This window comes from Podarcis raffonei, chromosome 4, assembly GCF_027172205.1.
Source record: "Podarcis raffonei isolate rPodRaf1 chromosome 4, rPodRaf1.pri, whole genome shotgun sequence".
NCBI lineage: Eukaryota > Metazoa > Chordata > Lepidosauria > Squamata > Lacertidae > Podarcis > Podarcis raffonei.
The window spans coordinates 21199622-21465100 of record NC_070605.1 but is presented as its reverse complement, the minus strand read 5'-3'; the positions used below and the strand labels follow the sequence as shown (position 1 = coordinate 21465100).

At 42.5% G+C, this 265479-nt stretch overlaps 8 protein-coding genes, 1 long non-coding RNA gene and 1 pseudogene across 23 annotated transcripts; 6 read left to right on the top strand and 4 right to left on the bottom strand.

The window, feature by feature from the left end:
- Window positions 1-1456: 1456 nt before the first annotated feature.
- On the top strand, window positions 1457-8465 carry LOC128412593 (collagenase 3-like). The gene is made up of 6 exons (XM_053385708.1): window positions 1457-1600; window positions 3242-3462; window positions 3800-3945; window positions 5987-6112; window positions 6785-6946; window positions 7928-8465. Exons 1-6 carry the CDS (start codon window positions 1493-1495, stop codon window positions 7939-7941), a joined length of 777 nt encoding a protein of 258 aa, XP_053241683.1. The 5' UTR covers window positions 1457-1492; the 3' UTR covers window positions 7942-8465.
- Window positions 8466-16100: 7635 nt separating this feature from the next.
- LOC128412586 (collagenase 3-like) lies at window positions 16101-25542 on the top strand. The gene is made up of 6 exons (XM_053385699.1): window positions 16101-16265; window positions 17605-17825; window positions 17913-18058; window positions 21738-21863; window positions 22982-23143; window positions 24878-25542. Exons 1-6 carry the CDS (start codon window positions 16161-16163, stop codon window positions 24889-24891), a joined length of 774 nt encoding a protein of 257 aa, XP_053241674.1. The 5' UTR covers window positions 16101-16160; the 3' UTR covers window positions 24892-25542.
- Window positions 25543-36704: 11162 nt separating this feature from the next.
- Window positions 36705-62990, top strand: TMEM123 (transmembrane protein 123). Its single transcript, XM_053385697.1, has 5 exons — window positions 36705-37096; window positions 49662-49718; window positions 55890-56099; window positions 57210-57363; window positions 61874-62990. The coding sequence occupies exons 1-5, from the start codon at window positions 36742-36744 to the stop codon at window positions 61896-61898; spliced, it is 801 nt and encodes a 266-aa protein (XP_053241672.1). The 5' UTR covers window positions 36705-36741; the 3' UTR covers window positions 61899-62990.
- Window positions 62991-63339: 349 nt separating this feature from the next.
- On the top strand, window positions 63340-63405 carry LOC128413262 (uncharacterized; annotated as a pseudogene).
- Window positions 63406-72736: 9331 nt separating this feature from the next.
- On the bottom strand, window positions 72737-85951 carry BIRC2 (baculoviral IAP repeat containing 2). Of its 4 annotated transcripts, none has more exons than XM_053385694.1 (9): window positions 85753-85951; window positions 79976-80931; window positions 79752-79851; window positions 79072-79150; window positions 78155-78200; window positions 76558-76800; window positions 74636-74887; window positions 74371-74412; window positions 72737-73539 (listed from the first exon to the last, which is right to left on the bottom strand). In XM_053385694.1, exons 2-9 carry the CDS (start codon window positions 80832-80834, stop codon window positions 73346-73348), a joined length of 1815 nt encoding a protein of 604 aa, XP_053241669.1. In that variant the 5' UTR covers window positions 80835-80931; window positions 85753-85951; the 3' UTR covers window positions 72737-73345. The 4 variants fall into 4 exon arrangements, with proteins under 4 accessions (XP_053241669.1, XP_053241670.1, XP_053241671.1 ...); XM_053385695.1 differs by having other exon boundaries at window positions 79976-80874; XM_053385696.1 differs by lacking the exon at window positions 85753-85951 and having other exon boundaries at window positions 76558-76611; window positions 79976-81391.
- A 119-nt stretch (window positions 85952-86070) lies between these two features.
- LOC128412584 (uncharacterized) lies at window positions 86071-91399 on the top strand. Of its 2 annotated transcripts, none has more exons than XR_008330111.1 (2): window positions 86071-86226; window positions 88193-91399. It is a non-coding gene; the product is annotated as an uncharacterized LOC128412584 (long non-coding RNA). The 2 variants fall into 2 exon arrangements; XR_008330112.1 differs by lacking the exon at window positions 86071-86226 and adding an exon at window positions 86646-86698.
- Window positions 91400-109618: 18219 nt separating this feature from the next.
- Window positions 109619-188818, bottom strand: YAP1 (Yes1 associated transcriptional regulator). 9 transcript variants are annotated; one of them, XM_053385682.1, is made up of 9 exons: window positions 188027-188818; window positions 180743-180987; window positions 150163-150278; window positions 145673-145786; window positions 131949-132142; window positions 129696-129743; window positions 117540-117670; window positions 114119-114231; window positions 109619-113163 (listed from the first exon to the last, which is right to left on the bottom strand). In XM_053385682.1, the coding sequence occupies exons 1-9, from the start codon at window positions 188354-188356 to the stop codon at window positions 112925-112927; spliced, it is 1530 nt and encodes a 509-aa protein (XP_053241657.1). In that variant the 5' UTR covers window positions 188357-188818; the 3' UTR covers window positions 109619-112924. The 9 variants fall into 9 exon arrangements, with proteins under 9 accessions (XP_053241657.1, XP_053241658.1, XP_053241659.1 ...); XM_053385683.1 differs by having other exon boundaries at window positions 131961-132142; window positions 188027-188816; XM_053385684.1 differs by lacking the exon at window positions 129696-129743 and having other exon boundaries at window positions 117540-117703.
- A 3986-nt stretch (window positions 188819-192804) lies between these two features.
- On the bottom strand, window positions 192805-205957 carry CFAP300 (cilia and flagella associated protein 300). Its single transcript, XM_053385692.1, has 7 exons — window positions 205805-205957; window positions 205345-205426; window positions 204164-204236; window positions 202332-202498; window positions 199580-199752; window positions 198725-198791; window positions 192805-192980 (listed from the first exon to the last, which is right to left on the bottom strand). The coding sequence occupies exons 1-7, from the start codon at window positions 205915-205917 to the stop codon at window positions 192849-192851; spliced, it is 807 nt and encodes a 268-aa protein (XP_053241667.1). The 5' UTR covers window positions 205918-205957; the 3' UTR covers window positions 192805-192848.
- Window positions 205958-216290: 10333 nt separating this feature from the next.
- Window positions 216291-239028, bottom strand: CEP126 (centrosomal protein 126). Of its 3 annotated transcripts, XM_053385675.1 has the most exons (12): window positions 238530-239027; window positions 237785-237904; window positions 234568-234716; window positions 231694-231784; window positions 230890-231082; window positions 226383-228390; window positions 223962-224123; window positions 222216-222340; window positions 221581-221668; window positions 220392-220601; window positions 218982-219046; window positions 216291-216788 (listed from the first exon to the last, which is right to left on the bottom strand). In XM_053385675.1, exons 1-12 carry the CDS (start codon window positions 238751-238753, stop codon window positions 216693-216695), a joined length of 3531 nt encoding a protein of 1176 aa, XP_053241650.1. In that variant the 5' UTR covers window positions 238754-239027; the 3' UTR covers window positions 216291-216692. The 3 variants fall into 3 exon arrangements, with proteins under 3 accessions (XP_053241650.1, XP_053241651.1, XP_053241652.1); XM_053385676.1 differs by lacking the exon at window positions 220392-220601 and having other exon boundaries at window positions 238530-239028; XM_053385677.1 differs by lacking the exons at window positions 234568-234716; window positions 237785-237904; window positions 238530-239027 and having other exon boundaries at window positions 230890-231080; window positions 231694-231779.
- A 1190-nt stretch (window positions 239029-240218) lies between these two features.
- ANGPTL5 (angiopoietin like 5) lies at window positions 240219-255769 on the top strand. Its single transcript, XM_053385681.1, has 8 exons — window positions 240219-241607; window positions 243837-243984; window positions 245703-245806; window positions 246565-246658; window positions 247423-247523; window positions 252268-252388; window positions 253671-253856; window positions 255431-255769. Exons 1-8 carry the CDS (start codon window positions 241509-241511, stop codon window positions 255739-255741), a joined length of 1164 nt encoding a protein of 387 aa, XP_053241656.1. The 5' UTR covers window positions 240219-241508; the 3' UTR covers window positions 255742-255769.
- The last annotated feature ends 9710 nt before the right edge of the window (window positions 255770-265479 follow it).

The following is a 265479-nucleotide window of genomic DNA, read 5'->3' as shown; positions in this document are numbered from 1 at the left end:
AGCCCAGCTCAGTGTCCTATTCTCAGAGTGCCTGTAGGAAGTCCACAAGCAGGTTCTGGTGCATTTCCATCCACATGCTCTGGTGGGTATCTTATTCAAACGCAAGGGAAATATTACCAAAGATCTCCCACCCACCCATTAGCTCCTATTGCTTGCATGGGCAAACTACTACCAGCATGACACTCTGTTTGATGGATTTGCACTGGCTGCCAATATGCCACCAGGCTAAGTTCAAGGTGTTGGCAACAGATAAGGCCCTATACAGCTCAGGATCAGGTTATTTGAGAGACTGCCTTACCCCCTACATACCCAGTAGGTCACTGCAGTCTGAAAGGGAGTTTCTTTTGCAAGTTCCAAAGATTTCAGAAGCCTGCTCTGCAATAACTCAGAGCACGGATTTTAGTGCGGTTGCCCCTGTTCTGTAGAATATCAAGAGATGATAGCAGACCTTCCAAGTGTCCCTGTTTTCCAGGGACAGCCCCAGATTTACAGAAGCCATTTCGGTTTCTCATTTGATCCCGGAATGTCCTGCTTTTCCCTATTTTCATCGGAGAAATATTGAAGGGTATGGAGTTATCTGACCCCCAAGCCAAGGAGATAAGTAACTATACAACCTCTAGAAGACATCTGAAGGCAGCCCTGTATAGGGAAGTTCTCTTAAATGTTTTATGTTCTATTGTGTTTTTATATATGTTGAAAGCCTCCCAGAGTCGCTGGGGCAGCTCAGCAAGATGGGTGCCGTATAAATAGTAAAATAATTATTATTATTATTATTATTATTATTATTATTATTATTATTATTGAATAAGACATCCCTATTTTCATTGCAGAAATGTTGGAGGGTATGTGGCAGGTGCCCACAATCTGCACTTTCCAGAACCAAGTGAAGACATTTTTCCCCGATGGACTTTCTCAGTTGGCTATATGGCTCTTTGCCACAATTGTTTGTTTTGTTTGGTTCTAGTTTTTTAAAATATATTTCTGATTATATTTGTGTTTTCAGCTGTTATTTTGCTGTTTTTATAGAACATTATTTTGAGATGGTTGTATAATGATGATGATGATGATGATGGAAGGAGGAGGAGGAGGAGAAGAAGGAGGAGGAGAAGAAACAACCTCAGCTGACCATCTCTCTAGCAAAGGAATTGTCTGCAGATGGGTTTGGGGAAGTCTCCTTGTTACTCTGAGGTTTCAGCTGACAACGCAATAAAGAGGAATAAGGTAGGTTGCTTCCTATGTAAGACTGACACTCGAGGAGCGGTGGGGGTTTTTCCTTTAGAGAGTTACCACTTCATGTTTCCCCCTCCCCCCCAAAAAAATAAAAGTATGACATAAACTCACAAAGCCACAGACAATGTGACAACATGGCATGAGTCAGTGGGGGCTACCACCAGATGTGCAATGTCTCTATATAAAGGTTCCATGTGCTGTTGGCAGACATCACAGGCTGAAGATCTTCTCCTCTGATACAGGTCCTTCAATAAGATCCACAATGAACGGTGCCCTGATCTGCATGGCACTTTTTCTGCCTTACAGCTTGGCTGTCCCAATAGCTCACGACCCTGAAGCACAGAGCGTTGAGGATATGAAGTTTGTAGAGGTATGTGACGTCAAAGCTTTTATCGGCAGTAAATAACAGCTGTCCTGCCACTATATTGTAGGGAAGGCTTTATTTTTAATCATGTATTATGTTGCTGTGAAGGATGGATGTAAATGTTTGTGGGCAGCACGTGACCTGTTGCTTCTAGGTGTACACCATCTCTTCCAACATAAAGCTGCAGCTCTCTGCTCCTTTGGGAGGAAGGGTGGGATGTAAATTCAATAAATAAATGTATAGTGGTCTTTGTCACATGATCTCCCATCCAGGCACTGACCAAGGCCAGACCCACCTAATTACTGCAAGGCAGCAACAGCAGCTGCCTTCAATCCACAGTCCTAGTCTGAAATTGAGATTTGCAATGGAATTGGTTGCACCCACAAACTTTAATTGAAAAGGATGTGGTGGTCTAATTTGTCCAAACTACAGCCAACCTAGATATGACTGCGGCAGCCATGCATCTACATATGTGTGTTTATAGTGGGGGTCTGATCCTGCCATGATCATTGTCATTACATTATTCGAACAAATAGGCCATTTTTGCAGAGTTTGGACCAAAGTGGCAGGGGCAACAGAGCACGGAGGAGTTAAGCAGGGGAAGAAAGTTCAGCTCCTCTCACTGATAAGTCCCTTTTCATGTTGAAATGGGACTCCTCTCTCCACCACACCCACCCCCCACCCCCCGGGTTATATGCAAATGAGACAAACACATTAATCAAACATGGTGATCACAACTGGATTGCTGCAATGCTCTTAAAGGGGATCCAGAAGCTGCAGCTGGTGAATAATGCTGCAGCCTGGTTGCTGTACAGTATCCCAAAGTGGAGCCATGTAACACCCAGCAGTGGCTGCTGCCCATTGGGGCTGGTAAGGCACAAGACCAACAGTGGGGGGAGCCAGAGCCAATGGCAGGCAGAGCAGCCCCACAGCTGGTTGTAAATAAGGAGGCAGAAGATTGACCAAGGGCAGCCTGGGGATTGGTGGGGCAGCTCTCCATTTGCCTTAATGGGACAGCATCCTTCTGATAATACCAGTTGACTTTATGCTACTGGACCTGATCTGAGGGTGTTACTCTGGTCTACAAAACCCCTGAATGTCATGGACCCAAATATTTGGTGGAGCCCCTTATCTCCTTGAATGCTTAGGCTTAAGATCAGTGGCGAAGGGCATTCTGGTGGTACCAGTGATGGGCACTGCCTGTTACAAGATGATGCGAGGCTGTCCCAATGGTGGAATGCCATCCAATTGGAAGTACCATTGGTCCCCCTTAGTATCATATTTCCATCACCGTTCGAAAGGCACAGAGTTTATTGAGATGATTGGTGGAGGCCACAACACAATGTGCTTTATAAAATTGCACCGTATTTATGTTCTTATTGTAGGCAGGATTTTATGTGTTGGTGTGCATATCATCCTGGGTTAGAGGACCTTCCAGAGAGGGTGCGAAGGGAGGGAGATTGCCAAAAGAAATCACTTCCCACACCGTTCTGCCGATGAAAACCTTTCATTTTCCTGGAGGAAAGGAAACAACTCAAATGTCTGGCCCAGGTGCCTCCACCACACCATCAGTAAAATGTCATTTGCAAGGTGCAATAAATGCATGATGAAGGGCTCTTAATTTGGCTTTCTTGCTTCGTGGTACAGGCTTATCTCGATAAGTACTTCCCATCATCATCATCACATCTTAAAAGTGGCGGTCAAAGCATAGAGGAGAAGCTCAGACAAATGCAGAGTTTCTTTCATTTGACTGTCACTGGGAAAATGAACCAAGAAACGATGGCAACAATGGAGCAACCTCGGTGTGGAGTCTCAGATATCTCAGAAAAATCTGCAGTAAGATGGGGAAAGACATTGCTGACGTACAGGTTAGCCCCGCTAAAGTCTCCTCTCTCTTTCTCTCCCTTTGAAATATCATGTTAAGTTGTGGGTGAACATATCAGATGACACAGCGATTCTTCAAACAGCTCTTGTTTATTCACAGGCCGGGACAGAACTGAACTGAAGGGTTCAGTCAGCTTGCTTATATAGAGCTCCAGTACAACGTTACTGTAACAACTTTCTAAAACTATCCAATCACTGAATGTCACTTTCGATCCCTTATTTGCATAACCCTGCTGGCCCAGGGTGAGAACTTCAGTACATAACATATCAGAAGTGACATTTCCTGGATACTAATATTTTGGTTTTCCCTGTTGCTCACAGGATTAATAACTACACCCCAGATATGCCGAAGTCTAAGGTGGAAGAGGCAATAGCAAAGGCATTCAAGGTGTGGAGCGACGTGACCCCATTGCAGTTCAGGAGAACTTCCAGACCTGCTGATATTGAAATCTGGTTTGCGACTGGTGGTAAGGAATGTTTATATTTATGAAATACCCAAATAAAACATGAACATTATTTTTTTTAACACATAGAGTGAGTGGGGCCTTTTCTGGAGCATTACTTGGGAACAGTCATCAGAAAATTGTCTCTGAGTTAACCATGGGGGGGGGGAGATGCTTTCACTGATCCAATTCTAAGTAGCCTTCTTTGTCCATAAACAGGGGCAAATATGTTTTGCAATGGTGCTCCCTGCCTCTACTAGGGCTAATACTTTAAAAATGCTTGCTGCACCATTCAAACCTGAGCTGATTGTTTCAACCTGAGGAATAGTCAAGCCGGCCCTATCCTTAACATTAGTGCTGTCCAGAACCTGTCAGTCCTTATGAAAAAAATTAAGCCCTAACTAGCTCAGTTAGGAGGGATGCGGGTGGCGCTGTGGTCTAAACCACTGAGCTTACCGGGCTTGCCGATCAGAAGGTTGTTGGTTCGAGTCTCCGTGACGGGGTGAGCTCCCATTGCTCGGTTCCTGCTCCTGCCAACCTAGCAGTTTGAAAGTATGTCCAAGTGCAAGTAGATAAATAGGTACCCCTCTGGCGGGAAGGTAAACAGCGTTTCCGTGCGCTGCTCTGGTTTGCCAGAAGCGGCTTAGTCATGCTGGCCACATGACCCGGAAGCTGTACGCCAGCTCCGTCGGCCAATAAAGTGAGATGAGAGCTGCAACCCCAGACTCGCCCACAACTGGACTTAATGGTCAGGGGTCCCTTTAGCTCAGTTAGAGACAGTATAAAAAGGTAAAGGTACCCCTGCCCGTACGGGCCAGTCTTGCCAGACTCTAGGGTTGTGCGCTCATCTCACTCTAGAGGCCGGGAGCCAGCGCTGTCCGCAGACACTTCCGGGTCACGTGGCCAGCGTGACAAGCTGCATCTGGCGAGCCAGCGCAGCACACGGAACGCCATTTACCTTCCCGCAAGAGTGGTACCTATTTATCTACTTGCACTTTGACGTGCTTTCAAACTGCTAGGTGGGCAGGAGCAGGGACCGAGCAACGGGAGCTCACTCCGTCGCGGGGATTCGAACCACTGACCTTCTGATCGGGAAGCCCTAGGCTCTGTGATTTAACCACAGCGCCACCCGCATCCCAACAGAGACAGTATAGTTCTGTTTAAAAAGGAAGTGGGTCGGTGAGGAGCAAAATATATATATCCCAAAACCGCCACCCCAAAAAGCAACTACCACCACCTAGACCTGTGACCGTCCCAATGTTGTGGGACTCCAACACCCATCAGTCCCGTCCAGCAGCAGCATCAGTGATCAGGGATGGCAGCAATTGCTTTCCTATGACATCTGGAGGACACATTGACTTCTCCCCAGTCTAGTCCTATCACTCCGTTTACTCAGGCATTCCTAATTCTTTGGAAACATGAGTTGTGGAAGCACAACGAACAGTGCATTCATCCGAAGGTTTAATCGCTGCCGCCACTGCTGCCACTGATATGGAGCGTCTGCAGACAGCCTTTTTCATGTGCGCTCATGGTGATATGTGCTCATGATGCTATTGGTGTGGTCACACCTGAGTCTGCTTTCAAGACTGTTTGTACCTGAAAAAGTTTTGGGTTACTCGTGCCGCTTTCTTTCCTGCCATGGCATACTCCATAACTTCCTTTTCATACTACAAATGTTTGGTTCTGCTTTTGTTGTGCTAGAGCCCCTCTGGACAACCATAATGTGCTATGGCAGCATCTCAGGTCCTCCTAGTGGTGCAGCAATAAAACTGCTAGCATATTTGCAAAGCTAAGCAGGGTCCAGTATAGATTCAACTAATAAAGCTGAATGAATCCACCACAGATGCCTTGTTATTGAGACAAGAACTTGCTGCAGAATATACCTACAATGAAATACCAATCAGGAGGGGAACCATATGGTGTCCATACATGGCCATTTGGAGAGCCAAATAGCCGCAGGGTGATTGGGGCTACACGAGCAGGCGGAAAATGTCAGTGTATTGTGACTGCTAACCTAACTGCAAGTTTTGCGCTGACAGTAGCTGTTACTTCCTTTCAAATGCAGCCCATGGCGATGGTTCTCCTTTTGATGGAAGAGGAGGGACGTTGGCTCATGCCTATTTTCCTGGACGAGGCATAGGGGGAGATGCTCATTTTGATGACAGCGAGCGCTTTTCGGAATTCAACAGAGGTAAGCAATTTCCTGCTGAGCGTTTCTGTTGGTTGGTTAGTTTCATTTCTGTTCCGCCTTTCCCAACCCCCAGTGTAACAAGGCAGCTTGAAAGCACAAGCAACAATCAAATCGTTATAAAATAGACCTTACAGAGATAAATGCACAGCAATGACAAAATATTAGGCAAATCAACAAAAGTCAGTTGAGAAAAGCGGTAACCTGAAAATGCCTGCTGGAATAATACCCCTTTCACTGCTTGTCCAAAAGTGAGCAGTGATGGGGTCAGGCACGCCCCTCTAGGGAGGTTGTTCCAAGTTCTAGGTGCCCCTAGGGATGATTCAGACAATTTTTATTTCTGAATTCTGATATGAGGATCAGAACCAACAACTCAATCCTAGTCATAGCTACCCCAGAAGTAAGTTCCATTGAATTGAATGGGGCTCCCTCCTGGTTGGCCACCGTGAGAACAGGATACTTGACTAAATGAGCTTTTGAGTTGATCTAGCAGGCTATTGTTATGTCCCTATGACAGTTTTCTATGTGCAGTATTTTCACTTTTCAACATGTGCCATGGGGAATGTGTCTGTGGGCTGGAGGTGGACACATGCCACCATATATCCCCTTGGAATACGTACTTGACACTCACCTTACTCCCTTCCCTGTTTTTTTTCTTCTTCTTCTATCTTTTAGAAATCAACCTATTCCTTGTTGCTGCACACGAATTTGGCCATTCCTTGGGACTGAGCCATTCGAATGTCCGTGGTTCTTTGATGTTCCCTTCCTATTCCTTTGTGAACCCAAATAACTTCAACCTCCCAAACAACGACAGGCAAAGGATTCAGAGATTATACGGTAAGTTCCTGTGAATAATCTTGTTTCCCACAATTAATTCCATATTAATCGGACTCCCCTCCCAACCCTATAACCTCAAGCTAATTTCAGTGGCTTCCGCGAAGCAAAGGAGATCTATGCAAAGCTGTAAGAATATGTAGGAAAACGGATCTTCTTTTTGGTCCACGGAAATTGACCATCATCTAACTTTCCATTGTTGCATATAGTGCCCACCATGCAATAATGTATTGGCTGGGGAGCATCACTGGCTAGCACATTATCATTGGAAGAGGCACTAATCCCACTTGCTCATGTTGGGCCACTTAGTCTCCACCCCCATCATTCAACCCAGACGCTGAGGTCCTCCTCCGAGGGCCTTCTGGCAGTTCCCTCCAAGGGCCTTCTGGCAGTTCCCTCCCTGTGAGAAGTGAGGTTACAGGGAACCAGGCAGAGGGCCTTCTCGGTAGTGGCGCCTGCCTTGTGGAACGCCCTCCCACCAAATGTCAAAGAAATAAACAACTATCTGACTTTTAGAAAGCATCTGAAGGCAGCCCTGTTTCGGGAAGTTTTTAACGTTTGAGGTTTTATTGTGTTTTTAATATTCTGTTGGGAGCCACCCAGAATATTAATAAAATTAATTAATTAATTAATTAATAATGGAAATAGTAGTAGTAGTAGTAGTAGTAGTATACTTACTGGTACCACACACCACAAAACTGAATACAGGGTAAAAGGGAAATTTTTCATACTGCGTACAGAAGTCTTATGGCTGTGTCCACAAGACTTAAAACCAAACATAAAATATAGTAAGTCTGCAATCCTATACATCTATACAGCCCCATTGGTATGAATGAGAAATAAGGGTGGAAACCTATATTTCCTTACTGAGCAAATTTTGTCTGAAGATACTTGTGTAGATATTGGTAGTATTTCCTTGGATATTTTAACTTAATTGCATAATTTATTTATTGTCTCTTAAATATCCTTATTTTTCTTCCTCAGGACTGCCAAAGTGAAACCCTCAAAGCATCACGGATAAAATTCATCTTGTATCTTTAAACATCTTTGGCAACCCTAACAAGAAGTAGCACCAGGGCCAACTTAGAGACATTTATGTTTACGATATATTCACATATAGGGGAATTTCTTCACTCTAGTCTCTATTCCCCTTTTCCAAGGCTTCCCTTTACAAGGGAGAAAAAGTCCTAAAATCTGCAATACTTAATTAGGTGATGAAGCTTTGAACTTTTATTTTCTGCCTGGTTATTTATCTATGTATTCGCTTGCAAAGGAAGACTCCGGGTTATGGTCTGGTTGCTTGTCCTGATATCATTGTGTTACCTTTTGCAAAGAAAACATTGTGCTGTGTGTCTCAGGCCTGATCAACTTTGACACACAAAGAAAGGCTGTTTTTTTAAAGTTCTCTGTTCAGTTCCACCCACAAACTGGGTTGTAACGGACGAACCAATTATGTGTTTCAACACCATGAACTATTTCCACCTTGTTTAGTTCACATTTGTTTTAGGGCAGGAAAGCCCTTTTTAATAATAAAGCAAAATATCTTAAATTTGTGCTATTTATTTACATAACATTTTTTGCGGAAATTTCTACCTCACTATTCAAGCAAGTTTGTGGCACAGCTTACAAACCAGAACTAAAGCAGAGGGCCAGAGTTCCTTCTGGAGAACCTTCCAAGGGCCACATTCCAGTGGTGGGCAGGGCCAGAGCTAACAGTGGGCGGAGCAATGAATGTAGTCTTTATTGGGCTAGTTTCATCACACTTTATCCTCCATAAGCAAGAGGCATTATCAGAGTTTAAGGACATATTCCAGTTATGTAAAACCATTTGACCCAATGAGGAGCAAAGACTGGAGAGAGTTTCACAGGCCAGACAGAGAGGCCTGGAGACCCACATTCTGCCCTCTGGCCAGTGGTTGCCCAGCCACTGTGAAATCCCTTTACCCATAATAACTTCCAACACCTTCAAAGATGGAGGGACTCAAAGAAGGAGCTCTGCTGAAAACCTTAGTGTTTTTAGCTGCCTGTCAGGGGACAGAAGGAATGGTGAAGACAGCCTCTCCATCCTGACCTTCCAGGGAGGAGGAAGTGGAAGACTGTACAGTGGTTTAAGGGAGGTTGCAGCTCAGAGACAGCTGAGGGGGAAAGTTGGGAAATCATGGAAGATCCAGAGCAACACCTGACTGACACGTTGTCATTAGAAGGCATTCTAGACCCTCCATCTCCCAGAACCCGGCGAGCCTTAAAAGTAGGAGAGCAAAGAGCTCAAAGACAGAGGGCACTTAGTGGCACCCGTAGAGGAGATGATGATGATGACGAATGAGGAAGTGGGAGAGATGGGGGATGGAGATTCACTCAGGACAACACCATTATCCAAGAGGCTGGGTTCTATAGCCTCTCTCTGTAAAGATTGAAATGAAAAAAGGACTGTAAAAAACTTTTCCTTGTCTTTATACAGTGGACGCTCGGGTTGCGAACGTGATCCATGTGGGATGCACGTTTGCAACCCACAGCATTCACAACCCGCATCTGCGTGTCTGCACATGCGCAGGTTGCAATTTGGCCTTCTGCGCATGCGCAAAACGTGATTTAGCACTTCTGCTAAATTATAAGTTATAAGAGTTAATGTGGTTCCTGCTGCTTTTTGGGGGGGGGGGAAACCCCTCAGGTGCAATGAAATTAATGAGCTGTTACTGCATTCTGATCATAAAGTCACCCAGGGAATATTTCTATCCATGCAAGAAAATTGCAATATACCTACACCTCTATTTCACCTGTTTACTACTTTTGAAAGACAGATTATACAATGACTACAAATACTTCCAGCCTCAAAGGCAACATGCCGCTGCTGGGATTGACGAATAGGGACAGTGCTTGTTGCACATGGGTACTGCTTGTGAACTTTCCATTAGATTAGGGCATCTAGTTGGCCAATGGACTAAATGGCCAGAACCTTTGGCCTGAGCCAGCAGAGATCTTCCTGTGTTCTTATATAGCCGCCTGCCGTAACGTTGTGCAATGTCCAGAGAGAAGGGGTCATCTGAGAGTCATCCAAGACCAAGAACAAACATCTTCTTTCCTTCAGGCAAGGCACCACAACTTCCTGGATAAACCTCAAAGCCTTATGTTTGCTTGCAGGCAGAACAATGGGCAGCCACCAAGATCTGGTGTGAAGCATTTAGCACGAAATAAGAGTGCAGATCATTTTCATCTGAGATCAAGGAAATGTGCTAATGCCTAATAGTTAATGCAAGAGCAAATATGGTGGATACAGACTGTGCTGGTTATAAACAGGAAGGGCAAGGCAGGAAACATTATTATTATTATTTCTGATTCATCAGTATTTACACAGGGCATTCCACTAGGGGCTAGGCCTCAGAGTCCAGGGCAGTATAGCCTAGAGCCTCCCCCAAAATCATAGAATTCTAGAGTTAGAAGGGACCACGAGGGTCATCTAGTCCAACCCCCTGCAATCCTGGAGTCTTTTTGCCCAATGTGGGTATTGACCCTTGAGATTAAGAGTCTCATGCTCTGCCGACTGAGCTATCCCGAATGACCATCCAGAGGGGGTCAAATGATGGGGGAAGCAGCAAAGAGGTCAGAAATCATCACCAGAGTCAGCCTGGGCATGCCAGCACCCAGATACGCCAACGCTGGTTGCCGCAACATCCTTCTTTTAAAAACAAATGTTATGTTCAGGTGGCAGCCAGCTAGGTGTGTTCATAGTTGCAGGTGCTCACTTTATTATCTTCACTTAGATAATATAAAATCATTTTCTACCAGAGGGTGGTGCTTTATCTCAAATCAATGTGGGCAACAGAAGCACAATCAATTTTCGGGTCAAGATGGTGCCGTGATTTAAGCTACAGTGGTTCATGGTTGGAGATGGGGCAGAAGAAGAGGCGGTGGTGTTCTCCTGATAGGTAGCAGTGAGGAAAGGCCTGTTTTGGTGGCACCAGTCCAGAATTCTCCCAACCTTGCTGCCTTGCCTCATCTGTGTCCTGGCAAGCACATTGTGACCAGGAGGATGTCACTGGCCCAGAAGAAGAAGAAGAAGAAGAAGAAGAAGAAGAAGAAGAAGAAGAAGGAGGAGGAGGAGGAGGAGGAGGAGGAGGAGGAGGAGGAGGAGGAGGAGGAGAAGGAGAAGAAGAAGAAGAAGAAGAAGAAGAAGAAGAAGAAGAAGAAGAAGAAGAATTAATTTATTTATAACCCACCTATCTGGCTGGGTTTCCCCAGCCAATCTGGGAGGGTCCCAACAGAAAATTAAAAATATGATAAAACATCAGACATTAAAAGCTTCCCTAAACAGGACTGCCTTCAGATGTCTTCTAAAAGTCAGGTAGTTCTTTATTTCCTTGACATCTGATGGGAGGGCGTTCCACAGTGGTGGGTGCCACTATCGAGAAGGCCCTCTGCCTGGTTCCCTGTAACTTCACTTCTCACAGTGAGGGAACTGCCAGAAGGCCCTCGGCACTGGACCTCAGCTGAACAATGGAGGTGGAGACGTTCCTTCAGGTATTCTGGGCCGAGGTCATTTAGGTCTTTAAAGGTCAGCACCAACACTTGGAATTGTGCTCGGAAACGTGCTGGGAGCCAATGTAGGTCTTTCAGGCCCTACCTCTCCTCACAAATCACACCACTAATAAAATGCACATGGTCCTCTAAGATCATTGTCAAGGATCTAACTGGACCACTGCATGAAAAAAGAACATTAGGAGAGTCTGCTGGATCAATCTGCCTTCCTGCAGTTTCCAGTAACTGGTACAGTGGTATCTCGGGTTACATACGCTTCAGGTTACAGACTCCGCTAACCCAGAAATAGTGCTCCAGGTTAAGAACTTTGCTTCAGGATGAGAACAGAAATCATGTTCTGGCGGCGTGGCAGCAGCAGGAGGCCCATTAGCTAAAGTGGTGCTTCAGGTTAAGAACAGTTTCAGGTTAAGAACGGACCTATGGAACGAATTAAGTACTTAACCCAAAGTACCACTGTATTCAGAAGCATTGCTGTCTCTGACCATGGAGGCAAAACATAGCCATTATGTCTAGTAGCCATCAATAGCCCTATCCTCCAAGAATTTGTCTAATCAACTTTTAAAGCCATCCAAGTTGGTGACCATCACTGCCTCCTGGGGAAGCGAGTTCTATAATTTAACAATGCTCTGCATGGAGGAATACTTTTTTCAATCTGTCCTGAGTCTTCCAACAATCAGCTTAGTTTGATGTCCACGAGGTCTAGTGTTATGAGAGAGTGAGAAAACATTTCTCTACCCACTTTCTCCAAGACATGCATGGTTTTATAAACTTCTGTCATGTCACCTTCTCTAAATCTTTTCCATCTCTACAATATCCTTTCCGAGGTGAGGCAACCAGAACTGTTTCTGGTAACATTTGTTCTGTGAGGTGAGAGGGTGCTAGCCATCTTAAAGAGAGGTTTTTCAGCATGCTCACCAAAATGCTGTTCCCCAGGCCTAAACACAGAGGTAACTGACGCGGTGCCCTTCAGAATTTGTTAGACTACGACACCTCATGCTTTCTTAGCTAATTTTAGTAGTCATCTTGTTCTCTCATGCTCCTCCTAATATTTGAAATGCCTTTTAGTTTCCCACTGTGCTGGTTCTCTCTCTCTCTCTCTCTCTCTCTCTCTCTCTCTCTCTCTCTGTGTGTGTGTGTGTGTGTGTATGTGAGTGAGCTATTTTAGGGTTGCCAAACATCCGGAATTTCCCAGACACAGCCAGGATTCAGCCATTGGAAACAACATCTGGGGAAAATCCAGACGTATGGCAACCCATGTCAGAAGTGTAGATTTTGGCAAATTTCATTTTAAGAAAAGCGCAAAAACTTCTTCCTTTTGAGATTTCTTCCCAAAAAAGCTCAACAACTTGTGTCTGGATCTTCACTTTTTGAAATATGGCAACCCTAGCTATTTCCTGGTGCATTCTTAGTAGGCTTATTGTTCTTTTTGTAGCATTTTAATGCTGTACTAGTGCCTCTAGGCCATTTAGAAAAAGGCACAATATAAATGAATGAAGGAAGGAAGGAATATTCACTCCATATATAACTCAGCTGTTTACCTGTGATCACTTGTTATTTCCCAGAGTGAACTGCATACTTCTACAACCACCCTAAGATGAAAACCTACACATTCCTGCCTACTCTCATTCCTACACAGAAGCGTTCTTTGTAAATCAGACTTGTCGTTTCCAAAGTGATCATAAGCACATCACATCACTGCTTAGATTGAAATGCCAGAATAATTAGTCATTGTGGTATTTTTAAACAAATTAATTAAAAAATCAATTTCTTCGCATTGTTGAAAGGTATTCCACAGCATACAAATCAATGGATGAAACAATGCAACTGTTAATAATTTAAAGTTTAAGCATGAACATTTAACTTTCCCAAAACAAATAAAGCTGAAGGGCACATTGTTGTTCTTTTTGAAGTAACTTAATCCCCAGCACTTCCTTGTGAGGAAAGGATTTTCCAAATCTCATTCAGATGGTAGGTAATTAAAACAGTCTGGTTCCCACAAGATGGTTCAGAGATTGTTTAGACACCAGATACAGACACTCACCATTTGGCTTTATCTAAATTATGAGCTTACCTTGAGTCAGAATGCCACCAAAGCTGACCAAAAAAACCCCTGAAATGTCTAATCTCTATCACTTGCCTTCAACTCTTTAAGGCCTGTAGTCTACCATTGAAACTAGGGAAACTGCAACATTGGAACAACTTATAGTGGGGTCCATGGCCCCAGAAAATTCAAAATGCTTAAGAGCCCTTGAAATCAAGGGGATAAGTTAAGTCACTGCTAAATTAAGCCTCCTTATGCTCTCCATAATTCTCTTTCTTTCCCTTTTAAAAAAAATAAAAATGGCGGCTGTGGCATTGGTGCTTTCCGCCATTCACAACCACCAGCTGAAGGTCAATCGTCTACATGGAAAATATTAGGAAATCAGTAGCATCTGTGTTTAATTTCCAGAAAGACAAATGATGAAGATAGAGACAAACCATTGACCCCTCTAATGTATAATTAAGAACATAAGAAGAGCTTTTCTGTTCCAGAGGTATCGTAAGAATTACTGGAAGGCACATAGACACCTGCAGATCCCTGTCCTAAGGCATCAACTTGGTCTTTGAAGAAATCATGATGCTAGATCAATCTTTGATCTGATCTAGTAGGGATCTTCCGAGGCTCTTGTGTGCTTTAAGTCCACTGCTTTTAGGTCCCTCTCAAAGAATATTTAAAGGGGGTCTTGTGGAAAAGAAGATGAGCATGTCCCAAATATGACAGCAGCAGCAATAGTAGTAAGAAGAAGCTGTAGCCATTTTCACGGTGAGTGTGTCCCAGATACAAAGGCAGCAATAAGAATACAAGCATCCAATTTAATTGTGAGCACTGCATGGAAAGTGCAATGGATAGTGGAACAACTCATCTGGAAAACTAATAGAAATTGTTTGGCCAAAAAAAGAAGAAGAAGAAGAAGAAGAAGAAGAAGAAGAAGAAGAAGAAGAAGAAGAAGAGTTTGGATTTGATATCCCGCCTTTCACTCCCCTTCAGGAGTCTCAAAGCGGCTAACATTCTCCTTTCCCTTCCTCCCCCACAACAAACACTCTGTGAGGTGAGTGAGGCTGAGAGACTTCAGAGAAGTGTGACTAGCCCAAGGTCACCGAGCAGCTGCATGTGGAGGAGCGGAGATGCGAACCCGGTTCCCCAGATTACGAGACTACCGCTCTTAACCACTACACCACACTGGCTCTCAAAAAAGGAAGTAGCACAATTCAAGGGACACCCCTCTCCTTGGCACTAAAGCTGACATATACAGTAAGGCTACCAGTGGTTGCTAGCTATGAGGGCTCCACTGTCGGAGGCAATGGGCCTCTGAAAACCACAGGAGGAGGGAGTACAGTGGTACCTCAGGTTACAGATGCTTCAGGTTACAGACTCCCCTAATCCAGAAATAGTACCTCAGGTTAAGAACTTTGCTTCAGGATGAGAACAGAAATTGTGTGGTGGCAGTAGGAGGTCCCATTAGCTGAAGTGGTACCTCAGGTTAAGAACAGTTTCAGGTTAAGAACGGACCCCCAGAATGAATTAAGTTCTTAACCCGAGGTACCACTGTATACCTGAAAGAGCATCTTCACCCCCATCGCTTTGCCTGGACACTGAGATCCCGCGCCGAGGGCTTTCTGGCAGTTCCCTCACTGCGAGAAGTGAGGTTACAGGGAACCAGGCAGAGGGCCTTCTCAGTAGTGGTGCCTGCCCTGTGGAACGCCCTCCCACCAGATGTCAACGAAATAAACAACTACCTGACTTTTAGAAGACATCTGAAGGCAGCCCTGTTTAGAAAAGTTTTTAATGTTTTAATGTTTGATCGTAATGTTTTATTGTGTTTTTAATATTCTGTTGGCCCAGAGTGACTGGGGAAACCCAGCCAGATGGGCTGGGTATAATTAATTAATTAATTAATTAATTAATTAGTGCAATTGAGCTCATGTCCTTCTTGTGAACATCCCACAGGCATCTAGCTGGCCACTGTGAGAACAGAATACTGGACAAGATGGGCCTTTGGCCTGTTCTTGTGCTCTGGGAGGAAGCTTGTTACAACAACCATTTCAGCCAGCCCCTTCTAGATTTCCAGCGTTTCGACTGACAGCGGATCCTCAGACGGAACCCCTTCGACAGAAACCTTTCCGAAAGTGCAGAATTCTAACCACACAGCCTAAGCTGTGGACGAGTCACCTGCTTTTCAGTGCGCCACCTGGAAAGCTAGACAACGCAGAAGACAATGTCGCAATGCGTCTCAGCGGCAAACAAAGAAGATTGGGCAAGCCAAAGAGGGTGGGGTCGTACAGTAGATGCTTTGGGTGGATTTAGAAGGGCCAACTTCCCTATGTCCTGTGGTTTTAGAGAGTGAAAGGAAAGATGGGATGGGGACAAAGCGAAATGACATCAGTGGAAATGTCAACAAGGAGGAGGAGGGGAGGAAAGACATGCCTTTAATGTTTCCTCGTAATCATTTTGGAGTTGTGACATTTGACCATCCAGAGCCATTCACACACAAAAAGCAGGCGAGTGCCATAAAGTGAGTCACCTGGATTTTTACAACATGCCACACTGGTCAGGCATATATAAGCTTGCCCATTTGGGCTCCAAGATGCGATACACCAAAGGCTTTCTCCTTTTGGTGCAGGCAACCTTTCAGCAACCTCCACTATGAGGCATGTGGTGCTCCTGTGGGCTGTGATGCTGCTGCCTTGCATCTCCACCTTTCCAGTTCAGAATCCGGCATTGAAAATCAAGGATCTGAAATTCATTGAGGTATGTAGCCATCACAGCGTTAACAGATAATGCCATAGAACTATAGAGCAAGGGAACTGCTGCTGTTATGTGGTGTAGGGAGATGGGCAAATCTGTCAATTTAGGTTTCTCATTTTTCCAGTCTTAAATCTAGTTCTCCACATTTCCACATAAGTTTGCAAATTTTCAAGTCTTCACGGAGATTCATCAGCATGTTATTGCTGATTTCTCCTAATGTATACATTAAAAATAATAATACAGTGGTACCTAGGGTTACATACGCTTCAGGTTACATACGCTTCAGGTTACAGACTCCGCTAACCCAGAAATAGTGCTTCAGGTTAAGAACTTTGCTTCAGGATGAGAACAGAAATCGTGCTCCGGCGGCACGGCAGCAGCAGGAGGCCCCATTAGCTAACGTGATGCTTCAAGTTAAGAACAGTTTCAGGTTAAGAACGGACCTTCGAAACGAATTAAGTACTTAACCCGAGGTACCACTGTAATAGTATTGCATACTAGACATGAATTTGTAAAGATTTTTTTCCTAATATAATGTCTTTTTGCATAGTCTTTTTATTAATATATTCATTTTTGTATTTGACTGAAGCATTGCATTGCAAAATTCAGAGAATAGCAAATTGTATCTTCTCTCTCTCTCTCTCTCTCTCTCCCGTCATCTAATCTATCACATTTATATCCCACCTTTTTCTCCAAAGAGCTCAAAGTGGCATACATTGTTCTCCCCCTCCTCATTTACCCCCCACAACAACCCTGTGAGGCAGGTGAGGCTGAGAGGCAGCGACTAGCCAAGGTCACCCAGTTATCTACATGGCCGAGGGGGAGATTTGAACCCTAGCCTCCCATGTCTTAGTCCACCCTTTCTAACCACTATACTACACTGGCTCTCATAGCTGGGTTTTGGGTTGCATATTGTTTGGGAAACTGTGAATTAGGTAGATTCGCCTTTAAGTGCAAAGTGAATTGAATTTCCCTTCCATCCCTAATTTTGAGGAATGTTTTCATTACTGGACTTCTTTCTATGACTTCTGTACACAGAATGCAACAAATGGTTTCTCTCTGTTCTGTGCTTTTTTTGAAAATCACTGCAGGTGCTGTATTCTTTTTTTAAGCAATAGATGGAGGAGGGTGATTGGAATGTAGATTAGACTTAAAAATAAATGCCAGCGAGAGAACTGGCATGTTCAGAGGATAAACAATGAGCAAGCAAGGAGCCAGAATGGGAAGAAGTTGAGAGAATGCTGTTTGCCGGCTTACCATAGGCATCTAGCTGGCCACTGTGAGACCAGGCTCTTCACATGTTCTTAAAGATCCAAACTAAATGGTCCCTTTTTTATTCCAGGCTTACCTGAACAGGTTTTTCCCAGCTGTGAAAAAAGTATTGAAGCATACCCTGGAAGAACAAATCAGACAAATGCAGGAATTCTTTCACTTGAAGGTAACAGGAAAGATCGACACAGAGACTGTGCAGGTAATGGATCAGCCCAGATGTGGCGTGCCAGATGTCTTGGAGTATCGTACTTTCGGAACTGACAGATGGAATAAAAACTTACTGACTTACAGGTTAGCTGAGCTTCACCTTTCTGAAAAATGCAAAAAATAAATAAATTGGCTAAGTACTAATATCGTATTTTCCTCCACTGCTCAAAGGATTAATAACTACACCCCCGATATGACTCGAAGCAAGGTAGACGCGGCCATAGCAAAGGCATTTAAGGTGTGGAGCGATGTGACCCCCCTGCAGTTCAGGAAAACAACAGGACCTGCTGATATTGAGATTTCTTTTGCATATAATGGTAAGGCTGCCTTGGCTGATGTGTTTTGTTCATGTCTATGTCTCATACCTCTTCAGAGAACCTGATATTTATTTATTTATACAGGAGGAAATGCAATTAAAAAAATATCCCCAACCGTTAAAAACTTGCTCAAGCCTTTGAAACTGTGTGTGTGTGTGTGTGTGTGTATTGGGGAAATATCTGAAATTTGGTATGAAGGACCTTCAGAGGAAGGTGTTTCGTAGCTACGTAGCCGCGTTCAGCTTTGCCTTTATATATGTTCACACTATTTAGCTTTCATTTAATTTCATGTCACTTTTAGTTCATATAACACCTTTCTGCATTACTATACACAAGGCACTAGATTCAGGTAGGTAGCCGTGTTGGTCTGACACAGTCAAAATATATTTTAGAAATTCAAAAAATTGTGCAGTGGCATCTTAGAGACCAACTAAGTTTGTTCTTGGTATAAGCTTTCGTGTGTATGCACACTTCTTCAGTGTATGGCACTGTGTATAGCACTGCCAAGAAGCCTCTGCAGATTGCAGTGACCATGGTGGATAGGAGGCAATGCCTTGTTTATGCAGTGTTCACCTTTTAAAGCCTTTTATGAGACAAAGAATCATGCCCTAAAGGAGCATGGAGTCAGTCTCCAAACAATCTCCAAGGACAGCCCCATCCTGGGATCGTTGCAGGAATCTGTCCTCAATATGGTTGAGGCCACTCCCCCATGATGCAATCCTACAGCGCTGGGGCAGGGGTGCATGAACGAAGAAGAGCCACATGGGCAGGGTCAATTGTATAGCCATTCACACCTGTTTGATGCCCTATAGCTACACTACCAGTGCCGGATTTACATATAAGCTAAACAAGCTATAGCTTAGGGCCCCATTCTCTTGGGGGCCCCCAAAAAAATTAAAGGGGAAAAACTGGATGTACATTTCCAAAATACAGTGGTACCTCTGGTTGCAGATGGGATCCATTCCGGAGGTCCGGTCAGATCCCGAGGTTTCTGCAACCTGAGGACCACTTCTGCGCATGCACAGTAGGGCAGTTCATTAAAAACTTTGGGGGGGGGAATGCCTGCTCCAAAGGTCTTTTCTTACTACAATAGGGATTGTATAGCTATATCTGAAATTTCATGCATACCTTGACCCTGCTCCACTGAATTGAAATTTCAGCCTTCCCGACATAGGAAAACGGCCAAGTAAACAGCTATTTTCATGGAGCAGGGTCAAGATATTAACCGATATGCATGAAATTTCTGATATAGCTATATAATTCCTAGATAAGACCTTTGGAGCAGGCATTTTCCAAAAAAAAGTTTTTTATGAACCGCCCTAATGTGCAGACTGCTTCTGCACAAGCGGTAAAATACTTCCAGGTTTGCCGCACGCGCATCCTGAAGTTTATATAACCAGAGGGTTACTTAAATGGAGGTTTGACTGTATAAGATAAAAAACAAATAAAATAAAACCTACATACAGCAACAGTGTTTTGTGTTGTGTAGGCTCCTGTGATGTACATACTTTGTTATGTGCAAATGGCTTTAGATACCTATTAGGTCCATACATTACCATATAGCATACATTCAACACAAAAAACAGTGACGATTTGCTGTTGACAAAATATAAGCTGGACTTATAAAGGGCCCCATTACCTTCAGCAGCTTAGGGCCTCATCAAACCTAAATCCGGCCCTGTACACTACCATTCACCGGTGCTACCTAACTAGCAGATCCTGGGGCACTCCAAAGCTTGTTGCATCTAAACTCCACCCGTGACAACTGCCCCCAAACGCTGGACCTGCCAGCCACAATTCTTCTCTGTACTGAGTTGCACCAGACTCATTCATACCAATTTCCCGACTGCAGGATGAGGTCGTATGTTACCACCTGCTGACATTCACAGTGGAAGTAGCCATGTGATTCTTTCTCCCCACATTTCTCCTCTGTCAACACTACTGGAGTGACATAGGACAAGGGCATGGGGAAGTGGCTGCCGTGATGTTGATACAGCATGACTAAGCTTTCTAAATTATCTGAGCGTGTCAACAAGCTTGTGGATAAGGATGATCCAGTAGACACCGTGTACTTGGACTTTCGAAAAGCTTTTGCTGAAACCTCCGACAAGCATAGCAGTCATGGAATAAAAGGGCACATCCTCTTCTAAATCAGTAATTGGTGCAGGGGCAGGAAGTAGAGGCTAAGACTAAATGGACAGTGGTTGGATGTATAAAAAAAATGGATCCCAGGATCTGGACAGGACAGGTGTTTTTGAACTTGTTCATAAATGACTTGGAGGTAGGGTTAAGCTATAAGGCAGCCAGGGTTACTGATGTATCCAAATTATACAGGGTGATATTAAGAACAAAAATGGAGTACAAAGAACTGCAGGGTTATGGCAGGTGGCCATTTTGGAAAACGGCTTCTATAGATTTATGCCAATCTTCACATGATGTCTACCCTTCCCTTCCCCCCATTATATATGATCCAAGTTTAAATTGCCATCAGTAACAACTTTTCTATGGAAATCTATTAGAAAGGCAAGTCTATAGTAGGAGCTAGCTGATTTTACCCATGCTTAGTTGCTTAATGGGCATGATAAACTGTGACTATATGGACTATTGTTCCATTTCATTTTTTAAAAAAATAATAATCCTGTAAATTCCAACTGGACGAGCTGTGCTTTTAACATCTATAACTCCACAAGCAAATAAGCCACACACAGCAATTCCAAAAACCAAAAGACTTTTTTGAGATTGGGTGTAATAAGTCTAAGTTGTTGCTGCTGCTGCTGCTGCTGCTGTTGCTGTTGTTCTTTTTACTGTTTCTTAACTGCCGTTTAATGTAATGGCTCTGAGCAGCATACCTAAGCATTATTAAAATACAGTATAAATAATAATAATAAAACAATTACATTATAAAACTCATCATGGCAGGGCAACTGAACACAAATAGTCATCAAACCTTTATTGCATTAGCATACAGCCATAGCAAGATAAGACAAAAAAGCAAGAGAGAAATAACCTGATAAAACAGAATTCAAACGATATTACGGGCATTGTAACATTTAAATTACCCTAAAACAATAATATAAAAATTTAGTTGCCAGCACCGGGAATCTAAAATGCAGATGTATATAAAACATATAATGGCCCCAAAATAGGCTTGGCACATTTGGTTAAAAAGGTAATACAAAGAATTAAAACAGGTCCAGGTCTGGGACCCACTACCCAGTCAGTGTAGCCCTAAGTTTCAAAGCCTGCACTATAAAGATTGCCACCCCACGTGAAATTTGGGGATTTGCGTCCACAAGAAGGAATTTCAAACAGTCTTCCTTAGATGTGATGGTGGGCGGGATCAAGAGGAGGAGGTTAGTTCTTATTAGCTCATAAATAGGGCAGTAGAAAAAGAAGTGTATGAAGTCCTCTACTTCATTCATTGTGCATGGACAAAGACGCTGAGTAATGGGGGTCTTAAAGTAAATCCCCTGCGAACACAAATAGTGCAGACAGATCTTGAAGTTACAACAAACTCGGAAGTTGCCATAGTTGAATGAGTCTGAGCTAAGGAATAAGGCTGAGAATTCAGAGCCAGGAAGAGTTTGTTGGGGGAGGCTGTCCTTGCAACCTGTGTACTTCAAGACTAATGGATGAGACTGAACTGCTGGTAATACATCGTTTTCCCTTTCCAACTCAGAGCATGGTGACAACATCCCTTTCGATGGGAGGAGCGGAGTTCTGGCTCATGCTTTTGCCCCTGGGCCAGGCCTTGGTGGAGATGCCCACTTCGATGAGGCCGAACGCTGGTCAGAAACCAACAGAGGTAAATATATATATATATATTCAAAATGTGTGAGCCGGGTCCCGTTGGGGCATCAATGTGTTGTGCGCAAATACGACCCCTCAAAAACAACAACTCTGCAAAGTTTTATATACAATTCATGCATGGAATTCGCTGTCACGCGCAGGTAACAGCACCTATACGTAAATGGGCCCTTAACCATTAGGTCCAGTCATGACCGAGTCTGGGGTTGCAGCATTCATCTCGCTTTATTGGCAGAGAGAGCCAATGTGGCCAGCACCACTAAGCCGCTTCTGGCGAACCAGAGCAGCGCACAGAAACGCCGTTTACCTTCCTGCCGGAGCGATACCTATTTATCTACTTGCACTTTGACGTGCTTTTGAACTGCTAGGTTGGCAGGAGCAGGGACCGAGCAACGGGAGCTCACCCCTTTGCGGGGATTTGAACCGCCGACCTTCTGATCAGCAAGTCCTAGGCTCTGTGGTTTAACCCATAGCGCCACCCGCATCCCTAGAACAGCACCTATTATAGACAGCTAAAGGAGAACTGGGCAAATTCATGGAGGATCAGTCTATCAATGGCTTCTAGACATGATTCAGAAATCACTGGATAGCAGTTGGCAGGGAGCAACAGGAAAAGGGGGTTTTATTGATTACACTCCCTATCTGTATGCTTTCCAGAAGCACTTGCTAGCAACTGTAGGGAGCAGGATGAGCCCAGGGGTCATCTAGTCCCACCCCCGCAATGCAGGAATCACATCTAAAAAAATCCCTGACAGCAACTTTGACACATGTGGGTCTCCTTCAGTTGCGCTATGCTTATAAAATGCTCTGTGGAATGTCACCAGCTCCCTACATGCCATACATTTAAAGCACATCCCTTCCCCATCCCCCAAAAGTCCTGAGAATTGCAGTAGGTTCAGAGTGCTGGGAATTGTAGCTCTGTGAAGGGTAAACTACAGCTTCCAAGATTCTTTTGGGGCAGGCTGCTTTAAATGTATGGTGTGTACACAGCCTTAGTCCAGGGGAATACTGCCTCTCCCAGCATAAGATGCCCAAGGCAGTTGCCTCACTTTGACTAATGATAGGACCGGCCCTGCTAATACGCACTGCTCATCTGAGTTGTTTTCTGTGTTTTAGAAGTCAACCTGTTCCTTGTGGCTGCACATGAATTTGGCCATTCTTTGGGGCTGGCTCATTCAAATGTCCGTGGCGCTTTGATGTATCCTACCTATTCCTATGTGAACCCAATTAACTTCCGTCTCTCAGATGACGACAGGGACGGAATCCAGAGTTTATACGGTAAATTCACTGTCTAAAGTTCCTTCCCTATGTTAAATTAGTTATAACGAAGTCTGCAATTAGTGTGGTTTCATAGAGAAATTGAAGCCTGATATATATAGATATATAGATGAATATATGAATTAATTATGTGACATTTAAAAAATGCAACTATTGATGAGCACAGGAACTGCTCAAGAAATGGAAGGATCAGACAGGAAGAAGTCAAAGCTCAATATGAGCAAAGGTATATGTGATGAAGAAATTTTATTTGGTTGTTATAAAGGAAAAAATAAAGAAATTAATAAATATTATATTAAAAAAGAAAGAAATGGAAGGATCACAAACACACGTGTTGAATGTATGCTAAAAGCAGCTATTTCAGGAACAGGCTTTGCTTAGGAAGTTCATGACTTGTTCTTACTCACTCTAGCAGTAAAATGAATTAACAACCTGAGACAAAAAATAACCAATCTCCCCAAGTTCAGAAATACTCAAACGAAATCTACGTTTCGTGAAATGATACCTGGAGGGCTCAAAAATCCATTTATAGCCAGTTTTTCCAGCTGAACACACTAGTGATTAGGCTTGCATTTTATTTCATTCAAAGTGGGTCTGTGCAGCAATCGGGGGTGCTACCAAAATGATAAAGGAACAATAACATCGACATAACAATCAATATCCATCCAAATTGCACATGTGAACAGCAGCACAGGAACCCTTCCTGCAAATTTCAAATTACATAAAACGCATAGCAGTTCATTTGACTAATGGCTTGGTGGAACAAAAACCTTCCAGGAGAAATGGACTTGGAACCTAGTAAAGAAGACCAAACACTGGTCAGTAACGGATTGTATGGTGGGGCAGCTGTGCTCGCCTGACCTCCCGACGGGTTAGTCACTGCTGCTTACCAGGAAGGAGGGAGCTGGGCAAGGCGGTGGGCAGGTCAGCGCAGCACAAACACACCAGCAATGCTCTTGCACTGCACCAAACTTTCTGCAACCTTCCCCTCTCCTTCCCAAAAAGCCGCAGCAACTCAGCTGTTGGGAGGTCAGGTCAGTGACACCACCCCAACATGCTGTCCACTGTGTTTATATTGCCCATTCCCAGTTAGCAATCTTACAGGACTAACTGAAATTTCCAGACCGCTTTTAAAGGCAGCCTGCACCCTATACAGGCTCCTTGGAGGAGAAGGGCAGGATATAAATTCTATTGTTATATTGATTGATTGATTGATTGATTGATTGATTGTCCAAAGTTGCTCTAAGAACGTCCTTCTGCAAGAGGGCTAGGATTGGGGGAGAGATGCTCTCACTAAAGAATTAAGGGTCTGCAATCTTATACCCACTCAGTTGAGAGCAAGCCCCACTGAACTCAATGAGACTTCCTTTTCAGTAGACACATACTGAATAAGATTATATCAACCATCCTACATCTGATATTATCTATATTCTTTATTGAAAAATAAAAAAGTACAAAATTGCAAGTGCACAGCGTAAGATAAGACACAGAAAAGAAGAAACAAGAAATAGTACCCATGTAGAAAAAATAACAGGGGGGGAAAGATATTGTGTATTTTTATGAATACCTTATTAGGTAAAAGTCTGGTTAACTACAATAACAATTTCCTCCCTTTTCTGTAATGTACACAATGTATGCCTTTGAGAGTATCTTGTCCATTGTGATCTATATGGATTTTTAAAAATACCTCTTTCTAAATTTCTATTTAATTTTGTTTATATTGCTTCCACACAGGTAAAAGAAAATGAATCCCCTCACAACATGTTCCAGAAGAAACAAAATGTCCATATTTTGCCCTTACATTTCTTTTTTTAAATTGTTATTTTAATGAAGCAAAACTGCAAAATGGGGAAGTGTGAAATCTTTTTTAAAAATCACTTAAGCTTTGTAAGTTAAGTATGTATATTACTTAAAGCAGACAGAATATATATGCAAATTTGCAGACCTTTTTCTACCCTGATTTGAAGGATAAGTTCTAAGGGAATTGGTTCCTGTTTCTGATTACCCTAAAAGGCCAATGACTTCTGCTAGACTTAATCCAACCGATTATATCTAACTAAATTGTACTCAGAGTAGACTCGTTGAAATGAACGTGCCTAAGTTACTCACGCCCGACAATTTCAGTAGGTCTGTGTTGAGTAGACAACTGGAGACAACTTAATATTTACAGTGTCTTGTGATTCTGGCATCGACATCCTTGCTCTTTTAATAAAATTAAGGAAATTGGTGGAAATGATGCAAATGTGAATGTTATATTATCCTTTCAACAAATTTAATCTCTAGTAACTCTAAAAAGAGAATGCACAAGGGAAATTTTGCTGTTATGCTTCAAAGGAGTGGCTAAGGAACGGTCGGTTAATGTATTGCTCTTTTGGGATCGGAAAAAAAAGCTTCAAATAAAGCAGTTTAATTTATAAAAAAATGTCTGTAAGCATTTTTAAGGGTTAGTTTGTTATCTGGCACAGGAGCTGGATGTTTGGGGAACAGGAAACTGCCTTATACTGTGTTAGACCATTAGTCTACCTAGGTCAGTATTGTCTACACTGAATGCCAGCAGCTCTCCAGGATTTCAGCCCTACCCAGAAATGCTAGGAATTGAACCGGAGATCTTCTGCATGCAAAACAGGTGCTCTGCCACTGAACTACAGCCCTTCCTTCATACATAGGTAAAGGGACCCCTGACCATTAGGTCCAGTCGTGGCCGACTCTGGGGTTGCGGCGCTCATCTCGCTTTATTGGCCGAGGGAGCCAGCGTACAGCTTCCGGGTCATGTGGCCAGCAGGACTAAGCCGCTTCTGGTGAACCAGAGCAGCCCACGGAAATGCCGTTAACCTTCCCGCCGGAGTAGTACCTATTTATCTACTTGTACTGGCGTGCTTTCGAACTGTTAGGTTGGCAGGAGCAGGGACCGAGCAATGGGATCCCCCCGTTGCGGGGATTCGAACCGCCAACCTTCTGATCGGCAAGTCCTAGGCTCTGTGGTTTAACCCACAGTGCCACCCGTGTCCCTTTCCTTCATACATACACACAGTCCAAACTAGGACTTGCCTACTGCCAGGAGCGAGCCAGCAACAAATCACACTGAGTAAGTGAAGTTAACTCTTTATTAGAAGACACAAAGTCAGCTCAGGAGCGCCAGGCCTAATGAGCACAGCAACTCTTCTCGGTAGGTCTTGCTGCATAAGGCTGTTGTGGAGACTGAAGGTCCCCGACTTCCCACAGCTAAGTGCCCTCCTCTCCTGGATCCCTCCCATGCAATCTGAGACTATGCCAATGCACCTGTCTTTGGTCCTCCCACTTCATGCCTCTCCTGGCCCTGTGAGACTGGGGGAAGAGGAGCTTGTCGCAGCAGGAGGGGAAGGCTCCCTGGCTTCTTCACCAGCCTGACTCATCTCTGCCTCGTGGTCTCCCTCCTCACCTGCTTCCACTTCAGACTCCCCTTGCTCACTAAACTGTGTTACCTCTTCAGCTTCTGACACCTCCTCCTCCTCCCAGCCTGCTCCCTCTAATCACTCACAGTTGTCCCACCACCAATCCCAGGCTCTGAGCCTTCTTCCCTGAGGGATCCTTTGCATACAGCTGGTCCCTGCAGCAGAAGGTATTAGAATGCTGAACAAAACGGAGGAGGAGGCATTTGGATTTGATATCCCGCTTTATCACTACCCTAAGGAGTCTCAAAGAGGCTAACATTCTCCTTTCCCTTCCTCCCCCACAACAAACACTCTGTGAGGTGAGTGAGGCTGAGAGACTTCAGAGAAGTGTGACTGGCCCAAGGTCACCCAGCAGCTGCATGTGGAGGAGCGGAGACGCGAACCCGGTTCACCAGATTACGAGTCTACCGCTCTTAACCACTACACCACACTGGCTCTCAATGAGTGCATTCAATTCTGTAATAAACTATAGTTCCCAAGATTTTTCTGGGTAAGTCATGACTTTGGGAGTTTGTTTTGTTTTTATGATACAATGCATATATATACATATAGTGTGCATGTATTGCTATATATATATACTTGCAGACCTTCAGATGACAAGCAACTAACAGGTCTGAATAACAACAGCAGCAGCATCAACAGAAAATGCCCAGCAAATTTCCCCATTGTTCCCACATCCTGCCTCGTACATCCCCAGCTTCCACTACAAATGTCTCAGTCATCTGGAAGGACTGGTGTGATGCCTTCCAGTACTGACAAACAGAAAATACCAGGAAATTAGTAGATCCACATAGAGCTTTAGGATTTAAGCATTTGGCAACAGGTCCTCCCTCTATTTGTCAAGCTGCTGCACTGTACTGCTTTGTGCAGGATGGGAAACTGTTACATAAGGCGTACTATCTTATAGGACAATGCATGTCTGTGCATCGTGGGATTTCACAGGCCAGTACTGTGATGCAATGGAGGAGTTCAGATAACCGCAGGCTAGATGGCCCTGCTTCTCTTTATGTCTGCTTTCTGTCTTACCGGGAACCAGAAACAATACAATTCTAGGTAGCAGCCACGCTTTATGTTTTCAAAAATGGAAACCAGCCATTAGGGATGAGTGAATCTGTCCATTTCAGTTTCCTTCAGTTTCTCATTTTTCAACTCAGTTCTGCTATATTTCAACATCAGTTTGTGATTTATTTTCATTAATATATGTACTTTTATGCTTTACTTTGGTATATACATTTTATGCACACCTTACTTGGCTGAATTGCAAAACCTGGAGAAGTGCAAATTTCAGAGGCGTGAATTTCCCATCAGCTGTGTTTCGATTCACGTATTATTTCAGAAGGTATGAATTAGATAGAGCTTCCTTTAAATGAGAACTAGATCAATGACCCTCGGACTCCCTTCCAGCTCTATAATTCTATGAAATGTTTCCCACATCCCTATCATTATTCTTCCACCGCAGAATCCCAGATGCAACCTGCCACCTGCATTGTCTCCCAGTACATTTCCGGGCAAAATTCAAAGTGTTGGTGCTGACCTTTAATGCCCTAAATGGCCTGGGCCCAGTATACCTGAAGGAGTGTCTCCACCCCCATCATTCTGCCTGGACACTGAGGTCCAGCTCCGAGGGCCTTCTGGCAGTTCCCTCATTGCGAGAAGCCAAGTTACAGGGAACCAGGCAGAGGGCCTTCTCGGTAGTGGCGCCCGCCCTGTGGAACGCCCTCCCATCAGATGTCAAGGAAATAAACAACTACCTGACATTTAGAAGACATCTGAAGGCAGCCCTGTTTAGGGAAGTTTTTAATGTTTGATGTTTTATCATATTTTTAATATTCTGTTGGAACCCGCCCAGAGTGACTGGGGAAACACAGCCAGATGGGAGGGGTATAAATATATTTATATTATTATTATTATTATTATTATTATTATTATTATTATTGGTCTGAGTATGAGTTTGTAATTTTCATCTTCAGACTGAGTCTAAACGCAAATCTCACGCCTTCAAAATCCAGCCTTATTTATTTTTACCCCTGTCCTCCTCCCTCCCCCTAAACTCTTCCTTCCTGAAACACCTTGCCTGATGAAGCATTCTGGAGGACTCGAAAGCTTGCATGCTCAAGAAAGGTACTGCTCACTTTGTAAAGATTTGTATAATGGCATTATATTCTCAGTTTTACTTTCAAGTCCTTTCCTAATGATCCTAAGCATGGAATTTGCATTTTTCATTGCTGCCGCACACTCAGTCAACATCTTCATTGAGCTATCTACTATAACCCCCAGCTCCACTTCTTTTACCTGCCTGAGAACTGTAGTTTATTAGGGTGTTGAGAGTTGTTAGGAGACCTCGTTCCCTCAGGGAACTACAATTCCCATACAGGTTTAACAATCAATTGCTTTTCCCAGGGAACTCTGGGAAACTGTAGCTCTCCGAGCCTCAGCGCCTAGGGCTTGCCGATCGAAAGGTCGGCGGTTCGAATCCCTGCAGCGGGGTGCGCTCCCATTGTTCGGTCCCAGCGCCTGCCAACCTAGCAGTTCGAAAGCACTCCCGGGTGCAAGTAGATAAATAGGGACCGCTTACTAGTGGGAAGGTAAACGGCGTTTCCGTGTGCGGCTCTGGCTCGCCAGAGCAGCGATGTCACGCTGGCCACGTGACCCGGAAGGGTCTGCGAACAGCGCTGGCCCCCGGCCTCTTGAGTGAGATGGGCGCACAACCCTAGAGTCTGTCAAGACTGGCCCGTACAGGCAGGGGTACCTTTACCTTTACCTTAACAATTCTCAGCACCCTTAACAAACCGCAGTTCCCAGGATACTTTGGGGAAAGTGATATGATACTGCTTTAAGTGTACAGTGCGGATGGAGCCTTAAATAGTTGTCCAGAACTGCAAGCCATAGGGGAAAAACTGCCCTCCTGGATATAGAAAAACAGCAATCTACTATGTTTTGCCTAGATAGAGATTTCTTGGTCTCAGTCTGCCATCTGATGGACAACGCAGTCCTTGTCTCATAAGCATTTTACCTAGATTCTCAAGCTTTTGTTTTCTTCAATGACAGCTTGAAAATTGCGAACCACGTATTAGGCCTTTTTGGTTCTACAAACCAAAGTGCATAATTCATATTTTAATTGCTGACATCTTCCATTTTTAATGTAATGAATCTCCCTGCTTTGGGTGAGCAAAGTTCTGCAAAATTTGTTGTCTGAATCAATCAACCAAATGCAGATATACTCAGCTGCTCCACAACCTTTCTATGGACCACCTAAGTGGGCTTTTTCTCACTAAATACACCAGTGGTCCACATCCGTTAAGAATTTCTGAGAGACACCACACATAACTACTTTAAGGACCCCCTTTTCTCCCAGAACATTATCCCTCATTTCTTGTATTAAGACCACTATGTTCATAAATAGTATGTGTTGTCTGTTAAACCTTGACTATTGGATTCAGCCTTCACACAGATGATGATAACAAAACTGACTCATTTTCAAGGTTATATACAGCTCTGTGGTCTTGTTCTAAAACACAGCCCTGAAGCAGGGACCTTCTAGTTCAAAGAACAAACAAACAAAGAAGAATCTGGGAATCAGCTGAACTTAGGGGTTGGGAAGAAATTTAATTCACTTTGCATTTAAAGGTAAACTTATTTAATTTACACTTTCCAAAACTATATTCTTGTTGTATGTTCCCCCGCCCCCACTAATATATGCATTTATATGCACACTTTTCTCCAGTATATCATATTTGTACACATTACATGGAGGGAGAATTGCACTGGAAAAAATGTCTGTCTGTTCCACAAGAACCAAGTGGGATGGAACGTTATGCTTGGAATCTATTCCTAGAATGAAAAAGGATAAAAACACTATTGCACTAGGTGGCAGCAAAGCTGATGTTTACATCAAATCCGATTACTTACATGACTAAAACATTTCGTTTACCCGAAGACCATTTCATACAAATCAGCAGAATTCATGGGCAAAGGTTCTCCCCGAATGAACAAGTTCAGAATTCGGGTTGGGGGTTCTCTGCTTTGAATTGTGTTGTTGTATATCTTCTTACTGCTTTGTTCTCATTGGTACTTAAAACATCCTGGGATAAATACTATGAAGGAAGCTATATAAATGCCACAGATAAGTAAATCAAGGCACATTCCCCTCGCACCACTGCCTCAGGGGGAAAAAACCTGAGAAAACTATCTGTGCAAAGATGTACCAAGTATACTTGGTGTACCAAGATGAAATTAGGCTTGTCACTTCACACACACACAGCACTTAAAGAACAGGAAATACAGAATACATACAACAAAAGCAAAGAGGACATCTAGACATTCAGTCCCTGAGCCCCTCCAGAGGCGATAGCTGTAAAATGGGTGTGTGTGGTTAAAAAATGAAAAGCAAGACTTCTGTTGCAGGTGGTAGTGGTCTGCTTGAGTTTATTAATCACATGTTACATTCAGCCTCTGCCTGAGGTGGGGAGGGGGGCACAGTGACAGGGCCAACAACAACAACAACTTTGTGATGAGTCCCCTCCACCTTTTTTTCCAGGAGAAAAAAGCATTGTGAGAATCATTGTATTTTCTCAGGTCTTTCAGTCTTTAAAAAATGCTGTATTATTATTATTATTATTATTATTGAATCACCTTCTGAACCACTATCTCAAGGTGATTTGCATGAGATAATTAAAAACAGCTAAAACAGCAAACCCATATAAAACAAGACTAATAACCTAATATATGGACCCTTCTTGTAAAGACCTAGTTTCCAGGGGGGAAAGCCTGTCAGAACAAAACTATCTTCAATTGTTTCCAGAAAGTGATGCCTGTTGCATCTTGACAGGTATTCCAGAGATCAGGGACAGCCACATGAAAAGCCCTGCTCCAAGTTACTGTGGAGAGGACCCCCTGAAGATCTTTGGAACTTACAGGAAAAACTGTAGCTTGCAGCAATCTACTGGGTGTAGGAGACAAAACAGTCTCTCAAGTAATAATAATAATAATAATAAATTTTATTTATATCCCGCCCTCCCCAGCCGAAGCCGGGCTCAGGGCGGCTAACAACAATCAAATAATCAAACAATCAAATAAACCAACATTCTAAAAATATTTCATTATAAAAATTAATTAAAATCAAGTTAATGGCAACCATTAAACAAAGCTCTGTGCAGGTTGCCAGAGGAGGGAGTCAGGCTGCGCCCTGACCAAAGGCCTGGTGGAACAACTCTGTCTTGCAGGCCCTGCGGAAAGATGTCAAGTCCCGCAGGGCCCTAGTCTCTTCTGACAGAGCGTTCCACCAGATTGGAGCCGCAGCCGAGAAGGCCCTGGCTCTAGTTGAGGCCAGCCTAACCTCTCTGAGGCCTGGGACCTTCAGGATGTTTTTATTTGCAGACCGTAGGTTTCTTTGTGGGGCATACCAGGAGAGGCGGTCCCGTAGGTACGAGGGTCCTAGGCCGTATAGGGCTTTAAAGGTTAAAACCAGCACCTTAAACCTGATCCTGTACTCCACCGGGAGCCAGTGCAGCTGATATAGCACCGGATGAATGTGGTCTCGCAGCGAAGACCCCATAAGGAGTCTCGCCGCGGCATTCTGCACCCGCTGGAGTTTCTGGGTCAGTCTCAAGGGCAGCCCCACGTAGAGCGAGTTACAATAATCCAGTCTGGAGGTGACCGTCGCATGGATCACAGTGGCTAGGTCAGGGCGAGAGAGATAACCTGGTCCTTAGCTCTATAGGGCTATACATACACCTTGGGCTTGGCCCAGGAACAGGTTGGCAGCCAGGGCAAACCCCACAGGGTGTTACGTTCTGAAAGTACTTCCCCCTCCCCACAAGCAAGCTAGCAGCCACATTCTGCACCAACCCTCTGCCCTTGCTGGTTTTACTTCGCTTTTGCGGCTGTGTTTATAGTTCTAGATTTTTAATGTTCTGTTTGCAACCTTTTATGGTTCTGCAATTGACTGTAAACCACCCGGCGAACTTTTTGTCCTTGGGCAGTGCACAAATATTGTCAGTAAATCAATAGCTGCTCAGCCCCGCTCCCTCCCTTCAGAGGACCTGCTGCCTGCCAACTCCCAGAAAAAGCAAGACTGCTTCCATCAAGGGCTGCGTGAGGCCCAGCTGCTCAGCTCCAAGATTTTGGCAGGGGCAGGGATGAAACTTAGCAAAGCAGATGCTCAGCACACAAAAAGGTCCTGGTTCAGTACCTAGTGATTCCAGGTAATGGCAGAAGAGACCCATGCTGGAAACAGTGGAGAGCAGGCGCCGGTCAGGGTTAAAAATAGTAAGCTATATAGACCAACGGTCTGGCTCAGTCTAAGGCAGCTTCCTACATTCCTATAGGATGCTGTGGCATGAGAACTTGAAGTATCTTGGCTCTCTATTCACACCACACAATGCAATTTCTGTCCATTTTAGATTGTGCATGCGATTTTCAAGACTCTTTGCAAACTGCTTTGGCAGCCCCTTGGGCTCCTATGTTGGGCTCTAAATGCTCCTATGTTGAACTCCTTGCCCCAAAGTTTTAAGTATCATCCCCTCTATTTGTGTCTTGCTGGCATTTGGAGACATTTCAACTCTTGTTGCTGAACTTTTTTATAAAAAAATTATTAACGTATAAAACACATACATATACATATACATTTACACAATACACGTACACAACACACTACCTTATCTTCATAACATAAAACATATCTACATTACTCTATATAATACCTACCTATACTATACATAAAGAAGGCTGATCGCTGAAGAATTGATGCTTTTGAATTCTGGTGCTGGAGGAGACTCTTGAGAGTCCCATGGACTGCAAGAAGATCAAACCTATCCATTCTGAAGGAAATCAGCCCTGAGTGCTCACTGGAAGGACAGATCCTGAAGTTGAGGCTCCAATACTTTGGCTACCTCATGAGGAGAGAAGACTCCCTGGAAAAGACCCTGATGTTGGGAAAGATGGAGGGCACAAGGAGAAGGGGATGACAGAGGACAAGATGGTTGGACAGTGTTCTCGAAGCTACCAGCATGAGTTTGACCAAACTGCGGGAGGCAGTGGAAGACAGAAGTGCCTGGCGTGCTCTGGTCCATGGGGTCACAAATAGTCAGACATGACTAAACGACTAAACAACAACAACATACTATACATATCAAGATACTTACACACTTACCCCACACAGACACAGGAAAATATCTGTCGTTGCTGAACTTCATGAACTGATTAGTAATAGTACTACTCTATTCTGCCTTGGTAAGACCACACCTGGAATACGGTGTCTCCAGTTCTGGGTGCCACAATTTAAGAAGGATCTTGACAAACTGGAATGTGTGCAGAGGAGGAAAAAAGCAAGATATACATTTTTGTAACACAGAAATCAATAAGGGAGAAGAAACGCCATGGTGCATCTGCAGCAGCAAAACAGGGCGCCTTCATCTGCCCCAGATGCAATAAAATATGGCTCTCCCGTATCGGTCTCTACAGCCACAGCAGGCGCTGTAACTCTCCAATGGTTTCACTTCACCCCAAAGGAGCACTCCTCCACTGTCTCCTGAGACAGACAAATGCCAATGAATGCAAGTACATGTGGGTATTAGGCTACTCTGGGCAAGTGTGGCTGAGGCCAGGACCTACTGAGCCCTCAACTTACTTCTAGGGTGGTCCCCCTGGCCTTTACATGCAGAGGGCAGAGCTCTATTGAAAGAAATGTCTGAGGTCAACAACACCTCAGAGCACAATCATGGGAGGGGTTTTCCCTGCTCTCTCCACCGCTGCTTTTGGAAGCCTTGCGACTTGCTGCAGGAGAGGGACTGGGAGCAACATCATGAGTGGGGTGTTTCCAGGGTTCGAAATTAGCAGGGCGCCAGATGCATTTTGCGCCTCGAGATTCTCCATTTGCAAGCACCTCAAAAAGCCTGGCGCCATTTTTTGCGCCTGGCTGACACTCAAGGATTACTGAAACGTATGTGCTTTGAAGCCTCAGGGTATAAGCTAAGGATAGGCAATATGTTAAAGAGTTTAATAATAGAGTGCTTTGAAAACTCAAGTATGTTACCAATATTTTTACTGCAAACACCAAATTAAACATGTATCAACAATTTCTGCTAAAAGTGTGATATTAACAATGTTTCACTTTTGTGAATTGCGTATTAATTCATGCTCATCAAAATAATAAATGAAAATTGTGGCCCACCACCCCACCCCAGTGGCAACTAGACATTATATTTTGGCACCCATAACCCAGGTCCCAGAAGCCATTTGGCTCCTAGCTTTCTATCCCAGTTTCTAACACTGGCTGTTTCTCTGACCAAGGTGAAACCGTCCAGCCGTTTTGCTGTTACCAGGAGGTGCAATGTTGTGAGTGTAATCTTGCTGTATTTATAGTACCGAAATGTTTTCTTGCATGTTGCTATTTTCACTATCATGTTCCTGTTTTATTATGTTATTACGAAACTCCTCTTGCAACCGTTGGTTTTGAGGCGTATTCCTTTTTTTTCTTTGCTGTAAACTGCTTAGAGCATGTTCCTTTTTGTGGACAGGTGACATGCAAATACTATAAATAATAAATTATTATTATTATTACTATAATCATGATGTTGATTATGTCAGCCCTCTCATTTCATGGGCCTTCAGTAGATGCGATGGTACCCACTGCTAGGCCTGGCCAAAGGTGTATTGCAATAGCACTACCACCAAACAGATACAGGGGTCAAAAAAAATAAGAACAATAAATGAGTCCCCAAACCCTTGTTTGGGTTAAACGTGGTCCCAGTGTCTGAAAAGTACAACGACTACAGGTCTATTTCAAGTAGTCCATGTCCAGTTTAAAGATTCTATTTTCAAGAAACTGTAGAGAGGCCATCTTTGTTGCAAGTCCATGCAATGTCTTTTGTTTTGTAGCTGTGTGATTTGTGCTCATCTTGTATTGCGATGGCCATTGGCTATCAAAAATAAAATTGATTGATTGATTGACAGATATAAGACCTGCTCCCTGCCTTGCTAGCCTGTTTCCACCAGGCCTGGGAGGGCCCTGACTGACTCCAGCTACAAAAATGATGCAAAAGCCAGCGGTCATCCTTGTTGTGAGGCCTGCAGGACCTGCTACAGAGGATGCTTGGGGTGGGAGGGATGTTGTTTAAGGGTTTAAAGTTGGGGGTCAAGATTTAATTTCCAAGGAGCTTACTTTCTGCTGCTCTTGGTATTAAATTTTTGCAAAAAATAATAATTGTGCCAGACTTCTTTTTACGTTGGGCCTGTTTCATTTTATTGTATACTTCTTGATACGCTTTTCTCTATTACTTAGGACCACTTGTTATATTTCTGTAATGATGAGAAAAGGTGAGTTAGCAGCTTACACAGTGGACGCTCAGGTAGCGAACGTGATCCATGCAGGATGCACGTTCGCAACCCGCAGCGGCGCGTCTGCACACACGCAGGTTGCAATTCGGCGCTTCTGCGCAAAGCGCGATTTAGCGCTTCTGTGCATGCGCAACCGCCGAAACCTGGAAGTAACCTGTTCCGGTACTTCTGGGTTTTGGTGGTCCGTAACCTGAAAAAACACAACCTGAAGCGGCTGTAACCCGAGGTATGGCTATACAATGGCATGGAGAAAGTGGAAAGAGAGTGGCTGGGGAAAACCAGCCAGATGGGCAGGGTATAAATAATACATTTATTATTATTATTATTATTGTTATTATTATTATTCTCCCTCCCTCTTAACGCTAGAACTCATGGGCAGGCAACAAAGTCGAATGATGGAAGATTTAGGACACCCAGCCATTATTTTATTATTATTCCACCTTCACCACCAGTCACAGGGATTCATAGTTTTCCTCCCACACTTTTGACCCTGTTGCTCTTCATCAACAATAGCCGCTGTTTCTTAATGCACAACTTTGCAACCACCGCCTCCTTCCTTCCTTCGCTCAGCCAGCAGAGCGCGAGAATCTTCGCAGAACTGCAGAGTTGGAAGGGACCCCAAGGGTCATCCAGCCCAACCCGCTGCGACGCTGGAAACTCAGCTAAAGCATCCGTGGCAGATGGCCACCCAACCTCTGCTTTAAAAACCTCCAAGTAAGGAGAGTCCACAACCTCCCGAGGGTTGCGCGTTCGATCCCCACGTCGGACGAAAGATGCCTGCATCGCGGGGTGAGGGGGGCTGGACTAGATGACCCTCGAGGACCCGCCCAAATGCTACGATTCCCTCCCGCTTGCTCGCGCTCGGCGCTGCAAGTGGCCAGGCTCTCCCTTTCCAGGCGGGGCGCGCCGGAGACAAAAGGCCAATGGCGCGCCACTCCGGGCTCCCCGCCCAGGCCCGCATCCGCCGCCCAGCCTCCTCCTAGCCCGTCACGTGGGAAGAGAGCCCCGCGGCTCCTCGCAGCAACAGGGGCAGGAGCAGAGCCGCGTGGGGTCGGAGAGCAGCGCCTGCGATCGCCTCCTGTTCGTCGACCTTGTGCTCCTCGCTCTCCCTTCCCTCTCCACGAGGCCGCCATGAAGAAGCTGCTGGTGGCCGCGCTGCTGCTCGTCTGCTTTGCCGCCCTGTCGGGTAAGTCGCCTTTTTTCTTCTTCTGCGAGGGCGGGGAAGACCCCCAGCTGCGAGCGAGAGAAAAAGGGAAAGTTGCCTTCGCTCCTCTCCACGGATCAGGTCCCCTCGCGCGCGCGCCCTCCCACGCCCTCTGCTTTTCGGAAAGGGATACGTCCGAAGGAGGTTTGCTCATTTCCCTCTCTGTTGCAAGCGGGAACTTGCACGGATTTTTGTAATGTTTCCCCCCCTCTCCCGCCGCAGAGGCGGCTCAGCTCAAGAAGTGGGGTCGCCAGTTTTGAAAAGCCCACGCTTTCTTAACCGTGAAAGTTATTTGGAGACCTCGGGGTATCTCTCGTGTGTGTGTGTGTTGTGCGCGCCGTCGAGGTTGCACATCCGACCGCAGAAAAGGAAGTGCACGTGGTTTGTTTTAATTTTTGCAGGGAGAAGGTCCCCGGTTCAGTTCAAGCGCAGTTCCAAACCAAATCTTTTTCTTTTAAAAAGAAAAAAAAAGCGGAGGGAATAGCAGGTCTGGTTGTTGTTGTTTAGTCGTTTAGTCGTGTCCGACTTTTCGTGACCCCATGGACCAGAGCACGCCAGGCACCCCTGTCTTCCACAGCCTCCTGCAGTTTGGTCAAACTCATGCCAGTAGCTTCAAGAACACTATCCAACCATCTCATCCTCTGTCGTCCCCTTCTCCTTGTGCCCTCCATCTTTCCCAACATCAGGGTCTTTTCCAGGGAGTCTTCTCTTCTCATGAGGTGGGTGGCCAAAGTATTGGAGCCTCAGCTTCAGGATCTGTCCTTCCAGTGAGCACTCAGGGCTGATTTCCTTCAGAATGGATAGGTTTGATCTTCTTGCAGTCCATGGGACTCTCAAGAGTCTCCTCCAGCACCATAATTCAAAAGCATCAATTCTTTGGCGATCAGCCTTCTTGATGGTCCAGCTCTCACTTCCATACATCACTACTGGGGAAACCATAGCTTTTACTATACGGACCTTTGTCGGCAAGGTGATGTCTCTGCTTTTTAAGATGCTGTCTAGGTTGGTCCCCAAATCCCTGCCTGTCATAATAGACAGTGCCAGAACAGATGGAGCAATGGGTCTTAGATGCTGTTTCATGTTTTCAGAGCAGATAGGACTGGGACGCCTTTCTTCCATCCCGTTCCTACATCCTTTATTGCACGGCAAAGGGACCTTCGAGTGAACGCAGCCAGAAATTGACCTACCACCATGCAAGCAGTTTGCTTCTTGTTGGAAAATAGGTTTAGGGAGGATTGAGGTCACTGAGGTTTGTATCCATCTGTGTGGCTTTATTTTTGAATTATGGTGCTGGAGAAGACTCTTGAGAGTCCCATGGACTGCAAGAAGATCAAACGCATCCATTCTTAATGAAATCAGCCCTGAGTGCTCACTGGAAGGACAGATCGTGAAGCTGAGGCTCCAGTACTTTGGCCACCTCATGAGAAGAGAAGACTCCCTGGAGAAGACACTGATGCTGGGAAAGATGGAGGGCACAAGGAGAAGGGGGCGACAGAGGATGAGATGGTTGGATAGTGTTTTCGAGGTTACCAGCATGAGTTTGACCAAACTGCGGGAGGTAGTGGAGGACAGGGGTGCCTGGCGTTCTCTGGTCCATGGGGTCACGAAGAGTCGGACACGACTGAACGACTAAACAACAACAACAACAACGTGTGGCTTTATTGGAGTTCCGTGAGTAACAAACAGCGTGGTCTTGTTGCTACCAAAAGAAAGAGGGTCGTTTCATTTCTAGCCCTTGGGAGGCTCTTGGGGGATGAAGTGTAAACTGCAAGCACTTCGGGATCTGTGCGAAATCATAGCAAAGGCCAAGCATGTAAACAAAAGACTGACATGCTGAGGCAAAACATTGGCTTGGAAGTAAACCCTTCCAAGTAAGGCTGCAGATCTTAAGACATGTTTGCTAAGATAAGAATCTCACCAATCAAAACTCTGTTCTCTCATTTATTTGCCAACAAAGGGCAAGTGTTGCTTTCTAGAGCAGCTTTTGCCCACCTGTGCCCTCCAGATGTTTTTAACTACAACTTCCATCAGGCTCCTCCAGCACAGCCTGGCTGATGAGAGCTGTGATTGAAAACATCTGGACTGAAGGGCACCAGGTTGCCGAAGTCTGGAATAGCTTGACCTACTAAATCTTAATGACAGGGTCTACTTTTAGGGGCAATAATTAGTATTAGCATTACAGTGGTACCTTGGGTTACATATGCTTCAGGTTACAGACTCTGCTAACCCAGGAATATTACCTCGGGTTAAGAACTTTGCTTCAGGATGAGAACAGAAATCGCAGTGGCGCGGCAGCAGCAGGAGGCCCCATTAGCTAAAGTGGTGCTTCAGGTTAAGAACAGTTTCAGGTTAAGAATGGACCTCCGGAACAAATTATGTAACCAGAGGTACCACTGTATTTATGTAGGAAGCTCCACTCTTGTTTTCAGTCAACCATGGCTTCCTGCTTCATCCATGATTAACACCAGCCATGATTAGTTTAAACCAGGCATAGGCAAACTCGGCCCTCCAGATGTTTTGGGACTGCAACTCCCATCATCCCTGACCACTGGTCCTGTTAGCTAGGGATGGTGGGAGTTGTAGTCCCAAAACATCTGGAGGGCCAAGTTTGCCTATGCCTGGTTTAAAGAATCCAGCTTCATAAGCTATGATTTAAAATGGTCTTGTTTTGAAACCGACTGCTGTTAATTGTTAAACCAACTGACTTCCTTTAACCAGCTGGCTTCCTTTAACGAGCCATAGGTATTGTTAACCATGGTTCCTGGTTTGGGCAAAACCAAAAGTTACTTTTTCAAAGTCCTTCTCCCAGATGCAGAAGAGGATGGAGGGGGGTACCAAATCTTGGTTTTGCTGCAGGTCATGCATGTTGCAGTGTACCATGGTTTAAATTTAGCATGACATGAGAACACAGTTCTGTGTTGCACTCTCACTTGCGTTGGAGGAAGAAGGCAACGGTCCACTGCCTTCGTGTCTTTAGGGGAACTTGGAGGAACCGCAGTTGGTGCTCAGCACCTCGGTCAGTGACCCCACACAGTCAGGGAGCATGTCCTCCACCCCTGTAAAACCTGTCAGACTGATGGTGCCAACAAGTCTGAGTATCCACAAGGACATTGGGTCATTTGGTCACCAGATTAGTGCCTGGAGGGTAGAAGGGCCCCTGAGAATATAGAAGTGTGTTGATGTATAAAAAACCGTTTAAAGACTGCTCCTCATATATCTGGCCCGTATGCAACAAAATTACAAGAGAGATTGTTGGCATCCATCTGTCTCGAGAGAGAGTGGAGTCCGCCTCCGGGGGTGAAATTAAACGGCTGCATTAGCAGCACTGAAGGGACCTCTCTGGGGCACAAGCCTGGGCAATGCGCATGGAGTTTCTGAGCTGCCCAGATGGCAAGTCCCCTCTCTTGGCCTCACTGATGTGGTCCAAAGGAAAGCAGAGCAATACGTTCAGTACCAGCTTGGCTGGAGTAGTTGCCGGAAGGAGGCGTACAAGGCATCCTCCAACCATCTTAGGGACTCTACTCCATATTTGCATAGGGTTTACTCCTTGGCCTTTTCTTCTCCTGGATGAGCCCCATCTGCCCCTCACTTCCCTCCCTCTACAGCAAGTGCATAGACCACCTTCTTGGGGCCACTATTGGTCTTGTCAGCTCAATTCACCAGAGCCTGTCTTTGCATGCAGGGGAAGTCCCTCACCAAGGGTTTGAGTCCACTCGGCTACCCCTCACCTCGTTTAGCTAGCCAGTCAAAGCCGTTCCCGGGGTGTGGCCTCCGTTGCACGCTGACAGCTTCTGTGAGCCACAGGTGAGAGCTGAGTGCAGGGTAGGGGACCAAGGCTGGGCAAGCTACCCCAGAAGGAGCATGACATGCCCCCTACCACAGGTACAGTGGTACCTTGGGTTACATACGCTTCAGGTTACAGACTCCGCTAACCTAGAAATAGTACCTCGGGTTAAGAATCATAGAATCATAGAAGTGTAGAGTTGGAAGGGACCACAAGGGCCATCTAGCCCAACTCCCTGCAATGCAGGAATCTTTTACCCAACGTGGGGCTCGAACTCACAAGCCTGAGACCAACAGTCTAATGCTCTACCAACTGAGCTATCTCTCAGGGTGAAGAACTTTGCTTCAGGATGAGAACAGAAATTGTGTGGCGGCAGCGGGAGGCCCCATTAGCTAAAGTGGTGCTTCAGGTTAAGAACAGTTTCAGGTTAAGAACGGACCTCCGGAACGAGTTAAGTACGTAATCAGAGGTACCACTGTACTCCTCCTCTCCAAAAACCCTTCAAAAGAGACACAATTAAAGCATTAAAAGCAATGCAGGATATGCATAAAAATGGCTGGCTCCTCTTGAAAGTTTAAGCCGCTGAATTGGCCTGTTGACATAAAAAAAAAAGTCTTGAAGAGATGCCTGAAAATCAAAAGGTAGGGGTGCCTGACAGGTGTGTGCTGCAAAGGTGTTCCACAGCATGGAACCAGTGGCGCTAAACGCTCAACTTCTGGTTGAAGCCAAATGGGTTTCTGAAACACTGGGGGCAACTAACATAGTTCCTCTGGATGATTTCAGTGATCCTGCTGCTATATAAGACTTGGATGAATGAGCCCCACACAGATAGAGCTGATGGAACAGCTGGCCTGACCTTGGAAAAGACCTAGGAAGAAAACATTGGCTAAGAAGATAGTTCAAGATTACATTATCTCTTTCTGGGTTGTAAATCAGTCTTCCTTGACCCTTGAGAAGCCTGAAGGGAACTGTGCTAAATTTAATGTGCTGTGAAATATCTAGCAGCTGAGGGACGTAGCACAGTTGCTCTGAAATAGATGTAGCATCTCAGGCAGCTTTTGAAATTTGCCAGGCGCATTTTGCATATTGGCCATTTGCAACCAAGTGAAGATAGCTGAGTGTCAGGATAGTGCCTGGCGTCTCTACCATCTGGAGGTACGTGCCTCCTTGAATCTGGAGTAGCAACACATCCTGTAGAATTCTAACAGTGATAGTTTATCTGCACAATCGGAATTAATTACAGGAACCAAAAAGTCCTATTGAAAAATACAACTTCCAAGCTGTCTGGCCCCAAAATGGCAACTAGGCATTCTGTTTTGGCGACAGCAACCCTGGTTGAAGGAGCCATTTGGTTCCTAGTTTTTATATCTGAGTTTCTAACACTGACTCAGGATTCATTTGTGAAAGGGGGGCGGGGACTTGCTAGTAATAAACATAACTTGCCTTCCTGTATCTGAAAAGAATTTATGACCCTTTGAGCTCATCTCAAGGCCCAGACTGAAGTGGGCTGTAAACGGCCATTGCAAGCCTAGGTGATGTCTAGTGGAACTCATCTCACTGGGGACAATGTGGCCTGTTGTATCTTCTCCACCCCCCAAAATTAGCAGATAATAATGTGAGCCTTATATGCAGGCAAGTGCAGAACATCGTGACACAAGGTAAACGAGGTGAAGTAGACAGAACGAAAAGGATGTGCATCAGCCATTTTATGTGGTTGCATTTCCTGTAACATCTACCAGAAAAGTCAAGTAGCTTCGAAAAGGTTTGGGGATTTGCAGGTTTCGTTTGGAAACCCGGTTGACAAGAGGTAAACAGACAATTTAAACACAGCTTGCAAGTTTTTGCTAGAACTTTTAAAAACCACAACGATAAATCCAATGTTATGCTTGGCTCCTGATATACTTCCCTCTGTCTTTCTACTCCTTTTCCACCCTCCCCGTGTATTTTAGTTTACTGTTCCAACAATCTTGCTCAAGCTTGTGTGCCAGAGAGCAGCATCTGTATAGGAACCAACAGATCCATCGGTGTGGCTATTCTTACATATTGTGAAACAGTGTCATCCATGGACCAGTGCTGGTCCGGAATGTCTTCACTACAGGTTGGGTGGGATGCTTCAAGGACCAAATTTGGTACTGGTTCCTGGCCCATTGGGTGGGGGAAAATCCCACTCACATCAGATAGCTTGAGAAGCACTGATAAAAATCATACTTTCACCACTTCATTGAACTGCAGAAACATTGTTAGTAGGGCTGAGCCAAAGGGGGATATCTCGTGATTTTTTTCGTCAGTGTAAGAAAGGCATCCCTTTGGGTAACTCCCCGAATTGCTGCAAAGGAAAACGGAAAAGTTTGCCTCTTTAGGAAGCACGGCTCTCACTCTGCATAGGTATCCTTTACTGGTAGGGGAGAATAATGATCCCTGATTGAGTAGGATCTCTCATGCAGCCAGTGCCGGAAGTATTAATAGTGCTCTGAACTGGTCTTTGTCTGTGCTCAGAAACAACAGCAGTTAGCCAAATTGAATTGGGTAGCATTGTGAGGTGGTCTTGCTCACCACATAGGCATAGAAAGCGTTAGAATAGCAGTAGGGGAAACAATTGCAGCAAACAGCCTTAGGAGGAAATGGAAGATTTACACTGCAGATTATTTTGGAAAACATGGTTCATTGCATTTTTAAACCCCTCTTAAAACCAGTTTTCCAAAAACACTACGGTGGAAACTTGGTTTTTGAATGTAATCTGTTCCGGAAGACCGTTCGACCTGCGAAACGTTCGAAAACCGAGGAGCAATGGGCGGTCGGCAAACTATTGAGAGAAAAAAGAAAAATTTGCAGTGGAAGCCGTTTGACTTCCAGGGCGCATTCGAAAACAGAAGCAATTACTTCCGGGTTTTCGGCAGTTGGCTCCCGAAACGTTCGGCTTCTGAGATGCTTAAAAACTGAGGTTCCACTGTATTTTGAAATTAAGCTTTGCCCCCTCTTTGCTTTAAATCAGGCATAGGCAAACTCAGCCCTCCAGATATTTTGGGACTACAACTCCCATCATCCCTAGCTAACAGTACCAGTGGTCAGGGATGATGGGAATTGTAGTCCCAAAACATCTGGAGGGCCGAGTTTGCCTATGCCTGCTTTAAACCTTGCAGCTTCTCCCAATGTGATTTTGCAGCGATAGGGTGAGTGGCACCTGCTTAACTTGTCTCTGGGCCACCCTACAGTCATTTCACAGGTGTCCCAGGTACCTAGGTAAAGTTTTCTTTAAGAGAAAAAAAATGCACATTATACCTTAGAAGGAGGGCTAAAAGCCAGGAGAGCAATTTTAATTTTGGAGATTCCTGAGTGGGGGGGAGCAAGGGGGAAAGTGATGGGGTGGGGGAGAGATTTTCTGCATGCCATGAGTATTACCAAAAATGCCTAGAGAATCTTAGAAGTATTTGAAAGGGGTGGGTTAGATATGGAGCATAACAGCCTGCAATTTCCCTGTGCCCTGCGGCATACGTTGGACCCTTGATCCCTCGCCACATCTCCAAAACATAGACACAAACATCATGAGGGCAAGACAGGCACCTTATTCTGTGGGTATGGAAACAAGACGGTGCCCCAGATTCCTAGTGTCAACAGACATTTCAGAACTTAAAAAGGAGGGCAGGCTTTTTGTACCTTTAACAGGTGGAGAAAAGCAACAGGTGTAGTTTCTGTGCTTGGGAAAGTACCAGTTGAATGAATCATCAGAATAATTAACGACACTGAACCTCTTCTCGAGAAAGCCAGCATTCCTAATTTCTATTTACTTTTTTTATTTTGTGTTGTCATAAACATACAAATAGATACTAATATGCATGCACTTATAAAATTCACATATAGTATGAAACTGGTCACAGTTCTAACTGTTTCATTTAAGAATTGGTATAAATAAACACATCACTATAAGCAAATCACTTTTATAACTTAGGCTGCAACCCTTTATCATAGGGGTCAGCAAACCTTTTCAGCAGGGGGCTGGTCCACTGTCCCTCAGACCTTGTGGGGGGGCGGACTATATTTTGAAGGGGGAAAATGAACGAATTCTTATGCCCCACTAATAACCCAGAAATGCATTTTAAATAAAAGGACACATTCTACTCATGTAAAAACACATTGATTCCCAGACCGTCCACAGGCCGGATTGTGAAGGCAGTTGGGCCAGATCTGGCCCCCAGGATTTAATTTGCCTACCCATGCTGTATAATTTATAGTATCATCCCATTCTCATATATATGATGGCAACGATCTGTCTCAGGAGACAATGGAGGAGTGTGCCTTTGGGGGTAAAGTCAAACTATTGGAGAGTTTAGTGCCTGCTGTGGCTATGGAAGAACTTCCTGACAGTAAGAGCTGTTTGACAGTGGAATTTGCTGCCAAGGAGTGTGGTGGAGTCTCCTTCTTTGGAGGTCTTTAAGCAGAGGCTTGACAACCATATGTCAGGAGTGCTCTGATGGTGTTTCCTGCTTGGCAGGGGGTTGGACTCGATGGCCCTTGTGATCTCTTCCAACTCTATGATTCTATGTGGAGATCAATGCAGGAGAGACATGTTTTGTTACAGCCGGGGAAGATGAAGGTGTCCAGTTGTGCTGCTGCAGATGCACCATGGTGTTTCTTCTCTCTGCATTCTTCCCAGAGGTCATTCATCCTCTGGTCACTGCTATACACACAAAACTTGACTATGTGTCTCCTAGCACTGTAGTTTTCTGCAAGGGGTTGTCACATGGCAGAGTTGATGTTGCCAGCCTTCGTGTCATGTTTGCAGACACCTTTGCAACACACGGTTGGTTTGGCAATGGTGCTGGTGCCTGAAGCCAGCTCCCCATAGTGCACATGTGTGTGTGTGTGTGTGTGTGTGTGTGTGTGTGTGTGTGTACACACACACACACACACACACACACATACACACACACGTCGGAAGCATAGATTTTGGCAAAATTCCTTAAAAATAGCTCAATACCCTTTGTGTGCAGATTTTCACTTTTTGAAATATGGGGACTCTAACATATACACATCTACTATAATAATAATAATAATAATAATAATAATAATAATAATAATAATAATTATTATTATTATTATTATTATTATTATTATTATTATTATTTATTTATACCCCGCCCATCTGGCTGAGTTTCCCCAGCCACTCTGGGCGGCTTCCAATCAAGTGTTAAAAACAGTACAGCATTAAATATTAAAAACTTCCCTGAACAGGGCTGCCTTCAGATGTCTTTTAAAGATAGGATAGCTGCTTATTTCCTTCACATCTGAAGGGAGGGTGTTCCACAAGGTGGGTGCCACTACTGAGAAGGCCCTCTGTCTGGTTCCCTGTAACCTCACTTCTCGCAATGAGGGAACCGCCAGAAGGCCCTCAGCACTGGATCTCAGTGTCCGGGCTGAACGATGCAGGTGGAGACGCTCCTTCAGGTATACAGGACCGAGACATGATGACATGTCTCATTTTTTAAAATCTTGGCAGTGAGAAGGCTTCATATACCTTACAAAAGGTGAGCAGGTTTTCTCATTTCGCTCTTTTCTCAGACTTACCCCCCCTCCCCAAACCCTCATTTCTTTATTTTTACCAACTTCTTTGGGGAAAACAGCATGTTCCCCTCTCCTGGCATAGGGAAGAGGGATGCTGTTACTTTCCCAGTGTCCCAGCCAGCATAGGAATCTGTGTTTAGCAGAGTGCCGGTTCCTAACTGCAGTATTTTGCCCTCTTTCCTTATGCATGCTCTGTATGTAGCCTTTATCTAATCTGCATCTCTTCCTTTTTCCGCTCAGTCGTTTATTGAGGGCAGGGCATGACAATCCACTTACCGCACACCTAGCGTGGGTTGCAGAAGCTCTTAGCAAGCAGTCCAGGAGAACAGACTGCCTACGTTCAGATCTGCATGCTGCTGTGTTTATCCCAAAGCTGATCTCTGGAGGTTGCCCAGGCACCCCTTCCTTGCCCTCTGTTCCTAAAAGCGTTGGGAGAGAGATACTGGGGGTGAAATGTCTATGTGCTGTGCCCTTCCCCTCGTGTTCCTGGCTTTAGGGAGGATATTGTGGTTTGTTCAGCCAATGTTTCCAGTGGCAACCAAACAGGGAAACGGTGGTTTAAGTTGGGGAACAGGTAGACCTCCTGCAGAGGTGGCTGGAGTCCTATGAGCACCAGCCAGCACAGCCAGTAGTCAAGGAAGATGGGAGTTGTAGTCCAAAACAACATCTGGAGGGGCACAGGTTCCCCATCTCCAACAAGGGTAAGAAATCTAAATCTGATCTGTTTCCTGATTCGGATGTCACTGACAACAGTTCAGCAAACCACAATATCTTCTCAAAGGAAAGTGTGGGGCCCGTGGTTAATGGGGAGAAAGCACGAAGACGCAAGGCTTTTTCCGATAAAGGATGATAAATGATGTGATGTCTGAACTGGGCCACACTCAACGTAGCCCCAGATAGATCCCACCGGGGTCAATGGGATCTTAAGTGTGTGTAAGATTGCATTGCTCTGGTGAAAGGCCCATCAAACAGGATAGTCATCAAGCATACATTTCCAAAGAAACTCCTCTACATGGGCAAGACAGATCCCATCACACGATAACTTAACTGTCACAAGACATTCCATATCATAGAATAGAATCATAGAATCATAGAGTTGGAAGAGACCACAAGGGCCATCGAGTCCAACCCCCTGCCAAGCAGGAAACACCATCAGAGCACTCCTGACATATGGTTGTCAAGCCTCTGCTTAAAGACCTCCAAAGAAGGAGACTCCACCACACTCCTTGGCAGCAAATTCCACTGTCGAACAGCTCTTACTGTCAGGAAGTTCTTCCTAATGTTTAGGTGGAATCTTCTTTCTTGTAGTTTGGATCCATTGCTCCGTGTCCGCTTCTCTGGAGCAGCAGAAAACAACCTTTCTCCCTCCTCTATGTGACATCCTTTTATATATTTGAACATGGCTATCATATCACCCCTTAACCTCCTCCAGGCTAAACATGCCCAGCTCCCTTAGCCGTTCCTCATAAGGCATCATTTCCAGGCCTTTGACCATTTTGGTTGCCCTCCTCTGGACACGTTCCAGTTTGTCAGTGTCCTTCTTGAACTGTGGTGCCCAGAACTGGACACAGTACTCCAGGTGAGGTCTGACCAGAGCAGAATACAGTGGCACTATTACTTCCCTTGATCTAGATGCTATACTCCTATTGATGCAGCCCAGAATTGCATTGGCTTTTTTAGCTGCCGCGTCACACTGTTGGCTCATGTCAAGTTTGTGGTCAACCAAGACTCCTAGATCCTTTTCACATGTACTGCTCTCAAGCCAGGTGTCACCCATCTTGTATTTGTGCCTCTCATTTTTTTGCCCAAGTGCAATACTTTACATTTCTCCCTGTTAAAATTCATCTTGTTTGTTTTGGCCCAGTTCTCTAATCTGTCAAGGTTGTTTTGAAGTGTGATCCTGTCCTCTGGGGTGTTAGCCACCCCTCCCAGTTTGGTGTCATCTGCAAATTTGATCAGGATGCCCTTGAGTCCATCATCCAAGTCGTTGATAAAGATGTTGAATAAGACCAGGCCCAAGACAGAACCCTGTGGCACCCCACTAGTCACTCTTCTCAAGTGGACATTCTGCTTCAGTGTATGTACAAAATCTCAGAGCGTTAAGACCTAGGCTGGAGGCGTAAAGATGTTTTTTCGGACCAGTTCGGTTCATAGTGTTAACGTTGCCAAATCCAAGCTCCTGGAAATTGTCGTGAATATCCCAAGCTTTATGAGCCTTTCACCATAGTACTTGTAGTTGCAAGATTCTTGTGTTTAGCATGGGGTTGAGCAAGATCAGGGCCAAGGATGTGGATACAGCTGGCAACCTAGATCTGATGATGATGATAATAAAATTTTATTACTTATACCCCCCCCCCAATCTGGCCGGACTTCCCCAGCTACTCTGGGCGGCTCCTGTTGGCATTCCATTCCCCCGTTGTGCAGACGTGTGGGATTGTTTTAATTACATGTCTGTGTTTTACAATCCAGCACTGATTGTCGGAGTCTTGTGAACGGAAGTTCCGTTCTGTATTGCTTTTGTTTCCTTCTTCCCTCCAAGAGCAAGGAAAGGAGCCATGTTTTCCTTTGTCCTGATTTGTATATGTAAATAAACTAGCTTAGTGCTCACACCTCAGGCCTGGCTTCTGCTGATGTTGTTTCTCTGCTAACGTGTGCTCATTGTCTCTGGATATGAGTCACAGAATCTCATCGGGGAAGAAGAATGATGGATTTCAGGAGCGGCACGCAGACCAGTGAGACCGGCTGGCCCTTACCCAACAGCTCCCAACAAAATATCAAAAACACGATAAAACATCAACCATTAAGAACTTCCCTAAACAGGGCTGCCTTCAGATGCCTTCTAAAAGTCAGATAGTTGTTTATTTCCTTGACATCTGATGGGAGGGCTGGCACCACTACTGAGAAGGCCCTCTGCGTGGTTCCCTGTAACTTGGCCTCTCGCATTGAGGGAACCGCCAGAAGGCCCTCGGAGCTGGACCTCAGTGTCCGGGCAGAACAATGGGGGTGGAGACACTCCTTCAGGTATACTGGGCTTTAAATTTAGGGCTTTAAACGTCAGCACCAACACTTTGAATCCTAGCTTCCCCCACCTCTGGCAGGCAACTTTGATAGGTGGATGGGTTCTGCCCACCTCTCAGACATGGGGCATTGAAGGGTAAAATAATGCAAATGTATTTATCACTATGTTATGTGTGTTTCTTTCAGTGACTGCTGCAGGACCGAACGTGACCTCCGCAGCTCCCCATTCAAGTTCAATAACAAGTAGGTCTCTACTTAATCTTTTTTTCCCCCTTCTGCTTTACTAAGATGAAAGCACTTGCATATGTGGCCCCCAAATCCAAGGCAAATGATTTGCTTATCCAAACGGCTTGTGGCGGGGGGGTTGGCTCTCTGTTCTGAGAAATTGCATAACTGGCATTGGGAAAGAAGGATTGTGTTGAAGATGTCAAGGACATCCTTGTTGGAGTTGCTGCTCAGGAATGACTGATATACTTTTAACACATTGGGCAGGTCAGATTTATTATTATTATTATTTGGCTGAGAGTCTTAAGGTTGCAATTCCAATAAAGCACCCTTGCAAGCAATTCCATTTAGGGGGCAACCCTATGGCAAGAGCCTTGGGATGCAGATATCTGGCTCACAGGGCTACAATTTCCAGAGTTTCCTCTGAGATTGATCATTAAACCACTCTGGGAATCGCAGCTCGGGGGTCTCTTAACAACTCTCAGCGCCCCTCACAAACTACATCGCCCAGAATCCTTTGGAGGAAGCCATGATGGTTTAAAGTGCATGCCTGAAATAATGGTGTGTTGTTATATTCTGGAGTGACATCCGCAGTTGTATTTTAAGCTGTATTTATTTATTTATCCTATCCTATCCTGCCTTCTAAAGAAGCCCAAGGCAGCAAACCAAAAGCATAATAAAATAATGCAATTAGAAATATAAACATTAAGAACATTGAAAACAATCTAATTATATGCATTCCTGGATCTAAAGCCCAAATACATACAAGTTAAGAGTAACTGAGTTCCCTATGTGCCCAGCACCCAATGAAATCCACACATGGCACTCCCAACGACCTTATTGTTATTCAGAAGAACTTTTTAAAAGTTATTTTCTTTCTCACCCCACCCCATGAATCACAGAGTTAGAAGTGACTATGAGGATCATCTAGTCCAACCCCTTGTCATGCAGGAAAATTTCTCCCAGTGGGGGACTCAAATCCATGACCCTGATCTAAAGTCGTAGGCTTGATTGGTTGGTTCGTTTTTAATTATTCTGCTGACTTTTGAGAAACGTTTATTTTGGCGTTGTTGGTTCCAAACATCTAGCTCCAGTTTCTGTGTTTGGACCTAGAACAAAGGTACTGGGGGCCAAAAAAACAAAAAGGCGGGAGGGGACCCCCCCAACTTAAAACACCAACCCAGCTTTTGAATGTTTCATCATAGATTAATTACCTGCTTTGGAGAAAGCACAGCTGGGCATGTTGCCATGTGCGAGTTAAGGCAAGATGTGGCGCAAGTCATCGTTCCTAAGCCTTTCACTGGCAAAAAGCAAAAGTTGCCTTTTATTTGTGAAACACTTTCTTTTCTATATTCTATTATTTGTCCTCCCTCCTTTTTGAACGCTCTGGTGCTACTTTTGTCTTCGGTGTTGTTGCTTAAGTCCGGTTTGGATTAATTTTGCTGCTCTTGTAAACCTTGATATTTTTTTTTACGTGATTGAGGTTCAAGCGTTGTATTTGCAAAACGAGCTTGGCAATTGAAAAGTATTGAGTTTAATTTTACCCACAGCCCCATTCCTCAAGGCGGTGTGTGTGTGCGCGCACACACTAAATGTTGATATTTTTATCTCAGAACTTTGCACATGTTCCAAGAGGGAACCAAGAGGCAGCCTTAACCTGTGAAGGAACCTCTGTGCAACTGGGGATGCTTGACTCTGCAAATTCCCAAATTGTACAAACAGAGCCTACACACAAGCACTCTGTACATGCTCAGGCTCTTTTACGAGTTGCACTGAATGTGTCACGAGGGCTGAATGGATAACTTCACCAGATTCAAGGCAGATAGAAGCCTTCCCATCATGGAGCTGGGTGTTCAGGTCTCCGGATGGAGGGTTGGGTTCAAACTGCATTTCTGGCACATCTGTTTTGGAGACCCAGTGTGGTGTAGTGGTTCAGATGTCAGACTCGGACCTGGGAGACCCGGGTTCAAATCCCCATTCAGCCATGAAGTTCATTGGACGACTTTTGGCCAGTCAGTGTCTCTCAGCCTAACTGCCCTCACAGGGTTGTTTGGGGAGTTAACTGATCAAGGGGGAGAGCAATGTAAACCACCTTTGTGCTCTTTGGAGAAAAGCTGGGATATAAATAAAAGAAATAAAAGTAGTGAGGGAGGGGCAGAAATTGTGGTTCCACTTCCTTCCCTATGCACAAAAACAAACATTCCCTGTGATAGGCTCATCGATGCTCTCCACCTATCTGTGAAATGTTCTCACACCTATTTGAGGAGCTTCAAGCATCTACATTGACCTGTTGTATTGACCAAGCAGTGTGACTCGTTGCGGGAATAATAATAATAATAATAATAATAATAATAATAATAATAATTTATTATTTATACCCCGCCCATCTGGCTGGGCTTCCCCAGCCACTCTGGGCGGCTTCCAAAAAAATTATAAACACTGTAATTCATCAAACATTAAAAGCTTCCCTAAACAGGGCGGCCTTCAGATGTCTTCTAAAAGTCTGGTAGTTGTTGTTCTCTTTGACATCTGGTGGGAGGGCGTTCCACAGGGTTGGTGCCACTACCGAGAAGGCCCTCTGCCTGGTTCCCTGTAACTTGGCTTCTCGCAGTGAGGGAACCGCCAGAAGGCCCTCGGTGCTGGACCTCAGTGTCCGGGTAGAACGATGGGGGTGGAGACACTCCTTCAGATATACTGGACCGAGGCCGTTTAGGGCTTTAAAGGTCAGCACCAACACTTTGAATTGTGCTCAGAAACGTACTCACGAGCATTGAAAGTGCTGTGTGAAATAAAGCACGTATTGAACCCCCCACCCCCACCCCCCAAAAAAGAGAGCACATTTTGATGTTTAGTGAAGGCCATTCTTTTTCTGGAGGGTTTTGCTTTCCATGTCTGCCCCATGTATCTGATGTGTTCCTATATATCACGCATGCTTCGCAAAGGAACGCCGCTTTCTAATTGCTGCAAGGTGAGTACATCAGTGAAAGAGCCCGATGGCTAGCAAGCTTTAATTAACACTGTCTTTTGCATTTGGGGGCGTGTCATTAAGCGAACTCTTGTACAACGCGAGAGATGGATGGGATGAGACTTGTTTGAGGATGTGTGCAGTTTCACTTGAGAAACCTCAGCTTGCAGGGTGCTGAAGTACTTCCTTTTTAAAGGTTTGCTGCAAAATATGTCAGAGCAGTTTCTGCAACAGGCCTGTTAGCTTCTCGTTTGAAAACAGGCCTTTCCCCCTCACTAAAACGGGTTACAGACACTTCAGGTTACAGACGCTTCAGGTTACAGACTCCGCTAACCCAGAAATAGTAACTCAGGTTAAGAACTTTGCTTCAGGATGAGAAGAGAAATTGTGCGGCGGCGAGAGGCCCCATTAGCTAAAGTAGTGCTTCAGGTTAAGAACAGTTTCAGGTTAAGAATGGACCTCCAGAACAAATTAAGTTCTTAACCAGAGGTACCACTGTACTGAACTCTGGTCGGCTTGGCATGCGATAATTTGTTCAGGCTTGCGTTGTTAGGCACCAAAGAAAGTCCCTTGTGTTGCAAAACAGAACACTCTGAACAACAACCAGCAACACGTCGGTGAATAAGATACTGACAATATTTTAATAGCACTATACTGTTTCAAAATTCACAAACAGAAGACATATAATATGTGCATGGAGTCACAAACTAACAAGAATCAAATAAATGTTCCATGAACAGGAATGGTAGGAGGGGTAAGTCACTGTCAAAGATCACTGAAATGGAGGCAGAATGCCTTTCCACAGTCAGTATCCTACAAATGTGAGATGATGGGTGCTCCAAACGTCGCAATAGGATGCTCCGAGCACAGCAGCAGACAGTACAGTTCTTCCAGGATAATGAACTGTTTCAGTGATAAATCTTCATCACCTAGCAATAATATGAAATGCAAACCTTTGCATTTCATAATATGAAATGAAAACCAGTGAAAGAAATGTCAGGCCGTTGTGTTAACCAATAATAAATACATACCAAATAAATTGTCCCCAAAGGTACATTAAATGGCCATGGATCAGCTATCACTAAAAAGTGTAGTAAGCTGATGCTGTTGGCAAAACCCGAGTGGCATTAAAATGGCTCTCAACAGGTGCGGTGAATCACATAGAATTACAGGAAATTTAAAGGTACATTATCTGAAATATAGCAAAGAACATACAAACGGAAGCCATCTTGACAGAAAACTTAACCAAAACAATTAAAATCTAATTCAGTATTTGTGGTGTTAGGCATCAGGGGTCATGAGCCCTGAACAAACCCGGTGGTCACACGCCAGGGGGGCAACAAATGTTTTGTTTTTCATTTGTACAATAGGCTAGTCCTAACGGTCAGATAGAGTCTTGAGTTCCATGTCTGAGGTTCCCCACCTCTGATGTAAATAATAGAAAAAAATTAAGAAATTTGAGGGTCGGCAAAAGATACTTGGAAGTTCCTGAGAATCCACTGAATTTTCCTCAGTAGCCTCCCAAAATGTGGATAATTACCAGGAATCAATCAACATTCACCAAGGCTCTGCTTTTTAGTGTAACAGGCAGCGCATACCTTTGTTCAAGCTGCTGTGCTATTTTCTACCTGCTATTCAAAACACATCACTAAGGAATGCATACTTGATGTGAATTTGATTCCCTGCTCTTGGAGCGTTGATGCAATCCATCTTCTTCCCGTTGATGAAAATCCAGCTGCAGCGGAAAGGGATGGGGGAGGTGTTTGTGGGTCTCCTTCCCAAAGGCTCAGCTTGGCTCCCCAAGGTTAAAACAAGGGAACGGAATGCCGTTTCACAAGTTCTGGTTGACATCTGATGCTTTATCTTCATTAAGTCCTTGCTAAGTGGTAATCAACAGTTTGATATGCAAAATGCCGTGGGGGGGTGAGATTGGGGAAGGTCAAAATGTGGAGTGCAGTCTCTAAATACACAACATTATTATGCTGGATCAGTCTATTAGATCCCATCAGCTCCAGCCAGGACAGTTGTTCTGTATTCAAATGGTGTGCGTGCATCGCGTCATGTGACCAGTTATGCAGCTCCGCTCCCCCCAATATTTCATTCAAGTTGTCCCCCCTGTAGGGCAGTAGGCAAATTGAAAAAATAATAATAAATTCCTGCAGAATTAAAAAAAATGAATTATTGCTTAAATTGAGTCCCATGCAGTCTCTTTTTAACATTGGCTACTAGGTAGTCATAAAACTACTGTTTTGCCAGAAGTCTAATTTATGCTGGAAATATGAAAAAATGGAAGGAACATTGTTCCACATCTGGTGGAAGTGTGAAAAAACCAAGACCTACTGGGGTATGATTCATGAAGAACTCAAAAAAAATGTTTAAAACATACAGTGGTACCTCGGGTTAAGAACTTAATTCGTTCTGGAGGTCCGTTCTTAACCTGAAAGTGTTCTTAACCTGAAGCACCACTTTAGCTAATGGGGACTGTCGCGCCGCCGCCACGTGATTTCTGTTCTCATCCTGAAGCAAAGTTCTTAACCCGAGGTACTATTTCTGGGTTAGCGGAGTCTGTAACCTGAAGTATCTGTAACCCGAGGTACCACTGTACTTACAAAGGAAACCAGGGGCATATTTATTAGGCTTATTGGGAAAAGACATACCGCCGTAAAAGAAAGGAAATTTCTTACATGCTACAGTCACCGCCAGGATACTATATGCCAGTAAATGGAAGAGCGAAGTAATACCCACAAAAGAAGACCGGCTATACAAATTAAGTCAATTTATAGAAATGGCAAAGCTAACTGCATACATAAGACAGGCAAACCAAAAACTCAGACTAGAATGGCAATGTTTTGAAGAATATATGGACAAACACCGTTCAAGAAAGAATATGTTGATGTGCTTAGATTAAAGGAGTAAAGTAGAAATTATTAATTAGGACTGTCATAATGAGATCAAAATTTAAAATTTAAAAAATGCAATGATGGTATTGAATGTGTAAGATAAGGAAGTCGAGATGTTGTGGAGGGGGGTCAAAGGGTGTGGTGGTGGGAAGATAAGGGGGTGGGAATGATTTTTTATATGTAAATAGTAGCCTTATTTTTGTATGTCTTTGCACCGATAGGGTGCATTTCTTTTTCTTTTTCTGTATTACTAAAATTTAATAATAATAATAATAATAACTTAGAAAAAAGGGGGAAAAACCTACTGTTTTGCCATGTCCGCAGCTGTTCTTAAACAGAACACTACCACTCCTGCCAACAATGTGACGAATGCAATGACCCCGACTGCTCCTGCCACCACAGTTGGCACCAACATAAGCACCAGTGCCCACCCTGAAAATAAAACAAGCGCAAAGCCCACCTCAGTGAAACCTGTGTCTCCTAGTGTGACCACAGCGACTTCCAAGGCTACTTTGCCTTCTGCTTCTGTGACAGGTACGTGTTGATCTGCAGCTACGGTCCAGTAGGAAAGGAAAAGATCCTGAAAACTAGTAGCCCTCGGTAGACATATCCTCCATGGAATTGTTCCATCATAATAGTAATATTTTTATTATGTGTACCCCGCCCATCTGACTGGGTTGCCCCAGCCGCTCTGAGTGGCTTCCAGCATATATAAAAACACAATAAAACACTTCGCTAAACAGGGCTGCCTTCAGATGTCTTCTAAAAGTCGGATAGTTGTTTATTTCCTTGACATCTGGTAGCGACAGGGTGGGTGCCACTACCAAGAAGGCCTTCTGCCTGGTTCCCTGTAACTTCACTTCTCACCGTGAGGGAACCGCCAGAGCCTAGGGCTTGCCAATCAGAAAGTTGGCGGTTCGAATCCCCACGATGGGGTGAGCTCCCATTGCTTGGTCCCTGCTCCTGCCAACCTAGCAGGTCGAAAGCATGTCAAAGTGCAAGTAGATAAATAGGTACTGCTCTGGCGGGAAGGTAAACGGCATTTCCGTGCGCTGCTCTGGTTCGCCAGAAGCTGCTTAGTCATGCTGGCCACATGACCCGGAAGCTGTCCGCCGGCTCCCTCGGCCAGTAAAGTGAGATGAGCGCCGCAACCCCAGAGTCGTCCGCAACTGGACTTAACGGTCAGGGGTCCCTTTACCTTTACTTTATGAGGGGGGTTGAAGGAGCAGCATGTTTAGACTGGAGAAGATGAGTACCAGGGTGGAGCGGGGGACGTGATAGCACCCTCCAAATACCTGAAGACCATCACACTGAAGAGGACAAAGACTTGTTCTGCGTTGCTCCAAAGCGCAGGACTATCTCTTAAAAGGAGGGTATTTTGGTTGAGATTCCCAGAATAGTTCAACAAGCAATCTCTCTTCACAGGGAATTATGGGACTTGGTGCTCTGTAAGGGGTCTCCCTAACAACTCCCGGCATGCTTCATAAACTACACTTCCCAGAATCCTTTGGGGGAAGCCATGACGGCGTGAACTGGTGCCATAAGTGTTTGGCATGACTATCACCCAACCTTTCTGGGGCATAAAACTTTGGGGAATGCACCTCGTATAATAAACATGTCAGCTGGTTCTGTGTCTTCTTTCAGTCACTCCCAAAGGTGCAGCAGCTCAAGTCTCATCCTCGGGGTTCAGCGCAGGCAGCTTCATCGGCGGCATCGTCTTGACGCTGGGACTTCTTGCGGTTGGCTACGTCGGATGCAGGACGTACCACGCGAAACGGGGCGTCCAGTACCGAACCATGTATGTAGCGGTCAGTTGCTGACCTAGATTATGTTGGTGTTAATTTTTGCATTACATTATAAGTCGCTTTGAGTTTACTTTTTTTGTGACTAATAAGTTCCAACAAAACGAGCAAACTTAAGAGGCCTCAGGTTCGATCCCTGGCCACCTCCATGTATGAAACCTTGGGGAGTCATTGCCCACAAACGGATCTAAATGGATCTAAATTGTCTGGCACAGTGCAAGGCAACACTCTGCATTCATAGCCTGTGTGGCTCCAGTGAGCATCCAAAGCATAAGGTGTATTTGGTGCTGCTCCTACTCAGAGTAGACCCATTGGAGTTAATGGGCAGGACTTAAGGTTCATTAAGGTCCGTGGATCTACTCCGAATTGTAGTTAGTTGAACGCAGCCCATTGCGTGTGCCCTGGCAGTGCTGTGCTAGTATCCTCCTGCGACAATTTTGCAGAACTCCTGGGCCCCAAAAATGGCATTATACTGCCTCTGATTGCAGATCCACCCTCCTGGTGTCTCCTGGGACTGGGCTCACAATCTTCACACATTTAATGCAGCCCAGGAACAAGTGCTCTAGTGACCCAAATGCCTGCCTGTGTTTTTATCTTTGCTGCAGTTTTTGTCCCTGTTCTAGGCAAGACCGGCACGAACGCCACATTGCTTTGTCCTCCTGTCTAACCATGAAAGCCCTTTTTTTTGTTTGTTTGCTTGCTTACTTAGTTTCATTTCGTTTGATGGCTTCCTTTGATTTTTCTCGGCATCGGGAGAGGCCAGACTCTCTGTGACATCCCCTCTTTTGAACTCGCTCAGCCACCTTGCTGCCCTCTTAGCTTCTGCTGCTTATCAGCGATAAACTTCCGTCCCTCCCTGCTGTTCGTAAAAAAACCCCACCTTACAAATGTGCACGTAGCCCCGTCTTGTTTCAGAATTGCTTCTTGCGTTAGCCCTTGAGCAAAGCTAAACTCAGCAGTGCTGTTGGACTCTGAACATTTAGCAGTGTGTTGAGTGTGTTGGTGAGCTCGGCCCTCCATATTTCTTGCATAAGTTCTTGGAGGCCAGACTGGTGACTGGGAGCAGCCGCCAGGACCATATAACACAGGTCCTAAAGGATCTGCACTGGCTCCCAGTATGTTTCCGAGCACAATTCAAAGTGTTGGTGCTGACCTTTAAAGCCCTAAACGGCCTCGGCCCAGTATGCCTGATGGAGCGTCTTCACCCCCATCATTCTGCCCAGACACTGAGGTCCAGCTCCGAGGGTCTTCTCGGTCACTACACCACCTTGTAGAAACACTCTGCCATCAGATGTCAATGAGATAGGCAACTATTTGACTTTTAGAAGACCTGTTCAGGGAAGTTTTAAGGGTTGATGTTTCATGGCATTTTTGATATTTTGTTGGAAGCTGCCCAGAATGGCCGGGGTAACCCAATAATAATAACAATAATTAATAATAATAATAATAATAATAATATAGCCATGGTGGCTATACTCAACCTCTCTGGTCAGAGGCTGCATACTTCTGAATACCAGTTTGCTGGAAACCACACAGAAGAGTACTTCTGCACATGTGTCCTGCTGGCAGGTTTGCCCCATACATCTGGTTGGCCACCAAGAACAGGAAGTCACAGAATCATAAGAGTTGGAAGGGACCCAACAGTCATCTATGACAGGCTACCTCAAACTCAGCCTTCCAGATGTTTTGAGACTACAATCCCCATCATCCCTGACCACAGGTCCTGCTAGCTAGGGATCATGGGAGTTGTAGGCCAAAAACATCTGGAGGGCTGAGTTTGAGGAAGCCTAATCTAATGACATACTAGATGGACCAACAAGTTCATCTTATGTCCAGGTGTTTCTGAACTACAACTCCCATCAGCCTTAGCAAACATAATAATAATAATAATAATTTATTATTTGTACCCCTGGCTGGGTTTCCCCAGCCACTCTGGGCGGCTTCCAGCAAAGATGAAAAATACATTAAAATGTCACACATTAAAAACTTCCCTTCAGATGTCTTCTAAATGTTAGATAGTTGTTTATCTCTTTGACATCGGATGGTAGGGCGTTCCACAGGGCGGGCGCCACTACCGAGAAGGCCCTCTGCCTGGTTCTCTGTAGCTTTGCTTCTCGCAATGAGGGAACCACCAGAAGGCCCTCGGCACTGGACCTCAGCATCCGGGCAGAACGATGGGGGTGGAGACGCTCCTTCAGGTATACTGCCAGGGATGATGGGAAGTTCAGCAACATCTGGAGGGCCAACAATTCCCCACACCTTTAGATGCCTAGGTGCATTATTCCACTTGCTTCAAAATGTGCAAAGCTAAGTCCCGGGCGCACCTCCTCCTCGTTCTTCTAGGGGGAGGATTAGACCTTTGCTCCAAAGTCAACTATCTTTAGGACAAAGGAAGAAGAACTGGCATGCCAGACATTGCCATTCCTTCTCAGCGAGCTCAGCCTGTTTTATCTTTGCATTTGTTTATTTGCAGTTCCAGACTCCCATTTATGCATGGAATGCTCAGCCCAAGGCAGGCTTAGCCTTCAGTGGTCGGGGGGGTCCATCTAATCTCGACCATCCAGAGGTTTCCTTGCACTTAGCTTTGATGTGCTGTAGTGATCAAGCTGTGTTTTGCCAGTGCATTCATGCACATTTGTACGTGTGTGTGCAAGATCTTTCTGACACTCTTGCGCATGTATATATCCTTGACATGTTTTCCTTGTTAACGTAGCTGGCTCCATCATACCCCCCCCCTCCATTTTTTAAAAGTAATGCTTAAAAATTCCTCATGTGTCCGCTACTTCTGCCCCCATATTAAGTAGGAAAATGCCAGTTATGAAGGATTGGGGAGGGTATGTGGACAGAGGGAAGACCCACGCATGGCTTTATTGATTGATTGATTGATTGATTGATTGAATTTATATCGCGCCCTTCCTCTCTAAGGAGCCCAGGGCATCAAATAGACAAACTATTGAAAAAGAAAACAAAGCAAAAACATTCTAAAGCAGCCTTTCTCAACCTGTGGGTCCCCAGATGTTGTTGAACTACAACTCCCATCACCCCTAGCTAGCAAGGCCAGAGCTCAGGGATGATGGAAGTTGTAGTCCAACAACATCTGAGGACCCACAGGTTGAGAACTGCTGTTCTAAAGGAAGTTATAAACATTCTTCCATCCACTTACCAGGGACGGTGTTTTTCTGCTGCCAAATGCCTGGGTAAGCTGGAATTCAAATTCCTCCTGAAGGTTAATAATGACGACGGCAGACTCACCTTGCTAGGGAGCACATTCCACAGGCAGGGAGCTACCACTAAAAAGGCCCTGTCATGCGTTGGCACCAACCAGGGAGACCTTGGTGGGGGCACCATCAACAAGGCTGCACACAGTACTGTGTCACAGGGGGCCTATTCTGCTGCTCTCCCCTTCCCCACCCAATTTTGTAAGAGAATTGGGTTCGATCTCTGTTGGTAGTCGCTTCCCTTCCTACAGGCTTGAGCATTGTTGATCGGTCAGTGCCTTCCTGCTTTTTCACTTCACAGTGCAGCATTATCTCTAGCTGTCTTGGCTTGAGAAACATGAGCAGCTGCCTTATACCAGATCACATAATTAGTCCATCTAATGGTAAACCTCTGGGATTCCCTGCTACTGGATCTTTTTAAGTGAAAATGCTAGAGAAGAAGGCTTGGATCCAGCTGTACAGTGCACACTGTTGAACAGTGGTCACTCACCATGGGCTGTGGCTCGAACCCATAAGGTGTTCTTCCTCCAGGGGGTTCCCTCCAGATGTTTGGACTACAACTACATCAGCTGAGGCTGATGGGTGTTCTAGGCCGAAACATCTGGCAAGCACTGCATTGAGAAAGACTGTCATAAAAAAACTTCACTGCTTAGATATCCCAGGGACCCCAGGTACCTTGAGTCTATTCCTATTTATGACATTTTTAGTCACAGTGTAAGCAACTTGCACTGAAACCAGTTAAAAACAATGGAAAACATTCCAACCAAGGAAGAGTAGCAGATAAAACTAATGGACTATTCTGAAATGTCAAAAACTCGCTGGAAGAATCGGAAACCAGGAAGAAACAACTTTTAATAAAGAATGGGGGGATTGTGTAAACTGTTTGGAAAATTATTATGTGCAAATTCATTAGCAGGGTCATCTTGAAACTCATAGTTAAAACGATTGACTAAGAAATAGTGAGAGAATAAATGAAAATTGGACTATTGAGGAGATGCAGTAAGAAAATTATAACTGAAGGAACCATGATAGTTGGGGGAGGGAAGCCAAATGGGATATTTGTATTGGATGTTTGTTTGAAAAATTGAAAATATATATATATATATATATATATATATATATATATATATATATATACACACACACACACACACACACACACAATGAAAAACGAAAAGCCAGAACACCACAAGTAAGCCATATACTAAGAAGGTCTGCTACACACAATATATGGAGTGATGCTTCCTCAGTGTAAATTTAATACTTAATGTTGTCTTCTTTTTTCCAGTGATGAACACGATGCCATAATTTAAAGCCTTCGCTCAGAAGACAAAGATGAAACCCCACTCTTGTTCCTGCTTTTAGAAGCAATTTCCTCCCCCTACAGAAAACAAGTCTTAAACTGTCCAGAGCCTACACTGGGTGCTTAATTGCTTTTTTTGGGGGGTGTACCTTTCTGTAAAATTATGGGGGACCCAGATTCCGCAAGGATGCTGGATATTTCAAAGTGCCTTCACTGGAGAGTTCTGAGGACAGTCTACACAACTGGTCCCTACTTGGGGACTGAAGACATGAGCTTAGTTAAAAGTTGCGACTTCTTAGCCATTACACGCTGAAAATCAGGGGATGTGGGCTCCACAACAGAACACAATGCTGTGAACATGCTTATGTCTACCACTCTTAAAGTTACGTTGTCCTTCTGTTCAGCAAATAAACCAAGCTTCTGTTTTCAAGATGGCAGGTGAATCCAAAAGCAACCTTTTTCACGTTGCTCTTCTTCAATTTGTGGAATGAGGTTGTTTGGGGCAGGGAGAAAAATATTTTTGTTAATGATCTGACATTGCATGTGCCTTGAATTTTTGAGGAAAATATTTTTCTACTTTTAGCATGTACAAGGGTGCGTGAAAGGGTTTTTGCATTTGGGCAGGAGAATTGTTTGCTTTCTTTCGTTTACCTTGTGTGTTGTTGTTTTTTATAATGATCCATCGTCTGTGTGCTAGTCCCAGCTGGGTTGGAGGTATATAATTCCAGTTAATTTTCAGCGCAACCCTGCACCACAAAAGCAAAGACGTGTTTGGCAAGGTACACCGGAATAATTGCTCCGCTGGTTCGTGTGTGGTGAAATCTTATCAGGTTCAGTACAGTGTGTCATTATGAATTGGCTGTGTGGGACAGTGGAATACATGTTACCGGCCTGCCTGATATATACAGTTCCTTGACTAGTTCATTGCTTGAATTCAGGCTTGTGTCTGTTAAACGTCGTTGAGAAGAAAGGCAGATTCGTAAGAAAGCTTCCACTGGGGATTATTTAAACTTGAATACATTCTAGGGATGTTTTTTAAAGGACGAATCACTGTTTTGAGAGAAGCTTTGCGTGGCATACACAATATATATTTCTTTTCCTGCTCTTGCCTCTGTTCTTTTTTTTATTTCATAGTGTAACATTTACCAGATGCAAAAGAGGGGAGTGCAGGCTTGTCCATGAGCCGTAATTCCTCTTCCAATGAACTAGTTTGCATTGTCACGCTAAGCCACAGTTTGTTTTAAACCGTGGCTTCATCGCAGACCCCAGCAGCTACCATAAATAAGCCATAGTATGGCTTGTGTTGTGCAAACAAGGACTGTGCTTCACAGGAAGCGGTTTCAGACCTGTGGTGCCTTAAGCTCAGCGTTGTCTTACAATGACTGGCTCTCCAGAGTTTTGGCAGGGGACATTCCCAGCTCTTCCTGCAGATGCCAGTCATAGGACCTTCTAGTTTTGCGCAGTGACAGTATCGTAGCCAATGAGGTTAATCTGAGGCGCGATTATTGCTGATTGGACCTGGGACTATCTGTGTGCAAAGCAAGATGCTGTGCCACTGAACTGTCGCCCCGCCCTAAAACCACGAGCCGTGAAAGGGAAGGGGGAAAAGCCAATATTTGTTCTGGGTTTATTTCTAGCTTTTCACTCACGTTGTGTTTGGAACAATCGGAGCACGATCTGGGTTTGCATGACATGTCCAGCCATGTTGTGGCTTAGTTGTGCCACATGCTGCACCCTCAGGAACAAGCAGAAGTTGTTTGGGAAGTACATTGATGCTTAAGCCATTGTTTGTAACCAACTATGGCTCAGCATGGAGTGCAAACCAACGTAATTTCAACTCTCTAAAAAGAGCTGTTCTCTGTCTCCAGCCTTGCTTGCTGCTGAGAAAAATTATGCACTGTTCACAGAGAGAAGGGAAGCTTAAACTCCTTTCATTTGTTGTTGTTGGGCGGGGGGATATCTCCTCCTCCTAGTTAGGACACAAAACTTCCTCCCAAGCTCCTGAATGTAGCCAGCAGACTTTCTCTTGCCCTCATGACTCCGACATGAGGTGCACATAAGGCTTTTTCTACTTCCCTCCCTTTTTGCATGGATGTAACTACAGATTATGGGACGCGGGTGGCGCTGTGGGTTAAACCACAGAGCCTAGGACTTGCCGATCAGAAGGTCGGTGGTTCAAATCCCCGCGACGGGGTGAGCTCCCGTTGCTCGGTCCCTGCTCCTGCCAACCTAGCAGTTCGAGAGCACATCAAAGTGCAAGTAGATAAATAGGTACCGCTCCAGTGGGAAGGTAAACGGCGTTTCCATGCGCTGCTCTGGTTCGCCAGAAGCGGCTTAGTCATGCTGGCCACATGACCCGGAAGCTGTACGCCGGCTCCCTCGGCCAATAAAGCGAGATGAGCACCGCAACCCCAGAGTCAGCCACGACTGGACCTAATGGTCAGGGGTCCCTTTACCTTTTTAACTGTACAGATTGCAGTGGAGTTCATACCTAAGTTGTTTTGAAATCTCTCTTTTTAAAAAACAAACAAACACAAAGAGTAATTAGCCAATGCACTTGTTTGTTTGCTTGCTGTTAATGTGCCCACTGTTTTGCTGGTCTCTGATTGCATATCAAAAGTTCCCTGAAGTTGGTGGCGGGCAATTGATGCTTCTGTTTCATCTCAGAAAAGAACATACTAGCTTTTCACCACATCTTCAGTGGAAGATTATTGAAACTACTGCAATGTTCCAAGATATAAGAAGCAAAAGAAAGCATCATGGGGCTGGTTAATAGCTAAAGACTGTTGAGCAATGCTATACTTACCATGGGCGAGTCTGTGAATTTTTTTAACAAACACTTCCCAAGGGAAGTAGCTGGCACTATATATAGAAGCATTGTGTAATGGTGATTGTTGTGAATGCATCCAGTCTCCATGTACCCATAGGATGTTCCTAACAACCACTGCTAAGGGATGGGTATTCATGATTGACAAATATCCCTCAGGGAAGCATATCTCAATACTGCAAGTGGGAGTGCCTTTGAGTTACTTAGAAAACCCTTTGCTCTATTTAGCAGTTTTAAACCAGTTCAACGGACATTGCTTCTTCCTGAAGAATCTTGGCAACTAGGAAGTACATCTCCCGTTCCCAATCCCCATATTGCAATTCCTAGATTTTGGAAGTGGTGTGAAGCTGGTATCTGTTTGTCAACAGGCTTCTGGGAGGTTTTTTTTTGTAATCCTCTTCCCCACCCCCCTTTCCATCAAAAAAAGTTTAATATTTAATATGCAAGAGTGCTTACTGTTAAAATGATGGAGTCTGTTCATTGAACAAGAAGATTGGGGATTGGGTTTCCATCTATTTTTAAAAAGATGAAACAATTAGATAGATGATGCTCCAAGCCCCCATTTTTTCCCCTGATGTGACAAGGATGCAAATTGTTCTGAGTAATTGTAATGAACATTCTTTTTTCTACCAAACAGTTGCCAGCTTTATTCCAGAGGTTTTCAACATTTTTGAGTCCATGGCTCCCTTGAACAACTACATTCTTTCTGCATCTCCCCTGGGGAGAAATGCTCTCCGAGCCTTAGAAGCCCAATTATGTCCCCCCTTGCCTGCAGAGCTGGCAGCCTCTCACCCTTTTCCAAACACCCTCCCTTGTGGATTGTTCCTTCAGCCTCCTCTCCCCTCTCCTTGGGAGTCCTCTGAGCTGCCACAGCTACCGCCCCTGCTCTCTGAGCTGCCCTCCCCCCAAAGAGATGTGCCTCCTCACACTGCCCCACGGGGCCTGGGAAGCACCCCTTAGCCAGCCCTACAGACACCATTTGCCTGGGGAGCTTGTAGCCAGGGCTGCTGCAACAAACAGCTGTGCAAGCCTTTGGGAGGCAGAGACGCAAGAGGGCATCAGAGGAGGGAGGGAAGGGAAGGAAAGGGAGACACACTGTTTGAAAACCACTGCTTTATTCAATTAAACTTGAGGGCCTTTATTCAACATTTTGCAACAGCTGGTAAGAAATACTCAGTTTCTGTATTTGACGGTTTCTTGTTGTCACCTACCTGCAGTATATATTTGATTTATCTCATTTTTTTTCTGCTACCCTTCGCTCACAGAAATAAAGGTTAATGAAAACTTTCGTTTGCAATCTGAGTGCTTTAAGGGATCTTGGAGGTTACTCCCAAGCCTACCTTCTCAGCATGTTTGCATTCCTGTCTGTGGTGTAGTGGTTAAGAGCAGTAGACTTGTAATCTGGTGAACCGGGTTTGCTTCCCCGCTCCTCCACATGCAGCTGCTGGGTGACCTTGGGCCAGTCACACTTCTCTGAAGTCTCTCAGCCCCACTCACCTCACAGAGTGTTTGTTGTGGGGGAGGAAGGGAAAGGAGAATGTTAGCCGCTTTGAGACTCCTTAGGGTAGTGATAAAGCAGGATATCAAATCCAAACTCCAACTCCTCCTCTTCACGACGTCTTTGCCAGCTTGGTCCTACCCACAGAATGGAAGATGGCAGAATCCCCAAGGTGCTCTACAGGGAGCTGACTTCAGGCACCAGGAGCATTGACTGACCAACTCTGTGTTACAAAGATGTCTGCAAACGTCTCATGAAGGCTGGCAACATCAACCCTGCCCTGTGGGAATCCCTTGCAGACAACCACAGTGCCTGGAGACAGGTCGCTCCATCCAACTGTGTGACTGCATTCCCCCATTGTATCCTGAGACAGGCTGATGCCAACAACAGCACATTTATTCCTCAATAGAGTGGAGTGTCCATATATATATATTGTTCTATAATTCTCAGATGAGACAGAGGTCCCCTTAGTACTGCGGAACATATGATCCAGTGGAGAATCTGCGTTCTAGGTGTTGCTGACTTACGCTGCCATCATTTCTTGACCTTTAGCCATGTTAGCTGGGACTGATGGGAACTGGAGCCGAACCAAACCTGGAGAACAACAGGTTTCTCCACCCCGATCTTGTGTAAGGCCTGATTCTCGTATTGCTAATTATGCAGAGCCACTATGGGTCACCTTGGTGCATCTCAGTGCTCCCTCGTGTGGCAAGATAAGACATATTGCGGCCAGGTAAAGTACAGAATTTCACAAGTGCGACCTGCAATGACACGTTACAACATGGATTGCCCCTGCTCAGGGTTTCAGCCAAGCCTTTTCCCTTCCACTTTTGGCAGTCGTCAAGCATTCTACGTTCATGGAGCATGCTCATGCTGGACTTGGCTGAGCCCCCCACCCCAATGTTCTTTGGTCTTCTGCAAGGGCCATGCCAACTCAGCTCATTCTATGCAGAGAGCCCCAATACCTCAAGGACTGCCTCTCCATACATGAACCAACCCTACTCTTCCATCCTTGGAAGCCAGACCTTTCTTGGGTGCAGGAGGAAAGGAAGAAGTCAGGAAGTTCTGGAAAAACTTGGGAAGTTGCCATATACCAAGGCAGCCCAAGGGACCATCTAGCTCAGGAGTAGCCAACATTGAGAACCTCCAAATATTTTTGGACTACATCTTCCATCATCCCTGACTATTGGCCATGTTGCATTGGGCTGATGGGAGTTGTAGTCCAAAGCATCAGGAGAGCACCACATGGCCAACCCCTGAGCTAACTTATTAATATCCGCGCTGCTGGGCAGTGGCTTTCTGGGTTTTGAAGCCATTTCAAACCCTGTCTGTGGTGGAATCTGGGTCCTCACTGCACAGCACGACCATCACTGAGCTAAAGCCCATCCCTTATTCACACGAATTAAAGAGCAGCTGAGAAATGATCACTCAGGATGAGGTTTCTTAGTGGCCTAATCTTTCCTGCCCTTTAACATAAACAGGAGGTTTTATGATGCTGACTTTCTGAAACCTTCCCCAGCCATTCAGCCTTCGCTTAGGAAACTGGTGTTTATCTTTGCCTTTTGTCTGCCTGGGTCTGTTCAAAACTGTTGTGCAAAAAAATTATATATAAAGGTCACAGGGAGTTCAGTCCTGCACAGCAGTTAAGCATTTCTATTTTTGCAGCAGTTCCTCAAGCAGGGCTGTCAGAAATGGTTTGTTTTATTTTCAAAGCTTTGACACTTTATTTTCAAAGCTTTCAACATCCGTGTGAGTGGGAAGGAAATTCACTTTGTTACAGTTACGACGAACGTTTCTATAGCTAAATATGTTATGCATTCTAGCTATAAGGGACTAAAGTCATCCAAGCACTGATTATATATCCACATACCAACTCTTGAAACACCCAAGAGGCTTCTAATTCCTGCATTCCCTCCCGCTCCAGCCCATTCCCTGCCAAAAGGCTGAACATTCTGCTCAAACTCAAAAGGCTGAGACTGGGAAGTGATGTATTTGGGTGGCATGCATATCTGTGGTATGATAAGGTCAAAGCACATAAAGCATTTAAAAACCATATTGTCAGGAAAGCATTGTTTAATGTCTGGACAAGATATAAGGACCTACTTGAAAACAAAACCCCAAGGTGGTTCTCACCGATGGAAGCGAAGGCTCAGAAAAAGCTCAATATGGAGGCCAAATGGCCGAAATATTGGGAAATTCTGGAACAAGAGGGAGATAAATTGAAATTGCAGAGCTTTGAAAAACTAAAAAACAAAGTGCGAGATTGGCTTCATTATTATCAAATAATGGAGGCATACAATTTGGACAAGAAAACTGGCTTCCAGGTGGAAAAATCAAAATTGGAAACAGAACTGTTAGATCCCAAAACTAAGACTCTGTCAAGGATGTATAACTTGCTGTTGAAATGGAATACTCAGGATGAAACGGTGAAATCTGCTATGATTAAATGGGCACAAGATGTTGGACATAATATTATGATGGCTGACTGGGAACAGTTATGGACCACAGGTATGAAGTTCACAGCATGTAATGCCTTAAGAGAGAATATTATGAAAATGATATACAGGTGGTACATGACACCAGTCAAGCTTGTGAAAATTTATCATTTGCCCGATAATAAATGTTGGAAATGTAAAGAAACTGAAGGTACATTCTTTCACCTTTGGTGGACATGCCCAAGGATTAAGGCTTTCTGGGAGATGATCTATAATGAAATGAAAAAGGTATTTAAATATACCTTTCTGAAGAAACCAGAGGCCTTTCTCCTGGGCATGGTCGGCCAATTGGTGCCAAAGAAGGATAGAACTTTCTTTATGTATGCTACAACAGCAGCAAGAATACTTATTGCAAAGTATTGGAAGACACAAGATCTACCCACCCTGGAAGAATGGCAGATGAAGGTGATGGACTATATGGAACTGGCGGAAATGACTGGCAGAATCTGAGACCAGGGAGAAGAGTCGGTGGAAGAAGATTGGAAGAAATTTAAAGACTATTTACAGAAATACTGCAAAATTAATGAATGTTAGATTGATGTCGGAATGAATTTATGTGGTTTTAGCAGTAATGTTATAAAGGAGTATGTAAAAATGGGTTGTTAACAGGTGAGAATGTAAAGTTACAATATATTAAGATAAATGATTAAGATAAAAACAAAGATGGAAAGGATTTGCTGAATTAACTAACTGAACTGGAATACAAAAAAGGGAGGTGTGAGGAGGTCAAGGAAACAAGTACATGAAAGATAAGATATGGAAAAATTGATTTGTTTCTAATTGCTTTAATTTTTCAGTATTTTGTATTTTTTGTTTTATTATTTTTTATTTTTGTAATTCTTCGAAATTTTAATAAATATTATTTTAAAAAAGAGAGACTGGGAAGTGTTGCAAATTCATGTTTATAAATGTGCATATTTTAAATCCTGCACATGTGGGGGAAACTTGCCCCTTGTATGGATAGTGCCATAAAGTTTAGCCACTAGGTGGTGCTGGACATAGCTGTCTGCTGGGTGGAAGTCAGCAAACTTTTTCAACAGGGGGCCAGTCCACCATCCCTCAGACCTCGTAGGGGGCCGGACTATATTTTGGGGGGGAAATGAACGAATTCTTATGCCCCACAAATAACCCAGAGATGCATTTTAAATAAAAGGACACATTCTACTCATGTAAAAACACCAGGCAGGCCCCACAAATAACCCAGAGATGCATTTTAAATAAAAGGACACATTCTACACATGTAAAAACACACTGATTTCCGGACCGTCCGCGGGCCGGATTTAGAAAGTGATTGGGCCGCATCCGGCCCCCAGGCCTTAGTTTGCTAACCCATGCTCTTGTGTTTATTCTGTCCTTGATGGAGAAAAGCCAATGCAGACTGCACAAAGAAAACACAAACACAGATTATATTCCATTGAGATCAGACATGGAATATTAGATAGAAATTAACCAGGAACGAATAATCACCAAATGCACAGGCAGTACCTGAAAACCAAGTTCATCTAGGGCAGTTTTCCAAGACAGTGATGTTATTACTCAAGTTGTCACTTGCTCTCTCTGAGTTACACAGAAGCCTTCAAGATTTGGAGCTGAATGGCTGAATAAACTGAACTAATGTGATTCATTTAATTGTCGATGATCTCAATTAAAAGGCTGTGTGTGTGTTTATAGTGCCAGCATATATCAGGGAAGTGGAACCACAGGGCAGGGGCAGGGGCAAATGTTTTGCCCTCTTTTGCACCTTTGTCTGGCTAGAATGTGATGCATCTCACCTGTCTACACAGAGCAAGGTGGAGGTTGAGAAACCACTGACATTTGCACGGTTGGAGTATAGGTAAAAGTGACATCCATTGCTTCACCCACTTCCATGTCTTCCACCAGTGGCATGAAGCATTTGAAATGCTTCCCATGAGCTAATGCAGACCCTGGGATGAAAAGCAGCTCAAAACATTTGTATTTAGAAACATCAAAATAGTTTTTCCTTTTAATATATTTAAGCTTCTAGCATCACAAAATCCTCATATAATATGAAGACTTTGCAAAAAGATACATCTTCCATTAGGGTAGATTCTGCTAGGCGATGAACCAGTTTAACAAGAACACACACCCTGTTAATATGCAACATGGGCTGTAGGTGCATATATTCCTCTTAGTTTCTCTATGGCTCTAATGCAATCACAGCTAATAGGGATGCAAATATTATTGCCACGTATGCAGAAAAGTATGTTTGCGTACGTTTTGACACAGCCAATAAGAACGACGAAGGCAACAAGTTTTTTTTCTGAGGCTTAAAATTGAGATCATAGAGGGACACACACATACATGCAACAGCTGTTAAAGTTAAAAAGTTGTTGTAACAACCTCTTTTGACTGGAAATAGTGGAGGGAAAGGAGCCACCACATAGATTTGGTCTCATAGTAGCAGAACAAACTCCCTCTGCTGCAACCAAGTATACTGGCAGGCAGCTAAAAGATGACAATATAGGTGCATCTGGTGCTCCCAAAACAAGTCTAGGAGTGTCCAAACACTTTAAATTACTGTTTCCAAACACACACACCCCACACACCAATTTGTCACATGGAGCATGTGCTAAACTGGAACTGCATAGGGTGTGATAAGGGGAAGCAGCTGCAGCAGTAGCAGTAGAACAAACACGGAATTATTTCGTTTCTGACACCCTGATGCAGCACCTCATTTATTTTTTTTAAATTTTCCACAGGATCTAGCAATGTTAGGTGCTTAAGAAACATTTTAAGAAGTTCAGCAAAAAGTTCAGAGTTAGAATCATTTGTTGCCTTCAAAGTTGCCCTTATGCCCTGCTAGCTACTTGGCGCGTGTCCTTTAGGTTTTGACCAGCCTGCACCAGAAGCCTCAGCAACTATCACACACAACGATGCCAGTGTTTATACGTATGAGCAAGAGCCTAATGTAGCATACATGACATTATACTTAAATTCCTTTGGATCCGTTCCAATTTTTCACTCACATTGCACATGGAGTGCTATTGGACTCATGTCCTCTGTTTGTGGGCTTCCCATAGGCATCTCGCTGCCCACTGTCAAGAGCACAATTATTGGAGTAGCTGATCATTTACTCTGATCCAGCAAGACTTAAAATATATCTCTCATATATCTCACACACAAATCTCTCACATCTTCCCAGGAGACAGAAGAGGGTTTAATTGATGCAGTACGTGGTCATGACGGCTTACATCTGAATCCTGCTTTTCCAAATGATCTGACAGCATGCATCAAGGGTGGCTAACATTTGTCCCTCCAGATGCTGTTTGACTGCAATTTCCATCATTACTGCCTTCTTGGTAGTGGCACCCACTCACCAGGTGTCAAAAAGATAAGACAACTGCACAACTTTCTGAAGGCAGCCCCTTATTGACAAGGTTTTTAATGTCTCATGTTTGGCTGTTTTTAAGTTGAAAGCTACCCAGAGGAGCTGGATATAAATAATAATTATTACTATTATTATTCTTCACAATGTTGGCTGGGGCTGATGGGAGTTTTGAGTCCAGCAGCTGCAGAACCACAGGCTAGCTGACCCTAGCGTATATTATGGTTATTACATCAAGATTATCCTCACTTAAGGGCCTGAAAGATGGGTCACTTGCTGTCTCAACGTAACAATGTTATAACTAGATAGGGATTCAAATTGGGCAAGCCAAATGCATTATCTACTACATTGGCTATCAATTCCCCCCCCCCGGGGGGGTGATGCTAGAAAAGCTATTGTTAAGTGGACTTTATGATCAAGGAGCACAATTCCAACAATATTGGAAAGTCTATATGGCAACTAGAAGGCAAATATCTGAAATCAAGAGAACACAAGGGTGAGAGCACTGTAGTGACTAGCTATTGTTTAAACACAAGTATTTGTGAGCTGCATCCTGCTTAAGATTTTAAAAACACATGTATAGATCTATAATACGGACAGTGTCTAAAACAGTTTTTCCTTCCCTTTAGTGATGGTAATCGAGCAAGTCTGAAAATGAGGCTGAAAATAAATTCCAACAATGTTCCTTGAACAACTTTTAATATTAAGTTTATTTCACAAATAATTTTTTAACATTATCAGATCATGTATAAAGCAACGTAGCACAAGTCTTTTGCATTGCATCTTGGTGGTATATAGCTTGTCCTATGACCAACTCAAGCAATCCTGCATAGATGCTTCAATTATCAAACTTCTGCTCATAATTCAGTCAGTTATCAGGGATGGGGAACCTGCAAATTCCTGGGAGCCATTAGACTCCAGCTCCCGCGTCACTCACAGTTAGCAGGGCCTACGGCTAAGGTTAATGGGAGCTGCACTAAAACAACATATGGTAAAGCTACAGGTTCCTCAAATGTGGCCTATATAAAATATATTTTAGACTAACCAGTTATACATGTCAGCAAGCTTCCCAATAGGTTAACAAATAATCAACAACTACTTTTGTGAACCACAAACTGTAACACACCCTGCAAGGTTGCTCACCCCCATCTTTAGTAACATTTGGCTCCAAGGCACTAGAAAGCTAGACTGGATTAGCAATCCAGTCATTTGAGAAACAATAACTGACCCAAAAAAGTGCCCACTGGGCTGCAGTGTGAGGATCTTCCTGATCAAACTCATTTTATGCCCTTCATGAAAGAAATGTCCGCACTGTGCCCTTGATTGTCCCTCTGCATATAGGGCATTTTCTAAGGGAAGGGGCACATTCTTTACACACAACTAAGTGGCCACATGGGATGAAGACAATGGACACTTCCTTGTCCATGCAAACTTTGCATGTTCTCTCTTCTTGCAATCGTCTCAGCTGTTCTTCCATGGGCAGGCCTGCAGGGGAGAAAACATATGTTATTTATGTTCCAAATTGCTGTATTTTACAACACAAAGAAATACTACTGTTTCCAAGTCTCTCCCCCTCCATCCCAAAAACTCCCTTTGTTTTCTTTTTCTGCATGCACCAATACATGTTGGAGTTATTCTAACTGACAAAGAGCCTTCAAAATCAGAGCTTTAGTTTTCCTGAAGGTGTACCCATTCAGAAACTGCTCGCAAAAATGATTCAAAAAGCAAATGTGAAGGTGTGCTTCATGATGCTATTCTTGCAACAAATGTGAAGGCGGCATTTCCTATAGGGGAAAGACGTGGAGGCTCCAGATAACAAACTACAAGGGATGTGCAGAAGGCAAGTTTCCATTTCATTCTTGTTACAAGAAGAAAGGACTGGAATTTACTCAAAATCATGGCACCTGCCTAGACTTCTTAAACTGTGATTTCAAACTGCAGAAGTAGGAAAACTTTTATACAGTGGCACCTCGGTTTTCGAACATCTCGGAAGTCAAATGTTTTGGCTTTTGAACGCCGAAAACCCAGAAGTAACTGCTTCAATTTGTGAACACTTTTCGGAAGCCAAATGTGCCATGTGGCTTCCATATTGAGTTTTCCAGATGTAAATGCATGCTTTGGTTTTCAAATATTTAGGAAGTTGAACGGTCTTCTGGAATAGATTACATTCGAAAACCGAGAAACCACTGTATATGGTGCTTCTCTATACCAAGTATCTGAAACTATTTAAAATGCGAGTTTTAAAATTTATTTTCATAAGCAATCCATATTATTTCAAATGGTGCCCAATGTTATTTTAGTGAATTCAGTTTTTACCTGAAACATCTTCTGTCGGAATATAAGGCATTTTCTTCTCCTCTAAAAAATAAAATAAAAAATAGTTCTGTTCAATAAACGTAAGACTTCCTGCAAGCAATAAGCTGCCATACTAATCGACAGGGTTCTATGGTTTCCGGCATACAATCCCTAAAGCAAGGCCAATGACCTCTATTACTGCTCTGAATTATAACATGCTAAGTCTGTTATCTCTCAGAGAAGTGGCAATTAGATGTTAACCAGCACATTCTTTTCTCAAACTCACCGAACAAGTCTTTGTATAATACAAAATCGCACTCTTGTAAACAGTTTCTGAATATGTTTGCAGCTGTGTTTCCTTTCACCAAGATGGTATCAATCAGTTCTCTCGCTTGCAGTGGTGTCTGGGTTTTTTGTTTAATAACATGGTATTCAATGTCAGTTATTACTTTGGATGTTAATAAACTTTCAAGGATAGGAAGCACACATGTCAAGCGCTGAAACAATGCATTTCGGTTCTTCCTGATTAAGGACAGATCTAAAATATAAATAATGAAAAATGATTATAGTTCAATTTGTTTAGCATTGGAAGATTTAAGGAGAAATTTTGAAATCACAAGAGGGTGGGGGAGAATGGAATTGAAAATAATTTATGCTTCTGAAACAAGTTTAGGTATGATAAAGAAAATACAACATTTCAACATTCACAAAGCCTCCAGGTCTTCCTCCCCAGCCTTCCCTCACCTGAAAAATGAATGTCCCAAAAGGTTGGAAGAAAGTTGAATTATGTTTTAAGAACAATTTTCTTATGTGTTAACTTAGCATATAAAAAGAGTATACTGTCTGGTGTACTGATAAAATGGATTGGGAGTGAATGCGGACAAAGCATTTGCATTGTATCATATTTACGTAGATAGCCTATTCTGGACCAACTGAAGTTTCCAGGCCATTTTAAAAGGCAGCCCCACATTTAATAAATTGCAATAATCCAACTATGAGGTTACCAGAGCATGGATAACTGTAGCAAGGTTCTGTCCAAATAGGGCTGACACTGGCAAATCAGTGAAAGATGACAAAAGGCACACCAAGAGCACTTCAAGTTATGAGTCTGCTTCTTTAGGATTAGTACAATGCCATCCAGAGAAGACTGATCACTACTTAATTGGGTAAACCAGCCACCAAACAACAGTACCTCCAACTTGCCTGAACTGAATTTCATTTAGGCTCACAGGTAGAATAATAGTTTCCAAGTTACAGGAAGTAAAAGTCACAACTTTATTTTGCATTCACTTGACACACAGAGTCCAATGCCAGGTACCACAGATTAAGAAGAATGTAGAAAAAATAATAATGAGATTGGAGGGCAACAAAGATGGCTAATGGTACTGGAAGTAGGTCCTATGCAGAAAAACTGATGGAACTGGATATACCGTATTTTTCCGGGTATTGGACACAGTTTTTCGACTCAAAAACCACGTCCAAAGACTGGGGTCGTTCAATACACAGATAGTGCCATGGCAGGGGGGGGGGAGCGGTGCAGCACCAGCCATTCAGTTGGCAGGAGCACGGCTTCCGATGCCGCGGCGAGCGATCTGGGGGGTGTTTACTGCCCACAGCTGCATGAGGGGGGAAGAGAGAAGCTGCACATCGCCAGCCAACTCTTTGATGGGAGCGCAAATTCACCCGATGCCGCTGCGCACGGGAAGCACTCCCTGGATCATTTCCCATGCACGGAGGTGTCGGGGGAGGTTGCACTCCTGCAAACTGGATGGCTGGAGGGAGTGCAAATTCACCTGATGCCGCTGTGCATGGGAAACAATCTAGGGAGTGTTTCCTGCCTGAAGCTGCATGGGGGGAGAGGCTCAACAACTTTGGGCCATCTCCCCTCACTTTCTTAAAATTTAGTCCCCCCAAATGGGGGGGTGTCCTTATACAAGGGGGCGTCTTATAGACGGAAAAGTACGGTATTTAGCCCAGAGGTTGATTGAGACAGTAACACAATTCAAATACCTGATGGACTGTCATCCAGCGACCCTAGATGACAGGACTAGATCTAATGAAAGCAATTTGATAATGAAATTCTTGAGGGCTGTCGGCTCTTCCCTTCTGGGAATCTTCCAAGTGGAAGCTGGGAAGCCATTTTTCAAGGATGATTATGAAGAGAATGAAGCAACATACCAGATTCTATCACTAGAGCTTTTTACATACCTGATGTCACTTCCTCTGCTTGCACCACCTTCTCTTCTTCATTCTTCTCATCTCCTGCAGCAATGAGGTCGGACACAAGATCATTTACAGATTTATAATTCTCTCCGGTTGTTAAGATTTTACTCTGAACAGTCTGCTTGACTAGTCTTTTGCTGAATCCCATCTCCAAGGCAGCTTCAACCACTGGGGTTTTCATCATGATTGCATCTTCTGAAGCATTCTCACCAGGTCCAAAATGAATAACTGCTCAGAGAAAAATTAATGGAATTGCTCATTAGATCCATATGGATTTTGAAGAATATGTTTTAAAATTAAATTAAAACAGAGAATAAGATCATGTTTACATCAGGTTCCATGCCCAACATTGAAAAAACCTTTGCTTTACTCTTATGCAAATTAACTTTTATATTAGGCTATACTAAAGGCATTTTCACACAAGAAGCTTACGGATGTGAACATATTAAACTGTCTTATACTAAGTCAGACCATGGATCCATTTAGATTAGCAGTGACTCAGAACAGAAATCCAAAATCTCAACAAAGGCTTTTCTGAATTGTACTATCAGGGACCTTTTTGACTAAACATACCAGGGACTGAATCTGGAACTGTAGGCACACAAAGAATGTGCTCACCTACAAAGCAATGAGACCGCCCCTTCAGAAACATACAGACCCTGTATCTTGCTGCAATAGGCAAGAACCAGCCAGCTTCTACTCCATAAGTAGAATCACTAATCAACTTACTAGGGTTGATAGGTTGTAAGTTACAGCAGCTGATATAGGAACTATGCTTGACAGCAACACTAATTAATTCACTAGCTGTATTACTTTGGGAAAGCAGCTTTTTAAAGTCCAGAGCAAGCTATCAAAGATTTCTAGCCTCTATTATACAGTCTCCATAAGTGATCTTGGCTTTCTCCAACTTAGGTCAGATCAATTCACAGGATGATACCTAATGTGGATCATATTCAAGTCCATTGATTTCATTGGGTTTACCCTGAGTATAACTTATTTGGATCACCAACAGTAACTTCAAAGCTATCCACAATAATTTTTTGCACCACTAGGGGGCCCCTATGAAAATGTTGAGAGAGGTTTTGCTAGCAATCTCAATGAAGACCTTAAGAAGAAAGTCTTATCTGAGTGTGCTTTTTCAGGAACTGCGCATTGAGTTTGGATTTTTTTGAAGTGTTTGCCATTGTTGCTGAATGTTTTTGCAGTTTTTGTTATTTATTATACTTGCTGTAAGCTACTCTGAAGGTCCAATTACTGGTGGAAGAGCACGAAAAATTATTCATTATGTTCTTGCCAAGTTGTGGCAAGATATGAACTGCATCAACATTCCACTTAGTAAGCAAGGCAATGCAAATGAGAATAAGACAAACAGAAGTCTCCTCATTTTGAGAGTACAATACCAAGTGACAACAAAGTTATTTTTGAGAATCCATAGTTAAGTTGCTTTGTAAGACACAATACTTCTAGATAATTGATTAAAACCTGATAGTGCTAAGTGTTTTTGGTATTCCCTATTTAACAAACAGTGCTTTCATATTCCAAGTGTCCATACCAACTTAAATATCTTGTAAAAAATACTTACTTGGCTCAACATTTTCATCCACAGGTGTATCTGAGGTGGATAACAGCTACAAAACACAGAAAGAGTGTTTTAAAATGAATGTAATTTTTGTGTATCAAAACAGAAGCGAAAACAAGAAGTTTGCCAAAATTTAAACCACTTAAACAGTTACCCTAAACATCTGCATGCACTCTGTCCTGAACACCACAGCAATGGTTTTGTCAAGACACTTTGAGGGCCGACTGTTGCTGTCACAATACATTGTCAACTGCCAGAAGAAAGGGGAAGCCCTTATCATCATCACTGCTTGTAGCTCCTATATGCAATTTTGATTGTTAGCTGCAGTGAGCACAGTAACAGATCACATGTCAAGCAATTTGCTCAATTAGCCACTTAGTCACTCAAACTATCTTAGGAAACCATCACAGTTGCCGTGTGAAATTGACAAGTTTCTACTGAATCATAGAAAACTCAGATGCTCTCTAAAAGACCACATCCTTTGACCTTGACATTTAATCAAGTTCACACCTTTATTTGTAGCCACTTTCAGCATGCCTAACACATGGTTAGCTTTTATGTGGTTAGAGGGAAGAGATTAAAATTAAAGGCTCTTCTAGAGAGCTTAGTTTGAAAGTGCCCAATTTAAAAATCTATGAGGTACAGTGGTACCTCGGGTTACAGATGCTTCAGGTTACAGACGCTTCAGGTTACAGACTCCGCTAACCCAGAAATAGTACCTCGGGTTAAGAACTTTGCTTCAGGATGAGAACAGAAATTGCGCGGCGGTGGCAGGCCCCATTAGCTAAAGTGGTGCTTCAGGTTAAGAACAGTTTCAGGTTAAGAAAGGACCTCCAGAACGAATTAAGTTCTTAACCCGAGGTACCACTGTAATACACAAGAATACTGTTGAAATCAAAGCAAAGTAGTTGTTTGAATACCTGTTCAAGAAGATGGGGGAATCTTACTTGAATCTGTTGGACAAACTCCTGTCCTTTCATATGCTGCAGGTACTCACATCTAGAAGATAAAATGCAGTGTTTCAATTCTAATATACAGATTGTACATTGTTCCAGATACATGCAGATCGAAGTGCCTCAGATAAGCCATATGCATGCCCAGTTCTAAATGTTCACTTTTGAAGTGGAGTTTGTAATCTGACATGACAACTCCTCCAGATACATAACATATTAACAGAGAATCTGCTCCGTTTAAACCACGGTCGGTCAATCTATGACCAAAAGGTCACATGCAGCCCTCAATCTAATTTCATGTGGGTAGGGGAAAGTCTGGATGGAATAAGCAGGGGAAATATGGAGGGAGAAATGAGAAGGGTGCAGAGAAAGCCTTCTGAGAATGATCAGTTCAGTCCACTGCAAAAACTATTTAGTCACTCCCTGGCAGCCCACTTGGCAGGGGAAAAAAGAGAATAGAATATAGTCTGCTTACTGCTAGCATCTGCCCCCAACAGATTGCCCCAAGGAGAGTACAACTCTCAGCAGGAAAAAAACAATACTCCTCTTAAAATAGATCTCTTTGGGATACTAGTTTTGCCTTTCAGTTCCAAATATATTAAGATTAGGACTATAATTGCTACTATTTCAAAGAAGTTTAGATGTACCTTGGAAACCATTTAGCATGTTCTACCCATGGATCATCCCCAGACTCCCAACACCTGAGTCCACCATCACAGCAGAAACATTTAACATCATCATTGCGACCTGAAGAGGGGAGGGGAAAAACAGTTTATATAATATTTTTAAAGATACGTTCAGCAGTCACTGATTAAACAGTTAAAAAAAATTAAATAGAGTCCAAGTGACCAAAAATAGGCAGCTCACTTACCCACATAATAGAAGCCAGCATCTGCAAGCCGCGGTGGCTGAACTGGAACTGCAGCTGGCCAGCTTTTGAAAGTGTTGAGGCGCATTACGTAGGTCTGCATGCTCATATTGGAGACTGTGAAACTGGTCTGGTCACACATTTGTTCCACAAAAGGGCAGTTTGGAAAGTGCCTCCGATGTTCCGACATGGCATTATCCTTAGGCTCCCAGTTACTCAGTTGACCACCACAGGCAAAACAAGCCACCTTGTCCGCAGGCCCAATGTAATAAAATCCAGCTTTTGCCAAAGAAGATGGTGACAGAAATGTCAGTGGCCATGACTCAAAAGTGTGCAGTCTGTCTTCCTCTGCACTCATTGCATAATTGACTGTTTTAGGTCTCAAATGGGACAAGTCTTCAACTGCCCTGGATGTGACTGGATCATGAGGAAAGCTTGAAAAGCTTCCACTGAAATAGCCAACTTGATCCATATTTGCTGCTGGTGTCGGGGAATGTGAAGAAGAAAGGCCAAAGGCAGTTGGAGGTGAAAAGGCAGAATTAAATGATGAACCGAGAATGTTCAATGGAGTCAAACTCTTCACAAAGTTGCAGCTAGGGTAGAGTTGCTTATGCTTGTCCAGAGCCTTGTCACCTTTTTTCCAGTTATCCAACATCAAGCCACAACTAAAACATTTTACTTTGTCTTTCACACCAGTGTAATAGAAACCAGCACGGGCGAGACTCCTTTCAGATACAGGTACATTCTGAGGGAAAGTTGAAAAGGTGGACATCCTGTAGAGTTCACATGACAGATCGTACGTCAGTTCACTTACATCACTGCTATTCCTCAGTTTGGACGGTAATGAATCATATATGTTCATGACGATGAAATAAGATAGGAGAATGGGACGAGTCTGAAGCCTGGGAGATAGTTTTGTGCAAATCTGATTAACTTCCAGGCCATAATAAAATAAAAACCTGAAAGCAAAACATTGCATGCAATTTCTTTATAAAGTATCTCTTTCATTCAGTACTTTCATCTTTCTGGCTAAACATAATTTGTTCTCTTTTTCAAAATGCACACTTCCTTAAAACACTGTAGTTCCTTCTTTCTTACAAGTGCTAATGTTCCCCTTCTCATTATGGCAGAAGGGAGAAAGCCTTAAAAATAAAGTGTGAAGAAGAAAACTAAATATTTAGCCCATAGCCTGTAAACTTGGACATGAGTCCCACCCAAATCTAAGGAAGTCCAAATAAATTAAGTTAGTATCAGGCTGCAGCATTAGTTTCCAAATCCTGTTACTATGTAGAAAATAAAAGTGCAGAAATGTAGGGTATTAAGGAAACGTGGAATCTGTAGGCATATGTATGACTTGCTTGTAGTTGGCTACATATGCTGAAAAGCCTTTTCCCCTTTAAAGTCAAATTAAACCAGGAATGCATGGGTTGTCCCCAACTAGGTAAAGGTAAAGGTACCCCTGCCCGTACGGGCCAGTCTTGACAGACTCTAGGGTTGTGCGCTCATCTCACTCTAGAGGCCGGGAGCCAGCGCTGTCCGCAGACACTTCCGGGTCACGTGGCCAGCGTGACAAGCTGCATCTGGCGAGCCAGCGCAGTCCCCAACTAGGTTTTACTTAAAGGAGACCCACTGAAAGTAGTGGATGCAAATCTCCATTGATTTCAGTGGTGCTACTCTGAATATGCCAAATATAGGATACCACCCTGTGTTTTGAAACTATGGTACATAAATACATCTGCTCCCTCTTAAGATTAGTTTAATTCTTGCCAAGAAGATACTCAAGGATTTCCCCTCAAATACATCAATGAAGTTTTGGAACTATTAAGCTAAGGGTGATCTCTGCAAACCACTATTGCTCTTGCCCTGGACACCAACAAGCTTTAATCAGCCCTGGAACATTTTCTTTCCTTATGTTGTTGCTGAAGTTTTATAGCATAATTTTAACCAGGTTGCTTTACTATTATTAGAAGTTTATTGTGTTTAACATAATTATATTGCTTAGGAGAGGAAAAATGGAACATCGGTAGGGCTGTATAGAAATTTAATAAATAATAATAATACTCATTAGCTAAAATATTTAGGCAAGTCATGTCTCTCCTTAATAAAAGCAAAAATAATTTTAGTATTTATGCACAAAACTATCTCCCAGACTTCAGACTCAAGTCCCTTTTAAGGGGCTTAGGCAGCCATATTGCAATATTGGGTCCACAAGGAGAAACAGTAAATGTAATGTGTGATAAACACAAGGTTACCAAGACCTGCATGAAGAGAAAAAGATATATGAGCTTCTTTAAAAAGTTACAGTATACTGTGTGTGTACACAGTTGTAAAGCACTACAAATAATCAATGGCAATAAACTTCACTTCACAGTTATATTTTTAGCCAGAGTCTAATAACTTGTCTATGCCAACTGTTAGAATGGACTGATGTTGAACTGAAGCCAATTTAGCCCACAAAGCATCCTTTGTGCCTATACTGAAAGACCATAAAGGAATCAGTGTTAACACCACTGATGTAGAGTTGAGCAGTTCAGGTTAGCTGCAAATCTCTCAGAATGGTGGCGGGGAGCAGGGATCAAGATTCCCTGCTAACTGTACACAAGAGAAGGCCATATATGAAGGCTCCCATAAGTTGATATTCACCTGCACATAGGAAGCACTCATATCTATCTGCCAATGTGTAAGCTTTCTACGCAGGGATTTTTATGTGGAAAACAAGGCATCCTCTGAAAGCTCTGACATTGAGGTCAACGCTTCCAATTGCGCAGTGTATTTAACTAATTCAAAAGTTGTTCTGGAATTGACTGCCGATTACTACAGGTATTATTATATCAAAATTATTTTGGTTCACAGTGCTTTGATCACAAACAATCAATACTTTTCAGAATTCCATTATGCTTAACATGTGACTTTTTATACACAGGCTTTCCATCTAGGAAAGTGCCTGTGCTGCATGATGTATCACACACCATCATGGAGTGAACACATGCATATTTATATCCAGGGCAGAAAGAGATCTTAAGTTCACAGTTCTTCAGAACTCAAAAAATAGCATTTCTGAAGTATGGGAACACAGAAAATTAATGAGTTAATTAGAAAACTAAACAGTCTGTTAAGTAGTATCTAAATGAGCTAGCAGCCGTAAATTAAGTGCATCTCAGCTACTGCCTCTTTGGAGGAGCTAAGGCATATTTTAAGTGCCTGATGTAGGTAGGCATCCATAATACTCAAGTCTTGTACACCTACACTTTCTGAGTAATTAGCAAATCATTTTAACATAGCAATACACCACTGGCTGTCAGCAGGGATCCATTTTTTCCTATGACAGACAACTCTAAGGTTATGTCAGACTTAAAAAAATAAATAGCACTTTGGATTTTTAGCATCTTCAAATAAAGTTATTTTTTATTTCCTATGAATCTGTCTGTGATAGTCTAGATAAAATCCCATACTCAAATAAATTAAATTACAGACCCTTATTAGCCTATTCTATTATTTGACACCATAAGGCTAGCACATGTACTGCAGCATAACCTTTCATACATCCATCAGATGTTTGAAGAGCCAACTTCAGAGGATAGGTATATAAAGCACATAGTGTGTGAAGAAAAAAAGGTATTATAAAAATAAAACAAAGTGAGGTCAAAAGGAGAAAAGTTACAAGGGATGATTTATAGAATACAAAATGAGATTTAGGCACAAACAATAAAAGATCCAGAATGTTTAAACTAGTAATAGGCTGACAGTAAAAGATGAACAGCACACATTAATACCCACAATAACAGAAATATGGCAAGTCTATTAAGTAACCCTGGCTGTGCTACAAGTATATACCTATTTGCCTATACTGTGTTCCTACTATGTGAACCGCCCTGAAGCCTCCGGGTATAGGGCAGTATATAAATTCAATAAATAAATTAATATTATTTTAAGACGTTTAAGTATACTCAGCTGAACTAAAGTGGAACAGCAGTCTAAGATATAAAAGAGCACCTATTTATTAGACTTGCACTGCAGGATTGCAAAATAACAGTGCAGTCCACATAGGTCAAAGGAACATCAAACAAAAGGATTAAAGGTCTGGTGTGAGCAAATGGAAAACTACAAGTGTGAGGCCATTAAAGGAGGAATGAATAAAATGTCAACAGACTGTGCTAGATGACAATGAGGAGAAACAATAGTTACATTCCAAAAGTAATAACTAAAGGGAACAGTGGAATCAAAGTACCAGCAAAGTTTAGTAGCAGTTGTTAAAGCAGGATAGGAATGAAGTGATAAGGTACCCATCATCTACTGCTATCTTCATGTCCTTCTCTGACCACTAGAAGAGTATCCGTCTGGCTGCTGTTATAAACAGAATGCCGGACTTTGATAGACCCAGGTCTGAAGTGCTTGGTCATCCCTTGATTTTATCAGTTGCTCCCATCAGCTGATAATGTGAACATGTGGCTCTGATCTAGGTAGCCACAGAGACTGCATGCCACTCTATTTAGCATTAGCACATCAATTTCTTTTCATCTCTGAATCCAGCTGTCTCATCAATACGTAGTAGCCTCCAATTTATGTCTTCCACTTTCATGTCCCGTTCCTAGCAATTCTCCCTAGTCATCACAGTAACATGAAGCCACTTTCAAACTGTTCTAGGAAGCTTATCATTAACTACAGACAAACTTCTCAGAAAAGAAACCTGACCACCTCTAACTAGCATTTTCCTGCAATGTACAACAACTGCAGGAAGAGAGGCTATGTCCTAAGACCCTAGTCTTCAAATGACTGCCCAGTTGCTAATAATCTCATTTTGTTTGTAATATGCTGGGGGGGGGCTTTTTAGACAATCAAGCAGCATATAAATTATATTAAAGTAAATAAATAAATGCTTGTTAACTTTGTAAGCTTACTTTGAGGTGACTCAACAAAATAGTAAGCTCAGTCCTTTCATAATATGCTTACTCACCTAAGCCCCACTGTACTCTATGGGGCTTTGCCCACCGGGCAGCTTGAAGACTGCAGTCCCACCCCCACCCCCTTTTTCTCTCTCCATCAACTGCTGTGCACTGCCGATTTGTCAACTTTCCGGCTAAGCTCTGCGGCTTTAATTTCGTACCCCACCCCCGCAAATAAAATATAAATGCACACCACGCCTGTTTTGATCGGGCACTTACGTGTCCTCCTCCTACGAGCCCAAAGTTTCAGCTCCCCGCCCGGTTTAAATCGCGATAGTTGGCAGTGGCCCGACTTTTTTAAAAAAAATTCGCTTAAGCAGCTGCGTGTGTGTGTTAAAAAACAAAACTGCTCCTAACCGCCGAGTTCTTTGCTCTAATTCTTTTTGCAAAACGCTTTGAGGTTCCTCCGTTTAAAGCTGAAGCGGCACAAGGAGCTATATTGCATTGTTCGGCACTTAAACCGAATTTCGCATTTTTTAAAGCCCTGGGACCGTCGTGTGAACGAAGGGCGAGCTACAGATGATGACGATGATAGTAGCAGTCGTAGCAGTAGTAATGTGTAGTTATAACAGCATTATAATGATAAAAAGAAGAACAGCAGTAGCATACTAGTATACAGTAATATTATAAGTATATTGTTATACAGTAATATTACTAGTATATTGTTATACAGTAATATGAGCGTGTTGTTATACAGAAATAACGTATAAAAGTAATAATAAAAATGACAGCAGCAGCAGTAGCAAAAATGTAAAAAGAACAATCCCCCACAAACGCCCTCCAGCAGCGGCGGCACAATAAGGCCCCACCCCGACCCGACCCCTCGGCCCCACTTACCGCTAGGCCCTCCCAGGCGGATTTGGAAGTCTCCGCCGGCCGCCTCCCGGCCCCTATATACTGGGGGAGGGTGGGAAAGGGAAGCTCTCGAAACAAGATAGTCGGAAAGAACCAAGGAGCGGGGCCAGAAAGCCGAGCGGGGCCCGCCCCAAAGGAGGGAGGGGAAATAACTCGAGGACGGAAATTCCTGTCATCAACCGCGGGCTCCTCCTCCACAGGCCTCGGGTTTCTTCCACAAAGGGAAAAAGCCCCTCGCAGCCGAACAAGCCAGGCTCTGCGGCCGTTGCGGCGCATGCGCGGTTAAGCGCCCTGCGCTAGGACGGCCTGTTTTTATATTTACCTCAGGAGGCGGCTTGGCTGGATCCGAGGGAGGAGCAACGGCGGCAACAGCGGCGGCGTCCTGGGTCCTGACAGGAGCTGAAGCAGCGTCCACTCAGGTGGACGCCAGGCCTTTCCACACGACGCTTGACGGTGGTGTGTGGGGTTTTATTTTTTTTATTTTGCCTTCACGTTATGTTTTGCTTTGCCTGCTAGTTCCTGAGTGCTGCTGCTGCTGCGTTTGTAACGGGAACGCGGTTTAGGGCAGGAGGCGTTCCGCTTCTGAGGGGAGTCTTTTATTTATCGGAAGCCGTTTATGAAGAAGTGCTGTCGGGGTCGAATGGTCCTCCGCAGAGCCGGCCCAAGACTTTTTGCCGCCTGAGGCGGACCACAAAAATGGCGCCTCTCCCGCCCCGCCGCCTTGGAAGAAGCGGGGAGCGAAGGTCAACCTCGGGACCCTGCCGCCTGAGGCGGTCGCCTCACCTTGTCTCGTGGGTGGGCCGGCCCTGATGCCCAGTCACGTTTAAAGATAAAAGCCATAATAAGGAGGGGGAAGCAGGAAGGGTGTTGATGTTGCTGGACGGCAGACTCCGCAGCCACATGCAGGTCACACACTTCCCCCTCCGTGGTGAGATATATCCCGCTTCTCTCTGGATTGCAGTTGCTGTTTCTACATTTGTGTCTAGACAGAGAGGAACACAGGAAGCTGCCTTATACGGAGTCAGACCTGTTGGGGCATCGAACTCAGGGTTGTTCTGCATTACTGGCAGCTTCTTTCCCCTTGGGGTTTCAGGCAGGGGGACATTCCCAGCCCTGCTTTGGAGTTTCTGCATGCAAAGCAGATGCTCTGCCCCTGAGCTGTGGCCTTTCCGAAATGTATAGTGTGCAAGTCTTTCCCCCTTTCTTTTGGTGATGGCTTTCCTATTTTGTGTGTGTGTGGTTTGAGGCTGAATTCCAGTATTATCAGGATGAGGAATCTGTGTCCCTCCAGAGTCTTTGGATTGGGAACATCACCCTCAGGCTGCATGGCTAGTGGTCAGGAATGATGGGAGTCCAGCAACATCTGTTGGGACACAAATTCCTCAGTACATCTGGTCCCATTGAAATCAGGGTGGTTTATTTCTGAATAGACATCTACATGATTGCGCTGTAATTCTATACTGGAGGTGTATATGTGCTAAATTAAGGTTGGCAATGCACAGGGGAGGACCACAGGTTGTTATGAGTGACAAGAAAAACAAATACAGTCTAACACACTCTTGCTCTAATTCTTACTCCTGTCCACTTTTCCCTACCCCTTTTCTTCAGAGATTCAAAGTATATTTTATCAATTAAGGCTAACTGTGCTCAACCTTGGTGAGTGTAAACCCCTACTGAGTAAGCATGCATAGGATTGGGCTGTCAGATTCTCAAACTGAAGGACAAGACCCAAGAGTGGACACTTGCAGGGGTGAAGTGGGAGGTGATCTGCTACTTTTAGGAGATAAGGAAGCAGTTAGCCTAGTCATGTATTGTCATCCTGCTAATGGTGCAAGGGTCTTCCTGGAACCTAGAATCCCCTGCGCACGTCAGCCTTCCTGCTATTCTGTCAGCAGCCTTGAAGCAAGGTCATTACTCTGTGTGGGTTGCAGAACTCTTTGCCAAGTTGCAGCATACCTGAAAAAACAGTCAATTTTTAGTTGCCTGAATTCTGCATATGCCCAAACGCATGAAGTTTACATATGAAGACATGTGCAGTTGTTAATTTTGTGTATCTGTGACATAACTGGAGGAAAGAGAGGCAGGGGGAGGACTCTATGGATGTAATTCTCCTAGGCAACAGTGATTATGTACATGGACGGGATAGCTCAACCTTGACAGGTGCAACCTATGTATTTCTTGGTGCAGTTCAAAAATCTGTAGTTGTAAATCACTGTAATAACAAGATAGTCATTACAATATTTTTAATGTCCCTATAGCATATTTATTCTGTGCTCAAAGACATTTCATTCTCCATAACCCTAACAACCTTGTAATGTAGGCCAGTGTTACTGTCTGCATGTTATAGATGGGATGGGGCTTACAGTGAAAGAGTGGCTTACATACGGCTGCCCAGTGAGTTCATGTGAAATTTTCCTTTCAGAAAATTTCCAGTATTGGAAAAGAAACTGAGAAGAGTTCGGGTGAATACAGTGAAAATCTGTCACTGCTACATAGTAATAACAAAGAATGGGGGAAATTCAATTGATCATAGAAAGTAAACACCATTATTTCTTTTAAATCAATGCAAATTAATCTTGTACCAGCTTGGCAGTATTTGTCCAGGACATTAGGTACTTTTTGTCTAGGGGAAACCCAGCTGAACTATATTTTCACTTCACATGACCTTTTACGAAAGGGGGAATTCCACTCCCTGAATTATTTCCTGTGTGTCATGCCATTCTGGCAGACAGCCAGATTTGGGTTTTTTTCTTTTACAATGCTGGAGATTTGTTTGAAATGACATACAGAAAGATTGTCTGACTACTAAAAGTTTCTTTTTAATAAAATTCTGGACTCTCCCCAGTTTTCCCTTATCCCTTTGGTTTCACAATCATTTTTCTTCCTTCAGTATCTGACTTCATGGGGTTTTATATGCAACAGTGAAAAGTATATTTAAGATCACTCATGCTAGTTGTGAATTATTGTTATTATTCCATTTCATACTTCCCCTTTATAGGGCCCAAGAGTGGGTTACAGTAATTTAAAAATGCAATATTTTAATTGCTGTTGTTGTTGTTATTTACTTTTTTTACTGTCCTTTAAATTTTAATGCACCTGTAGGACAAGGATGTGGTTTGAGGCAAATCACCCATTTCTCAGCCCACATTGCCAGGAAGCCTAGGAGAGGGAAAAGAGAGTTTTGCTGCCATGTAGTGAACTTTAATCCTTCTGGCACAGTATCAGTCCTTATTGCCCCCCCCCCAACCCATAAGGGAAATTTTGATCAACAATAAACCTTTTAATAGGATCACTGTAAAATATCAAAATGAGAAATCCAGTAAAAAAGCAATCTTGTGAGTAGATATTTTAGACAAAATTTCTTTCTGCATGTAAGATTTGGGGGAAATTCCATGACAGAGCTCAATACAGGTAAATGATAATAATTGTGTATTTTTAAAATCATTAAATAAGGGACATTTTTAAAAGTCAATGATTCTGTATAGATAATTAAAATCACAATGTAATTTTCTGTATAAATATGTGACTATTAATCTGACACTGATACTTGAGGCCAAATCCCATATCTCTTTAAAATACAGACAGTAGGTTTGCCCAACTCAGATGTACCTAAGACATGACTTAAACACTCTTTCATAGATAATGATGTAGCAGATTTCAAGTGTCTAGCCAATACACTATTTGTAGAGTCAAAGGTTTAGAATAAGTGACCTTTCAAAAATCTGATGAGCTTCTTCAGTATTGCCTAATAACGATTTCTGTAAATAATTTACTTCGTAGTACACTATTGTAACTGTACCTAAGCCTAAGTACAGCTAACCAACCTGGTACCTAGTGCAGCTCTTTCAAGAGTGGTGTAACATGGTCACAGTTAGGTGCCTCAGTCAGTAGAATAGCTGTTGCATTCTGCACCAGCTGCAGCTTCTAGGATAGCCCCACAGGGTAATCTAGTCCGGAGGTGACCAGTGCATTTCTGTCCAGGGATGATTATAGTTGTGTATCAAACCAGCCAAGTATGGTAGAAAATGCTCCTTGCCACTGAGGCCACCTTAACGTCCAGTGGCAATGATGGGTCCAGGAGCACCCCACACTATGTACTTGCTCCTTTAGAGAGAATTGCAGCCCCATTTCTGAAGGAATTACCTAATTCCTGGAAAGAGAACCACAACCCACAGGACCTCCATCTTTTGGGGATTTAGTCTTCCATTGCATCCAGGCTCCGGTCCAGAACTTGTACAACCTCACCTCACTCAGATGGAAGAGAGAAATAGAGCTGAGTGTCATCAGTATATCAATGGCACCGTGTTCTAATTCCCATAATGGTCCCTTCTAGCAGTTTCATATAGATGTTAAACACCATTGGGGACAAAATGACATTTTGTGATACCCTATAGTGTAACTGCCAGGGGCCTGACATAGACTTACCCAACGCCACTCTGGAACTGACCCAGTGGGTAGGAGAGGAACAAATGTATAACAGTGCATTCCTCCAGCTACCAACTCATGGAGTCAGTCCAGTATTAGCCCATGGTCAATGGTATCAAAAGCTGCTAAGGGAGCAAGCAAGAGCAACAGGGTCACACATGGTGCTGTACAGAAAAAGAGGAAACAAAGGAAAAGGAAATGGAACTTTTAACGTCATTGCTGTGAGTTCCAGTTAAATGACTAGCAAAAAACAGTACACTCTACATTTCTTGCTAGCAAGCAACTTTGTCATTTTATTTATTTGAAATATTTATAAACTCAACATATAGCAGTGTACAACAACAAGAAAATATAAGGCAAAACAAACTATTTCCAAGGAGGAATTTGATACTATCTGCACACTCATTCATCCTTTTGAGAAAGCTTGCAGAAATAGAACTTTTAGCATCCAGTGGAAGATCTACTGTGTTGGAGATTGTCTACTTTCAAAATGCTCTGTGCTTCCCAAGGTAGGTGCCACTGAACTGAAGGAGCAACCACCATGGATTGAACATCAGGCACGGCACCACAAGGAAGACCTCCTTAGACGACCACAGTAAATAGGCAGGTATAGAAGGGGTAAAGCAATCTCTCACATCCTGGTCCCAAGTTATGTAGGGCTTTATACACTAGCAGTAAGACCTTACATTTGGCTCAGTAACATAGTGGCAGTTGGTGAAGTTTAGTGCTGATGTTATGTGTTGACAGACAGCAACCCTGGCTGCAGGGGCAGCCCAAGACCTCACTCATTTCACAAAATCACTAAGAAGGTGCCTACAACATTTGCCCCCATTTCTCTCTTTCTAGGAAAGTTAGACACTTCTTTTAAAAAAATGAAAGCTCAGAGTCCGGGGCACCTGCCCTGGGTCACTAATGTAAGTCTTCATGGGTGCCAGGATGGCAACCCCTGCCTTAAAATGATGTTTTCATTCTCTTTGATTAGTCATTGATTACTCCAGATTTCTTGTAAAGACTTACTGCTTTTTGCCCAGACAACCTGACTCGTAAGATTTGGCCCTGTTGTTACTGATTTCATCTTCTTTACTGATCTTTATGGTGTATCTTTTTTAAAATGTTGCAATTTTTAGTTTACCATGTAGAGTTTTTTTAATATTAAGCAGTTTGGAAATGCTTTTAAATAAATAAATAATCTATATTTACTCTCTGTGCCAGTTTTGGTCTGTGTTTTACTGGATTCGGTGTCATGTGTGTGCATATGGTTTTTTTGTTTTTAAATTTCATTTAAATAAAACAATGAGTGTAATAAAGACGTAATAAATACAATAAACAAGCAAACATGCCAGTCCATATGCCTAGAATAGCCACCTCTCAGGTATGTTTCATCCAGCCTCCCAAAATCCAGTGTTGCTTTCATGTTACCTGTGTAACAAATGCCTATCCTTATCTGTGGTCTCTGTACCTGTGCAGAGTAGGCTATACACACACACACACACACACACACACACACGTGTGATTCTAGTCCATACTGTTGCAGAGGACAATTTTAAAGCATGCTTTTAATGTTTCTAAGAAAAGACCTCTGGGTAGGAATTCTAGGAAGTCAGTTATTTTGCCTTTTCACTTTTTGAATTTCTTTTCAGGGTGTAATTTGTGCCACAGCAAACAAAAGATTAGAGATAGAACTGTTTATTCCTGGGGTGTAGTTCTAGAAAATGTAAAGCAATAATAAGTGATTTAGGCTGTAGCCAAGGACCTGCTTCCTAATACAGTAGCATTAAGGCACATGACAAATAGGAAAGCATCATACAAATTTGCATAAAGACTCCATGGTTGTGCATTAGCCATTCTCACTGGTTGCAGAAGGGGAGGCGGGGATACCATAATGATTAGTCAGGTCCACATAGTCTCACAAGTATTTGCTGCCCACCCAAAAGGTCATTAGATGCAGATTTAGGAATTTTTTCATTACGTGTCTTGCAGTGCAGGTCAAATCCTCCCACACAAATGAACCCCAGGCACGATTTTTACATTGTTTTCTGCTTCTCCGACTGGTAGTGGGGAAATTCTTGTGGATAAATATTAAGTAATAATAAAGAAACTGGAAATGAATAATGTGTGTTTTGAGTTTCCTGAGATGACTAAACATTCATGCTTATGTTAAGAAATGACCCCTCAAATTTAAAATAATTCAGAAATATAAAAGAATGCACTAAGATTTTTTGCCAAAGTGATGGTCCTTCTAGACTAAATGTCCATTTATTCCTTCTCTCTGTTTCCTGCTACTTAACAAATTCCTGATCCACAAGATGATCTCTCTTCATATCCCTTAACTGCTAAGCTTACTTAGGAGCCCTTGATAAGGACCAAGTACACTGGGTCAGCTGAAACATGTCTATTTATATGCTTGTTGACACTTTCAAAGAACTTGTAATAGGTTTGGGAGATAGGGCTTGCTTTTGCAGAAGCCATGCCTGTTCTGCTTCAACAATATTTCTTTTTTTACGTGTTTAGTTATTTTATCTTTAAATACATGTTCGACCCGTTTTCCCTAGACGGACATTAAGCTAACCTGTAATTTCCAGGATCTCCAAATAGATCCCTTTTAAAAAGGGAATGCAAGTGGCGCAGTGGTCTAAACCACTGAGCCTCTTGGCCTTGCTGATTGGAAGGTTGACAGTTCGAATCCATGTGGCAGGGGACCTCTCCTTGCTCTGTAACATCTTCTGCCAACCTAGCAGTTCAAAAGCATACCAGTGCAAGTAGATGAATAGGTACCGCTGCAGTGGGAAGGTAAACTGCATTTCTGTGTGCTCTGGCACTCATCATGGCACCAGTAGCAGTTTAGTTGTTTTGGCCACATGACCCAGAAAGCTGTCTGTGGACAAATGCCAGCTCCCTCAGCCTGAAAAGTGAGATGAGCTCTGCACCCCATAGTTGCCTTTGACGGGACTTAACTGTCCAGTGGTCCTTCATCTTACCTTTGTTACCCTTTTTGAAAATTGATATTGCTTTGGCTACTTTCCAGTTCTCTAGTATGGAGGCTGATCTGGGAGAGGAGTTACATATTTTTGTTAAAAGTTCTTTGATAATTTTGGGGGTGATGCCATCTAGACCTGGTGATTCCTCAGTTTTTATTTTGTCTATTAGGCCTAGAGTTTCATCTCTTGTGACTATGCTGCCTCAGTTCCTCAGATTCCCCTCCTGCAAAAATTAATTCAGTTGTGAAGACAGATGCAAAGAATTTGTTAAGCTTCTCTGCAATCTCCTTTAGCACAGGTTTGACTCCCTTATCATCCAAAGGTCCAACTACCTCCCTAGACTGTCTCCTCCTGTTTGTTTGCATCCGTCTGTCTCGAGAGAGACAATGGAGTGCGCTTCTAGAAGTGAAGTCAGACCACTGCATTAACAGCACCAAACTGACGTCCCTGGGGTCCAAAGGAAAACAGCAATACATTTCGTACTAGCTTGGTTGAAGGAGTTGCAGGAAGGAGGTTTGCAAGGCGCCATCCAACTGTCTTAAGGACTCCACTCTGGATTTGTGTAGGGTTTACTTCTTAGCCTTTTCTTGTGAAGATATCCCACAAGACAGTGGAGGGGAAGGTCTCCTGCTACTAGCATATTTAATGAACATCGTTGTTGGTCTTAATGTGGTTCTGCTCTCTTTTTTAAAAGAAGATGTATAGGACCAGTCTTTTTTAAAAACAACAACTACAGTATATGCCATGGGGAAAATTAACACCTGCAGACAAAGAGGGATATTTATTTAAGTTTATTCATAGGGAGTTGGGCAAATACATCCTTACTGGGTTTAACCTCACAACACTCTTGTGAGGAAACATAAGCTGTGGGGTCTACTTTGGTCTATGCTGTGAGCCTGAGCTTGGGTCCTTTGTAATCCACACTTGGCATACTGTAGCTTTCATGATGACAAATGAAGGTGATAATGGGTGCTAAAGCTTTCTCTGGACTTTTTGATGAGCAAACTCTGACTTGGCCAAAAAATAATTTTGACTAAGTGGAAATTATTTGGTCTACTGTCTCCTCCCTCATCAAAGTTAGTCAAAGCTGATGAGTATATTTTTAGTGAACTGTTGTGAAGCATATCAATTGCAGCCTTCTCCATTTTAAGAGTTTCCTTACATTTTATGAGCAACACAAACTGTCCCTGCAGCTTAAACACATTTGTAGGTGGTTTTTGTTCAACAGTGAATAGGTTTCCTTAATTGAAAAAAATTATAATTTTCCTGTCAATTTTTATTTTTATCATGCAGGAAATGTATGACAAACATAAGGCAGATTTATACATTTTCCAGACGCCTTCCTTCCATGACATTTAACAATATAATTAGGTGGTGATGTCACTGCGGAACTGGGTTGGGAAAAGGAATTGAATACACAATTGCATCCTGCATATTTCAAGCCACACCTATACAGACCCATCCACATCATTCAGGAAATTGTGTTTCATAAAAGGACAGCATGACACTTCCACGTTCAGCAAATGAGACAAAAAGTCCATGTGGGCAAAAAGGATGCATTGGTAAAATGTTAATTGATTAATCTGGTAATCAGCTTTGCAGATCTAGCATACACATAGATATGGCAGTGAAAATCGTTTCACAAATAATGACTTCAGCCTGAGGAGAAAATGAAACTAACATTATGTAATCAAGTTCAGGACACAGAAAAGAAATGCTGGTGTTGAATCAAGGTAATTCTTTTCCCTTTCTCTTTGGTTTAAGTCATTCTAAAACAGCTGCTTACAAAAGGGCTACCATTCAATTGATGTAGGGATAATTAGATTCTTTGTGGTGAAATGCCCCAGAGCTTTTTGACTAAACCTTCATTAGTAGATCCAAGTAACAAGATAAGTACCTATTTCTACATAAAGTGTATAATATTTCTTTGTCATTATATTTAAAAGACACACGCAGAGAGAATGCTCTATAGCTTCCCTTTGTGACATCAGTAATAAAAACAGGGTTCGGTTGGGAGACTTTCAGGTAGTTTGCTCCTGTATAGCAAGACAAATGTCAGATACCTTAATGCTAAGTCACCAAAGATAGCCACAGCCTTATCCATGACAACTATGACTGGGAAGTTGCTCTCAGCATAGAAATGTACATGCATACTTGACCATGTGAAAGAAAAATGTCAACCTTTGTATGTTGCTGACCTCATTGCTCTCAAGGTTTTTGCATCTCACTTTAGAAAATGCAAACGGAAAACTTGATAAGCTGTTGAAAGTCTCTTGAGCCAGGCTTGGATACAAACAGCACTGGCTCATAAAATCCTACCTCAAAGGAGAGACAAGCTTCTAAATCCCCTGAAATCTTTGCTTCAGATAAAAATCCAAGCCAGAGAAGGATTCTACTCATCCCTACCAGCACTCACCATCCCCAACTCCCCAAACTGCTGTTCCCTGTCAAGCATGCTGCTACCCAGTGTGCCAGTGTGTGGGGGGGGGAGAGGTGGGGGGCATAGGTGCCAAATCTAGGGGGGGCAGAGTCACTTGCCACCCTTAATCTTTTTTTCTGGTGACTCAACACCCTTAATATTTTCTCCCCAACCCACACACCTTCCTGCCTCCCAACCTCCCTCCCTCAGTCTGCTGCCTCATAGTTGGATGCCACATGCCTGGGCAGCTGCCATAGAAGAGGTGGGCACCCAGCTGGAGGGAGGCAGCTGACCAAGGGAGAGAGGCTGAATGAGTGCCCTGGCCATGCTGCCAATGCCCACACTGCCACTGACCCCTATGTTTTGTTCAAGTTGGCTCCACTGGCGAGGGGCAGGCCTTCCTCTAGCAGCTCATCACAGCAATAACTTCCTAGTATCTCCTGTGCAGCCTCTCTCTGTGTGCTTGCCATTCCCACCACTACTTAACAGGGCAGGGGAGAGACAGTGTGTGTGTGTCCATGTGAGAAAGGATTAGCAGGGAGGAATTGTCAAGAGGTTGTCAAGAGCTGGAGTGGATGGGTGACAGCATTTTCTGAAATCCCCAGATTGACTTGAGGAAACAATGGGAGTTTCTTTGGAAGATCCGTATCATTTCCAAGTTAATCCAAGGAGAGATTTGGAGAGCTTGTTCCCCTCTACTCAAAGCCACTTTATGCCAATTTAATTATTAGGGATTCCCACCAAGAACCCATTGGTGGGGCTGCTTCAAATTCTTTGTTAGAGATCCCTAGTCATCTGAGAGAACTACCATTGTCAAGGTTCCCTCTCAACAAGTTTAGACAAGACATTTAAAACAAGTTTAAGCTCGTATGGTAAATAAACCCTGGATCACAGTCTCCTGGCTGCCTGCTGTATGTTGACAGATTCTCCATTTGTCTGGTAACACAAAGGTAGTTGTGAGGGTAAAAACTCCCTTCTTTGTTTATAGCAATGCTAAGGAAATGTCCAGTCCTTCTTGGACTGGACTGGTTCCAGAAAACTCTTTGTTGGCACTTTGTTAAGGTCTTTCCACGTAATCCGTTTCCAGCACAACTCACAAGTTATTTCTTGTACCCAACCAATGTTGTAGTAACATTACATTTTCAGAGCAACTGTTTTCTGAGATAGCTCTTTTTATTTGGTGCGTGGCAGAAACATGAATCTCGTAGACATTTTTTCCAAACATAATGACATAATTCTCCATGTGTAGATATGCACACCCACACAAATCCGTAGGGCTTAGAAAGTCCTAGTAGAAGAGAACTCAGCTAGCGCTAAAAAAAAGTGGAGACTGAAGCAACACCCCATAATTTTGTAAAATGCAGTATTTTTATTAACAGGCCATTGGGCTATGATCATTCAAAGGCAAGTACCGCACAAAGTCTAAAATATAGTAGGGGTGTGTTTTGAAAACTTAGATGGAAAAGGCTTCTAGTTACAAAACAGAACAGCAAGTTTACACAATTAAGGAAAATGATATATATTTGAAGAGAAATATGTACTAAATCCCAAGGACAGAATGTTCCTTGCTGCCATGGGCTTTGGGGGTGGGGGGACCTTGGGTATTTCTTTTACACAATATTGACAAAGTTCACGAGGGCAGAGGAGAGTCTCGTTGGAAGTTCATATGTGTCGTAACGCTGATAAACATCTTAGAAAGATGGCCATCCCTGTACAAACTCCTGGTGATAAGAATGGAAGCAAACCTGGAAAGAATTCAATGACTTCTGCCTGTTTGACAGAACTCCCCTTCCTCCCTGCCCCCAACTCTGCTCTGGAGAGTTGGGGCGCAGAATGTGTAGGGAGATTCCTCGGGAATGCAGAGTTGGGAGCAGGGAGGGCAAACAGGCAGAAGTCATTGAGTTAATGGGATTTTGGGGTTATTTTCTGCCTAGCATTCCAGATAAGAAAACTGAGGAAGTCGATACCAAGAGGTACATCCTGGCTACTCGGGGTATTCCCTGATAGTAGTATTAACAGAATTAGGAGTGTCTGCCATTAAAGAGGAAGAGGAACAGAGCCGCCCCTACCATTAACCAAAGCGAGGCAGCTGCCTCAGGCACCAGATGGAAGTGGGGGTAGTGGAAGCATTTTCACCTTGTTCCTCCTGAGGCCATGTGGCATGACTGACTTTTTGCCCTGAGGCGTGGTGCAGGATGCTGCCCCATTGCTGGTGCTGAAGTAAGGTTTAACTGCTAGGCAGGTCAGTTTCTGCATCTGTTTAGGGGGCAGGATCCTTTGCCTCAGGCAGCAAAACGTGTTGTGTCAAAAACTCTGGCAAAGGAGAGAAAGGAGCAGAGAGTACTTGCATTTGGAGCCTGGTACTGGTAGTTGATAGGGATGGGGCTTACTGACCCAGCTCTCGTCTAATTTGTCCCTCAGAGTTTCTAGTCCTGATGCCAAGGAGTATAGTCTCTAATCACCCTCCAGATTTTGCTCTGCTTTACTTGAAAAGGGATGCAATCTTTCAATCTGTTCCAATCTTTCACTCGTTAGTTAATCAAGGATGTGTGTGTGTGTGTGTGTGTGTGTGTTTCTCAATTGGCCAAAAATAACCCATCATCATGAGACCAAAGACCCTCTTGTCTCTTTTGTATGTGGCTAAACTGATCCTTGAAAGGTCGTTCTCAACTTTAAAACAGGGTGTGGATGTGCATTTTATGGCACCAGGAAGGGTCTGCACTATACTGCTTTGTTTTAGCACCACCGTGTGGTGTGAAAGAATAAAAGGAAAAGGAAATTGCTGGCTAAGATGACTTTACCATTTAGAACATGAAACTTGAAACCAAGAGTCACTGTGTCATAAGAAGAAAAACAGGTTCTCCTTCTTCTTTGGTGATCACTCGTAGCCAAGTAAGATTGTCTTCCATAACAGTGAGTCCGTAAGTGACTGTGGAGGCTAATTCTGGATCCACACGTCCTTCCACAGTGGGGACCTAGGTTTTCAGGTAGGAGTTGATCATGGTGAGGGTTTGCCAAATGTGCCTTTCTCTTAGCTCATTGCTCCTTTTCACCCTGAGTTTGAATGTCTTCAAAGTCCATGACACCTTTGGTAAAGGCTGTTCTCCTATTGGAGCACTCACAGGCCAGTGATTCCCTGTTATCAGTGCTTATACCACATTTTTAAAGATTTGCCTTGAGAGTGTCTTTAAACCTCTTTTGTTGTCCATCAGAATGGTCATTTTCCATTCTTAAGTTGGGAATAGAGTAGTTTTGGAAGATGATAATCAGGCATCCAAACAACATGACCAGTCTAATGAAGTTGATGTTGCTAAGTATAGGTTACTCCTCAATGAGATCCATCCCCACAATGGTAAGGTGATTTGAAGACAGATCAAAAGAGATTGTCAGGTGCATATAGTAGCTTACTATCACAAGTGTTTCACCCTTTTGTTAATCAAACAGGAACAGGACGTTAATCAAACAGGAACAGGATGACCAAAGATAGGCAAGGTAAGAATTAGGTAGGAAAAACTGGATTATAGGAACCACTCATTTCACAGCCCCCTCCCATATACACTGGCATGACTTGGCAAAAAGATATTTAAAAAGCTAGGTTCAACGGCTAATTAGCTCTCCTAGCTCATTGGGACTCTGCACACTTTCACTTTACTTTAGGGACAGGTATACTTTCTTCCCCCCTTCTCCTAGTGAGGGTTTATGGCAAAATTGCCATGCCTATGCTTCCATAGGTCTTTAGAATAGTTAGGGAATCTTTTACTCTTTAATAAGGTGTGTATGTATGGTCTTCCTCAAGTATCTGAGGAAGCTAAATAAATTCCACCACACAACAAATCATGCTACCTTCAGGATCAGAAATGGCATGCCTCTGAATACGAGTTACTGAAGAGCATCATTCCTTCATGTGCAGCTTCTGGGCTAGTTGACCACTGTGGCAAACAATATTGAACTAAATAAGCACTTTATCTGATCCAGCAGCTTAACCATTTAGGATTCTGATTTCAGTTTCTGTTTTGAAGGTGCAGGAGAGTTGGGCAAATGTATTCGCTCCACGTCTTTCTCATAATCAGGGCCATAGCTGTCAACCTTCTCTTTTTTTGCAGGAAATTCCCTTATTCCAGCGCCATTTCCCGCTGCTATCCTGGATTGTTAGATATCCCGTAGACTGTCCCCGGACAGGTGAGGCTGCTGATCCCTTATTTTCGAGGCTGCTGATCCCTTATTTTCAAATCTGAAAGTTGACAGCCATGATCAGGGCACATTGACAAGAGAAAGGGCTTACAGTGCCATCCTCTGCATGCTTGCTCAGAAATGAGCGTTCAGTGCAGCTTGATCCCCCGTTAGTATGGTCAGGGTGCAGTATTTAATATAATGGGACTTCAGAGTAGATACAGCTGGGATTGCACTGTTAAACTGGTAGTGAGTCTCCACATTAAAAAAAAAAAAGTTTAAAAGGTGGTAGTATTTATGCTGTCATCAGTACCCAGGATCAAAAGATTAACAATGTGAATTCCTTCTTGCGTGGACCACTTTTCTAGGTACTATGCATAGGAAAAGCAGTTAATGTACCTTGTGAACTGCTCTGAGATCTTAAGATGAAGAAATAATAATAAAACACTTTAAAGACCTACTTTCTGCATTTGCCCTCTCATCATTCTTACTTACCTTTGTTCCCTATGCAATGGCTTTCCATGCAAACAGCCTGCCGCTGCTCTGATTCATTCAGCAATTTCACAAGCCTGTGTGACCTTCGAGCACCCAATCCTCCCTTGGGAACCAGCTAATTAAAGAGAAGAGTGACTGATTGTGTTCCTACCCCTGCTGTCTCCCAGGAACGAGAAAGACCATGTAGGAGAGGACTGAGCACAATATTGCCATTGTTAAAACTTGCCCAACTGTAGCCGTGGCTTCTCAGGATATAAATGGTTGCAAGTTTCCTTAATATTCTCTATAATGATCTTTGAGAGATTAAAGGCCAGAACATGACTGGCTGCACCAGCAAGCAAGAATTCAGAAGGGTGCCTGAACAGCCACTGTGCAGGTGGAAATATCATAAGCAGTGATGCTATAGTCTATCAAGATCATCACACAGGTGCCACAGAATAGGGTACTAGACATCATGACTAATAGCCAGTGCTGTCAGTAGATAACACACTAGACATTAGATAACACACATTAGATAACACACTAGTTCAGTGTTAGATAGATGGTGGCAGAACAGGAGGTACCTGACGTTTTCTCATTCCAGCTGAGTTCAGTTCCAGGATCAGCTCAGTTGAGGAGAAAAGCACCTCAAGGATAGTGTTTTTTTTTACAACCCTTGGTAATTTCAAAACTGGATTGCTGCAATACACCCTAACTGAAACTTCCATTGTGGAAAATGCAGCTGGATTGCTGACAGGAGTGGGTCTGTCAGCAAAGTTCTGTACCAGCTGCTGATTCTCTACCAGGTCAAGTTTAAGATGTTACTATTGGTTTGCTATCAATTCATGGATCACCTTACCCCATACACGGCTGTTTGATCATTTCAGTCTGCAGAACTTGCAGTTTTTTACAAGTGTGACACTATCTCTGTCAAGCGTTTGCGAGGGGCTGCCCTATTTTTGTGGCAGGACCTGAGCTCTAAAAATCCCTGACTGTTGACATTAGGCATTACTATGCTCTTTCAGACACGTGTTAAAAGTCTCTAATCACCCTCCCTAATTAAAGCCCAAATTTAATCTCTCGGAAACAAGTAACATGACACACTCGCCAACATTTCTCCTATGAAAATAGGGACGGCCCATTCCATAATGATAATTTTACTATTTATACCCCACACATCTTACTGGGTTGCCCCAGCCACTCTGGGCAGCTTCCAACATATGAAAACAATAAAACATTAAACTTAAAAACCCCCAAAAACCTTCCCTATACAGGATTGCCTTCAGATGGCTCAGGGGTTGAATAACTCCATACCCGCCAACATTTCTCCAATGAGAATAGGGGAAATAGGAAAAGTAGGACATTCAGGGATCAAATCAGAAACTGGGATGGCTTCTCTAAATCAGGGATGTCCCTGGAAAATAGGGGCACTTGGAGGGTCTGCCATTACCACTCCACAACAATCTGTAGTATAGTATTTCTTGCATTGGCAAAAACTTTTCATGTGAGTTACGCTATATCCCCACGCAACAAAAAAGGCAAGTACCAGGCATGGTTTGCAATGTGCCAGCCGGGCCTAGAAGCCTTAGTTGCTCCTCTGTGTGAAATGTACACACGTATGCACCAGCTGTGTGTGTTGCGTTTGCACTGGTACACAGAATAGGCTAGTTTATGGGATGGCGGGGGCAGTGGGCGGACGATCAGTCAGTCACACTTTTGGTGTCGTTTCATCAGCTTACAAGGTCAAGGGATAGCAAAGGTGGAAGAAACAAGGTTATGAAATACGAATCCATGCCTAGGACAGGGTTTGCTAAACTTTTTGGATCAGAGGGCACATTTGGGATTTTTGAGAAAGTGCTGTGGGTGCCAGGCATAAAATGGCTGCCCTGGGGTGTGTGGCGTAGCACAAAATGGCTCCCCTTTTCTGAGTCAGACTTTGGTCCACCTAGCTCAGTGTTATCTACCTGGACTGGCAGCAGCTCTTCATGGTTTGACAGAGGACATTCCCAGCCCTCCTGGGGTCAAAACAGGGAGATTCTGCATGCCAAGCAGATGCCCTCAAGTTCTTTTTGTGGGCTTTCCTGCTGGGCCTCTGAGGGAACAGGAAGCTGCCCTATACGCCTTTGGAATGATCCAATAGGGCTTATCTTTTTACGTAGGAACCTACAGTGAGCCTCCTGGATCAGGCCCAGGGCCCATCTAGTCCAGCATCCTGTTCTCACAGTGGCCAACCAGATCCCTATGGGAAACCCTGCATCTTCTGAAGGCAGACTAAGGGGTGCAGTACCCCTAAGGAGCTTGGTTATTACAGTGGTACCTCGGGTTACAGATGCTTCAGGTTACAGACTCTGCTAACCCAGAAATAGTACCTTGGGTTAAGAACTTTGCTTCAGGATGAGAACAAAAATCGCACAGCAGCAGCGGGAGGCCCCATTAGCTAATATGGTACCTCAGGTTAAGAACAGTTTCAGGTTGAGAATGGACCCCCAGAACGAATTAAGTTCTTAACCAGAGGTACCACTGTATAGGTTTGGGAGACACTGACACAGATAAAACCTAATCAGTTCAGTGGGAAAGAAGGACAGTTTGTTTAAAGTGGCAGCCTGTCTGAAGAAAGCAGTAGCACTAACAGCTAGGCCTGGTTAGGCCAACGTGCCCAGACCTGAAGTTTCACCTTTGGCTGTTTGTTCATGGAACGTTTGGTTCACAAAAGTACATCTGAAGGGAAGGGCGTCCTCCTGAAATATGTTGTTGCCCATCTCCTTTTGTCAGCTGTGCAAGAGGGGGAAAAGCAAATAAATGGAAACATAGCTCAGTAGGCAGCTCAGAGGGTTAGTGTGCCTTAAAACCGCTTTGGGCAAAGGCCTGCCTGGCAAAATCAAAAACAGGCTGAGCATGTCTTTAAAGCACAACACAGGTGTCAACAAACCCATGTAGGGGTTTGTGGACAAGCTGAGAGCCTAGTGACCCTTTTGGCCTTCCACCATATAAGTGCCCTCCCAGATGGCTTTGCACACTAATTCATTGCAATAGGTGCCTGCCAGCTGAACGAGGTTGTTGCAGACCATGGCTTTATCAAATTCCCAGTTTCTCTTGCTCTGTGAATCCAACCTGCTGTTGCCTGGTCTCTGGCTAGGTGCATAACTTCCTGCTGCGCATCCCTGCCTTTGCAGCCCCATCTGAAAAAATAAATCTGTTGTACCTGTTCCACTGGAAGACGACCAAGCTTTCTCACACGGTGACAATACCTACAGAACCCAGCCCTTTCCTGGATTTGTGGTTTCTAGAACAAATGTGTTTCAAGTCAAGAGGAAAATGCACTTACTGCAATATAGCTTCCTGAAACTTTGTACTACAGGGATGTCAACTAGTGGCCCTCCAGCTCCCCTGTTGATGGGAACTGGAGCCTAAAAACAAAGAAACCAAGCCTTATGAGGAACGGTTTAGGGAATGGGGTATGTTTAACCTGGAAAAGAGGAGACTCAGAGGAGATATGATAGCCATCTTCAAATATCTCAAGCGTTGTCACATGGAAGAGGAAACAGGCTTGTATTCTTCTTCTGCTCTGGAGGGTAGGACCCGAACCCAAGGGCTTCAAGTCACATGAACGGACATTCTGACTAAGGAAGAATGTTTTGACAGTAAGAGCAGTTCAACAGTGGAACGGGCTCCCTCAAGAGGTGGTGGACTCTCCTTCCTTGGAGGTTTTTAAGCAGAGGTTGGATGGCCACCTGTCATGGATGCTTGAGCTGAGATTCCTGCATTGCAGGGGGTTGGACTAGAGGATCCCTGGGGTCTCTTCCAACTCATTTTATGATTCTGTGAACATCTGGAGGGCTCCAGCTCTGCCTTAGCAGGACGGGTGAGAAGCAGCCCTTCCCCAGCTGAAGTGGCTCCTTGGGTCACTTGGTGGGACCTTCTGTCTCCATCAGTGACATATAACAACAATAACAACAACAACAACAATTTATTATTTACACCCTGCCCATCTGGCTGAGTTTCCCCGGCCACTCTGGGTGGCTTCCAATCAAGTGTTAAAAACAATACAACATTAAATATTAAAAACTCCCCTAAACAGGGCTGCCTTCAGATGTCTTTTAAGGAGAAGATAGCTGCTTACTTCCTTCACATCTGAAGGGAGGGCGTTCCACAGGGCGGGTGCCACTACCGAGAAGGCCCTCTGTCTGGTTCCCTGTAACCTCACTTCTCACAGTGAGGGAACCGCCAGAAGGCCCTTGGCGCTGGACCTCAGTGTCCGGGCTGAACAATGGGGGTGGAGACGCTCCCTCAGGTATACAGGACCAACGGCGTTTAGGGCTTTAAAGGTCAGCACCAACACTTTGAATTGTGCTCGGAAACGTACTGGGAGCCAATGCAGATCTCTCAGGACCGGTGTATATAATATAATCTTGCCATGTAATCAATGGCAACCAACCCTGATGGCTTTGTTCTGCCTCCACCATTGGAGGCAGAATGCTCCTGAATACCAGGACCTACAGGTGTGCAGAGTCCTGTTGTGCTCAGGTCCCATTTGCAGTCTTCCTAGGAGAACAGGACAAGATGGACCGCTGGCCTGATCCCACAGGCTCCTTCTTGTTTCGTATGTCATACTTCAGCTGCATTTTCCATGGGTTCACCTCCTCCCAGTCAGAACACAACGAAGCAGAGCACACCCTAAAAGGCAGTGTGCTTTTTGACAAAATCTCTCCCACTATAAATCTGGAAGCCTTCTTGGTACACGGCTCGGCTGTCCACTTGAAAAAGCCACACACGCTTGTTGTGCTGAAATTTTTTAATAGCCCCACAGTTCTTGCCAGGCCTGTCAGCGAAGCAGCAAATTTTACAACTCTGTTGCTGTGCAACCAGATAGATGTCAGCTTGCTAGTGTGTTCTGTTTTGTCTGAACCAGAATTCTTGGCAGAGGCTGTCTGGCCGCCCCATCCCAAATTCAGCCTTGAGCTTCTTTGGTCGAAGCGCCTCTGGATAGGCGCTTCCAAAGCAGGAAGGACCTCATTGGAAGCGGGGAGTGGGGGGATGGGAAGTGCCAGTAAAGAGGTCCAGAGTAACTGGGTTTCCACAAGAGCTGCTCTGTGCCAGCATGTGGAACATCAGCCTAGTCGACATCTGGCCTGCAGGTGCCAGGCACCTCTGAAAACAGAATCACTTGATAAACCAAACATCTGGAAGTCTCCCTAGAAAAACATCTGCATCTCCAAACACAGTCAGATCTCTCCCCCCCCCTTAATAGTTATGTTAAAACCCAATTCAAATGCAGTCAGGAATGCAGAAGAGCATCTCACTTTTTTCTTTTAAAAGTTACAAATTCTGTGCCTAGAATTCATGGTGCTATGTCATTTGCATACATGTAGTAATCATATAGTTCTTATCCATAATTTGAAGCCATGGGGAAGAATGGGAGGGGGGATGAGGAAACGGATCCCATGCGGAAATATTTTTTAAACTTCTTTCTCAATTGCTTTTCAAGGCTGGAAACTTCCCAAGGCAGTTTTCAATAATAAAAGCAAACATACCATTTCGTAAAATAGTAGAATTGCAGAGTTGGAAGGAATCTCAGCTAAAACAGCCATGACAGGTGGCCACCCAACCTCTGCTTATAAAAGCATTCCAAATACCATATATTGTTGTTATTGCTATATTTAGATTAATACAATATAATACAATGCCAGAGACTGAACATTTGAAGTGAAATAGCCTGTTTAAAACGCAAGGTAGCTACTGAAAAATGCATTTACGAACTTAGCCAAGCTCCCAAAACGTAGGAAGATAGGAAGCCGTCTTATACTGATTCAGACTGTTGGTTCACCTGTCTCATGATTTTCTACACTGGCTGGAAACCAGAGTTTGAGAAGTCCTGATTGAGATTGACAGGCAACAGCCCTGCAGGGTTTCAGGCACGGGTCTCTCCTAGTCCTATATGGAGTTAAGTTAAACCAGGATGAACCCAGGAGAAGCATGTGAAATTAACAGCCAGATAAAACAAATAGTTCACAACTGATGGAGCCAGTTGTATAATACCTCTAGATATGACAAATAAAAACAGAACAAGAAATGCTTGCAGAAACCTTACAGGACAGACACTACTCAGATAGGGCACATCCTAAGTGATTATGTAGCGCAAGTAATGCTTCTGAGCTGGGCATCTCTAAAACTGCCCACAGGAGCAAGAGCAGAGGTTTTCCTTTTGCTGCAGATGTGTTTACCGTATTTTTCGCTCTATATGACGCACCAGACCACAAGACGCACCTAGTTTTTTGGAGGAGGAAAACAAGAAAAAAAATATTCTGAATCTCAGAAGCCAGAACAGCAAGAGGGATTGCTGTGCAGTGAAAGCAGCAATCTCTCTTGCTGTTCCGGCTTCTGGGATAGCTGCGCAGCCTGAATTTGCTCCATAAGACGCACACACATTTCCCCTTACTTTTTAGGAGGGAAAACGTAAGTCTTATAGAGCAAAAAATACAGTACTTTGAGATTTCAAACGGGGGTGTGGTCAACAGACTAAGGACTTGGGAGAGGCACTTTTTTCATGTTGCTTCTTATTCCAAGTTAATGAAAACAAATGTTACCATAATATAGGGTGTTAGTCATGCAATTGTTGACAGTTTTATTTAGCCCTGATAAGGTTTCAAATTATTTAGGGCCTTCCTGCAACTCAGCTGAATGTCCTACTCCCCTCAAAAGGCACACCAATAGCAAGGCTGATGCCATAAACGTGATGGTCAACCACGTAAGGTTTCAATATGACAAATTCTGGAAAGAAAAAAAATAGAATCTTAGAGAGATCTTAGAGATTGTCTAATCTAACGGTCTCCCGAGAGCTGGAAATCCACTGCAACAACATCCCTGAAAGGCAGACATCCAACCTTTGCTTTAAAAAAATCTCTAAAGGCGGTGGCAGTCAGTCTTACTATTGAAGCAGCACATACTGTCAAGAAGTTGTTCTTCGCAGTACTGAAGAGTTGGAAGGGACCCTGTCTAATTCCTTTTTATTGTAAAAGTTACTGCTCACAATGCTGGAAAATTGGGCAGGGTGGGAGTGGGGGAATCCTCATACTAGAAAAGGCCCAAAACAGGCGCTGCACAGGAGATGGTCAATGTTTGTAGCTGCAGGTGGTGGTCTGCTCTGCAGTCCGTGGTCCAAGGAGACAAAACAAGCCAGCTCCACAATGCATTGGGCTGCAGGCTTGCACACAAACCATATGCCTGGCTGCCTGCGGCAGGTAAGGATTTCCCCCAGCAAGGATGAGAGGAAACTTTCCCAGCCGCTGGCTACTCTTTTCTGGTAATAAAGAGCTAACCCAAGTGGATTGTGTTTTGGTCAAAGGCAAGGTGCCAGTTCCTGAAAACTGAAGATGTGGGGAGAGGGGTCTTGTGATCAGGTCCTGCTCATGGGTTTTCCATGGGCATCTAGTTGACCACCGTGTGAACAGGCTGCTAGACTAGAAGGGCCACTGGCCTGATCCTGCAAACCTCTTCTTACATTCTTATTTGCAAAGCTACTTGGAGCTATGTAGCATTGAGGGCTTCACATGGGCTGTAGCACACCACTTCAAGGATCCCGTCATGTACCACTAAGCATATGAACATATTCTATATAATATTCAAAAGAACTGCAAGATTGAAGTGGGGAATAATTTAATGATTAAATACTACAAGTATTTAAGTAGTATATATACAAGTATTACACACACACACACAAAATTAAATTGTTGTAACCTGCCCTGGGGCTTTCTGTTGAAGGGCAGGTAATAATTATGATTATCAGCCTTCCTGGATCAAGCCGTCTAGTCCAGGACTACATTCCTACAGTGGGCAGCCAGGTGCCAATGGGAAACCAGAAAAGCAACATGTGAATGTAACCGTCCTCTCCCGACTTGCAAGTCCGTCAACAACCGGTATTCAGAGTAAATCACCAATATGAGAAAATACAGTGGATGCTCGGGTTGTGAACATGATCCATGCGGGAAGCACATTCGCAACCTGGAGCGCCGTGTCTGCGCACGCGCGGGTTGCAATTCTGTGCATGCACAAGCGCTGAAACCCGAAAGTAACCCGTTCCGGTACTTCCAGGTTCGGCGCAGTGCGCAACCCGAGGTATGACTGGGATACATGTATCCCAGGTATTAAGCATTCTGAGGAACAGTGACACAGACTGAGTATTGGTAAATAAAAAGGGAACGCTAGACTACCCATGCTTGAAGATCTGAAGTTTTCCTCCAAAAACGTTCCTTTATTGGAACTGTGTAATGCAATAACATTACATACACGGGAGGCGCTGTAGGGTAAAACCTCAGCGCCTAGGACTTGCCGATCGCATGGTCGGCGGTTCGAATCCCCGCGGCGGGGTGAGCTCCCGTTGTTCGGTCCCAGCTCCTGCCCACCTAGCAGTTCGAAAGCACCCTTAAGTGCAAGTAGATAAATAGGTACCGCTTTATAGCAGGAAGGTAAACGGCGTTTCCGTGTGCTGCTCTGGTGCCGGTCGCCGGAGCAGCTTTGTCACGCTGGCCACGTGACCCGGAAGTGTCTGTGGACAGCGCTGGCTCCCGGCCTCTAGAGTGAGATGAGCGCACAACCCTAGAGTCTGTCAAGACTGGCCCGTACGGGCAGGGGTACCTTTACCTTTACCTTAATGCAATAAAGGAGAGGACTTATTCAGTGGTGGTGACCTGCTTTCCAGCTGCTTCCCCATATTAATTTTAGTAGTGCAGTTTTAGAGTTTTTTGTTGTTTAGTGCCATGGAAACTATTGAATGAAGTATGATATACAAAAATACAAGCAAAACTGGGAAAGGCACTAAACATTGTTTAACACCACGCCCCCCCCAAACGATGTTACGAACATCATAACCCTTGGGCTGAAATATGGTCTTCTGCTGACTTTGCTGGTATCTGCTGTTCACACTACACGGTATGAGGAAAATTCCGAACACGGCACATATGCGCTGCTAGACGAGGATGGTTTCTGGGGGAAAAAAATCTTAATTTTCTTTCCCTCTCCCCCAATAAAATACCTTTATTGGTTGCAAAGTTGATTTCTGCCAATGGCATAACGGCCAGAGTTTTCCTTCTCCTTGGTCAAAGAGACCTTATCCAAAGACTTGCATGTGTGCATGTACTGCCCCCCCCCCCTACACACAAAAGCCAATGAGTTTGGGCTGGCTGATTGTACAATATAAAAATGGTGACTGCCAGCAAACAGTTTATAGAATTTGACAAACATGGATATGTAAAATTTGATTGCTTTTTTATTAAAAAAAGTATTAAACGTCTAAGGATTCTGCATTAGCTGTAAAGACCTGGTACAAAATTCCTCGTGCCTCTGCATTACAGTATGTTTAAATGTGGAAAAACCAAACAAGACACTGTAAGCGCAAAGTATATATTTATATCATGTAAAACAAAAAAGCAATGGGGGAAAAACGTATTACATAAAAGAAAATGTAACAGAATTTACTACGGTACCTAACAGAGGCATGCTCTATAAAGAAAATATAACATTCATAACTTTATATATATTTGCAAAAGTTGAGTTTCAGAGTTCTCTAATAGAAAACATTTTAAAATATGGAAGTTTTTCACCCTAAAGTGTCGTTTTAGACACACACACGCACACGCACACCTGCATCTTGTATAAAAAAAATCCCACTATGATTGCAAGTGAAGTCGTTTTAATATGGATTCTCCAGATGTGCAAAAACTAAGTTACCGTTAATCACTCCAAAATTGTCTTTTCACCTTTTGCATTGCTTGAGCTCCAACACTGATTGGTACAATTTTTGATCCATATGATTTATAGAAACAGTACACATTCCAAAGAAGTTATGCTGTCAGACATACACAAGAATTCATAAACTTCCATTGCAATCTGAACATAACTGTACTTTAAAAAAATCTCGAAGCTATAAAGTTAGGACAGTGATCTGTTTAAATATATACACCAATCAATACAAAATACTACTCATAACACTTTTCTTCCTTCCTTTCTCTTTCTCTTTCTTTCTTTCTGCATTTCAATACACACACAAAAGCTAAGCCACTCTGTCAAGTGATCAATCTGAATAAAAATCTAGACTGGCTTGTTTTTCTTCTCCTGTTAACGGTACAAATAATCTCTAAGGCACATTTCCCATCGAATGAAGAGGCTTATAGGGTAACTTGCGTTAAGTACTACATAAACGGTTTAGTGTTAAGAGAAATTCAAGAATTCCCAGTTTTATGTCGGTACCTCTCCAGCAGTGCTACTCGAATACAGTATAAGCTGTGTAGTGTATGTACAGCAAGGAAAAAAATAATAATTAAAAAGTTCCAACCTTAAAGCTGTGACCAAGAAAAGCAAACAGAAACTGTTTCTGTGCACTTCTATGCAATACCCAGGATAGGAATTCAGCAATTTCTACTTGAGGCTCAAAACAGATATAAGTGGTCCTCCAATATCTGGATATAAATGAGCTCACTGAAAAGCAGGAACGCTCAATGTCCAACTTCTCTTCATTTATACAACTGCTAAAGTCCAATTATATTTTGTGTCAGTTTGCCTTTTGAAAGGATCTTTGGAAAAATGTGGGGAGACTAGGAATAAAGGAATCCTCTTAATGGGAGTGCGATGTGTTCTTACGACTATGTCACAAGTAATGACTTAGGAGTTAACATGATGTTGCGGAAGGGAGCCATTGAGCCTCTTGGCCAAAGCTTCGCTTTTAGGTTTCATCCCACACGTCAGCTAGGGAGTGGGGTATAATGAACCTAGGAGATATTGCTGACATTAAAACTTAACACGCAAAGTTTCAGCCTGAACGGTCTTTTGATGGCCAGGTTATAAACCCTTGAAAATAAGGACAATGAATGAATGGGAATGTTGAAAGATCCAGATGGTACTAGCTGGTGCCAACGCATTACGGAAAAAACCAAAACTTCATAGCTTATACTGTAACATTGATTCATGCTCATTTTGTTCACTTAAAAATACTCTTTGGAAAACGTCACAATTCCTACAATCAACTTCGAGGACAATCATTTCTGGTAAAAATAGTTCATGGTTTCAAGATGTACTCGGCTCCTCGACTTCAGTGCTAATCTCTACTGCTAAGATACACTACTACTTGCTCACGTTACAATCTAACACATATCTTTACAATCTTCTATATGCACCATGGGCTTATTCAGTATGCTTCTGAATGCACCTTAACTTTTAGTGTTCATGTTGCTAGCGTTGTAAACTCAAGATGACAGTGCAGGTGATATCATAAAACTAACTATACGAAGGCATCTCAGTTTTTATCCATCAGGGACTTTAGAATCTCAAGCCACCAATTTCATCAACATTTTAAAAAGCTCTCTCAAAAATGGCAAGAGCTGTCCCGTGATGAAGAACCATAGTATACTTTTTTTTTTTTTGCTGTGTTTAAAACTCATGATATAAAAGCCATACAGGTTGGTCACTTTTAAGCGGTAGTCCTAAAAACATTTTGATGGATGTAAATTCCTCTGAAATTATTGGTGCGAATAAGCGTATTTAGGAATAGTGTTCAGTAGGAGTTCCAACTTTTAAAATTTGCTTTGAATTCTGGTACAGGCGCAAAAGATAAGCCACCGGTCCTTTAGTCTAATAATACATTCAAAGCTATCTTTTAAAAAGTTATAAGCAAAACATAGAACTATAGATATTCACTGGCTATCTGGCTATACTAGTTAGGTATAAAAAAAAGTCAACCATTTCAGACTTAAATAAGACTAGGTGAAGTCAGGAAATTTAGTTTTCATTATTTAAAAATATGAAACAAAAACCACAAAACTGAAAACAGTTAACTTCTTAACCTACTGCTATATATATATTTTTAAAAAGAAGGCCTAGAATTTGAAAAAAAAAGCTAAAATAAGAGGCAACAATCAAGATTCTAATGATTTTTTGTGTTAAATGAATCAATTATGGTGCCATAAAATGTGAACAAGCTAATAAAGAGAACTTTTAAGTAGATAATGATGGGCTTAATCCAATAGAAAAATCACTGCTGTGCATATTTCATTCCTTTCAACGTTGATCAAGCAGCCATAGTGTCTGATGGACTGTGCCCAATAGTAAGATCTCGGCCTTCTTCTGATCCTTATCTCCAAATCCGTATTGACTTCTATTCCATCAGATACATCATTTTTGGCTTACTGGACCAGTAAGTCATATTTTTTTTTGCAGCTTGCCACAGGCAAAAGAGCAAAACTCCAAGCAAAGCATAGCCAGCTACAAGAAGGGATGTGCAGAGTTGAATTCATAAAACATCTGCATTATTAGATAAAAGGGCATACAAAACAGATAGCAGGACAAAAGGAATGGCAGTCATCATCCAAATCAGAGCCCTCGCCACTTTCCCATCCTTCCCTGTCTCCATTACGACCATGTGGAACAGTAGTTGCAACAGAAAAAAAAAAAAGGATAAAACAAAACATCTAATTCTTCAGAGTCAACTGTGAAAGAGGTCAGCAGTAAAACAGCAGCGTTTGGACAAGGAGGAACAAAACATTGGATGAAAAAGAATCTGGAGTATTTTGTTCATTTACTTGTTTTCCTCTCTGATCATAAGCCAAGAAGCCGTTGCCGTACAGGCTTGTTTTCAACATCAGGTACGTGTCTTATCTCCTTAGATCCTTCCAAGATTTCAAACTCCATCTCCCTGAGGCCCCTATAACCAGGTAAGAAAACTTTCTTTATCTAGCTTGGTGGCTGCCAATACGGATTCCATGTCATTAAGGATGTCGGAACTCAAAGCCTCCTGTAGGCTTGGCATCAGTTCCTCTCCTTCTATATTCATTGCATCTCCTTCCAGTGTCCCAAGGTCCACGTTTGTCCCCGGAATGGCTTCAAGGTAATCTGGAAAGCGGTTCTGATGGGAGGGTATGTTGCTTTGGTTGATAGTGTCACCTGGATGCAGAAGGAATGCAAAACAGGAACATCACATTCACGGAAAGAGATCATCTAACGTCATGTAAGCTGGAGAAATTTGAGGACTTGGTCCCAACACGGAAGCCAGCGAGCTGCATCACATCTCCAAAGACTCTCGGCTGACCTGTTCTCTTCATTAACCTTTGCACTTGACATATGGGCAACATAGGTTTTAAGAAAACAAACAAACAACTTCCAGTGGCCAGACCTGGAGAAAAGGTAGTGATGGACAACCTTTCTGGAAAGCAGCTTGTAAGAAAAGATTAAAATACAAGACAGCATGCAAATCCAGTACATAAGTGTGTGCCACCCTTCCCTAATTTATTGTGATTTTACTAATAGTCTACAGCGGTATGTGTGAGTCCGCCGCAGCCAGGCCATGGGCCTCTGGGCTGCTGTGGACAAACGCCACACACCCCTGCTGTCTTGTAGCACCATAGGGCAGGCCATCCGCACACCTGGCAGCAAATGCATAGGACAGGTATTTCCCACAGGGATGGTGGGAACCACTCTATGAGTAACGGACTCATATTCACAATTCAATCAAAGAGTCGCATCAACCTTAATATTAAATTATATATGATGCATTGTTTAAAAAATATTTTAAAAATATTTAAGCAAACAAACAAAAGCTAGACGCAAGATTATCTACTGTAAACCTCCAGCAAAGGGTCAACCCACCTCCCTCCAAGGCAACTGCTAATTAATTAAACTGCTCTTATTAAAAACCTTTACATGTTCAACCAAAGCCCACCCTCCTGTAACTTCAACCCATTGGATCTTGTCCCCTGGAACAGGGCAGGACAACGGCATAAGAGAATTCTGACATTACCTAGAAGTGCAGTTTTTTCTCTCTTTCTCTGTTACTAGTCAGGCAAGCTACCGAAATTGAAAAAAAATCTCAAGATTTCGATTAGAAGGAAAGGATGCAAACCTGTATCCATTTCATCGACACTGTTGAGGAAGTCATCTGGAGTTCTGGGGACGCTGTAACTGCTCATGCTAAGGCCACTGTCTGTGCTCTCATCTCTCGAGTGGTACGTTCCACTGTAAAGGGGAAATCATCTTAGTTTTAACCAAGAACACTGAAGTACTCATTACCCCAAAGCATAAAGGCAAGTTTAATTCTTCTCACGTTTTTAAAAAAAGACATTAGAAAAACAAAAAGAAGTTTCTTTGGCTTCTCAGTTCTACACATAATATTCAATCCTGCAACAACAAAAGCACATGTATGCATGCCTAAATGTAACCCTGAGAAGGGTTCTAGTTACAGGTAGGTAGCCATGTTGGTCTGCCGCAGTCGAAACAAAATAAAAAAATTCCTTCTGGTAGCACCTTAGAGACCAACTAAGTTTGTTATTGATATGAGCTTTCATGTGCATGCACACTTCTTCAGATACACAGAAGTCAGCAGACCCTTATATATAGTGAGAGGGTGGGGAGGGGTATTATTCAGAAGAGTGATGGGAATGGGTGATTGGCTGATAGGTATGGTGGAAGAAGAAGAAGAGTTTGGATTTGATATCCTGCCTTTCACTCCCTTTAAGGAGTCTCAAAGCGGCTAACATTCTCCTTTCCCTTCCTCCCCCACAACAAACACTCTGTGAGGTGAGTGGGGCTGAGAGACTTCAAAGAAGTGTGACTGGCCCAAGTTCACCCAGCAGCTGCATGTGGAGAAGCAGGGAAGCGAACCCGGTTCCCCAGATTACGTTGGCGTAATCTGTTGACAACTGCAATTGGTCTTACAGGAAAAAGCAAGGGGTGAGATGGCTAAAAATAGCTTTATCATGTATAATGAGATAAGAATCCAATGTCTCTATTCAGACCAGGTCTCGCCATGGTTTTAAGTTTGTTAATAAGTTGCAATTCAGCAACTTCTCTTTCCAGTCTATTTCTGAAATTCTTTTGTAATAAGGCAGCTACTTTGAGATCTTGTATAGAATGTCCTGGGAGATTGAAGTGTTCTCCTACTAGTTTCTCTGTCTTGTGAATCATGATGTCAGATTTATGTCCATTTTGCCTTTGGCGGGTTTGGCCTGTTTGTCCAATATAGAGAGCTGAAGGGCACTGTTGGCATTTGATGGCATACACAATGTTAGAGGATGAGCAATTAAATAGTCCTGAGATGGTATGTTTGATGTTGTTGGAGCCAGTAATGGTGTTGTCCGGGTGTATGTGGCAGCAAAGTTGGCATCTGGGTTTATTGCAGGCTCTGGTAGCAGTGTCCATGTTAAGTCTGGTTGTTGTTGTATTGTGGGTGAGGAGTTGTTTAAGATTGGGTGGTTGTCTGTAGGCAATGAAAGGTCTTCCTCCCAGAGAAGGGGAAATGTGGCTGGTAATTGGTGTGGGGACACAGGTCTCTTCCTGGGATCCTTAGGATATGCCAGCACTTTATGTATTTCCCTAAAAAATAATTGATATTTCACATATTCCAGACCTAAGTAGCACCCCCTCCAATTAAAAAAAAAAAGGTTCCCAAATGTGTGTATAACACACTTGAATCATGCGGGACACAGATTTCAAGTAACAAAAAGGCAGGTTCCTACAGGCCTGCACCAGACTCTCAGAACGCTCAGGCTTCAGGATGCTGTAGCAGAAGGAAAACGAGACCAAGACAATGTGGCTTGGGAGTTATTTAACAAAGTGATTCTACTAGTGCAAGCACTGAAGGCTCCCCTTCCCTCTCATTTCCCATTCTTCCCCTAAATCTGTTCTGAGTTCCTCCCACTAACTCCCACTTTCTGGTGCAGATTCGGGGACGTGCGCGGAGAAATGGACGGGAACTTCTGTTGCGCACCCGAAAGTCCTTGCGCTGGTGGAAGCATTTGGTCAGATGCCACCCGAGAAGTGGGCAATGTGCTTACTTTTCCTGTGTAGAAGGGATGGAGCCACTCTGCTGGGATCACCCCCTCCCACAGGACCCTAAAGAACGTATTGTAAGGCTGCCGCAACTCAGTGTAGCCCCACCTACAGTGATGGAATGTGAAAAGCTGCCCAAAAGCCAAGCGGGAGAAGGAAGCAGTCCGAGAAAAGCATGCCATTCCCTCCTACATCCCCCAACTCTCAAATCCTTGCTTAGAGCCACCTGACAAAAGAGAGAGAGAGAGAGAGAGAGAGAGAGAGAGAAAGAAAGAAAGAAAGAAAGAAAGAAAGAAAGGAAGGAAGGAAGGAAGGAAGGAAGGAAGGAAGGAAGGAAGGAAGGAAGGATTGGAGGGAGGGAAAGGAGGCAGCAGAAAGAGAGAGAAAAGGGAAGACTCAACATCTCTTCGTAGAAAAAAAGGTCTGCTATCCCTGAACTAAATAATGCAAAAATGGCTTGTAGACCTTTCAACACACACATGAAATGCTATAAGCTACAATATCCACATTTATGCTCTGGAGTTATTGACCACAGGCAGGAGTACATTGTAACATAGACCAGCGACAGAAAGTCTGCATATTCAGTCGTAATGAATATAATCTGCACATCCTGTGTGTGGGAAGGAAGATTAAGGCAACAATTTACACTGTCCTGGCATCTGGTACTGCCAACGTCCTATAGTCAATGAAATCGATTAGGCTGTTGAGACACCGGGAAATTCTACTGAAATATATGCAAATGTGGTTATGACTGAGAAAACTTAAATCAGGCCTCTGAATGTCATGCCCTCAGTGTAAGACGTCGGGAGAAAACTTATATACATATATCCCCAGTTTTTCTGAGCTCCTGAAATCTTTATATTTACCGTTTTCAAGCGTATCTTTGCAACAATGAGGGCTAGAAACATTTCTTTAAATTAGATGCACAAAACAGTTCACAAGGATCTATCTGAACAGGCTGCACAAATGAATGCCCCCAAAAAACCCTGTTAGCCTGTAAGCTCTGCAACTTGATATGTAAAAACCTTATCACTGTTTCCTCTGTAAATGCTACAAAGGATAAAAATAGAACCAGGGCTGCTGCAGAAACTCCTTAAAGTGAGCCCAACGTTAGATCTCATTGCTAAACTTTTGAAAAGCTTTTCTGAGTCAGTAATTCTAAACGGCTGTTCATCAATTGACTTGCGCCGGGGCAAACATGTTATGACTTTGAAGACGAACCCTTCCTACAAGTCTGAACAGTTGATTTCCTCCCGCAGGAGACAGCTTTTAATCCTCAACTTAAAAAACAAAGCAAAACAAAACAAAATCTGGACTTTCCATTTAAGGAAAGATTCATTTACAGCTGTGGTTCTTGGAAAAGACAGATGTTCCAAACAGACGATTACATGCACCAAACAGAATCTTTTCTCTCTCTCTCTCTCTCTCTCTCTCTCTCTCTCTCTCTCTCTCTCTTTTGCAAAGCAAAACCACCAATTGTAGTTACAGCTACTAACCTGTTAAGAAAAGGATCCGAACTATTTGTGGTCATTGTTCTCAGTTCTTGAGACATTCCAGGAGAGGACACTGGATTTTGCGGAACTCCATCCTGTTCCATGCTGGGAAGCTGACTGCGAAGAGCCAATTCCTGCCGACCAAGTTGTAGCCGCGTTAGTATATTCTGTGCACAAAGTTCAAAATCCATCGGCACCACTAAAGAACAGGCAAGAACAGGCATCCACACTACGCACAACCAGAAGGGTGCCCATTTCACCTTTGTTTCACATTGTCCCAGCACACATTTTAATGCAAATCCTGCAATAACAATAACAATTATGATTTTATTAATTATATGCCGCCCATCTGACTGGGTTGCCCCAGCCACTCTGGGCATACCTATGTAAGACTACAAATACGATTCCTCCCTCTAGTCTAGAATTCTGCATCTCGTCTCAGAGCTGCATTTGGTTCAGAGCTACACATACATATTCCAAGTAAATCTGATGCAAATTGCCAAGGAGAGGCAAGGAAGGTGATCCTGAGGTGGAACTGTGGAGTCAACAGGTTCGAACGACACGAAATACGGTTTAGCAGTGGAGGCACAGATTCATTGTGATTTATTCACTTTCAGGAAGTGCATGTCTGCCTATTTAGCCAATGGCAGGCAGGCAGGCTGCGGCACTAGCAAAACCCTTTCCCTTAAAGAGGAGATATTTCCAGGGGGGCTTTTTTGAGTATTTTTTTCTCTGAAAAAAATTTGATGCACCATGTAAGTTTGAGAACCTCTGCCCTAGCTACTCATTGAACTACTATGTTATAGGCGCCTGGAAGTTAAAATTTCTGGGGTTCTGGTTTAATAATTCCCACTTGAAACAAACGTGGAAAATTTCAAGAGCAGCAGCAGTAGCCAATGTGTTGCTCTTCAGATGTTGCTCTGTGATTTTCTAACACCAATTCCTAATGTGTACAATATCCTCTGTTTTTAGTATTTTCAGGGAGGGGACGGATCTTAGGCAGCAGTACTCATTCTGGGAGTAATTGAACTCAATTGGGCTTACTTCTGAGTAGACATATATAGGATTGCACTGTTGGGAAATGTATGGTACGTTTTTATTTCAATACAGTGCTTCAAAAGCATATTGGAAGGGTTCAGATTTTTGTCCTTGTTTCAAAAATATATACTATTCTATATATAAAAAGAACTGAAAAAAAATCTGGCTGAAAACTATTTTTATTTCTTCATTGCTTTTTTTTAAAAAAAACTATGTCAAACTTTTCTAACGGCCCTTGGGAAAGAAAGAGACTTAACACTCATTGTTAGTACAAAATTCTAATTTTGGATATTGAAAAATGAGCCAAAACAATCCATCAACCCGTTAGAGAAGCTACTCTAAAAATGAGGTTAGCTTTTTGAAAACTATCCAGTTGGTCTCTTAAAGGCATTTAGCTGTCTGTTTTCCTCTCTCTAAAGAGTCAGAAGGTCTACATAACTTCACTGTTAGTCCCTAAATGTGAAATCCTTAGCTTGGTTTTAAAAAAGGAGGGGAATCAAGCGTCTTCTAAACATTTCCTTCACTCAAAATTTCATTATCTGGCATTCCACAGTTCTGGCTTCTTGTACATTCATTAATAGATGCTACAAAAATCTGCACAAATGTCACAAGTAAAATACTTCACAGGATCAAATCCCCATGCTTCACTCAAGCTCAGCCATTAAATAAGCAAGTGTTTGGCAGTGGGCAATGCTAAAGCCCTATCTGAGCCACACCAGGAACCAAATTAGAACTCTGGAAAAAAATCTACCCCAACAGCGAAGAAGTGAGCCTTCAAAATATGACTTGCTATTTGTTTTTGGGGTAGCTGACAAATCCAATTCAAACCCTCCCCCCTTAATATTTGCTTTAAAGAGTGGAATGTATTGCATATATAACAACTGCTATTTTTTAAAGTACCTATCTCAGTAATTAATATGTGCGATTCCATTAAACTACTGTACTGTATCTTCCTCAGTTTGTCGGTGTCTAATTTCACTCAGTTTTTCCAGTTCAACTTAATCAAAGGTTTTTCTATAGCCACTTCTGCACAGAAAGAAGGTAGGCGAAGTCAAATTTCCAAATAATGTGTCTGAAAGATTTTGACTGCTGGAACATTTGCTAAAAGGGTTCTCTATTACAGTAACTCTGGGTTCTTTAATGGTGCTGTTGTATATAAACGGACAAATCATTTACAGCCCAGCCAAAAACCAGGATTAACCATTCCCAAAATAGTTTTCCAATATTGGTTGTGCTTTTTACATGCTCCACCACAGGTGGAGAGGAAAAATCACATCGGACAGCCTGACATTTCCAGCATCAGAAAACAGTGGTATGATGCAGCCTATTAAGTTTTGATAGCATCAGATACCATCTATAAAACACTTTTATATTTACCGGTTACTTCTATCGTAGTGAAGGAGACATTTTATCCAAAGCATTTATGGCAATGAACACATAATTTATATCATTCCCATAAATGCTCTGGAATCACAATTCTTAAATCTTTGCACCACTGGATATTAAAAATTACTGCTCATGTTTGCAAATTCATCAACATACTTTCTAGGACTTAAACAGGCTCCTTACATTTCCATTCCTAGTAATTTTTCACAATGGGACACTGGACACAACCCATAGTGATTTTTGCAGGAAGTGATCTCAAAAGCTGGCAGGAACCTCTTATATGGTTCTATTGCCATATTCCTGCAGGAACAAGGATGCAAAAACCAAATGCAAAACATTTTTCTATCAGCATATAGCAACATATAAATTCTCACCATCAAGACAAATAACAGGTGATATTAGATGGGCTTTAACAATAAGCTGTCTTCGCAAAACTTAATAAAAACATCATCAACAACAATTTCCCTTGCTTATCCTTCACCATAGGGTCCCAGGGCGAGTTACAAAAACAACATAGAAATGCAAGTTTAAAATCAGTTAAAACAATTTACAACCAGAAGGAGAGGTCCTAAAATCTCTGTTGTCATAGACCAGGATCAAGTCGTGCATCTTAGAATCATGCAACAAAAGCTGTACAATGAAGTTGCCAGACGTACCTTTGAGGGGAGAGATCTCCACTCTTTGTGGGCTTCTACAGAGAATGCCCTTCCCTGGGCTACCAACCCCTCTACTTTGAGGGAACTCAGCGGAAGAGGTGGTCTTTCAAATATTTGGGGGCTATGTCTTTAGGCTTTGCAACACTAATTAATTTGAGGACGTTGAATTGGACCCAGAAACAAACTGGCAAACTAAACTATTATAGGTGTTTTGAAACTAATAAACAACAACAACAACAACAACAATAATAACAATAATAAAATTATTTATACCCCGCCCAACTGGCTGGGTTTCCCCAGCCACTCTGGCTGGGTTCCAACAAAATATCAAAAATACAATAAAACAACGGACATTAAAAACTCCCCTAAACAGTTATGTAAGTTCTAAATGGAGTCCGAGCTCATAATCTCGAATTTTGGATCAGTTGAAATTTCCGAGTCATTGTCCTGGGCAGCCTCAAAGAGAGTGTGCTGCAACAATCCGATGTTGGAAGTTGCCATTGCATGGAATACTGTGGCCAAGTCACCTCTGTACAAAGACAACCTAGCTAGTGAACCTGCTGTAGATGGAAATAGGCACTCCCAACTAGTGACAATGTTCGAACAATACAAGTCCCTTCATGCTAGTAGGAACCTGTTCCTTCAAGGGGAGCGCAACCCTATCCAGAACAAGCAGTCTACCCAACCTTTCAGACTCAAGAACATGAAAAACATAACAACCTCTTTCTTATCAAGATTCAGATTCAATCTGCCCTATTCAATAATTATCCAACAGGTGTGCAAGGAAGGGAGCTTTTCCTCCCAGAAATAGCCTCTGCAGAGGGGGAAAAGTGCTGAAAGCCTACTTCTCAACAGGAAGTCATCTAGATTCCACCTTGGTTGAAGGACTGGCCAAATGCGTGTTCTAGAGAAGTTTATGCTCTATTTTGTCAAAGGAATCATGAGATCACACAACAGAATAAAGCAATTGCATATGGAATTGCTTTACAGCTATGTTTATCACGGCATACAGAACGCTAACCAATTCTATAAATAAGCCAGCTGTAGGTATGTATCAAACTTTATTTTACTTTTTATGTGTCTGAATGCCGCAAGGAATACAGCTGCCAAAAATGAATGGAATCTTCCAAATTACTTTCAGCAGAACTGCAGAAGACTCTCATAGAATTGGATTATTTAAATTTGATCCAAAATAAATCCATCCCACTAATGGCCCTAAATCTTTTTAATGCTTTTTTTTCTAAGCCAGGCATCCCAAAACTCGGCCCTCCATATGTTTTTTGGGACTACAACTCCCATCATCCCTAGCTAACAGGACCAGTGGTCAGGGATGATGGGAATTGTAGTCCCAAAAGATCTGGAGGGCCAAGTTTGGGGGTGCCTGTTCTAAGCAGTGGACCCTCTCTCATACTGATGGCCTATTTGCCCTGAAAGCAGCTGAACAGAGTTTCAGGGTTTGTCTGCATTTGAACACTAGCAGATTATTTCAGAGAAGGACTGAGGTTCAAGAAATGAGGCCTGGATTCTACAGGATCATGTTCAGCCACGCCCTTTTCCAGCATCACCGGGCTAGTTCCCAAGTCTTAAGACAACAAGCCAATGATTGGCTAGTGCTAAAAAAACTGCTCATACCAATAGTTTACTCACATGGCCAGTAAAAGCACTTTTCATTTGAAAGAAGCTCTGATCTCACAAGCCAGTTTGCAGCTTCCATGTTTACACACTGCTCATGCCAGGTAGTTTAGCACATGTCAGCCACAGGCATTTTGCCAACGATGCCTTTCTCTGCATCTTCATCCATGCAGATAGAATGCTAACAACTTCTTGCAAAACTACAATCACTTGCGAAGTCCTAAGACTTTCTCCTGAAACAAAGAGGGCGACCCACTTCGGTGTCATGGTGCAAATACTTCACAGATGCGGAGTATATACTTGAAGCTAAATTTCCACTTAAACACACAGCTGCTCCCTTGAAGCCCAATTTTTCATTCAAACAAAAAACGTGCTCCTGGCTTTTGAAATTATATTTAATAAATCAAGTGTTTCAGACTTGACGAGGGACTGAACATAACTTACGCACAGAAAAATAAAAGAACACGGCAAAAGCTAAAAAATCCCACAACAGTATCAGCTGCTAAGCTCTCTTGATTTCATCACACCACATGTATTAAAAACCCTAGACATGTTTCCTCTATGTTTTAGATTTACTCCGTGTCACACACCTTACCTGTTCCATTGTTCCATTGTAATTTGTTACTGGCATGTTTCCTGTTTTCCATCACAAGAGAATCAGTAAAAAACACATATATGTGAAAAATTAAAGCGGCAATAGCCACAATAGCTACAACAATTAAGGTGGATTTGCTTTTCCAGTGAAAACTAACCAAACTCGAAGCTGGTGCAGAATCTCGACTTAGTCATAGCACCAAACTATGTTTATGCTTTGAGGAGCTGAGTGCTCCTTCACGTCCCCCCTCCTGGCAAACACATAATTCAAGCGTTTAGAAAAATGCCAACTTATGGTTTGCCTCAAGCCAGGCCAGGAGCACAGAGTCACCACACGCAAGCAAAGGAAGCGTGAGCCTTCTCAAAAGATTGCACACATACCACCAAATTATGGTTTGGCAGCACATGAGAACAATATGAAGCTTGCTTACCCATGAAAATAGCTGCTTATGTGAATGGACTAAAATGGCAGGAGGGGATTCATGAAACAGTGCAGCTTCTCTTGAGCAGTTAGAAAATACATTGCCTGCAAATAATTGCTCACACAAGTGATCTGCTCTGTGTGTTTTTTCCAGGCACAGGAGGAGGAATAACAATCTACCAGGAGTCTTTCTGTAGCTATACTATTCACATGAATGGAGCATTCACATGAAACAGGCCGTAGTTAACTTCTGCCCATTTCACAATCTATACATGCTTGTGTCAGTCAACATCCTGCTTTGAAGCTAGCTACATAGGACTCACTTTCTCCCTGGGGGAAAAAGAGAGAAGAGAGCCTTGTTTAATTTTCTGAAGCACTACCTGTACGTAGCCATTTCTCTCTCTCTATCCAGAAAATAACTTCTTAGTGTTAGATGGCATCAAGCAACTCCTTCATCAGTTCTGAACAGCCTAAAAACTGCTCAGCAACCCGGAATGAATAGTATGTGCTTCTGAGGTCTGGCAAAGGCTTTGAGCCACATTGGGAGAAGATGGAACACCATGACATCTGACTCATAATCACTCACTCACACACTTATTAAAGCTTTATTATTATTATTTCGCCGGGAAACTGAACACAGAAGGGCTCAGTTTTGAACTGAAGTCCTGAGTGAACACACAACCTCACTATTCACAACACCACATGCAATATATGCAAACACATTGGGTGGAATATGGATAGACTTCAGGTCTGGGCTTTGGAGCATTCACTCCAGGTCCATGGCTTTAGTAACAAGTAAAATTTGCCTAGTCTGCCAGGCCCGCAGCCAGATGCAGGCAAGCAAACAGCATTTCAATAAAAAGGTTGTCAGAAAGAAGTCCAAATACTTTTAAGGTAGATGTCTACCCATACTGGTTTTGACAAATGCAAATTCCTCAGTTCAACTAACCTTGGTTAAAAGCATCAGCTACTTGACAACAGGACAGACAAAAAGGAATTACTTTTTCACACAGCATATTAGATTGTGAGTGGCTGTGTGTTGTGATGATTTTGCTATGAGAGGCAGTTGGTGGGGAACGTAACCAAAATACTACTATTGCACTTATGTCCTTCTTGTGGGCTTCCCACAGGTACCCAAATCACCACACTAGAAACAGAATGAATGGCTAGATGGGCCTTTGTATTATCCCAGAATGGCTGCCACCTTCCATTTGAAGCACATTATTATAGGGCAAGCGATGGCGTCAATGTCCTTTAGTCCAAGAGCTAAGCTACATATTATGCAAATCAATGTGGTGGAGTCCTTCCCGGATTGTACTACTTTATAGACTGCAGGTAGGATATTGTATTTTACAGCTTTAAATGAGCTGCCTCCGAATTGCCCATTACATCCAAACTGGCCAACTGGTTTATTCTTGGGAGTACATACCAAGATACAAAAAAAGGATCAGATAGAGTCTGTTGCTGATCTGCATCTCCAGCAATAAACATATTTTGGACCATACACTTTCTTAAAAGTGGTGTGAATTTAACACAACTGATATATAATCTTTCTGTATTCCATTAATTCCATTGTTTTCCTTGACAGCTATTTTCAATGATATGGAAGAGCCTGTTTTACACACATTATTATTATTCCCCTCCCCAAAAGGACCGTCCTCTTAAGGGCACATTTTAGCCATTTTGTTTCAAGGCTCAGTAGCAAGCACAAAAGGCTGCAAGCAAGGCAGCATGCAAATGTAATCGTATGATAGTAAGCCCTGCTTAGATCCTGATCGCTGCATCACCTTAAGACCTGCTTGTATAGACTGACAAAACACGGACTAAAATGCAATCCCACTGATGACGTACAATCCAGGACAGACTAGCACAGATTAGCAGAATGCATAATGGTCCTCAGCTAATACATTTGGATTCCTCTCAGTCATTCATTGCATGTTACAAGCATTTTAATACGGTAGGCTGTAAAAAGAAAGGGGTGTGTGAGGCTTTTAGTGGAGATAACTTAAGAGCTACTAAGGTAAGCAGGCCAAGCAACTGCAAGTAGAGCACAAAATCTTCAGGTCACTAACCAAACCGATGTCTGCGGGGGGAATCCCCCCTCCTTCAGAGAGTGTGGCAAGGAGTGAGTTCACTTTCACTGTAAAAACAACCACCACTCTACATGATGACTTCCACTTTAAGATTTGATTCTGTGTGCTGCAACCCAGACTCTATCCCAGGCGGGTATTTTTACTGGGGTGCAAAACTTGACTTCACTCTTCTAGCTGTGGCAGCCCTCAGAGTAAATGTGTGCCAAGCCTACACCAGCCCATTTCCATTCATTTGAGGTCAATGTGCACGAGCCCAATAGCTTAAAAACAGAAAACATTTTATTTCGGCAAATTAATGGCATACATTAACGTGGGAGGGGAAGTGAATCACCGATTTTATAACACTAGGCAAGGACAGGCACCATCAAAACAGGCTGCTGCAGAAACTTAAAGGAAAAGAGAGAGGCGGTGCTCTGTTTCAACGTTTTAAAGAATCAGCATTGGGTTATTTTGCTCATCTGCTTGCCCTAAGGTAGGATATCTTACTTACCTAAGCATTCAGCAGACACCTGCCAGCTCAGCCTGTTTTTTCTTTAAAACTTTCAAGGAAAGGTGCTTCCTCCAACTTACCTGGGCAATTAATTTTGTCGCCGCCCCCACCCACCCTATCCCCCTACAGTTTCAAACAGTTACTTCTTGACCCATACGACCAGTAGAATGGATGAACAGTTGTTTTAGAGTTGTCTAACCTTAAAATGTTTTTTTAAACAAACAAACCCTGTCAACATGCTTCCTTAAGACTTCTTTAGGGAAAATATTTGCTGGAACTCATAACTTGCCGAAACCTCTGTATGCTGCTTGTGGGTTTCCTCTGCGTTCTTTCAAACAACTTTCTTCGATTAGCCAGAATGGGTCATACAAGGACCAAGTACTTACGGCAGTATTACTTTCCTGTTGATCCAGGTAAGAAGATATAAGGAGCACTAAGAGGGAGAAAGGGTTGGACCACTTTGGCTCCCGACACATGAAGCTGGGTAGGGAAAATCATGACTAACTCATTAAAATGGGTAATTATTTGCGTAAGATTAACTTGAGGGATAGCCACTGTGGTGCCCCCCTTTCCCGATGTTGCTGGACTACAAGTCCCATCATCCCTGATAGGACTTATGATCAAACAACACATTGAGGGTATCACTTGGCTACCCATAGTTGAGCTGTTCTTTCCTAAGCCATAGATCATACACATGGCAAAATGCATTATAACAGGAGTGCAATTAGGATGTTTGTCTCAAGTCAGAGATTACTTCTGCCCAGCCAATAAGCCAATAATATCGCCTGAGACTTGTTCCCACATTGTACCAGCAATGTATGGGGGGTTTGGATAACCTAAGTCAGTGGTTTGTGCACACACACCCCTCCATGGACCACTTGCAAACTGCTAAGCACTTAATGATTTTTCTGCCTGCTGTAGAAATTGTAATGTAGATGCTCTGTGATTTTTAATTTTATTGTTACATGTATCACATTTTATTGTATTCCAGAGATTTCAAGATATAATACAATAACAGTGAAAATGCTATTAAAATAATTATATGGATGTGCCCATTTCCTGTCTTCAAATTCGCAGACACCTGAATGAAACTCATGGATCACTGGTGGCCCAGGGTTCAAGTTTTCAGAACCTGTGACCTATTTTTTCCCCATGCAATATACTTCCTCCCTTTCCCATGGACAGATGAAGAAGACTATCCTGTGACATGAGAACTAGACTTGTTGTGTTGACATAGTAGAAGAGGATGGCTTGACTATGTGGCAGTTTGAATAAAGCACACGGCAGAATCCCTACCTTTCCAAGGAAAATATAAGAGGTTAAGTTAATAAATAAATAAATCTTGGGTTTATGGTAAAGCTTGGATCCAGCAGCTTTGATTCTCACACACATTCTGAAAAGGATGCCAAAATGTGCAAACCGCAGGAGTTGAAAGGCCTGACAAATGTATTCGAAGGCAAGCAATTTGCTCATGAAGCCAAACTTGAGAAGATGGAAGAAATTACAGAGCCACTAAAAGGTACAGAAATGAGAATGGAGGTGGCAAGGACAGAACACAGCAGACAACACAGTGTAGTTTTGCTTTGGTTTCTGTCACTTGTCTGTTACACCGAAGAGAGGAATTTATCAAAAGGTTCTCTCAAGCAATTTCAAGCGCATCTTTAAATATAAAAGCTGAAAGTTTCATTAGCTAGGACCAATATATGGAACATACAGCCTACTGGGATCAATGTTTCATGTCTTGCAGCTTTAAAAACAACTGCAAATATGAAAGGTATATTTGATATTAAGAGTTCTGCTAAAAAGGAATGCTTTGCAGGAGAAAGAACTCACGTGGATCAAATTTTCTTTTCCAATCACGATTTAATCAATCACTTTACGGAGCTAGGAAGTATTTATTCTCAGATGAGACAATTTTGGATGTTGTGATCTTCCTTTCTTCTATATCACCTTGTTCACAATCTTATCAAGAACTTAGCAGGATTCTACACATATCTCTATCTCCTGCTACCTGCTTACAGCACACAGAGAGATAACCTATCAATTCTATGATTCTATCATGGCCATTATTGCATAGTGGATCTTGTGCTAAATAGCTTAATATGTGAATTCCAACAGGAGTGGAACCTGCATTTTAGATCTCCAAGTGGCTCTGAAAATGTTAGACCAAAATCTTTTTAAAACACAAAATTCTAAATCAACAGGATCTCACTAAAATGTAGAAATTGGAGTCAGCCCCATTAAGAATTGGAGTCACAAACAGAAGCAGTGCTGAGCAAAACATAGCTCTAAAACTAACAGAAATATCAGGCTGATTCTAATAAAAGCAAAAAACCTGATAAAGGGTATCAGCATTGCTATGTTTTTATGTGAAACAGAAATGTGTTCCAATTCTCACAGTGAAAGAAGGAAGAAAATACCGTGCACTTTGCTTAGTGATGCTCCTAAGCTTTACAAGAGCCTGCCATGGGAAGTTTAAATTGGCCAAATCCAACAGCTTGCCCTGACAAAGCAAATGAATGACAGTCAGTCATGAGATTCTGATAGAAGGCAGCTCTGAGTGTACAAGCTCTGGTGGTAACAACTTCCAAGCAATAAAGGCCTTGGTAGATTCTCCAGAGCTACCAGATGAATTTATTGAGCCAGATTCTACTATTTACTAGAATTGGATTATTAAAAACAGCATGGGGCGAATAAAGCATAGCACTGAGGTTGAGTATGTTGTTCTGCACACAGAAAAACAAAACTTCATTGCCTGACGGCAGAGCAAAGCCCATAAACTGATGAGATAAAAACAAGCTACTGGGTTGAAGCAGCAAGCCAAACTGAGTTGGAATGCCATGTGATGACACATACAAGATCATGAAGACAAAACCAGTGTGCTATAGCAGATGGAATGTTGGCCTGGGCCAAGGAGATCAGAGTTTAAAACCCAGCTCAACTATGAAGCAAAGCAAATGACGTTGGTGAAGCCACTAACTCTCAGCTCCATATTTCTGAGAATTTTCTGTTTAAGGGACAACCACATCTATGTCATCCTGAGCTCCTTAGAACGAGGGCACTTCTATGATGAACAGAACAAAGTTTTCAGGAAGTTCAGCTTGCATGATGTTGTGTCGCCTCGCTCCTGCTGTAGCCTATAAAAAATTTGTTTTACTCAAGTCTCTGCAGCCACCGCAAGAAGGTAAAAGAATCCAGGCCTGCATCAAGCTGATGTTATACCCTTTTCGCTGAACAGCTAAATTATGAGGCATCTCAGCTGCCACAAAGGATTTTTGAGAGATATCAGATTTGTATATCAAATCTAAAAATGAGGGGAAAGGCTGTTAATATAAAAGCACCCACCAATCTTGATATTTAGTTCAGCTTACTCGATAACTGAAGTTTTATGGCTGTGAGGTGTTGAGGTGAAAGGAGCTAGAACACTTTTAGAGGAGAAGGATTTGCAAGACTGACTGGGAGTCATATTGAATAGTGCTGATGCAACATAGACTCTTGAAGTTGGAACAGAAATCTTGTCTCTTCTTCCTACTGGAACATTTTAGGAGTGTTGAGGTCTCAAGTACCCAAAAGAGAACTTTACAGCAATACAGCTTTGTCTTCAGCATTATTCCTGGCAGTGAGAAATGCTATCTGGGAATCACAGCATCATGTTTGAGAAAAACACAGAGCAAGCAAGACGGTGTATTTTATTAAGCCAACTAGAGCTCCTTTTTCAGGCATGCTGAGGTTACTGGCAGGCTGTGGTTCATAAAATACAAACAGCTTCATATAGCCCAAGCACCTTGTACAGCTGATCTAAGTTAAAAAATGTTTCTTATCTTGCTGAAACATTTGTTAGGAGCCTACCTGACGTTTTGGAGAATTTGCTGTGCTGGGATTGATATTCCGCAATGCCTAAGAGTAAAAGAAATAAGATGGGTAAGCATTACTCTTTTTTTTCTTTTCTTTTCTGCCGAGCGTGGTTGGGGTAGCTAGGCTGATTTGACAAACACATCACTCTCTTAGCATTCTGACGAGGCAAGTTCCTGAGACAGCCAAAGATGACAAAAGGGTAAGGGAGTTAAGAGCTGACAAAAGCTGCTGCATAATGGAACAAGACGCTTAGGGGTGCTTACAGAGCACACGAACACACGTCATTTAACAGATAGGGGACATCAAGGTAGAGAACACGGTCTGGCCTGAAGTTAGTCAACTTCTCAAGAGGAAGTTACCGAAGAAGAAATCCAAAATTAGAAGCCTTATCTAAAAGCATGCTGGCACGGCGGCATATGAATTTGTTTGAGGATTAATAGCAAAGCAGTTATAGGAAAAGCTTAGACTATTTCAGCTGAAAAGACCCTTCTTTTTAACTTGTCCAGAGAAAAGTCATCATCAGTTTTGTTTTTAAGGAAGTGACACACATTCTGCAATAATCCAGTTTACACAAAGTAGTTGTGCCTGCAAATATTCATTCGGTGCAGAATGTAGTGCGAGAGTTAGACTCCAGAATGAGGGCAGTTAAAGCAAGAGGCGATGAAGTCAAAAGCCTGAGGAAGTGATCTCCCAAGAGCATGAAAATATTTCATGATGCAGGACCCATCACCCAAAGGGGAAAAGAAGTTTAAAGAGGTTAGGATGTCTGCGATGCCCCATAACCTTCACAAAAGGTGATGCCAGACATTTGAGACAAGGAGCTAATCAATAATTAGCAAAAGATCTAGGACAGGAAGCGCTAATTGAGAGCGACAGTTCTAGAAGGCAAGCTTAATTGTCTCTTTGGGGTTCATGCCTCCAGGGTTATTTTAAAAAAAGAAAAGCAAAAGCAGCAATCAGCCTACAACCACATTGGAAAAACCATTAAAAGCTTTTAAAAACTAATTAAAACTGAAGTGAAAACACTCACTTAATCCAGTTTGCTTTTAAGAAAGCTAGGCTCTTGAGAATAGCTTGCAACATACACGTTGCCTAATGTGGATGAATTCTCCCAGCCCACCCTTCTGTCTCGTAAATCACAGCGAAGCTGTACATAATGGGATGTGTGTGTACCATTGGCACACTCACATCAAGAATCTTTATCCAATGCCAAGGTTTAGCAAAATGCTAGTGACAAATTTCACATTTGCTTAGGGGGCATGGGGGGGGGATGAAGTGGTTGCTCTTAGATGGGTATTGTGAAGTAAATCCATGATGCCCAAATCATGAATCCAGTGACAGAGTTCATAACCTGGAGTTCGCATGAACGGTTCTGATTTTGTCAAATCGCAACTCATACTTAACTCACCACTACAAGATGTGATGATGGAAACAGGTATAGATGACTTCTTTTTTTACAAAAAGGTGGGGCAAACCTTGAAGACATGTCTATCAATGGCTATAAGCTACGAGAGCTAAAGGAAACCTCCACGTACAGAGGCACTATACCTCCAAAAACAAGAATGCTAGGACTGTTAACAAGGCCAATATCTTCATGCCTTGCCTGCGAACTTTCAGAAGAACTTGGTTGGTTGCTGATGGAAACAAAGCAGTGGACTAAATAGCCCTACAGCCCAACTGCAGTTCATATGTCCTTATGGACCGCTTTGTTTTTACAGACACTGTGGGGAGCATTTTAACTACAAAGGAGTTGGGAGGCCTCAACTCAACAAGGCCAATTCCATTTTACAGGCTCCGTCCTTTGTGAAGCTGGAGAACTCGATAGGAACAATTTTTCCATGCAGAGCATTAATAGCTTTTGCAAAGTATCCCAGCAGATTGTAGTCCATGTGGCAGTGTTTTAAGTGCTGAAAAGAGCGCCAATGCTAGGAAGCATTGCAGCAGAGGTGGGAAGGGGGGAACCCACCTTGCAACAGACGCATTCTGAAGCGGCAATTGACCCTGAGATACATTCATAGCTGTGATGGTCCTGTCTGCTTGCAGCAATGTCACTTTCCTTGGGCAATTTAGTGGAGTAAACATTCCTTAGAGTGCATAGGCCTGAATGCTTACCTTCCACACGAAAACAAGGTACCTCTTCCATCCTCCAAACTATTGATGCTTGCTGGAACTACAAGTGGATGAGCACAGCGCCACCCACACATGCACAAGCAGCCATTTATGTTAGAGTGGAAGCGCTTGTCTAACCTGCGGCCTCACCTGCCGAAGCAGTTCTTGGTGTTTCAGCCGCAACCTCTCTTTTTCCATCTGCAGTTGCTGTAGCCTCATCTGCTGCTGTTGATTGGAGTTGCTGCCCCCCAGAACTCCACCAGGCGGACTTTGGGGGGCTATTGGGGGTGGCTGCTTCACGGGAGCACTTTGGCTGATTCTCTGGCTCATAGCTGTGAAGGAAAGCAATAGGGCAGGCGTTTTAAAAAGCAACTTGAAAGCCGCAGTTCAGAAAGCTATCCATTTGCGTTTCCAAATGGATTTAAGGTAGACATCCAAAGTCGTACAGTGGTACCTCGGGTCTACGAACAGCCCTGTTAACTAAATATTCGGGAAATGAACTCCACAAAACCGGAAGAAGGTGTTCTGGTTAGCGAACTTTGCCTCGGAAGACGAATGGAAGCCAAACGGTGGAAGGGCACCGGCGGCAGGAGGCCTCGGTAGGGAAAGCGTGCCTCGGTCTAAGAACGCTTTGGTTTAAGAACGGACTTCTGGAACGAATTAAGTTCGTAAACCAAGATACCACTGTACATTATCATGGCCCAAAATGTGATTGTGTAACAGGCTTCATGGATCATTCTGGCATAAAGGTATAAAATGAGTAGTGGTGAGTTTCATTTCAAAATGGCAGACGCCACAGGCAAAGATATGGCTCAACTCAAACTTGTTGCTTATTTCTACTTGAGACTGCTTAGCTTCTGAGGAAGTGTGCATGGACACGAAAGCTCATACCAATAACAAACTTAGTTGGTCTCTAAGGTGCTACTGGAATGAATTTTTTTATTTGTTTCGACTACAGCAAACCAACACGGCTACCTACCTGTTACTAGATTCTGACAATTAGGCTTGACAAGGCTTGCTTCATTACTTCTATAAGGTCTCTAGCCCTCATTGCTGCCCATGGTTGAATACATTCATGTAGCATCTGTGGTGAGCTCTGATACAGCAACATTTGCAGTCCCCCTATTCATTCATTCATTTTTGCTTTTTACCCATCTAGTCATTTCTACCCTTTTCTCAATTCCAGTGCTACTAAAAACAGCTGTTGCCGGAAGAGTATCAGTTATAAACTGCACAAGCAATTTATGTGCAGTTTATTCAGAGTGCGGAACCAGGGTTTTCTTGGTGATAAAAATATTGTAGGAGATCTATCTCGGTCCATAACTTTCCAGTACGCATTTATTGTGGGGTTTTTATATACACTGAGATTTTTCCAGTACCAAGTATATATTTATTATATTCCTATGCCTCCCCATAACCACTGGGAAGCATACATAAAATGCTAAACATGGTTTAAAAAACTAAAACATTTAATTCTACTACAGAAGAAGTGTTGTGGGCTGTTTTCTATTTTATTTATGCTGACAATTCTCTGAATGAACTGGCAGACCACTTAAGACTCTAGATTAACTTTCACATCTCAAATATGTATAGTAAACACTGAAGTACCATTCACAGCATCATCCCAAAAATATCAGCCTTATGGCTGCTCTAAATCCAAACTGCAAGGAAGGTGTTCAACAGAATGGAGCATTGTAGTACATTTTCTCATCACATTTAATGTCAGAAGTTTAAAAGGAAGATTTGCAATTGTGGGTGGCAAATGGTAAACATAAGATGATTCGGAGATGAAATAATCTGAATTTAAAGCAGCCTCTCGCTTGTTAGTATGCATTAACTCAGAGAGCCTCTGTTCTGAACACCTAGACATTGTAACTAGAAATGCTTGCATACCTTTCCCCCTTTTTCATTTCTTTTGCGTTAAATCATGGACAAATCGTACACAATTGCTGTGTGCTATAATCACAAGCAGAAGTGGAAATGGAAAAGGACGAAATGTAAAACTTAGGAAACAACAGCACAAAATAAATTCCTGTTTGAAAATACAAATATGTGTTTTTTAAAAAGAGAGAGCGAGAGAAAGGAAAAGGAAAAGAAATGCTTTTTGAATGTCAGAATCTGAAGAAAAGGATAAATCCTAGAACAACTCTGTCTTGGGTTGTGTTTTAGGATGCACCCACACCCAGAACTTTTAACAACCAGGGATCACAGAACTGAAGTCTTCTCTTAGCTGATAGAGACCATGGATTTAGATAATCCAGCAAACTTCACAGTGAATTCCACAACAGGAGGCCCTGCACTGCTTGAAAAGCCAATTCTGAAATGAGGGGGAAGTTAAAAACTAGTTGCTCATACTGTACAAAGAGTGGGCTCTTTAAAAATAAAAAATAAATAAAAGCCTCAATATGCATGTCCAACTTTCCTTGTGTGCATCAAAAGCAGTTGTTAAAATCATGGTCATAAGACAGTTTTATTTTGATGTCTTTTAAGTATTTAGTGATCCAAATCTCTCCCTATTGCTGAGAACAACCATCTTCCCATATATTTTCAACCAGAACAGTCTAATAAAAGGGGAGAACAAACTGAATTCAGAACAGCGACGGCCTGGAAGACAGAAAGCAGGACGCCGAGATGACAGTTCCTCCCTAGGGAGGCTCACTTCACAATTTGGTTTACATCAGGAGCTCTCAAAGTCAGTTTAAACTAACCAAGCACTTGGGCAGCAAGGCTGCTATTCCGATTACACGTTTTAGCCAACTGGGCTGCTCCTAGGTCATAGAAACAAAATACATTTGACGATAAATATAGGCTCATGTAGAAATTGTGCCAGTTTCCATTTCGGTTGTAAATAGACAGCCATCGGCCAGCTCCACTGGGCTGTAGATCAAACCCAGGCTATTTATAGGCATGTGGCAAAAAATAACCAAACACTTTCAATTCCTTGAACATATTCTCAGCCAGTTCCAAGACGCTCAAATGATTAGCATTTAAGAGCACAATTCCTCCAGGAACATCTCCTACAAGAGGCAAAATAAAAAGCAACAGGGTTAGAGTGGGGGGCTGGAGGCACACGGATACTTCTTCGCCCTGCCACTGTAATTCATAAAATAGAAGGAGGGGGCTGCCATGATTTTATGAAAAAAGGCAATGCCCCCAACATCTTCACGGTGCAGAAGAAACACGTTGCTTAAAAAAAGAAAACGAAACATCCTGAATGAATATATCCAGGCTTATCTGAAATCTACCAGGGTTCAGTCTGCAAATGGAGCACATCAAGAAAAATTAAGAATGTCTTCATTGTGTTATGGGCTATTATACAGGTAGCCAGGGCTATTAAATAGCTAACCATGGGTCCAGCTTTGGAAAACACATTTGTTTGTGCTATTAAACATCCTAAACTTGGCAAGCAAAACTTCTTATTGGGGCAGGGGGATAATCTATAACCAATCAAAGAAAGAGATGTTGCACAGCAAAGCCCATACAAATAAAAGCTTAGCTGTGCAACCTTCATAAAGGTAAAGGGACCCCTCACCGTTAGGTCCAGTCGCGGACGACTCTGGGGTTGTGGCGCTCATCTCGCTTTACTGGTCAAGGGAGCCAGCATACAGCTTCCAGGTCATGTGGCCAGCATGACTAAGCCGCTTCTGGCGAACCAGAGCAGCGCACAGAAACGCCATTTACTTTTCCTCCAGAGTGGTACTATTTAGCTACATGCACTGCGTGCTTTCGAACTGCAAGGCTGGCAGGAGCAGGGACCGAATAACGGGAGCTCACCCCGTCGTGGGGATTCGAACCGCCGACCTTCTGATCGGCAAGCCTTAGGCTCTGTGGTTTAACCCACAGCGCCACCTGCGTCCCACTGCAACCTTCATATGGAGCGCCAATGTTTTTACGTACCTTCAACACCACTTTGGAGGTTCAAGAAAGACATCTAATGATCTTTAAATATTTAGCTCATTTTTAAAGTCTGCCCAGACGGAGAAGGGGGGTGGGGGGGGGAGGCAAAATGACTTCCTTTATCTGCTAGAGCTAGGATTTAACCAGCTTCCTGTTCCTTACTTTCATGGGTATCAAGGAAGCATTTAACTATGAGGCTCAACACCCACAAATGGGGCAAGTAACAAAGACCTCACAGGCAGACGAGGAACAAAAATGTCTTTATTTCAAAGAGGAAAGAGAGGGATTTAGGAGGAAAGAGGGATTTGGAGCAAGGAATGAGGGGAACAGCATTTTATAACACATACCATTTAGCTACATTGTTTTTCATAACGATCACACTTTAGTAAGTTAACATTTTAGGATAGAATACAGTCTCTTCAGTTTTTCTACTCTACATCTGCAACTTGGATGAAGTTTTAAGAATATTCTATAATCGGTAGGAATCAAGATACTAGGAATACCCCGCCCCTTTCTATCTCAAAACCAAGGACTGTGCCATTCTTGGTCGTATTGATTGGTTATCTTTACAGAGAGTGGGACAAAGGGAATGCAAACTTTTATTTTATTTATTCAATTCCTATACCGCCCTTTGTCAGAAGATCACCATATTTAAGATTATTAATATTCTCTGCAATGCAAAATTCAGCAATATCTTGCATTTAATGCAGGCTGCATTTGCTCCTTTCAAAAATATGGAGCAAACGTAGGCAGGACCCTGGCATTTTTGCTTCTTTTACATAAGGCTCTCACTGTTTGTATAAATCAAGTAAGAACTGGTCCCCTTGTATTCTCCACAAAGGAAGAATAATAGAAGTTATGACTAAGCTGTTTAACTTTGAAGTGTCAGCATAGTGCACCAACTTCAATTGGCAAATCTGCAATTTATATTTTGCGTTACAAGTATACTATAACTTTCCATTAACTTTGTTTTCATCCTCAAATATGAACTGCGCATGGCACCAAGAGCAATTAAAATGGAGGGGAACTCTTTTGTATAGTATTTCTGGGCCTGAAGTTTGCAAGTGCCTTTGTGCATTCATTATGTTTAAACAATACCTTAAACAACATTTTTGCTTTTGAGGGCAAGCCTGACCCAATGTAACTGTTCAATCCTTTGCACTGTGGTAGGAAGCAGTTTGGATGGGTGGAAGTCACCCTCTGTCCAGCCCCAAACCTTTGCCCATAGAGTAATGCTAGCATCTCTACTCCAGGTGCAAGATGGTGGAAGAAGCAATGATTTCCATTGCAAGCCAAAAGCTCCTGAACAAGGCATTTGGGAGACAGGGAGGGGCTGATCTGGCCCTGGATCCAGAGCCAGCCGCACTGGCATAATTTGACAGCACTGAGTCCAATCCATACCTGATTGCCAGGCCAACACTAGCTTTGGTGCAGCCGAGTAGGGTTTTGCTTCACTCACTTTTCACACCAGCTGATGTGAGTGGCAGGACCAAGATGCAGCGGAGGCTACACTATTCTGACACACACACACACACACTGCTGCCCAGCTGGGATTAGGATTAATATTGTGTGACACAGAGCTACTTCTTACTTTTGGGAACTTGAAAGCACCAATTTTCTAACTGTCAACTCCCTCTTGCATCCTTTGAACCACCAGCAGTACATTCGTACCTTGGTTGTCAAACAGAATCCATTCTGGAAGTCCGTTTGACTTCCAAAAACCAGGGCACGGCTTCTGATTGGCTGCTGGAGCTTCCTGCACTCAATCGGAAGCCGCAGCTTCCGGACGATCAGCTTCCAAAAACGTTTGCAAACTGAAACACTCACTTCCGGGTTTGCGGCATTCAGGAGCCAAAATAGATGAGTACGAAGGCATTCAACAACCAAGGTACGACTGTACTTTAGAGGTACAGTTCTCTGAATGTGAAGTGCTCTTGTTGAAAGACGAGGGGTGTTTTCCTGTTCTGAGTACGTGGTTCTAGTCACATGCTGCCAAACACGCATGCTTGCCACTTCCCTATGGTTAGATTCTACTCCAATGCATAGCTGTCAACTTTCAGATTTGAAAATAAGGGATCAGCAGCCTCACGTGCCCCAGGGACAGTCTACGGGATATCTAACAATCCAGGATAGCAGCGGGAAGCAGCAGGAAATGGCACTGGAATAAGGAAATTTCCCGCAAAAAAAGGGAAGGTTGACAGCTATGCTCCAATAATGTCTTGAGATAGCAACAGGCTGATCATGCAGGTACAACTCATGCCCATGTATCCTAGTCACTGACATTGTGCACGTACCATAAGCATGATTCCTTCCTTCAAGCATTATAGGAGCAGGATGGGATCCAAGACAAAAGGAATTGTCAGTTGTGCTTTTCTGGTAATGAGAAGCCTGGCCTTGCTCCACTCACCTTCTGGGCCCTCAAATTGTCATGAGAATTGAGCAAGTGTTACCTCTCATTCACCCTACCTAGTTATACTTCAAGAGGCTCACGTCTGCTGCTACTTCACTTGGAGAGGCTTCCTATAAAAACCACATATACTGTAAAATGGAGAGGAAGTACCCAGACAGGTTGCATCTTTCTCCAGCCAATGTGTCAAGAATTTATAAAGAAGGTCACTAAATTTTGAACGGTTTATGTAAGACTACCCACCTAAACAGCTGAAAGGGTGAACAGCTGAATGAAAAAGAAGCTGGAATGTGTAAATAAGATGCTTCATTTAATTACCAGTGCTTGTATTCCAGTGAGAACAATGCAGGGAAATGAGGACCACTTTGTGATCCCACAAGTTGGCAAGGAAGGGAAATTCCTTGGTGGCCGAGTCTCAGTGTGTTTGATTTCTTTTGTTCCAAAATGCCTGAACAATTGGGCACATGCTACTTGCTTGCTTTATTTCTTTCTTTCTGCATCTTATGTAGTAATAGAAGCTTCCTGTGGATGAGGGTTAATTTCTGAGTTTTGCTCAGAAATTACATTTATTTCTCCTCCTTGGTGCTTTGTTTTCAGTGTTCACAATGGAAAGCAGACTGCAATGAGAGTCCATCTATTCTTGTGAAAAAAGCATTTTGAAGCCTCCTAAATCACTGAGTTGTTTTTTTAAAAAAAATCTACTTTTAACCTAGAGTTGCTAAAAACACATTTCTTAAAAGGGAGAAGGAGTGTGAAACAGAGGTTTGGACCCCGGCTTGGACTGAAGAAGAAAAGTTGGAAAGATCCCTCTATGCAGGGATTAACTGACTTTTGGGACTTGGACTTGGGTTGGGAGGAGATTGAAGTTTTGGGGGCCTTTGGATTTGGAGGGATTTTGAAATATGTCCTGAAATACTTTATGGATCTTAGTTTCAACTTTGGAAATTTGGCTGACCTGTCCAGAAGGAATAAAAGTATCGTTAGGTTGGAGTCTCCCCGAGATTTGATTTTTAGCATCAAAGAATATGAAGAAGACCTGCAGAAGGGACTTGGAAAAGAGTTAAGAGCCTCGGATATAAGATCTCCAGGTTGATGGACTATATGGAGTGGACGGAAAGGACTGGCAGAATCCGAAACCAGGGAGAGGAGATGGTGGAAGAAGATTGGAAAATTTAAAGTTTATATATAGAAATATGGTAAAACTAATGAGTGATAGAAAAACGGTGGAATGATATTCTATGGACTTAGCAGAAATGTTATAAGGAGTTAAGCATATATAAGTATTTTAGTTTTAATGGAAAATAAGGTTAAAAAAATATGTTATTTACAATATGATAGAAAATGGAGAAAGATAGAAAGGATTTGCTGAAAAAATTATTAGAAGTGGAATACAAAAAGGGAGGTGAGAGGAGGTCGAGGAAACAAGGGAATGAAAGATAGAGAATGGAAAAGGGATGATGTATGTATGTTTTAAAATTGTTTTTGTTTTTGTTTTACTTCGGGTTAGGGTTAGAGAGTGGGTTTTGGTTAGTTTAATTTGATGTGTTTAGTTTAATGGGTTTGGGTTGTGTTTTGTGTTGTTTGTATATTGTTTTGTATTGTGTTTTTTCTTTTTTCTTTTTTCTCTCGTCTTCTTTTCTTTTCTTTTCCTTTTTTGTAATCTTTAAAAGCAATAAATATCATTTTTTTTAAAAAAAAAAAGAACAACAGATGAACCAACACACATTTCAGCAGGTTTTGTACAGGACATCTATTCTACGTTTACATCTGCAGAACTCTATACCATAGCTCACATCATCCAAGCGTCTCCCAATCACCAGCAGCAGATTATTATTTTTTTGTATGGGTGGGTGGGATTATCATGGGGAGATCCTGATCTGTGAAAATTGATTCTGTTTGATTTGTGGGAAGGAAAGTTAAAATTCAAACCACTAATTTTGGATTTTCATATGTGCTGTGAGCCAGAAGGGGAAAAGGTCAGGCGAGAGAAGGGTGCGAGCAGAACAAATTCGCTTGGCACAGACATTTGAAAACTGAAACACAGCCATCACTACCACGTAGAACTTAGAACGTTTCAAGGAAGCCTCCTTTCTCTGTTCAATAGCAGGCTGTCTCCCATTTGCCATCACCCTCAATCAAAGAAGCCCACATGCTTGTGCTTCTCTTTCCCCTTCCCCCTTCAGCCGAGCTCTTTAACTGAAAAGGCCTGGAACAGATTAAAAGTTCAACCACAGAATAATTTTTTTTATAAAAAAAACTTCTGGCGTGTACTCAAGTCTGTCTGCACTATGCATACACACTGGGCCCAAAAAGGGAAACTATGCAGTGAAAAAATAAAACAGCTGTATGCCTCTCTTTTTTGGATATTGAAGCTTTTGAGTTTAACTGATGCAGCACTTCACATCTTAGGAAAGGATGGAATGCTTAAGACAAGTAGTTGCATTGCTCCAAGTGAGGAGACACCACTATTCACAGCAGACTGAGTGTGTTTTTCCAGAGGGAGATGTTCGCAGCTTGTGACCTTTGCTCTAGCTCCTTACTCCAGATAGCCTTTAACAACTCTTGCAAGTAAGAGGTGGGGGGGGGGAGCGAAAGAGATCAATGCATGGGGGAAAGGAGCAAAAAACGAAACAACCCCCCCCCAACCCTTTCCTTCTCAGATCATCAACACATGGCCCAGACATGACACTTTGCAGATCACTCTTTCCTGGGAGAAGCAGAGCTTGCCTCGACCCTACCAAACATGGTTTGGTTCACACAGTAACACAGTTCTAAGAGCTGCAGCTCTAAAATCATTTTGGTATGATCACCAAAAAATATTTTGAGCTGCCAGCACTCAGTGTAGTGATGGGCAAGTAGCCATTCAGTGTGCCTAAATTGCAACCTGCTTGGTCATCATTTCTTCCAGGTAACCAGGCAAGGAAAGTTTTGCAACCTAACAGTTGGTTCCTCTTCTACTGCCTTTCAGGTCACTGCTGAGCCACACAGGGTGGACCAATTTAAAATTACAAGGCTATTTAAATCAAATCACAGGGAAAGGGGCCAATTCATATCAAGTTCCCCATCTTTTGATTCATCTATTTCTTGAACAACTACGAATTTTAATTGGTTACTAATACAGTTAAAGCCTATCTGCTTGCCACTAAACAGAACATTTTACTACATAGGCGCACTGTTAACAGTTGTTCTGTTACAAAGCCCACTAAAGATATAAATCCATTAAGAGGAGTAATTGTGAAATTACGAGTTTCCGTTTGGCTTTATATACACATCCAGGCACTAAACAAGATCATTTACAGTTAAGTGCTCCAAACTTCACAGAAGTAATGGCTGGTAATATTTTCATGGTATGGAAAGTGTCCATGCTAGTCTACATTTTCAGTTCACACAATAAATTATTCCACTTTGGAGCTAGCTATTTTAGTGCTTGACCTTAGGACATTTTTTTTAAATTTTTGCCTCAGGTTCATCTTTTGAATAAAAAAAAATCAGGCTTTTAACTCAGTGTATCTAGTAAGGCATACTTTCTACAGGGAAGTGATCTGGGGTGTTGCAGAGTGTAATACAGGCATAGGCAAACTCAGCCCTCCAGATGTTTTGGAACCACAACTCCCATCATCCCTGACCACTGGTCCTGTTAGCTAGGGATGATGGGAGTTGTAGTCCCAAAACATCTGGGGGCCGAGTTTGCCTATGCCTGGTGTAATACCCTGAAGCACAAATGTTGTCATTTGTGAATATAATAAAAGGGGAACAAATCTGTTACAGTACAAAGAAAGCTTTACTGCATCTGTGAGCAAGCACCCTGCTTTTGAAATTATATAGTTCTGAAAGCTTTTGCAACATACAAAGCTGCCTAAAACTTGCCAAGTTATTTCTAATTCCTAGCTGACATTCACTCTTCAAGACATACAGCCAGTTTAACTATAACTGCAATTATTCAACCGGCCTACAAATACCTTCCAAGTGACACAAGCCAATGGCAGTGGTGGAACAAAAAATGGTTTTCTGACCACTATCTTCATTCCACCTCCATAAACACCCTAACAAACCATCACCAAACAATCACAGGTACACCAATCAGATTACAGCTCCTCCTATACAGCCATCCTGTGAAATCATAGCATTTCTGGAGAGTGTGATGCTTAAATATGTGAATTCTCAAGGGTATCAGCTTATTTAAAAAGAAAAATGAAAGTCATGTGGCATGAGCCTTCAATGGTTTAAGATTTCCAGCAGGGGTGGTGGACAGAAAAATGCATACCATGATGTTTTTGATACTCTTTCCCCATACTATACAATGCCATTTCAGGAGTGGAGGGGGCGTTAGCACCCTTTTCCCTTCCTTGTTCTCCCCATTTCTTCTATCTGGCACTAAAGCGGTTAGGCTGAGGCTGCCAGGCGATCCTGCACTTGACCTCTAGTAGCGCTGAACTATCTAGAACAGAGCAGGAAGGCTTAGGGTGCGTGGGAAAGGAGAAAGACGTCTCTTCTTCCTTCCCTGCTGCTGAATGGTCCTCTTCCCCTAAGTTCTTAGACATCACTGCAATGTTGCTGCTTTATCCTAGCTGGAACTCTGAACGCTGTACTATTTCATTGTGGTTCATCACTTTTTCTTAAGTTGCATAGCACCTCAAATTTACTAGCTGTTTTGGCAGTCTGGTGTCAGAATACCTCTCATACTGAACTGGCCCAAGATCTAAAGATGAAGAACAGGAAACAAATAAACAAACAAACAAACAAACAGGGCAGGGCACTAGTATGGTGTCTCACTGACTAACTCTTGAGCTCCCTGATCTTTTGCAATCCTCAGCCTTCTTCCTCTCCACAAACAAAATAGGGCTGTTAAACTTTTTGCCTTAGTTAACTGTATCATGAAGAGTCAGAAGGCTTATTTAGCGCTGAAAGGTGCAATTCTAACCCTACTTACCCGGGAGCAAGCCCCATCGAATTCAATGGGACTTACCACTGTGCAGGCATGGTTAGGATTTTGCTGTAAAACATTAACACACAAATACGAGTAGTGAGATCTAATACAGGAAAAACAAGAGCTGTCGAGTCTTCCAGCAGTGTGCACTTGTGAAGTTAATGCACCTCCCTGAAGAGGCCCACAGCTGTTGATAGGTCAAAAGCCCTGTGAAGCTTCAAAGCCTTTTGTACACCTTCAGCCTGACCTACTCAGTGATCTGCACATTATTTTCGTTTCACTGCGCTAAGGCCAAGACAAAACTTCAGAAGCCACAAGTATCTGCTTTCTTGCCAGTATCACGCCTGTTGTGTGGTTCTTTATAAGGACATATGTACAGGTATAACATTCTAAAATAAAGAACCAACCAACAGAGTTACTGCATTTTAAAGAGTATCTTAACTTCACATATCCTGCTTTCCTTTACAGAAATACCTAACAGCTTCCCTAAGATTCCAATATCCCTTCTAAGTACCAATGAGGCAGAGACATGCTCGGCTTTAGCAGTGTGGCATCACCACAAGCCTTCAGAGCATTCCCTGGCCCTAGCTGTCTATCACACATTAGTGGCCCTGTGCTTGCATATTTAACATTATTTTCTCTTATCCAATATTATTATATCCTTACTAACCAAAAGAAATTAATAAACAGGTACCCAAATAAGCCGCGGTAAAGCCTATATAATATTTTGTGGAGAAGTTTCCATTAAGGCCAAAACAATTGTTTTTAAACACAACATGCCCATTTTTAGCTTTCCTTTTTTTGGGGGGGTGGAAATATTGTTTATGTGAATTCCAACCAATTTCAAAACTGCAATCCTAAATACTTACTAGTGAGTAAACCCCACTGGACACAGTAGAGCTTTCTCCTGAGTAAACACGCACAAGATTTTTGTGTGTGTGAAACTGAAAAGTTTACTTTCAAGTCATTAGAAACCGCTCCTTCAGGAAGCTGGTTCCAAGTTTTGATTTCCCAATAAGCTACAGGAAGACAGAAAATGAAACCATAAGGATCACAGACAAATTCTAAAGGAATGACGTGGGGGGGATATCCAAAAGGTGGCGCTTTGCCCTGGATCTTAGGCAGGTCAATCGAAGAATCATGTTTTTGTAAGAAAAAGATCAACAACTTTTGGGGTGTCCTGGCTTTTACTTTTTCAAATATGGCAGCTCTATAAATGGCCGATATAAAATTGATCACCAAAAAGCATGGTCGCAAACATGGTTTGCAGACCTGTCACCCACTCACTCCCTTCTACTCCCCAGCCCCTGGCAAATAATCCCTTATTCACCAAGTATTTCAGCATCCTTCACAGCTGTTCAGCCACCATGTATTGTAAAAGGGCAAGCCTGGATCTCTCAACCATGCCAACAGATAAGAAGAGACAACACTCGTGTGTTGCTAGATTTGGAACAAACACTACAGTGAACCCAGTTCTTTGCTATAAACAAGTTTCCAAAGCTTTATCCTTTATGTATCTGCTGAGGGGTTCTCCCACTGATCATTACAGCAAGCTATAGTGCAAGATTTATAACAATGCAAGTTATAATACAAGTCTTGCAGGCATAGCAAAGAAAAAATAATGATGATTTTATATTAATGCGGACAACTATATGGCAAGTACTTCTACTGCCAAGTAAACCCATGAGTGCAACAAAAACGGGCAACCCTTAAGACAAAGATCCTATAAAATCCTGAACCTTGGCATTAAAGCGGTTGTCACCTGTAATCTAACCTTGGATGCCAACCATGGCTGAGGCATTGTGACATCACAGAATGTTCACAACAGTCCTACTTGCTGAGAAGAAGGGACAGTCACGTGCTTGCAATGTTGTTGCTGTGTAAGGAGTGGAAAATCAGCCATGGAAAAGCAAAGGCATGCATTGATTAGCATAAGGGACTAAATCAGAGGTGCTTGGAAAATCAAGTCCTGAGAAATTGAGGGGGATTTACTTCAAGGAAAAGTAAAGGCTGAAAAGCTGAGTGGAAAGAGGACTCAGGAGGCAGATCAGCTGTCTCTAATCCTTTTAGTGTATAAAGCTAGTGTAGATAGAAGCTTGGAGACCAAGCCATGAACTAGAATAATTCTGGGTCAAATTGTTTCCCTGAACTAAGCAGCCTAAGCCCTCTATGGGCATCATTGGGCTAACCTCACAGAATCGTTATAACAATTGTCAGCGTAAGTAAAGCATGTCAAACATTGTAAAGATGTAACATATTATTCAAGGAGCCTACAATACAAGAATCTGAGGAAGGGGTGGGAAGGAGGCTGCAGAAAACTCAAATGTGGTGGGCTGGCGGTGTCAATGAGAGGAGGACACTGGGGGGAAATCTATCCCACTGCCTAGGGACGGGCATGTTATGTGTTAACAGAAGTGGGCAGAGGCACAAGACAGTAAAAGAGACATGAGGTACGGAGATAGGTGGGGGTGAATTTTAGAAATTAATCTGAAATACTTAGCCATGTCTTTGGCTACAGGTAGCCAGTAAAAAGGAAAAAAAATATATGTTATATTTACCTAAGTACAAAGGTGTCTTAAGGGAGGGGAAACAAAAAAAAAAAAGAGAGTCTTAAGTGAGAGGAACTTTTACCAAAGCGTGGGTCAAGCCTTGGATCTAGCCAAGATGTGGTCTTGTTCTTATGGTTTATGTAGTAAATTTCTCCATCCTGGGTCATGGCTTGTTCCCATCCATCAGGGAGCGGGCCTGTAACACAGAAGGAAGCAATTCATAGTAGGCTCTGCTTTGCCCCTACTGAAAAAGTTAGCCAATTTTTATTAAGAACCCCCAAAAATGATTTACACAGCACACAGCACACATGAAACTAATAGTTTCAGTCTCTAGTAGCTCTAGAGGTGTGGGGGACAGAGAAAGATGCTGTGTTATAGTAACACATTCGTTTCGCGCATCTGGAGTGAAAAATCTCAAACTACCCCAGAGTTCACCCTATTTTTTATTTGCTCAAAATTTGCCCTATTCCCAAGATGTAACGCAAGCGGTGGTAAATACACATGCAGGAGACCAGTCTCTGGGCCCAAAGTCCTTATAGTATGTATGTATAAAGCAACTATTTCTGTCTTTGTTTCTCCTTTATCGCCTTTTAGAAGCAGCTGAACATTCAATATTCCAGAAGCGTTTAGGATCTACTTTTGGCTTCCTTTGTGTCCTTGTTTAGTTTTTCTAAATGATTCCCCATATGTTGCACTTCATTTTTAAAGAATGTGAGTTGGCTGGCAATTTGTGGAGTCATTAGGAGGGTTGCAAAAAGTGTTACGACACTGTAGCAGGCAGGCTATTAGCGGCTCCTGTATTTTCTCCTGGACTCAGTGAGGGCCAGTATGGGCCATACTAAGATGGACTTGGGCTGAGTAGACCACAGTCATAGACTCACTAGATAAGATGCCCTGCCAGATACTTTCTCTGTTACTATCTATAGAATGGAAACAGTGACCAACCACTTCTTTCAGGACTGACAAGAGCATAGATGAACTAGAAACCGTGATGCATTTTGTACACTAAAATAACTATGTAGACTGTTAATCATAGAAGCATTTGTTTATTGGCGGGAAACAGCAATGTTCTATTTTTCTTCAGTGTCCCATCTTAATGAGCAGTGAGCTAATGTTCAGCATCAAAACATCACAGAAGCACAACATGCTCCACTAATCTCCAATGCAAATTCCAAATACGCCCATTAATTATGTAAATGTATGCATATGAAGTAGAAAGTTGAAGAGGGTTAACTAATAGGCTTTCAGTGTTGCTCATCCACTGAGCAGAGAGAATGAAGTCTTAAGTTAGGAAGGACCACCCAAGATAGCACATATGGAGAGATTTGAAGAGTACGTTAAAGAGGAAAGTTTATTAGTAATACATTACGCTGCCTTTCCACAACACTCAAAAGGAAGGGGGTAAAAATGGAATTTCACAATAACTCAGATACAGCCATGCCCACCATCTTTGCACTTCCAGTTCTTATCCTCCCTCAGCAGCCTGAAGGTTCCCTTCTCTCTTTCCTCTTATTATCCATTGCTGCCTTTTATGCCCTGAAATCCCTCCCAGATTTTCTAGTGTCATCTACTTCCCTTCAAAATCTGCATTGTCCATGAAGCTGTTCTTGACCCTCCATTCACCCAATTTCAACAAAATCTAAGTACCTGTTCTTCCCCATGTTCTAGACTGTCAAGAAACATCTGGATGAGAGGATCCAGTAGGCATGTCAAATTGGAAGGCTGTAGGAAATGGGGTTCTGCAAGGAACTCCACTGGGACCAGTGCTTTCTAACTTGCTTTAAAAAGGATTCGGAATTAGGAGTTTGCAGTGAAGTAATCAAGTTTGATGATGATGCTATGGCTTTGTACTACTACTTCCATCATTGGAAGCAGTATGCCTCTGAAAGCCAACTGCTAGGAATTGCAAGTGAGAAAAGTGCTGTAGCTGTCATGTCCTGCTTGTGGGCCTCCCATAGGTCTCTGAACACCAGCCTCTGGGGATCATGAAATGCAGCGGGCTATCACACTCATATACCACTTGTTGGCTTTCCATGGGCATCTGGTTTGACACTGTGAGAACAGAATTCGGAACTAAATTAGCTCTTGGTTTAATTCAGCTGGCTCTTCTTATATCCCCCTGTTCTCTTTCAGCTGTCAACTCTTGGACTGAAAGCCACCAGGGCCAGCACCTATTTTAGCTCATGCTGCAAAGCACTATGTACATGGACAGGAAGTATTCTAGCAATCAGGATTTCTTGTTATTTTTATTTTTAAAAGATAATGGCCAGCCCAAGATTACTTAATAAGTTGCATTGCTAAGGATGAATTCGAACACATCCAGTATTTTATCCTGGACACTCCACCAGGATTTCCACAGTGCATACATTGTAAAAACTCCCACCTTCTTCAAAAAATGCATAGGTGTGTAATAAAAGAAGGCACAGGAAAACAGAAACGTAGCAGAAACATAGTTTGCTCCTGTTCCACTTTCAAAGCAGCATAAATACCTTGCATAAATAGCGTAGGGCCGTAGGCAAAGCAGAAAGTATGCCACAAAATTTGAAAACAAGTTATATTTATGCCAGCTTTTACCAGGCCAGACCCAATGGTGGGTGTCTACCAACAGGAGTTTGCAAGTGCAGGAGGTATCACTGGCTGCTGTAATATTGCCCATTTTTGCAACAAATTCTGCTCGTTGCAAGTGGAGACGCAGAATCACACTGCACAAAATGAGTGGACTACATTTTGTCATTGTGGTTGCAGCTACATCTGGGGTAGTTTAACACTGTTACGACTCCTGTCCCCTCCCATTCACCCCAATACCCATGTGTCATGCTCTTTCCATGTTCTTTGATACTTGTAAGTATCTCACTCCAGGCAAACCACTTAGTAGCTATCACTATTAACCCAAGGAATTAGCAATATGCATTACTGTACACACACACAGACTCAAGACTACAATGAAGCCTTTTAGAAGCATCACCACTTCCTAACTGAGGGCTTTGAAATGGAAGAAAAATCATAACCCCCCCCCGCCCCACCTTTGGTGGATAGAGTAATTGACTGTTTCTCAATTTGATCTTTTGTTGTGGCTGCAAATGTGCCTCCCCTCCCACCACACAATCAAACACAGTACCAAATGTGAACCTCTCCTCTTTTCTAACAGATCCATGGAGTCATTGCAGTAGTCCTCCCCCCCAAAAAAATTCCAGTTTCTCTCTCATCCATGCCCAACTTCCCACTTCAATCATCATATGAAAAGTTGCAACCACCATTATTACTTTTGGTAAACTACAAAAATTAAAGCTGCAGAAAGTGACAATTCCTACATAACCTGAGCTCTTAAAAGTCACCATCCAATGTTATGTGATCCATTTGTAATCTTTATTAAAGCCATGCAATTTCACATCCGAGAAGCCAGGTGTTCAAGTTCTAAAAATGTAGTTGTGTAACTCAATAATATACAAAATAATAGGTAGCACAGAATTCAGAGCTACAGTACCCGAGAGCTTGTTTAGATTAGGGATGGCGAACCTAAGACCCTCCAAATATTGCTGGACTACAACTCTCATTGCTTCTGTCTATTGGCTTGCTCAGTGGGTCTGATGGGAACTGGAGTCCAACAACATCTAGAGGCCAATTGGTTTCCCACCCCTAGTTTAGATAAAGCAAGAAGTGGGTATACAATAAGAAAAGCAATAGCTTTGCTCTGTCTTTCCAACAAAGAATCAGCATGGCACAGGGAACTCATCTTAACACTGCACCTATGTCAATCACCACAACTGTTCTCCATCTGGCATTCAGACAGCTGAAGGACTAGCATAGGTTAAGGGCATGGCACATGCATGGCACATGTCTCAAGAGTTTAGAGCAGGTTTCCCACTTCAGTGAACCTCCATGAATTGGAAAGTGACAGAAACTGCAACAGGAGGGAGCCAGACCTAGCATTTTAATTAGTGCCATGTTTTAAAGTAATGCCTGTAGAGGAGGACCATTGGCTTTTTTTGAATGAGAGATCGAATGTCATAGGCAAGAATGGGTTGTGCAGTTACTGAGCCACTTCCCAAAAAAGGGATTGAACAAAGCAGTGTTGACTTTTTCAAAAGGTTTTGCATGAGCCAAATGTTAGGAAAAACACCATGAAATCACACCAGATAGGAGAGAAATACATCACGATTGTAATAAAAATGAAGGCAGAAAAAGGCAGAAAAGATTTAAGAGGACGAGAGAGAAAAACAAGAGAAGGGGTTATGTTGACTAACATGTAGTAACTAGAGCAGCATATGAACTTTCATACTGTTTAAAAGCAGACTTGAATATTTCAAAAGAAACAGTTGCATCTCACGTCTCTATCTTGGAAGTACAGTGGGTCCCTTGTTAATTATACAAATCTGTATTATTTTTAATTGGGTGTTCTACCTCCTCGGTGGAAGAACCAGTATATAGCAATTATATGGGACATAAACTATTTAGGAATTGAAGCATATGTAGTAATAACAGGCTGCAATTCAGCAATGCGTAACTTTTCACTGTGAAATACTAAACTGCTTGACGCAACTTCATTGAAGATTTTTGTTGATTTCTCCTTACCAGTTGCTGAATTCATGATGCTCTGTTGCACCGGAGGACTTGTGGGAGCTGTAACATTCATCTGAGAAAGGAGGGCCTTCCTTGGATCCTGCCATGTTGTTGTCTGATCAATGTGACTGAGACAAAACAGAAAGAGGAATTTAGACAACATGCTATTGCAATACTCAAGGTTACAAGTAACTGGAAAAGCAAGCACCAAAAACATGAGGCCACACAAAAGGAGTATCAGATGATTTGTTCTTCACAAGGAATAGCCCCTATCATTGGAGGCATGGGCTAGCATCTATAAAAACTGCATAGTTCAACATACCCAACAGGCGTTTGGCTTGAGTGCTATACCAACAGCAGGTTCCCATGGCATATAATGAACTGTTTTTGAAACAGGAGCATCTTGTAATACAAATTTGTGGTATGGCATGGGAGAGTCTGCTGTTTAAAGGCCAGAAACAACCTCACCGGAAAGTCTGCAAGAGGGGCATGTCTAAAGTGGCTCTTCGGACCTCCGCCATATCATGTTGGTCTGCTGTCAAACAATACAGGTTCCAGCTGCTTTGGCGTAAGGACAAAAATTGTCAGGGGAGTCAGCTAAAACTAGAGGGCTACACAGGAGACAGGATCAATTCTGAATGCAGTCAGCTGAGGGTTGACCATCTTTGACATGTTTCCATGCTTCCAATGGTAACTGGGGGTATAATTAGCATTCTTATATAAAAAGATTTTTCCAAATATAAATTTAACCATGATGGGGGGGGGGCAAGTAACTGTTTATAGATATGTATCCAAAAAGAACAGTATTATTTCGGATGGCACAAAAACCTAACTATTTTCACTGTGGCGGGGGGAGGCTAGTAACATTTCACCTAAATATTAGTTATGTTTTGTTGTTATGCAACTGCCCAATTACAATGAATCTGCTACCAACAAGGCAAGCTAACTCATGCATAAAAGTAGCATTCTCCCAACCCGCCTTTAAAGCGTGTTTTTACTACCTGCTTCATTTCCACTTCCTCAAATCTGCTTACTCAGAATTCCAGGAACACAAACAGCAGAGAAATGCACTTGGGATTAGATATCAGACTGCTCTAATGAGCCAGTTGTCATTCTTTGGAACATGTGTGTGCCTGTTGCATCACAGGCAACGCGCCTGAGAAGAAGGCCAGGAAAAGATGACACCAGGGTACACAGACACAAACTAAGTTTCATTTCCTTGTCTCCATTCTCTACACACACACACACACACAGAGACACACCTTTTTTTTCTTTTGCCCAATCAGCATAAGCTTTCTTTCACCAAATGCTTTTGGGCCAATAGTAATGCTGCTGCAACCCACAGTCCTCTGTTCCATTTAGTACATTTCTGATTTTTAGCCATTTTGGGCACACATTTTAAGTAAGCCCCACTGGAGTGGAAACAAGACAGCATGGTTCTTCTTGAACTTTTTTTGTGCTTTAAATAACCATTTTAGTTTGTAGTGGTTTGCAGACAAGCACATTTATTTATATCATTGGTTTTCAGCCAGTATGCCGTGGCACCTTGGGGTGCCTGAATGGTGGTCAGGGGTGCCACAATAAACACTGGCCTCTGTCCCTCTTTCTTTCCTTCCCTCCCTCCTCTGATGCCCTCTTGCGTCTCTGCCTCCCAAAGGCTTGCATGGCTGTTTGTTACAGCAGCGCTGGCTACAAGCTCTCCAGACGAATGGTGCCTCTGGGGCTGGCCAGTGGGTGCTTCCCAGGCCCCTGTGGAGCAGTGTGAGGAGACACCTCTCTTTGGGGTAAGGGGGGCAGCTCAGAGACCAGGGGCAGCAGCTGCGGCTGCTCAGAGGACTCCCAAGGAGAGGGGAGGAGGCTGAAGGAGCACTCCACAAAAGAGGGTGTTCGAAAAAGGGCGAGGGGCTGCCAGCTCTGCAGGCAAGGGGTGACATAACTGGGCTCCTGAGCCCCACAGGGATGCCACAGAAAGAATGTAGATTGTCAAGGGAGCCATAGACTCAAAAAGGTTGAAAAGCTCCGATTTATATTATTACTGCCACAGAAAGGCCACTCAAAAGTTGTTCGTGTATTGAACACCCTGATAAACAAAAAGTGCAAGCACAATTAGGTAGGGTAGTGAGCATGTTTGTGGACATCTGGCAACACACAGATTTGTCAGACAAGTCACTGCTATTCAGAGCCAAAAAACTATCCTGGCCAAAACTTTCAGATTTACTTATTTATTTAGCTATTTCAACATGGTCATACAGACTTCTGAGTGCACAATGATCTTTCTTAGTTCAGCTTTAGATAATTTCATGTTTAAGTCTTCATGAAAAGGGAGTGCCGAAAGTTTTAGATTATTTTTCCAATCCTCTTTTAATAAACATCCATTAAAATAACAACTAATCCCCGCCCTCCCTTCTCTCTCACACACACAGTGGAAAAAGAAGCTCAGATCACAATAAAGCTTTTGAAAAAATAATACTAAAAAGTTAGAGCAACTGATGAAGCTAATGTACATTTGTGGCAAAACGTATCAGCAATTTCTCCCTGATCCCTCTAGAGCCAAATTAAATATTTTGGACTGCCTGCTTTGTGCTGTTTACAAAGAGTTTGGCTCCCACTCCTTTAGTAAAGACTGTTCTTCAGAGGCAAATCTCTGGCTCCCTACTCGACTTATGTCTCATGTTACAGTTTCCATAACCAACTTCTTTTAGAGAGGAAAGAACAGAGCATTGAGAGGTTAAGAAGTTTCATGACTTTTGAAACAACACATTTATTCAGCAAGCAAGAAATAAGTGCTAGGTAGTGGGCCTTAAAACACACTAGGAAGAGAAGACTAGAAATGCATAGGGAGAAAAGCAGGCATATACTCAGGCTATTGTTTATCACTATTTCTAACAATTGAAGAGTCTTGTGGAACCTTGAAGACTAACAAATTGTTTTTGGCATAAGGTTCCATGGACTCAATCCCACTTCATCAGATGCAGGCTTGAGTCCATGAAAGCTTATGCTATAATAAATAGGTTAGTCTTTAAGGGGTGCCATTAGACTTTTTGATTGTTTTTGCTACAAGAGACTCCCAGCTAAGTTGTAGGGGGATTTGGGTACCTCTGCAGCTAACTGCACAGGCTGCTCCCCTTTACAATACTTTGCTGGACAAATCAGGGTTCAGGAAACAGCATGGAGGTCAACTAGGAAACAATACAAATAGCTATGCTCAAAATATTGACCAGATTAACTGGGCTCTCTAGCTCCTGAATAGTAACCACCTCTTATCTAAGCGCAGGGCGTGGGTGGCGCTGTGGTCTAAACCACTGAGCCTCTTGGGCTTGCTGATCAAAAGGCCGGCGGTTCGAACTTCCGCAACAGGGTGAGCTCCTGTTGCTCGGTCTCAGCTCGTGCCAACCTAGCAGTTCGAAAGCACATCAAAGTGCAAGTACCGCTACGGCGGGAAGGTAAACGACGTTTCCATGCGCTGCTCTGGTCACCAGAAGCGGCTTAGTCATGCTGGCCACATGACCCGGAAAAACTGTCTGCGGACAAACTCCGGCTCCCTCTGCCAGTAAAGCGAGATGAGCATCGCAACCCCAGAGTCGTTCGCAACTGGACTTAACTGTCAGGGGTCCTTTACCTTTACCTTATCTAAAGGTCAACTGACCTTTATTTCAACCATTCTCAACTGACCTTTATTTCAACCATATTACCATTATTATTATTTTGGTGACATAGTTTTTATTCATTTTCATCTTTAAACTATCAACACGGTTGAATACACACACACACACACACACACACACACACACACACAAGTGTTTGGCATGCAACAATTACATAGAATTACAAACAAAAAATGAAGCAAGAACAGTCAGAAAAACATTTCTGAATATATCAACAAAGTTGTGCCAAAAGTGTAGATAACCAAAATTTTTAGTCATTACATACAGTGGTACCTTGGGTTACAAACACTTCGGGTTAAGAACTTTGCCCCAGGATGAGAACATTAGCTACAGTGGTATCTCAGGTTAAGAACGGTTTCAGGTTAAGAACGGACCTCCGGAACGAATTAAGTTCGTAACCAGAGGTGCCACTGTATATGAAATGATGTGTTGTAATGTGTATTGCTTAGCCTGGTGACCGTAAGTAAAAGTTATTTTGTATCAATAATGAGAATTTATAGGAATGGGGAGGGTACTGTTTTACCATATCCCTTGTTATTTGTATAATCAATAGTCACACCAGACTACATAAAAATGGTCATGTTTCTTTTGGCCTCTTGCTAAGTTTAATTTTTGATTTTTGTTTTGTTTTTTTGCTGCTACAGCCAGCAAAGAAAGGGGTATTAAGGGAAGGAGGAGGAGAAAAGCTTGGGGCCCACTCCCCACCTCTGCACACTGTGTTCACCTTTGGCCTGTCATTAACAAAAAAATTAAATAAAGAGACTCACTCACTGAGATTATTTTTCATCTCCTATTCCAGCTCCTCCTAGTCCTCTCTCTCTCTCTCACACACACACACACATATTGTTTAGGCAAGGCCGTAACAAAATTATGCAAGTGTAAAAGCAAGCTGCAGCCTGACTCTCACTCACTTTCTTAAAAAATGTGCATAGGACTGGAAAACGCTGCAACTTGAATTGGTTGGGGGCACTGATTATCTCTTTGCTAAACTTTTGTGACCTTCTGAATGTTAACAATTGGTGGAGGCAGGAGAGAAAGGATTAGCAGAGGAGTGTAGCTCCAAGCAAGTTGACTACAGTATTCCCCCCCCAGTCCTGCCACGCCTCTCTCCCCCCCCCCCCCCCGCTGCCAGAGGTGGGACTTAGCAACACACACTGATTGCTCTTTGAATGCTTATTGGCCAGAGACTAAAAACTGGTCCCAGAGATACAGAGCTGATTTTATCAATGAACCTGTGAGGTAGCCGAGGCATGGGAATCAGCTAGGGTGTTGCTTCTGGCTGGCAGACTAGCCAGTCTCGTTTGATGTAAAGATTCATTTACCCTGAGAGTGAAAAAAATAAACAAGGGTGGCCGAGAGGCAGGAGGGACTGAGCTCTTCTGTCCTTGGGGTTCTGGGATTTCAGGGGTAGCTGTGCCCACTTGCCCAAGCTGACCAGCCATCCTTGGCCAGAAGAACGCCGTCTCTGCACTTTCTTCCGACCACAATACTGGAGAAAACCTAAGGGTGCTGACTCTTCATCCTTGGAGGTTTTTAAGCAGAGGTTGGGTGGCCATCTGTCATGGATGCTCTAGCTGAGATTCCTGCATTGCAGGGGGCTGGGCTGGATGACCCTCGGGGTCCCTTCCAACTCTACATTTCTATGATTCCATGATTGTAGGAAGCCTTTCTCCGAGTCTCCCTCTGCCCACCTGTATGTGTGACAAGAGTACCATTTCTTTTCATATCCAGATTGATTTCTTCATAAAGTGTGCTTACCCCTTTGTATTCCTCCTCTTGGTTGGAGCAGAAAATTCTGGGGAAGATTAGAGCACACAACCACTTCTACAATCAAAGTTGCATTGCTGTGTCAGGGGAGATATGCCACCTGTTGCATTCCACAGCCCAGCAGTTCTTTTTCCTGTATATGAATCCTTTGTATTGTGGGTTTTTGTTTTTAACCCAATGACCCCATTTCCCTTTATGGAAACAAGCAAGCAGTATAGGCTGAATCCATGAAGCAGAACGATGCAAAAGATGGCTTTGACAACAGAATAGTTTTTTAGCTCAACTCCGGCTCTCCTTAATTTTCTCACCAGCAGTCAATTCAAAATAATGTAATGGCAAGGCTGGCATTTAAAATGCTCAGCAGGCTGACTGCTCAGATTTATGGCCCACTTACCAAGCCTATGTTTGTTGTGAAATTGTTATTTATAAAGTCACATGCTAGGGCTTGTTCCCAAGCTTGCTAAACCTACACGCTTAATTGACTCTCCGGACAATGCTTTATTGTCAGCTAATCTTTCCACAGTTCCTCACACAAAAATGTATGATCTCTTGTTTGGGTTACGCTGTTTGCATGTTCACTCTTGTCTATTTTCAGAATTGTCAACACAAAGTTGCAACTCATTACAGTGAAAATATATGAATGAAAGACTACAATTATTAATGCCACAGCCAATAGGCAGGAAGTCAGTTTTTATCACACTACCAAATGTAGCAAAATAGACATTGAGGAAATCTCAACCGAAAGTTCACTGACGTATTGATAAGCACACCCCTCTATCTGGAGTTGTGAATATCTGGAAGCAAAGATTAAACAATTACACTTTAAATATTTACTATGCCTAGAACAGGAAAGGCATCGCCTTTAAAATAGCTTGGAAATCATTAGCCTATTTATAACCAGGGTAGTAAACCTAGGTTCACAAGGGCAAAATGAAGAAACTTATCTATGGCACAATTCCAACTAAAGTTAAGCATTAATGGGCTCTTTCCCCTCTCCAAGAACTAATGTTTAACAAGTTGCATATTTATTACTTCATTGTTATTGTGTTTTTTTTAAAAAAATAAAAGTTCATTTTTTTCCAAACTACATTAGAATAAACATGCCACTTTTGTAAAACTAATAATAATTGGGAATAACAAGAATTTAAACTGTTGTTGTCGTCACTGGGTGGGGGCATCTCAATAACTCGGAAAGACTGAATCCCCTGTATATTCACAGCTCCTGGGATGGCCTTGGGACCTTAAATGTAATTCTGCCTTTCTTTACCAAGAGTTCAGTGAATGTCGATACCTGCAGCACACACAGCTAGGGATAGATAAACCATATTTGCAGGATCACGGGCAGCGTTGATACACTTGGCAGAGAACAGGAACAAGGAGGTCTACTATAGCGAAGTCATAGCAGTTTGCAGCCAACTGGGGGTCAAGCCAGGAAAAGAGAGATGAGAAGGGGAGAAATGAGAGCAAAGAAGAATAGTGACTGGGCTGCAGGAACGAACACAAATGTAAGAGAAATAACTGGACTGGCAGAAGGTGTGCTTTAGATGCAGCACAACAAGGAGAAATCAGAAGTGAGCTTAAAAGGAGGATCCTGCATCAGAGGCCAGAACAATAGGTAGCAATAGCAAGGAGATGATGACTCCTTGAATCAAACTTAAGCACTTGCCTTACTGGTCCACAAGTTTCATAAGAATAGAAAGAAATGCCACAACCACTTTGATTAGTGTATTGCAATAAGTACTTGGGCGCAACGTCACCCAGTTTTCCCTGAGTCAGCTTGCAGAACAATGAACGGACATTCTCTTTGCCACCTTCAGGATTGCCCAGTTAATAAGACTTCCTAGCAAGCAATTGTTCCTCCCGTTTCCGTAGTCAATCTGGACTCAGGGAAGGGACTGAGATTTCTGGGACATGGTGATACGTGATGGATTTCCAAGGCACAACCTGCATCAGGGAATCCTAGTGTCTCCATATACTCCTTCTGCAGGGAATCACTGCCCCAAAAGAGGAAGGTATTGACACCACACAGGGCCTCCCAACTCCAGAAGGCATAGAATGCTGGATGCATGCAACGTGATGAATTAGTTCTGGAAATGGGACAGGGGAAACTGCTTTAAATGATTTTAAAAAAAACAAACTTACACCACAGTTACCATTAAGGCACTCCAATTAAAAAAAATTCATTGCAAGTCAGGTTACATGCATACCCATTAACCCTGCACATAGATGAAGCCATGAATTGTCAGACAATTTTGCTTTTTCATACAAGAGAAAGAAGGGTGGAGCAAAATGTCTCTTGACTAATGGCAGATCCACGCCAAGGGCCAAATAAGGGAAGCACATCCCTGTTGGGTCTGCTGGACTCCTCAGTAGAGTTTAATACAACTGACCATGGTAACCTTCTGAATCACTCTGGTTAGGATAAGCTTCAGGCACAACATTATTCAGTTCTAGTACTTCCTTGCAGGTCTTTTCCAAGGGATGCTGCTGGAGGGGTCCTGTTTGATGCCACTGGCACCCCACAAGGACCAGCTCTGTTCCTCATGCTTCTTAACATTCCCAGTGGAGAGGAACTGTACAGGGATCTGGGCTGTGTTGTCAGTGTGCAAATAGCTCCTGGACAGGGCTTTTTTTCAGCCGGAACTCACCGGAACGGAGTTCCGGCACCTCTTTGGTGTGTTCCGGCACCCCGTCGCTGGGGGCTGCGTGCCAGAAGAGGCGGGCAGCAAGGTGCTCTGTGTTGAACAATGAAGGCTGCAGTCATCAAGGCACTTTGTGTTGTGCGGCGGATGCTGCGGGCGGCATGGCAATCATTGTGGCATTGCTGAGGTGGCGCAAGCAGGCAAAGGAGAGAAGCTTTTTTAGGAGCGAGCTCAACAACTTTGGCACCTCTTTTTCTAGAAAAAAAAAGCCCTGCTCCTGGGACAGTTCAGTCAGTAGAGCATGAGACTCTTAATCTCAGGGCCGTTCAAGCCCCACATTGGGCAAAAGATTCCTGCACTGCAAGGGTTTGGACTGAATGACCCTTACGGTCCCTTCCAACTGTATACAATTCTACGACACACACCTCTTTTTCTCCATCAGATATCAGGGGAACTGCCAAAGGCTGTCTGGAGATGGTAACAGACTCAAGGTGGGGTGAAGTTTAATCCAGAAAAGGTGCTCCATTTGAAGACAAATGCAAGACTCTGGAATAGGGATTCAGCCTGTTTCGGATGGGGCAGCACTCCCCTTGGAAAACAAAGGAACTGGGCTTGCAGTTTTTGGGTACTCCTGAATCTAACTTTGCATCTTTATGCTATGTTCATGGAAACAGAGATATGAAAGCTAGGAGCTAAATGGCACCTTAAACCTAGGTTATGGGCACCGCAACAGAGTATGTAGGCATGATTTTTTATAACAAGAATAGAAAGCTGAAAACGAATGAACTGCACCTAAAATCTTATGTTCATTTTTCACATGGTCTAGGCCTTATCTGAAGACTGCAATATATATATAAACCATACTTCACCTGCCTACCCCCCTAATATTCTTAGGAGGGTCCCTTCTCCAGTCTTCAGAGAGTGGCTGGAAGTGGGGAGGCAGATAAAAGGTCCTCTTTTCTTTCCAGCAGTCACAGTTTTAATCTGAAATCTTATGTGCAGTACTGCATCCAGAGCTCAGAAGCTGCTTACATTAATGAAATTCCTGTCACAAAACACACCTAGAACAATGGGAGTTTCAAACACTGTTCATGGGCGCCTTTGCACAGCTTAGATTGTGCCTGTTCCTGAGAAAAATTAAACCTGGCCACAGTAACATGCCTTATTTAAATTCAGATTGCAGTGAACTTTACTTGAAGAGTCTTCAGAAACTTCCAGCTAGTCAAGAACATTAGTGGATGCTCACCGATGGGATAATAATATACCTGTTCAAGCAGATGTGCCGGATGCCATTTTGTTTCCCAGGACCATACAATTAAAATCTTATTACCTATAAAGATCTAGATGGCTTAGAACCAAGAAAACTATCATCCTGTCCACTTCCTATGATCTACAGAAGAGGCCCATCTCCATGTACAGCAGTACCTCGGGTTACAGGCGCTTCAGGTTACAGACTCCGCTAACCCAGAAATAGTACCTCGGGTTAAGAGCTTTGCTTCAGAATGAGAACAGAAATCGTGCGGTGGCAGCGAGAGGCCCTATTAGCTAAAGTGGTACCTCAGGTTAAGAACAGGTTCAGGTTAAGAACGGACCTCCAGAAGGAATTAAGTTCTTAACGTGAGGTACCACTGTACTGTCTGTGGCTGGGACATACTTTGAGTCTCAGAGACTGTTCCCAGTGTCTGGAATATCTGACCCTGGAAGATCCATTTGGTTTCCCTCAAATTGGTTTTTACCAACAGGTTAAAAAGTTGGCAAGCATTGGTCTTACTGGACCGTTTATTTTTACGTGGTAGATTTAAATTTGAGAATTTTTGTTTTTATGCTCATTTTTTTAAAAAAATAAATAGGACAGTTATTGTTATAAACCACCATGAGCTATGGCAAATGCATTGTAAGGGTGAGGTATAAATTTTCAAAATAAAGCATTATGGGGATCAAACCTGCAACTTTGGTGTTGTCATCAGCCCCAGGCTCTAACCAACCGCTTCCAGTTCAATAGTGTATTTACTGTGGGCTTCCTACTGAAGCCAGCAGTGAGCAAGCTCCAGCCTGACAATATCCTTCGCTTAAGGACAGAACTACTCATGCAGTTTAACAAAGGCCTAAAGCTATATTGGCTGTGAGTCTAGGAAGACCTGCTACTTGCCTTGCAGTCCTTTTTCTACCTTCCCTGGGAGGGCAGAGCCCTGATTGACTCCAGCTACAAAAGCTGAGGCTGCTGAAGAGGCCATAGACCATCTTGGCTGTCTCTTAGCGCAGACCCGTGTCATTGAGACTGAGTTTCCACAGCTGCCACCCACCATAAACCACCATTGGGCAGCACTAGCAGCAACAACAACAGTCATGTTCTGTACAGTGGACCCTCCAGATACAAATTAAATTTGTTCCGGGGGTCTGTACTCAACTTGAAAAGTCCATAACTGGAGGCGCCGCTTCTGTGCACACACGCATTGCGATAGAGCACTTCTGTGCATGCAACCCGAAAGTTACGTATCCAGACTGGTACATAACTCAAGGGTCTACTGTACTTACAATATTTTGATCTCTTGTTATGTTGTTTTTACATTTGACTTCCTTTACTGGTGTTTTCTTTTGAAATGTTTAAGATTTTTTTCTGTTAACGTTGCTGTGTTAAATGTACATTCTGTAGCTGATCCTCCGCGAATGTCCGCTTTGTCTAGTGTCCATTCCGGCGAACGTCCACTGCAAACCCGGAAGTACCAGAATGGGTTACTTCCAGGTTTGCCCTGCGCACATGTGCAGAAGCGCTAAATCGCGCTTTGCGCATGTGCAGAAGCACAAACCGCTCCGCACGCATGCACAGACGCAGCGCTTTGCCCTGCTTCCTTTTCGGCTAGCGGCCAGGGCTCCGGAATGGATCCCGGCTGCAAAACAAGGTACGACTGTAATAAGAATTTGAAATTGAAATAATTATGTTATTAAAGTATTGCTCAGTTGTATTAATTTTTGAACTGGCGTCTTATGGATGCAGATTAAGCCAAATGCTTAGTTTACTTCACTGTAAACTAATCAGCAGGCAATACATACTGCTATGATATTGGTAGTTTGCTAGCTTTTTGTCACACCTCAAACATGAATGGCTAAGACAAGGTGGGCTTTCCTGTATCATTTTAGGCCATGTGGCTGCAAAGACTAACATTCATATTTCAAAAATTAAGTTGATAAAATCAAGGGCATGAGGGAAAATATAGGGTTACAACTCCTAGAAAGATTCCATCAATGGTGTCTCTGAAAAAGTTGCACATCACTTGGGAAGACAGGCGAACTAATATCAGTGTACTGGAAGAAGCAAAGATCACCAGTGTCGAAGCAATGATTCTTCAACATCAACTTCGTTGGACTGGTCATGTTGTGTGGATGCCTGATGATTGCCTTCCAAAGCAACTACTCTATTCTGAACTTAAAAATGGAAAGCGTAATGCTGGTGGTCAACAAAAGAGGTTTAAAGACTGTCTTCAAGGCAAATCTTTAAAAGTGTAGTATAAACACTGACAACTGGGGAACACTGGCCTGCGAGAGCTCCAGTTGGAGAACAGCCTTTACCAAAGGTGTCATGGGCTTTGAAGACACTCAAACTCAGGACGCAAGGGAGAAACGTGCTAAGAGGAAGGCACGATTGGCAAATCCACACTATGATCAACTCCCGCCCGGAAACCAATGTCCCCACTGTGGAAGGACGTGTGGATCCAGAATTGGCCTCCACAGTCACTTACAGACTCATTGTTAAAACCGTGTTTATGGAAGACAATCTTACTCGGCTAAGAGTGATCGTCAAAGAAGAAGATGTATGTTTGAATCTTGAAAGTATGCAGAACCAAATGCCACACCAAAACATGGTTTGGCATCACAAAAAAGGAGATGCAGGCCTAAGGTCCTTGTACTCCCCCTTCCTTCATGAGCCAAACTTTAGGTGGCAATTTATCGCAAACCATGGCCAACCACTTCAACTGAACCTGGCAGACTATAGTATTTATATTAGTATTTATATATAGTGCCAAACCACACACAGAATCACAGAAGCATAGAGCTGGAAGGGACCCTGAGGATTACCGTATATTTTGCTCTATAAGACTCACTTTTTCCCTCCTAAAAAGTAAGGGGAAATGTGTGTGCGTCTTATGGAGCGAATGCAGGCTGTGCAGCTATTCCAGAAGCCAGAACAGCAAGAGGGATGGCTGCTTTCACTGCGCAGCGATCCCTCTTACTGTTCTGGCTTCTGAGATTCAGAATATATTTTTTCTTGTTTTCCTCCTCCAAAAACTAGGTGCGTCTTGTGGTCTGGTGCGTCTTAAAGAGCAAAAAATACAGTATCTTGTTCAACCCCCTGCAATGCAGGAATATGCAGCTGTCCCATATGGGGATTGAACCTGCAACCTTGGAGTTATCAGCACCATGCTCTAACCAACTGAGCTATGTTCCTTGTTTTACAATGTTAAGTGAAGATAGGCTCCCACCCAAACGAAGTTTACATAACAAAACGTGATGAGGACACAGGAAAAAGAGGCACATTAGTCTGATGCTTGCATCTGCTCATTTTTGTAATGCCAGAACAAATGTGTGGCATGTGTGGCAAGTGGGTGCCTTGAAGAGAGAAACTGTTTGTGCATGCTTATCCCTGCCAAACTTCCTGAAAGTAGTAGCGACAGCATGATGGGAAACCCATTACACTCTGCTCAGAGAATAAACATCTCCTGCTTTGCAAACACATAGTCACAAATTACCACACCAAAATTTACTTTAGCTTTTCAAAGTTCAGCAATTAAATAAGCAAGGTTAACTAGAGAAAGTGGTCATGCACATCCTTATTTGGACAAGCCCACAGTAACATTTGACTTATTAAGATCATTCGGTCAATTGACAAGTATGACCAGTCATGAATACTGCTGTACAGAAGACAAAATCCAACACCCTTCAGCTCAGTAAGCCTGGTTTGTGTTGCATATTTGTTTCAGAAGGTGTATTCGGACACACACAGCTATATGCAATGCCCATGTAAAAGATTGTGTGTACTCTATGTGTTTGCCGAAACAGCTAAATCTTGCCTACACATAAACACTTCAACATGCACATGCCCCTTAATGTTCTGTTCTTTAACCTCAGAATTGGTGGTAAATATTGCAGAAGTTGGGTATGTAGGTGTAGATATGTTTACATGTAACAGCAAAGCGCAGGGAGACAAGACCACTTCCACTGCCTCAGATTCAACGTAAACAGTTTATAGTTTATGTGCCTACTCTACAGAAGTTAATAAGCAACACCATGAAGGTGTGTGCGCGCACACACACTGCAAAAAGCTACAAACTGCAAGGTTTACTGAATTTAAATATTTAGTTTGCTTTTCATATAGTAAAAATGGAATGTAAACTTTGTGTTTTGTTTAGTCTTTCTAGAACAAGAGCACCATTAATTCAGCCTAACCTTTTGGGGGGAGCGTGTGTGTGTGTGTGTGTGTGTGTGTGTGTGCGCGCGTGCGTGTATATAGTAACTTGCAGAGTGAAAAGAAAGCAACTTATGAGGATGCATTTATATTATTGTAAAACAACCTGAAAACTTTGTTATTAGCCTACATGTAAATACTGTAAATATTTTTTAACTTGATGTAACTGATACGGTTGCTCCTCCAACAGGAAGAGTTCTAGTAAGATGCCAGAGCTTTGCGCAGTTTCCCATCCCCTTATGAAAATTCAATTCTCAAGGTTCGTTGGAGCAGCAGAGATGGAGAATTGTATCCAACACTGGCCATTCCCAAGAGTAGACCGACTGCAACTGATGAATGTGACTCACTTGGATCCAATAATTCTAATCTGAGTACAACTTAGTAGTTGGATATAGCTAGCAGGAATTTATGTCTATTTGCATTTGCAGTAGGGTACTTCTCATGATCTGAGTCACAATCAATTATATTCTGTACTCAGAAGTACCAGCATTCTCCAAGCAAGATGTTTGAACGCAATAGTAGGAGCATTCTTCATAAACAACATGTTAAAAAATTAAAGTAACGATGATGTATTAGTGAAGGAACACCCACCTAAAAACCGCTGCAACCGGTTTGTCTTTATGTTGGAATCTCTCCCTTCTTCTTAAGCAACTCAATGCTCTAAATTCTGTGGCCTCTGGCAAAGACACCATGCATTAACTCAGACCCTAACTCCCAACATGCACACACAAAATATTCCAAAATGAATCTCAAGATGAATAGAATTTTATAGGAGTTCAAATCTAGGCCAATATGGCTGCTGGGTATTAAGTTTCATACTCCCTCAGGTTACTAGAACAAAGGCGGGGTGGGGGGGGGGAAGTATTTCTGAGGTCAGCCATAACAGATCAATTGAAATATTTGCTGGGGGGAAACACTGAGCTGTGGCTCAAAATGAATAAAAAAGCAATCCTCCGAAGCCCTTTGTACAACATGATGTATGATTTTCTATTTGGGTTTCCTAGCACGTCCCGTACCTGATGCAAACTTAAAAGCTGGGGTGGGGAATGCTTAAAGAGACTGAATTGCTCTTTCCTCAACTCTGCCCACGTGACCTCTCTAGTTATTATTTCAGCTAAGTTAACTTGCTTTGAAAGTTATTAACCTATTCCTCCCTACTTTTTGCTGGGAAAGCAAAGAACCGGAAGCCATTTTAAGAGAGCAAAGTTTACACAGCAAAAGTTTTGAACTCTTCCTTCAGCAGAACTAAAGGGTGGAGGAATCAATTAAGATTGCAAGTCAATCTCCACCTTGCTCAGCAGCTCTGCATAAACAGGATTCAGGTTGCAGCCCCGAGGAAAGAAATGTAGAAGAAAAAACCTTTAAGGTACTAATTGATTGTTAACAGTAAAAGCTAAAGAACTGTCAACACTGCTTTAGAAAATTAATTTCAGCATGGATTCCTACAGATGGGAGATACTTGCATGTTTAAAACATTTTAGTCAGCTCTGATCACGAGCCAAAACTGCTAGCTTCCAGTTTTTACCCCTCTCCCATCAAAAGTTGAAAGGCCTTGCCATTAGTTGACGCACCTCAGGCAGCAGAATTTGAGTGTCATAAGACAGACCTGACCCCAAGAAGCAAAATCCAGCAGAAAGCACTCCTCCAAAATGAACAGAATCTGTATGAGAACATAAATCGAGAGACGGTTCTGCTAAAGTTAATGGGGAATATGAAGATGCTGCAATTTGGATTTTCCACCTCAGGTATCAAATCTATTAAGGTAAATGATGTTCAAACAGAGTACTATAAAGACCTTGCAACTTGCATAGGGTCAACGACATCCCAGAGTAGAACTGTCAAGCTTGTTTATATTTGATAATTGGGGGGGGGGGAATACTCTTTGCCATTTTCATCATTTTACTTTCAGTGTGTAGCCTTCAGTAGCTTGGGTACCAATCCCTGCAAGATTCCTGTTTGTGACTTTAACACAATGTATAGGTTTTGGAATCCTATGCTACAGGATGTGATGATGGCCATATATTTAGATGTCATGAAAGGGAGATTAGATAAGTTCACGAATAAGTCTATTGGTCATGACTATGGAGCCTCCATTTCAAAGGGTGTATATCATCGAATCAAAGTTTCCAGGCAAAAAGGGTGGAGCTGTTGCTTGTGGCTCCCAGAGGCACCTGGTTGACCACTGTACAAAGCAGGATGCTGAAGTAGGTGGAGCTTTGACCTAATAAGAAGAGTGCCACTGGATAAGACCACCCCTTCCTCAACAATCCTCATGGCCTGCTGTGTGTTCAACAGTGCTAGTCACACCAAGAAAGTCATGAATGGTGGTGGCACAAGAATTGTATTGGCTGTTCTCCAACGCTCTTCCTCCCAGGTGTTTGCCAAAGCTCAAGCGGGAATGTTTTCTAGAGGCAATGTTTATTCTGGCAGGCATCTTACGTCCAGGGATGGGCATGGGGTTATCAGCAGTGTTTTCCGTGATTTACAAATGCTTTTATTTTCAAATGTAGTAATCTACCTATACCTTATCAGATTGAATTTCTGTGTTTTCTTTCCCACTGTCTCCTCTTACCCGACACTCATACTCAAACTATACCAAACAAGTTTGCAGCTGATGCAATATTAATGGTCTGCATGCCTTCTTCCCCACCAAACATGCACAACTTTATCCAATAGAAGATCTCAAGATTTTATCAACTTTAGTTATATCTCAACTTAATAACCTTGCTGTTGTCATACTATTAGCTTGTCCAATCCTCTTAAGAATTTTAATGGCTATGCTTTTCCGAAAGACCACAATTAAATTCAAGTTTATTTGCCAAAGGCAAGTGGTATGAATACCAATCTGAAGAGCCAACAACTTTCCTAAGGTCTCTTAAATGTATTGAACTGCAAAGTTCAGTGAACAATTTGGTTTTGTAGGAGGTGCCAGACAGCTTAAAATGAAACCCAATACTGTATGGTGGTTAGAGGGTTGGACCACAGAAGTTCAGATTTGGATCCAGCTAGCCTTTTATTGACATTCTCATCCAGTTTATAGTGGGGAAGGATGGACTGAGACGTAGCAATGAGATGAGGACTTGATTTGTCAATGCTTTTGCCCATCTCAAAGTAGCTTTCCAATAAAAGCTAGCTTCTGACTAGGTCATTCCCAAGGCAATACAAAGACATAAATTCTAGTATGTGTCTCCAGGATCCAAAACTCTCACCATATCCACTGGGACAACCTTTGAAAAGCAGCATTCTAATTATTTGGTAAGCAGTTTCCCTCAATTTGAAAGGCTTCTGTGTATCTATTTACAGAAAGGTAGCCGTGTTGGTCTGTCATAGTCAAAACAAAAAATTTTTTTCCTTCCAGTAGCACCTTAAAGACCAACTAAGTTAGTTCTTGGTATGAGCTTTGGTGTGCATGCAAACTTCTTCAGAAGTGTGTTCTGAAGAAGTGTGCATGCACACGAAAGCTCATACCAAGAACTAACTTAGTTGGTCTTTAAGGTGCTACTGGAAGGAAAAAAAATTTTTGTTTTGTGTATCTATTGTTACTGAATTTTATGGCTGAGCGTTATTATTGTATTTATATAATGAACTGCCCTGAAAACACTAAAGATACAGGTTAGTAATTTAATACAGTACATTTACTCCTTCCGAAGTACTGAAAACTGGACAGTGCAATTACATTTAAAAGAACTTTTACAGCACAGGTGAATGAACTGCTGTCTTGCCTTGGGGCAAACCAAGTCCTGGACATGCCTGAACTGTATTTTTCAGTACAGCCAAAGTATAAATGTTTTAGGTGCTTATTTAAGACAAATGGATGGGCTCATAAGTAGGCCAAGGGAGAGCCCTAGACTATAGCAGTGCCTAGTTCTATACCATGACTAGGACAGAGGCATTGCACTTGGAGGTCTCTGTTCCTCAAGAAAGGAAGAAGCGATGAAGGAACAGAAGCATAACAGCTCCTCCCTTTTGGCTGCTTGCATTTCAATGGTTGTTTGGAGAAGAGCAGGAAGAGGAGTCATATGTGGCTGTCAGGTAGGAAAACCCAGCTCTGCCAAAACACACCAAGGGAGCCCTGCCTCTCTTTTGGGAAAATCTGGTTCTGTGCGCACACCTGCATGAATTCCTGTTCTTCAGAAAACAAATTCCTGTTATTCCTGAAAGATGAAAGACGTTTCCTTTAACAAAATGTTTTAAATGAGTCTTCATTTATTCAGCCACTTGCAATTACATTAAATGGTTGCCAATTGTGAAATCAATGCAGGGCAGGAAATGTTTTAAACAAGACTTGTACTGTTAAGCATTGGTCAGTATCGCTGAAGCAGTCAATTTCTATTTAGGGTATAGCAAGTCCTCAATTTACGTGGGGCTAAATTCTGGGGGCCCTCTCTAAAGCCAAAATCAATGTATAATCAGAACACAATGGGTGCAATGGCAGTTGGCATTGCCAAAGTGTTCCCGCCTCAAACCCCCCCCCCATGCTAGCCCCCTTTTTAATGTTGCTAAACAAGTTTTGCCAATTGTGTAAAGCTAAATATGTGTAAGTTGTGAGCTTACGGTATTAAGGTTTCCTGTGTGAAAATAGAGGGCGAAATTATCATTATCACTATATAAAACAGCAGGCATGTCAGCTTCAATAAATTAAAGGACCAACGAGACAATAAATTAGCTCCATTTCTGTGCTATATCCATCTCTTTCTAAGATGCCCCTGACAAGGGAACTTATCCAAAATGCACTGGGCTTTTAAATAAATTGGTTGTGGCACTCCTGAGAACTCACCTCTTTGGGGTTTCACCAAACAGCTGAAACCTCTATTTTCCATCTAGTTGAAAAATATTTTGCCAAATTCAGCTCCCTTGCTTTTGGAAAATTAAGTCTTCAAGTAAGTGACCTTGATTTGCTGCTATATAAGGAACCAAGAAGGCTTGTCTCAACTTTACAAAGACATAATGTTCCAAATTTATATAAAGGTTCTATTTAGTTCTGCAAATGATAGTTCCTTACACCAGGGACCCCCAAATTTTGCCTGGTCTTCATAGTCAAGTCAAAATTTGTGGTCCCTGGAGTCCCTTCCCTTCTGCACAATTCTACGTATGTTTACTTAGAGGCAAGACTCACTTCATTCAATGGGGATTACTCCCAACATATTGGAGCGTACTGTTTTGTTTCCAGCTTCACACAGCGAAGCACAGTGCAAGTTCAAGAACTTGCAAAATAAGTTTGCATAGCATGAATTTCAAAAGGACATTTATTTAAATATTTTCCTTTGGTAATTTAAGATGTACCGTGAGACCTCACACTGCTCATAAAACCATAAACCAGATGAAAACTAACCGGTTTAACTACTCTTGCTCTCTAGCTACGTTGGGGGAGGGGTTGGAGAAGAAAATAATGAGACAGCAGGGTGAAGGGTTAGAGGAGCAAGTGCCATGATTTATAACCAACTCTTGTTTGCCTCTTGGGGAGGTCAAGACCTGAGCAAATAAAGGTGCTTCCATGGCAGCCGTATAAAGTTGCTAGAAAGCCCTCTGCTATAGTATTTGGGCAGCCAGAGACATGAACTAACAATTTCCGTTCTTTAAAGGAACAACATCCTGTTTCACAGTTGGAAGTTTTGATTTTCCTGTACAATGAAACCAACCTTAGGGCCAAAGTACACGAGTTGGCGACAGACTTTGGTGGGATATCAATTTTATAGCAAAAGGGAAATCTGCAGGGAAGGGGGGGTGAGCCCCCCTCCTGCACCTACAATTTAAATCTCTCCAATTGAATATCAGCTGGTTTGAGGGGGGAAACCTAATGGTAGTGGTTTTAGCATCCCATCAAACATTAACTCCTTTTGTTTTGGGGCAGGCCTGGGTTTAAGTAAACTCATTTGCAGCAATTGCTTTTAGTCTGGCCTTAGAGCAAATGTAAGGAAACTATGGCCCTACAAATGCTGCTGAAGTACAACCATCAGCTCCAGCAAGCATTTTTCCATGTACAGTGGTACCTCTGGATGCGAACGGGATCTGTTCCAGAGCCCTGTTCGCATCCTAAGTAGAATGTAACACGCGACTGCGTGTGCCGCATTTCGCTGCTTCCACGCATGACATCATTTTGAGCGTCTGCGCATGCGAGAGCGGCGAAACCCTGATGTAACGCATTCCGTTACTTCCGGGTCGCCGCGGAGTGTAACCCGAAAACGCTCAACCTGAAACATATTTAACCCGAGGTATGACTGTACAAGACACCCCAATGTATAAGACAACCCCTATTTTTTTTAACCCTAAATTAAGAAGTGGGGCCAGAGCCAGAGCCCAAACTCGAAGCTGGGCCACCCGCACCAAAGCCCAACCCCGAACCCAGACCACCAGTGCCAGAACCTGAACCAAAGCCCGGGCTGCTCGCACCAGAGCTAGAGCCCAAACCCTGTGCATTCACCATCCATGTATAAGACAACCCCCAACTTTTGACATTTTTTTAAAGCAAAAAAAGCACTGTCTTATACAGTGGTACCTCAGGTTAAGTACTTAATTCGTTCCGGAGGTCCATTCTTAACCAGAATCTGTTCTTAACCTGAAGCACCACTTTAGCTAATGGGGCCTCTCACTGCCGCCACGCTGCCGGAGCACGATTTCTGTTCTCATCCTGAAGCAAAGTTCTTAACCCGAAGTATTATTTCTGGGTTAGTGGAGTCTGTAACCTGAAGTGTCTGTAACCCGAGGTACCATTGTACATGGAAAAATATGGTACATCTTTGGCCTGCTGCAGTGACCATTTTATCAGTTTGTTTTATATCAGTTTGTTTGTGTTTTAAATACAATGCAAACTGCCTTGAGAACTTTTAATTAGTAGGTGGGGTATAAATACTCCTAAATAAATAACTAAAATCATCGTCACCACTACCTTAATGAAACAACTCTTTAGCATGTATTTATTTTCACTTATCAGCCACCTTGGAGGCCGGTTATCAAACAGGAAGGTAGGGTTTATTTTAAATGAACAGAAGTACACCACCACACGCTGCCATTGACAGAAAAATCAACACTTGTTTCCTAGGACTGCCCAACTTTGAACTATGATATATTATGCTTTTGTGTTTCACCACGTGACCTATATGCTCATAAGTATATCTGCTTAAAATCCCTCCTTTCCAATCTTCTTTTTCCAGCAGCTCTGCACGTAGCAGAGCACTCACTCCAAGGATGTTATCAGTGTTTTGTTTTTTAAGCTGCAGTGCGGTATTTAGCATGTCACTCTTGCCTTCAATGCCCACCCACCAAGCTGCCAGCGCTCCCTTTCTCTCATAGCTTTGCCTCAAGAAGACTAAGGCAAATAGGCAGACACTCCCCCAAGCTCCCTAGACAGGACAGTTATTTTGCAAAGCTGCATTTTCCACACCAGCATTTCAACACCGATTTCTCTCAGCAAAATTTAAGTTTTCGGATTACAGATATCTTTTGCTCTATTTGTATCCAACAAGAACTTTACAAAACAAACATTTGCCTAGTGTCTGCTGATTTAAAAATGTTTGCGATTATTTGGCAACTGCTATACAGTCGTACCTTGGAAGTGGAATGGAATCTGTTCCAGAAGTCTGTTCGACTTCTAAAACGTTTGGAAACCAGCCAATTGGAAGCTGCAGAAGGCCCACTGGACTTTCGGCTTACAAAAATAGTTCGCAAACTGGAACAGTCACATCTGGGTTTGCGGTGTTTGGGAGCCAAAACATTCGAGAACTAAGCAGTTCAAAAACCAAAGTATGACTGTATTCTTGCTATCGGAACTGAGCATACCAGTAAATCAAAGTCTCGTTGTGTCAAATAGATCCTTGGTAGCAGGACTATGCCACAAATATTACTCTGGATCTCCAAGTAGTATACAAACTCTGTGGCAACTGGGAGCCCTTGGATCCCCTATTTTGTATCTCACTCCAGGAATCTCAAGGCAGTGAACATTGGAATTCCCAAATAATATCCTATCCAGGCCTTTGACAAATTATTGTCTCAGACCAGCCAACCTCACTGAAACATTACGCAGCTGAAACACAGCTCCTTATTTGCCCCCCTGAGCACCTTGGAAGAAAGGTGGCAAACACAAATGCAGTGATTTTTTTTGGGGGGGGTGCTCAAGGGTACGCAGTACCAGCACCCCTTTTTGTTCTTGTTAAAAAGTGTGACACTTACTCTAACTTCATGGTGAGTACCTACACCTGTTTTTTCTAGAAAAAAAGCACTGCACAGATGCGTATGTGCACCCTCATGTTGCATCCAGACAGAATAGGAGTGTGATCATAAGAGCAAAATGACATGATTTATGCTCCCCACAGAGAGGTGATGTTTAGAAGCCACATGAGAATTTACCAATATCACCAAGACACTAGGTTTGGTGGCACAGTCAGAGCTCAATGCACTTTGCATACAGTCTATACCAGTACTCATCTTCTGCTTTCACACAATCCAGTACTACATACAAGTAAGGCACAACAGAGAAGTCACACTAGAGAATTTTCAACCAAGTGTGCAAGAAATAAAAGGAAAGGCAAAAAACAGGGTAGATGTGCAAGCTGCCCAATAATTGCCCATAACACGCACACACACACAAAGGATGAAATGACAACAGTTGACACAAGACCAATTAGCAACACATTAGTACTGAATATATGGGAAAGTCTGTCCATTTTGAGAACTACATGAATCTATGTGGTCAATACACCCATAACAAAAACAGGAGCAATGCTAAAAGTGCAATTCATCTGCCTATATCTTCAGAAGTTGGCACGCGTGCCTTCAGAATGAATGGGATTTGCAACAGAAAAAGAACATTCAGGACCGGATTGGTCTATGAACACCATACCAACTCAACTGAGCTCAGTTTTTAAACCGAGTTGCCAAATAAAGTTTTCCTCTGGTCACTTTTAATACGGTCAAGTCTGTACATTTGTATTCATCATGATTCTACGGTATGGTCAGCTCAATTTAAATTTTTTACTTGTATGGTTATTGAAGTAAGGCACATGGACAATAACTAGTGGACAACATTGGTTGCTTTGGAAGGAAGGGCAGGATATAAATTTAACAATTAAATGAAAATGCATGGTCAGTGTAGTACCTCACTCCCTTCTGAATTAGCAGAAGCAGAACTGTGTGAAATAGTAAAGTCTGAAAAATGAATAAATCATTAGTTTGCTCAGGTAAGAGAATCAACAATGTCTGGTTGGTCCAAGGCATCTTCCCATTTGTTCCTCTAGTCCAGAAATGTTTATTCAACCTGACAGTTGTTCTCCATGGACTTTTGAACCACCTAATCCTTTTCATAGGAGGATACCATTACCCGAGTTACTCTAATACAAATTTCCGATTTATGTACATAGCATAAACTGCCCCCAGCAACAGTCTTCTGTCCTTTTCAGATACAAACCTACAATTTTTGCGTTTTGATTTTATGACGTTCTTGTGAAACAAGCCATTCTGTTTTCTTGAAGGGGCGATTATCACACATTTTGCCTTTGGCTTCCCCAGTTCATACACTGAAGGCATAACACACCTAGCAACCTCATCCGGGTTAAGTTTTAACACTCGGGTTGTGTCAACATCCCCAACAGCACCCACAGATACAAATTGAAAACTTGTGGCAAGTTCATTCAGGAAGCTATACAACAGCTGAAAGAGAAAATAGGAAGTTGTTGACAAACTCCTTGGAAGAGCAGTTTCCTGCAGAGAAAGTTAACTACAGAAGACAGCTGGGGTGATCAGTAACAGTTTCCTCAGCATGCGGCATGATTAATGAGTGTTGCAAGAGTCTGTACAGGGATTAGATGCATGAGTCTATGACGTCAAACCATCCAACTTGCTTCTACTCTAGAAGACACCAGCAAAAGCACACCTGGGGAAAAAGCAACCTCTTCAAGATATGGGTCTGCAAATCATCATCTGCTGCTAATTAGAGCTTGCTTTTTTGTCTTAAAAGATGAAGCCAAACCCCCACTTCATAGTTCACTGCAATGTCAACTTACAGCTGGTCAACAGGAAGCATTTCAAAAGCAACACAGATGTCTGTTCTGCTTGCCATTTGCATGGTACATGGGCCCATTCCAAACACTCTTCTGCCAACACCCGGACACTAGAGGTACAAACCCCACCAAAACGAATGTGAGCTCAGCAGGACAACATTTCATGGATTGCACTCTTAACTACCAAATAGTGAGCCTTGGTTAGCCATTCCCGCTTTTAATTGAACCGTAGTTGTGACCACAAAAGCAGTTCTCAAGAAGGTTTGCTACCAAGTCTAAGCCAAAACTGTCCAAGGCTCCTTAAGCCTAAGAGCCGCCTCAGGCAGGCAAGGGTTTGTGGCGTCAACAGAAAGCAGCCAAGCGCCTTGCTCTTCCTGTTCGACCACAACTCCATCCTGTCTGAATTAAAACTTTCAAAGCTTCGGCATCCATGGGGTGTACACACTGACCTAAATCAGCATACTGGAAAGATGAAAAAGATACAATACATGAGGCAGTACCGTGGAGGAACAGGAAGCTTCCTGTTGTAACTGCAACACCCAGTAGTAGCTCTCAGAAATAAACGCTAACACCTTGCAACATTTGTTCATCAGCAAATACAGTGGTACCTCGGGTTAAGTACTTAATTCGTTCCGGAGGTCTGTACTTAACCTGAAACTGTTCTTAACCTGAAGCACCACTTTAGCTAATGGGGCCTCCCGCTGCTGGAGCACGATTTCTGTTCTCATCCTGAAGCAAAGTTCTTAACCCGAGGTACTATTTCTGGGTTAGCGGAGTCTGTAACCTGAAGCGTATGTAACCCGAGGTACCACTGTATGTAAAAAAAAAGGAAAGGTGAAGCTGGTGAAGTTTCACAGACACGTGATATACCCCCCCCCAAAGGCTGGCCCTTAAGGAAAGTGGATGAGTTTGCTACATAGCACTCCCCCACTAGGACCAGCCAATACAATGGCTAAAATATGCAGCCTTCCATTTTGCACTGTTTCCTGGTGCAGTCAAGGCACACAAACACATCCGACTTTCTTCTAGCAGCTCTCTGGCCCTACCTTAACTTTGAGGAACTCTGATACAAAAGCCACATCTGCATACTGGAGGCAAAAATAGCAAACAATAAACCAAAAGATGCCTTGGGGAGCATGGAAATTTGAGCAGAGAAGCAGCTGAAAGAGGGGCTACCCTAAACTCTTTAGGCATTTTCACACAATGCAATTTATCCCTCTGAACTACTTTTCTACCCACAGGGGGAAAGATACTGTGCAGCTACTCTGCTGAGAGCAAAGCATCCAGGCACTATTTGAAAACGATGGCCCGGAGATATTTTGTTTCTCTCCAGTAGTGTCATGGCAAGATTCACTCTCTCTCTCATCATTTAATAAATGTATTAGACTAATGTGGGATTAACTGAATGACATTAAGGAATTCATATTTAGAATTCATAACGAATGATACTGAGTTGACGGATGTTTTGAGTTATACAAGTTAAGAACTAACTGAACAAAAAAATAGAATCACAGAACAGAATCATAGAATTGTAGAGTTGGAAGGGACCCTGAGTCATCTCAACTAAAGCATTCTTCTATGGAAACATTTTTTAATTATCCTAATTATCTAACTAAGTGAGATAAACCTATTATCTATCAGGTTAGTCAAAATATGAGGTGCAATCTACTGCAAAGCTGTCCTGCACACTCCCTATTAAAATAAATGATAAACCAAACATGGCATTCCAATGGGAGTGTACAAAAAGGAACGTTCCAATGGGTAGTGCTAAGCTCTTATAATCGAAGAAAACTGTATTGAATGTGTAGCATCCTATGCATATTTGAGATGTTATTAGCCCTGAGAATCTAGTGGTTTCAAATCAAATAATTGCTTTAAATCAGTGTTCATTAATTCAAAGAGTTTTATTCCCCCAGACCTTACAATTCAAGCTGTAAGGTTCTGATTCTTTTGACAACAATTTCCAAGAGTCATTTAAAGCACTATCAACATCATGATAGCTGGCTGAATACAGTAGTATTAACAGAGATTGTCACATAAGAAGTATTTTGAAAAAAGATTAAAGAATCCCACTGAACCTGATACAATATTCTTTTTTCAGTAGTAATACAATAACATGTTGTTTTACACATAAGTAACACATCAGACACAGGTTGGACCCATTGAAATCAATGACTAAATTAGTAAAGTCCACAATGGGTCTACTCTGAACAACCGTAAGTTACAGCATGTTTAATTGGGAGCCATGCATTAAAATTTTAAGACTTTTCACATTATTAATAGGTTTGTTTATATTAAACATGTTTTAACCCATATTTTGGGATCAGTAGGTCTGCTTTCATTAAACACATTTTAAACCATATTACTGGGATTACAAACATTTTCTCTCAACTTGTCTGGAAATATTTCTGTATATTTGCATGCCATTTCTTAACATAAAGTTACTTGTGTGATTTACTGTAAGATGCTTCAGCTAGAAAGATAACTGTGGTGCTATTTCTAACAAGAGAATTATCTTTGTACATGATTAAGTACTGTCACCTGCCTGTTCGTTCATGTGCCATCACTGTTTGTCATGAGCAAACAAACAAGCAAACAAATAGTTAATTACACCACTATTTCTGGATTTCATTTCAGATGCAAAGTGACAATATCTATGGCCCATTTTTCTTCCAAGATGGAACCAAAGACAGGATACCCTTATCCAGCTACTAAACAGTCTCAGACTTGCTTATCTTCAGCAAGTCTTGCACATCTTCAAAATCATGCCCTAGGACCAAAACCATTACGTATCAACAATTAAAAACAGGATACCAAGTTTTACCTGTCATCACCAGTTATGACACTGCATTGGCAGACAATCAATACTCCATGCTAACTGTTCATTTACTTATAACTTAACAGCATTTACAAACACACAAACTGCACTGATTTCTGTTCTGCCAGAACAAATGAAACAGGCTGTTAGGTAGATTAATATGGTGCAGTAGCAGCTAGGCCAAATTGTACCAAAAACTGGAGATTATTTTTAAATAGTTGCTTTCCATTTTCCATTTTAACTTTCTTCTGTCCAGCCAGCAATCAGGTCTCATTAATTCTGACGGTCTTTTTAAAAAGCTACTAATGCTGAACCTGTACCGATTAACATTCACCAAAAACCAAGGCTAGAGCCATGCATTGCAGGTGTTCCCAATCTTGAGAAGAAACAGTACTTTTTCTATCCCGCACTGACTTACATTAGGCAATACTGTTTTTTCAAAGCACACCTCTATCCAACCGCTTCTTTCCAGTAGGAAAGCTACACACTTCTTCCTGAACTGTGCACGTTTTTTTCAAGCAGTCCACAAGGAGCAGCAATGAACTATTGCTGGATCTTCCAGCAGTAATGCAATATTAAACCGCTCTTGGTCAAATGTGAATCCTGAAGTCAGAACAGGAAGCCAAGTGTCAGTGAAGAGCGCCCACAACTAGGTTTCAAGTGGAGTAACAGAAAATAAAAAGAACCTCCATATAACGTATTATTTGTCTGCTTGCTTTGTCAGAGGAGCCATTTTCTCCAGTAAAGAGGGCACACAACCCAGCGTGGGAGAGCCAAACATGTTGGTACCATAGTGCTGCTTCTGGACAGAACTGCAAAAGCTGTACACACAGCTCTGTCACTTTTTCTAACATTAAGGACTATCCTGTGCTAAACACCAATTTGTGCAGACTTCCACTACCAATCCTAATTGATTTGGCACCAGCGACAATCTCATGGTCAGAATTTGGAAGAGGTGGAAGTATGAAGGAACAAGGAGAAAGAAAGGTAAAGCCTCTAACTCACGTGATTGAGAGGCTGATTGTCAAGATTAAAAAGACTTGCTGTAGTTTAATGTGAGCGAATATTAATTTTAAAGTGCTCACATGTGCACATTCTCTCTTTATATATATTCTGTGTTGCAGACAATGAGAATATTATCAGTTGCATTTCTATCAGCTGTGGTTTTTTAAAAAATACTACAGCTTTAAGATGACTTCATGCATTTATTTCTGCTAAAAACAGAACTTTCAAAACAAGTTATTCTTTAAACTTAGGTAACCTAGGTTACAAAGTAATAAGAAATCATTTTACACAGAACAGCGGGTCTGGTACATCTCCACAACACACAAAATCTATATAGGAGTGTCCATGTTGTTGTTCTTCGGGCCTAAGCAGAACTTTCAGAACTGTCCTCAGATTCTCCCAAACCACAGCAGCACCCAAGAAAAAGCAGAAAGAAAAACAGTTTATTAAGCTGTTTAAAATCTCCCCAGATCAGCATGTGACCCAGCAGGGAGAGGTTCAAAAAAAAGCACAGCCTTTATTTTCCTTCCTAACAACCTGGTTTGTTTCTACTCTTTCCCCCCTTCAAGACACATCCTTCACAGCTAGCAGCTCTTTCAATCATTTACTTTGGATGTCTGCTTGAGAACAAATGATCATGCTCATGCAGATGAGTTTGCCAGACTTGTGTGTACTTTCCAGTCTCAGGCTCTTTATTGTCCTTATGGAAACCTGACCCTTTGAAACAGATACCAAGAAAAGACCAGTGAGAGAGGGAGGAGATCACTCATAGGAGCAGGAAGACTTTTCTGTAGCAATAATAAAACTGTCAAAAAAAAAAAAGGCCATGATCAAACTGTTCCTCTGCTTTCACCTAAATCTGCATAGGTTGGAAAACCAGTTACACAAAGGCTTACGTTCGTTTTTCTCCTCTTTTTAGAGGCAGCTCATTTAAAAAAAAGGAATTTTGCTGAACTGTCTACTACAATATGCGGTTTCCAAGTCCTATATTCTTGAACTGAATTAGATAAATGGGGTGGAAATCAACACTACTTCTACTCAGGGTAAATTGACTGAAGTTAGATATGACTAACTTATGACTAGTTTGGTTAATTTAAAAGGGTCTGCTCTGAGTAGGACTTGGCTGAAAAGAACCCATATACTGCAACCCTGCAAGGGATAAAATCCATAGGAAGATCTGCTAGATGCTTGGGGTAAGGATCCAGTGCATTTCTGGCTGAACTGGGAGGCAGCCAGGCTACACCACTGTAACTTCCCCAACCTCAGTTCAGCTGGGGGATACATTGGTTTGTCTCCCCACATGCAGGCAGCCTGGTAAGCCCTGGAAAGGGGCCATGGTTGGGGCAGGACCAGAGAGGGGAAACTCAAGAGCGAATACTAAGCACATTCAGTTTGGTCACGTGACCTGCCACCCCAGCAAAAAGTGGGGTGTAACTGAAACCCCGTTTTAAAGGCTTCTTTTCCTTCTGCCAGGCTTAGCAGAAGCCCCACTCCTGAATGGAATTTGGTACTTTTCACTGGCTTGCTGTACACCACCATCTTGTGTATAGGATTGCTCCCAAAATGCACTTGAGTTGAAAATAATTACTGCTAAAATACTATGAATTGCGAGGGCGCCTTATACCTTATACTTATTATGTTTTTGTGTACCCCACCCTTAGACCATTTGCTATAGGTGGTGATTAGATAGATGATAGATAGATAGATAGATAGATAGATAGATAGATAGATAGACAGACAGACAGATAGCCAGCCAGCCAGCCAAATCAGACTATGCTCCATCTAACTCAGTATGATCTTCCCTAACCGGAAGCTACTCGGGGTTTTTATGCAATACTGTCTCTCAGACCTAACTGCAGATTCCAAAGATTCAAGCTGGAACTTTTTCTGCTACAGCCTTGCCCCATGGATCCAGCAATGCGATCTTATTTTAAATACTTCAAAATCTATATGCCGCCTTTCTTCCTTACGGCAGATGTCTAAGGAGGCCAACAAGAAGAATTAACGACTACAATCCTTAATTTTTCTTAAGGAAAGGCAATGGAAAATCTGATGAGATGATGCTGTAAAATGCCCACACGGTCTTAAAACACAGGGCTGTTATTAACGCGCACTAGATCCATGCACCGACTTACTCTTGAACACTGTCATTTTCCCCAATAACTACCTGGTGTTTTTATATTGCTTACTGCACAACAGCTTCACATTCATTATCTCAGCAAGCCTCACAAGCACCCTGCAAAGCAAGTCAGTTTCATTTCCATATTATGAGCCAAGGCTTGCCGAAGGTCACCAGACAAGTACAGGCTAAGGAAAGATTTTTAGCCCGGTTCCTGTGCTTCACAGTTCACTTTCGTAACCACCATGACATTTTACAAGCGGTATGGCTGTCACAATAAACCATGGTTTATCGTGAAAAGAATGAACTGCATTAGATAGGTGGGATAGAAATTTCTATATAAATAAATATGTTTATGGGAGTAGTAATGTCAAATGATAGGGTCTGATCAGGACGGATTAGTTGTGCATGACAAGACCTGCTTTAATGGAACTTTCAGAACCAGGCATCCATGAGGTCCCATCCTGTCCTACATTCTAGAGGTATAGAAAGTATGCAGAGTCAGCCTACAATCAAGTGAGCATATGAACTTAAAAAGTAGGGATGGGCAGACCTATGGCCCATAAATAGTTAAACATATCTACAAAATCATAGCTTTCAAAAAAAAAAAAAGTGCTCTTCATTATTCCAGAGAAGTCGTCGTGGCAAAAATACTGAGTTTTAACGAGGGGATGAACCTGACCCCCAACTCACACTTTTGCTGTTCCTAGTTCTATATGAAAGCATGAAACTACCTTATCAGCCCACTGTTACTGTCTCTATTGACTTGCAGTGACTCTTCAAGATCTCTCACCTCTGCAACCCCAAGGTCCTTTCTAACAGAGACTCTGGAACCTCTCCATTGTGAAACACGTATAACAGAGTTACAACCATTCCCATATACTATCAAAAGTCTTACAATACTATGTGTTTATTAGTGATATGCAAATTGCTTAATTGCATAAAGTTAAAAGTACACAATTATTTTAAAACTGACAATACAATTTTCAGCATGACCTCACAATGTCAAACAAGGATATGGCCTTCAGATGAAGCACAAGGTATTAATTCTACCAGTTGTTGTTTCTTAAGCACAAAGATTTGCCGCTGCCGCCACCTCCCCTTTCCCGGTAATTGTACTTACTTCAAAAAATATCTCTGGCCAGAAGGTGTCTTTGCCATCTCCCAACCCGGTGGTAGGGGCACATCATCAGGGATTTCAAAGGATGACTGGCGGAGATGTTGAGAAGAAGGTGCCGCTCCAGGAACTATGCCGGAAGGGGTAAGTCCCCCTGGAGAAACGGTTCCCAACTGTAACGATGCTGGAGAGGAGTGGGCACGGACATGCTGAGGTGTCAGAGCTCCTGCTGTCCCTGCATCTGTACTGGCCTGCAGAATTAAACAATTCCTTAAGTCTGTGATGTAGCCAGGTACCCATTATGTCAGCAGCATGCTCAAGAACCCCCACTTTTCATCTAGAAACAGTTAATCTGCCCCAAGGACAGGTGAACGCACAGGGCAATGTGGCTTCCAACACGTAGAGTAATAACCAAAGCTAATGTCGAAATGGGCATAAGACAAAAACGGAATTTTATTATTTCATACCAGGTTTTTTTTTAAGTCTGTGACTGCAGATGCAGTATTGGAATTGGACCAATATCTTTTGTGGTGGACAAAGTTTTATAGGTGAGGAACTTGGTGTCCAGCAACAACTGGAGTAATATAACTCCCAAAAGTCCATCAGTTGAAGAGTCACAGGCTTCTCATCCCTGCTTTATAAGAACGTTTCTACTGAATGGTTTTGTTTACATGTACATCTTTTAGAATTTTCAGGTATCCCTCATCTCTTTCTAATACCAAGTTCTTGCTTCTGTCTGCTCTGTCCTCTACCACTGCCCGTCCCCCGCCTCCATTGCTGTCCCACATCTTTATCAAGGGCTTCAGAGACAGCTGTGAAAGCTGTTTAAATGGTCTTACAAAATGGGACAAATGAGGTCCACATTGCAAACCGTAATACATGTCTGGTTTTGCTAAAATGTGTTCCAGATGACAAAAGATTTGTTGGGGGGGGGGGGAGAGAAAGCACGATTTAAAGCAGGGCAGGGCAAATCACTCTTTTTCTCCAGGCTAACTTTTCTCCTATTACTGTATCTCCGAGGCAGAACTTCTCAATGCTGCCATTTTAGAATACAGCTGGAGATACAGTCCTCACATCCCTTCTGCGATGTGATGTGATTCTACTATAAGTTGAACAGAGTGGTGTCTCTTAAACTGCCATGATACACACACACACACAACACCAACAACAACAGAGGGCGAGCCAATGAAGTCGTACCCACTGAAATCAACATACTTCATTAACTATCAATTCCAGTCGATTGACACTGAGCATGACTAGGCTGGATATTGCCCAGAATGGTGTTCAGTGGTCACTGCGTGTTCTCAAGGAACTTTGCACTGCATTGCAGGCGGGCTGGACAAGATGACACTTGCGGTCCCTTTCAACTCTACAATTCTATGATTCTATTATTTAGGACATGGGCTGCAGCTTGGGAAACTGGAGACCGGAGTAGAACAGGTAGAAAATATAGATGATTAGTTTGGGCCAGGCTTCTAGTATTTCAGCCAGGCCTGAACAATTCTGAAGTTTCCTACTGAATCACAGAGGCTGATGTTGCAGATCCCCTAATCTCTTCTGCACCTTAGGAAGGCTATGTAGCCTGAATTTGCATAACTCACAAGAGTTTATTAACCTAGGTCCCAGCCTTAGACTGTAATCCACACCCAGCAACTGCCAAGTCCTTTACCATCAGCCTAAGTAATTCTCAGTTTGTGTTAATATGCTGAATTACTGTCCACCAAGATCTGAACACACAGACATGAAGCTTTTGACAACCACAGACACCTAGACACACAGATAGCTTTTATGCATTTTATGGTGCATATAGATGTATGTCTGCAGAGCTTTAAGGCCCAAGGCATGGAATTAAGTACGCAGTTCAATGTGAAACTGTTTAGGCAAGTATTTTAGCCTTTTGTATTCAAGCAGCACACATGGATTACACTATACAGCTATCTCCATATGGGAGGCAGCTCAAACACAGATTAATGCCAGTTTGCAAATAAGTAAACCATGATAAAAACCACTCTCATACTTGAAGCTAAAGATGGTTTCGGTACATAGCTAATAACTTTTCTTCTGCAATTGTCAGGGGAGTTTGAGATATTGGACCTACATGGAAAGTATGTGATAAGCCTGTACTACGTTAAAGTTCAAAGGCAGCAAAGCAATCATCTCTACTTGCAACTCTACAACTTCAAGTCTAGGCTTTTTTCCATTTAATATCTGTCAAGTGAATTAATGTTTGGGTAAGAGCTGTATGCCAAGGTTCAAGCAGACTTTTTTTTTTAAGCCACACACAAAGCCAAGCCTCTTTTTAAGAGAGGTTTAATAATGGAAAAGCTGACATAATTGGTCACAGAAATATCAGAAGCAGTTGCAAAATAGTCACTTCTGCTGGCTGAATAGATGACAATAGCTTATGATGAAAACTCAAAATATACTTCTCATATAAAAAATCTTTAAGAAAAAGAACCAATTCCAACTCCCCTCCCCCTCAAAAAAACAACCACAACAACCACACAGAGAACCCATTAAGTTGCCAAATTATTAACTTCCATCTTGTCTGTTCTAATATTTAAATAATTATCCATAGGCTGAACTTATTAAGAACCCAAGATCTCCTTTTCAGACAGCTTTTCTCTGAAAGTGTTTATGGTCTGCAAGACTATGGCCTCAACACCTGGATTCAAGCTTCAAGACAGCAAACACTCCACATTACAGACATCAAAGTGTCAACAGTACAGTGGCAATACATCCAAGCCCTGACATTAGGAAGGTTCATGCTAATGTCATAGGAATATGCTGCAATCTAATGCTCTTAAGGCACAAAACTGACACAGTTCTACATTTAGAAGTTTTTGGACACTCACACAACTCCCCCCTCAGTACACTAGTCAATAGCAATTACGAGATCAATGTCCATTTGCTTTTCTGAGTGATTAATTTCCAATATCGTTTCAGAGGCTTTAAGCCTTCTTCTTGCAGCAAAGGCAAGAACTCTGCTTAGGCGATAGCTAAAAATATTGGTGTGGCGAAAACAAGCCTTGGAATGATATGGGGGGGTGCCTTATCTAGAAAGCGCAAAATTCAAGGCTTCCATCGCTCCAACTCCAACTCTTAGCTCAGAGAGAAATGACAGACTTTCCACAATCCTGGGAAGAGGGAATGGGGGATAAGTGTGGTGTGGTGATTAGGGGAGTCAATTAGGACCCGGAAGACCAGGGTTCCCTCAGCCATGAAGTTCACGGGGTAACCTTTGGCCAGTTACTTGTCTCTTAACCCAACTTACTTCACAGAGGAAAGGGGGGAAATGAGGAGGAAAGAACCATCTGCACAACCTTGAATTCCATGGAGAAAATGTGTGCTATAAATGTAACAGTAAATAGACAAAGTGCAGGGAATGCAATATGCAAGTGGGCAAGACAGGGGAGTTAAAGCCCCCTCCCCTACAAATTCCCTTAAGTTAAGGAATAGGGGAAAAACGGAGTTGCCGCAAGCATCTTAGAAGGCCTTAGAGCCGGGGTCAGCAAACTTTTTCAGCCGTGGGCCGGTCCACGTCCCTCAGACCATGTGGTGGGCCGGATTATATTTTGGGGGGGGGGGGGGATGAACAAATTCCTATGCCCCAGAAATAACCCAGAGATGCATTTTAAATAAAAGGACACATTCTACTCATGTAAAAACACGCTGATTCCCAGACTGTCTGTGGACCGGATTGAGAAGGCGATTGGGCCAAATCCGCCCCACGGGCCTTAGGTTGCCTACCCCTATCTTAAAGGATGGCATAGTTCCTCCCTATTGGGATAAGGATTAAAGATAGCTCAAAGGAAGGGATAGGAGAGAACTGCTGCCATCACTCCTACCTCCCCCATTCACAAACAAGTGGCCAGGAAAACAAGCAAACAAAAAAACAGATTAGAGGTGAAGAAGAGGGAAGCTGGCCTGAACAGCTCCATCCAGGGATTTATGAGAGTATAAAATCGGAAGGTAGGTCAACACTTCTTCACAAGCAAAGACAAAATGGAGGGATGTGAAGGGGCATTTCTACTACTGGGGAAGCAGGTCTATAATAGGCAAAAGTGAAAATTTCCTCATAATGAAGAACTCTGGAAGAGGAATGGAGGTGGGATAAAGAGGATAATTATATGCTGGGAAGTGCTGTGGAGAGGAAGGGGGCCACCACCAAAAGGACTTCAGAGGGTAAAAAGAGGTTTCCGAGCTCTTCTAGAAAGGAAATTATCTTCCATCTCCTAACGCAAGGGACAGAGAGAAGGAAGTTTAAGCACTGCCGAACCACTGCACATCGTTCTCCTAAATATGACACTGTCTACTTGAAAATATAGGATCATTAACAACTGCATTCCACCACCACAAGCTCAGAAGAACTGTGGAGGAAAGGCAAGTGAAAAAAGTGATCACTTTATAACAAGAACCAAAAGCAAGGGAACAATATCCACCTATATAAGCACCAAGGCCAAGCACAGATTCAAGAGGAAGGAGATGAAAGTTGCATCTTGCACTGCAGAAGCCCAAGAAAGGGACTGAAGTTTAGGATCCCAAAATGAAAGCAGCAGTGCTGGGGAGAAAGCAAGATTCTACCTTATCTTTCCTCCTCCCCTCACAAAAGTGTCAAACTAAAACTGGGGAAATCCAGGTTCAAACTCCGACTTGGAAATGCCCCTCTCACTGCCCAAACTTGGTCAAGTTACTGGCTTGGTCCTTACCCATGGCTTAAACAAACTCAGGTTTCTTTGAATGTGCAAGTTGAGCAGGTTAACCATCATTTGATTTCTACCAACGAACGAAGCTGTGGTTGGCTTAGCAACCATGGCTTGTTTTAACCCATGTCTGAACCCAACAACCATGGTTTGTTTGGCCAGCCCACGCCAGACACTCATGATGCTACACTGGCACGTGGAAACAGTAGCTGGAAAACAAGCCCTCCTGGGCTCCTTTGGGAGGAAGAGCAGGATATAAATTTAATAGCTAAAATACAAACCAAGCTTTGGAGGACAAGCAATGGTTTGTTTGCTCATCTGTGAGAGGACTCACATTTGGCTGAACAAACCGTGCCTTACCAATTATGTGCAAACTGTAATCACTCTCTTTCGGCCTAACTACTTCACAAGGTTGATGCAAGGAAAATATTGTGGTTGGGTAGAAAACCATGTATGCCATCTTGAGTTCCTTGGAGCATAACAAAGTAATACAGTGGTACCTCTGGTTACGAACTTAATTTGTTCCGGAGGTCCGTTCTTAACCTGAAACCGTTCTTAACCTGAGGTTCCACTTTAGCTAATGGGGCGTCCCGCTGCCACTAAGTGATTTCTGTTCTCATCCTGAAGCAAAGTTCTTAACCCGAGGTACTACTTCTGGGTTAGCAGAGTCTGTAATCCGAAGTGTTTGTAACTTGAGGTACCACTGTAAATCTCTACAAGAAGCCACAGGCTTCTAGCATAATTATGAGACAAATTCTTCTCCCCTTTCCTGAAAAACTAGGAACACGTGTTGAATACATCAGACAACTGCAAGGAAACAGAAAACTATGAAGTGCTTTTCACATAAAATAAAAATAAAAATCAGTAACTGTGTTTTATTATTGTTCTGAAAGAATACACACACAAACTCTGGGTGTGTAAAGGCAACTTCCCAACTAGCAAAGTAGTCATAGGCGGGTATTTACGTCTTTAAGTGTCAGATACACAGGATCAAGCTGCCTGGAAGTCACACCCTCTGACCTGGAAACCCTTTTCCTCAAGGCTCAGGGCTGCCTCACCCACAGCGTTTTTGTACACTCAAGTAGGAAAAGCAAACACCTGTATATACAGTTGCACATGGGAAGCATACAAATGTTCATTTTGCTACAGAAGCTCCATCTCTTCAAACCTTCTTAAGCAGGCCCTGAAAACCTATTTGTTTGCTGTGGCTTTATGGTAATGAGATTGTGAAATATGTGGTGCTAGTTTACTGTGGCTGTACTGTAGTTTTAAGGTTTTACTGGGGACGATGACTGTAGTTGTAAGACCACTTACTGTGTTTAATGTACTTTTGTCTACTTGCTACTTTCATTTATTATTTTTGCTCTGTATCTGTTGGGTGGACCCATGTACCTTGTACATTGCCTAGTGAGTTTATTTTTTAAAAAGCAAGATACAAATCTAATAAATCAATACATACCTGCACCCATCTATTTAGCAATATATGGCAGCTTCCTAATGTGTACACATGGCAAAAATCCAGGTAAACATCAGGCAAGTGTTCAATTCTGAATAACCCCTCCCCCCCCACAAGAAATACAAGAAAAGTGTGTGTAAAGGCTGTCATCAGGAGGCAAGGCTACACTTGTTTTTACCTGAAAAGCAGTATGTAACTGCATTTGCCCATGATTCTTCTCCTGACATCCTTAACTCTGGTTTTCCTTTCCTCCCTTTATTTACCCTGTTGTGTCATCCTCTGTCAGCATTTAGACTGCAAGCTCCTTGGGGCAAAGACCTGCCTTTTTTCATCCATCTTACCCAACAAAACATCACTTGCAAATGTTAGATGATGATGAAGACGATCACAGACGGCGAGAGACAATGATTTATTTATTTTTTAATCATACTCCTACCAGTATGGTGCAAGACAATCTGCACTGAACTCTGAAACACAGTATATCATTAACTTTGATTCATGATTTCGTACACCCCAATGAAACACAGAACTCGGGTCATAGGCAAGGCTGCTCTACCCTTCCCTTCAGGTAGCTTGACCCATTGAAACAAAGTGAGATTTACTTCTGAATAGACCCCTTACAGTGTTACACTGCAACAAAAAAACTATTCCCTATCTGGAGTTCATGGTGAGAAAGAAACGGGGGAGGGAGAAAGAGAGCATGTCGCTACTATTGTTCTTAACCACTTTATTCTTAAAATACAGCCTTTACCATGCAGCCCATTCAAAGGCAGCTGACAAAAGTTTATGGAAAGTGAGATTGGGGGGGTGGGGTGTTTCAAGAAGTGGTGTGTAAGCATAAGACAGCCCTTTCTCTACAAATATAGCTATTACAGCTTTTGATCCTACCCATGTTTGCTCGCTTTTAAATGATTCCCACCCATTCCCCGCCGCTGTTTTTAAGACAGATTTTTGTAAGCCGCCTTGAGTCCTTGGGGGGGGGGAGGGAAAGGCGGGGCACAAACAAATAAAACTATTAATAAATAAAAACAAGAACTTGTAATAATATCATAATTACCCCCCCCCCCCAAAAAAAGCCACCCACACCCAAACAGGAAAGTTTCTCTCTCTCCCACCCCCAACCTCGCTCACCTGGCGGGAGTGGGCCTTGGGCTCGGGCGGCTTGAAGAAAGAGTCGGGCAGCTTCCGGAGCCTCATGGGCAGCGTGTGGGGGACGTTGGCGCCCTTGGGGTTCATGACGGCGTTGAAGAGAGCCTCCAGGTCCGTCTCCGAGTCGCCGCGGACGTGCACGATCTGGTGGCCGGCCGGGGGTGGGCCGGAGACGGCGGCGCTGCCGCCGCCGGGCTGCTGAGGCGGCGGCGCCTGAGGAGGGGGCTGCCCCGAAGAATTGGGGGGCGGAGGAGGCTGCTGCTGCCCCGGTTGCTGAGAGGCCGACTGCGGGGGCTGCCCGGCGGCGTCCATGGCGGCGGCGGGCTCCCGTCCCCACCGACTCCTCTCTCGCTCGCTCGGTCTCAAGCGGCCGCAGCTCCGCGCTCTCCGTCCCGCATCCCCCGCCGCCGGTTCTGGCTGCCCGCCCGCCGCCTCCTCCTCCTCCTCCTCCTTTAAAAAGTTCCTGCGAGTTTGCGCCTCCTCCACACGCAGCAGCAGCGCGACGCAGCCCCTCAAACCAACACGGCGAGGAGAAGGAGAACTTTTATATATATCTCTATATATATTTCGGAGGAATCTCGTCCCGCGCGCCGCCGCCGGATCCGCGCACAAACACCGCCAAACAAAAGTTCTGAGACGCGCCCGCCCGAGCCAGCTCCGCCCAGCGAGAGCCCGCCCGCGCCGAATCCGGCGGGACTTTAACGCAGCCCAGCCGGCGAGGGTGGGGGGGTGGATCCTCCTCCTCCTCCTTCTCCCGCTGCTGGACTTCTCGCGCCCGGCCGCGCTGGATTTTAGAGCGAGGACATTCTTTCTCCCCCCGCCCCTTCCAGTTTTTTCTCTTCTTCCCCGCCCTCACTCTACTTTTTACTCTACGTCCCTCCCCCCCCCCCCCCCACCACACACAAACACACAGCACCCCCGGCGTGGTCGGTGCGTTTTCTCGGTTTCCCGCGCCCGCCCGCGCGGCTGTTACCCGTCGCGAATGTTGTCCGGCAACCGCGGGTTTTTACAGGACTTCGCTTTAAAAGAAAGAGGTTTTCCATCCCTCCCACGGAGACGGGGAGGAGGGGAAGTTGGGGGTGGGTGGGTTTCCCCCTCCCTCTCCCGCACCAGAACGGGTCGGGGGGGGGATGAGGGAAGGAAACGAGACCCTAATCACAGCACAGGCTCCAAACCCCACAGTTGGGGGGGGGGAGAGAAATCAGGGCGCCCTTCTTCCCTTGACAGCGGTGCAAGCTGCTGCAACGCCTCCCCGTCTCCCAAAATGGGCTGCAGAAAAAGGCCAGAGCTCTTCTTCCTTTAGCCTCCACCAGAACCAGAGTCACAAGCACACACACACACCCTCCTTGACACGGGAGCTGGTGGTGGTGACGTGGGGATGGGGGGAACAAGTGCAAGGAAAAGTTTCAGCCCACACGCAGACAGCACTGCAAGCCTCTTGTCTCCCGCGACGTTCCCAAACTTCAGGTGGATTTGTTTTCGCTTTGGTTTGTTTCTTTTTCTGATAGCAGAGATTGAAGCTCTTCGGACAAAAGGCAGATGACCAGAGGCGAAGAAAGAGCCCTAGGCCCTTGTGCGTTTGTGTTTGGTTAAAAATAGGGTTCTGGTGAAATCCGATTTTAAAAAAAAAAAAGTTAGAAAAGGTAAAGTAGTATCCCACTAAGTTTTTTCCTTTTCTTTCAGAGTAGACCCCTTGAAATTAATGAGCATGACTTAAGTTGGGTCTGTTAACTTCAATGGATCTACTCTGAGTAAAACTTAGCTTTAGCAAAGTGGTACTTCAAGCTGACAGATAACTAGTGCTACACTTGACTTCACAGGCATTTGCTCACAAAACACAAATCCATCGCATTGCAAAGATGGCAATTAAAAATATGACGTTATGAATCAGCTTTGATTTATACAAAGTGATTTTTTTAAATGGTCCACTGATACGCCTGTAATTTTCAAGTAGTCTGCAGGGGGCAGGAGTGTGAGAAACTCTGCTGCATTCTTGTCTAATTTACTGCCTGTAGTCCAAAATTTAGAATATGAAGCTGCGGTATAGACCACCTAGCTCAAAGTACTCTCTATTGGCAGTAACTCTCTGGGGTTTCAAATGGGGCATTTCCAGTCCCAGCCGGAGATGGTGGGGATACAGCTGGAGACTTTATTATTTATAAATAATAAACAATGCATCCATAAAATGACTGGCTACTTGAGAAGCATTTTAGACAACATAGGCTTTTTGCAGCCAAAGCAGCAACAGGCTGTAGAAGCTGGATAATCTGCAAGCTATATTAAACTGATCGCATCCGAAGACGGGGAATCTGCCATGTCATCACATGCAAATACATTGCAACTGGAGAGTGATGAGCTATTGATCAGAGAGGCCTACTACAATCAGAAGATTTTATTTATCTATGTCATTTTTAAATTGTGATTGATATGAATGCTGCATTCTTAGTTTTAGATTTTATGATTTATGTGGAAATTGTTTTCTATTTGGTTGTGTACTTTTTGATGTGTTTTATCTATTGCTTATGACTTTTGTTATGTTGGTAATTATGTAAATCTTGAGCATTGCTTTAACTATGGAAAGGCGGCATACAAATAAAATGATGATGATGTGAGTCCCTCCTAGTTGGGTGACATCAAGCCACTTACCCCACTCCTGGGCAATTATATCTTGCAAATAAAACATATTTGCAATTAATTATAAAATGGGGTTACGAAACCATCTGAACTCGCTCTTGGCCATCAATAGTGTCAGCAAAGCCATACAAGAAATCTTCCAAAAGGAAATTCCCATTGTTTACAAGCAAATGGCGAAAAGTTTCTTTAAGGAGTGTGGGTGGGAGGAAAAACTGCCTGAGAAGTAGGTCACAAACTAAAGCACCAAAATAAAGTTGTAATCAAAGAAGTACCATTGAAATCAGTGGAGCTTACTTCAGCATATAAACATTGTTAGTTACTACAGGCAATCCTGCCTTCAGTGTCCTTAAAGGGAGGGGTATTTTCATACAGAGAAACAATACTAAATAGTTTTAAGAAAATTACTACAGATTGTGCAAGCCTGAACTATCTCATCCTACTCTCTTCAGTGAAGTTACCTACCTTACAGAGTTGTAAGGATTGCAACTAGAAAATGCTTGTGAAGCACTTTGAGCACTTGAAAGTGCTATACAAAAGCTACGTACTGCTATTGTTATTATTATTGTTATTATTTATAATGATTAAAGGCCATAAGGTTTTTATTTCCAATATTTATAGGCCACTTTTAACACCACACATGCTCACAAAGCAGTTTACACAGCAGTCAAAAAGCAAGTTAAAGCAATACAATCAAAGTAATATGGTGGTTAAACCCCCCCCCCCCACAAAAGTTCAGTAAATAGGCACAGTACTACAGCACAACTAGAGATGGGAAGGCCTGGGGGACTGGAAAAATGGGGGAGCAGGTTTTTTTTTTTCATTTTTCCCAAAGCCGTTTTTCCGGGGGGGGGGAGTGTGTGGAATATTCAAACTATATCAAACTGGTTTTTTTAATATATATTTTTTTAAAAACTGGCTTTGGAAAACAAACAGAAAAAAACATGGTTCCCCCCCTCAATTTTCCCAGGTTTTCCCCCCCAGGCCTTCCCATCTCTAAGCACAACGCAGCCTTTTGATCCAGAGCGGGCTAACCAAACCCACCATATGCCTGGGTAAACAGAAAAGTCTTGAGTTAGCTACATCCCTGATGAGCCTGAGTTGCCTTCTGTGTCTCCAAAGCAGGCTTCCTCAGACTCAGCCCTCCAGATGTTTTTGGCCTACAACTCCCAAGATCCCTAGCTAGCAGGACCAGTGGTCAAGGATGATGGGAATTGTAGTCTCAAAACATCTGGGTTTGAAGAAGCCTGCTCCAAAGGAAGGAGTTCCACATCTGGAGCCAACCACAGAGAAAGTCCTAACCTTCATCTCCACATGGAGCAGCACTCCATGGGATAGTGAGAAGGCACTCCTCTTCCAATCTCAGAGCTTGGGCCAACTGGTATGGAAAGAGATGCTCCATCGAGTGCCTAAGTACCAAGTCATTCTCGGCTTTGTATTTTAACATCCATACCTTGAATTGGACATACTACAATATAGGCAGCCAGTGCAGATCCTGTAGAACAGGTTTTAAATGGCTGTGCCAATCAGTACCCTCGTACCACCATTTTGTGCTAGCTGCAGTTTCCATACTGTCTTCAAGGGTGCGTTCAGAGTAGTCAATAAAAGTCATCAGAGCTTGCAGATTGGACTGACAGAATCACAATATCCCTTTCAAAGTGCATCCTTTTATCTCAAAATAAGAGACTTCCTTCTCACAGGAATACGAGTTTGAAAATGTTACACCTCTTAATAGCTAGAAAAATATAGAAGGACATTCCATACCCCAAAACACGTTTAGGAAATAATACAGGCTCTTTTTTTCAATCAGTAATTTATTAAGCTAGTTTTTTTAATATAAAATAAATAAAGTTAAAATGTATCAATGCAACAACCTAGTTTTAAAAAGAAAACTTTGTAACAGCAGAATATTAGTCAATACAGGAGCTCCAAAACTTTTTAGAGAATATATTCTGTAAGTATTGGTATTGCCTTACAGTTTTCAACAATAATACAAATAGCATGTGTGCAAAATCAACATCAGTGCCCAATGTCTAGGTAAAATAGATTTCACTGTAAATAACAGAATCTTGACATGTTATTATTATTTATTAAATATTAATATAATTCATTAAAGTTACACTTAAAAAAAACAAAACACCCCTCTAATAATCAAATATATCTGAGAAGAGAGTCAATGATAAAAACAAGCTTCACCAAAAGAGTGGTACAAAACATAGATGTGTCGTTTCAAAGGATTCACAATCAAATAGGCAAAATTCTGTTCATGGTTGTTGGATGAAGGGTAACAAAGGCCATGAGCATCCTAGAAGACAAAATATTCAGCATTAATATAAGGTACTAATGTGTGATACAAATTCATCCTGAACACTACAAAGCCTGACTTAAATGGGATTAAGCATGCACAGCTCTTTGGCTCTGTTCTGTTTGAATTTGGCTTGTTTCAGTAAACCACATGTGGGAGATCAGATACTATTGGGGCTCATCACATCAGCTCTGCACTGCAGGTAACCTGAAAAGATTATCAGCACAACCAGGCTGGAAGTGGCTTGGACTGGTAGTGGTCAGTTGTCTCACATTTCCCCTGCCCTCATTTCTGCTACATAGGGAACAGAGGCAGCTGAGGAGGAAAGAGAGGAGACAAGAGACTGCAGTTAATGGGAGAGTGCTGGCAGAACTAAGTCCAAAGCCAGAGCTGTCTCCATCTCTTAACAAGAACTGCTGCATGAAAGGAATACGGTTACCAGATGTCCCCATTTCCCGGGGACAGACCCCGGATTTGCGAGCAAGTCCCTGGACAAATTCCATCCCCAGAATATCCCCCGATTTCATCTAATGTCCCTGGGAAATGCAGCAGTGGCAGTCTCAGCAGCCCGGAGCAATTGGCTCTGGCTGGCTTCAGGAGCTGCTCGGAAGTCCCCATATGATGGTGGTGCAGGGGCTCTAAGACGCAGCTTCTGGGCTGCCTCCACCTTCCCTGACCCCAGCAACTGAGCTGTGAAGGGAGGCTTCATGCTGCCTATCGGAGCAGCCTCCCAACTCCTACTTGCGTGCAAGCAGCAGCGGAGCAGGGATCTCTCAGCTGTGAAGGGAGGCTTCACGCTGCCTATCATAGCTTGCGTGCAAGCAGGAGGGGGCAGGGATCTCTGAGTTAGGCAATGGGAAGCCTCTCTTCCCAGCTGAGGGATCCCCCCCCTCCTGCTTGCACGCAAGTAGGAATGGGATTGGGGCTGCTTGGATGGCCTCGCTGCCGCCGCTCTCGGCCCTCCTTCTCCACCTTCCATGCCTGACCCACCGTGCACACTTCCCCACCACCACCACCAAAGAACCAACAACTCAGGGGCTGCCCAGGCTCATGGAGAAAGGAGCCTCGGATGAAGGGGAAACGTGGCGATTGAGGTCAAGGCGGTGGCTGCCCCTCTGCCACCGCCATTGCTGAAGCATCAACGTCCCGAACGTGTAGTATTTATTTATTTAATTAATTAATTAAAGTGTCCCGGATTCATTGAAAAAAAATTGGTAACCTTACCATGGAAGCATCCTTTCCAGGCAAATGTCACCCAGTGGAGAGCCAGAAATATTGCAGGTGAAGGTGCTGTACTGTAGTTGTGGGACTACAAGGAGCGCTACTACAGCACTGGTGTCTTTCAACAGCAGGGGCAAAAGTACTGTATTGGCTTGAATATAAGCCTCGCTTTCCCCCCAAATTCCAACTGTGAAAAGGTAAAGTGCGGCTTATATTCGTGGCCTTACGATGTGCAACCAGGAGCACAGGGCAAACAGTGCCAGGAGCGCAGCAAAGTGGCGCCCACCCTGTCCTCTCCCCCAAGGCTGAGAAGGGAGAGAATGAGGAAGGGGAAAGGCTGCCGGCAACACAGCGTGGCTCCTCCTGTCAGGAGTTCCTACACACGAGTAGAAATCCGGCAGCGACACATGCCCGGCTGGCATGTTCTCTCCCTCCTGGTCAGTCGTTCGGGAGACTCAAAGACTCCAGCCCAAACATCACAGCGACTGATGCCTCAGAGGCATCAGCACACTTCAGGAACAGCCGTGTATGGGCAGTCAGCGTAACAGACTCAGTAGCACAGCATTTTGGCTAAACTACTTTATTTACGTATAATACACTCGGAGCATTCTAACTCAATTCCTTCCTCATCAGCATCAAACAGGAAAGAGAGAGAGACAAAGGACAAGCGTCCTACATCACGGAACACAATAATACAAACATCCTGTTTCCGTCACTTCCCACTATGTGGAATGAAAACATACATTGTCATGTGATAAAAACAATCCCATGACTGCAAGCACAGGGAATGAATCCTAACACACACAGAGTATGCAGCCAGGAGCAGCGAGGAATGGAGTGGTTTATATTCGGGCCAATACAGTAAATTAGTTTTTAGGAGGGGAATCAGGGAGAGCATTAGTGCTGATCTGGATTTCTTGACTTTGCAAGTAAGACCAAGAAGGATGCAGTGCCTCTTTGAGTGTCACGCAAGCCTTTTTAGGCCCGACTGGTCAAAGGAACATTCTAAACAGATTGCTAGGTTGCTCCTAATTATGGGTTTTCTGAATCTAACTCTACTACTATACTAACAAATCTGAGTAAGTTTTTGCTACATACTATAATTATTCCTGATTATTTGGGACAAAACTGCTGCCTATTTACATCAGTTTCTTATTTCCCCGCCTCCTGCCCCCATGCACGCACGCACGCACGCACACACACACACTTTAAAATAGAAATGGCTACACCATATTATATTAAATACAGTAGTATAAAAATAGTATAGTAGAAATAATACTGATCCCTCTTATGGTGTTTTGCTGGATGGCATCTCTTTAGAGATGCCTTTCTACAACTCTTTCCGTAGCTCTATTAAGGATACTCATCTGTTGCCATTTTGATTAATAATGCTGCTGCTATTTTCATGGCCTTGTCCTATTATTATTATTTTATCTCATGGCTTTTATACCTTTTTATACATTTTGCAATAGAAGGTTTTGATATCTTATTATCAAGTTTGCTAGCTGCATTGGACCTTTTGGTAGAGACAGAGTAAAATAAATTAACTCTGAACTTCAAATCTGCAAGCTGTCCACATCGAAAATGCTGGTTCTTCAGGCACGCTGGGTGCTGACTTTAGCAGTATCTAAATCAAAGTTTTGCTTAGGGAAATGCAAAATCTATCGCTGTAGAGGTACTCTGTTTTCGCAAAACCAAACCTCAAATTCTAGTGTTATCTTCTAACCCTCATATCAACTGAATCTGGAAACCCAGCCAGATGGGTGGGGTATAAATAAATATATTATTATTATTATTATCATCATTATCACTATTATCTCTTACTGAATCTAACTTAAGAGTTTTACAGCGTCTCACAATTTCTAAAGTTGTTCTTAAGGTGTTCTTAAGTTTTTCTTAGATGTATAACCATTAAGGTATGCAACTCCATTTTCTTATCTCATTGACATGCAAACTACAAGTAAGTGACTATCATTCTCTTTCCTTAGGGAAGTAAACTAAGGGCATTTTCACATGCTACTTAGAAAGGCAAATGCTAGTCCTTAAAAAAGGAGAAGTTGTTTCATTGAATGGGTTTTCTTTATCTGATTGGCAGCATTTAAAATTCTATAGGTCTGCATTTTATTTGAGGCTACCTATATTGAAACCCAGTTTGACATGGAAGCCATAAAAATACCTTGCTCTTCCCCATAGCGGAATACTTTTAAAACCATAGGTTAAAATGAAATTCTTTGTCTGATTTGCCTTTTTGAGAAATGTGTTCAGTCTATGTAAAGTCCTTGAAATTCTGGTATCTGAAGATGTTTGTGGCCAGGCAAAATAGAATCCCCCCCCCCTTACTGCATTGTCCATTGCCCAAGGAAGAAAGAGGGCAAAAATTGGGAACAGGTGTGCACAAAATTTGCATATTCTAATTAATATGTATAAATGCAGTTAGAAATATTGGGTTGGGTCCATCTAATTCTACTCAGAGCAGACCCACTGAAATTATTTTCAATACGTCTGCTTTGACTAGGACTATAATTGAAGTCGCCCAATATAATTTAAAAGGAGGCACCATCTGCACAATACATTTAATGCAATATTATACCACTTTAAAGAGTCATGGCTTCCTCCAAAAAAATACTGGGAACTATTGTTAAGGTTGCTGATAATTGTTAGACCTCTACTCCCCTCACGGAGCTATAATTTCTGAGTTCTCTGGGAAGAGATATTGATGGTTCAACCACCATGGGAATTGTAGCTTTGTGAGGGAATGGAGTGCTCTGCATGAGAAGAGAGAGTTTTTGGATTTGATACCCCGCCTTTCACTGCCCTTCGGGAGTCTCAAAGCGGCTAACAATCTCCTTTCCCTTCCTCCCCCACAGCAAACACTCTGTGAGGTGAGTGAGGCTGAGAGACTTCAGAGAAGTGTGACTGGCCCAAGGTCACCGAGCAGCTGCATGTGGAGGAGCAGGGAAGCGAACTCGGTTCACCAGATTACGAGACTACCGCTCTTAACCACTACACCACACTGGCTCACTGGCATGCAACAGGTACCAACTTTAATCCCCGGCATCCGTAGGCACAGCTAGGAAAGACCCCCCTCTCTCTAGAAAGCCACTGCCTGGCACTATAGACAATACTGAACTAGGTGGTTTGATGGTCTGCATTGGTATAAAGCAGCATCATATGTACTTAAGGCTCACAGTACTATAAATGATAATAATGTTCACAGTGGATTGAAATCTTGAGAAATGGGCTGGGTTGATAATTAACAGAATGATGAGCCATACATCATTATATAGCTATCATACAGTCCTATTCAGCAAAGTTTCCAATGAATCTTATAAAAGAATCTATCATTTTAAACAGAAAACCTTTTATCATCCTCTTTGACTGCAGGTGGGTGGTCAACCATTTGTTACATGATTTACACTCTGGGACTAAGGTTAGATTCTCAGCTGCTGTTAAAAAATCACATAGCAAGAGTGACCAAGACAGCTTTCTTTCACCTGTGTCTTACGACTAGAATATTTGTCATTTTCTATTTCTTATTTTCGGATGCGGACTTAGATACAATGACTCATGGCTGGGTTCCCACAAGCACTTAATGACATTGAAGAGAAATTTATCGAAGAACAACTCCAAAACAGAAGCAGGACAGAAATGCAGCTGTATACTTAAATAGATTTTCTGATCATAAGCAGAATACCCAGTTTAACTTGGAAGATTGTTGTGTAAATAGAAAAGGTTACGTCCAAATCTGCAACATCCATTTATACAATCACATCAAGAGGGACCTCAGATTTACAAAAGTAACTTGTAGTAGTAGATGCAATCAAGTGTTGTAATATATTGGATGCCAACATAGCTTAAAGTACAAATACCCATCATAGTTCTCATTCTTAAAGTGTTATGTAAAAACTGAGGAAAAAATAATTTTAAAATCTTGCAGAAAAATCCTCATGGTTCAGCAAACGTTATGCACTTTTATGTCTCATTGGTTTTGATGGGAGTGATCCTAGCACATGTCTACCTCTCCCATTTTGGCCATAAGATTTAACAAGATTTAAAGGAGAAAAAACAACACAACCATAATTTCTTATAAATTTTATGTCTTTTTTTGACAATGAGAATAAACATGGTTTGTCACCCAAGTCAAATTATGGTTTTGAAATGTTCTAAAAATTTGAACTAAAGCAGTCAATAGATGCAGAATTTTGTTGGATGACTTCTCAGCTATCTGTAAAGATTTTTGTTTATTATTTTATCTTCAACAAGGTCTTTGAAAGATTATGGTTACTGAAAGTTGCATTGTTTTGTGTATAACATTTCCTGTGAATTTTTGTTCTTAAGTGCTTAGTGTTATAACAACAATTTCACCCACCAAAATCAATGGGATATAAAAGTACTTTGCTGTGGCTTGATCATGCCCAAACAGTGTTTGCTTGACTGTCTTTATTCATAATTTGCTTGAAATTTATATCTGAAAATATTTTTGGTTACATGATTAGTACCCCTCCTCCTAATGAAATACTTACATAAGCGCAGACTTTAAAAATGGTAGATATTATTTTTATTTCCTTAGTTTCGGGATCCTTTTGAACACTGAAATTCAAAAAAGTATAAACTCTTTTAATAATGACATCTGGAACAGTCAGAACTTACAGTCCAAGACAGACTGTGTGGATTGGCAGCTAAAGAGTTAATAGAACACAAGATCATATGAGACCTTCAGGGTCAAAGAAGGAGCAGTAGAACAACAAGTAAAAACATGAAACATAATAGAAAAAGAGAAAGGAAAGCTTCCAGAAGAGAGTGGCTAGCAAGAGGGTGGGAAAATATTGAAAAATGTCATGGCAGCCAAGAGTGAACGCTGTCTTGCTAAGGGTGTTATGGCTTTAAGCTGTGTTGGGAGATCTGAGTGGAAAAATGGAGGAAAAGGTGGAATTAAGAAATGAAAAGGAAAGGGAGGAAAACGACTCCAGAAGATTTTTAGAGTATGTTGTGAACCCCTTATTCCCAAGCTTCTTTTTGGACTGGTGCTCCAACTAGCCATGGCAAGGGTGGGAGTGGAATTCTGTATGTTGCTGCTCAATTTGCAGGTTGCTGGAATAGGATCACACTCATAAACCTTATTGGGTATGCTTTCTACCTGGGAGCCAGCTTCTACCCATATCTTCTGTGGACAAGGTTGTTCCTTATAAGATGACAAGGAATAGACTAGGCATTTATACTAGCATTGCAAACTTGTTTCCTGCCCAGCCCTGCTTAGATCATATATATGATGCCATTGCAAAGCTGAAACCTGCCCCAGAGCACCTTCCAGGATCACACCAACAAGTAAAACAAGTAAGTAAATCAGATTCACATTAAAAAAGCAAAAACATATTCACCTCACAAGTTCTTTATATAAAGCCTTTGTGGTTTCTAAGTATGGACCAAGTTCATCTTCATATTGGCAAAGAGCTCCTCCAAGGCAAAGATGCTTAAAAAGACAGAAGAGAAATTCCTCCCGGTCTAAATGGCTAAATAAGTCATAGTGGTCTGAATCTTCCAGTAGAAGTACCTATCATGAGACAAGGAAGAAAGACAATGTAATATGGATGTTTTATATATTATAATACAAAAAGACACTATTTTGTATTCCCAGTGGTTTCTGTTTATATATACATGCAATAAATTTGGTAATTAATTTGGGTATAGTTATATAAAAAAAGTATGCAGTGCTAAAGTAGGGAATCCGGACCACAATCTGGCCCAATCACTGACCAAACTGCACAGCTGCCATCAGCTTTGAAACATATGTCATCAGGAAATAGCCCCATCAAAAAAAAGGGGAGAAGAGAGAGCAGACTGGGAGGAGGAGGTGTTGGAAGCTGAAGAGGCAACAGGCTTTAGTGGGCAGGAAGAGGCTGTGGCAGAGGGCAGTCCAGACTCATTGAGGCAGGAGGAGGAAGGGAGGGAGGGAGAAAGATGAGGCAGACTGCTGAAGAATCCAGGGAGTCTCCCCCTCCTATTGCGACCAGTTACCCTCTCCTGTCTCCCAGAACACGCAGAGAAATGAAAAGTGTGGAGCAATGAGATAAAAGGCGATGGAGCATCAGTTTGCTGGGGACTGAACCAGGGAAGGAGCCCTAGAGAGTGGTGGGAAGCAATCCTCGCAGTGGCTTCATTAGGGCAAGACTGGGAAGCATTGCTGTGACCACTAGGACTGAGCTGTTTCGTTTCTCTGAATAAAGAGTTAACATCACCAACATCGGGTCCTCACAGGTGGCGCGACTGGTGTGGTTGCACCAGGCACTGCGCTGCAGGGGGTGCCAAAACAACGCAATAGAATGGAACATGAGAGGTGGGGGGTGCTGAATTTTAGCATTCCACAGGGCCCAAAATCCACCACTGGCTTAAGTCCAGCAACATCTAGAGAGCCACAGGCAATTCACTGCTCTAGCACATCTTAGGTTATCAGTCTTCCTCAAGGGTAATGTCTATATAAACCAGCCCACAAAACCAAGGGAGGTCACCATCAGTCAAGATGCAGTAGCGCGTCCTAATTTTATCACGATGAGCTTTTTTTGGACATAGAAACACTTCCTGAACCTCAAGCAGGTTTTGACTCTGCGGAGGCAAAAAGGAACTGAGCAAGTGAATTTCTTGTTCTGCACCACAATTGGTCAAAGGGAGGAGTAGGAGTATGCTCCAGGCATAAAAGGCTTGTATATTTTGCAATTTGTAATAAAACTGGCTGCAAAATGCAGTTCTCTGAAACAACATGCTGACATCATCAGACGATAGCAAAATTGAAAGGAAATTGAGAAAAAACACTTTGGGATTTAGTGCTGTTTATGAACACAACCTTGATGGCAGAAAGTGAGGAGGAATTAAAGAACCTTTTAATGAGTGTGAAAGAGGAGAGTGCAAAATATGGTCTGAAGCTCAACATCAAAAAACTAAGATCATGGCCAGTGGCCCCATCATCTCCTGGCAAATAGAAGGGGAAGAAATGGAGGCAGTGAGAGATTTTACTGCCTTGGGTTCCATGATCACTGCAGATGGGTGACAGAAGTCACAAAATTAAAAGACGCCTGCTTCTTGGGAGAAAAGCAATGACAAACCTAGACAGTATCTTAAAAAGCAGAGACATCACCTTGCCGACAAAGGTCCGTATAATTAAAGCTATGGTTTTCCCAGTAGTGTTGTAATAATAATAATAATAATAATTTATTATTTATACCCCGCCCATCTGGCTGGGTTTTCCCAGCCACTCTGGGCGGCTTCCAACTGAATATTAAAACAATACAGCATTAGACATTTAAAACTTCCCTAAAGAGGGCTGCCTTCAGTTGTCTTTTAAAAGTCAGATAGTTGTTTATTGCCTTGACATCTGCTGGGAGGGCGTTCCACAGGGCAGGCGCCACTACTGAGAAGGCCCTCTGCCTGGTTCTCTGTAACCTTACTTCTCGCAATGAGGGAACCGCTAGAAGGCCCTCGGCGCTGGATCTCAGTGTCTGGGCTGAATGATGGGGGTGGAGACGCTCCTTCAGGTATACAGGACCAAGGCCGTTTAGGGCTTTAAAGGTCAGCACCAACGCTTTGTATGAAGGTGAGCTGGACCATAAAGAAGGCTGATCGCCAAAGAATTGATGCTTTTGAATTATGATGCTGGAGGAGACTCTTGAGAGTCCCATGGACTGCAAGAAGATCAAACCTATCCATTCTGAAGGAAATCAGCCCTGAGTGCTCACTGGAAGGACAGATCGTGAAGCTGAGGTTCCAATACTTTGGCCACCTCATGAGAAGAGAAGACTCCCTGGAAAAGACCCTGATGCTGGGAAAGATTGAGGGCACAAGGAGAAGGGGACGACAGAGGACAGTGTTCTTGAAGTTCATGAGTTTGACCAAACTGCGGGAGGCAGTGGAAGACAGGAGTGCCTGGCGTGCTCTGGTCCATGGGGTCACAAAGAGTCGGACACGACTAAACGACTAAACAACAACAATGAACACAAGATCCATATGAAAGCTATTAATATTAGCTGTGATAACGATGTGGTTGCCCTGGCAAGAAAAAGTGACTAATAAATTTAATAAATGATAAAACTATAAAATAATACTAGACAGAAGACAGGTGTTAACTACACTTGTACTAACCTTTCTTAACTCATCAGCAATGAGAATATTATCGTGATATTCATCAAAACACTTTACAATACTTCCACTTTCTCGAACAACCCCTTTACAGTATAATCGGTCAAAAAATGACATGGAAACTTGCTTGCACAGAATATTCTTGACATCAATTTTTCTCACACTGGTATCTGAAACATATGGCAGAAATCAAATGAACAATCACAATAGCATTTACAAATCTCCAAGATTATATTTTCATATCTGAACAAAGTGGCTTAATACTATCAAGGTTACATTTTAATTTGGAACATTTTAAACCTGTTGAAATGTTTCCCAACTTACTACGTAAGAAAAATATGACTACCTTTAGACCCAGTGTGGTGGAATAGGGATAGAGTTTGGTTAAGAGAAAGCAAGATAAATTCCAAGACAATTACAAGCAGGTCACAAAGCATACAAAAGTTGGCAAAATCCCCAACTTGGTGTAGAATTCTTCCCTCTTCCCTAATGTCTAGTCCAGCACATGGTGAAGATATTTTAATGTGAAGCAGCCAATGAAATGGTGCAGGCATGAGGAAAAGTGAAATGTTGTGACATGAGGACACAGGATAGGTGAAACTAGACACTATGGGATGGAAGGGAGTTACATGGATACACCATTTTCAACAGCATTCTCATGTTCTTTGTAAGTACTGTAGTTCCATTCCCAGTAGGGTGGCCTTTGTAGATGACTTATCTCTCAGTCTAACCACAGGCTAAAATGTTGCCCTGAGGAAGAGCAGTATGCAAATGTAACAAGTACACATTGGGCATGATCAGCTTAGAACTTCTTAGAACTTCTGTTCACTGGACTGGAATGAACAGGAAAGATGCAAGTGTTCTCTTGCCCAATTTTCAATTATGAAATAATTATGAACAGCTCATATAAAATTATTTATTCAGTAGTATCAAAGCTGAGGAAACCACAAAAAGGAATAAAGATGTCAATGCAGAAAGAGGTACTTTTACTCAGTCTCCAAAAAAAATATCTTAAAGGCTATCTTAAAAATAAATAGATCAGGAACTCTTTTGAAGAGACTAAGATGAAAGGGAAACAGCTGACAATGCATTAATGTCTGCAAATGCAGGCAATAATGTTCATCATATAAATTTAATACATTTTACATCAACTTTCAATGGTAAACTGACCTAGAAATGTTTTAACAGACCACAAGCAACAGTAAAGGTAAAGGTAAAGGTACCCCTGCCCGTACGGGCCAGTCGTGACCGACTCTGGGGTTGTACGCCCATCTCGCTTAAGAGGCCGGGGGCCAGCGCTGTCCGAAGACACTTCCGGGTCACGTGGCCAGCGTGACGAAGCTGCTCTGGCGAGCCAGCACCGGCGCAGCACACGGAAACACCATTTACCTTCCCACTATAAAGCGGTACCTATTTATCTACTTGCACTTAAGGGTGCTTTCGAACTGCTAGGTGGGCAGGAGCTGGGACCGAACAACGGGAGCTCACCCCGCCGCGGGGATTCGAACCGCCAACCATACGATCGGCAAGTCCTAGGCACTGAGGTTTTACCCACAGCGCCACCCGCAACAGTAGGGATTTAAATAAAAGTTTGAATATTGTTACTTAATATTTAACAATCTTTTAATATTGTTCATTGTCATTTTATGAATGTATCTTCATGCTACTTTGGTATAAGCTGTGTTGGAAGGATCTGTATCCTGAAAAGCAATATATAAATAACCGCTACCAATCACACCATCATTAGAATCAGCAAGTCATTTTGCAGAGGAAAAGGAATTATCACACTGAAAACGGATTTAAAAGAGAAGTTGTCTCAAAGTTGTTATTTTTACCTAATGTAGTCCATTGTCCAGAAGGGGAAATCAATTTCAAATTGCTGATAACATCTGGATGATTAAAAAAGGCCTGGAAGTAGAGTCAATAACAATTGGCAGTTAAACAGATTCTATTATCTGATTTGATACATGCATCAAGTAAGGTGGCTTTGGCTTGATTTAAGACCATAAAGGGGCCCTGCACCAGAGGTCCACCAGTCCTATATTTCCCACTAGCCAAACATATAGCCAAGTAGGACATGAGGACAACAGCCCCTTCCTGTTGTTGTTCATCAGTGACATGCTGCCTCTGACCCATCAGGTGCTACATAGTCATAATAACTAGTAACCACTGACAGCTTCATCCTCTGTAAATTTGTCTAATCCTCTCCAAATGTCTGAAATTCAAGACTGCTGACCAAATTAGGGTTTTCATTCATGGAACTACTGCTGCAAGTCACTCCACTGATAAAAGTCTGGAACGTGAGAATGATTTATACCCATGTCTATTTATAAATGAGACAGGTCTGCCCAGCTGCTTCTGAGCAAACACAATCACAGTTTGCAAGTTCACACAGGGATATAATTCTTCCCCTTAAAAAACACACATACACTATGGGAATGACCTGTAGAAGCACTCTTGTGAACAAAAAAAAAAAGTATTGTGGGAAATGAGAAACAGGTTTTTTAAAATAAATAAATAAATAAACATGTTGTCTTACTTAATAGAAATCAATAAGTAGCATACATAAAAATAAGAAAAACACAAGCATATTCAATAAAATATCCTAAAAACAAAAATTTTAAAAATGCAACTGTACATCACAAATTAAACTGAGCAGTCTATAAAACCAGGGTTGGAAACAGGGTTGTATTTAAAATAATGCATGCTGCTGTTTTGCCCTGTTGTGCTTTGAGCCATTTGATATTTTAATGCTGCTTCTGTCTTAGTAATATTTATTAACACACCACTTTGAACATTTTAATCAAAATTCCAAAGTGGCCTATAAATCTACAGACTACCTCAAAAGCTGGTGGACTCTCTCATTCACTGGAGGTTTTTAAACAAGAGGTTGGATGTCTCTCTGTCTTGGATGCAACAGCTGCGATTCCTGGGGTCGGCCTAGATGACCCTTAGGTGTCCCTCCCAACTCCACGAAACCCACTTTTAAACTAATAAACCAGATTAGGTTAACTACCATAATGAAATCATCCCTCTGGTAGCCTTTGAAGTTCTGATCAAAGCTGAATGCCTGTGCAGCGATTCTGCCATCCATGGACCTGCGGAATGTAGAAAAAGAAGTCCGTCAGGCTTGTATTCTTCATGTAATAATAATAGGTATGAGGGGATTCTGCACTGGAAAAAATGATGATAAAAGAATCTTTAACGCAGAATTTTATTTTATTTTTTAAAAAGTGGTTTAAGTTCTGGAGCAGAGGTGGATTCCAGCAATGATTTGCTGAAAGATTTCCAATTACAGCATTGAAGCCTCTCGATTAAATCCTGATCCTGAAACGCACCTTGCCCTCCCACGGTCCTGAGGGCAGCCTGTAGTCACAAGACTGACCCCCATTTTGCATTTCACCCCACTTTCCCCTCCCCCTTTCCTCCCCTCCCCCCCCCGAGAAACCGCAGGAGGAACGGCCGCTTCTCCCCACCACTTGAGGAGGCGGTCTCGGGTGTCCCTGCTCTCCAGCACTGGAAAGCTTTTTTGCGGGAGGTGATGGAAAGCGTAGCGGGGCTCCCCGCCTTCCTCCCCGTAGGCGGCCATCGCCGCTTCTGCAGGACGCGGGCGGTTCCCATGGCAACGCGCTCTCGCTGGCCGCTCAGCGTTGCACCTTTTTTTTAGTCCCCCCAGGAAACAAGCAGCCCGGTGACAACGGTTCCGCTTCTGCAACGCAGGAGATTTAACATCTGCAATCAGCTGCTGTGGGGGTAGGGAGCGGGGCGGCTGAGCTATTTTCTCCATATTTAAGTGGATGGATATACTTCGCCTTTTAGGAAGTTTTGGTCGCTCTCTCTCAATGTATATATGTGTGTGCGTATTTGTGTGTTGCTGTGTTTTCATTAGTCTTTAAGATATATACACACACGCCTGTTTTGGTTCGTCATTGTTATATATGTTTTACACAGCGAATAATAAACACATTTATTATGTCTGTGTGTGTCTATTATGCTCACAATAGCACATGATGGGCACACTAGGCCACTTCCATTGGTAGAATTGGCGCTGCTACAGGTGTGACACGGATTTGTAAATTCAGAAACCTCAGAAATCAGGGAGCATATCTTTATTGAGGATCTGTTTGCAAAATATTGTGGACTTCTTTGACTTTTTCATTTGTTTTTAGCTTCGCGGCTAATCCTTAGCTGATACTCCATCTTGACTTTATGACTTGAACATCAAGCCAGCTTTTTGCTCACTGTTTTGTGGCATTCTAGTTGGTCTTAATAAAAGTATTGCCATACATACACACAGACACATTTGTAAGTTTAGTGTGGCAGTGCCTGCACTTTGGAACTCCCTGCCTATTGAGACCAAGCAGGTGCCTTCACTGTACTCTTTTCGGCACCTGCTAAAAACATTCCTGTTTAGACAAGCCTACCCAGGTGCTTAGAAAGTTGAGGTAATTTTAATCTGCATGAGTGTTTTACCTTTTGTATGTTTTGAAGCAAAAAATTCTGAGAGTTGTCAGAAGAAGGAACAGTTTAGGGAGTTGGGTATGTTTAGCCTGGAAAAGAGGAGACTGAGAAGAGACATGATAGTTATTTTGAAACATCTAAAGGGCCGTCACATGGAAGACGGAGCAAGCTTGTTTGCTCCTGCTCTGGAGGGTACGACCCAAACCAATGACTCCAAGTTACCAGAAAGAAGATTCCGGCTAAACACCAGGAATAACTTTCTGACAGTAAGAGCTGTTCGACAGTGGAATGGGTTCCCTCCAAAAGTGGTGGACTCGGCTTCCTTGGAGGTTTTAAAGCAGAAGTTGGATATCCATCTGTCAGTCATATGTGAGAGTCCTGCATTGCAGGGGTGTGGTCTCAATGACCCTTGGGACACTTCTAAGATTCTATGGTTCCCCCCCTTGATTTTACTGTTTTATCTTTTGTAAACCGCTTTGAGGTTGCTTGTTGTCTTTACAATCAAGTGGTGTATCCGTTTTATGAACCAACAAAATAATATACATATATGGGGCTATCTGTTTAGCCCATTTTAGTGTTGGCTAAGTTCTAAAATCTTCCTGGATGTTTTAACTGTGTATTGACAAATGTACTTTTTTCTGACTGACGGTCGAATAAAAAGGTTGATGATAATATACATAACGATTCGTCACTATGAAAATCACACACACTATGAAAGCAATTCAGCATGCACAAATTAAATAACTATCGTACGAGTCTTCCTGATGAGTGTTAGTAAACAGTGGCAGAAGCATCATTATTATATGCAGAGTCATCAAGGTGGAAGTGTTTCAGCACTTTCTGCATACACCATTACCTGTGGCCTATTCCACCCCCCAACCTGTTTCTGATCATTACTACTAAGGGTGTATGCCACCGCCTCTACCAAGCCCACTGCGCTCATCCCTGTCATTCATAACCTGTTCTGAATGAGGCAACAAACTTTGTTGGTTTCTTTGTATGTACCCTTTACTCCAGTTTTGTTTGACTGATACGTACAGCCTGACTCAGTATTTCTCTCTCCCCATCTCCTCCTCCTTCCAAGGGATTGGTAACATTTTAATTGGATTGATTTGGGCTGATGCTCAGTGGTATCGGTCATGCTAGCAAAGTAAGCAAAATGCATGACTAAGGGTTTTTTAAGGCAGCAATCCAATGCATGCTTCTTTGAAAGCATGCCTCACTGCAGGGATGCAGGTGGCACTGTAGTCTAAACCACTGATCCTCTTGGGCTTGCTGATTGGAAGGTCAGCAGTTCGAATCCCCGTTACGGGGTGAGTTCCTGTTGCTCTGTCCCAGCTCCTGCCAACCTAGCAGTTTGAAAGCACACCAGTGCAAGTAGATAAATAGGTATCGCTGCGGTGGGAAGCTAAATGGTGTTTCCGTGCGCTCTGGATTCTGTCACGATGTCCAGTTGTGCCAGAAGTGGTTTAGTCAGGCATAGGCAAACTTGGCCTTCCAGATGTTTTGGGGCTACAACTCCCATCATCCCTGACCACTGGTCCTGTTAGCTAGGGATGATGGGAGCTGATGTCCCAAAACATCTGGAGGGCCGAGTTTGGCTATGCCTGGGTTTAGTCATGCTGGCCACATGACCCAGAAGGCTGTCTGTGGATAAACGCCGGCTCCCTCAGCCTGAAAGCGAGATGAGTGCCGCAACCCCATAGTCGCCTTTGACTGGACTTAACTGTCCAGGGGTCCTTTACCTTTTACTTCTGAGTAATAGGTAGTGGGGTGATCTGGTGGTATAAACGTTAAGCACAGTTAGGAACAGATTGATTAGAATTTCAGCTTTTTCCTGTGAGGTTGCTGGTATAGTTATGGCCATCAATCTGCTCATCCCACGTAAGTATGGTCATCATGGATTCGGGCATCATCAGAGTGGCACTGGAAGCAGTTGCAGCTGCAACTGGCTTCCAGCAGGTACTTTCTTGCACAGAAAGGAGTTGGAACATTGTGTTCTATAAGAATAATGTACAGGAACAGATATTGTAGAGCTTTGGAGATATAGATCAGATGCAAGAGGCTTCGCCCACTCAAGCCATTGTGTCAGCTGCCTGATCAGCCATTGAGTCAGGGTGTGTTCACTTCTCCAGCTGGTTGTTCCAGATCCTTAGGAGGTGAAAGGCCAAGGAAGGGCACGTGTAGGATGTTGGCAGGAAACACAGGTGAGTCTACACCTGTTCTTGCAGGTGTAGCCTGCAAGGTGGGATTCTTGCAGCCCTCAGGTGGGATTCAAGGAAACAGGAAATCAGTTTTTAATAGGTGCAGGTGGCACTATGGGTTAAACCACAGAGCCTAGGGCTTGCTGATCAGAAGGTTGGCAGTTCGAATCCCCGCAAAGGGGTGAGCTCCCATTGCTCAGTCCCTGCTCCTGCCAACCTAGCAGTTCGAAAGCACGAAGTGCAAGTAGATAAATAGGTACTGCTCCGGTGTGAAGGTAAACGGCGTTTCCATGCGCTGCTCTGGTTTGCCAGAAGCAGCTTAGTCATGCTGGCCACATGACTCGGAGGCTGTACACCGGCTCCCTCGGCCAGTAAAGCAAGATGAGCGCCGCAACCCCAGAGTTGTCTGCGACTGGACCTAATGATCAGGGGTCCCTTTACCTTTATTTATTTGGTTTTATTATAATTGTTGTAAACTGTCTTGGGAAGGGTGGTTGAGAAATGAATGAAATAAATTAAAACGTCTTCTTTCTGCAGAAGCTGCTCAATCTGTACACTTCAAAACTCACCTGAGTTTCCGTCCTCCATCACTTACTTTCAGATATGCCGACCCTGAGTTTACACCAGTGGCTATTATACCTTGCTTTGTCAGATAGAAGGGTGGCACAGAAAGTACCCCTACACCTTATTGGCTGGGACCAACTGCCATTTGGCTCCTTCCCTCTCCAAATTGCCCCCATAATTAGCTACTCCACCTAGTCATGGTGCTTAGGCAACCCCCACTTACACCTTAAAATTACAAGTGAGAGTCAAGGGATGGCATTAAGTAGACCCCCTCCCCACACCACATCTGATATGCATTCTAACCACATACACTGTCAGCCTTAATGTGATGGGCTTTATGCATGCATGTGGATGCTCTTCCACGAAAGGGTCCTAGGTCATTCAGATTTCCATGACTTCAGAGCTACCCTTGACCTTGTTAACACCAGGGCTCTGTTGCTTCCCTGTTGTGCGTCTTCTGCAGTTGTGGTGGAGGAAATTTTGCTGCTTCTGGTCACTGCCTGCTTGGTGCTGACCCATGGCAGGGCCTTCTCAGGGGTGGCCCCCCATTTATGAACTGTCCACCCTAGTAATGTGCACCTATCTCCCTTGTTATTAACATTCAGGAGAAATTCAAACATGTTCACTCAAAAGATGATGGCTGGAAGAGATTGTTTCCAGCAACCTCGGCAGTATTCTCTGTGCGGATATGCGGCTGTATTAAAATGCTTTTAGATGCTCTTAATGGTTTTTAACTGGTTTTATTTGTTTTATTGTTAATTCCACTGTTTGGCTGCTTTGCCACCCTGGGCTTCTGTGGGAGGAAGAATAGGGTGAAATAATGGTGATAATAAGAATAATACTCTTCTTACACTCACACTTACTTGCAGATTTCACAGCTAACTCTTTGGACTAGTGGGGAATTGGGGTGGGGTGGGTCACCTGAACTATGGGGATAAGAGGATCCTGCAAGCAAAGGGGAGGGACATGGTCTGATGGTAGATGCATGCAGAAGGCCCCAGATTTAATACCTGGCGTCTCCAGCTGCTGCTGAGAAAGTCCCATGCTTGAAACTCTGAGCTGCTTCCAGTCAGTGTAGTTGATACTGAACTGGATGAGCCAATGGCCTGACTTAGTACACAGAGGCCTTCTACGTTCCTGTGTTCCAAAGCGTGTTCCTACTGCTTCTTTTAACTGCTGAGCAGGAAGCCCTGCAGTTTCTTTGTCCAGCTTTTCCAAAAATAGCTTTTATTGCAAAATCCTGTTTTCTTTGTCTCTTGTTTACACTGGTTCAAATAAAGCTTATGAAGTGTTATAAAACAGAGGGAACCAAATGTCACCCTCTGCTCAGTCTTCTAGGTCTTCTCAGCTCCACAGGCTTTTTAGGGAGGAGCTATAGCTCCGGGTGGCGCTGTGGGTTAAACCACAGAGCCTAGGACTTGCCGATCAGAAGGTCGGTGGTTCGATTCCCCGCAATGGGGTGAGCTCCCGTTGCTCGGTCCCTGCTCCTGCCCACCTAGCAGTTTGAAAGCACCGCAAAGTGCAAGTGGATAAATAGGTACCACTCCGGCGGGAAGGTAAAGGGTGTTTCCGTGCACTGCTCTGGTTTGCCAGAAGCGGCTTAGTCATGCTGGCCACATGACCCGGAAGCTGTACGCTGGCTCCCTCGGCCAGTAAAGCGAGATGAGCACCGCAACCCCAGAGTTGTCCGCGACTGGAACTAATGGTTTACCTTTACCTTTACCATTGGTATGTGTTGCCCTCCACCCCAGGGTTGGTCAAAGGTGAATGCAGCCCTCAGGCTAAAGAGACTTAGCTATCCCTATTCTAAGAGGCTGTTGAAGGAATAGTAAGAAAACCCTTTGAAATGCTTTGTATTTTTCTAATGAGAAAAAAATCATTCCTTGCAAAGTACAGTGGTGCCTCGCAAGACGAAATTAATTCGTTCCGTGAATTTTTCCGTCTAGCGAATTTTTCGTCTTGCGAAGCACGAAATCCCATAGGAATGCATTGAAAATCAATTACTGCGTTCCTATGGTCAAAAAAAGTCCAAACAAAGCCAAATTTGGTACAACAAGAGTTTATTAAGTGCTCTTTAAAGTCACACATACTGTAAAGAGCATTTCAAAATTCAAACCTAGAAATTTTTTTTAAAAACAGCAGAGTGGCCCAATGGTCACAGAAAATCATAAAAATGCAGGAAAAAAAAGCTTCCAGATTCTTGCAAACCCCTCCCCAACTGTTCCCCCAGCCACCCAGCACACATAAATTCAAATCCAGAATTTTTTTAAAAAAACAGCAGAGTGGCCCAATGGTCACAGAAAATCATAAAAATGCAGAAAAAAACACACAAGCTTCCAGATTCTTGCAAACCCCTCCCCAACTGTTCCCCCAGCCACCCAGCACACAGAAATTCAAATCCAGATTTTTTTAAAAAAAACAGCAGAGTGCCCCAATGGTCACAAAAAATCAGAAAAATGCAGAAAAAAACCACAAGCTTCCAGATTCTTGCAAACCCCTCCCCAACACCAAGTCCTTGAATTCCAAACACCCCAACCCAAAATCCAAAAACCCCCAAAAAAGTTTTAAAAGCTTAACTTACCAAATGGCTGCAAAAGAAGTTTTGGAAAAGCTTCAAAAATCACCAAAGTCTTTAAAAACCTCAAAAAAGGCTACTATGTACACTGCGTTCTATGAGTTGCTCCTCGAAGTCAAGTCGCAACTGTATTAACGGTGTTAAGAAAAAGGAAACAAACTTGCAAGACGTTTTCGTCTTGCAAAGCAAGCCCATAGGGAAATTCGTCTTGCGAAGCAGCTCAAAAAACGGAAAACCCTTTCGTCTAGCGAGTTTTCCGTCTTGCGAGGCCTTCGTCTTGCGGGGCACCACTGTAAGGATTTTCCCTGGAGCCAGTTGAATACCAGGTAAATGACACACCTTCCTTCTGGAAGCTTCTCTTGTTCCAAAGTCAGTCTTTGAGAATCGGGTTTTGCAAGATACTTAGGACCAATACATGTTGTGTGTGTGTGTGTGTGTGTGTGTGTGTGTGTTTTAAGAAAGGCCTTTTACCCAGTTCCCTCCATTTAACCCAGGATAAGACCTTGAAATGCGGAGAGTGCAAAGAGATTTAATTGAACTATTTAAAAATAAACCCTCAAGCAAGTTGGCAGCCATTTAGGCCCTTGGAATGAATGAAGGTGTAATAAATAATATGCTCCAATCAGGTATCAGAATCTCAGTGCAGACATCAGCTAAAAATATATGCTTTAGCTCATGACTGATTTATTCTTCCTCTGCTATTCCATTTAAAAGGCATTAGATTGATGCCCTGAAAGTGACAAAAGTGTTGACTGAAAGATTCATATCACAATCAGATGAGAGATTAAAAACTCTGAAATCTAGGAACCTAGGAATAACCTGAGGGTTCTGAATAACCCTGACGCAAAAGTAGTAAGAACATAAAAAGAGCCTGCTGGATAAGGCCAGTGGTCCATCTGATTCTGCATCCTGTTCTCACATTGACCAATCAGATAATACCAATGGGAAGGGTGTAAGCAGGACTGGAGCAAACAGCACTCTCTCATCCTGCAGTTTCTAGCAACTGGTATTCACAAGCTTACTGGCTTATACTTATACCGCCTGGCCTTTGGCTTGGAGCCAATTTGATTCCCTCCCCCTCTTCCTTTTTTCTTTTCCTTTCTCCTCCTGCGATGAGGCTACATTTTAATATTTTAATGTTTCAATATTTTAATGTTGTATTTTAATTTTGTTTTTAAGTTGTATTCATTCAACTTGTTTTTATTATTGCTTGTTAGCTGCCCTGAGCCCGGCCTTGGCTGGGGAGGGCGGGGTATAAATAAAAATTATTATTATTATTACTTCCACTAAAATTAATGGGCCTAAGTCATGCTTGGTTATCTTGCATTGTGCTTTGCCTTGAATTATTTTGATTTTCTTATGTTGTACAGTGGTACCTCGGGTTACATACGCTTCAGGTTACAGACTCCGCTAACCCAGAAATAGTGCTTCAGGTTAAGAACTTTGCTTCAGGATAAGAACAGAAATTGGGCTCCAGCTGTGCGGCGGCAGCAGGAGGCCCCATTAGCTAAAGTGGTACCTCAGGTTAAGCACAGTTTCAGGTTAAGAACGGACCTCCGGAATGAATTAAGTACCACTGTATTGTGCATTTGTACTGAATGCCTTTAGGGTTGCCATACATATCCGAAATACTGCAGTGTCCGGGCGGAAATTGGTAAAACCCTAGAATAGCTCATTTGGTTAGAGTGTGGTGCTGATAATGCCAGTGTTGCAGGTTTGATCTCTGAATGGGACAGCTGCATATTTGACTAGATCAGGCATGTCCAAAGTCCATTCTGGGAGCCTAATCCGGCCCACCGTTCAATTTAATCTGGCCCCTGTGGCAGTATATGTCCTGGGGTAAAATTCTAAAAAAAAACTCAGCAACTTCAATCCTAAAAAAAGCTCAACTTTGGTCAGCCCTCATGCATGTTCACTTCACAACTCTGGGCCTCTTTGAAAAAAGTTTGGACACCCCTGGAGTAGATGACCCTCAGGGTCCCTTCTAACTCTACAATTCTATGATTTTGCTGTTATTTGTAAGTAGATAAGCTTGTGTAAAGCAACAAATAAACTTGATGATTTTGAAGTCAGTTTGCAATAAAGAAGGTTTAGAATTGGGCTAGAAGCTGCTGCATCACATTGAAGAAGCATAAACTTGAGTTCTGTGTCAATTTGCTTGATCAGCAATACAAAATGTAAGCTGAGAAGCCAACGTAAGAAACACAATGGGGACAAAGCTTTTATTTGAGAGATCCAACTCTATGATTCTATGATTCGATATATCTCAGAAAGAATTATAATCTGCCCAGACATGAAGCATTTTTTTTTCTGGAGCAAAACTAAAACCTATGCAGCGAATGTTGCATTGTAAAACCAACAACAAAATAAATGATAAGCTTTCAATCTATTTTCCCCTCAGAAAACTGCTGAAATACAAGAACATGAAATAATGGCATTAGCAGAGGAAAGTCCAGAAATGTTGAAGAAACAAAAAGCTGTAATATTTTTGATGTCTCGGACAATATTCTCAGAGAGCAAATTATAAGGTCTCTTCACTGAATATGACAGTAAGAAAAAAGTGTTATAAATTGATGAGTAGGTGCAGTGCTTTTTTCTGGGGGATACTCCTAAACATTTTGTGAATCTCTGTACTTTGGTCCATTTACTGCATTTATTTTCCCCGATTTGAACTCTAAAATGGTGATTTTCTTGAGTCAAAAGAAGAGTACCCCTAAAGATTATTTTTAGGAAAAAAGCACAAGCAGGTTGCAGAATACAAAAAAAGCAGCAAGAACTATTCAGTGAAGATGCTGGAAGTGTGGTAAAGACTTGCGAGTTCTGGCAAAATTGACTTACATGGCAAAAAAAGACAAATATGAGATTTTTTCATGAGAAAAGGGGAAACGTTTGTTCTGTTTCTCACTCTTTTGAGTTGCAGACTGGAGAAAGGATAATAATTGATCATCTGAGAAGATATCTGTTTTTCCTACTAGGAGATAATAATTGTACAGAACTGTGTTGTGTGTATTTGGAACATATGTTTGCTCTTACATTATGTTGTAAACTATAATGTCATACTTGTAGTCTATCTGCCTCCTTATTTTGCTTGGACAGTTAGCAACAGCACCAGACATTCTTGGGCAGCTGCAGGGGGTTGCCTGACCTATGGTATCCTTGAATTTGTTTTCCTGGTCTAGTGCTCTGACTGGCTGGGTCCAGTTACTATTTTAATTTTCCCCAATGTATCATCAGCCAGCAGCATTGTAGAAAACTGAGATGGCAGCTGTCAGGTAGTGTTTGAAGCATTGTTACATGACACTGCTGCCAGGGCTCACCAATAGATTAGGAGCTCCACAAGAGGGCACTTTGTCCAGGGTCTCCTCAAATCTTTCTTGGAAAGCTAGAAATATCCTCCCAATTTGTAAGTCATTTTGGGAGCCTCTCAGGGCTATAAAATGGGATTTACTTAGTCTAAAGTTTAAACACACACAAATCCTAAATGGGTGTGGTTCCATTTGTTCTGATTATTTCTCACATTGTTTACAGAAGACCAGGACAACCAATCCACATTCCCTCTTAGGAAACTCTTGTATCTTTGAAGATTACCATCAGTCTCTCCATAGTCTCCAATTGCCACAAAAATGCCAGTACTTTCATGAAAACCCTTCAGCCGTCAGGGCTTCTCACTTTGTCATGCAGAGTCCTGGATTCCCAATTGCAATCCTTTCCTGTATTGGGATAAAATCTCTCACATACTGGTACATCCATTCTGACTCTACAATATATGTTTCTTTTATTCATGAATATACCTACATGTAAAAAATGGCATGTCAAAATAAAAACAAGTCTTAAAAAGTGATTGAAAATGTACGGTAAATTTCAGCAGTAAAACTTATGGGAGTTAACTCTCAGTGGTTTTGTACAGCAACTGGATAAAAGATAAAACAAGTGATGTTCCAAAACCTTTCACCATTGTTCAGTTATCTTCAAGTTATTCAATGAGCCATATCATTTTTCTTTTAGGACACTGAGTAGAGAGATGCAGTAAGTAGCCGCTTGAGCAAACTATCATTGTTATGACTTTAAAGTATTGTTTTCTGAATCTAGGAGTAGAACCACTATGAAACTATTAACCTGGTTAGCTCTGCAGATAATTGATTATCATTTTCTACAACATACCTTTTACAAATGTAGTAGAAATTTATTAGCAGTTAATGAAAGCAATAAAGTTGGGAGATGAACTTATACATAATTTTTAATCAATAGCAAAATAATTTCTTTTCTTTTTAATTAAAAATGTACAGTAAATTTATAAACAACAGCACTCATTTAAAAGTGAGGTATTCCATTCTTTAAAAAAAATACAATATATTTTACAATAAAGTGCATATAAAAAATTTATATTTTGCCCTAAAGGTAAACTAGGTAACAAGCAATCAATACTTGCGTTACATCTTTTATTTTGTTTGAGTTGTTTTTAATAGCATTTAAGGCATGTTGCAAATAATTATGTTACAAAGATAGCAGCTGAGAATATATTAAAATAGATCCCAGTTCAATAGCCTCTGTTAGACCAAATCAGTATCTTCTCTGCGTTAGGTTTCGAGGGTCACCTGATGCACTCTTGTATCTCTGCATGGTAGGAATGATGTCCATGTATGAGGGAGATGCGACCTGGAAGACCAAGAGAAAACACAACACAAACAGCTTAAAGTATTCTGACTATACGTTGTTATTATTATTATATACCACCATTCATCAAAAGATATCAGGCCACTTCACAGAATACAAAATAAAACACAAGTAAATAATTAAATCAAAACAACAAAACAACCCCCTCTTCCTACAGACATATTTAAAAGGCTGTAAGATATTAATCAGCCAACAATAATAGACTACCTTGCTGTGATGGATAGGAGACTGAGTTCGCTTTCTGAACGAAGGTTAGATCTCTGTGTAGTGACTCTAACCGTATAAAAAAGCACTGATCGCTCCTGCGAACCTATCCTTATCTCCATCTTAGCTTGCTGATGAGGCACAGGTTCTCTGTTCTGGAATAGCTACGGTATGTACAGTTCTCAAGGCTCTCACCACCTCACCCTTTTATAGCCACTGAAAGAAGAACCACTAAGATTGTTATTTATCCTTAACAGTGATCTTCATGGCCTTCATAACTGCAGCCTGCAGTTGAAGAGGCTAAGGATGGTGACTCCACTCCGGAACTGATGGAGCTAAGGATAGGTTCCGAGCAGTGTATGTTCGTTTTTGGAGATGCTGGATACCAGAGCCAAGACCCGGTGACATAGAGAACTGGGTTTCAAGCTCAAGTACAGATAGTCCTGAAGCAACATTAAGGTTTCCTGGATGAAAATACTGTAGCAGGCACCTTGTTGGAGTACAGCCAGTTATTCAGGCACCAAGTGGGTTAGTGTAGCAAAACAGAATCTGGGTGCAACAGACCTAGAGACAAAATGTCTGGCAGATCGAGGGACTAGGCTCTTAGTGGGTCTTTGAGATTTGACAAGTGGCCAACCTATATTCTGGGACACTGAATCTTAGAACTGGAGAGTTGGAAGGGATCCCGAGGGTCATCTAGTCCAACCTCCTGTAATGCAAGAATCTCAACTAATAATAATAATAGTAATAACAACAATAATTATTATTTTATTTTATTTTTATACCCCACCCATCTGGCTGTTTTCCCAGCCACTCAGAGCAGCTCCCAACAAAACACTAAAAACAGAATAAAACTTCAAACATTAAAAACTTCCCTAAACAGGGCTGCCTTCAGATGTCTTCTAAAAGTCAGTTGTTTATTTCCTTGACATCTGATGGGAGGGCGTTCCACAGGGCAGGCGCCACTACCGAGAAGGCCCTCTGCTGGTTCCCTGTAGCTTCACTTCTTGCAATGAGGGAACCACCAGAAGGCCCTCAGAGCTGGACCTCAGTGTCTGGGCTGAATAATGGGGGTGGAGACGCATCCATGACAGATGGACATCCAACCTCTGCTTGAAAACCACCAATGAAGGGGAGTCCATTCCACTGAGAGGCTAAGAGGATGACCGAGACTTCTTCCCTACTTATCCTTCTCAAGAGTCTTGAATGGAGAGGGACAAGAAGAAAGGCTTAATTAAAGGAAGCCTTTCATCTAGGGCAAGTGGGCTGGATTGAATTCATCCCCCCTGTTCAAAATGAAACTTGGCATGGAGTACTTTACATATAGAGGGGTTGCAAATAGTTCTAGGAAAGAGGTGCTGAAGTGCTACTGGAGGATGTTGAATGCTGGCTGAGGCAAGCATCACTCTCTGGGGTTTCATTAATAGCTAAAGAAATAGGCAGTTGGGTTGAGGCCTTTATACATGTTGAGACCAACAGCAGGCTAGACTCTGCCCAGATTTACAGGGACTCAGTCTTGAGGTACAGAGACCAGGTTTGGGTCTGTTCACATATTGCAAGTCTGAGATGGATCTCCAGTTGCCTCCTTTGCAGCGGAGCCACTAAGCTGGGGGGAAATTGGAATGGGGAAATGGCAGATGGGAAATGTATTAAGTAATCTCTCCTATCTATTCTCTGCCTTAAATTCTTGCATACCATCCTGAAACAGCTTTCTTTCTTTTCTTTTTTATAAAAGGTATCCAGGACACTGTTACATGCATTAGCACACAGTTATTACAGGATATTAGACGAACACATCTTGCTGGATCAGATTAAAATTCATGTAGTCCAGCATTTTGGTTCAGACAGCAGGCAACCATATGTCTTTGAAAGAGTACAAGTGGATGATTATCTCTGATGCATCTTTATCATAAACAAACAACATATTGTTCATATGCATTTTACAATTGAGGAGCAAATGGGTATGCTTACCAAAGGGGAAAGAGTCTGTAAAACATTTGTGGAGGATGGTATTTTTTTCATGGTTTCATGGACATCTAAAATAGTATAAAATAAGAAATTTCAAGTTTATGGTGGGGAAAAACAAGGTGTACAATAATTTATTCTTCCTTCAGATTGTAAATAATTCAGACTCTATGCTACCTACAGTTTTTGTTCCCTTTGCAGGGCTGCAGAAGCATTAATTTTATTTCGTTTTTATTATTTAATTTCAAATTTGTAGAGAGAAGGTCTATAAATGCCTACAATTCATGGCGGTATATGAAACTATGCTCAGAAGTGGTGGGGCATTAAGTGCTAGTTGCTGCAGAGCAATAACCCCTGCTTGGGGGCTTCCAAAAGGCACTTGAATGGCCACCGTGGGAAACGAGATATGAACTCTTCTAGTACAAAGCTCTTTTATGTTCTCAAGCGTTCAGCTCAGCTTTTTCTGGCTATTCAGTTTGCAGGCATGAAGTACTTTGGGATCCACGAACAAGGTGGCACTGTAGCCAGGGGCACCCTGCCACCAATTCCACTTGGTAGGCACCCCTTTCAGAATTAAGTCTGGCGGCCATCAATTGATGGGCTACCCTGTGGAATGAGGTAGCTTGTCCTCTGACAGGGGTGGGTTCAAAAGCAAGTGACAAAGGATTCTGAACTTCTTATCTCCTCCTTCCATCAATATCCCCTGCCTAATCTCAGATGTGTCATAAATCAAAATAGAGTTTGAAATAGTGTGTGAGTAGCAAAACATTCTGGTCCTAAAGCATGAGAGAGAGGCAGGAAGGATAGAAAATTGTTGAGATCATACCTGTTATTGGATAATTTGTAAGGTTTGAAGCAACTTTGGATGTTCTTTATCTTTGAAAAGAATGGACTTTTGCTTGAACAAATGAATACCCCAATTATAGTTGTATGGGAGTCCTCATGCCTAGAGAACTCCCCTATATCTACCATCTTCACAAAGGCTCCAATCTGCTTTAAAGTGCTTATGTGCAAAAACTGGCCTTGCCATGCGATTCTTGCATACATACCATTTGGCTGCAAATGGGGGCAACTCTTTGACTAGGGAAAGGAAAGGTAGGTTGTCACATTCCCATCTTCTGTACTGTAAGCTAAATCTAGGAACAGCAGTTCCACTATCACATAGCCTTGTAACTAAATAATTATTATGGCACTGCATGGTATATTTGTTAGAAAACTGGGAGAAAACACAGTTGGAAGCTGAAATGGTTATTCTGGCAGTATTGCTTATTTACATTTAAACTGCAAACCAATGTGCACTTACTGGAAGGCCCACTGATCTCAGTGGAACCTACTACCAAGAAGACAGGCAGAGAGTTGTATTGATAGAGTTGACTACCCTGGTGAATTTCATAGCATGATCTGCTGACTACTTACTAAGTAGCTTTTGATTAATGCGGTCGAGTGACTGAAGAACTTTGTGCTCTTCAAATGACAATGCACTCATTCCTTGCCGTGCAGGTCTGTTTAGCACTGTAGTCTGTTTGTATGGTTGAACTGTGTCCAAATCAATCAAGATGTCACTTTCTGTAGCTGATGTGTTTGCTAAGTTTTCTGCCAGCATAAACTGTGTAGTACTGTCTGAAACTAATAAAAGAAATGTGTATTGTAGAAAAGGTTAGAAAGAAAACAAACAAAAAACTGGATTTGCTCCTGGGGTCAATTTGTTTTAATACCCACCTTTTACAGCCTTTCTCCATTGCTAACAACATGTCTTTGTGCATCTTTCACAAATAATTTTATTTATATTTGTTCCCACAGAGCATCATGACCCTATCCGAGCAACATTATAATTGTGTTTGAGGACGCCCAGTGGTCTAAATCACTGAGCCTCTTGGGCTTGCTGATTGGAAGGTTGGCGGTTCGAATCCCCGTGACGGGGTGAGCTCCCGTTGCTCGGTCCCAGCTCCTGCCAACCTAGCAGTTCGAAAGCACATCAAAGTGTAAGTAGATCAATAGGTGCAGCTTCAGTGGGAAGGTAAACAGTGTTTCCGTGCTCTGGTTTCGTCAGAAGCAGCTTAGTCATGCTGGCACATGACCCGGAAAAACTGTCTGCGGATGAACGTTGGTTCCCTCAGCTAGTAAAGCGAGATGAGCGTTGCAACCCCAGCATCGTTCGCGACTGGACTTAACTGTCAGGGGTCCTTTACCTTTTTTTATACACCTTTTCTGTGCATCCAAATATTTTCCCCACTTTTGATTCAGAAAGCAAATGACATAAGACTATCATCACTTTCCTATAATGTTTCTGTGAGAAATGGACACATGACAGATACCCGATCTTTTAAAAAATTGCCCTTTTTCTGTGGTTTTCTTTAACTGTTCTTAAACCTTTTACCATTTCTCACTACCCGGAACCCTCTTGTGTGTTAAGACTGTGTCTTTTTTTTTGACTTATGTACAACACCTTGTTGTTACAAGCACTCTACAAATGGGAGTTTATATGCAAAATTCAAAGATATTCCTTAAGTGGGAAGGACACAATACTTAGCAATGAATAGGTTTATAATAAAAACCGTAAAATAATAATTCATAGCAACAGTCAGATTGAAACATGCTCTATTACCTTCATCAGAATTACTGATGCCACCCATGGCTTGCACTATATCATTTGCACAATGAGGTGGTGCTCGCTTCACAGCTTGTGTCGTATTCTATAAAAAAAGAATTTTATTATCAAACTGCTTGAAAAAATAAATCTTAGCATTTCATGGTCCAGAAGTGCTAACGTTACTCTGAAATGAAAATCAAATAATGAAAAAGCCTTAAAACACACACACACACACACACACACACATCTATAACATATGCTGCTGTATTATGGAGGACCATTAACCTGTGATAGTGGTGATACTGAACTACAGCAGAAAAATTTAATAGACTGCGATTCCCACATAGTGCTCTATGATAACTCATGAACAGGTTACATATGCAAGTATATTCAGGATATAGTAAACCTGAACAGTTATTTGTGAAATGACTCCACCAGAGAGTTTCCTTTATAATGTACAGAATACCCTCTCTCTACATTCTGCCTTATCAGAGAAGTGGAAGCAAGAAGTCTAGAGATAACTGTAGAATCTCTTTTCTACTGGAAATAACCTTTTAATTTTCTTTAATTTTTTAACTGCACGATACAGCATCCATTTCCCTAGGACAGCAATTTTTGGTATTTTTCAGTCAGAAATTTATCAGATATACCTGTACGACACTAGTGGGCTTCCATATTGCAGAGGCTGCCTTTTGTCTCCTCTGTTCTAAAAGAGCCTTGCGTTTATTTTCATTATTTTCAATACTTTGTTTTCGTCTTGTCATGGCAAAAGTAGCTGAAAAGGATAAAAAAGCACCACAAAACACACACCTTGTTATATTGTTTTATACTTAAATTATAATTATAGTTTCAATGTTATCTTTTGTTTATAAGCCACTTTTATAAGCCACATATAGGGAAAACATAGTAACAAATAAATAAATATGCAGAAAAATGGAATACAGATGGTTAACGAGTTTACTTTTGGATTATATCAGTAATGTTGAGCAAGATAGATGGCAAACCTGCTTGTATGGTACATATATGCTTCGCCTCATGGAGTAAATGTACAATTCTGGGTGTGTGTTGTTTGAGAGAGATGTGGATCAGAAAACCCGTGTGAGGAAAACAACAAAAACTTCCTCCTGTACCATGGGCTCTATTCCAAACCACTTCTATTTACTCTATACAAAACGACAATCCAATTATAGATCTCCCACCTCACATCTAGGTTGGGCTTTAGGTCTCCAGCAGAGGGCTTTCCTAGTCCAACTATCTGAGATTCCTTTAGCAGGAGATGATGGGGACTGAACCTGGAATCTTTTGCAGGCAAGAATGTGCTCTACCACTGAGCTATGGGTCAACATTTGGGGTAGTTTATAACTAGAGCTGCAAACTTTAATTGGTAGATTAATTAAATAGAGCTTTAGTTTATTGATGGCAGCAAATTCAAATCAATGAAGTTAAAAGTTAAGGATATATTTGTTAATTTAGCTTATTTTCAAATTCTCTAATTTTCCTCTTGTGGTAAAAATACTAAAAATTATACTAGTTCCGATATTATAAGGGAATGTTTGGAAAAGACAAGTGCAAAAGAATTTTCATGAATAAAGCCCTCGATTAGCATGTGAGCTGTAGAAGAAACCACTTCAGAATATACCAGCATACTCTAATTTATCAATATGAACTCTCAGTACTTAGGAAAGTTCCACAACCATACATGCCTATCCCAGGTACCCTTCTACATTACAGTGGTACCTCTGGTTGCAAACGGGATCCATTCCGGAGGCCCGTTCACAACATGAAAAGAACGCAACCCGCAGCAGCGTGTCTGCGCACATGCGGGTTGCGATTCGCCATGTCTGCGCATGACATCATTTTGTGCTTCTGCGCATGCGGCAAAATCTGGAAGTAACCCTTTCCGGTACTTCCAAGTCGCCGCGGGACGTAACCTGAAAGAACGTAACATGAAGTGGACGTAACATGAGGTATGACTGTATTTACTCTCAAAAAGTTGCCAGTGTGGAAAATACAGAATTGAAATTAGGGTACAAGAAGAAGAAGAAGAAGAAGAAGAAGAAGAAGAAGAAGAAGAAGAGGAGGAGGAGGAGGAGGAGTTTGGATTTGATGTCCCACCTTTCACTCCCTTAAAGGAGTCTTAAAGCGGCTAACATTCTCCTTTCCCTTCCTCCCCCACAACAAACACTCTGTGAGGTGAGTGGGGCTGAGAGACTTCAAAAAGTGTGACTGGCCCAGACTCAATCCAAACTTCATACATGGCTCATTGACTAAAGATATTCCTTAACTATACATATATTACTGTATAAGCTTTATTATTCAAGATTCATTAAATTTGGCCTATATATATTCTCGTTTTCTCCCCCCCCCAACAAAATTTGATAAAGGAAGAACCTTACTGCTTGGTGGAGAAGCAAATATTGGATTCACTCTGACACCTGATTTAATACTGCCCATCAGATTGCCACCATCAATTGTGATGTGAGTCACATTAGGTCTAGTGGGTTGCAAGTCGCCATTATTTGAATTATTACAGAGTGTAACACCATGTTGTGAATCTCCTGAAATAAAAGAAAAACACACAAGAAGATTTAAAAATTACATTGTCAGGCTAACTTCACTCAGCAGTTCAGAAATTAGTCAGGAATGTGTGTGTGTTTTACAACCAGCTGTATTATTTCACCCAATTGCTTTAAGGCATGTGGGGTGAAGTTGCAGCAAGACCTAATTTACCAGCAGATGATTAGACCAAATCAATGTATGAATGCGTAAGTTAAACATTCACTCAAGGCGCATCCAATCTCCCTTCATTACTGAAGCACCACACGTTTAAGCACACTGTCCAAGACTCTGTTAGATGACAGCCAAAGCACTCAGTCATTAACAAAAATGAACTTTCACTTCATTAGTAACAAACTGTTATATCAGATAACAGCTACTAATATTATTATTGATGTTGAATTAATAAATCACCTTTCAGATAAATTTACAGGCAATTTACAACCATAAAACAAAACAAGTGAAACAAGTAAAAATAAATTTAAATACAATATAATACAATACAATACATAAGGCAGAGACATGTTCCCCCTGCCCCCTGCCATCCAGCTGGAAAGGCAAAGTGAAGCAAAAGCATATTCAGTTGTTTCTGGAAACTCCAGATAGTGGGCACCTGTTGTATCTCAATAGGGATGCTTTTCACTTAACAGTGACAGCTACACCTGCTTCAAATTACTGTGTAGTGGGATTCTGATATTTTAGGAACTTCAGGGAGAGATCCTCCTGCAAAATGCAGTGGCCTACTAGGTACATAGTGAATAAGGCAGTTTCTCAAGTAACCTAGTCCTAAACTGCGTAGGGCCTTATACAGTGGTACCTTGGTTTACAACAATAATCCATTCCGGAGGTACGGTTGTAAACCAAAACAGGTTGTAACCCAAGGCGCGCTTTCACTAATGGGGCCTCCAAAAAAAGGGTGGGTGGGTTGTAATCCAAAAAAAGGGACACACACTTCCGGGTTTGACGTGGTTGTAATCCATAATGGTTGTCGTCATCGTCATCTAAAATGGTTGCAAACCAAGGTACCACTGTATGTTCATACCAAAACCTTGAACTTGGCTCTGTAGCCTGTGCAGATCCCACAGGCAATATGTTATATATGCTGGTGGCAGTTTGCTCCCATAAGCAACCTAGGCATCATGTTGCGTGCTAGCTGTAGCCTCGGGACCATCTTCAACATCCCCACAAAGAGTTCAGTGCAGTAATCCCACCTTGAAATTACAGATGAGCTGAGATTTACAACATACTGGGAAATCTGCTTGCATTACCAGGGCTGATATCCTGCCCGCTGGAGGAGGAAGAGGGGAGCGGGGGGAGCGCACAGCCATGGCAGCGCGATCCTGGTGGGGTGCCATTGCAGCTGCCCCCTGCCTGCGCTGGGTGCCATTCCCCTGCCCCGCCCCGCCTGCTCTCTGCCCCCCCCCCGGTGCCAGAGCATGAAGCTCCGCCACTGATCCTGCCTGGACTGCCTCTAGTACCTGCTGCCACTGAGAACTCCTGTAGTTGTCAGCCTCTCCTTCCCCTTGCAAGTGGGCTAATCTGGTGGTGTTGGCACTAAAAAGTACTGGGAGGAAATGGCTACTTCATTCCATTTGGCAAGTCAAGGTCAGCAACACTGTGGGAGATAAATATGGCAGCCACCAGGTGTCGAGCAGAGCTGATAACCTACTTGGCTCCAGGCCCCCTGCCAAATAAGCCTGTTTGTGAGGGGGAAGGAGGTGGCTGCAGTATTGTTAACATCAGGGTGTCCAAACAGTGGGAGGTGCTGGGTTGGGTGAGGGCAGCCTGCTCATGGCTCCTCCAAACCCAGAGCTGGGCTTGTTTATATATGAAAATGCATCAGGGATGGCTTGATTCAGCTCTACTAAAAATTCTAAAGGAGCTTTTATCCTCCAGTCAGAAAAGGCACTGTGGTTTTATCCACTGTGGTTTTATCCACATTCATCAGGGCTGAGCTAGTCACACCTATTTGTAACTGTCATGGTCAGGGACTGACTAAAACCAGTAATGGGCAGAATACCACTTGTTAGAAACAATTTTTGTCTTGGTTTTGAAAGGAAGTATGTCCAGTCTGGTCTTTCTCTTTCAGTACACTCCTGCCCTTTTGTTATTTCTGACGATAATGTGAGATTGGCACAATATGCCTGAAATTAAACTTTTTTCAAAGTCCCTCTGAATGGGCCCTCTGTTATTAGTTCTGATTTTATCAAATATACAGTCTTATAAATCCTTCTAATTCAGTGAAAACACATAAATCTTACCAGCAGCACCATCCTTTTGAGCCAGTGCACGATGCACCCCTTGCCACAAAACTGTGATTTCTTCATCGGTTGGTGTGCGATCGCGACATAATCCATTTTCTGAGTACACAGCGTTTCCTTTTGAAAAGCTGTTGCACCGGGCAACTGCTTGACCAGTAGCCTTTTTCTTCCTCAACAGCTCATAGGTAAATATGCTATACGAAGGTCGCATAGTGGCCACCTGTGAATTGCAAGCAGTACCTGAAGATGGAGAATCTGTAGTATCCGAACATAAATCTTGACCTTCAGGTAAAAAATGACTGTTTTCAGTATCTGTGTGAGCTTTCCAAAGATTTCCTGACTGAGACACACTGTCTGCTGGATTTTCATCCATTTTTTTGCCTGGTATGGGCTTACTTGGTGGGTGAGGTGCCATGATTTTGCCCTGAGTTTTCATAACCTTTGTGGCTTCGCTAGCAGACTGTGGTCGGATAATGGTGCCCTTTCGGTTTTTAGTTGTGAAAGTTGATGTGGCTTTGGCAGATTTTGGTCTTTTGATCAATTTCGTTCTACTTTTACATGGATTGCTTTTGGGATTTTTTAGTTCACAATTATATATTAGGGGTATTTCTTCACCTCTTGGCGCCATCCATGCTTGTCTAGCAACATGATATCCTTTAGATACAAAAGCATTCTGCATCCCATTATCCGAGTCTTTAACAGTAGCAATTTTTGCAGATGCCTGAGAATTCTCCTGGGGATATTCTGGAAAAACAGAATTGAGAGTGCAAGCGGGAATGCTTCTAACATTAGTTCTAGAAGTGGCAGCTCTAATTTGAGAACCAGGTGATCTGGGCTGTGCATGAGGTATTTCAATGATATTTTGTTCTGAATGCTTTTCATCACCCACTGCTCTGTTAATTTCATCAAACCACCTAAGTTTTTTACAGTTCTTTTGCTCTGCATCTTTCCCTTTCATTTTTGCCAATTCAACACTGTCTCTAGGAATCACAGGCTGAGTCCCAAATCTGACCCCCCTGTTGACAACTACTGCCTTGAAATTGCTAAGTTCATACTTAGATTCTTTTTTCAATATGCTTTTTGGAAATTTCACTACTTTTTCTTCACTGGAGTTGTTCCCTTGTTGGTCAAGATCAGATAGATTAGCAGTGGAATCTTCATGAGACATAGATAAACTATTTTTAGTCATTTCATTATCTCCATTAGCATTCTGTTGATTTATACAACCTTTACACATCTCTTCAAACAAAGATGCTACAACCTTTTCATGTTTAGCATTTGCCACACAGTCTATATCTTCAGTACATCTTGCTGAATGATCATTTCCCTTCTCGATGCAATTAACTGAGAAGCTGTTGTTGTAAGGGGCAGTAGGAAAGACCGCAGGGGTTGCAGTTTGTTGACAGGAGACGTGTGCTGATGAGGTTCTGTTCTGGGGAAGCTGAGAATTTCTCTCTTGTAGTGAAACAACTGAAGGATCAGGGACAGCCCAAGCTTTGTTTATTTCATGTACCGGGCTGTCAGTAGCTACAGGACCCTCTGTGCCTGAAGACTGACGTTTTGACAGAAAACTTTTCTCTTCTCTTTCATTTTGTGCAAAGGTTAGATTCTCATCAGAAGCATCTCCTGCAGTCTCTCTTTGTTCAGACCTACTTTGAACAAATGATTTCTGATCAGGACTGCATGTGTCCTCGTCAGAAGGTATGACATTGTATTTTATTAAAATATCACGAAAGGGGGAGGTTGTCTGGAAATTTGAGGTATTTAAATTTGTAAGCCAATTATTTACATGCTGATTTTTAGAAAAAGTCATGTCAGTTTCATCAGAGAAACTTTTATTTCTAGTCTGTAATTCCTCTGAATTGTGGACTGAGGAGTCCAACTGTGCAGATAAAGAAGATGTTTCACTGGGTGTTGTGCAACCTTCATTTGGTTCTGCAGCCTCAAGACTGTCCACACTGCAAACACTTTCTGTATGGGCTATGTCATTCACTTCTTGATGAAAATCCTAAGACAGAAAAGCAAACAGCTTATAAATATCACTAAGACACATCTTCTTGGTAAAGTTTAAAAATTAGGGAAATCAGGGAGGTCCTTATGTTTTTGTGTGTGAAAAGTAGTAAGATTTTCAGGTTTGCATTTCAAATAAACATCAATATGTCCTTGTGGATACTCTACCAAATCAAAAAGGAAAAAGTTGGGAATAATTTGATAGAAAACTGTAGAATTTTTCAAGAATACATTTCAAAGACCTTTTTTCAAGTCATCTCTGCAAGTAAGAATATCATTCTGAATACAGGATGAAGTGTGCTAAAAATGTCACAAACAGCCAGTATTCTTAACTGGAGCTTCTATTTGGTCACTGATTTTCAGTGCTAGAAAAATATTGCAAGTTCTCATACACCGCACATTTTGGGTGCCACTTCTGCACAGGGATGAACTCACTTCAGTTGTATATTGAATTTATAGGCAGCCACATGCCTGAGATTTTTCTAGCTCTAATTTCAGTCTATTTAGCTGAATGTTTTTTCAAATGTCTGGTGCTGCAAGTTTAGACAGAAATTACCTATGAAAGCCCCTGGGATACACAACCTGGCAGGAATAAAATAAGTTAAGCGCCAGTGCTAATGTGTGCTTGTTAAAAGCTCACTTGTTTTTCCAGGCTTTTGCTAGCCATTAATACCATCTTGTTGTATTTGCCCTGGTTTCTGTATGCTGCTGCATTTGTTGTTTTAAGATATTTTAAAGGTATTTTAAAATTTGTTGTGAACCACTTTGAGAAATGAAGGGAGGTATAGAAATGTGTTAATTTTTTTTATCAGATACGGTGGTACCTCAGGTTACGTACGCTTCAGGTTACAGACTCGGCTAACCCAGAAATAGTGCTTCAGGTTAAGAACTTTGCTTCAGGATGAGAACAGAAATTGTGCTCCGGCGGCGTGGCAGCAGCAGGAGGCCCCATTAGCTAAAGTGGTGCTTCAGGTTAAGAACAGTTTCAGGTTAAGAACGGACCTCGGGAACGAATTAAGTACTTAACCTGAGGTACCACTGTAGTTGGAAACCACAATAGCATCCAAACTAATGATGATTTTGCTTCATTGTTTTCAGCTTAAGTCTTATAAAAATAGTTTACCTTATCTCTTCCTTGCTTATAATTCTCTTCCTTGCTTATAATTAAGAACCAGTGAAGCTTGTTTCTTTGGGATAAAGAATATTACTAGATATCAGCCCAGTAATTTTTATTGCAGGCCCTTGAATTTTATTTGAAAACAGGCGCTATAACTCAAAAATCACAAAAAAGTATATACAAACCCTGTGGTGACTATATTACAGCAATACTCTGGTTTGGAAGTGAATTAGGTTTAGAACTGAAATTTTGTTTGATTTTAAAGGGATATATTAATAGGAAACAATATTCATACTGGCATAGTGACCTTTTTATATGCCCTAAAAGGGGGGGATTTTAGGAATCTTTGTAATCCTACCAGACCTGTAAAACCGCAAAGTGAGAGTTCAAATGGCCACAATGTATACAGATATGGTGTACAGTCGATTTCAATGATTTTGATTGACTACAGCAGCCTATTCAACTATTGCTTTCCACTCACCCTTGCTTATTAAATGTGAGTTTCAAAGCAAAGCACCACAGTGAAACAATGTCAGTGGTTACTCTGTAGCATTTATTTGTCTGTATGTTTAAACTCTTACATATTTACAGTCAAACCTCGGCTCCCGAATGCCTCTGTTTTGGAATGTTTCGGCTCCCAAATGCCAAAAACCCAGAAGTAAATGCTCCAGTTTTCAAACGTTTTTTGGAAGTCGAATGTCCAACGTGGCTTCCACTTGAGTGCAGGAAGCTCCTGCAACCAACTGGAAGCCACGCCTCGGTCGTCAGACATTTCGGAAGCCAAACGGGCTTTCTGAATGGGTTACGTTCGACAATTGAGGTCTGACTGTATAAGCAACTCCCCTTTCTGCTAATTATCTTCAACAGTTGGAAAATTGTATCTGCTTTGCCAGAAAACCCCCAGCTGCCCCTAGTGGCAACTTAACGATGCAAAAGAAAAATAAGTTTTTTATAGTATTGCTTTGCAATTCCAGCAGCAGACCAAACTGAATACAGTTGCTTGAAAGAAACCTAAACATGAGCAGTGAATGGATTTTGATGCTCTTTGACTGATAAAGCAACTGCAACAGCAACTTCAGCTGAGGATACTGCAACACACCCGGCTCTGCAGTGATGTGCACCTTCACAGGGGTGACATGCCTAGGATAAGGAAGACTCTGTTAACATCTTAATGTCCTTTCATGTGAAGTTCTACTTGTGTGTGGGGTTATCATGCTGTTTTACCTTTCAAGGTGATAGAAGTCCTGGGCTTCTAGATCCTTAAACTGGCACTGAAGCAGGTGCAATGGGTCTAAAAAGTTGGTACATTAGGTACTCCTACTTAGATGGTTTATGAATTGCACCTTTAAGAGGATGTAAATAACTGCCAGGACATCATACCTGAAGGTTGCTGAAATGTTGTTCTTGTAGTTGCTGCTGCATTTCATTCAGATTTTGTTGGAAGAGAAGCTGGGAATTGTCCGGGTTTGAACCACTGTTTTCCTGCATTATCCTATCACAGCCAGCTTTCACTGAGCTCTGTTTCCAGGAAAAGGGATCATTTCTAGTAGCTGAGGAAGTTGTGTCAGCAGCTCTTGCAGAGAAGAAACATTATAGTCACTTCCAGCTACATTTTTACTACTTTCACAAAAAGTTTCACAGTAAAAAATTACATCTAAAGTGAAACATTCTGCACACTAAAATTAATTTAGTAGCTATAAGGTACTATAGAAGGTACTTGTGAAAAACATATTTCAGTAAAAATTTGCCCCAAACTAGGAATAAAGTGATTCTGCTGGTGTTGCATTTAGCTGCATTTTATATACTGCATTAAGTTCTTACTTTGCTTTACTAAATGCATATTTCTGGGGGAAATATGTGTCCTCTTCATAGAAAGCAAGTTTTCTGTCCCTTCCTGCAGCTACCTGCACCTCTGAAAAGCTTCTTAGGAGAGTTGTGGGGACCTTGGACAACATGGGATTTGATGTGGCAGTTGTTGAATGAAGGAAGGCTCACCCAAAATTGGGCCTGGATTCTAATACGTTAATTTACAGAAGTTAATGGAAGGAAAATTTCCCATGGCCTCACCTCACCCAACACTGTTCACTAGGGAATGAGGAAAAGCATATTTTATATGATCTTGCATTTAGCTTCCGCCCACAAGTACTGCAGCAATTTTATGATTGAATTAAATAAAATATCTACCTTCCAATGACTTTGGATGGTGACAAATGTAATCCTGTTACTTGAATTTTCTTAAAAGCCTCATCTAATTTAGGTTCTGGTTTTCTCTGCACTAGGAATTAAAAAGAATGACAGCATTTAGAAATATTGAATAAAAGGTCAAGCTTTTAAACACAAAAACTCAGGAATAGTTCCCCACCCCTAGAAAGCTCCTACAATTCTAAAACTGTGCCCACATCAGCCCTCTACTACTATAGTCCTTAACTTCTTCTTCTGCCTTGTTGTTCCCATACAGCATGGCTTTGCAAACTCTGCACACTCTGACTTATTTAAATGCACCAACAATTACTGCAATTCCTAAACTGTTTTTTGAATTTTTGAGGCATCCGATAATGATAGTGTATTTACAACTAAGGCTAAATTTACAAATGATACTGGACCCTAAATTAAGCATATGTGATTGCAACAAGGAGTATGCAATATAAGGGACAAAAAAAGAGAACAATCCACAATAGCCTACTTCTGCTATTTATTTCAGTCCAGTTCATTTTAATGGGGTCCATATAAAAAAACTTCCTGGTAGATTGTGCCAGTAGATGTTTTTTGGTAGGTGGAAATAGAAAGCCCTGATAAAGGTAGGAGAGGAGGGCAGTGACTATAAGAAATGTCTGGTCAAAATTATTATTTTTTAGATTGCTTGCTATCTTTCTGCCATAAATGACATTAAAGGCAGCTTAACAATTCATAAAAATATTAGTAATGAAATAAAAAAGCAGAATATATATATATATATACATACATACATACATATATATATATATATATATATATATGAAAGTACACCCTTGTTTTGAAAAGTAATATAAATAAAATGCAGCAGTTAAATAATTTCTGCACCCAACAGGCCATGCAAAGGAGAAAATCTCTGGCTCCCAGTTCATTTCTGCACTCAAAGCAGACATTCTACCACTGAGCTATGGCCTGGTATTGATTGATATTTATATCAATAATATTATTCATGGGTGGCTTCCTTTAATTCAGTAATTAATTATGAAGAAACAGGCACACACAATGAAATTAATTCGTTAACCATCAAAAGTTTTGATGTATAAACTTGGTGTATAATTTTTATGAAAAAAACAAGTAAGAAATCCCTGGAGAAGTTTCACAGTCAAATCAAAATGCATCATTACCAATGCTGTTTTTTTGTCTTTCATTTGATCAGTGGATAGGAAACATCCACTGAGAATCGGAGGTGATGCACTCATGACTTCCTGAGTGGAGAAGAATATTTAAGTGAAATACCATATCACATAGTTTCAACCTTGGAAAGTTGACTGAGACATCAGACTGTCTGTGTTCACAACTGTTAGATGCCCCTGAGAGAGTACCTTATAACTCATGAGAATTATAAAGACTGGAGCAGAACCAAATGTGTGTTTGTGAATCGTTCACAACTGTTATGCTGTGTCATCAAAAACAAGTTTGAAATAGGGATCCTGTATTTAAATACTAAAACAACCTGAAATATACAAAATTACATCTCATAGGACTGCCCAGTAATGAAGTTTGTTTACGTATGAAACCAACTTCAATGATACATGAAGTAATTTGAAATTAATGAGTTTAAACAGTTTGCAATCCTGGTCACTAACAGTAAAGGCTCAGCATCATTCTACATACACCCCTACCTAAGGACACCCAGGTTTCCAAGGCAAAGAATCACATACAAAAATACAGAAAAACTGAAATGAAATCGATTGCAGGCTGAATCATAGAATCAAAGTCAGCATTATGTAATACATGTGCCAGTGGTTATATTATCACAAGATTCAAAGTCTTCCACATTGCACAGTCTCTTCACCCCTTAAATTACTGCTCTTTGCTGCAGTTAACATTGAAGAGGCACTGCACCCTCCCAAAACTAATGCTCAATCAAAATTGTCAGTTTTGACACAGCTAATCTTAGGCTAGAGAGCCAAACTTGCATCACAGATGCAGTGCTCCCAAAGCACAGCAGCCTTTTACACTGTCAGTAGTGTAGATCTGCCTTTGGAAACCTATTTCTGTGCTCACAACTGTGTTACTAGATCAGGGATTGCCAGCTGTTTTGCATCCAATGATCTATGGGAAAACCCCACCAGTGGTTTCACGAAAGCAGAGGCTGTGGCCAGAGCTAAAAAAGCACCTCTTACTTCTTTCTGTCACCTTTCCCCTTGTCCTGAAAGCTCAACAACTTTCCTAAAAAAACCCAAACTCAACAACTTTGGTCTGCCCCAGGTGGGGGCTGCTACACTGCTGGAGCAGAGACCAAGACCTGCTTAGGCAAGTGCATAATGGTAGGCAGAAGGAACTGGTAAGATGCAGCTGCTTTGTTCTCCTGGCTACCCAACACCACACATTGCTGGTGGGCACAGTATGAAGAGCATTGCATTGGCTCCACCAAGAGCATACATGGGATTAAACAGAAGTAGCAGTAAGGAGGCCACTACTCAAAACCCCAACAATCCATGGGTCAGTCAGCACACTAAAACAGTATTATGAAAATTATAGACTTCCTCCTGTTTATATATATTTCTCATTGTCTAGCACATGTTGTTCCTGACCTTTCTGGCTATTCAGATGGCTAAGTTAAGCTTACAATAACGCATTCTGCAGGATCAACACAATTGTGGGCATGGTGGGGTTTTTTTTGGATAACATTATTTCACTTTTTAAACTATTTATTTTTTAAAAGGAAAAGATAATTTGTTCATTTAATATACACTTATGGAATGGCCCCTAGGTATTGCAATATTTGTTTTTTTGACAGATACTAATCTGGAATGAAAACTATTTCTAACACGCATTATAATGCAAGAATTATAGATATAGCTGCATTTGCAATATGCAAACCTTCTACTTTCTTCCGTTGTGAAAGTGGAATATGACCACGCTGGAACCTTTCAGTTGCTTCCTGATGTTTCAGTTTCCTTTGCAGCAAAATTTGTTCTCTGAATTTTTGTTCTTTTTCTTCAACGTCCTTCCATTTTTCTTCAAGTGCTCTGTGTAAAAACAACTACAGCTTTCAATAAAAATAATCACCATGGTAAGTGGCTCGCACCATTTTGCTTAAATCCTTCTTTGTCCAAATACATCAGTGATTCATATTAAGAAGCATGTTTCAAACTCTGTCATGTCCTGACCTCTCTCCTGGCATGTGCCAGGAAGAGTGTGGATTGGCTCCACTTGCATGTTTGAATGCACAGACCTTGCCTCCCCATCTCTGTCTCCACACACACACTCTTAAATACCCATTCCCTGACATGACAATCACTGATTTCCCTCTTGGTATCTGCAAGCTCACCTTTGAGCACTGGGAAATGAAGTAATAAGCTACCATGGAGTAACTAGATCTGATTGCTAGCATATGTGGCACCCCCAGGATAAAGAACAAATAATCTTTCAGATTTTTAGCAGAAAAGTCTGTATTAATGAGTGAAAAGCTGCATTCAAAACATATAAAGATTTACTGTTATAATAAAAAGTACTCTTAGAAAGATTTATTCAATTTCTTGGCACATCAAGCAAGGGATAACATATATACTTTAAAGTGTATATTCTGTTCCTTCGGGGCTTTGTGAATCCAGGGGAGATTTACTTCTTTGTTTGGCATAGAAGCTTGATTTCTAACAGTGAAAGAATATAATACCTGAAAACTATAAATTATTCTATGTACAAATAATCCCAACAAAATGGAGACTAGTTCCCCATCAACCTCCTATCAGGTAGAATGTGCCTCCCTATTCTTCAGCTTCTTGGTGACAGTTTGGACATAGGGTCTGTGTTGAGGATAAGCTACAACTTTTTTCATTAAATCAAGTGGTCCCAGGATGGGATTCATTACTGTTTTTGGGGGTGTTATTGTTCTCATGTGTTTATCATTTTAATTTATTGTTGTTAGCCACCTTTAGCTCCCTTGAGGAAAGGCAGGATATAACTATTTTAATTAATGAAAATACGTCCACTGCATTGCCCCTATTCTTTAACTCCCTCTCTAAATCTGTGATTTATCGCAAGTTCCTGCTTGTTGAAATCTGTACCAAGTGCCTCTTGTACTAAGAAGAGTATCATGTCAGAAAGTAATACTAGCAGCAGTTCATAACACAGACACTGACTCAAGGAATCTATTGTTACATGAAAGTATACTATTTCGCATTGTGCAAACTAATGAACTCTGAACATTTCTTGACTGCAGCAGGGCAAAGCAAGAGTCTAACAAGAAGTAAACAAGATACTCAATCTTCCAGGTATGATTTAGTTTAGCACTTATCTCAAAAGGCCACCACTTTAAGTGTTAGGCATGATCACCTTTATTCTAGCCACACTGCCTATCCTGAAAGAAATTTATATTTAATTTAAACTTTAAGCCATGGTTTCCTACTTCTTAGATTTTCATGGCCACATTGGAAACTCATAATTAGATTAGGACCTCAGTTAATCTGCAACATTTTATAAATTCTAAGTTTAAAGAGTATCATTTGAACATTACCGTATTTTATTTATTTGCTTCATTTTTATTCTACTCTATCAAACCAAATGATCCCAGGGCAGGGTATTGCAATTATAAAACAAGTAGCAAACAAAACAAATAGCAATAAAACATTCAAATGATATAAAATCCATAAATGTTACAACTAATACTTTTTCCTCCAGGTATCTGTGGCCTAACATATCCTACATCATTAAAAGGCTGGCTAAAGAGGTAGTTTTTACTTGTCAACAAAATTCAATCAATATAAGCACCAGTCAAATTTTAAGTGAAAGAGCATTCCACAGCCAGGGAGCCACCATCAAATAGGCCTTTTCATATGTCACAGAGGCATGAATCACACACAGCAATGAAACAAGCAGCAGGGCTTCTTCAGCTGATCATAAGGCCTGGGTAGGGGGATACAGAGGGAGGCACTGTGGTAACTGGATCCTTCCTACGCCATTCAAGTCAACATTAAACACCTGAAATTAACTTAATAGCACACAGGCAGGCAATGTAGACTCTTCGGAACTGGGTGCTCTGCTGGCAAATCTGTCATTGCTCTTCCCGTAGCTTATCAGAGCGTGATCACTGTAGCCACACTATCCCTGTCCAGGAATGACCATAGCTGGTATCAGAGCTCCAAGCCACTTGGGCTTCCAGTGACAGAGATTAATTTTACAGCAAATCCAGAATGTGCACCTGTTTCCTCAGAGCAAATGTATCCCCAGCTAGAATAGGCCATCTGTTCAATTACTGGACATTAAAGGTAAAGGATTCCTGACAGTTAAGTCCAGTCGCGAACGACTCTGGGGTTGCGGCACTCATCTTGCTTTACTGGCCAAGGGAGCTGACGTTCATCCGCAGACAGTTTAAATGGTGTAAATACTGACCTCTGACTTGTTATGATTCACTTTCAGTTTATGGGCCCTTATCAAGCCCATTACTGCCTCCAGTCGTTGATCTAACACCAGCAGAACCTCTCCAGATTTAGAAGGTAGGAAGAAACACAAGGTGAGTATCCTTAACATACTTATGTATGCTCCATATCGCCTGATGAGCTTGCTCAGCAGCATTACGTATATGTTAAACAAGACGGGGGGGGGGGGGGACAGAGCCCTGCAGGCTCCCACAACCTAATTGCCATCAGGCTAAGCTGAAGTCTCCCCTTTGCCTCTACCTGGAAGCAGTCTTTCAGCCAGAAGCAGAATCAAGAATTTCACAGTGCCTCTTATGCCAGCCCACCAGAGCCAATGAAGGAGGAAACTGTGGTCCAACTATCAAAATCTGCTGATTCAGTAGGACTAACAAGACTGTATATCTTCTGATACAGCTGATCAATGAAAAGAACCAACCAATGCCCCAAATGGACCTGAAGCCAGATTGAAATGGGTCTAAATAGTATGTCTCCCCAAATACACCTGCAGCCCATCTGCCATGACCCTCTCAAGTACCTTGCTCCAAGAAGGTAGCTGTCGCAAAAGGGTTTCTTGAGGGGCTGTACCAACTGCCCTTTCAAAATAACTTGAACCACTCCGTCCCACAAACAATTATTTACCACCACAACTAAAATATCAAGCATGCCTTACATTTACATACCTCCTCCTTTTATTTGTTTCTAGAAAATGTTTTCGTGCTCGATTACGAAACAGTCTTTGATCCTTTAGCAACTCGTGACGCTCTTTTGATAAGTCCCTTTCAAGGAGAATCTTTAGATTTCTGATCATGACGTTAAAGATAGCAGAAACTGTAGCGAAAACCCTAGACACCCAAGCCCACATTTAATTTGTTGAAGGTGCTTTTTTTGTTTTTCATTTCAGTACTCCCCCCCCCCCCATGCTCAAGGGTACACAGTACCAGTATCTCTTGTTGTTGTTGTTAAAAAGTGTGGTACTTACTGTAACAACTTCATGGTGTTGAGTTTCCTATTTTTCAGGAAAAAAGCACCGATGATGATGATGATAACAACAACAAAAGCAACTTCTGTTTTTGTTATAATAATTATAATAATAAACCAACTTGTTTTTTAATTTTATTATTTATTGTCCTTATATACCACCCTGTACCTGGAGATGGCTATTATTATTGTTGTTGTTGTTTTGTTGTTATTATTATTATGGCATTTCAGTGAAGTTTCAGCGAGCCTATTGAGAAGACCCCTAAGAAGCAACTGTACCAAAATGAATTATTGTGAAAATAAGAACTATTTAGGGGGCCGGCTGGCCAAATTTTGTCCTCCCTGGCCTGAGCGCCCCACTTGTTCGCTCAACAAGCGCTTCTTTCCCGCCCTCTCGCCTCCTGCCCCACAGGAGCTCCGGCCTTTCCCTCCCTGAGAGGAGGATACGTGGAGGGGCCCAAGGCGCTCAGGGCCCGGCGGCCGAGGCCCCGCGGCAGGGCGCTTTCCGAGACGCCCCTCCTCGCGCCGGGGGCAGCGGGCTCGGCGGCGCCTTCGGCCTCCCACGCCGAGGCGGCCTGGCTCCCGCCCGCTGCCCGTCCGTAGCTGGAGTAGTAGTACAAGCTGCCGTTGCCGCCGATCACGTTGCCGTTGGCGCCTCCGCCAGGCTCCATCCACGCGCCCCCGAACCTTCAGCCGCCCTCCGCCATCTTCACACCCAGCGGCTCTCTGGCTTCTCTCTCCGTCTCTCGCCCTCGCTCTCCGCCCTTCGCCTCGCTCGCGGGATCCCCGTCAGCGCCCAGCGGGGGGGCTCCAGCGAGCCCTCCCCGCCGCCTCAGAAGCGCCCGCCGAAGCCCCTCGCCCGGCTCCAGGGCGCCGCCGCCCAGCCGCCATCTTAGCAACCGGCGACGCCGCTTCCTTCGCAACGGAAACCAAGGGAGACGGAGGAGGAGAAGGGGCGGAGCGCCATGCGCAGGGGCCGGCTCGGAGACAAGGGCCGCGCCGAGGCGGAGACTCTGAGGGGGAGAGGCCTTTCCGGGCTGCCCGTTTAGCCTCTTCCCCGCCGTCGAATATGTGTACATGTATATATACTGCTGGCCGTTTAGTCTCTTACCCTCCCTCGATATATATATATATTCGACGGCGAGGAATATATATATATATGAGAGAATGAAGACAGGAGTGCCTGACGTGCTCTGGTCCATGGGGTCACGAAGAGTCGGACACGACTAAACGACTAAACAACAATATATATATATATATATATATATATATATATATATATATATATCTCGAATATTTTATCTTTTTTGGGGGGAATGTTGTGGGTTTGGTTTTTTTGCCAATATATATAGGCAAAAATACACACACACACACACACACACACACATATACATAACTGCATATGTATATGTGTGTGTGTATACTCATACATACATATATACCGGTACATATGTATATATACGCTTAACCAGTGCTTTTTTTTCTTAAAAAAATGTTTATGGGCACTCTGATTTTGACTCAAGAAAATCACCATTTTATAGTTAAAATCAGGAAAAACAAATACAGTAAATGGACAAAAGTACAAAGATTCACAAAATGTTTAGGGGTATGCGTCCCCCTGAGTCCCCCCAGAGAAGAAAAAAACAATGAGGCTAACCACCTCACGCGAGGTTAGGCTGATATATAGGGTTGCTGTGGGTATTAAAAGAACAGGGAGAGAAAACCTGGTATGCCACCTTGCGCTCCTTAGAGAAGGGAAGGATTTATAAATGTAATCGATAAGCTGTGGAATAAAAATAAATCAGGTAAGGCTTGACTGGCCCCATCCCTTCTTTTGTGTGTGTAAAAATAAATAAATACATATACATATATCATTGTCACATTTATATGCATGGGCGTAACCAGGATTTATGTTGGGGAGGGGCGGGCTTCATGTTAGGGGGGCAGAACGTCAGTTAAGTATTTGTCTTGATTTTTTTGGCTATGCCACCACGTTTTTATATTTATAGTACTATTTATACTATATATTTATAGTCCTTCTAGTACTCCAGGGCAGCTTACCTGTGTGTTGGACTAGATGACCCTCCGGGGTCGCTTGCAACTCTACAATTCTGTGATTCTAAGTGAAAAACTGCAAGGTACAGTAAGGCAAAAACCTGCCTAAACAAAGAGGGGCAGTTGTTTGCTGAGAGTCCTGCCTTGGAGGGGTTTGGGCTTGTGGTCCCTTCAATTCTATTATTCTATTATCCCTGCTCATTTAATCCCAACAGCAACCCTGTTAGGTGGTTCCATGTGAGTTCCAAGGAGGAGTGGGGATTTGAACCCTGGTCTTTCCCAGGTCTTAGTTTAAGACTAACCACTATGATACACTGGCTCCCAGGTGTGACTGTGGGTGGGCAAGATGTCCCCACCCTCATTGAGCCTCTGATATACAGAAGTGCTCCGCTAAGGCAGCCTTCATCAGCCTGGAGCCCTCCAGAAGTTTTGGACTACAACTCCCACCAGCCCCTGCCAGCATGAGTGCTGGTGCTGGCTGATGGGCGCTGCAGTCCCAAGACATCTGGAGGGCGTCAGTTGGTGAAGGCTGCCCTGAGGTACCATGGACCTAAGCCATTTCTTATTGAGGTCAGTGGCGTTTTTTGTTCCTGTGAGTTAGTGCAAGCTGATCTGTATATTATATCCAGATGGTCAGAGTCTGAAATCAGTAGTTAGGATTTTGTGCTGTTTTCTCCCCAAGAACAGGGATTGGTAGCTGGCATCCTGTGGGCTGAATTTTCCCTGGCAGCCTTCTCTTTCTCTCTACACTTCTTGAAACAGCATGGAGAAAGGGAAAGAGGAAGACCTGAGCATGTGCGAGGATGGAACGTAGAGAAGGTAGAGGGGAGGAAGATCCATAGCATTTCAGATAGTGTGAAGAAGAGATGAAGAGAGGAATGGTGGAGGGGGAGGGTGGGCTTTCTGGCAAGCCATTTTGGGGATGGGGGGGGTCTCCAGAAACCCCTTCAATGTGGTCTGCTCCAGGTGGCTAGATGCTATGGCCTGGGCAAAGATCTGATGACACTGGCAAGCAATATAAAAAAGGAGCCCTGCATTTCGTCCTGCAGAACATTGGCACTAATCCAACCCTCCCAGAACAGTTATTTTCAGATCTTAATTAAGTAGCAACTGCTTTATGTCAGCAATATTTGCTTTTAGGATCAAATGATTTTGTGCTTTACAATTGCTTGGGGGATTAAAGCAGACATGGGTTACATAAATTTTTGTGTAAGTTTTCTGAAGTCCGGGCATAAAAGGGTTGGCTTTCTGGCTAATGTTTATGCTGTACACATTCCTGAATTCTTAACTCAAGACTTCATCAGTTAGTGGACAGTCTTTTCCAAGGCAGTTTGAAATTCTTCGAAACCTTTTCCTTTCTTCAACTCAGAGATGATCCATCTCAGTGCATCCTCACTGATCTTCCTAAATATCATATTTTTCATTGGGGCTGATACTGTGTTTGGTAATGCCAAGCCATGTTCTGCAATGGTAAGGTTTGCAATGTATTGCCTTGATAAGATTAAGGAAATCCTGCTTTCAACATGTTTTGCTTCGGAGGGCTATTGTGTGTCTGTAGAGTGCAGTTGTATTTCTATTGAAAAGACCCTGCTGAAACTATATTAATGCAACTAACGTAGTAAATGCAGTTGCTTGCCTAGATGAAAAGATAGACTGAAGATCCCCACTAAAGTTACTGAGAGTTTTTTGATTAACATCTGTGAAGGCATGGCTTTTTATCAGGTCATTAATAAAAGTAGAACTTGGAGGCATACCTCTTCACAAATAGTAAATGGCCTTTGCAATTTTTGGATCGTCTTCTAAACACACATACACTACTGTAAATACAAAATAACATCTTTTGTTTTTATTTTACTTGTGTCATGTGGCATTCTGATCCTTTATTGCAATACATCTAGAGGTTCTCAATGGGTTTGTGTAGAAAGTTTTGAAAAACATTTTAAAGGGAGGATTACATTTCAGTGTTATAATGTTTCTGGCCGTGTGTGTGTGTGTGTGTGTGTGTAAAACCCTAAAGCTCTAGGTTACTTAACCAACATCTGGTTATGTTATTGCTATTTTGTCAAGGGTCAGTTTGTAACTGATGCTAAAATCTTATACCCACTTATCTGGGAGTAATCCCCATTTCACTTAATGTGAGGTACTTCTGAGTATACATGTATAATAGGATTGCATGTAAGGCAATTTCTTGAGCTTCATTCTCACCTCAGTTCTCTAATTACTTAACACTGTTTGAAATCTGCATAGTTGGCTGCTTACAGTTCTTTGCCCTTAGTAATTGCTTTATTCTTATGATGTTGCTCCTGCCAGAAGGGGAAGATACTGTGGGAAAGAGCTGTAGCTCAGTTTGTTCATACCTTGTATACAAAAGGTCTCAAAAGGTCCCTGTCACCTCTAGGTAGCACTGAGGGGGAAAAACAAGCCTGAAATTCTGGAGAGCTGCTGTTAGTCACTGTGTAGACCATGGGTTGGCAAACTAAGGCCCGGGGGCCGGATCTGGCCCAATCGCCTTCTAAATCCAGCCCACTGACGGTCTGGGAATCAGCCTGTTTTTACATGAGTAGAATGTGTGCTTTTATTTAAAATGCATTTCTGGGTTATTTGTGGGGCATAGGAATTCACTCTTTTTTCCCCTTTCCAAAATATAGTCTGGCCCCCCACAAGGTCTGAGGGACTGTGGACCGGCCCCCTGCTGAAAAAGTTTGCTGACCCCTGGTGTAGACAATACTAAGCTATGTAGAACAATGGGCTAACTCAGTACAAGGCAACTTTATAGGTTCTCTATGTTTCTGTGTCTATAAAAAAAAAGTCAGACAAACATGCTTACTACATATGTTTATTCACAAGTTAGTCCCACTATGTTCAATGGAGCTTACTCCCTAGAGTGTTTAGGATTGTGGCCTTAAAGCAATAAATAAGTATATTTTGTTGGGGCTGTAGGAGAGCCGCAAAGAATACAGTCCAATCAAAACTATGAGCTGTTCTAACAGAATATTTCTTTATATGGGGAAGAAGAGGAATTTGAAGGAAATATTTGGAAAGCCAATGGCATTTTCTTCATTGCTTCAGGAAGTTCAACAGTTCAACATTTCCATTTTTAAAACCTCTCTCTTAACTTCTTATTTTTATGCTAAAATGGGAGCATTAAAACATCAGCATTTAATTTGTAAACTGGAAGGTACTGGCCATACAGCCCTGTGCCCTGTGCTTTTAAGCTCTGTACCCTTAATTCAACATCTGAGGGTTGGTTGTGGTTTTTCTCACCATTCAGTGAGGAGGAAAAAGCCCCCTTTTTTACTTCGTCAAGGGGCACTGTATTACGCCTTGTACTCTGTGGCTGGGTTACATATTCCTGGAAATCACCTGGGTCATACTGGGTAATACCCAATTATATAACTTCTGCAGAGATTTGCTGGCTCTTTTCTAAGCTGATCACATATTAAATAAGCATAAATGTGACAGTACTTTAGTCAGTATATATCACCCTGAATTTGGCTTGGTAATACTGGCAGCCAGTGCAGCTTTTTGGCTCCATGTGCTCCTCTACGCTGCCCCACTTAACAGCCTAGATTTCACATCTTCTGAACCATCTTATTCTGAGATGAAAATGTTTGCCATCTTTTTAAATTACTGATAATCAAGAGCCTGTTTTATCTACATTCTGTACAGATCTTTCCCCCCTTCTGTTTGGTATTTCAGGGTACTTTGGCCACAACCACTGTGGAAGAGGCAGCCAGTCCAGGAACAAAAAATAAATCTTCAGAAAATCCACAGGAGAAGAAAAAATGCCACGTGCCCTGTGATTTTCAAGCTAAAGTGTTAAGAGAAGAAAAACATTACATGTGTAGTATGTACTTTTGTATTTTAGAAACTCTTTCCTTTCATTCACTGTTGCAAGCTAACTTGGGATATTGCTAAAATGATACGATAGTGAACTTATTTGTATTTCGCTTACAGTATGTTAAGTTTATTTATTAAAAATAAATATACTACTTACCTATTTTCACTATATTAAGAAATTTACATAAATGCAATTAAAATGCAACAATACTCAGCAAAGCTTCCTAAAAAGTAGATAAAAATAAGATAAAAATACATCATAAGTGTGAATCACAATTAAAACTGAGCAGAGTGCAAAACTAAAAATTTAAAACTAAGGGTCTGAGTCCAGGGAAACTGTGAACATACACATTTTAAAGCATTGGTTAAAGATCATTACTATCTCCACCTCATGAGTAACCTGAGGGAAGGCATTTCAGAGGGTGGGTGCTACACTGAGAATGCCTATTTCCATGTTGTTGCTAAGTGGCAATCCAGTGGTTATGTATCTTTGAAATTCTTAACCAGGCATAGGCAAACTCAGCCCTCCAGATGTTTTGGGACTATAACTCCCATCATCCCTGACCACTGGTTCCGTTAGCTAGGGATGATGGGAGTTGTAGTCCCAAAACATCTGGAGGGCCGAGTTTGCCTATGCCTCTTCTTAACAATTGCCTTGGTCCATACTGGGACTGCTAGGTGTCCTAAGTCAAAGTTGTTTAGGATTTAATATCAGTAGCAAAACCCAGAACTTGATTTTGTTGTCAATAGGCAGCTAGTGCAGATCATTTACTCAACACAGGTGTAATATATCTAAAGCTTGGTGGGGTTGGATGAGCACAGGGTGAAACAGTTCTAAACCTTTCCACATTCGTAATATAAATACTTCATTTCCTGCTGCAACTCTGGTTTGTTTCAGGAATTTTCTTCATCTACAAATGCAGACATTGATGTTAAGTGGTATGAACATGCAAAACTTGCCTTATTCCAGTTGTTGATCCACCCAGCTCAGTCCTGTCTGCTCTGACAGTAGTTCTTCAGGTTATCCTGACAGATGACTTTCTTAGCCCTGCTTATTGCAATCCTTTAAACTGGAGATACGAGGGACTGAGGTATTATCGTCTCGATGTGCCACCCCCAGCACCTTAAGGCACTAAGCATTTTGATTCAAACCCACAAATCATCCAAATCCCACTTTTACAAAGAAGCTGATTTCGGGCCTGCATGTGACGCTAACAAAGTGCTGAGTAATCATGTTGGCATAGAAAACAAAGAAACAAACATGGAGAAGCAGAGATTGTTTTCAACTGCACAATGTGCAAGGAGAGGTGGTTTGAGGTTTCTCTCCCCGGCTGTGATCTCAGTAAATGTCTTCATACCACCTTTATCATTAGAAAGAGGAAAGTTCCCACTGATGTGAATGGGAGTTCCAACCTACTGTCAATTACTATGGCAGCGAGTTTGAGGAAGTACACAGCTGGGGAGGGAAGGTTTAAACTTGCCCCAGCACTGCAGTGCTGATTGCTGTTTGTCCCCTGTGCCTGGCATTTAATTAAAAAGAAACCAACAACCTGATTGCTAATCACACAGATAGTTAGCATCACAATTGTGAGCATCACATGTAGTCAGGCTTTTACTCTGCTTGAAATATTACCACACAACGCTAATTGCTGAAAAAAGCTCTGTTATGTGTCATTGCATTATTTCAGTAACTTTTTTAATGACTGACGGTCTGTTTGCTTAAAGGGAACTTGCAGAATTCTCTAGTTGAATATGCAAGAAGTACCAAGAAGATGATACGGAACATGATGGATGATCACCAGTCTTCTCTCGATTATCTTTCCGATCAGGTATCAGTTATTATTTGCAGAAGGCATTTCTTTCTGTACAGGACTAATTCTACTGAATGATCTTAATTCAGCTGAACTAAATGTCAAAATCCAGTTTACAAACATAGTGAGCACATTTCATAAAAACAGTTTGTCTTGCAACAGCAAGTATTTGGTTATTGTTTTCGGCATTGGGAAGAAACTGCTGATTTCTTACAGTGCCACAAACACCATTTTGGGTAGATATGAGGGAGCCATTAAGGTCAGCAAATATATTACTAGCTTTTTAAGTAGGACCCTCCTCAGATTTATTCTGTATGAGTCAGTGAATAGGTGGGAAATGGCAGCTGTATTCTTAAAAATATGAATTATAAACCGTGTGTATGAGCTAGCCAAAGTTAAGCATTCTTCAGTCATATTGATTTTACTAGGAGATACTTAGGCTATTGTCCTCAGCTTAATTTCTAACTCCTGCTGAGCTCAGTGTTACTTCCTTCTGAGAAGTTTTTCTTAGGATTGCTCTACATAAAACATGCTTAATCGACCAAAATCAATGGGGTGTGCCACCAGATGTATATTCAGTATATTTACTCAGAATTAAGCCCCATTTAGTAATTTTTCTTGGGATTGTAGAAGTACCTAATTTGGGCTGAATTACATCCCATGTTAATGTTTGTTTCAAGGTTATGAATAAAAGGAAAGGAAAGAAAAGAAAAGAGGCAATGCTGGGCTCCCTTGAACATTAAGAATGGTTTAAGGTTTTTCTTGTGATCACACAGGTCAATGAACTGATGAGTCGGGTTATGCTTTTAAACACAGACCTATCTAGAAAACCAGTTGATGTTTTTCCTCATCGAGCTGTTCAGTCTCACGGTAAATACTTTTTGCTTCCTGACTTTTTCCATTTCTCTTCTTGCTCCGTAACTCCTCCTGGTAAGGCAGTGGTACAAATAAGAAAGATTGGGGGCGGGGGAGTGGTTTGCCATTACTGATTTTGCAAAAACAAAAGTGTTTATTGATCATTTCACTGTTGTATTCTTTTTGTAAGTTGCTTTGAGAGTTTTTTTTAAAAAAAGGTATATAAATTTTATGAAATAATAGCAATAATAATAATAATTAATAAGTAAAAAATTATTTTTCTTTGCCATCCATCTGATTGGATATTGTATCGTTCCAATTTTTTAGTATATGTGCTGCCGAAGCAAGCACCCATCTGATTGGATATGAAGGGGAAAGACAGAAGTTGCTCCTTGTATTCAAATATATGCCAATGTGGACTACTCAAGTCTAATGCAAATGGGAAAATGCAGATTAACAGCTACATTATTCTCAAATGTGGGTAAACTAATTCTTTGGAATGGTACAATAATCTATGGGTCAAAAAACATGTTGCACTGCAGTCAGGTGCAACTAATGTGTGCATGTGTGTGCATGCTTAACCTTTACCTACCAGTCACTTTGCCTAGAAGCCTGCGTTCCATGTTCTTGTTTATATTCATATGGGTCCGAAACCTTGGCAGAGAGTCAAAGCCAGGGGGAGGCAGTTCAGGGGGAAAGTGACTGTCAGAGAAAAGGTTAATTCTGTTTCCATTTTACAAAGTTGAACCTGAACTTCCTCTGGTAATGTTGTCTGCCAGGTTTGGATTGCAGCGATATTAAAGATACCATTGGCTCTGTTACAAAAACTCCAAGCGGTCTCTACATAATCCATCCAGAAGGATCAAGTTATCCCTTTGAGGTAATACAGATTTTTCATTCTTATTGTTTGCTTAGATTGTTGTTTCCCCCCTCTTCTTATGGCTGCATTAAAGCAGTCCCTGTCGCTTTAGCCGTGGTTTTAACACTTTCCAAGCCGCCGCCAAGTGCCAATATTTTAAATCTGATATGGGGGGTCAGTTTGTTCAACTGGAAGTACTGTAACTTAGAGGAGAGGAAGCATAGTCACTGAAATGTACTGACTGTAGCATGAAACATTGGAAAGCAGATGAGTACAATGCGGCTGATTCACTATTTTTCATAGGCATTTCAAGTACCCTTTTTTCCAAACTAAAAACTAGCAGGTGTGGTTCAACTCCCGTAGGAAAGAACAGCAATGTTGGCACTAAGTATAATAATTTTTATAGCATGTCAGCAGTCCTTGAAGTCTTAGGCAATCCTCTTGCTTGTAATTTTTCCCAGCAAGCAAACACCCTGAGAGACTACGGCTCTTGGGAAGCTTAGATGGCTGTACCATTTGAGCATCATTTAGCCTGGGCGAAGGGAGAACTGCCGCTTTCCTACAGATGAAAAGCTTACCTTGTGAGACTGACAGCTCATTAGCTATGCCAACTTGTTTTTCTTTGAGCAGTATTCCAAGGGCTCAGAGCTAGCAGTAGGTGGAAGGGCAGATACAGGGGTCCCAGGAATACCTAGGAGTAGCACACAACTACCCCAGGGAGCAGTCTTTGACTTCCTCTGATGTTCACTAACTGACATACTGAATCATTCGTCCATGTAGTTTAGTCCTGAGTGACTACCCAGTTGGTATTGGTTCTGCAGGGTTTCAGACAGGAGTCTTTCCAAGTCCTTCCTGGAGATGTGCAGGATTGAACTTTTGCATGCAAAGCAGGTGTTCTGCCACAGAACTCCAGCCTTTTACTGTATGACCCTATCTCATTTGCCCACACAAATATAGGGGAAAATTAGGTCTGCTTATGGGAGCAAGAAATGCATTGTGTAAATTAGTCTCTTTGAAATTGAGGGGGCTTAATTATTTAACTGTGTTTGATATAAGCTTGCTGATCTTTCACTGAATTGCAGAATAACAGTAAATGAAATACTAGTGATGCTTGTAAGAAAACGCTGAATTCATTTACAAATGCCAACAAGACAGAACACCCATTTGTCACAGCGCGAAGCTCTGTCTCTCCTTTTGTGTAGTCGACAAGAAAAATCATAAATACCAATGTGACATATTTTTTATATGACACTTTAACAGTAAAGATAAAGTGGCTGCCAAGGCTGCGTTCACACCCCCAGGATGGATAAACATGTCAGTTTCGGCTTCTCATTTTTCCATTCTTTAATTTGCTTCTCCACATTTACACATCAGTTTTTTGATCCCCCTCCCCCAAAAAAGTTCTCATGGAAATTCACCAGCATTTTAGTGTGGATTTCTGCTGATATGCACATTTTTGTCTGCAGCTTTGCCTAACACACACATTTTTGTCTGCAGCTTTGCCTAATACACACATTTTTGCAAAGCAATTTCCCTTAATATGTGTTTTTGTATTTTGTTTTCACTTATATATGCATTTATATGCACATATGAATTTTTGTACAGATTATTTGGCAGGAGAACTGCATTGCAAAATTCTAAGAAGTGCAGATTTTCAAGGATAACCATGTTTTACTTCTCATAGCATTTTGGAAAGTGCGAATTAACAGAATCGAATTTCTCCTCAACCCCTATGGGAGAGAGAAAAAAGGGTTTAACATGGAGCTTTGCTTCTTAGCTGCACTATGATTTTGAAAACCAAGAATGCAGTCACAGCAGTGCACAGAATACTGTTCCAGAGATCTGAACTGACCTGCCAAACAAACACTCCCTCTTGGGATCAGTCTTGGGATTGTTGCTTTTGCCAGATCAGCCTTGTGTGACTAATAAAGACTTAAGAAAATGTGCTTTTGATTGTGCACTCCAGATCTTTAATCAGAGGACTATGTAGTGAGAACACAAGGAATAAAAGGTGGGCAAGTGTTTACAGGCTAAAGGAGTACCTGCAGAGTTACAACTATTATTCAAAACTCACAATTAACTGAACTTTTAAAAGGTCTCTTTACAGAAACTCTAGCTAACTTCTCATTGGTATAAACATGGCACTATAAAGGGCAGGTTGGAAAGAAAGTCCTGCCACAAGAACGGGGGTGGTCTCTTTCCCATTGCCATTGTAGTGGCAGTGTCACAATCAGGGATGGAAGGTTCTGTCAATTCTGGTTCTCTCTGTTTCTGTTTTATATTCAATTTTGACTAATGTACACATTTTTGCAAGCAATGTATTTTAGTATGTTATTTTCAGTGATATACTATTATTTATTGAATTTATATACCGCCTTATACCCGGATGTCTCAGGGTGGTTCACGGAATAAAATCAAAATATAAAACCACAAAATACATAATCAAAATAAAAACAACAACCTAATAACCTCTCCTAAAATCATTTTAAAAGAGCATAGGATGTCAATCAAATGCACACTATAGTTAAAATATCCATATACCATATTTTTTGCTCTATAAGATGCACCCGACCATAAGACACACCTAGTTTTAGAGGAGGAGAACAAGAAAAAAAATATTCTCTCCCTCTCTGTGCAGCGCCTCTCCAGCAAAGCGGGAGGAGAAACAGAAGGGGCTGTTCTGGCTTCCGGGATAGCTGTGCAGCCTGCATTCACTCCATAAGACGCACACACATTTCCCCTTACTTTTTAGGAGGGAAAAAGTGTGTCTTATAGAGTGAAAAATACGGTATAATTTTTGTTCACATTGCTTGGCTGAATTGCAAAATTTGGATAAGTGCAAATTTTGAATGATAGCTGTGTTTTGATTCACATATTATTTCAGAAAGTGCAGATTTGGTAGATTTGGGTTTAAATGCATACTGAATCAAATTTCTCCTCCATCCCTAGTCACAACCAATCTAAAGCTTTTTGAAGCAGATACTAAGATAGTCCTTTAGGAGCTGTCGGTGGGGGGGCAGAGTTCTTCTCTCACAACTGCATCATAGGGCAAATTATGGTGCCCTGATGTTGGTGATGTTGCCATTGTGGGTGTCCTGGAAGCAAGCAAGGTGGGGAGACGCGGGGAGCTCACCCCCCACACCCCTTGCTTTGCCACCTAGGCTGTAGTCAGGACATGTTGAATAAGCAACAGGTTGTCAAACCAGTCTTACTCCCTCCCAACTTTGTAGGCGTGTTGCACTCAAGAAGCAAAAGTGGACAGAGTGACAAATGTAAATTTTACTTTGGTACAGTAGACTAGTTTTACACACACATATATACACACACATCTCTTTATCTTCCATCCAGGGAAGCAAGAGGCAGTATTGAACTACAAGGACACATTACAGCCAGGAAAAACATTTAATGAGGGTGTGAACAGAGATGATATAGGGCATGGCCTGGGAAGAGCGGGTGTGGATAAAGAGAGGGTTTAGTCTAAGAGGAGTCTCACATCTGGCCCCAGGCTTGGTTCCTTACCCCCGATTCAGTCTAACATTGTGGCCTGAAAAGAAAATGCTTAACATTGACAGTATCATTCCCATGGTGTTTTGTTTTTTAAAATCCTTACTCCAATTTTGTGCTTGCAGGAGTTAAATATATAAATCATGAAATAGTTTAGCATGCACTGGAGGATACTTTTGAAATAACTAAGATAATTAACTTCCATATTTCCTTTTTTAAAAAAATAAAAACCTTTCCAGTGTTTAGGAATGACTGCCAATGTCTACAGAAGTTGAAGTCATCAAATAAGTAAAAATGTTTGCTTATGACACTGGCCAGAGATCAAGAACTAATGGAAAAACATGGTTATAGGATGTGTAGCAACTAAGGAGGAGGTTAAAACTGAAAATAAAATTAGGATTTTGAATTTCAGAGGGGGACAGATGAAGACACTTCAGAACAGAGAAGGGAGAGGTGCAGAAAAGTCTGACGGCTCACTCTTGTATAGAAGTTAAATTGCAAAAAAAAGGAAAAGTTGCCTGCTAGAGGCCATTCACATGGAAAGCACACCTAATTCAATTGGAAACAGCATACACAAATGGGTGCCACATGTATGTCCCTCATTTCTGGTTGGTCTAGTTATCAGGACTGTGTACCTTTGCAAAAGCTGATATCCACCCACGAAGCTGTTTGGGAGAGGGCTGGATTTGGTCCAAACATCTCTCTCTTTCTCTTCCTCTCACACACTGTTAAAATAGCCTTGCTCCATTTATATATAACTATAGCAATGTTATCGACAGAGGACATCTAAAAAAGAAAATAAAGAAATTAGCTTTGAATCTATACACTCATTGACTAATAATTTGACTCTAAGCCCCAGGTATGCATGCCAAAGGTGCAATCCCTGCAAGCTTCAGAAAAGCTATTTTCTTTCTTACATATACATATACGTATACGTATACGTATACGTATACATACATATACATACATATAAATACATATGTCTGTTTGTGTGTTTGTGTCCTGTGTTGATAACATTGCTGCACCTAGCTTGAACAAATTATTTCCAAGAATTTTTCCAAGACCTCTTTAAAGGGAAAGGAAAATGAGAAGAATTAGTGAACTCACTGTGAAAAACTGAAAGCCAATCTTTGTAGAAATCCATATTGTGTACAAATGTTAGTGTTTGCTTAATTTGGCCGGGGTGTGTGTGTGTGTGCAGTGGGAATTTGCCAGCTTCTTTACAAAAAGATTTCACCACCATCATCTATATATGTTTCAGGTATTGTGTGAGATGGATTTTCGAGGAGGGGGATGGACAGTAATCCAGAAGAGAACTGAGGGGCTTGTTGAATTTCAGAGGACATGGTCTGACTATATGAATGGATTTGGTGACCTTGAAGGTAGCAATTTGTTATTTGTTAGGACTTTTTTCTGGTTACTCCAGCCCAGCTAGGGACATACAAATTTGGTGTGTCCATGTTTGTTTTTGTTATTATATTTATAACCCTACCTTTCCTCCAAGGAGCTCAAGGTGACACACATGGTTGTCTCCTTCCCATTTTATCCTTTCAACAACTCTGTGAGGTAGATTCTTCTTATTGGGTCGGCCAGGGGCATGGACGACCCCCAGGCAAACAACAAGAACGTTTCCAACCTGTCCCTCCCATCAGCGTGCAGCTCTAGGGAGTTCCGACAGCCTTCCCCGACAATTTATAGTGACTCACATCTTGGAGACATTGAGCACACATCCAGAGTCCAGCAGAGATAAAACGCAGTCAGAGCTAGGCTGGGGTTGTGAACACGAAGCTCCTTTATTAAGCATAAGGCAGAACCAAAGAAAACATGTCTCCTCTCTCTGATCTTCCTTGGAGAGAAGTCAGAAATGAAAGCAACAACCTCAGAGTACAGTAAACAGAGTACAGTAAACATCCACTCCCGTGATACCAACAGTTGGTGCTGGAATGCATAACACAGACATGTGATGAACCAATCCTACACAATATCTGCAGATTGAGAGGAATAGAAACCCAACATGTCTGAGAGTTAATAAGAGTGGAGGTCCTGAGCTGCATACCTGTGGGAAGTGGGGTATGATTTATAATGGGCGGGAGCCAGGGCTCCGACAGGAACGCCTGCCATATCACCTGGAAAATCCCCCCCCCCCCCACCAAAGCTGCTTGGAAACTCAATGGATCCATTGGCCTCCAAGGGCAGAGCATCCTAATGGAACCATATCAAGCACAATACACTGATATTTCCCACTGCATGTACTGAGCATTTCCCACTTCCGGGGTGACTGAGGGAGCAGATTGTTGTTCAGCTGAACCTATACGTGAAGTTTCAGATCATTGCTTTGTTATGGTAGAAAAACTAAATAGATCAGATTGATTATGTAGCTAGTTTAATTCTATCAATATATAATTGTTTTTTAATGATTGTTATAATAATAGTTTTTTCTGTGTTTTTAACGGTTCTCATTTTTATCTGTAAGCTGCCTTGTGTGTGTGTCAGAGGAAAAAGCCGGGGTATAAATCAATAATTAAACATAGCTTCCTTTAACTGGTTCGGGATTAATAGCAAACAGATTGAAGGTGTGTGTGTGTGTGTGTGTGTGTGTGTGTGTGTGGAGGGATAAATCTTCACTTCTGTTCTTTTAGAGTTTTATTTTAATTCTGTTTACAGGGGAATTTTGGCTCGGCCTCCGAAATATTTTCCACATAGCAAACCAGAAAACAGCCAGCTTCATGCTTTATGTGGGCTTGGAGGCTGAAGATGACACGTATGCATACGCATCGTATGACAGTTTTTGGTTAGAGGATGAAGCGTGCTCTTTTAAAATACATTTAGGACGTTACTCTGGAAATGCCGGTAAGACTCAGACGGGAGCAGCAGTCTAGCTTTAAAATGATAGGCTCTGCAAATGTGAAAATAGGGTGGCAAGTCAACAAATATAGACAATAAACTATAGAACATCTGCCAGGAGCTCCTGTGTCTTGGCTGGAGCAAGTATCATGATTTCAGAGGCACATTTTCCAAGCTCTGAGATCACCAACGTTGTCATGGCCAAGGTACTCAGCTCCCATATTACACGTTATGGCTGCTTATGTGAACTGCCTGGGGAACCTTTTGCTGAGAGATGGTGTGTAAATCTGTAAAGGGAGTAATTTAATCGACACTGGAGACACTGGAAGGGATTGCATGAGAACCTCCCCACAGTTTACTGTATGTCTTTCTAGTAATGTAAGACTACATGTGTATATACACAACTGTGAGCATCCATAATGTAGGACAGCCTTTGCCAACCTGATGTTATCCAGATGTTAGGACTACAGCTTTCATCATTCCTGCTGATCATTGGCCACGTGGCTGGGGCTGATGGGAGTTAGCATTTATAGGGTGCCAGGTTGTGGAAAACTAATATAGACCAAGAATTGGGGCAAGCAATTGCTAAAACTAGGATTCAGCCACCATTACTAATCCCTTGTTTATTTCTTAGAGGAAAAGATAACTGAGATTTTACTGATAGCACAGAGCTAGGTGGTAAGGCAATGTATTAGGCCAGCTATTTCAGAATAATCTAAGTCAAAACCTTACACACAGTTTGGTTAATAGGCAGAATGATTTCAAGGCAAGTGAAGAGTTTGCTTAAAATCATCGTTAAAGACTTCACTGATGATGTTTTTTGGCCAGTCTAGAAGCCATAGGTGTTGCTGGGAGACTAGAGCAAACAAGACGAGGCAGTCAAAGTCAAGCTGTGTATATTTTGATACATAGCCACAGAAAGCCAGCTCATACTACAAGGGTAGTGCGTGAATTCTGGAAGAAGTTCTTGCTTAGGCTGTGGGAGTCCTCCAGTAGAAGAGTATTAGGTAGATGTTTCATAGGCACAAAGACCTTTTCGGTGACATCACACATACTTCGCTCACAGCAGAAGTAAAAGTCAGTGTTAGATAATTCAGCATGCCACAGAAAAGAAAGTTGCCCTATAAATCTGCTTCCAGATATTGCTGCTAGGAGCAATTCATGAATGAAGCACTTCCTATTGTGTCTATTTAAGTGTAATATAGATTAGCAGAGACTGTTTCCCATCCTCTGCCTGAATCTGTGACGTGCAGAAGAAGTACAGGAGAATGACAATTTATGTAAGAACATAACTCAAGATCATCATAAGAGTGTTCTGGATCAGGCCAATGGCCCATTTAGTCCAGCATCCTGCTCTCACAGTGGCCAAGATGCCTAGGGGAAGCCCACAAGCAGGACCTGGGCGCAACAGCACTCTGCCCACCTGCAGTTTCCAGCAATTGGTATTCAGAAGCATTACTGCCTTCATGGTTACTAGCTAGTAAGTATGTAGGGCCCAAGTTAGTCAGGACCTGCACTGTTAAATGCTTAATTCAGATGTGTTTAATTACTTTCCCCTTTTTTTTGTTCCTATAATTTAGGTGATGCATTTCGGGGATACAGAAAACAAGACAACCAGAACACGTTACCTTTTAGTACATTTGATATGGACAATGATGGCTGCAATCCAGCCTGCTCTCTCCAGGAGCAGCCCGTGAAGAGCTGCAGTAACTTTAGTGAGAAAACAGGCTGGTGGTTCAGCCAGTGCGGCCTTGCAAATCTCAATGGTGTTCACCGGGTCACAAGGAGGATGCTGGCAACAGGGATTCGGTGGGAAACCTGGACAGTGAATGACAAACCAGTCAAAATTAGATCGGTTTCAATGAAAATCAGAAGAACATATTTCAAATAACGGAACAATGCCTGACTTTCTGAAATTAGGCTGTCTGGTAGCTCATTTCAGACTGTAGCGCGCAAAGTTTTAGTTTAGCAGTCCATTTCTAGAAATGTTAGAGGCATTTTGCACACCTTACTTTGCAACAGCACTTTCCAGCACAACATAATTATTATCCCACTATGTTGTAGCTTCATTTCTAATATTTTCACTAAATACCTGGATGCCATTATTGGCTTAATCGTGATGCCTTAAGCATCGATCTCTACAATTCCAGCTTGGTCGGCGTTGCCAACTGAGCCTTCTTTATCTTTAAAATGAGTCAACATAACTTAACATCTGGGATGTCATCCTAAGGGGAAAAGTTTGGAAGAAAGGGGGAGGCAGCAGCAGAGCATCTGTTTGCATGCAGAAGGTCCCCTGTTCAATCCTTGCCATCTCAGGTGGGACTGGAAAAGCCTCTGCCTGAAACCCTGGAGAGCTACTGCCAGGAGGTTTAGACAATACTGAACGGCATGGACCAGTGCCCTGACTGGGTTATAATGCAGCTTCCTGTGTTCTTGGTATATCCAAACCTGACTGCTGGCATTTGAGGATCTGATTTGGAAGGGAATCTTTCCCACTGAAGAGTGATATGTGCCCTGTTTTCCTCAGGCAGTGAGGCAACAGGGAGAATGAGGTGTGAGTTGGGAAGAAGCCGCTTTTCTTCTGAGATGGCATATCAGGTACATGCATATTTATTCACAGAAAAGAAATCTGTTTGCTGGTACCACACTTGTTTTACCATTGTGCCAGGTAGACTCAGATAATAGGAAATGTGCTTTAATTGGCCCCTTTGGGGCTAATTTCAGCCCCGGGAAAGGAAACCAATAAGGCTATTTCTCTATTCTGGAAAGAAAATAAAAAGGAATCACTTAAGGGTAGTGGAGGGTATTTTTTATTGTGCATCATAAAATTTCCTTCTCAAAGATTTCTGAAGCACTTACTTTTCAAAGATATACGGCTAAAATGGGCACACTTTTTCTGAGTATTGACAGAACATGAATATTATTTCATTGTTTAAAACAGTGTTTCCCAACCTTGAGTCTCCAGCTGTTTTTGGACTACACTTTCCATCATCCCTGACCACTGGTCCTGCTAGCTAGGGATTATGGGAGTTGTAGTTCAAAAACAACTGGAGCATCAAGGTTGGGAAACACTGGTTTAAAATGCCCAGGTACTCGCTTATATCCATAAAATTATGTCTCTTATCTTCCAAAAGGTACCACCAATTTGTTTAGGATTTTTGCCCCCGAGATATATGAATAAAACAGATGGTTTTTTAAAAAAATAAATCATTGAAGTTAGGAGCACTGATAGGGTTCATACACAGTGCTAAGCCACCACGCTGTTATTTTATATAATTATGCAAAATGATAGGGCTTGCTTTTCACATCATTATTTTCTGAAGTAGAAAACAACTTGCTGTGGTTTGATTGAATGTTTTCCAGCAGGAAGGAATATTAACATTGTTCCCAATGTCTTTCTTTTTTTAAAAAATGGTTTTTTGTATTTGAAACTTCTGTTTTGTGGAAATCTTAACAACAATAATAAAGTAATATAGCATATGTCCCTGTTTCTTCTCTTCCCCCACTCTTTGTGCAGTGTTGAGTCACACAACCCACGTTTGAGCAAAATTTGTGGGGAAATTTCTCTGTGGGTATGGGGTGTTAACCCAAGCTGGTGCCAAACGTATTGCTCTGCTTTCCTTTGGACCACATCAGCAAGGCAGAGAGCAGGCTATTTTCTTTTTTTTTTTTTTTATAAATTTTTATTAAGTTTTTCTTTTACAAATAATTCGTACCACCATAATTACATGTTTGCTGTTTTTTGAACTTCCATCGGCACCTCCCTCAATCATCCATTTTTCTTATTTTCCCGCATTTTCTTTATAATATTGCCAATTTAACATTAACCTTCCATATCTATTTCTTTTTTACAATATACCTTGTTTTTTTCACAAAGCTTCCTTAAAAGCCACTAGCGTTATCTGTTCATCACATATAGTTTTCAGATATTCCGTAAACTTTCCCCAGTCCTCGATGAATTTGTGATCTTTCTGATATCTAATTTTCCCAGTCATTTTATCCAGTTCTGCATAGTCCATAAGTTTCATTCTCCACTCATTCAATGTCGGTAGCTCCTCTTGTTTCCATTTTTGGGCCATCAATATTCTTGCCGCTGTTACTGCATACTGAAAAAGTTTATAATCGCTTCTATTTATCTCTCTTCCTGTTATTCCTAGTAAAAAGGCTTCTGGTTTTTTAACAAATGTATATTTAAACATCTTTTTCAATTCATTGTAAATCATTTCCCAGAAACCCTTTACCTTCTTACATTCCCACCACATATGAAAAAAAGACCCTTCTTTTTCTTTGCATTTCCAACACTTATTACATGTCTTATACATTTTTGCTAACTTTACAGGTGTAATGTACCATCTATATACCATTTTCATAACATTCTCCTTTAACGTCGTAGATGCAGTAAATTTCATATTTTCATTCCATACCTTTTCCCAGTCATCCAATTGTATATTATAGCCAAAATCTCTGGCCCAATGTATCATAACCGACTTTATCTCCTCATCCTTTGTTTGCCATTCCAAAAGTATTTTATACATTTTTGACATTATCTTAACATCATTATCAATTATTTCTGTTTGAAATTTCGATTCTTTCTCTGTATATCCCCTCTCTTTAAGGTCCTTTTTGAACCTTTCATTTACTTGCAGGTAATGTAACCAATCGTAAACATGCTCTTTAACTTGCTCATATGGTTTCATTTTCCATTTCCCCCCTTCTTTAGTTACTAATTCACCATAAGTTATCCAGTTCTTTCTCATATTGATTTTCTTTACACTCATTACCTCTAGTGGTGACAACCAGTGCGGAACTTTGGGTTCTAATATATTTCTATACCTCTCCCATATTTCCATTATGGAGCTCCTAAAGATATGATTATCAAAACCTTTATGACTTTTCTTCTTCTCCAACCATAAATAAGCGTGCCAACCAAATCTATTATCAAAACCTTCTAGATCTAATAATTTGTTATTTTTTAATTTTATCCACTCCCTCAACCAACAGAGACAAGACGCTTCATAGTATAGTTTCAGGTCTGGCAGGGCAAAACCGCCTCTTTCCTTAGCATCTGTTAATAGCTTAAATTGTATTCTTGGCTTTTTGCCCTGCCAGATATATCTTGAAATCATTCTTTGCCACTCTTTGAACACGCTTGTTCCCCTGATTATGGGAATCATTTGAAACAAAAATAACATCTTTGGTAGCACACACATTTTGATCGTTGATATTCTGCCCCAGAAAGAAAGTTTCAATCTGCTCCACGTTTCTAAATCTTTCTTGATTCCGTTCCACACCAGTGTGTAGTTGTTCTGATATAAATCAATATTTTTGGGGGTCAACCAAATTCCCAAGTATTTTACCTTTTTGGCTACTTCAATCCCTGAGTCTCTTTGCGTTTCTTCTGTCAGTCTCTGATCCATATTCTTAACCATTATTTTGGTTTTTCTCTTATTTAACATAAATCCAGCCAGTCTGCCAAATTGGTCAATCTCATTTAATACCTCGTTTAGACTATTTTTTGGGTCTTCCATCGTTATTACTAGATCATCGGCAAAGGCTTTAACTTTATATTCATTTTGACCGACTGTCACTCCCTTTATTCTTTCGTTATTTCTAATTGAACACAAAAGGACCTCCAGGACCGTTATAAATAACAATGGTGATAGAGGACATCCCTGTCTGGTACCTTTTCGTATCTTAACTTCTTCTGTCAATATATTGTTTACAATCAATTTAGCTCTTTGTTCTGAATAAATCGCCCTTATTCCGTTGTAAAAGTCATTTCCCACTTCCATCATTTCCAAATTTTTTAACATAAATTCCCACGATATGTTATCAAAAGCCTTCTCTGCATCCACAAACATCAATATAGCTTGTTTCTCATTCCTGGCAGACAGGTATTCCAGTATATTTATTATATTCCTAACATTGTCTTTCATCTGTCTGCCAGGAAGGAAACCTGCTTGATCAGCATGGATAAGTTCCTGCAAGATCTTTTTTAATCTTTTTGCTAAAATTCCAGAGAATATCTTGTAATCTGTATTCAGCAGAGAAATCGGCCTATAATTCTTCACTTGTGTCAAGTCCGAATCTTGCTTGGGAATGAGTGTAATAAAGGCTTCTTTCCATGTTTCAGGGATATCTTGTTGTTTTAGAATATTATTCATCACTTCCTTCAATGGTACCGTCAAGGTGTGCCTCAATTCTTTATAATAACTAGATGTAAAACCATCCGGTCCTGGTGCCTTCCCTTTTTTCAAATCTTTTATAGTCTCAAATATTTCCTCATTTTCTATCGGAGCATTCAGTCTGTCTTTCTTTTCTGTCGGGATCTTTTGCACCTTTTTCTCTCTTAAAAATCTCTCAAGCTATTTTCATCTGGGCAGCCCAGGCCCTCCATACACACTGACTAGGCTTGCACCCCAGAGAGGTCACTTGGGTGCTGCCAATGCAGCAAAAGCAATGCAGGAGGTAGCAGTTACAAGGTACCGGTCTCTGAAGCCGCAGGTGCTGTGATTCTCTAGCAGTTTGACTTCATTGACTCTCAAGACAGATGGATGCCAACAACCTGCATGGGTGTAGCCACCAGTGTAATTTGCTACCATCACAGTGGTGGGTATCCTGGCTTTCTTGTTTAGGGAGAGCAGGATCTGTTTTCTTGCTTACTCAATCACTTGATTGTTAGCAGGAACTGTGGGTAATATCCCACATTAGTCATAACTTAAGCCCATTTATATCATTAGTTCTACTCTGAGTATGACTTAGCTGGAGAAATTTATATGCTGCTTGATTTTACACACACCCACACCCACACCCACACCCACACACCCACACACCCTCTCAAAGTGGGTTACAATAAGATAAAACAGTAAAACCTAGAAAAATTCACAGCTGTATTTTAAAACACACAAAAGTCAAAATACTAAACACACCAAAATTACCACTTCTTTCATGGAATAGAGGAAGACTGAGAAGAAAGATGACTCTATGTAGGAACAGATAAATCTATCTGTTGCAGTTTCTCATCTTTCTAATCATTTTAGTTCTCCACATTTCCACATCAGTTTGTGATTATTATTACAGTGGTACCTCAGGTTAAGTGTTTAATTCATACCGGAGGTCTGTTCTTAACCTGAAAGTGTTCTTAACCTGAAGCACCACTTTAGCTAATGGGGCCTCCCGCTGCTGCCGCACTGCCGGAGCATGATTTCTGTTCTCATCCTGAAGCAAAGTTCTTAACCCGAGGTACTATTTCTGGGTTAGTGGAGTCTGTAACCTGAAGCGTATGTAACCTGAGGTACCACTGTATTGTAAAAGGTCCTCACGAAAGTTCACCAGCATTTTTGTGCCCCCCCCCACACACATTTTCCTTGGTAGAATACTATTTTATTTTCAGGAATATATGCATTTCTAGACACTATTTCCCATAACATACACATTTTTGTGGATTTGCTAGGAGACGTGCATCACAAAAGTCAGATTTCGGAAGTGGAAATTTTGAAGGATGGCTGCATTTGGGGGTCACAAGTCATTTTTGAAAGTGAAAATTGGTATTTTCTTGTATATATATATATATATATATATATATATATATATATTCCTGCATCAGTAGCTGGAGTAGAGTGAGCACAGGATCAGAAGTGGGTAATGGGCGACAGAAGGACTGCAACTATGAAATATAATGAAAATCTTCCATTCCTGCAGCCTCCTTCACGAGTGCCTTTTCTCAGTCCTAACACATGCTAGACTGGAAACTTTGCATGTGAAAAGTCTCGGATACAAGATGTCTTTTAGTGTCACTGAGCAGCGGAAAAAATTGTTTCTGCAGCAAGTGGGAAAGTGTACAGCCAGACTCCATCCGACGTGGCAGCAGACACTCAATGTGTTAAACATCTGGAAAGAACAGAGTCTTTTCGTCCAAGGAGTTTCCTTTTTGCTCCGAAAACCCTTTTGTCTGGGCTGCACAGTCTCTGCAAATGTACTCAAAAGGACTAGTGTTTGTGCCCATCTGCGTTATAAATAGAGTTAGCTGAATCCCTCCCTGTAAAATGTATTGACGTACACTTAATTGTTCGTGCATTTGCACTGTACCAGGTTAAGGAGCGGATACTTGATATCAAAGATCATAGAGTTGTTGAGTTGGAAGGAACCTCTTGGGTCATCTAGTCCAACCCCCTGCAATGCAGTAGTCTTTTGCCCAATGTGTGTCTCGAACCCATGACCCTGAGACGATTAGACATTATGGTGAATTTTAATTCTGGAAGAAAAAGAAGAAACGGATGCTCCCCCCATAGGAGCCAAGTCCTAGGGGCTGAAGTCCTTTGACTCCCCCTCCATAAAAATATTTTGAGGGGGAAACCCTCTGTAAAGTTGACGGGCATTGCCATTCAAATAATAATAATAAATTTTTATTTACACCCCACCCTTCCTGGTTCAGAAAACCAGGCTCAGAGTGGCTAACAACAAATTTAAAACACTTAATTGATGCATCAAAATACAGCATAAAATACAGTATAAAACGTGACTAACAATAAATTCAGAATTCAAAAATCAATTTAGGGGGGAAATCCGTCCAATAAACATTAGATGATCACCAGGGCTAGCTGGCTAAATTAGTCCTATTTGGGCCAGCTAGGAGACCAGGGGAGAATTAGCTGTGGAATCCCAAATGGTGTGTGTGCACTGCATCTTGTGATCAATTATGCAGGATGGGACTTCCCTCCCGCCCTATTTTACTCAAGTTGGCACCCCTGGCTCCCCCAAATCCAGAATCAGCACATAACCAGGGAGTGAGAAAGTATCATTGAGGACAGCGGTCTATAGGCTTCCTTGGGATGTTCCTGCTCCGGAAGCAGAGAGGCATGTGCTCTGGGAATATCAGCATTAGTCAAACCTATGCTGCAGGAATGGGAGAACGTTTTTCAGCCAGAGAGTCACATTCCCTTACGCGCAAAAGGGATGAGACTCTTACCTTTGTTCAGTGGGACATGTTCCAGCCACACAGCAGTAAGAGGTTGCATGTATGAAATATATTCGGAGTAGAATATTGATTTCATGCTCTTTATTTCAGCTCATAGTAAACAGCGAATGAATCCCCCCCCCAAACCTCTGGCGATATATACATTATTTACACAATGGGTCCCATGTGATTGGCTGATTCAACTCCCCTCCTGGAGCCTTATTGGGCTGCTCCTGCCGGCCAATCAGGTTGCTGCCTTCTGCCTATTGTTCTAGTAATAGGCTGATTCACTTCCTCCTGGAGCTGGATTGGGCGGCTCCCGCAGACCAATCAGGTTGCTGCATTCTAGGATCCTACCTGCTTATTGTTCTAGGATCCAAGCTCAGTACATAACATAGCTGTCAACCGTCCCTAATTTGGGGGGAAACTCCCTTATCCCAGCGCCGTGTCCCACTGCTGTCCCTTATTGATGATGTCCCTTAAATTTTCCGGGTTTCAAAGGAAGCAGCTCCTCTCTTCCCTCCCTGCCAGCCACGGAGGAGGGAGGCTCCAACTGTGTTGCTCCAGCCTCCTCTCACCAGCCTCAGCCCCCGGGATCCCCTCCCCCACAGGACTGGCGGGAGCCTCGGGCCCTTCCGCCGCTATCCTCCTCGCGGACGCTGAACTGAGCATCACTGCCTGGGGCCTCCCGTCTGCCTGCTGCCGCCACTGCCGCTTCTGCTAGGTCGTAGTGCACTGCACCGCCGAAGGACCCAGATGAGATGGGCAGCCTGGTGCGGCCTATGAATTGCTGAGGAGCCTTGAGAGGAGAGCGAGGGCAACCATAGAGAAAGCAGTTCAGAGAGAGGAGGCGGAGGCGGAGGCGCGGGCAGGTGTTCCAAGGGCTAACCATAGAGGGGGAAAGCGGAGGAAGGACCACAAGCGCTTCTCCCATAGATTTGTAGTGGTAGACTAGCATAGATGGTTTGATCTGTGGGTTTAATTCGGGCGCTATTTCCCCCCCTCCTCCCACCCCGCCTGATGGAACTGAGAGCTGCAGATGAAGCACGAGAGAAAAGATACAGAACTGCAGCAGCATCTTCGTAGCTTGGACTTCGTTTTGCGCGAAAAGTGGTTGCTGCTTGTACTTATTTAATTGCAGTGTTTCATCAGCTGATGTCTTGAGCAGCAACCTCTGGAAATGAAGGGCTAAAAACCAATGCTGCTCTCCAAAATTATCTGGTCCCTTTTAACTTCGCAATTCAGCTGGTTGACTAAAATCCCTTATTTTGGCTGCTGATCCCTTATTTTCGAGGCAGCTGGTCCCTTATTTTCAAATCTGTAAGTTGACAGCTATGGTACGTAACAGTGTACAAAAGTACACAGGATGCCTCCGTTTTCAATTCATAGAGTCCTTTCTACAGATCAGTTACAGTGGTACCTCGGGTTAAGAACTTAATTTGTTCTGAAGGTCCGTTCTTAACCTGAAACTGTTCTTAACCTGAAGCACCATTTTAGCTAATGGGGCCTCCCGCTGCTGCTGCGCTGCTGGAGCATGATTTCTGTTCTCATCCTGAAGCAAAGTTCTTAACCCGAGGTACTATTTCTCGGTTAGCGGAGTCTGTAACCTGAAGCGTCTATAACCTGAAGTCTGTAACCCGAGGTACCACTGTACATTCAATAGGAGACACCCCTGTTATAGGCAGCATGAGGCTGGGGCAGAAGAGAGGTGGGGGGAAGAATGGGGGAGAAAAAAGAAGGAGAATAGAAAACTTCCATTCATTTACGTAGTGTATGTGCAGAGTTTTTGTGTCAGCATCATGTGGATAGATTCTTCACCAATTCATTAAAGCTGGCAATATTTTAAAGTCTTGGGAATTTTAAAAACATAAGAAAGTAAAATGTCTGAACAATTTTAAATGTTATCTTAAGCCTGAAGTTCAATGTGCCATAGCTGCCAAACTAAGTTTTGCCCAGTTATGGCAAAATAAATTGTCTCCATCTATATCATAGAGTTGGAAGGGGACCCTGAGGATCATCTAGTCCAACCCCCTGCAATGCAGGAATATGTAGTTGTCCCATACGGGGATCAAACCTGCAACCTTGGCATCAGTAGCACTATGCTAGTCTAACCAACTGAGCTCTGCAGGCTGGTTAGCTTTAAGCTGCCACCAGACAGCCATTTCAGCTACAACAGATAAACTAGAGAACAGGGCAAAGTTCTCCCAAGGCTGGTTTGGGGGTTAAATCTGGGGGTTTAATCGCCTCATATGAGAAGCAAGCTTTTAACATCTCAGTTAAGAGTTCGTGGCTTCTCTCTCCAGTTGTCTGCCAAACGCTTGTAATAATTTGAGCCACCAGGTGGCAGCCCAAGCAAAGAAACCAAGTGCTTTATACGACTTGATCACAGGTCAACTGGACTCTCAACTGCTAGGGTAAAGAGATGCAAATTCAGCATCGCACCGAAAGCTAGACAATGGAGATGCAAGATACACCTGTGCGGGGAGCTCACAGTTTAGGGGCTGCTGCTGAGAAACCCCTCTCCTGGTCCAGCTGCCCTTCCATGCACTTCTGAAGCTGGCAGAACTACCAAGCAAGTTGAGGTCTTATTGCAGCGCTGCAAACTTTGGGGTTACCCTTGCGGCTTCCCAAACACCCCTTTTCCATACAGATTGGGCTGCTTTGGATAGGGAT

Coding starts and splice junctions, on each gene's coding strand:
- LOC128412593 (XM_053385708.1), top strand. CDS start 1,493: ATGAACGGTGCCCTGATCTGCATGGCACTTTTTCTGCCTTACAGCTTG. Junction 1,601..3,241: donor AGGATATGAAGTTTGTAGAG/GTATGTGACGTC, acceptor TTCGTGGTACAG/GCTTATCTCGATAAGTACTT. Junction 6,113..6,784: donor CTTTTCGGAATTCAACAGAG/GTAAGCAATTTC, acceptor TCTATCTTTTAG/AAATCAACCTATTCCTTGTT.
- LOC128412586 (XM_053385699.1), top strand. CDS start 16,161: ATGAGGCATGTGGTGCTCCTGTGGGCTGTGATGCTGCTGCCTTGCATC. Junction 16,266..17,604: donor AGGATCTGAAATTCATTGAG/GTATGTAGCCAT, acceptor TTTTTATTCCAG/GCTTACCTGAACAGGTTTTT. Junction 21,864..22,981: donor CTGGTCAGAAACCAACAGAG/GTAAATATATAT, acceptor TCTGTGTTTTAG/AAGTCAACCTGTTCCTTGTG.
- TMEM123 (XM_053385697.1), top strand. CDS start 36,742: ATGCTACGATTCCCTCCCGCTTGCTCGCGCTCGGCGCTGCAAGTGGCC. Junction 37,097..49,661: donor CTGCTTTGCCGCCCTGTCGG/GTAAGTCGCCTT, acceptor TGTTTCTTTCAG/TGACTGCTGCAGGACCGAAC. Junction 57,364..61,873: donor GGCGTCCAGTACCGAACCAT/GTATGTAGCGGT, acceptor TCTTTTTTCCAG/TGATGAACACGATGCCATAA.
- BIRC2 (XM_053385693.1), bottom strand. CDS start 80,951: ATGCAATGTTTTGCTTTCAGGTTTTTATTTTATTATGGCCTGGAAGTT. Junction 79,151..79,751: donor CATGCTAAATGGTTTCCAAG/GTACATCTAAAC, acceptor TTTATCTTCTAG/ATGTGAGTACCTGCAGCATA. Junction 74,413..74,635: donor ATTATACAAAGACTTGTTCG/GTGAGTTTGAGA, acceptor TTTATTTTTTAG/AGGAGAAGAAAATGCCTTAT.
- YAP1 (XM_053385682.1), bottom strand. CDS start 188,356: ATGGACGCCGCCGGGCAGCCCCCGCAGTCGGCCTCTCAGCAACCGGGG. Junction 180,988..188,026: donor CCAAGGCCCACTCCCGCCAG/GTGAGCGAGGTT, acceptor TTAATTCTGCAG/GCCAGTACAGATGCAGGGAC. Junction 113,164..114,118: donor TGTCGATGAAATGGATACAG/GTTTGCATCCTT, acceptor TTCTGCATCCAG/GTGACACTATCAACCAAAGC.
- CFAP300 (XM_053385692.1), bottom strand. CDS start 205,917: ATGGCCGCCTACGGGGAGGAAGGCGGGGAGCCCCGCTACGCTTTCCAT. Junction 205,427..205,804: donor CGAGACCGCCTCCTCAAGTG/GTGGGGAGAAGC, acceptor TACATTCCGCAG/GTCCATGGATGGCAGAATCG. Junction 198,792..199,579: donor TTATATAAAGAACTTGTGAG/GTGAATATGTTT, acceptor TTTGAATTTCAG/TGTTCAAAAGGATCCCGAAA.
- CEP126 (XM_053385675.1), bottom strand. CDS start 238,753: ATGGAGCCTGGCGGAGGCGCCAACGGCAACGTGATCGGCGGCAACGGC. Junction 222,341..223,961: donor ATTTGCTTCTCCACCAAGCA/GTAAGGTTCTTC, acceptor TATCCTTTTCAG/CTACTTTTGCCATGACAAGA. Junction 216,789..218,981: donor TACAGACTCTTTCCCCTTTG/GTAAGCATACCC, acceptor TTGGTCTTCCAG/GTCGCATCTCCCTCATACAT.
- ANGPTL5 (XM_053385681.1), top strand. CDS start 241,509: ATGATCCATCTCAGTGCATCCTCACTGATCTTCCTAAATATCATATTT. Junction 243,985..245,702: donor AGAAAAACATTACATGTGTA/GTATGTACTTTT, acceptor GTTTGCTTAAAG/GGAACTTGCAGAATTCTCTA. Junction 245,807..246,564: donor TCGATTATCTTTCCGATCAG/GTATCAGTTATT, acceptor GTGATCACACAG/GTCAATGAACTGATGAGTCG.